At 48.8% G+C, this 245,000-nt stretch overlaps 25 protein-coding genes and 2 long non-coding RNA genes across 60 annotated transcripts in view; 13 read left to right on the top strand and 14 right to left on the bottom strand.

Moving 5' to 3' along the window:
• The window catches only part of LOC146496860 (E3 ubiquitin-protein ligase TRIM63-like), a 12,546-nt gene extending 9,735 nt beyond the window's left edge, over window positions 1-2,811 (bottom strand). Inside the window, exons 1-2 of the mRNA XM_085140869.1 lie at window positions 2,570-2,811; window positions 1,859-2,031 (exon numbers count right to left, since the gene is read on the bottom strand). Coding sequence (XP_084996995.1) covers window positions 1,859-2,031; window positions 2,570-2,689 — 293 coding nt within the window. The 5' untranslated portion in view covers window positions 2,690-2,811. The remainder of the gene's footprint in view (window positions 1-1,858; window positions 2,032-2,569) is intronic.
• Window positions 2,812-3,063: 252 nt separating this feature from the next.
• LOC146496859 (dnaJ homolog subfamily C member 5-like) lies at window positions 3,064-8,165 on the bottom strand. The gene is made up of 4 exons (XM_085141011.1): window positions 5,594-8,165; window positions 5,212-5,425; window positions 4,958-5,132; window positions 3,064-4,613 (listed from the first exon to the last, which is right to left on the bottom strand). The coding sequence occupies exons 1-4, from the start codon at window positions 5,698-5,700 to the stop codon at window positions 4,516-4,518; spliced, it is 594 nt and encodes a 197-aa protein (XP_084997137.1). The 5' UTR covers window positions 5,701-8,165; the 3' UTR covers window positions 3,064-4,515.
• Window positions 8,166-8,256: 91 nt separating this feature from the next.
• On the bottom strand, window positions 8,257-39,602 carry slc4a2a (solute carrier family 4 member 2a). Of its 2 annotated transcripts, XM_085140616.1 has the most exons (22): window positions 39,518-39,602; window positions 30,924-31,039; window positions 30,545-30,695; window positions 27,457-27,652; window positions 27,276-27,379; window positions 25,754-25,893; window positions 24,252-24,432; window positions 23,416-23,551; window positions 20,023-20,170; window positions 19,784-19,880; window positions 19,328-19,512; window positions 19,010-19,229; window positions 18,564-18,767; window positions 18,329-18,477; window positions 17,626-17,820; window positions 15,495-15,704; window positions 14,440-14,529; window positions 14,192-14,358; window positions 12,055-12,308; window positions 11,799-11,968; window positions 11,060-11,233; window positions 8,257-10,782 (listed from the first exon to the last, which is right to left on the bottom strand). In XM_085140616.1, exons 2-22 carry the CDS (start codon window positions 30,975-30,977, stop codon window positions 10,702-10,704), a joined length of 3,306 nt encoding a protein of 1,101 aa, XP_084996742.1. In that variant the 5' UTR covers window positions 30,978-31,039; window positions 39,518-39,602; the 3' UTR covers window positions 8,257-10,701. The 2 variants fall into 2 exon arrangements, with proteins under 2 accessions (XP_084996742.1, XP_084996743.1); XM_085140617.1 differs by lacking the exon at window positions 39,518-39,602 and having other exon boundaries at window positions 30,924-32,676.
• A 763-nt stretch (window positions 39,603-40,365) lies between these two features.
• On the bottom strand, window positions 40,366-47,983 carry ttc19 (tetratricopeptide repeat domain 19). Of its 3 annotated transcripts, none has more exons than XM_085140880.1 (11): window positions 47,849-47,983; window positions 47,375-47,505; window positions 47,177-47,268; window positions 45,795-45,905; window positions 45,669-45,707; window positions 44,322-44,378; window positions 44,193-44,254; window positions 44,021-44,112; window positions 43,592-43,755; window positions 42,452-42,614; window positions 40,366-42,380 (listed from the first exon to the last, which is right to left on the bottom strand). In XM_085140880.1, exons 1-11 carry the CDS (start codon window positions 47,944-47,946, stop codon window positions 42,214-42,216), a joined length of 1,176 nt encoding a protein of 391 aa, XP_084997006.1. In that variant the 5' UTR covers window positions 47,947-47,983; the 3' UTR covers window positions 40,366-42,213. The 3 variants fall into 3 exon arrangements, with proteins under 3 accessions (XP_084997006.1, XP_084997010.1, XP_084997007.1); XM_085140884.1 differs by having other exon boundaries at window positions 47,370-47,505; window positions 47,849-47,964; XM_085140881.1 differs by lacking the exon at window positions 45,669-45,707.
• Window positions 47,984-49,141: 1,158 nt separating this feature from the next.
• LOC146496856 (uncharacterized) lies at window positions 49,142-56,000 on the bottom strand. Its single transcript, XM_085140820.1, has 3 exons — window positions 55,588-56,000; window positions 52,557-52,698; window positions 49,142-51,621 (listed from the first exon to the last, which is right to left on the bottom strand). The coding sequence occupies exons 1-3, from the start codon at window positions 55,609-55,611 to the stop codon at window positions 50,282-50,284; spliced, it is 1,506 nt and encodes a 501-aa protein (XP_084996946.1). The 5' UTR covers window positions 55,612-56,000; the 3' UTR covers window positions 49,142-50,281.
• Window positions 56,001-57,109: 1,109 nt separating this feature from the next.
• LOC146496855 (caspase-1-like) lies at window positions 57,110-67,357 on the bottom strand. Of its 4 annotated transcripts, none has more exons than XM_085140846.1 (10): window positions 66,966-67,357; window positions 65,774-65,860; window positions 64,368-64,578; window positions 64,070-64,289; window positions 63,882-63,998; window positions 63,703-63,812; window positions 60,524-60,614; window positions 60,300-60,357; window positions 60,030-60,076; window positions 57,110-59,528 (listed from the first exon to the last, which is right to left on the bottom strand). In XM_085140846.1, the coding sequence occupies exons 3-10, from the start codon at window positions 64,569-64,571 to the stop codon at window positions 58,993-58,995; spliced, it is 1,383 nt and encodes a 460-aa protein (XP_084996972.1). In that variant the 5' UTR covers window positions 64,572-64,578; window positions 65,774-65,860; window positions 66,966-67,357; the 3' UTR covers window positions 57,110-58,992. The 4 variants fall into 4 exon arrangements, with proteins under 4 accessions (XP_084996972.1, XP_084996975.1, XP_084996976.1 ...); XM_085140849.1 differs by having other exon boundaries at window positions 65,774-65,853; XM_085140850.1 differs by lacking the exon at window positions 65,774-65,860.
• Window positions 67,358-72,388: 5,031 nt separating this feature from the next.
• tmub1 (transmembrane and ubiquitin-like domain containing 1) lies at window positions 72,389-74,842 on the bottom strand. 2 transcript variants are annotated; one of them, XM_085140578.1, is made up of 3 exons: window positions 74,714-74,842; window positions 73,141-73,633; window positions 72,389-73,023 (listed from the first exon to the last, which is right to left on the bottom strand). In XM_085140578.1, the coding sequence occupies exons 2-3, from the start codon at window positions 73,602-73,604 to the stop codon at window positions 72,672-72,674; spliced, it is 816 nt and encodes a 271-aa protein (XP_084996704.1). In that variant the 5' UTR covers window positions 73,605-73,633; window positions 74,714-74,842; the 3' UTR covers window positions 72,389-72,671. The 2 variants fall into 2 exon arrangements, with proteins under 2 accessions (XP_084996704.1, XP_084996705.1); XM_085140579.1 differs by lacking the exon at window positions 74,714-74,842 and adding an exon at window positions 74,488-74,707.
• A 907-nt stretch (window positions 74,843-75,749) lies between these two features.
• ubtfl (upstream binding transcription factor, like) lies at window positions 75,750-94,593 on the top strand. Of its 2 annotated transcripts, none has more exons than XM_085140560.1 (20): window positions 75,750-76,678; window positions 79,696-79,790; window positions 80,082-80,257; window positions 80,363-80,446; window positions 80,523-80,678; window positions 80,762-80,826; window positions 80,906-81,026; window positions 82,988-83,098; window positions 83,285-83,412; window positions 90,424-90,565; window positions 90,633-90,674; window positions 91,026-91,139; window positions 91,261-91,425; window positions 91,498-91,608; window positions 93,031-93,110; window positions 93,213-93,402; window positions 93,500-93,547; window positions 93,622-93,759; window positions 93,851-93,952; window positions 94,168-94,593. In XM_085140560.1, the coding sequence occupies exons 2-20, from the start codon at window positions 79,733-79,735 to the stop codon at window positions 94,240-94,242; spliced, it is 2,106 nt and encodes a 701-aa protein (XP_084996686.1). In that variant the 5' UTR covers window positions 75,750-76,678; window positions 79,696-79,732; the 3' UTR covers window positions 94,243-94,593. The 2 variants fall into 2 exon arrangements, with proteins under 2 accessions (XP_084996686.1, XP_084996684.1); XM_085140558.1 differs by lacking the exon at window positions 75,750-76,678 and adding an exon at window positions 77,454-77,836.
• A 41-nt stretch (window positions 94,594-94,634) lies between these two features.
• On the bottom strand, window positions 94,635-103,452 carry fastk (Fas-activated serine/threonine kinase). Of its 2 annotated transcripts, none has more exons than XM_085140553.1 (11): window positions 102,632-103,452; window positions 100,793-101,597; window positions 100,406-100,712; window positions 100,114-100,301; window positions 99,862-100,010; window positions 99,572-99,788; window positions 98,494-98,653; window positions 98,228-98,319; window positions 97,046-97,733; window positions 96,855-96,969; window positions 94,635-95,326 (listed from the first exon to the last, which is right to left on the bottom strand). In XM_085140553.1, exons 1-11 carry the CDS (start codon window positions 102,656-102,658, stop codon window positions 95,240-95,242), a joined length of 2,835 nt encoding a protein of 944 aa, XP_084996679.1. In that variant the 5' UTR covers window positions 102,659-103,452; the 3' UTR covers window positions 94,635-95,239. The 2 variants fall into 2 exon arrangements, with proteins under 2 accessions (XP_084996679.1, XP_084996680.1); XM_085140554.1 differs by having other exon boundaries at window positions 103,263-103,452.
• Window positions 103,453-104,094: 642 nt separating this feature from the next.
• Window positions 104,095-116,745, top strand: afg3l2 (AFG3-like AAA ATPase 2). 3 transcript variants are annotated; one of them, XM_085140557.1, is made up of 17 exons: window positions 104,095-104,424; window positions 105,521-105,617; window positions 105,810-105,878; window positions 110,402-110,541; window positions 110,617-110,769; window positions 111,107-111,181; window positions 111,261-111,385; window positions 111,470-111,743; window positions 111,893-112,030; window positions 112,140-112,293; window positions 112,364-112,471; window positions 112,558-112,683; window positions 112,770-112,880; window positions 112,954-113,069; window positions 113,165-113,365; window positions 115,881-116,075; window positions 116,191-116,745. In XM_085140557.1, the coding sequence occupies exons 1-17, from the start codon at window positions 104,341-104,343 to the stop codon at window positions 116,431-116,433; spliced, it is 2,409 nt and encodes an 802-aa protein (XP_084996683.1). In that variant the 5' UTR covers window positions 104,095-104,340; the 3' UTR covers window positions 116,434-116,745. The 3 variants fall into 3 exon arrangements, with proteins under 3 accessions (XP_084996683.1, XP_084996682.1, XP_084996681.1); XM_085140556.1 differs by lacking the exon at window positions 104,095-104,424 and adding an exon at window positions 104,460-104,846 and having other exon boundaries at window positions 111,264-111,385; XM_085140555.1 differs by lacking the exon at window positions 104,095-104,424 and adding an exon at window positions 104,462-104,846.
• Window positions 116,746-120,069: 3,324 nt separating this feature from the next.
• Window positions 120,070-125,852, top strand: puf60a (poly-U binding splicing factor a). 3 transcript variants are annotated; one of them, XM_085140566.1, is made up of 11 exons: window positions 120,070-120,232; window positions 121,282-121,377; window positions 121,455-121,541; window positions 122,417-122,467; window positions 122,550-122,711; window positions 122,788-122,880; window positions 122,954-123,167; window positions 123,506-123,696; window positions 123,861-123,975; window positions 124,145-124,380; window positions 124,457-125,852. In XM_085140566.1, exons 1-11 carry the CDS (start codon window positions 120,212-120,214, stop codon window positions 124,754-124,756), a joined length of 1,566 nt encoding a protein of 521 aa, XP_084996692.1. In that variant the 5' UTR covers window positions 120,070-120,211; the 3' UTR covers window positions 124,757-125,852. The 3 variants fall into 3 exon arrangements, with proteins under 3 accessions (XP_084996692.1, XP_084996691.1, XP_084996693.1); XM_085140565.1 differs by having other exon boundaries at window positions 121,455-121,553; XM_085140567.1 differs by lacking the exon at window positions 120,070-120,232 and adding an exon at window positions 120,249-120,823 and having other exon boundaries at window positions 121,455-121,553.
• Window positions 125,853-126,360: 508 nt separating this feature from the next.
• Window positions 126,361-136,469, top strand: klhl18 (kelch-like family member 18). 4 transcript variants are annotated; one of them, XM_085140562.1, is made up of 10 exons: window positions 126,361-126,585; window positions 128,301-128,431; window positions 132,146-132,286; window positions 132,372-132,570; window positions 132,970-133,130; window positions 133,211-133,347; window positions 133,417-133,639; window positions 134,610-134,714; window positions 134,842-134,953; window positions 135,050-136,469. In XM_085140562.1, exons 2-10 carry the CDS (start codon window positions 128,367-128,369, stop codon window positions 135,434-135,436), a joined length of 1,530 nt encoding a protein of 509 aa, XP_084996688.1. In that variant the 5' UTR covers window positions 126,361-126,585; window positions 128,301-128,366; the 3' UTR covers window positions 135,437-136,469. The 4 variants fall into 4 exon arrangements, with proteins under 4 accessions (XP_084996688.1, XP_084996687.1, XP_084996690.1 ...); XM_085140561.1 differs by lacking the exon at window positions 126,361-126,585 and adding an exon at window positions 126,593-127,267; XM_085140564.1 differs by lacking the exon at window positions 126,361-126,585 and adding an exon at window positions 127,274-127,559.
• Window positions 136,470-137,038: 569 nt separating this feature from the next.
• Window positions 137,039-142,465, bottom strand: bfsp2 (beaded filament structural protein 2, phakinin). The gene is made up of 7 exons (XM_085140575.1): window positions 141,103-142,465; window positions 140,562-140,644; window positions 140,040-140,196; window positions 138,456-138,617; window positions 138,246-138,374; window positions 137,931-138,163; window positions 137,039-137,336 (listed from the first exon to the last, which is right to left on the bottom strand). The coding sequence occupies exons 1-7, from the start codon at window positions 141,541-141,543 to the stop codon at window positions 137,246-137,248; spliced, it is 1,296 nt and encodes a 431-aa protein (XP_084996701.1). The 5' UTR covers window positions 141,544-142,465; the 3' UTR covers window positions 137,039-137,245.
• Window positions 142,466-144,961: 2,496 nt separating this feature from the next.
• Window positions 144,962-148,377, bottom strand: ccr9a (chemokine (C-C motif) receptor 9a). 2 transcript variants are annotated; one of them, XM_085140577.1, is made up of 3 exons: window positions 148,260-148,377; window positions 146,793-146,858; window positions 144,962-146,594 (listed from the first exon to the last, which is right to left on the bottom strand). In XM_085140577.1, the coding sequence occupies exons 2-3, from the start codon at window positions 146,856-146,858 to the stop codon at window positions 145,512-145,514; spliced, it is 1,149 nt and encodes a 382-aa protein (XP_084996703.1). In that variant the 5' UTR covers window positions 148,260-148,377; the 3' UTR covers window positions 144,962-145,511. The 2 variants fall into 2 exon arrangements, with proteins under 2 accessions (XP_084996703.1, XP_084996702.1); XM_085140576.1 differs by lacking the exons at window positions 146,793-146,858; window positions 148,260-148,377 and adding an exon at window positions 146,656-146,786 and having other exon boundaries at window positions 144,962-146,625.
• A 1,932-nt stretch (window positions 148,378-150,309) lies between these two features.
• Window positions 150,310-157,657, top strand: LOC146496846 (uncharacterized). Of its 5 annotated transcripts, none has more exons than XM_085140570.1 (8): window positions 150,310-150,429; window positions 152,469-152,909; window positions 153,105-153,654; window positions 153,724-153,784; window positions 154,694-154,837; window positions 154,911-155,047; window positions 155,783-155,906; window positions 156,258-157,657. In XM_085140570.1, exons 2-8 carry the CDS (start codon window positions 152,517-152,519, stop codon window positions 156,409-156,411), a joined length of 1,563 nt encoding a protein of 520 aa, XP_084996696.1. In that variant the 5' UTR covers window positions 150,310-150,429; window positions 152,469-152,516; the 3' UTR covers window positions 156,412-157,657. The 5 variants fall into 5 exon arrangements, 4 of the variants coding, with proteins under 4 accessions (XP_084996696.1, XP_084996695.1, XP_084996694.1 ...); XM_085140569.1 differs by lacking the exon at window positions 150,310-150,429 and adding an exon at window positions 151,902-152,263; XM_085140568.1 differs by lacking the exon at window positions 150,310-150,429 and having other exon boundaries at window positions 151,903-152,909.
• A 1,742-nt stretch (window positions 157,658-159,399) lies between these two features.
• On the top strand, window positions 159,400-162,287 carry opn4.1 (opsin 4.1). The gene has a single exon (XM_085140572.1). It carries the CDS (start codon window positions 160,703-160,705, stop codon window positions 162,107-162,109), a length of 1,407 nt encoding a protein of 468 aa, XP_084996698.1. The 5' UTR covers window positions 159,400-160,702; the 3' UTR covers window positions 162,110-162,287.
• A 774-nt stretch (window positions 162,288-163,061) lies between these two features.
• On the top strand, window positions 163,062-172,391 carry LOC146496844 (protein disulfide-isomerase tmx3a-like). Of its 2 annotated transcripts, XM_085140574.1 has the most exons (16): window positions 163,065-163,213; window positions 163,725-163,773; window positions 163,859-163,901; window positions 165,281-165,404; window positions 165,507-165,552; window positions 165,760-165,840; window positions 165,939-166,038; window positions 166,114-166,191; window positions 167,270-167,336; window positions 169,103-169,201; window positions 171,058-171,115; window positions 171,413-171,466; window positions 171,570-171,626; window positions 171,696-171,825; window positions 171,901-171,969; window positions 172,045-172,391. In XM_085140574.1, the coding sequence occupies exons 1-16, from the start codon at window positions 163,177-163,179 to the stop codon at window positions 172,222-172,224; spliced, it is 1,272 nt and encodes a 423-aa protein (XP_084996700.1). In that variant the 5' UTR covers window positions 163,065-163,176; the 3' UTR covers window positions 172,225-172,391. The 2 variants fall into 2 exon arrangements, with proteins under 2 accessions (XP_084996699.1, XP_084996700.1); XM_085140573.1 differs by having other exon boundaries at window positions 163,062-163,213; window positions 165,939-166,191.
• Window positions 172,392-175,613: 3,222 nt separating this feature from the next.
• Window positions 175,614-181,769, top strand: cdyl (chromodomain protein, Y-like). The gene is made up of 7 exons (XM_085139780.1): window positions 175,614-175,748; window positions 176,132-176,849; window positions 177,185-177,438; window positions 177,510-177,682; window positions 180,493-180,703; window positions 180,787-180,930; window positions 181,327-181,769. Exons 1-7 carry the CDS (start codon window positions 175,725-175,727, stop codon window positions 181,483-181,485), a joined length of 1,683 nt encoding a protein of 560 aa, XP_084995906.1. The 5' UTR covers window positions 175,614-175,724; the 3' UTR covers window positions 181,486-181,769.
• On the top strand, window positions 177,689-178,776 carry LOC146496843 (uncharacterized). The gene is made up of 2 exons (XR_014870523.1): window positions 177,689-177,994; window positions 178,058-178,776. It is a non-coding gene; the product is annotated as an uncharacterized LOC146496843 (long non-coding RNA).
• Window positions 181,770-184,551: 2,782 nt separating the features above from the next.
• Window positions 184,552-189,676, bottom strand: rpp40 (ribonuclease P/MRP 40 subunit). Of its 2 annotated transcripts, none has more exons than XM_085139784.1 (8): window positions 189,545-189,676; window positions 187,725-187,869; window positions 187,386-187,454; window positions 185,679-185,774; window positions 185,435-185,557; window positions 185,195-185,360; window positions 184,979-185,113; window positions 184,552-184,901 (listed from the first exon to the last, which is right to left on the bottom strand). In XM_085139784.1, exons 1-8 carry the CDS (start codon window positions 189,662-189,664, stop codon window positions 184,703-184,705), a joined length of 1,053 nt encoding a protein of 350 aa, XP_084995910.1. In that variant the 5' UTR covers window positions 189,665-189,676; the 3' UTR covers window positions 184,552-184,702. The 2 variants fall into 2 exon arrangements, with proteins under 2 accessions (XP_084995910.1, XP_084995911.1); XM_085139785.1 differs by having other exon boundaries at window positions 189,572-189,674.
• A 95-nt stretch (window positions 189,677-189,771) lies between these two features.
• LOC146496840 (uncharacterized) lies at window positions 189,772-191,665 on the top strand. The gene is made up of 2 exons (XR_014870524.1): window positions 189,772-190,422; window positions 190,846-191,665. It is a non-coding gene; the product is annotated as an uncharacterized LOC146496840 (long non-coding RNA).
• A 761-nt stretch (window positions 191,666-192,426) lies between these two features.
• On the top strand, window positions 192,427-204,016 carry riok1 (RIO kinase 1 (yeast)). Of its 2 annotated transcripts, XM_085139778.1 has the most exons (18): window positions 192,427-192,692; window positions 193,436-193,601; window positions 195,675-195,780; window positions 196,316-196,385; window positions 196,470-196,512; window positions 196,665-196,757; window positions 196,834-196,946; window positions 197,059-197,139; window positions 197,329-197,415; window positions 201,465-201,602; window positions 201,676-201,779; window positions 201,879-201,985; window positions 202,074-202,139; window positions 202,217-202,333; window positions 202,423-202,476; window positions 202,686-202,802; window positions 203,544-203,655; window positions 203,778-204,016. In XM_085139778.1, exons 1-18 carry the CDS (start codon window positions 192,640-192,642, stop codon window positions 203,990-203,992), a joined length of 1,842 nt encoding a protein of 613 aa, XP_084995904.1. In that variant the 5' UTR covers window positions 192,427-192,639; the 3' UTR covers window positions 203,993-204,016. The 2 variants fall into 2 exon arrangements, with proteins under 2 accessions (XP_084995904.1, XP_084995905.1); XM_085139779.1 differs by lacking the exon at window positions 203,544-203,655 and having other exon boundaries at window positions 192,437-192,692.
• An 867-nt stretch (window positions 204,017-204,883) lies between these two features.
• On the top strand, window positions 204,884-207,466 carry LOC146496838 (inositol monophosphatase 1-like). Its single transcript, XM_085139786.1, has 9 exons — window positions 204,884-204,987; window positions 205,073-205,169; window positions 205,470-205,603; window positions 205,803-205,907; window positions 206,133-206,178; window positions 206,249-206,357; window positions 206,433-206,541; window positions 207,003-207,154; window positions 207,229-207,466. The coding sequence occupies exons 2-9, from the start codon at window positions 205,110-205,112 to the stop codon at window positions 207,384-207,386; spliced, it is 873 nt and encodes a 290-aa protein (XP_084995912.1). The 5' UTR covers window positions 204,884-204,987; window positions 205,073-205,109; the 3' UTR covers window positions 207,387-207,466.
• Window positions 207,467-214,028: 6,562 nt separating this feature from the next.
• LOC146496837 (inositol monophosphatase 1-like) lies at window positions 214,029-234,604 on the top strand. 2 transcript variants are annotated; one of them, XM_085139787.1, is made up of 9 exons: window positions 214,029-214,146; window positions 222,592-222,671; window positions 223,091-223,224; window positions 223,415-223,519; window positions 224,809-224,854; window positions 226,952-227,060; window positions 227,145-227,253; window positions 227,324-227,475; window positions 227,545-234,604. In XM_085139787.1, exons 2-9 carry the CDS (start codon window positions 222,609-222,611, stop codon window positions 227,673-227,675), a joined length of 849 nt encoding a protein of 282 aa, XP_084995913.1. In that variant the 5' UTR covers window positions 214,029-214,146; window positions 222,592-222,608; the 3' UTR covers window positions 227,676-234,604. The 2 variants fall into 2 exon arrangements, with proteins under 2 accessions (XP_084995913.1, XP_084995914.1); XM_085139788.1 differs by lacking the exon at window positions 214,029-214,146 and adding an exon at window positions 214,248-214,359.
• On the bottom strand, window positions 227,811-235,835 carry LOC146496836 (E3 ubiquitin-protein ligase RNF31). Of its 9 annotated transcripts, XM_085139770.1 has the most exons (17): window positions 235,706-235,835; window positions 234,731-234,821; window positions 233,589-233,654; window positions 233,334-233,500; window positions 232,845-232,969; window positions 232,558-232,772; window positions 232,085-232,482; window positions 231,823-232,005; window positions 231,661-231,759; window positions 230,604-230,693; window positions 230,427-230,529; window positions 229,401-229,519; window positions 228,906-229,019; window positions 228,758-228,824; window positions 228,593-228,686; window positions 228,345-228,513; window positions 227,811-228,212 (listed from the first exon to the last, which is right to left on the bottom strand). In XM_085139770.1, exons 1-17 carry the CDS (start codon window positions 235,748-235,750, stop codon window positions 228,084-228,086), a joined length of 2,274 nt encoding a protein of 757 aa, XP_084995896.1. In that variant the 5' UTR covers window positions 235,751-235,835; the 3' UTR covers window positions 227,811-228,083. The 9 variants fall into 9 exon arrangements, with proteins under 9 accessions (XP_084995896.1, XP_084995895.1, XP_084995894.1 ...); XM_085139769.1 differs by having other exon boundaries at window positions 232,558-232,969; XM_085139768.1 differs by having other exon boundaries at window positions 227,811-228,513.
• A 107-nt stretch (window positions 235,836-235,942) lies between these two features.
• On the bottom strand, window positions 235,943-237,425 carry c18h7orf25 (chromosome 18 C7orf25 homolog). Its single transcript, XM_085139783.1, has one exon. The coding sequence runs from the start codon at window positions 237,423-237,425 to the stop codon at window positions 236,169-236,171; it is 1,257 nt and encodes a 418-aa protein (XP_084995909.1). The 3' UTR covers window positions 235,943-236,168.
• A 3,687-nt stretch (window positions 237,426-241,112) lies between these two features.
• dnajc1 (DnaJ (Hsp40) homolog, subfamily C, member 1) overlaps window positions 241,113-245,000 on the bottom strand; it is a 7,474-nt gene continuing 3,586 nt past the window's right edge. Inside the window, 8 exon segments of the mRNA XM_085139782.1 lie at window positions 241,113-241,232; window positions 241,310-241,511; window positions 241,513-241,675; window positions 241,965-242,013; window positions 242,365-242,484; window positions 242,584-242,744; window positions 242,827-242,908; window positions 244,917-245,000. The exon segment at window positions 244,917-245,000 is cut by the window's right edge and continues 10 nt beyond it. Of these exon segments, the coding sequence (XP_084995908.1) occupies window positions 241,164-241,232; window positions 241,310-241,511; window positions 241,513-241,675; window positions 241,965-242,013; window positions 242,365-242,484; window positions 242,584-242,744; window positions 242,827-242,908; window positions 244,917-245,000 (930 nt within the window). The 3' untranslated portion in view covers window positions 241,113-241,163.

Raw genomic sequence — 245,000 nt, 5'->3', positions numbered from 1 at the left:
GAGATACTCGGATACATCCGAAGACTGGAGACACAAGGCGTTTTTGGGACTTTCAGGTGTTTGGACCAATGTTTTCTTTTCTGATCAAACCAGAAATCTTTAACGAGCAGCTGGATTTGTCTCGCATTAACAAACACAGAGGACATCGAAATGCAGCTGATTGAACTGAAAAGCTCGACTCTGTGGGGTCAAAGTTCGCAGAACTACGAACGCAGCTGGAATCCACAGCTGTGTGTGTTCATGGAGCTGCATGTTCACCTGCTGGACGTCACTACCTGACAGGTTTAACTGTCTTCAGAACATTGCAGAGGCCTTATTGACAGTATTTGGCTCCACATGTCTGTGTGAGCAGATTTTCTCTCACATGAGTCCTCAGGTCTGAATGCTGGACACTGGGAGACCTGTGTCTCTGAGTGGGAGACCAGAGATCACATTAACATGTGTGTCTCTGTATTAACAAACATGCCATATTGGCCCAGTTTGTTTTTCTTATCATTGTTGTGAGGAGACCATAAACAGCATTTGTATTTTCTGTTGTTCAGTTCATTTGCTGTTATGGATAAAAAGTCTTTTTTTGTTTCATAATAGCTGATAACTATTCGCTGACAGCTGCCAACATCTGTGAACAAATATAATCTATAAAGTTGTTATAGATATATAAAGGTGCCAACTGGAACCAAAAGTGGTTCTTTAGACTGATAGAAGAACCTTTTTTGGTGCCACAAAGAACCTTTGAAGAACCATTTCTTTCTTTCAGTGGTTCTTCAAAGAACCTTTCAAACAATGGTTGTAGTTCTTCTGCACATTGTAGTTTCAACAGACTTCCTGTTAAAGGGACACCAGTGTAAGGTTGTTCCAGGTCTAAGTGCACGCCTCTTCCCTTTTCCTGCGTCCTCAGCAGTTCTCCTTCCCACCTTTCCTTGACCTCAGTGACGTTTTCATCGAGGTCAAGGAAGAGCGTCAGGAGACATGAGGGACTTCTGGATGCACCCAAAGAGTTGTTTACAATTAAAGTCAATTCGTTTATTTTTTTAAATGAAATGATGTGAAAATAAATAAATAACAAATATTTTTAACAGATTTAATTTAATTTAAAAATGATTTTATATTCATGAGTCTGGAGCTGTGACCGAAGTGATCAGCGGAAATCTGAACGCTGATGGTGAAGGATCTGTTTGTTTGTTTACTTGTTTTGTTTCCATGGTGATGGAACATGCTGTTGTTTGTAAACATGATTCAGCTGCTTCAGCTTCTTGTGAAATCATCTCCGATGTGACGTCGCAGAAACTGGAGCTTCAAGTGTCAACACCTGATCATGTGACTGCCTCACGGTGATGTCATCACTCATGACAAACAAAAAATAAATAAACAAAAACAACTTTGGTGTTGTTCTTAGCTGCCCAACCAGAGTGCGTGCAGAGATGTGAGTGTGCTGGAGGACCTCGTCTTCTCAGCTTCAGGGTTAAGCCTGGGTTTAGGGTAAATCACCATGGCAACATGCTGTGAAGATCCAGATTACAGATCTCCGGGTATGACATCACCACCTGCTGACCAATCAGTTCTCCAGAAAATATTGTCGCCATTCCTGAAAGATCCCTCACAGCTCTGTGAGCAGTCGGAGGCTGTTTTTTACTGTGTGATGTTTTAATAAATAATAATTATTATTTCTGTCCAGTGAGCAGCATGAATCTCTGCTCCTGAAACAGGCCCGCTGCACCGGCTGAGCTCAGATTTGAATCTTTACTGTCAAACAGCAGCGAGTCTGCAGCTGAGAGCGCGCAAAGCTGCGAGGGGAGGCTGTGCAGCTGTCGTCTTAGAAACCAACAGCAGAAAGTGATACAGGTGAGTGCAGGTGTACCTGGTGCTGCCCTGCTTGTACATGTCAATGATGTTCTCCACCAGCAGGTTCCTCTGCAGGCCATAGACACCGTGTCGGTCCAGAACCACCTCATGTCTGCAGGATGGGCAGCGGAAACGACCGCCGGACGTCACAGTGGAGCCACTCCGTGTCGACAGGTAGGGGTTGGACGCCTGCAGGGGGCGGGGCATCACACGGGTAAGGAAAGAAAAGACGGTTCGTGAACTGAATTTCTGATGGAAGGTTTTAGACGTTTGTAAGTGAACAGACTCACATGTGTGTGTGTGAGAGTGTGTGTGTGTGTGTGTGTGGGGGGTCACTTGGGGCAGGAAGTGAGGTAAACAGTCCTCTCAGTCTCAGAGTACACACACACCCAGTAATAAAAACTATAATGAGTAGTATAGAGAAAGTACTCAGTACATCCTTATGTGTACAGGTGTGTATTTATACTGGCTGTTTTTCACAGAGCCTTGTGGAGGAAGAGCAGCTGAGATGAAGGTTGACCTGCTCCTCACCGACCGCCATCAGCCCGTGGGCCACGCTTTGGACCACTACAGTGTTCCAACAAAGGATCCTCCTTCAAACTGCCTGATTTCAGACGGGATAACTGTTCTTGAACGCACCAATGAGCCGGTTTGTGGTGTGTTCAAGGACAACACAACCCTGTAACATGAACTCTGAACGATCCTGCCACCTGTGTGTGGGTCTCACCTGGAAGACGTCGTTGGCACACTTGCGGCAAAGGTTGTGTTGGCACGGCAGGATGACCACCGGCTTGGTGAACATCTCCAGGCAGATGGGACAGATGAGCTGCTTCTCCAGACTCTCCATGACGCTGAGGACGCCGGGGAGACGCCGGCGAGGACAGAGAGAGGTGTCCCAGAGGAGACAGGAGCTGAGCAGGAGCAGCTGAGGAGTGTGTGAGTGTGTGGGGCCTGCAGCAGCTCTCAGACTGTTTTTAGACGGCAGACGTCAGCCGTTACCGTGCAAACATGCCCTTATATGTTAAAGGTCAGGGGGGGACACATGAGAGGGGGAGGGAGACAAATGAGGGGAGATGATAAAGCACAACAGGCCTGGTTAAAGGGACAGTCCACCACAGTCTGTAGAGCAGCCGAGGAGGCCATAGCTCCCCCTGCTGGCAGGTTTTTAATGATCAGCTGTGTGGACAGAGCGATCGGAGGTCTTCAGACGAGTCTGAGTGACGAGCAGGAGGTTTTGTTTAGCACGCAACACGAAATATGAAGGCTGAAACCAACAAAGAAGAAATATGGAGGCTGAAACCAACAAAGAAGAAATATGAAGGCTGGAACCAACAAAGAAGAAATATGGAGGCTGAAACCAACAAAGAAGAAATATGAAAGCTGAAACCAACAAAGAAGAAATATGAAAGCTGAAACCAACAAAGAAGAAATATGGAGGCTGAAACCAACAAAGAAGAAATATGGAGGCTGAAACCAACAAAGAAGAAATATGAAAGCTGAAACCAACAAAGAAGAAATATGGAGGCTGAAACCAACAAAGAAGAAATATGGAGGCTGAAACCAACAAAGAAGAAATATGGAGGCTGAAACCAACAAAGAAGAAATATGGAGGCTGAAACCAACAAAGAAGAAATATGAAAGCTGAAACCAACAAAGAAGAAATATGGAGGCTGAAACCAACAAAGAAGAAATATGGAGGCTGAAACCAACAAAGAAGAAATATGGAGGCTGACAGAGACGTACCGAGTTACACCTCATTAGTCATTCGCCTGCACTATAAACCTGCAGTTCCTCTGACGTCCAGACTCAGTGGTGGCAGCACTGAGTCCGTCCCCATAGACTCCTGTGTTAAAATCAACAGCTTGAAGCTAACACTGCTGTGGTCTCTGTAGATACTTTACCCTCCATAACACCAGTATAACTTACCTGCATTATTAGGGGCGTGGCCTGTGTGACTGACAGGTGGATGGTGACACAAATAGCTGTAGCTGCTAGCTTCACCTGAACCGGGCCTGTGGGCCGGGTTTGTGCTGTTGGAGCCTTTTGCTGCATTTTTAATGACATCATCAACAATATGGCTGCTGTGAGGTCACTGCACTAACAGAGCGTCCAAGAAGGCGGAGCAAGTGTGTGATGAGGGAAACTCGAGGAATCTGATTGAATGTTAATAATTAGCAGGGGTCTGTGTGATGCTAATATGGTGTCATGTCGGTGGTCCAAACAGTTTAAACCTTAAAAAAAACCAACTCATTCACAATCGTGACAAAAAGAGAGGGGCGGAGCTTCCAGGTGACTTGACCACAGGTGTGTCATCAGGTTTATTTGAGTTCACAGATGACAACAAATTAAAAGAAACAAACTTCAAACCGAAACATTATTTACATCATCATGTGACATCCGAAGCTCCACCTCTTCTTCCCAAAAACAACCAATCACAGCATTGCTTCAGCTACAATAATAACTGATCAGCAGGTGATGAAGATGGTCTCCTCACAGGACACTAAAACACAGAGACAGTTTGCACACAGGAGGACTTTGGTGGTTTCCTGTCCTTGGAGGAAGATAGAAACAGAAACTCAGAGTAAGCTTTAAACTGGAGGAGCGTTCCTGCTGCCGCGCTTCACGGTCGGGCTACAGCTTGCGGTCGTAGACGGAGTGATGCATTTCCCGTCTTCATGTGTAGGTGTCCCCGTACCTGCGGTGGCCATCGCCGATCAGCTGAGTTTTCTCGCTGGCATTCGTCGGCTGGTGGACTATCGGAGCCTCAACGTCTGCAGAAAAAACAGAAAGTCAACAAAAGTCAGTGATGGTTCTCGGTCACGCAGGTTGTGGTGGTCTAAAGAGCTCGCACAGACTCGCACTTCTTTGTTCACGTTTCATCTGGGAAGCGTCTTCAGCTCTAAGAGCCATCAGTGGAGAGTGGTGGGTATTTAAGCCTGATGGGAGGGTCCTAGACCCCCTGTTGATGCTTTGCCTAATCACACGAGCCCAGGTGTGTGTCCACAAACACAAACCTGCTCTCATTATATTTGTAGTTATACTATCTTCTATTTAAAAGTGACTGACTGCACCTTCAAACATCAAAATAAAAGCTAAACACTTCCTGTCACCCCACCGTTTTCGGGTTCGTTGCGGATCTCCTCCTCCAGGTCGTCGGGGGAGGCGTAGTCTGGCTCCGCCCCCTCTCCTGTGGGTGGCGGCTTGAGTTTGCCGCAGCAGCAGTTGCAGCAGCAGCAGAGACAGCAGCAGCAGTAAAAGCCGGTGATGATCCCACAGAGCACGAACAGACCCTGAACACAAACACGCCGTCAGCTCACGCCTCCTCACACCACCTCTATTCACACAGCTAGAGTGGAAGCTCCGCCCCACCTTGGCCCACCAGGTGGACAGCATGAAGTATGTGTTGACGTTGTCCTCTCCAAACTGCTGGGCCACGTAGAGTCCCAGCGAGCCATACGAATCGTAGATGTTCCTCTTGGTGAGGTCACTCAGGACGGCGTGGGCGCTGTTCAGCTCCTTGAACTTCTCCGCCGCCTCCGGGTTGTCCGGGTTCTTATCGGGGTGGTACCGCAGCGCCAGCTTCCTGACATCACACGCAGGTGTTAGTATTCACGTGCTGAGGTCAGAGAGTCTAGCTCTGCCCTCTGATTTCATCAGCAGCGCCATTAGTGCGCAAGCTGAACGTCACGCTCGCATCTTAAATCCTGTCATCAAACGTGCAGGTGAGTGGGCGGAGCTGGTGTAGGCTCACCTGTACGACTTCTTGATGTCGTCATGGCTGCAGCCTTTCTCCAGCCCCACGATGTGATACAGAGACTCTCCAGAGGTGGACAGAGCGCGCTGCCTGCCGTCAGACATCCTAAAACCATCACCTGTCACAGGTGAGCAAACCACAGTGTCACACACGCGGTCACAGGGAAAGATAAACGCCAGGGAACACGCTCCGTAGGGCAAAGGTCAGTGAAAACCTTTCAAATATTTTAGTGACAGCAGTGAAAGTTTATTAGTTCATGGATCAGAAAAGAAAACGTGAGGAAAAAGTGAGGAGTCAGATCGTTTTAACGTTTCCTGCGGGGTCAAAGGTCACTGTTTCCTGCTCGTTGTTCCTGTGGTTTTTTATTAAGCAGAAAAAAAGTGTCTGACTTTTAACTGAAGAAGAAGAAAGTGAACAAATAAATAACATAAACGTGTCGTTACTGCCGCACTAAAAAACTCCAGAAACACACAAACATGCCGAACATGGAGTCGAATGAGATGAAATGACGAAATGAAACCAAACGCAGATGCAGCGCTATAAAAATCAGAAAAAGAAAAATGTAATTTAAAAATAAAATGTTCGCCCAAACAGAAACATTAAGAAACAGTACAGAAAGAAGAAAAGTGGTCACTTTATTAGTTCAGTGCACAAACTCCAGCTACAATAGAAATGTGTCTCCTTCACGTCAAAATAAAAACAAATAGAAACGCGTCTGCTTTACGTCAAAATGAAACCAAATAGAAACACGTCTGCAACACGTCAAAATAAAAACAAATAGAAACACATCTGCTTCACGTCAAAATGAAACCAAATAGAAACTCATCTGCTTCACGTCAAAATAAAAACAAATAGAAATGCGTCTGCTTCACATCAAAATAAAAACAAATAGAAATGTGTCTCCTTCACGTCAAAATAAAAACAAATAGAAAAATGTCTGCTTCATGTCAAAATAAAACCAAACAGAAACACGTCTCCTTCACGTCAAAATAAAAACAAATAAAAATGCGTCTGCTTCACGTCAAAATAAAACCAAATAAAAACACGTCTGCTTCACGTCAAAATAAAAACAAATAGAAACGTGTCTGCTTCACGTCAAAATGAAACCAAATAGAAACATGTCTGCCTTACGTCAAAAGAAAACCAAATAGAAACACGTCTGCTTCACATCAAAATAAAACCAAATAGAAACACGTCTCCTTCACATCAAAATAAAACCAAATAGAAACACGTCTGCAACACGTCAAAATAAAACCTAATAGAAACACGTCTGCTTCACGTCAAAATAAAAACAAATAGAAACGCGTCTGCTTCACATCAAAATAAAAAAATAGAAACATGTCTGCCTTACGTCAAAAGAAAACCAAATAGAAACACGTCTGCTTCACATCAAAATAAAACCAAATAGAAACACGTCTCCTTCACATCAAAATAAAAGCAAATAGAAACACGTCTGCAACACGTCAAAATAAAACTAAATAGAAACATGTCTGCTTCACGTGAAAATAAAACCAAATAGAAACATGTCTGCTTCACGTCAAAATAAAAAAAATAGAAACATGTCTGCCTTACGTCAAAAGAAAACCAAATAGAAACACGTCTGCTTCACATCAAAATAAAAGCAAATAGAAACACGTCTCCTTCACATCAAAATAAAAGCAAATAGAAACACGTCTGCAACACGTCAAAATAAAACCTAATAGAAACACGTCTGCTTCACGTCAAAATAAAAACAAATAGAAACGCGTCTGCTTCACATCAAAATAAAAAAATAGAAACATGTCTGCCTTACGTCAAAAGAAAACCAAATAGAAACACGTCTGCTTCACATCAAAATAAAACCAAATAGAAACACGTCTCCTTCACATCAAAATAAAAGCAAATAGAAACACGTCTGCAACACGTCAAAATAAAACTAAATAGAAACATGTCTGCTTCACGTCAAAATAAAACCAAATAGAAACATGTCTGCTTCACGTCAAAATAAAACCAAATAGAAACACGTCTGCTTCACGTCAAAATAAAAACAAATTGAAACGCGTCTGCTTCATGTCAAAATAAAAACAAATAGAAACGCGTCTGCTTCATGTCAAAATAAAAACAAATAGAAACGCGTCTGCTTCACGTCAAAATAAAACCAAATAGAAACACGTCTGCAACACGTCAAAATAAAAACAAATAGAAACACGTCTGCAACACGTCAAAATGAAACCAAATAGAAACGCGTCTGCTTCACGTCAAAATGAAACCAAATAGAAACGCGTCTGCGTCACGTCAAAATAAAAACAAATAGAAACGCGTCTGCTTCACGTCAAAATAAAACCAAATAGAAACGCGTCTGTTTCACGTCAAAATAAAAACAAATAGAAACGCGTCTGCTTCACGTCAAAATAAAACCAAATAGAAACACATCTGCTTCAGGTCAAAATAAAACCAAATAGAAACGCGTCTGCTTCACATCAAAATAGAAACGCGTCTGCTTCAGGTCAAAATAAAAACAAATAGAAACACGTCTGCTTCACACCAAAATAGAAACGCGTCTGCTTCAGGTCAAATTAAAGCCAAATAGAAATGCCGTCTGCTTCATTGTCAAATTAAAACCAAATAGAAATGCGTCTGCTTCAGGTCAAACTAAAAAACAAATAGAAATGCGTCTGCTTCATGTCAAAATAGAAACGCGTCTGCTTCAGGTCAAATTAAAGCCAAATAGAAATGCGTCTGCTTCATGTCAAATTAAAACCAAATAGAAATGCGTCTGCTTCAGGTCAAACAAAAAAACAAATAGAAATGCGTCTGCTTCATGTCAAATTAAAACCAAATAGAAACGCGTCTGCTTCAGGTCAAACTAAAAAACAAATAGAAACGCGTCTGCTTCATGTCAAATTAAAACCAAATAGAAACGCGTTTGAGTTTCAGGCCATCGGCGTGAACGTTTCCACAGACGGTTCGAATGCCTCGACCTGCCACGACGTGCCTGTTATTACATCAGCAGGCCAGAACCACTTGATGTGAGCCCCTCACAGATATGAGGTTTTCATGGGACACTGGTGACCCTGTACCTGATGATGTCACACAGGTGGGTAGCGGCAGGATCGACATATACTGAAGGGAAAGAGTGAGAGAGCTAAAGAGCCATTACCTGCCTGCCGAAGCTTCGCAGCGTCCCGACCCAGTTGCTACCTGCTCAGGTGTTCCTACCTCGACCTGCAGCTCGAAGCTTCTACCTGCTCAGGTGTGCCTGCTGACAGCCTCCATCAAACATTCAGCAGCGGCTCGGATCGGGTGACTGCGAGCCTCCACGCCTGCTCGGGTTTCTCCGACACGCTCTGATGGATTCATTGTGACGTGGAGGGAGAGATGTTACCATGGCGACCAGGTGAGTCAGGAGGGGACGGGGCAGGTGCTGTAAGTGGATGCAAAGGCTGACTTCTTTTTGCTGGAGCTCCAGCTGTGTGAGATGCACCTGGCGGAGGAACACCTGACACACCTGGTTCCAGAAAACGGCGCCAACACAAACTCTTCACTTTAGCTTTGAGCTAATGTGACCTGTACAGGTGTGCCCTACCTGCCACCCTGTGACAGCCGTGACAAGTCTGAATAAAAGAGAAACCTTTGATCTTTGACGTTTAAATCATTAGGCCGTCAGACTGAAACAGCCTTCGTTCCTTCGTTAAATCAAAGTGCCTTCTCCTTTCCATAACTAACAAAGTGCTTACCAGGAACAACACTCGGACCCACAGTGGGACCCACCCCTGTCCTGTGGGGTCCCAGTAAAATATGGTACTGTATAACGTTTTCTTTCTTTCACACGGTTTAGGGATGAAAACCACCTGCGAGCCAAAATGCATGACTCTGCAGACTGAACTAGAACTCAGGAAACAGCTTTGATGATGAAACATCACTGCAGAAAAACTCGGGTAAAGCAGGAACCACACAGGTACTACATGACAAAGGACACTCACACAGTGTACACACATCAGGTAACCAGCGAGACACAGAAGGACTATCAAAATAAAAGAACTAGCACAGATACTACTGCGGACTGGTATATGTGTTTATCTTCTGTCCCTGAGACAAACCCTGGGGCGGCTGGCGTCCTCCTATCCATGTTCTATGCAGAGCATCCTGTGCTGCTGCCCCGAGGATCCTCGGGTGGTCTTCACCTGCTCTCGCCGAATCGCACCGCTCTCGCCGTCTCAGAAAAGCAGCAAATATCAAAGACTCGTCACAGCGCGTTCATAATCTGATCACACTGCAGCTGTGAGGCAAACGATACTGGAGCATCAGAACAGAGACAGCAGGTTCTACCCTGGAGCTGATCAGCCGATGGCATCCTGTGTAATACTGTTTATGTGCAATAAGGCTTCTTTCTTATGTTGAATGACTGAATGTGTTCAAGCTCATTTCTTATATTATCTCGTAATTTAAACTTTTAACGACTTTTTGACACCGCAGTGTAACAGTGAGCAGGTCAGTGTGAGCATGACAACAATGGTGAATTCCATCACTGATGCATGCTCCAACATCCAGGTAAGGAAATTTACTGAGGTAGCAACTCTGTCCGAATTCTCCGGATCACCAGGGGTACAGCTGGCAGACAACACAACCAAGCCGTACTTCATCAGCCCGGCTGTCGGTGCACAGCTCAACACAAACCATTCTGCCAGACACCCACAAACATCTCTGGACCGAGCCGACCTTTGGATAAGGATTCTAAGCTAGCTACCATGTGGCTTTAGCTAGCAAGTGAAAAACTGAGTCAGTGTGAGATTTAAATACAGTACAGAATGATATCAGCAGAACCCCACAGCGCCCCCTACTGTGCCTAGTGACAACCCAGCCCTGTTTACCTAAATCATACATCTGTGCTCGCTGCATCTCAGTGTGACGTTCACCTGAACCTGCTCAGGTAAGGTAATGAAATCATGCAGCGTACAATAAAAGAGACACAGACTGGTTTGGAGGATAATACTCGTGTTTACTGACACAGAGAACTGTTAGTGCAAGCTTTACAACAGGAAGACGCTCTGCGAACAGAAACCCAGGCGTGCGAAGCTTGAAACTCTACAGTGGGGCGGAGCCACCAATCACCACGCAGTTCCCGCTCACACAGGCATCTGCAGCTGGGAGTACTCGTCCTGCCCCTCCTTCTCCTCCAGAGTGGGCTCCACGTCATCAGCGTCTAGCTGCAGGAGCAGAGGTCAAAGGTCAGGACGATGGCGCAAATGTTTTAATGGAGCTGAAAGCTTTAAGTTTGGAGCAGAAATGGTTAACAACGTCACACCGCCTCTGCAGGTGAGTGCTACCTGTGTTGTTATCACAGCTCAGTGCATTAAAACTCTAACAACCAATAAAAGTATTTTCATCATCAGCCTGAAATCTGATTGGCTGCTGAGAGAATTCTAGTTGAAGATGTGCCGTTCATGTGTAGGTTGGGTTCAGCGATCAGATCGTGTGACTCACGCTCTGCAGCTCTCGGCGGGAGAAGAGGCGGGGCAGCAGCAGCATCCTCACGGGGATGGTCAGCAGCAACACGAAGGGGAAGGCCAGCGCTGCCGCTGTCGCCATGACGACCCACAGCAGAGCCAGACATGTCAGCTGGATGAGAGTGAAAAGGTGCATCCTCAAAGTCCGCACCTGTGAGACAGCAGAGGACAGGTGAGAGACGGGCGTGTGAGAAGCTGGGACAGCGGTTCAGACCGATAGCGCCGATGTCGGAGGCTGAAGCTCGACCTGGAAGCTCGACCTGGAAGCTCACCTGAAGGATTCATCTGTGACAGCGGGGGGAACGTCCAGGTTTCTATATCCTGTTGTGTTTGCCTCATAAAGCTGAGTACACACCCACTCTGATCACCTACAGTATAATACTGACTGCGCTCGCTGTTGTTTGCTCGTTCCAACAGTCAAACCTGTGGCTCAGCTGAGAATTATCAGACTATCTGGATTTGTTTGGCACAGTTTATAGATGTGAAATTATTTTGTACCTTTATTAATCGAGTATGACTGTCTGCACTAAAGCTGGTTACAGTTTGGATATTTTCGTCTGTCTGTACATTCTGTTCATAACTACTGGGCGCCTGCTCAACGCAGTGAGCTAAACCGGCACCCGTGAGCAGACACTTTTTTCTGTTTTGATCAGGCAATACCTGCATCAGCATGCAGTTTTCCCTGCAGTGTCTGTGAGCCACGGGGAATGACTGACCTTGCGGACGTAGTTGTGGTTGGGGTGGTATTTTGGGGGCATCAGCAGCAAGATGAGTCGCTCAGTGAGCTGGATCCCATTCAGGGACATCACACCCATGTAGAGGAAGATCCCGAACAGGACTGCCAGCGGGATCTGACGCAGAACTTCGCCGATGACGATGGACAGACCTGACAGAGCAGACAGCAGGTCAGACGTCGCAGCAGCACACTGCGAGCAGCAGAAGCGGCACTGATACGCTTGACGGTATTCGTACCTACTAGAAACGCCACCAAGAAGCCCGTCACCCTCTGCTCCTTCACCTCCTGGATGCGAGGCTTGTCTCCAGGGGCAACAGCTTTACTCATGACGGTCAGGGCATTGGTGTGAGTCACAGACCGAACTGTGGCGGCCGACAACCAGGGCAGGCCGAACAGAGCCGAGACTCCGCCCACCACCACGATGATTAAAAGATCCACGTGAAAACCGGTTCCCTTCACCAGCATCCTCTCCTTCTTACTCACGATCAACCTGCAGGATAGCGCAGAAAAATGAAGGTCAGGGAAGGAAAATGGAGCAACCTCAAAGACTCAAAGACGAGGCTCAGAGTCAAGTAAGAATAGAAAAGAATAGAAAAGAGTGCTTTTACTTAGGACCAAGAGTCAAGTAAGAATAGAAAAGAATAGAAAAGAGAGCCTTTACTTCGGACCAAGAGTCAAGTAAGAATAGAAAAGAATAGAAAAGAGAGCCTTTACTTAGGACCAAGAGTCAAGTAAGAATAGAAAAGAATAGAAAAGAGTGCTTTTACTTAGGACCAAGAGTCAAGTAAGAATAGAAAAGAATAGAAAAGATAGCCTTTACTTAGGACCAAGAGTTAAGTAAGAATAGAAAAGAATAGAAAAGATAGCCTTTACTTAGGACCAAGAGTCAAGTAAGAATAGAAAAGAATAGAAAAGAGAGCCTTTACTTTGGACCAAGAGTCAAGTTACAATAGAAAAGAATAGAAAAGAGAGCCTTTACTTGGGACCAAGAGTCAAGTAAGAATAGAAAAGAATAGAAAAGAGAGCCTTTACTTAGGACCAAGAGTCAAGTTACAATAGAAAAGAATAGAAAAGAGAGCCTTTACTTCGGACCAAGAGTCAAGTTACAATAGAAAAGAATAGAAAAGAGAGCCTTTACTTCGGACCAAGAGTCAAGTAAGAATAGAAAAGAATAGAAAAGAGAGCCTTTACTTAGGACCAAGAGTCAAGTAAGAATAGAAAAATATAGAAAGAGAGCCTTTACTTCGGACCAAGAGTCAAGTAAGAATAGAAAAGAATAGAAAAGAGAGCCTTTACTTAGGACCAAGAGTCAAGTAAGAATAGAAAAGAATAGAAAAGAGAGCCTTTACTTCGGACCAAGAGTCAAGTTACAATAGAAAAGAATAGAAAAGAGAGCCTTTACTTCGGACCAAGAGTCAAGTTACAATAGAAAAGAATAGAAAAGAGAGCCTTTACTTCGGACCAAGAGTCAAGTTACTATAGAAAAGAATAGAAAAGAGAGCCTTTACTTAGGACCAAGAGTCAAGTAAGAATAGAAAAGAATAGAAAAGAGAGCCTTTACTTAGGACCAAGAGTCAAGTAAGAATAGAAAAGAATAGAAAAGAGAGCCTTTACTTCGGACCAAGAGTCAAGTAAGAATAGAAAAGAATAGAAAAGAGAGCCTTTACTTAGGACCAAGAGTCAAGTAAGAATAGAAAAGAATAGAAAAGAGAGCCTTTACTTCGGACCAAGAGTCAAGTTACAATAGAAAAGAATAGAAAAGAGAGCCTTTACTTCGGACCAAGAGTCAAGTTACAATAGAAAAGAATAGAAAAGAGAGCCTTTACTTCGGACCAAGAGTCAAGTTACTATAGAAAAGAATAGAAAAGAGAGCCTTTACTTAGGACCAAGAGTCAAGTAAGAATAGAAAAGAATAGAAAAGAGAGCCTTTACTTAGGACCAAGAGTCAAGTAAGAGTAGAAAAGAATAGAAAAAAGAGCCTTTACTTAGGACCAAGAGTCAAGTAAGAGTAGAAAAGAATAGAAAAAAGAGCCTTTACTTAGGACCAAGAGTCAAGTAAGAGTAGAAAAGAATAGAAAAAAGAGCCTTTACTTAGGACCAAGACTCAGTCAAAATAAAAGTCCACCCAAGCTTCTGTCGCCCACCTTAAAGCTGAGAAATACAGTAAAAACCAGGACAGGCTACTTCTCATCGCTAGCGTTTCACTGCCGTCCTTTATCATTTGAAGTTCAATGTCAGTGTCTGTCAGTGCTTGACACTTTATCGGTGGACCCCCATAAAAGTTAGTCAAGATTAAGAACTAACTCTAAGTTAGTTAAAAACTAAGTTTCTAATAAAGCCCAAGTGGTGTGTCTAAAATCTGAAATCACCTACGCTGTTATCTGGGACTCCATGAAGATGAGAATGAAGACGAGTATAGCTGGCAGGATGCTGGCGCCCATCATCCAGGCTGGAAACTGCCCGTCCGACCCCAGAAGGGAAATCACCCAGCCTCGCTTCTCTGGGCTGGACACTGAGAATCCGCTGGGCACGTTCAGTTTCTGCGAGCAAAGGATGACGGCAGCTATTTAAAGCCCAGTACAAGGTTCCTTTTTTGAGGCTTAAAATGTGCTCTCCCCCACCTGAGTATAGGTGTCCTGCACACTGTAGTCCACCAGCACCATGATGAGGATGGCAATGGGGACCCCAAAGTCTCCGATGATCCTACGGAGCTGAAACACACAAAGCGTCATGTGAGAGCTCAGCAGGTACCAGGAAGGAAACATCCAGATGTAGAACCAATGAGGCAAGTGTGGGTGCATCTGAGCTCATTCAGAACACCTGGATAGGAAGTGAAGCTGAGACACCGGTGGAGGTCTTTGGTGCGTTGTTTTGGATGTACATCGATGGTATCTGACACTGCGATGGTCTATAACAGCTTAACATGTGTACACCTGTATTTACATGTAACTGCTCATAAACACCAGAGCCTATTAGTTAAAGAAGGTGGGCCGTGTGTACGCAGTGACCCAGGAGCTCTTTTCAACCTTTTACTTACTTTACAAAATGTTTTTCTTTATATTTATACTGTAAGCTAAGCCACTCCGAGCCTTAATACAGCACAGAAGGGCTGAATTGTGGGACATTGAGTTTTTACATCCCCAAAGCTGGATTTGAGCCCAGCAGACATACAGTGGAGAACGTGAGTGTTATGTGTGAACGCATAATGACAATGAAGGACTCTTCTTTGTAGATACCTTAACTATTTACACCTCAGCTTATCTAAACTGTATACTGAGCTGAACTTGCATACCTGCACTCATGCAAACATGTGCTGTGTTTGTATGAATCGTTGTAGTTACAGTATTTTCCATCATTCTGTCCAATCAGTATATCTCAGGCTGTGAGGATGAATACACCTGGGCAAGTAGCCAGTCTGTCACAGACTTATGCTCACCTTACCACCTGCAGCCAGTTTAGAGGAATCACTTATGACACTGGCTGTGGAGAGAAACCAGCACATTGAGAAACTGGAGAAAGGACCTCCGGACTATGATCCCAGAGTGCTAACCAGCACACCACCGAGCTGCTCCGTGTGTGCTTTCAATCTTTTAGATCTTAGCCTGCAGAACCTCGTATGTACTGTAATGTGTATATACCTGTATACCTGTATGTACCTGTGTTTGTGTGTACTGACCCTTCCAGGGAAGAAGGAGCTGTTCTTGAACTTGCGAAGGTAGAAGGCGATGAAATACGTTCCTGCCATGAGGACCAATGACAGCAGAGCAGTGTTTGGTTCTCCAACAACTTTCCCAGGATTCCCGGTGGCCATAGTGTAGTTGCAGTGAGATGGAGATTCAGTGTTGTTTCCATGGTAACAGTTATGGAGTGGATGCTCCTGAAAGATCTGAGAAAGACCACCAAAGAAGACGTGTGTTGAGTATCTACAATGGTGTGAAAAAGTGACACCTTCCCCACCCACCCCCCATAGTGATTTCTTTATTAAATAGGTGCTTGACAAAGTTCAGTTGACCAAAAAGATCCTCAAAGCCAGACATCATGCCGTGATCCAAGGAAATTCAAGAACAAATGAGAAACACAGTAGATGTCTCAGTTGGGAAAAGGTTATAAAGCCATTTCTAAAGCTGTGAGACTTCAGTGAACCACAGTGAGAGCCATTATCCACAAATGCCAAAGACAAGAACAGCGAGCCTTCCCAGCAGTGGCCGGCTGACCATCCAAGAGGTCACAAAAGATCCCATAAGAACATCCAGAGAACCACAGGCCTCACTGGCTTCAGTTAAGGTCAGAGTTCATGACTCCATCATAAGAAATAGACTGGGCAGAAATGGCATCCATGGCAGAAAACCACTGCTGAGCAAAAGGAACGTAAAGGCTGATCTCAGTTTCCCAGAAAACATTGTGATGATGCCCAGAACTTGTGGGAAAATACTCTGGACTGACGAGAGTTGAACTTTTTGAGTCCCGTTACATCTGATTTCAAAGTAACACAGCATTTCAGAAAGGGAACATCATACCAACAGTAAAATGGGTGGTTGAAGTGCAATGGTCTGGGGCTGTTTTGCTACCTCAGGAACAGGAAGTTTGCTGTGGTAAATGGAACCATGAATTGTGCCGTCTACCGAAACATCCTGAAGGAGAATGTCCGGCCATCTGTTCGTGACCTCAAGATGAACCACACTTGGGTTCTGCAGCAGGACAATGATCCAAAACACACCAGCAAGTCCACCTGTGAATGGCTTAAGAAAAACAAAATGAAGACTTTGGAGTCCTGACCTGAATCACGACCTCAATAAGGTGCTACCCTCCAGTGTTGACGGCATTACAACCATTTTGGCCATAAAGCACTCATTGTCAGTTATCACAAATGATGATGGCAGTTGTTGCTGCTGAGGCTGGCCCAACCAGTTATTAGGTTTAGGGGGCTCCCCTTAATCATGAACACCATTCATTTAGAAACTGCATTTTGTGTTTACTTGTCTTTGTCTAATATTTAAATTTGTTTGATGATCTGTTTCGGAGACCAAACAACCAAGAACATACAGGCGCAGGTATAATCTTCAAAAGATGGGCTTTATTATACCCCAAAAAAGACAAAATTACCACAAAAATTCAAAATATTGGAACCAACTAAGAACTAAGTCGGCCCATGAACTCGACTAAACAGAATTCTACTAAAAAATAATCTCGTAAGCCAACAAACCGACCTGCCCAAATAAGAGACAGCTCTATTAATATAGCAGCTGAATGAACCATTAGAATGAACCAAAGACGATAGCTTAAACTTCGCTAAACGATAGCTAAACAGGGGGGATAGAAGAAACTCTATCCCCCCTGTGTGGTCACAACTAATGGTTAAGTCCATTTTGTTGGCCTCTGCACTTAAACCAGCTCCACCCTCAGCCTCCTCTGTTACTCAACCCAGGAAGGACCGGAGCAGCAGCCAGGTTTCTCAGAAAGACAGAAAGTGATTATTACAACATATACCCATAGTACCATGACAAACAATACAAAGTAAATTTGTTACCAAAATTTGAACACTTGTGTGACAAACATTTAGAAAAACAGGGAATCGGGACGGGGGCCATGCTGGATGGATCGTGTGGACCGATCACAGTACATCTACATGACTCAAAGGTCCTTTTGTACTAAGCAAGTATCAACTCTATTTTCTGCTGAGCTACCTAAAGAAAAATGGAGAACTATGTAGAAGATTCTGCCTTCGTTTCAGTCCTCATTTTCATATCCTTTCAAAGAATATCTAAATGAAAGAATCCACAAATTACCTGAAAAATGTCTGAACTTACCTTGATCAGCTTGGCGAAGGTCTCATAGATAAAAATGAGAGAGATCAGGAAGGAGAAGATCTCCTGTGTGAAGCGTGAAACAAAGCGAACGAGTATGCTTCCCTCGAAGGCCACGGTAAGGACAACGATGAGCACCAGCCAGAGACCGATCCATGCCCGACCCGTCAGATACTCGATCCCATTAACTTTACAAAACTACACAGGAACAAAGAGGAGGCAGGTTTCAGGAGACAGTCTGAAATACTTTGGTCTGATGTTGCTACAGTGGACAAAAAGACTGTTATCATAGATTAGACTGGAATGAGTCAATGACTGTCCCCATCTCAGCTCAGCCAAAGATGCTGGAAAACAACTCTCAGTAATGATGCACAAGCTTCTGCTGAGTTCTTTCACTTTTGTCAAATTTCAGTGCTACAAAATTAAAATGTTGATCTAAATTAGGTTCTGTACATATAGGCACTGTCCATTGTAGAATTTGAAAGACTGTTTGCAAACAGAAGATCACCGGATGTAAGTAAAAGCTTTTTTTTCAAGCTGATGTGTTCAAGGTCATTTTGATCATTTGCATAACTGAGGAGGAAAAGACAATTTCAAGAAAGCTTTGAGTCAAAAAGAAGTAAATCTACAAAACCTTGAGTTTAAAACGTTTCATTTAAATACAGGTTATATGCTGATGTGTCGACTTTGTGTCAGGCAATCTCACAGTGTAGAAGGCCTCTTCGAATACAAGCAGCGGTCCGGAGAAGCCAATCACCAGCAGCGGCTGAGCTCCCAGCACACTGAACACAATGCCCTGCAACGCAGTGGCCACTATCAGCTCCGACACGCCGATCAGACCCTCCGTTTTCTCACCTGCAGGGATGAAGATCACAGATCCTCATATGGATCAAAGGTAAGGCGGCCTTTCTTCAGCCAAGCCTCGCCAGGTTCAGACTTACCAAGCAGTCCACCAAAGGTGATGGCAGGTGACAGTGCAGCAAAGTAGATAAAGATAATGGCAGCCATACACTGAGGGTTTAGAGCATCTCGGATGTCGCTGAGATACTGAGGATAGCGCCGCATCACGTCTTTGATGAGGCCTCCAAACAGACGACCTGACCTCCTCAACGGCTCATCACCAGGTTTGGAGGGAACACGAGAATCTGCAGGAGAAGAGCCAGATTCTTTAACATTTTTGCACTGACATTAAAGCTTTTAGGAAACATGAATATTTTAATATTTAGGGAATAATAAACATTTACCATAAAAGCAGGCAACATGCAAATTTAATGCTCCAGGAAAACGGCTGATTCAGGCAAAGCTCCCATCAAAAACCTGTTCTTTCAGCTTTTATTACTCAGCTCTAACCTGCTCCTGAAACTGGACTCGGGCAGCTGGGGCTCACCTTCGTCCTGCTGAATGCTGGTCTGTTTCTCCTGAAGTTTGCTGCTCTGCTCCTCCTCCCTCTTTCTGAGCATTTCTCGTTGGAAGTGAGCCACTGAGTGGAGCAACTCGTCACCGCTGACCTCAGAGGGCGGGAGGACGATGCTGCTGTCCAGAAAGCGGTTGATGGCTGTCAGCAGGTCCTGGCGGTCGTCTGCCTGGTACGCCGCCTCATGGAAGTTCTAAAAGAACAAAAAAGATTGGACCTCATGATAATAGATGATGCTGATTAATATCTGGTGCCATCAGGAAGTATCTTACACAGTCTGCTGGCACTCACCTTGTCAGACATGAGTGTTGAGATAGAGCGTCCAATCTGATGGTAGTCAATGTTGGCAGTGGGCGGGCCGAGCAGGAGGAAGAGGAACCTAACTGGCACAGGAACCTCCAAGACAGATTCCAGCAGAACTGCCTCCTGCAGTCGCACAAACGCCATGGATGGCTGGTCCAGGAAACCCACACTGCCTGCAGACACATGAGAGTGATGCACTGAACCCAGCGAACATGCTCCTCCACACGGCAACACGTGACCAAGAAGGTTATGCATGTCCATGTTCAGTCCTGTGAAAAAGGTTTTGGTACTAGGGAAGTGCAAGTCTTTGATTTTCATCTTTCTCCTTGTGCTACCCAACTAGTCTTTAAAGATACAAGGAGATACAGGAAGCCATGCAGCAAACCCTCCCTGAGTGTTCTTTGTTGCTAGTGTTTGCACCGGTGTGATCGGTGTGATGCATACCTACAAGGACCACAGTGGCCTCAGCTCGCTCTGGGATCTTCTCCATTAGCTTTACCTCATGCTTGGATCTGGAGTGACAGAGCTGTGGGACTTCTCTCTGGACAAGCACAAAGTGAAGTCAGTGCCATACCAACAGGCTGACCTTCATGTCCATCACATACATCTGACACCAGGCACTCTGAGGTGGAGGCTTCAGCTGTCTGATTGCACAGCGCCTCCACCTAAAGTTCAGTTTTTACCTTGTTCTTCTCTCCATCAGCCTCCTTGTGATTGGTCAGGTTGATGCAGGGTTCAGATTTTCCATTGTGTCTGTCGATAAGGTTGGCCATGTTTGCTGCAGAGATGTTCTTGCTGAATAAGCTGTGATCTTTCTCATCGCTGGGGTGACTGAGGAAAGAAGAAGAAATGTGCTCAGGAAAAGGCTGGATGGATGGATGGTTGGATGGATGGATGCATGTTTGGATGAATGGATGGATGGATGGTTGCTTGGTTGTTTGGATGGATGGATGGTTATCTTTTGGCTCTCAGCGAAGGCGGTCGCACTTTTCTCCTCTCCTGCCCTTATCTTCCCTGCTTAGCTTCTTATGTCCTTGTCTTGTCTTGTCTTTTTCCTTACTTTTCCCTGGAACACTCTCTCACAGTCTGTTCTCTAAAACCTAAAGAGGAAATATGGATTTGATCAACTGGTCTCTAAATGCAATTGACACCCTATTTACCTACTCGGAACCATGATAACAGGGTTCTGGCTGATCGGAGCTGGCTTGGCCCTGACTTATCGAAGAATTAAGGAAGCAGAACCGGCTGTTCAAACCCCCACAAGGCTGCCCGCTGGGATTGAAACGATGGGACGAGGGGCGAGCTTCTCAAAATGGGCTCATTGAGTGGAGCACGGAGAAGATCTTGGAGAATGCACGGCTGCCGTGAATACTCAGAACAAGACCTCTGAGTGAAAAACTGGATTACATCTGGAGGGGCTAGCTCGGATAACACCTTTGAGCGCAAATTTGATCACATCTTGGGGAAGTGCACTGCGGTCGTGAGTTCTCAGAACCTGCTCTTTGAGCAAAAAGAATGACAACATCACGGAGCGTAAGTTTGGATAACATCATAGAAAGCTCACGGCTCTCCAACGGGAGATTGAGAGGCCCGTGTTGGTCTGTTAGAACAGCTTTGAAATTCATATGAGTTGTTCGCACTAAAGTAAAAAACACCATCACTTCATGCGGATACCCTCTCGGCGCCAGCTGTGGGCTCAAGGCTGGAGCTGAACAAAACTCCCTGATAACGACTGTGTTGAGTCTGTTCTTCCCATTACATGCAAGGCCACCTAGGTTGGCTGGAAGACTGTTTACTTAGCCTGGCGGGGCGAAGGACACTGTCTCAGCTGAACTATGGACACACACACACATACATACACTGATATGCACACACTGATCCCCCCTCCCTTTCCAAACGCCTTCAATGCTTGTGCCCTACCAGGGAAGATGGCAGTCGACTGGACCAGCGCAGACTATGCTGCAGGACCGGATGCGCTGTCTACACCGGCTCTCTCTTACCCTTTACCCGCCCCTGTTGCTTACCTTGTGTTTCTATGGTGTATTGATAGTTATGTGCTTTTTGTGCTGAGGTGTTTTTTCTGTTATCAAACTGTTCTCCCACTAGGAGCTCAGTCTGAGTGGAGTTTTTTTTTCTCCTCCTCTTACCTCATGTTATGTATTTTCGCTGTTTTTTTCCTATCAGCCTACCTTTCTGACATGTCTCCCCAATGTGATCTTTGTGTAAAGTTGGTCAGAAGGTTCCTTTGTAAGTGCGCATGCGCCATTAGCGTGCTGCCTGCTGTAACCCTAATTTCCTTCGGAATTAATAAAGTATTCTGATTCTGATGGTTGTTTGGATGGATGCATGGATGGCTGATGGATGGGTGGGTGGATGTTTGGATGGATGCCGGTTGGTTGTTTGGATGGATGCATGGATGGGTGGGTGGATAGATGGATGTTTGGATGGATGGATGCATGTTTGGATGAATGGATGGATGGCTGATCGATGGGTGGATGGTTTGTTGTTTGGATGAATGGATGGATGGGTGGATGGGTGGATGGATGAATGTTTGGATGGATGGATGGATGTATGTTTGGATGAATGGATGGATGGATGGGTGGATGGTTGGTTGTTTGGATGGACGATGGATGGGTGGGTGGGTGGATGGATGGTTGTTTGGATGGATGGCTGGATGGTTGTTTGGAAGGATGATGGATGGATGGATGGACGGATGGATAGATGTTTGGATGGATGGATGGATGTTTGGATGAATGGATGGGTGGATGGATGGATGGCTGATGGATGGGTGGGTGGATGTTTGGATGGATGGATGGTTGGTTGTTTGGATGGATGCATGGATGGGTGGGTGGGTGGGTGGGTGGATGGATGGATGGATGGATGGATGTTTGGATGAATGGATGCATGTTTGGATGAATGGATGGATGGCTGATGGATGGATGGATGGACGGTTGTTTGGATGGACGACGGATGGGTGGGTGGGTGGATGGATGCATGTTTGGATGGATGGATGCATGTTTGGATGAATGGATGGATGGCTGGATGGTTGTTTGGATGGACGATGGATGGGTGGGTGGATGGATGGATGGATGGACGGATGGATGAATGGATAGATGGATGAATGTTTGGGTGGATGGATGGATGGATGGCTGATGGATGGATGGATGGACGGTTGTTTGGATGGACGATGGATGGGTGGATGGTTGGTTGTTTGGATGGACGATGGATGGGTGGGTGGATGGATGGATGTTTGGATGAATGGATGGACGGATGGATGAATGGATAGATGGATGGAATTTTGGATGAATGATGGATGGCTGATGGATGGATGGCTGGATGGTTGTTTGGATGGACGATGGATGGGTGGATGATTGGTTGGTTGTTTGGATGGACGATGGATGGGTTCGTGGATGGATGGATGGATGGATGGATGGATGGATGGACGGGTGAATGGATAGATGGATGGATGTTTGGGTGGATGGATGGATGGCTGATAGATGGATGGATGGACGGTTGTTTGGATGGACGATGGATGGGTGGATGGTTGGTTGCATGTTTGGATGGACGATGGATGGGTGGGTGGATGGATGGATGTTTGGATGAATGGATGGATGGACGGATGATGAATGGATAGATGGATGGAATTTTGGATGAATGGATGGATGGCTGATGGATGGATGGCTGGATGGTTGTTTGGATGGACGATGGATGGGTGGATGGTTGGTTGGTTGTTTGGATGGACGATGGATGGGTGGGTGGATGGATGGATGGATGGTTGGTTGTTTGTTTGGATGGACGATGGATGGGTGGGTGGATGGATGTTTGGATGTATGGATGTTTGGATGAATGGATTGATGGATGGACGGATGGATGAATGGATAGATGGATGGAATTTTGGATGAATGGATGGATGGCTGGATGGTTGTTTGGATGGACGATGGATGGGTGAATGGTTGGTTGTTTGGATGGACGATGGCTGATGGATGAATGGATAGATGGATGGATGTTTGGATGAATGGATGGATGGCTGATGGATGGATGGATGGATGGATGGTTGGTTGGATGGATGGATGCACCTGTGACGGAGCAACAGAGCTCCCAGAACATTGGCTCGATCTTCAGCTTTAATCTGATCTGAGATCACCATCTGTTCCACCACCTGCTGAGCAATCCCTGGTAAAGTCTTCTGCTTCAGATCCAGGAGTACGGCCCCTGAAACCACACAAACGTGAGAGGGTTGGGAAGTCAGTGATGGGCGGCGTCCGTTTGCTTTGTCTCGTGTTTATTTCCTTTTATTTTTCTTCCAACTCTGTAAATCAGTAACTTGTAGATGTTGAATATGGCCACAGAGTGGAGCCCCCTCCCACTCCCTGAGCTGACAGTTTCAAACACTGATACAGATTGTTATCATATGTAACCAGTGAAATTCTTTTTATGGAGGCCTGACATATCTATATCACAGTGGCATAGTCCTGGAACCAAATAGTTTTGACAGCAGCGGCCAAAGAATATCATAGGTATTTACACCAAGGTGACCCAGAAAGTGAAGTTCTTTCCCTGTTCATCAAGAAGTCCAGCACTGCTGCCATGCATACCTATCACAAAAAGTCCTTCAATAAACCTTTTTGTGCAGCCATCAGCTGATTGAGCTTTAATATAACTGCAACATGGGGAAAGCTGTTATTGATAACTACTTTGATTCTGTATGTGAATGTTTCATCTTCAAGTTATTATGAAAGCTAACTGAATTTAATCTAATGCTTCAGATTAGCAGATGGTGGGACTTGAGTACGTGCGTAGCTCCTGAATGGGCTTCAATCAAGGTAGAGTGGAGGAGGCTGCCCTGACTTGGCCATATACACTCACAGACAGGAGGCTGTCCACCGGAGGGCAGCAGAGAGCTCCTCCTCACCTTGGGCCATTGTTTTTCTGAGCTCCAGCAGAGAACGGAAGGACAGGGAAGCAATGTGAGGTCTCCCCCAGCGCTCTGTCTCCTCCTCCACCTCCTCCTCAAACTTGATCCATCGAGCCGTCTCCCTCCACTGCAGCTCCTGGTTCCTGTCGATCACCAGCTCGTTCAGCTCCACGAACACCTGGAATCACAGAGGACAGCGAGTCTAAAGAGGACGGCGCCATGGCGTGCGCTCACACACAGAGAATCTAGCCAACGATGAAACATGTCAGCACTGAGCTCCTGAACATTTTCACAGAGAGCCGGACTGATGAAGCTCCACAACAGTTACAGATGCTACTTCTTCTTCCAGCTGCAGTAATCTTCATTACTGTATGTATCATTACATCACTATAATAAAGCAAGTCAGAGCACAAACTGAGTCGCTGAACACGGTCAAAAGAAGCTAAAACCAGAGCCAGTCCAGAGTTACTCTCACATCTGTCACATCTGTCGACCTTCATGTTCACATATTAAACCTAATGCTGTGATTAAACAGGCAGACTAGAAAACTGAAAACAGGACCAAATGGCTCACATGACCGTTTTTTAATTTGGCACAAATGTAGTTCAGCTGGTGTGTTTGGTAGAAAATCAAACATAAAACAAGAGAAATCAGAATAAAACTAAAGAAAGAGACAAAACAAAGTTAATCCAAACTGAAGCTGGCACGTTAAATCACTCTACCTTATTTTGTCGACTCTTTAGGTCCAAACCCACCATCCTGAAGACTGGAGCACACTGAGTGGAGAGAGAAGCTCGCCTCAGAGTTTACCTAGCTCTACCTGTCTGACTCTGCCTGTCTGACTCTTTCTCATTAAGACAGAGTCCAGTTTGTCACCCGTTCACAATGGCACCTGGATTAACGCGCTCAGACTCTCGGCTCGTCTTTCGTCCCTCCTGTCAGCCTCATTCTGGTTGTTTTGTTGTGAGAATCACATCATGTGGACCACCTGAACTGGCTCCCATGAACTCACCTGAACCTTCTTTAATCAGCTTTAATCCCACAAATACATCGACATTCCTGTAAACCTTGCGCTCTGTCGCCAGCTTCAACCTGTGTGTGCGGGATTGTTCTAGCAGAGTCGGATAAACACGAGTCAGAACTTCCACAAAAACGCAGCAGTGACGGAATCCGCAAGGAGCCAAAGTAAGAAGGAAGTGTGAGCTGAAGTAAACCATAAGAAAAGCACGAAAACAAACTCATCAGGATCAGCTGCCAGCAGTTTAGTCTCAGTTTAAGTGAAGCTGAAGACGACTACATTTGAAACATCAAAATTAGTCAAATTAGAGGAAGTGAGTGAAAAGGGTCAGAGGGACAGGTGTTTGAGTTGAAGCAGCAAAGTAGTGGTTAGAGCACAGTTCAAAGGTCAGGCCTCGGAGGGTCAGAGCGGTGATGAGGATTGGGCTCAAAGTGTTTATGTTTCCTATAATAATGACTGCTCCTTAGCCCCGCCCTCTGACCTCATGAGGTGTACGGTCCGGTCGCAGGTGCTGGTTTGTCCAGCTGACCGTCGGATCTTTGGTGGCGTGGACGATCGGTCCTCTGGAGCTCCGCCTCACCAGGTGACGTCGAACGGCTGGAACGTCGTCCAGTCGGTGACCTGCGGTGGACACAGGTGTCCCATATTTAATGCTGGCTGTCACAAAGCTCTCACACCAAGCGCCACGCTGAACCAAACATGAGAAAAACTGGACTTTAAATAAAGTGTCGCAGTGAAGCTGAGGGGAGGCCACAGCAGCTGTCAGAGCTATAAAGAGAAAAGAGGCAACAGTTACACTGATTGTTACTTTCTTCTGGCATCAATGAAGAAATACGAAATCCTCCTGACTGGGCTTACACCACAGGTCTGCTCTGAGCACTTCACTATCAGCCTCTTTGAGCCGCTCACACACATTCGTGCACGCGCTGTTTCTACACATTATTACGTTTTCTAACAGTTAGTTGTTACGCTGATGGAGCAGCATAACAACTAACTGATGCTCAGCGTCCCGGAGCCGGGCATCCTACTTTCCTACCACCTACTTCCTGACCCACAGGAAGCTCACCCTAAACTTCAACGACCGCCATGTTGGGGGCCGTCAGTCCTCACATTGTGGCTGTATGACCCAGAGTCCCCACAATGATGCAAGTCCAGAACACACCCACACACACCCTCTCATGGGAACTTTGTGCAGTCTAACAGGATTTCAGGCTCGGCTGAACATCGGCGAGAAATCATTTACAAGAGAGTCTGACTGTCATTCGATCGCCTGACACACACACACAGGTGTGCCCACTCAGCAGGTGAGCAGAGTTTAAAGTTTCAGTAATTAGACTTTCTGTGAAAGTTTCACACCATTTATTTTTTCTGGGAAAGAATCATCAAAAGCAGCCAATCACAATCCAGCGATGAACTCAGCTGGCTGGCCCCCCCTACCTGCCTGGTGAGTGAAGCTGTTAGTGAGTGCTGACAGCGAGCATGTTTACGAAGGAGAGCGGCGCGGTCCGCTAACCCTGACCCACTCGTGCTCCTACACACAGGTCATGTGACCCCAACCCCGACTCATGCAGAAGCTTTATTCTGCAGTTTTCTTCATGGACCACTGATAAAAGGTCACATTTTTATGTCACCTGTGTGAAAAGTTTATCCCACTGCACGTTTTACGTGCAATTCTTCATACCGCCTGCAGGGGGTGCACTGCTCGAAAAAACAACACTTTTAGATGGACTTCAATTATTTTTACATTCCTCTAATCAAAGACAAGCATTAAAGGAAAAAGAACAAATCCTCTCTCTCGTGGATTGTAATGAGTCTGAATGTACGACACATCAGAATCATTTATTGACCCCAAGGAAAAGAAAACGTGACCACAAACGGTCTGTGAACCACGTGTCCGAGAGAAGCTCGACGAGAAGAAGTAACACACAAAGACATTAGCGTTCTGTTCAGAGCCGCCTGCATGCTTCAGAGTCAAGTCACGTTTAAAATGAGCTCTGACTGACTTTTGATGCCATCCAGGTCCACAGACGTCAACGTTTCGGACTCGTCGGCATCTGCGGCGCTCATCACGGTGCCGTTACGATTGGACGAGATGGTGGTCGGATCACTGTGAGGGGGAAGGTGCCACAGGTTAACACTAGTAATGTGCAGGAAAACACGTTACCTGACAGGTGTGCCACTCACTCGCCATCAGTTTGACTGTAGGCCTCCTCCTCCTTTCCATGCTCTTCGTCCTGTTGGTCTTCATCTATGGTACTTGCATTGCTGGGGGCGGAGCCTCGCCTGCTCTCCTTCCTCCCCTCAGCAGTTTTCTTCCTCCTGCTGTCGGTGGGTGGTTTGGAAAGAGGGTGATGGACATGGAGGGAAGAGTGGCGGTGTTCTGCAACAGGAAGACAGTTCGGACTTTTAGGAGGAGTTCAGAACACGAGAACCTGCTCAAGAACCTGAAAACCAGCGGCCACAGCTAGGGATGGGTATCGAAACCCAGTTCTTGTTGAGAACCGGTTCCCACTGTTTCAATTCCTGGGAATTGTTTGCCATTTTTACAAACGATTCCCTTATCGATTCCAGTCGCCCCGAATGACGTCACCACGTTGGGGAGCGTCATTTACCTGGCAGGAAACACGGCGCCTAAGCGGCTCAAACGCTCAAAAGTTTGGTTATACTTTACGCGAACGGATGACAACAGGGCAACTTGCAATACTTGCAAAGTAGATATTTCATTTAAGGGAGGAAACACTACGAATATGCAAAAGCATTTGTTCACAAAACGATGACCTTAAATGAATGTCGTGTTTTTAATTCCGGACTCGTGAATCTCAACCCAGCAGCAGCGGTAACGTTTGCACGTCCTCTCCCGTTAATGCGGCAGGTAAATAATCAACTAACAGTGCATATTATGTTAGCGCGATCTGCCTTATTACAAACCTGCCATTACTGTGCGTTTAGGTGACCATGATGAGACAGAGTCTGGCTCAGATGCTGGCAGCTCTCGCTGCAGTCTACCGTAGCGTCTCCTTTCAGGCAGGATAGACGAATGTCACCGAGCAGTGACTCAGTTTGTGGTCAAAGGCTTGCAGCCGTTTGCCACAGCAGATGATTTTCAGTAAGTGAATGTGTTTAATTGTAGGCAGGGACATTACTGGATATTCTTGTGTAATTACTACAGAATAATTTATGTTATACTTTGTTATTGCTACAGAAGAATATTTATTTTATTAATTTACATTTACAATTTTTTTCCTGGGGATCCTGTGACCCCCCATTGAAGAGCCGTAGGCTGGATCTCTTAAGATCTCACTGTTGGGTTTGTAAGGCCATGCTACTCCTAAATTTCTATCTTGTTCAAAGAGAAGATATAAAACAAAGTTCTAAGCTAATCGACCTTAGTGTTATCCTTTTTTAAAATAATCGATAAAGAAGCGAATCGTTAAACAGAATCGAAAATGGAATCGGAATCGTGAAAATCTTATCAACACCCATCCCTAGTCACATCAGTCGGCTTCATCTCTGATGGTCTCCTAACGTCAGCCAACATTAACACCATGCTGCACAAGCCCAGCTTTGGGCTTTCCAACAAGAACTTTCCTTTCAAATGAATTCCCTTAAAGAGATTCTTTGTTGGCGATGTCACACTGACCTGATTTTACCACTGACTACAGAGATGTCTGTTTTTAACACGGAAACCTTTGTATTATTATTATTATGCACAGTCTGGGCAATGAGCTACCCAAAGCTTTTAACTCTTACAGGGTTTAAATGTGTAGTTGAACTGTTCCTGGCTCTGGTTCTGTCCAGTTTGGATGTATGTGGCTCTAAATTGAGAACAGATGGAGCTCTTTAACCATCTGAGGTCTACATCCTCATCGATGATACCAAGTAACACGGTGGAAGTATGTCGCTGTTGCACTGTGAAAGATGTTCTCTGAAATCTTTAACCTCCTAGGACCTGGCGTCCACATATGTGGACATCACATTTTGGGTTGTCTAGACCAAAATACAAAATTTTGCTCAACAAGGGCCTGATTTCCACTTACGAGGACTTTATACTGCCTCTGTTCTATCGAATTTTAAACCAAATATCCTCATATGTGGATCTCATTTCTCTCAGAAACAAAAATCAGGTTTAAAAAAAATCTGGTAATTCTTTGTTTTTACATTAATCAGGTCCCAAACAGATAATTTAAAAATGCATGCCATGAAAGAGTTCGGGTCTTAGGAGGTTAAAACACAGGGTCAGAGGTCATCAGCTTGGGGCTTGGACCTTAAGGGGTCAGTGAACCTGAAACCTGCGTCTAACACTGTAGTTAGTTGACACTGAGTTGAGTTGCCAAGAGATTCAACCTTTCACCTGGGTCTGCTGCTGGGGCCTCCTCCCCCTCACCTAGGAGGTGTTCCTGGTCAGATACCCTAACCACATCAAATGGTTCCTTTAGATGCAGAGGAGTAGCAGGGGTATCCTAACCCCGACCCACCACCCCAAACGACCATGCACCTCACCCTATCTCTAATGGAGAGCCCAGCTACCTGAGAAAGTAACTCATTGCCACCACCTGTACCGGGGCTCATTCGTTCCATCATTGCCCACAGCTCGCAGCCATAGTTGAGGGTAGGCACTGAGATCAACTGGTAAATTGTCAGCTTCATTCTCAGCGCTCTCAGCGCCATAACAGAACAGTACAGCGATCACATAAGTGATGATGATGATGCTGCATCCTCGACCTGGGGCAGTAACTTGTTGCTCACTGTATTTGACCCTTTCCGACTACAGACTACGGCCTCAAAGGTGGAGGACGGATTCTGATTCCAGCTTGTTCACACTCCCCAGTGCAAAGGTCATTGCTCAAAGCTGAAGAAACCAAAGCAGACATGAGATCCTGAGACCGCTGGTCCACAACAGGATGAAAACGAACAGGTTCAACCTCTCCAGCACCGTGCTACGCTGGTTTTTATACTAAAGTAAACTAAAGAAGTTGATATTATAGACACGGGGAACATGAAACACCTGGGACCTCCCAATTCTCAAACCTATTGACAGACAACAGGCCTTTACAACACCCCATAAAAGATGAGGATAGTGGATACCTCAAAGAAACGTTACTGATACTTCAAAGTTTTAAGAAACTCTTAGTTAGCCAAACTTTATTAAACCCTCTTAGAACCTATACGAGCGGTCCAAGTCCTGGTTTTAAATCCTTTCAAAGGCGCATGGAGAAAATCCAAACGGGTCTTTCCGAGGTCTTTTGAACCCGGAGACGTCTGGATGTCTTACCTTCGATGTCCTGTTCATCATAGACTCTGTGTTTCTCTGGCGGGCTGCGAGCTGCGGGACAAAGGATCTGCTGAAAGTCCTGAACATCAAAGGCCTTGTTTAGATCTTCCTCTTCTTCTTCATCAGCATGACAGTGTGGAGGAGGAGGAGACTGAAGATAAAAAACAGGTGAATTAAATGTTGTCTTTCATGAACATGGCTGTTTCCAGCTGTGATCAGATCTCAGTGCTTCCTCTGCACAGGCAACATTTCCTGTCTTTAACTTTGTTTTTAACGCAAACAACAACCACAAAAGAAAAAGTAAAACCCAGATTCCCCCATAAGTGATCATTATCAGATCGATATTATTGATCGCTCATCAGTTTCTGTGGAAACTCACTGCAGACTGACTGAGGGTGTCACCAGGACTCGCTGAGCTCTGATGATGGCTCATGGCTCCCACAGGGGTCACAGGTCACAGAGCTGGATATTCAGAAGCAGGTTGGGCAGCAGAACCTGGGGAGGGAGGTACACTGGAGGTCAAAGGTCAGGTTATTTGACGCTGTTCAGTAAATGTAAGAACTGAATCTGTTTACGAATCTGCTGATCCTGAATCTCAGAATGTGTTGAAACCTGAGATGTTTTGGCCCGTTAATCCTGCCGCTCTGAGCTGGAACGCTCTGATGTACAAAGTGTACGTCGAACACACCGTGAAACTTCAGCCTTGGTTTTTGGTCAACTTACACAATTTTAAAGGGTTAAAATTCAATTTGTAATTTCGTGGAACCAAATATAAACTTAAACTAACACTCAGGACTGACTCTGCAGAAACCATGAAGCTTAATGTGAGCAGCTTCATGGGGGAACCATGACGTCCATGTCCCAGCTCGCTTTAGGAGGGACGCCGGAGCTTAGAGCTTCCTGTAGGGGCTCATCAGGCCTGCACGAAATCGAAACGAGGTTTGTGGTTTCTATTCAAGAGACGGCAGACATCTCTGCAGCTGAGTTCTCCAAACCAGGGAAACCTCCAGATGGATCATCAGTTTGAGCTTAGGCTTACAACTTTGGAGATGAATTTTTCAAAAATATTTGATTCCTTTAAATCAAATATGTTCGCATTTAAAAAATCAGGTCAGAAGATAACTAAGATAATTCAAGAATCTATTATTTGTGTGTATTAATTATAAATACATAGTAGTCCTGATATAATCACATGACTACTAATAAAACTCTTGTAATTAACGCGTCTTGGACCTCTGTCTGTGAGCAGACAGTTCAGATTTTCAAAATAAAACTCTCACGACATGTAAAAGGTCAGAGGTCTTTAATGATGCGACTGCGAGGGTCAGAGTGACGGAGCAGGCGAGCTTCAGAAAAAGGACGTGCTGGTGTGTAAGTCCTACGACTGCCTGTTCCAGCTGGTTCCTCGCCCTGACCCTCTTGTTTTAGCTCCACCCCCTCAGAGGCTTTAGCTTTCCTCATGGTTAAATAAGCCTCACACTGACTCACTGCTCCGCCGTGTGGCACAATGCAGAATTACACAAGTAAAACTTCAGGTGAGCTCTCTTCAGTGAAACAGGTAAACCGAGTCTTCAGATCCTTTTGATGCTTTAATTCACTTTCAGACGTTTTTGAACAATTTTAATCAGAAAAACATCTTTAATGCTTCCTGTAACCTGCAGAGTGATTCTTGTCTTACTGCATCTGTCCAGCGTGCTCACAGGCACACTGGTGCAGTGAGGAGAACAGGAAGCTTTTTAAAATAGATTTGACTGTCGTTTTGCACCTCTGTGTGATTTTCAGCAGGGCCGACAGGTGTGCTGCTGCAGGTACAGACAGCCGGGCTTATTAACTCTAAAACGTTTCAGGATCTCTGTGCAGGAAGGAGAAACGTGCCACAGCTCACGCAGGAACCTGCTGTTTCCCACAGTCAGCTCGGCTAAAAGTTCAATTTTTATTTTAGAATAAAAGCAGGTTTGAATAATGACATCATTAATTGTGATTTAAGTCTCGGTGCAGTTTCTCAAACTCAGAGCAGGAGAAAAAGCACAGCTTAAACTGATCTGGGCTCAGTGTCACTGCCACCGAGTGTGTGTGTGTGTGTGTGTGTGTGTGTGTGTGAGAGTGTGTGTGTGTGTGAGTGTGTGTGTGTGTGTGTGTGTGTGTGTGTGTGTGAGAGTAAGAGTGTGTGAACAGGAAGAGAGTTGGAGCCTACCTCAACGTCCTTGCAGCTCTGAAAGAGAGAAATTATAATGCAAAGTCTGAAACCAACAGGAAGAGAATGGGTGGGGGGGAGGGGGGCAAATGGGGGAGGGTATGGAGGGGTGGGGAGGTGGTGGTGGGGGGAGAAGAAAGAAGGTTGAAAGGAGGAGAGGAAGCAGAGAGAGGGAGCAGAGAGGAGACGGACACGCTGCAAATGAGGAGCTCCAAACTCTCCACAGAAACCTGATCAGCTGAAGGTCACCATGGCAACCACGCTGTCACTCAGTGCTTGTCCCGCCTCCGTCTGCACACACACACACACACACACACACACACACACACACACAGCTGCAGATTGTCCGATGCTGTCTCTGATGACATCACACAGACAGGTAACTCCCACCTGATTCTGTCCAACCAGCACACGAAGCAGGTGACGGAGCATTTCTATTGGTCAGTGTGATCACCTGCACATGACAGCCTGAAACTCTCTGACTGATTTCTGCTGTCTGACGAACACAAAAGCAACACTAGGACCTGATCTGCAGACAGGGCTGCCATCCAGAGCCCGGCCTGATGCTGCCTCACTGCTCTAGACTGTATATAAAAGATGGACACAACCCCTGTGATGTCACAGAGCCGGGATTGGCTGGAGCCAAGCTTCTGTCTCACTTTCATAGCAAACATCCTGAAGGTGGGCCTGATAAAGATGATGAAGTCAGAAAGTCAACTTTTATTTATACAGCACTTTTTAAGACGAGGACCACAAAGTGCATCACAGCAAAACAATAAATGAGTTTTCAGTCGTTTCTTAAAGAGACCGACGAGTCCACAAGTCTCAGACTCGGAGCTCCAGAGTCACTGAGGTGAAAGCCCGTTCAGCCTCGTATACGGTCAGCAGGACCTCGGGGACCTCGGGGACGTATGGCTGCAAAAGGTCAGTGATGTAAGCTGCTGTTTGTTGATACAGAGCTCCAACAGTCAGAACCAGCCGCATCAGCGACGCCGTCCGTGAGAGTAAGATCTGTTCTCACAGCAGCGTCGTGAACAACCTGCAGATGCTCCGGCGAGTTTCTGCTTGCACCAGTGAACACTGACTTACAATAATCCAACCGTGATGAAATAAATGCACGAGCAACAATTTCCAGTTCACAGCACGACACAATGGTACAATCTGCCTTAAATGATAAAACAAGAGTGACCACAGATCTAACGTCCACAGTGGGAGTCACGAGTTACCCAAGTACGTGAGTAATGGGCACAGACAAGGACCTGTGCTTTATCTGCATTAGGCTGGAGAAGTAATCCAAGGTTTAATGGAGTCTAAGAAGCTGTTTCAGCATCTGCAGCTTTTAAAAGACTTAAAAATACTAGTCTTAGCCTAAAAGAGACATAGAAGGGCAAATCATCTGCACAGTGGTGATAGCACACGTCCTTAAAGGTACTCACAATGTACTGAAGTGGGAGCAGTTGGAATAGAAACAACAAGGGCCCAATACACAACCTTGATGATGATGATGATGAAAGAGTTTTTCAAGAAAAGTAAAGTCATCAAGAAGTCACACAGATGTGTCTGATGGAGGCTGTAACAGGGGTGGGGCTGGGTGGAGCTTCAGGATGCTACGGTCTCTCTGACAATCACACTGAGAGCGCCACGGTCACGGGGAGAAGACGCCGTTTCATCGCCGTACATGACTCACTTTAATGAAAACAAACTTGTGGTTTGATTGGACGAAGCTGCTGAGTGACTTACTTAAAACTGATCTTCCAGCTGGTCTAAACATTAAGGAAACGAGGCTCAATGCTTCTGCTAGCCTAGGATACACTGGAGAAAACGCAGCTCGGACTCAAGGTCAGGCTGTTGCTTTCCTGCCTCTTTTGAAAACGTAAAAGTAAAAACTAGTCAGAAGTAAAGTACAGATACCTGAAGTCTACTTAAGTACAATACTAAGTACAATAACAAAGTATTTGTACCTCATTACTTCCCACCTCTGGAAACCACCGAGCAAAGGTCTGTGGATTAGGACTCAGGTGGAGCTGCAGCATTACAAACTGTACCACGTGCAGAACAACACAAACCTTATTTACCTTCAGATCACCGTCCCAGTTTCCATGATTACTGTGGCACGCCAGTAAATGCCCGGTGGCTTCTTAGTTTCATTCAGGCATTAATCGGACACACTGAGCGTTTTATTAGCTCCAGACTGAGCAGAGAGATGTCGCTCGCCGTGTGCGCACTGCTGAGAAACAGAAGCTGAGTTCACTTCATTTCTGCTGTTTCATGGAAACAGTTACTGAGGACCAATAAGTGGGCTCGCCTCTGAACGCTCAGCGTGACACTGATGAAGAGTTTTAGGACACAGCCAAAGTTTTAGTAATATCATCATTTTAGTAGTATTGCAGTAAATGTTCCTCCTCCTTTAAAACACCAGTCTTTGGACTGAAAGATATGTTTTACAGACTGTTATTGTTTCTATGACCTCCATAAAACAAGAACACTGTGGTGAAGCTAGACCAGCCTTTTGTAGTTCGTCTTCTGCACATTGTAGTTTCAACACGGCAGACTTCCTGTTAAAGAGATACCAGTGTAAGGTTGTTCCAGTTCTAAGTGCACGCCTCTTCCCTTTTCCTGAGTCCTCAGCAGTTCTCCTTCCCACCTTTCCTTGACCTCAGTGGCGTTTTCATCGAGGTCAAGGAAGAGCGTCAGGAGACATGAGGGACTTCTGGAATGGGTCTTGGGTCTGCAGTGCAGCTGTACTCTGGTATCTGACTAAATACTGTGTTCTCTTGTTTGTTTTGCTTACTTATAGGCACTACACTGTGTCCTGAAACACTGCCCTCTGCTGGAGAAAGCTGTAGTTACATTAACGATTCAGTTCAATATGAATATGAACGAAACATATGACCTTTGTGAGATATAGCCTGAAGTGAATGTAATACCACATTTAACCAGCAGGTGGTGCAGTCAGACATTATTCAGGCTTTATTATTCAGGAGCTCCCCCTGCAGGTTATTAACGCTAGCATACAAACATGCGATGAGTCTGAAGTCATATTTCAGCAAAAACATGTTCGGAGAAGAAAGCGATGCTTATTGGATGGATGGCTACACAGTGCTGCCCCCTATGGCCAAAGTTGTCACTACATGTTTACGCAAAGCTAAACCAGTGACTCTAAGAACATGATTTTTAACATCTACTTTTTTAATGATCTGTTTTTATTTCTATGATCCCTTTAAGTGAGTCTGTACATTCTTCAGTAAAAATGTGCAGCCCATTTTAATACTTCCTTCACTAAAGTGTATGTTGTGGGCTCCATCTATCACCTGGTACCTCTGGACTGAGCTGGACCCGTTCAGTCCTGATTGGCTGTATTTATTTGTGTAATCTGATTCCTCATCACAGACTCAGCAGCGGCTGCTTTAACGCAAACATGCTGACGTCGTCATGCAGTCAGATCATAATCAGTGACAGGCTTACTGTTACAGGTACACCACCAACCCATTCATGTGTCTAACCGTTTTTCCCCACTCAGCAACACACCTGCCGGGGGTCAAACTCTGGTAATTGGTGATTCTGTTCTCAGACATGTGAAGCTAGAGACACCGGCAACCATAGTCAATTGTCTTCCAGGGGCCAGAGCAGGCGACATTGAAGGAAATTTAAAACTGCTGGCTAAGGGTAAACGTAAATTCAGTAAAATCATAATTCACGTCGGCAGTAATGACACCTGGTCGGAGGTCACTAAAATCAATATTGAATCGGTGTGTAGCTTTGCCAAAACAATGTCGGACTCTGTAGTTTTCTCTGGTCCCCTCCCCAATCAGACCAGGAGTGACATGTTTAGCTGCATGTTCTCCTTAAATTGCTGGCTGTCTGAGTGGTGTCCCAGAAACGATGTGGGCTTCATAGATAATTGGCAAACCTTCTGGAGGAAACCTGGTCTTGTTAGGAGAGACGGCATCCATCCCACTTTGGATGGAGCAGCTCTCATTTCTAGAAATATGGACAAATTTATTAAAGCCCCCAAAATATGACTATCCAGAGTTGGGACCAGGAAGCAGAGTTGCAGTCTTACACGCCTCTCTGCAGCTTCTCTCCTCCTGCTACCCCCCCAAAAACCCATCTCCATAGAGACTGTATCTGCTTCCAAAAAGACAAAAAACAAACTAAAAACCAGCAACAAACAACTTAAACATTTACAAAGAAAGAACAATACAGTATCCACACCTGAACCAAAGAGTAAAACAGTGAAATGTGGATTATTAAATATTAGGTCTCTCTCCTCCAAGTCTCTGTTAATACATGACTTAATAATTGATCAACAAATCGATTTACGCTGCCTTACAGAAACCTGGTTGCAGCAGGATGATTATGTTAGTTTAAATGAATCAACACCCCCGAGTCATTCTAACTACCAGAAACCTCGAAGCACAGGCCGAGGGGGAGGTGTGGCAGCAATTTTTCACACCAGCCTATTAATCAACCAAAGACCCAGACAGACTTTTAATTCATTTGAAAGCCTGATGCTTAGCCTCGTCCACCCCAGCTGTGAAACTCAGAAACCAGTCTTACTTGTTATCATCTATCGTCCACCTGGGCCTTACACAGAGTTTCTGTCTGATTTCTCAGACTTTATATCTAATTTAGTTCTGAGCTCAGATAAAATAATTATTGTGGGTGATTTTAACATCCATGTAGATGCTAAAAATGACAGCCTCAACATGGCATTTAATCTGTTGTTAGACTCAATTGGTTTCTCTCAAAATGTAAAAGAACCCACCCACCACTTTAATCACACTCTAGATCTTGTTTTAACATATAGCATAGAAACTGAACATTTAACAGTGTTTCCTGAAAACCCTCTCCTGTCTGATCATTTCCTGATAACATTTACATTTACAATAATTGATTACGCAGCAGTGGAGAGTAGACTTTATCACAGTAGATGTCTTTCTGAAAGCGCTGTAACTAAGTTTAAGAATATAATCCACCCACTGTTATCATCGTCAATGCCCTGTACCAACACAGAGCAGAGCAGCTATCTGAACGCTACCCCAACAGAGGTCGATTATCTTGTTAATAATTTCACCTCCTCACTACGTACGACTCTGGATACTGTAGCTCCAGTGAAAACTAAGGTCTCTAATCAGAAGTACCTGACCCCGTGGTATAATTCTCAAACACGTAGCCTAAAGCAGATGACTCGTAATCTGGAGAAGAAATGGCGTGTCACAAATTTAGAGGATCATCATTTAGCCTGGAGAAATAGTTTGTTGCTTTATAAGAAAGCCCTCCACAAAGCCAGAACATCTTACTACTCGTCACTGATTGAAGAAAATAAGAACAACCCCAGGTTTCTCTCCAGCTCTGTAGCCAGGCTGACAAAAAGTCAGAGCTCTTTTGAGCCAACCATCCCTTTAACGTTAACTAGTGATGACTTCATGAACTTCTTCACAAATAACATTTTTATCATTAGAGAAAAAATTACCAATAATCATCCCACAGATGTAATATTATCTACAGCTGCTCTTAGTACCATTGATGTTAAGTTAGACTCTTTTTCTCCAATTGATCTTTCTGAGTTAACTTCAATAATTACTTCCTCCAAACCATCAACGTGTCTTTTAGACCCCATTCCTACAAAACTGCTCAAAGAAGTCCTGCCATTAATTAATTCTTCGATCTTAAATATGATCAACCTATCTCTAATAATCGGCTATGTACCACAGGCCTTCAAGGTGGCTGCAGTTAAACCTTTACTCAAAAAGCCATCTCTAGACCCAGCAGTCTTAGCTAATTATAGGCCAATCTCCAACCTTCCTTTCATATCAAACATCCTTGAAAGAGTAGTTGTCAAACAGCTAACAGATCATCTGCAGAGGAATGGTTTATTTGAAGAGTTTCAGTCAGGTTTCAGAGCTCATCACAGCACAGAAACAGCTTTAGTGAAGGTTACAAATGATCTTCTTATGGCCTCTGACAGTGGACTCATCTCTGTGCTTGTCCTGCTAGACCTCAGTGCAGCGTTCGATACTGTCGACCATAATATCCTATTAGAGCGATTAGAGCATGCTGTAGGTATTACAGGTACTGTGCTGCAGTGGTTCAGTGTGTCGGCCTCTGACATCACAGCCCCATTTCTGCTCTACAGTACTGAACACGTAAACCTCAATGACTGCTCAGCTGTGTCTGTAATCAAACCTCTTTGCTCTGCTTCCCTTCAGCAGCACCAGGTCATGTTCACATTCATGGTTTTCTTCAGTTTTTGTTCTACTGGAGAATATTTTAAGGTTATCTGCTATAAAAAGCCAGAACAGGAACATCTGCTTCATGTTTTATCCTCAGTGACACAAAGCTGTGATGCTCACACCTCTGATGAACCTTTGTTTATAACATGGTAAATGGTAAATGGCCTGTATTTGTACAGCGCTTTACTAGTCCCTAAGGACCCCAAAGCACTTTACACATTCAGTCATTTTACACATTCAGTCATATGTTAATATTTCTGACTGGCTGAGGCCAATTTTTCCTGATTCAAATTGAATTCAATTAAATCAACCTTGTGAATCTGAATCAAATCTATTCTAGAAATCAGTGACGATACCCAGCTCCAACGTAGAGGATCTGTACTTAAAAAATGAAACATCCCACCCACACGCACCACTTACTGTGAACCACAGGTGAAGCACAGGTGAAGCTAAAGCTGTTTGAAACATGAATTTGAAAATGTGGTTTAAGTTATTATGATAATGTGTCTGACCTTTGGCCTCTGTGTGTGTTTGTGCTCGTACCTGTTCAGGTGTCGAGTTCCCGTCGTCCAGCAGAAACAGAAACACGCCGTCTGCAGCTGCTTTTATAACCACAGCTGTGTGTGTGTGTGTGTGTTTAATTAACCTGTTAGGACAACAGCAATTATGTTCATTCCCACAGTTTCACCCCACCATGTGTGTGTGTGTTTACAGGTAAATGATGACTGTACTTAACTTGTTCAGGTGTGACGGTGCCTATGGGAACATATAGGTGTGAGTGTGTGTGTGTGTGTGTGTGTGTGTGTGTGTGTGTTCATATAATGACCTTCACATTCTCACAACATCAGCCGCATGAAAAACTTTTCCTGTCTCGTTATGTCCTTTCCTATGTCTCCTTATGTCCTTCCCCATGTCTCCTTATGACCTTCCCTGACTCCTTATGTCCTTCCCCATGTCTCCTTATTTGCTTCCCTGTCTCCTTATGTCCTTCCCCATGTCTCCTTATGACCTTCCCTGTCTCCTTATATACACCTTGTAGTCCTGTGTTCTGTTCCAGGATCAGGTCTCAGGTGCTTCAGTAACACACGGTCCTGTCTTTGTGTGATGTGTGTGTGAAGCTGTGACCCAGCGACCTTTTCGGGAACACAAAGATTATTTTATTGCATAAAATAGCGCTAATCGTATCAGCGCTATGTTCCACTCGAACAGAGGAGGAAAAATCTGTTTTGGGGTCCGCTAACCACCTGTCCCCTGGCTCACACCTGTCCCCTGACTCACACCTGTCCCCTGACTCACACCTGTCGACCAGAGAGCATTACGCGGCAGAGAGGAGCATGTTACTCTCAATGTTGGCACATTTTCAGGAGGATGCTGCTAATAAAGTTACACAATTACACAGTTAATTCACGTTTATTATTATATTTACAAAATACCAGTTTTTGTCTTGGTCATTTTATGTGGTTGTATTTATCCGCGACACCTTAAAGGCTCCGTGTCTAAACCGGTCTGTGGCGCAACAAAGGTTGGGGAACGCTGCTGTGCAGCATGAGGGTTAATGGGACCGCACTCATATGAATATGATGTGTAAACTGATTTATTCTTGTACCTCCACGCCGTAACGGCCAAATTCTTCACCCCAGTGAAGAGGTGATTGTTTCCTCCTCGTTTTAATAAATTAAGCCGTTTGGTCTTTGGTCTCCACAACATGTCACCAATTCGACAAAATCTAAATTAGCTGTATGTGAGCGGCTATACATGACAAACCGCGGGACCTGCGATACCAGCTGGTTTACAGTTATTTTAAATAAAAGAAACATGTCTCTGCAGATGCCCAAAGCTTAACAACACGACCGCTATAACAATTTAACTTTTGTACAACCAGATGTTCATATACCGACATTTGAAAGTGTTTTCCTCTTCGACCACCATCGTTATCAGAAACAAATCTCTGTGACCCGCAATGAATCCTGGGATATGGTAGGACACGAAGGACACATCGGACCATCCTTCGGGGCAAAGAAGGACGCATTTGTCGCCACATTTAAAGGACTCTTAGAAACCGGGCAGCCTTTGTCGCGCTGCTGTGACATCATTGCATACAAACGCGGCATTTGAAGCACCCGCCCCCTGAATTCAGACACAGCTCACACTGTGGGAGGTCAAAGGTCACAGGTGACATTCATGCTTCTGTGCTACTCAGACACACACACACACACTCACACTCATGCACACACACACAGACACACACACACACACACACACACACACACAGAGGCCATTAAGATTCTAATGTGTGTGTGTGTGTGTGTCTGTGTGTGTGTGCATGAGTGTGTGTGAGTGTGTGTGTGTGAGTGTGTGCATGAGTGTGTGTGAGTGTGTGTGTGTGTGTGTGTGCATGAGTGTGTGTGTGTGTGTGTGTGTGTGCGTCTGTGTTAATCTGTTGTTTTTGCAGCAGCAGCTGATTCTCGTTTACCGTAATCAGTGAGCTTTTATTCTGACATGTTCTGTAAACAGAAACAGGAAGTTCACCTGCGTCACACTCTGTGGGAACCTGTGCAGGCACACACACATACTTGTTTTTATGTGTTAGTGAGGACCTCTCATTGACAGTGTGCTGCTGTCCCCCCGACACTAAAACCACATGTGGAGACTCAAACATGTCTTCAGACTCGTGGAGACGGCTGCTGGTCCCCTGAGCGCCGACGTGATTGTGGAACATCCTTATGAATAATGTTCACATTGTCAAAGGTCAAAGGTCACAGGTGGCATTCATGTTTCTGTGCTAATCAGTCAGACACACACACATGCGCACTCACACAAGTGTGTGTATTCATCGCTAACATGACCCAACTGTGGCCCTGACACTGAAACCACATGCAGCCCCGCGAGGACCTTCAGCCCCGCGAGGACCTTCAGCCCCGCGAGGACCTTCAGCCCCGCGAGCACCTGTAACGTTCAAAGAAAAACACGACGACGTTTACAGCTTCAGAAATATTTATGTCTCCTGCTGACAGGTGAGCTCACAGGTGAGCTGCAGCTTCAGCACTGATGGGGGAGGGGTGGGCGTGTTCAGGGTCTGGACCTTCGTCCTGATTGGTTCTGGAGCAGATTTCAGTCCCGGCTGGTTTTGGGTGTTTCTCAGCAGAACACAGAGCGGGTCCTCGGAGCTACCAATGAGAGGGCAAACACCACAGAAGAAGACGTGGAGTTGAAGGAGGCGCGGTTCTGATGAGCCTGGGTCACTGAGCGGTTGCAGCTGCCTCTTCCTCCTCCTGCGTCTCCTGCCTCCTCCTCTCCTTCACCTCCTTCAGTCCCTCCTGGATCCTGTCCACGGCCTCCTGGTCCGCGGCCTGCCAGGCCAGACCCAGAGCCTCCTGGTAGAGCCGCAGCGAGTCGTCCAGCCGGCCTGAGGGACAGAACCAGACGGCGTGAGACGGATGGAGTAAGAGCCGCCCCCGATCTCTGTTCCTTGCTCACCTATGTGCAGCAGGATGCCCGCCATGTTTCCCAGCAGCACGTGGAGGTCCGGGTGTCCGGCTGAGCGGCTCAGTTCCACCGCCCGCCGGACCAGTGCCAGGGCGTCGTCATGGTGACCCTGCAGATCCAAGATGGTGGCCAGGTCGCTCATCAGCACAAGGGTCTGACAGAGACACGAAGAAGAGTTGAGAAACCGACAGACGAGTCTACCTGTGGGTGTGTTTACCTGTAGGCGTGTTTACCTGTAGGCGTGATTACCTGTGGGTGTGATTACCTGCAGGCGTGATTACCTGTGTGTGTGATTACCTGTGGGCGTGATTACCTGTGGGCGTGTTTACCTGTAGGTGTGATTACCTGTGTGTGTGATTACCTGTAGGCGTGTTTACCTGTAGGTGTGTTTACCTGTAGGCGTGATTACCTGTGTGTGTGATTACCTGCAGGCGTGATTACCTGTGGGCGTGTTTAACTGTAGGCGTGTTTACCTGTGGGTGTGATTACCTGTGGGCGTGATTACCTGTGGGCGTGTTTACCTGTGGGTGTGATTACCTGTAGGTGTGTTTACCTGTGGGCGTGATTACCTGTGGGCGTGATTACCTGTGGGCGTGTTTACCTGTAGGCGTGTTTACCTGTGGGTGTGATTACCTGTGGGCGTGATTACCTGTGGGCGTGTTTACCTGTAGGCGTGTTTACCTGTGGGTGTGATTACCTGTGGGTGTGATTACCTGTGGGCGTGATTACCTGTGGGCGTGTTTACCTGTGGGTGTGATTACCTGTAGGTGTGTTTACCTGTGGGCGTGATTACCTGTGGGCGTGTTTACCTGCAGGCGTGATTACCTGTGGGCGTGTTTACCTGTGGGTGTGATTACCTGTGGGCGTGTTTACCTGTGGGTGTGATTACCTGTAGGCGTGATTACCTGTGGGCGTGTTTACCTGTGGGTGTGATTACCTGTGGGCGTGATTACCTGTAGGTGTGTTTACCTATGGGCGTGATTACCTGTGGGTGTGATTACCTGTGGGCATGTTTACCTGTGGGTGTGATTACCTGTAGGCGTGATTACCTGTGTGTGTGTGATTACCTGTAGGCGTGATTATCTGCAGGCGTGATTACCTGTAGGTGTGATTACCTGTAGGTGTGATTACCTGTGGGTGTGTCTCTCCCTGCTCCTGGCAGCAGATGTTCAGGGCGTCCTGGTAATCCTGCCCAGCCTGCTTCAGGTGCAGCGTGGACGCTCGGTACCGAGCCCGTGAGTCCAAACACAGCCCGAGCAGGAGGCGGGTCTCCTTCCTAAGAGCCTCCTGCTCCTCTGAGGGCGACACGCAGGTTAGTCACGTGACTTCATGACCACACTTAAACTCAGCAGCAAGCGTCTGCCTTCGAGTCCCAGCAGAGGGACTAACGAGCCACCAAACTCTGCAGGATCTGCTGACTCCGCCTTCAGCTCATCTGTAACCAGCTGTTAAGCTCCTCCCTCCTTATTTTGATTTTATTCAAAGGCAAAGGGGTTCATGTGACACGGCTCAAAGAGACGCAGGCGACCCGCTCTAACTCCGCCCCCCTGTGCCACTCACCTGTGGGCTCCTCTCCCAGCTCTTTGTGCTTCTCCAGTTTCACCTCCAGAGACTCCGTACAGAACCTGAAACCGTGCTCTGCAAGCTCCGCCCTCAAACAAGAAAGCACACAGAGAGTCAGCGAGCTGTGACCTCAGCTTCCTGTCAGCTGACCGGCTGAATTTGCCCTCACTTGTTCTGCTCGGCGTAGATGGTGGCCAGCTTCAGCGACATCTCGATGACGGCATTGTCGTCCTGGAAACAGACAGGAAATCAGGTGGGTTCACCCGCTGAATTCCAGGTGAAACGAGCGAGCACTGACCTGCGGAGTTCCTCCCGCCAGCATGAAGCTCATCGCCGCTTTGAAGAGTTTCTCAGCCTGCGAGAAACAGGAGCGCAGAGGATGACATCACAGAGGACCAGCCAATAGCAGACAGACCCTTTGGCCTCAGATTAACGAGGTCGCCGAGAACGAACGTCGAGAGCGAGCGGAGGAGAAACCGGTCAGCTGTGCGTGAACGCTGAGCTCGTCAGAGCTATCTGGGCTTTAATGACGACGTATGAACAAACGACTGTTTATTAAGGCTGCTGTGTTTCACATGTTTTAAATTTTCTATTTAATCTGAACAAGCCCCTAAAAACAGTCAGTGATCTCTCGGGTTTTATTACCACTGTTCAAGTTGTTTAAAACCTTTCACTGTAGCTGCAGCCCAGCAGCAGTATATGAATGACTAACCTCGTATTGTGGATAGATTATCTCAGTTGTTCTCCTGACTGAGGTTTGGTCCGTTTACAGCATCCTGCCGTGCGATTGCATTTGTCTCTAACCACCGAGTGGAGGTGTTAGCGTTCATCCTCCAGCTTCACTGTGTTTATGCTAACATAGCTGTGTAGCTAGCGATCACGCAGCACATCATTATATAGCAGCTAGCCCAACTTCAGTAACCCTGCAAACGTCACTGCTGTTTAGATTCTGTCTCCATTTATGTTGAAGTGACAGCAGAGCTGCAGGTTTGGATTTCAGAACATGTTCAGGTGGAAACTTCTAATGACGTCAGGATAGCGCTTACACAGGAGGACGCTTTCTCCAGGTATACTTCCTGTTTCTGTAAATGGAGGGCAACAACTTCACTTCCTGTTTGATGGCAGGTCCACTGGAGCATTTGGGGGCGTGGCCTACCTGCTGAAGGCCACTGTGGACCCCTCGTACTGCTCAAACAGCACAAGCAAAGATGGAGGACAGGTCTGCTGCAGACATGTCGTACATCTGTATCACCTGACATGAGCTGCGTCTGACCCAGACGGCGTCTCCGGCACCATCACTGAGCCATCGGTGCTAAACGCTGCCCTGATCATCTCCACGCAACTGCCCGACGACACCCGTCCTATTCTAAGCATGCGCTGTGACACGGACCGGCCTGAGTCCTCCTGACAGAAGCCCAGCATATAAAGCACATGCTCACGTTAGAGGCCCCGCCTCCAACATGTGACTCAAAGAAAAGTGCAAAAACAAACGCTCATGCCTGTTTACAAACTGAACTTCAGATTGTTTTTGATCATAATAAACATTTGCTGTGACAGTCGATTAGTGTTTGTGTGCTCTGTGATCAGTCCCAGCCTCCACCAGCAGGTGTCACCGTTTCCTCTCTGTGATGGAGCAGATACTCACGCTGTCCAGCTGACCCTGCACGTAGGCCAGGTTCGCCATCTGAGGACACAGGTGAGCAATAAACAGGTAAACAGCTTAGTGTGTGTGTGTGTGAGAGGTTCACGGAGGTCAGAGGTCAGATGTTACCAGGCTGTAGGTGTAGATGATGGCCTGGTTGTTGTGCGTCTGATGAGCGAGAACAACGGCCTGATGGAGGAACCCCGAGGCGGCCTGCAGCTGACCCCGATGCATGCTGAGCTGAGACACACAGAGATGTCAGTACTGCTGCTGTTACAGAAGAAGACCCACTGACCCCACTGCTCTCACACAGGTGTAACTCTGTGACGCTGGGTTTAACAGTATTTACGGAGATTTTCCATTTTCTGTCCTCTGGCTCACACCCGTCCCCTGTCACACACCCGTCCCCTGACTCACACCTGTCCCCTGTCACACACCCGTCCCCTGACTCACACCCGTCCCCTGACTCACACCCGTCCCCTGGCTCACACCTGTCCCCTGTCACACACCTGTCCCCTGTCACACCCGTCCCCTGTCACACACCTGTCCCCTGACTCACACCTGTCCCCTGTCACACACCTGTCCCCTGGCTCACACCCGTCCCCTGGCTCACACCCGTCCCCTGGCTCACACCTGTCCCCTGTCACACCTGTCCCCCTGACTCACACCTGTCCCCTGTCACACACCCGTCCCCTGGCTCACACCCGTCCCCTGACTCACACCCGTCCCCTGTGACACCTGTCCCCTGACTCACACCTGTCCCCTGTCACACACCCGTCCCCTGGCTCACACCCGTCCCCTGGCTCACACCTGTCCCCTGTCACACCTGTCCCCTGTCACACCCGTCCCCTGTCACACACCTGTCCCCTGACTCACACCTGTCCCCTGTCACACACCTGTCCCCTGTCACACCCGTCCCCTGGCTCACACCCGTCTCCTGGCTCACACCCGTCCCCTGTCACACACCCGTCCCCTGTCACACCTGTCCCCTGACTCACACCTGTCCCCTGTCACACACCCGTCCCCTGGCTCACACCCGTCCCCTGACTCACACCTGTCCCCTGTCACACCTGTCCCCTGTCTCACACCTGTCCCCTGTCACACACCCGTCCCCTGGCTCACACCTGTCCCCTGTCACACCTGTCCCCTGTCACACCTGTCCCCTGTCACACACCTGTCCCCTGACTCACACCTGTCCCCTGGCTCACAGTAAAGTGGACACTTTATCCTGGTTTATAACAGGAACTCATCGCTGCAGCACTACAGTCTGATGACAGTCTGATGACCACAACCAACCAATCACATGACCAATCACATGACTCCGACTCACATGACGGCAGATGTTGCTGAACACGTTTTTAAACTTTGTTACTTAAACCCAGAGTTTCACCTGAGAGCACGGTCAGTGTTTCATGTCCTCTCTAAGCAGCAGGTCAGGACACACTAGTGTACACAGTAGCACTGCTGTGTGTGTGTCTGTGTGTGTGTGTGTGTGTGTGTGTGTGTGGTACCTTGGCTTTCTTTAGCAGCAGGATCATCTCGTCCTCCTTCCTCTGAGCTTCATCGCGTTTGTCTTCTTCACTGCTGCCAAACAGGGAGAAGGCTTCACACACACACACACACACACACAGTGTGAGGTCACAGAGGTGACAGGAAGTAGGAACAGGTTATGAAAGCTGATGAAGAACAATGTTTGTGACCAACCATACCGAGCGCTGCCCACAGCACCCCTCCTCCTCCTCCTCCGCTCACGGTTACCCAGCATGCCGAGCAGCGCGAGCCTTCCACAGGCGGTGATGTCACAGCGTTGCTCTGACTTCTGACCGTGTTAATGCTCAGACTGCAGAAGCAAAAGCGAGTAAAAACATGATATGGTTGCCACGGTTACTGTCACATTACCACGTCGTTACACCTGGTTGACAAGTTCTGGTCGTGTGTGTGTGTGTGTGTGTAACAGAGCACAGGTGCAGATGTTACTCCAGCTGTTCTGCTGCTGATGTTTGTTGTTGTCAGAGATTCAAACCAGCAACCTTCCTCTGCCCATCAGCACCCTGCTGCAGTGATGGGGACCAGAGAAGCTGTAGAAGCTGCAGATTTTTGAATGGACTCTGGTGTGAGGACGCGGGAGTCTCAAATCGTGTGAAATGTGACCTGACCCTGGTGCGCAGTTTCCGGTCGCTCACCTGTGTGCAGCTCGCGGGTGACGCAGGCTCCACCTGAAACTACCGAACCTGCTCAGAGTCTGCCTGAGGACAGCACGGAGAACACCGGAGGCCGCCATCTTTACTGTTTACATAACGAGCGGAAGACACGACTCCAGACCCTGCGCCTTCAAAATAAATGCAAAGAATCTGTCCAGTGTCGAATAATTGAAAAAATCGATCAACAAATATCTCCACAAATATCTCAATTTCTTATTGAGATGTTATTAAACAGATACAGTGAAAATAAAATAAAATGACGAGATTTTTACTCCATTCGTCATTAATTCTCATTTATTTTGAAAGGATAATTTCTAAGCCTCTAACAGGCGAGTGATGAGTCTGAAAGCTGGGGTCCATCCTGCAGTGTGATGGGGGCGGGGCACAGCTTACCTGAGTGTTGCTGCCAACCTCGTCCGTGCCTTTATGACGTCAACATACCATCTTCTGACGTCACAAAGCTCCGTTGAGCTCAGACTGGTTTATTAAACATGAAGCTGAGTTCACTGCACCGCAGCCACAGATCTCAGTCCTGCAGAGCCTGTGATGATGTCATGATGATGTCATGTGAAACAAACTGTGAGGAAGAACAAAAACAGCTCTGAAGCTAATCAGCCTGTGATTGGCTGAAATCAGTACGTGTCTGAACTCAAACTGGAAGTCACCTTAAAGCTGAGGTAAAGCTGTTGGTCTCACCTTTTATTTTCCAGTTTTACCGCCACTCTGTGGTCACTCAGCATGTGTCAGATGTAACCAACCAATCAGGGAACAGATGTCCCTAGCAAATGGTGGTTACTGGGGTCACTGAACAGTAAACCAGTCTGCAGGCCTGGTGTGACTGTGGCGTAAGCCAATCAAAGTGTGTCAGCAGCAGTCAGAGGGGTTCTCGTTGACACTGAAACACTGAAATAAACTGATGATGTAAGACGATTTCTGTATGCTGATGTCAGCGTGGGTCATGCTCAAAACCAAGGTCAGGAAGTTTAAACAAGGTCAGAGGTCACACAAAGCCGTGAACCTTAGTGACTCTGAACACTAAGCTGTGTTCAGCTTAGTGTTCAGTGAACACACCAGCTGCACATGTTTCTGTTTCTTTGAATCACACTGGCACAGTTTACGGAGCTGAGTTTGTGTGGGGTCATTTATTTTGAAAGTCTTCATTTGTCCTGATGCTAAAAAAAAACAAAACAAAAACCCCACACACACCTTTAACACACCTGAGACAGGTGACTCTGTCACTTAGCTGTCAGGGGGAACAACAAGAGAAGTCACAGGTGAAGCTGCAGGTCAAACTTTATTGGTAATGACATGATGCACACCGCTAAAAACACGGTGTCGCCAAGAGCGCGATGCACAAACATCATGGCTGATTCTTTGGAAGCCTGCTGGGTTTGGAGCGCCACGGTCTCAGCAACGCCAGCGGTCAGCACCAACAGTGTTGGGCTGAAACAGAATATATGTACCTGTGCATTTAAAATACAAACGTGTGTCTGGTCTTTTCCTGTTTAAGTTAGGCTATGCTCTCTATAATGTCAGCGTCCTGTTGATGTTGGTGGGACCCGGAGCCAGCACAGTAGAGCCAGCAGTGCACGGGCAGGAATGCATTTCTGGGATGAAATCTGAGCGTGCAATGCAAACTCTGTCAGCAACCGAGCTGCTCTCAGCGTCAAAGACTCCAACCTAAAGAAACATCTGGAAGTACGTTCTGTTTAAAAACTAACATTAGCCGACTGCTGCTAGCTTGTTTTAGCTGTGGTAGCTACCTGGGTCATGTTCAGTATCTGTGATGTACTGTTGCTATTACTGAAGGCTACTCACCACCGAGCTAACACTGTTAGCTGGCGTTAGCTCAGGTTAGCAGACAGAAAGAAAACACATGACTGATACAGTCCTATGTTGCAAAAAGTGCAGCCTTACCTAATGTCCACCTACTGTGACTCATTTATATTAAGATTCAAACATCTAGTTGGTGTTGGTGTGGAGAGTAACCTTCAGTAACAGTAATAAATCACATTCATGTAGCTGTAAAAAGATGATAATATATGAAGTAATCAGAATAGTTACTCTCATTGAGTAACGTAACACGTTACAGAATACATTTTGGGGCATGTAATCTGTAATCTGTAGTGGGATACATTTTAAAAGGAACCTTCCGAACATTGCGTGCTAACAGTCTGCGCTAACAGCGCTAACAGTCAGGAGACTCGAGGGTTCTCAGCAGCATTCATGTCCATAGAGTCAAAGTTCACGTCAGACCAGCACAGGATGGTAGCGCTGCTGCTCTGTGAGATCATTGGTTGGTCGAGGACAAACCACCATGAAGAAGACATGCTGCGGTTGGAGAAGCTCCTGCTGAAGCTCAGGCGGTGATTAACATATTAAACATGTCAGGGTAGTGTTGAAAGGCCCCGCCCCTCACTCCGCGGGCCGGTGGTCGGTGAACCTCTTTAGGTGGTAGCGCAGAACACCTCGGGTCTTGAAGGTCTTGCCGCAGCTGCAGACGTGCGGGCGCTCGCCGGTGTGGTCGAGCTGATGGACGCGCAGCATGGAGCTTGTGAAAAAGAACTCGCCACAGGTGATGCAGTAGTGGCTCTTCTCGCCTGTGTGCTTGGAGCGCTGGTGGCTGACCAGCGAGCCGGACGTGATGAAGCTCTGGCCGCAGTCCTGGCAGGTGAAGGGCCGCTCGCCGGTGTGAATCCTCTCGTGCGCCCTCCACGAGTTGTGGTAAGAGAAGGACTTCTGGCAGTACGAGCACTGGTACAGCTTCTCCTTGGTGTGCGTGCGCCGGTGCACCTTCAGGTAGTGAGCGATGGTGAAGCTCTTCCCGCAGTCAGTGCAGGTGAACGGCTTCTCGCCCACGTGGAACAGCGTGATGTGGGACCTCAGGTGGGACGACTGCGTGAACCGTTTCCCACAGGTGGTGCAGAGGAAGGGCCGCTCGCCGGTGTGGGTCACCATGTGCGCCTTGAGATGGGGCGACTGCGTGAACCGCTTGCCGCACTCGGAGCACTTGTAGGGCTTGAGTCCGGTGTGCGTGCGGTCGTGCAGCTTCAGGCCCTGCAGGCTGGAGAAGCACTTGCCGCACTCGGTGCAGTGGTAGGCCTTCAGGTCCTCGTGGGTGCGCTGGTGGCACCGCATGCCGCTCAGCAGCTTGAAGGCTTTGCCGCAGGTGGGGCACTTGTGCGGCTTCCTGTTGGAGTGGGTCACCTGGTGCAGCTTCAGGCTCTGAGGGTTGCTGAAGGTCTTGTTGCACTTGGGGCATGGCAGCAGCTTCCGGCTCTTGTGGGACTTGCGGTGGAAGTTGAAGCCCTGGTAGGATATGAACATCTTATCGCAGACGGTGCAGTGGTAGCACTTCTCCCCGCTGTGAAGCTCCAGGTGCTCGCTGAGCTCGTCCTGCTCTCCGAAGCCGTCCCCGCAGAACCAGCACTTGAAGGGTTTGGTGCCCGAGTGCGTCCGGTGGTGGGTCTTCCAGTCCCTCTTCAGAGCAAAGGTCTTGTCGCAGTAGGAGCACTGGTAGGGCGCCGTGCGGTCGTGGACCTGCTGATGGACGACCAGGCTCATCAGGGTCGGGTAGGTCTTGCCGCACTGCCAGCACTGGTTGGGCTTCTGGCCCCGGTGGACCCGCAGGTGAGCCTCCAGGTGGGACTTCTTGTAGAAGCCCTTGTTACACTCGTGGCAGTACACCATCTTCCTGCCCGTGTTGGTGGCCTGCTGCTGCCGCTGCCTCCGTTCAATGAGCTCGGGGTGATCACCTGCGGGGAAGCGGAGTTCAAAGGTTAGAGACGGAGAGGAACGGCGACATCACAGCCACCAAGCAGTTCATCGATCCTGCCGTCCAGATGTCGGGTTAACCAGCAGGAGGGTTACTGCACAGAACAGGAAGAAGTTTTCCTCCGATTCTGTTCCCAACACACGGAGGACAGCACATCTCCTCTGTTAGGCACAAACACACTGCTGCCTCAAAGACAGTGTTTGAGGTTATGGACGAGACACAGAGCCGAGTATCATCACGTCTAGAATCGATTTGACTCAGAGATGCTGTAACTTATCAGCACATCTCCATATTTTATATCCATGTATACAAACACAGTTGACAGTGTGAGACGTCATCACAGCAGACGTCTTTGTGTCAAAGTCACGGACGACGAAACATGAAGCAGATTTTCCTGGCCTGGCTTTTTATAGCAGACTTTCAAAATAAAACCGTGACTCAACATTACCTGATGCTGAGAGTTCTTTGACCTTTAACCTCAGATTCTGCTGTTTCTGATAAAATATGTTTATATTTAAAAACCGATTCAGGATTTAATGGATCGATGTCACTTTTTCAAACTAAAAACTGATTTGAATCAGAAAATCGATCACTAAACCCAAGTTACCGGTTTCCTCCTCTCTGAGGGAGTTCCTCCGTCCTACGATCCTCCTGCTGCTGCTGTGTAAATAACCTGCAGCTGAAGCAGTGATGCAGAAATCTGAGGCATGGCTGAGTGAGTGGAGATCATCACTGTGACGTCTCTAGTTTCACAGCTTGTTTCCCTTCCTGTCACTTTCTTTGTTGCTTCAGTCGCCTGAATTAAAGGGGAAGTTTCCATCTGAGACATCTGAATGTCTGACCGGAACAAACGGGATTTGGACTTCTGCTCAGACAAAGCAGCCACACATATCTGATATTTTAATCATGGATTACCCAAAGACAGGAAGTCCCGCCCCTCCAGCCACACCCTACAGTCACTCAGCTTGACCGACAACTTCCTGAGGATCGGGTACGAGCGGATCTCCACGTCGCCCTCCGGCTCCGTTTTCACCTGAACGCCGGCGAACTCCTCAGCCTGGAAGGAAAGATTCAGACAGCGTCACACGGGTGAAAACATACGTGACCTCACAAACACACTTCATGCTTATTCAGGGTCACGTGACTCTGCAGCAGCTGCAGCGACGGGCGTGTCCTTTCAAACACAAACAGACATCTGTAGCTTAAATGTGAGCACAGCTGTGTTCTGTTACTGGCCACCAGGGGTCACAGGTCAGCTCACGTTAGCAAACAAGCTGCGTCTGTCCACATGTGACGATGACCACCTGTGACCAACACGCATGTTTGCAATAACTGCTGCACAACATGCTGAGTAATGTGCAGAGGGGCGGGGCTCGTTTCTGCATCTGTGCTGGACTGTTACTGTGGGTGGGGCTTCATGGAGCTCCACCCCCACAGCAACAGGGAGGTGATGCGTTACTGAAAGCTAACGTAGAAGCTAGCTTAGTTAGCGCTGACATGTCGGATAGGCTGCAGTTAGTTGCTCAGTTTTCAGGCTCCTTCAGTCTGGAGTCAGACGCCATCTCTAAAGATCCAAACCTTTTTATCCCGCCGCCTCCCTGAGCCCGGCTCTGCTGCAGGTTACTTCCTGTCAACATGGGAGCGTTTCATTCCCACTGTCTCAGTGTTACTGTAGGGTCTACCTTACAATATGAAGCGCCTTGAAGTGACTGTCGTTGTGATTAACTGCTATGAACATAAAACTGAACTGAATGCAGCCGGGCGAGACGCAATCAGACAAAGCCAGTAATCAGATTACTGCATTATGGAAACGAGGAACACCGGGGGCGGTATGTGACTGTCAGCCTAACTAACCTGCAGTCAGCAGCACTCCTGAGCTCAGCGTCCTCATGCTGCACGTTTTTCTTCCAGTCCATCAAAGATCAAATCACAGCGTTCCTGAGTTTCTCTTGCAGGACTGAAAAATGGCGCCGAGCGGACACGGGTGATTGTGTTCCTGCAGGAACTCTGCGTGGTAACTCACACTGACCGGATTGTAACCTGACACCATGACCTTTACAGAACCTGACGTGCACACCGCCGCGACCTGAATAGAGATTGAAAATGTGACGTCATGCGTAAAACCGCAAAGGATTGTGGGTACGAGTAGCAGGCGGTACTAGCGCACGCAGGCTTTCACGTGAAAACAGTCACACAGCGATAAAAAGAAACACAAAAAATGTCAAGAAGCTGTGTTATTAACTGCAACAGCCGGTCGCAGCCACGGGAAGCCGACGGGTAAAGAGATCGTTGTTATCGGATTACGTCGTGGAAGAGAAATTGCCATGTTTCCGAGGTAACAAAGAGGCGACGGATGGCCTGGATTGCAGCCATTCAAAGACCAAATATAACGTCCCAGAACATCCAGCTCACAGGTGAGTCTGCTCCAAGCATTCACACAAAGGTCAGTCTTCTGTTGTGGTTAATACGTCATTCATCATAATGTTGATGTCGGTTACAAATAAGTCTTAATTTGAATTGAGTTTGTTGCGCTTTGTTCACTGTGGCTTTGCGGGCTAATGTTTGTTGTGTTTTTAGGAAAACCAGCCAACAAAATGCAGGAATGCGATCCAGACTGGGCCCTCTATCAGCCTGGGTCACACCGAGTTTAAAACTGCTACCACAGTGAGATCTGATTGGTTAAGAGAGAGCGAGATCAAAACAGCCACGAAACGTCTGCATACATGTGCCGAAGTGTTGTATTGAAGCAATCAAGTGATGAATAACTGTTTTCCAGTATGTTGTTTTTTTGTTTTTTGCATTGTTGATTTGTTTTTCACCGAAGCAGCTAATAAAGCACGATGGATTTTTACAATTTTGCCTCTTTGCTGTCAGATTCTATGACAGAATGAAACAATGATGCCAGTTATAAATAAAGACAATAAATTGAGTGAATTACGAAACCCTCATTTTATTTCTACTGGATCTGAAAATGTTGTGTAACACTACAACCTGAAACGACAAACAGATGTGTTGGCCTGAAACAGCAGCTGTGAGAGGGAAAAATCACCAAAGTAAACTGGAGCTGGGCTTGTTGCAGGATCTGACGTTAATAAACGTGAAGTGCATACACTCACGCTTAGGACCATATAATAATAAATATGTGCGTGATGAAGGTCGGGCAGCACGCTAACGTGCCTACTCCACTCTGTATGCTCGTGTGGGTCTGACCCTTTCACTCCTTTGAGTTTTGTTGCCTCCTCGTCACGTCTGTGTTTGTGCGGAGCTGCCGAGTTCTCCTTCATTCTGAACAGAACTGTTTTTGGGGCAAATAAAATGCAAGTAGGGATTAAAACCGCAGAATTAATGATTACCGGTGCTGGAAACGCTAGCGCTTGATGCAGTGTATTGATTTTGCCGCCACTCATACCTACAATGCAATGCGCGAAAGTCACGTGGTCTGTCTGTGGAAGGTGGCGGCTGAGGAGAAAAGGACTTAACAGTTCCAGTTGGGACTCCGACGTCCGTGTTTAGGTTGTTTCACGCTGTATGTTTGTCTGTTTCCAGGCTCAATAAAGTTTTGTGTTGTTCTCCATAGTTAAAGATTTACGACTCTGATTTTTGGAGGTTAATCTGTGAGCCCCCCGCCCCGTAGGCCCCCTAGCTACGGCCCTGTAACATCGATCGCTCATCAATAATCAGTCGAACGAATCCGTGGATCAGTAACCGAGTCTGGACTCCGTTCAGTGCCCGCTGCTCGGACCCGGAGCCCCTCACAGCGGGCCCGGCTCCAGCTGGGACGGTGCTGGCAGTAGCCGCAGTGGGAGGCTCGGGTTCGGCTCAGTTTGAGGGATTCCTGACCGGAGTCCAGATCACCGGGGCTAGCCCGGTTAGCTTAGCCGCTCACAAGACCGTGTCCGGGGGATCGGCCCGGCTCAGCCCTGCTCGGCTCGGCAGGTGTGCTTACCGTTGCAGCGTGGACGGGCTCCATGGTCCCTCCGGTTCGGTCGCAGGTTCCAGTTCTGACGGTAAAGACGAGCGAGAGTCCGGAGCGGCTAACAGCAGAGCAGCTGCTCCACTTCCGGGGGAAGGGTCAAAGAAAAAAAACAAAGAGGAAACAGCGAGTGACCCCACCCCCACCACACACACGCGCACACATGTGTGTGTATTTATAACCTCGTGGGGACCTCCCATTGACACAATGCTTTCACTAGCTGCTGCTTACCCGAACCATGAATAACGAATAACGAGCCCAGCTGCAGCCCTGACACATGCTGAGCGTGGAAACGCCTCCAGCCCTGCGGGGACAAACCCAGGTCCCCACCAAGATACAAAGTACACAGATACCAACAAACACAGACACACACATGCACACACAGACACACACACGCACAGACACAGCACATGGACTCTAACCATAATAATGCACCTCATTACCTCAGTAACTTGTTTGTTCCACTGCAAGCTGTTTATTTCAAATTTAACTCTTAGTTCAGACTGTACTTATTAGGTTAAATCCTTAATTAGTAATAATTACTTTACTTTGATGTTCATGTTTTATCTATTAAGTTTCTTTATTCAGTTCTTCGGTACATTTTTACTGTAGTTTTCTGGTCAGAGATTGCACAGCAGCAATCATTTCACTGCCTCAATATCTATCAGCGAGTGCACGGGGTATGAATACACACATAATATACAGACAGCACACGCTCATACACACACTCAGCTGATCTATTCCCTCTGTGAGTTTGCTGCTCAGGAAGCTTCTGCTTGTTCATCGTACTGTTCATATTTCTGTGAATACCACAGATGGTGTTACAGCTAAATGTTCTGCTGTTAGCAGAAACAAACAAAGGAGAACAACGCCGCCGGCCTCACCTGCGAGCGCTGCCAGCACTGCTGCAGAGGTTTGGGGCGGTCAGCTGAAAATCCAAAGTGCAATCAAGTCCTCAATCAAACATTGTATAGATATATAAAAGTAATATACGCGTGTTGAATGATTACTGTGATATAGCTGAGAGGCAGAGCGAGCTGTCTCAGCTCGGACTCTGGTCTCCGGCCTCGCCGGTTCCTCACACACGGCGCCGCCTCAAAGAACACTGGCGAGTTTAAGCACAGGAGGGGACGGACGTCTCCATATAGGCCTGCGGTTCCTGGCCTCCATACGCTGCTCGACTACAGGAACACAGCTTTTATTAGCACCAGCCCCAAACAGAGGTCAGAGGTCACCAACAGGTACTGCAGTCTCTGTCATGGCAGCCGTTGCTGGAAACACTCAGTACAGAACAAACAGCTGCAGTAATGTGAACATTAACCGCGACAGAGTGACTGCAGCTGTGATAACTCAGTCAGACGAACAGGCTCCGCCCCTCAGCCTGCTACCATATATATTTATAGTGTCAAAGAACAGTAATAATAACAATAATCCTCCTGATAAACAGCAGCAGTCTCTGTAACCCAGCCTGCAGACTGAGGGAAACATCCTGTGACAGGACACAGCATCCACGCTAAAGTTCAGAGGTCGCTGTCCCGAATTCAATAAATGTGGAGCAATGAAACAAACCAGCAGAGGCTCAGAAGAGTGCAATCAAACAATGAGTTTATTAAAACACACACAGGAGAAGAAGTATGCAGCATCCACACTAAAGGTCAGAGGTCGCTCAGCAGGATGACGTATAAGGTGTCTGAAACGTGACAATGTGACAAATATGACCTTTGAATAAAGAAGGAAAACACTTTTAATTTTTTTCCCACGTTAATATATATTTTTAAATGAATTAAAAAATGTAATTATTCTGTGATTACAAAGTTAAAGTTGTCTGTTTAATCTGGTTCCATGTTGTGTTGCTGCCACCTAGTGGTGGACTTCAGAGTTGTGCTTGTGCTGCCAGTCTGAGGACTCATGAAACAAGCTTGTTTTCATGGATGAGAGGAAAACATGGACGATATGGACTGCAGCTGCTTATGAACGTGTGGTAGAAAGGAGCACGCGGCATGTTTGTGTATTTTACTTTGTGTTACGTTTTATTTGGGCTGTAATTTTATTTTGCTGACAGAATATTTGTGTTTCCAGTTATTTCACTGTAGTTTGCCGGTGAATGGAAGATTAAAATACTGGTTAAATATGGGTTGGAGGATTATTCTACTCCAAACATCAAAAAGAATAACCTGCAGGAGCAGTTTCAGAAATCCACCTGCTAGCTTTGCTGTGTGGAACAAACCTGCTGGAGACAAACAGCAGTCTGACTTTACTGATCATTGTGAGCAACACGCAGGTTCACAGAGGGAGGTTTGTGCTGAAGCAGCAGGATCAGCTCGCCGTCTTCAACGCGCTCTGCTTCCTTGTTTGATGTCTGAGCTCCTGACGTGTGTAATGAGCAGCTTTGTTCAGACCTGTGCAGGTTTGTGTGCGTCAGCGTCACAAGCAGGTTGGGGTTCAGACTGTTTCCAAACATCGCTCAGCGCACTCCCACCTCCCAGGTGTCGCCACTTCAGCACAGTAGAGCGTGCTTGTGTAAGTGAGGCCGTGCTCAGGTGGCGTCCGTTTGGGAGTTTCTGCGATCATGTCTGCGCTGGAATCAGGGAAACCCGAATCCTGCACTGGTTACCCGAGCTGATCACGTAACCCTGTGTGTGTCCTCCTGTGCAGACACAACAGGAAGCGTGTCGCACACACACACACACACACACACAGACACAACAGGAAGCGTGGCGCACACACACAGACACAACAGGAAGTGTGTCGCACACACACACAACAGGAAGTGTGTCGCACACACACACACACACACAGACACAACAGGAAGCGTGTCGCACACACAGACACAACAGGAAGTGTGTCGCACACACAGACACAACAGGAAGTGTGTCGCACACACAGACACAACAGGAAGTGTGTCGCACACACACACAACAGGAAGTGTGTCGCACACACACACACACACACAGACACAACAGGAAGCGTGTCGCACACACAGACACAACAGGAAGTGTGTCGCACACACAGACACAACAGGAAGTGTGTCGCACACACAGTCAGACATTCGTGTTTATAATATTTACAACATGCACAAAGTTTAAAAACACATTCACGCTGCAGGCATGTGACTGTTGGAAGAAGGCGGAGCCAAACCAGCCCGGTCCAGTTAAAGTCTTTAACCAGTGAACAGCACCACCCTCAGGCAGGGAGGAGCACAGCGGGAACATCACTGATGCCTGGGTCAGAACTACAGCCACACCTTTGACCCCGAGTCCAGCGCATCCAGGATAAAGAAATGTGACCTGGAAGAGAAGCGAGAGAAAGCTCCCTCCACCATGACTCTGAAAACACATCCACCCTAGCCCACCCACGAGTGGACGCTCTCCGTGCCACTCAGCACAGACGCACTGAGGACGCAGTGAAGACTCTGAAGCCGGCATACACGGGCTCAGTGAATTTGGTCTTGAAGGTGTGGAGGTGGGTCAGAGTGTCAGAGGAGACCTTGAGAAAAGACAGAGTGCCAGCGTGACAGTCCACGTACACCGCTACCCTACCAGAGTCGGACAGGGAGGATGAGGAGTAGGAGCGCGAGGAGAGCGCCGTTTCTTTGCCGTCGTGCCAGACGGTGTACGTATCGGAGCAGTACAGACTCCACGACTGGTTGTTCCACCCGAACAGGGTCTCGTTGCTGTCTCCTTTCCTTCTGATCCCTCTGTAACTCACCGCTATGTAAACCGCGCCGGTCCACTCCACCTCCCAGTACCCGCGACCCACCAGCCCATCTCTGCACAGCAGCTGAGCCCGGTCGAATCTGTCGGGATGATCGGGATACCGCTGAGGCTCCGACCGATACTCCACTTTCCTGGTGTGGTGGGACAGTGTGAGTTTCCTGTTCACCGTGTTCATGTCGATGGTGAGCTGACAGCAATCTGATGAGAGAACAAACACGATCCAGTCAGTCATCCAGGCCTCGGCGGTCTCAGGAGCCGAACCAAGACCGCCGGACTTCTCCGAGTTTGTCCAGATGTTTCATCCGAGAGGCTGCTTCAGTTCAGAAGGTGGACTACACTGACCTGGACCACTGCTACAAAAGGTCAAAGGCCACTCCCTGAGGATGCCAGTGTTCACATTTCATCACATCTGTGTCCACTTTGGACAGAGGGCGTGGCTTACGACACAGACTGCGCACGACCTACAGTCCAGCCTGAGGTCAGGTGATCTCAGTATGGCAGGGTCACATTGCTTCGCCTTAGCTCATGAGATGAGTCACCATTGAGGGACACTCCCACCGGCGTTTAAATACTGTTTGGTCCAAGACCTGAAGCAGCTCCTCGGATGAGGCGTCTTCAAGAAGCTTAAAGAAGTCCAGTCTGTCCAAGCTCGGAGGAATGAGTGATGCGCTGTTTGAATCACATTAAAAACACACTTACACTTCTTCAGCTCTGACCTCACCCATCGGACTCCAGCAGGCTCCGCCCTGAAAGCAGGAGAGGGTCAGCGTGCACACTTGGACATCACATGGCTGTCATACTGTTATAGACAGGCGTGATGGAGCGGCGCTCTCTGTGCTAGCTGGACTGATTCAGGCTGTTCCTTCAACACGCAGAGATCTACAGCCATGGAGGGAAACGTGAGGCTTAAAATAAAGAAGCAGAGAGGAGAGGCTTCCCGCTCTCCTCTTTCAGTCCTCCTCCTCCTACCTGAGAGCGTCCGGTCTCCCGCGTCGATCCTCAGGTCGTGTAGGCACCTGCACGTTTCCTGTAAGTACATCCGGGGTCAAAATGACAGGTTTACACTAACTCTGTGTCTGTCCTCGTGCAGCACATCACTGAAATCAGTCTGAGCGCTGAAGCTGCATTTATATGAACACAGGTTTATAATCCAGGTGTCAGTCTCACACACAACCTCATGTTTCTGCACTCACCTGGAAGCAGGTAGAAGGGCTTCGTCAGGGTGTGTAATTTCACGCTCGGCATCAGCTGCTGCATGCCCGACACACGGAAGCGCTGCATGACCTGTGGGTCAGAAATATCACACTGTGACCACGCATCAGCTCCACGAACAGGAGGACAGAACGTGTCTCTGAGCCAGCACCATGACATCACCCAGGGAGGACGGGGGAGGACGGGGGAGGACAAGGGAGGATGGGGGAGGATGGGGGAGGACGAGGGAGACCCAGGGAGGCTCAGGGAGGACGAGGGAGGACGAGGGAGGACGGGGGAGGACGAGGGAGGCCCAGGGAGGACGAGGGAGGCCCAGGGAGGCCCAGGAAGGACGAGGGAGGACCAGGGAGGACCAGGGAGGACCAGGGAAGCCCAGGGAGGCCCAGGGAGGACGAGGGAGACCCAAGGAGGCTCAGGGAGGGAGGACGAGGGAGGATGAGGGAGGACGAGGGAGGCCCAGGGAGGACGAGGGAGGACGAGGGAAGACGAGGGAGGCCCAGGGAGGCCCAGGGAGGACGGGGGAGGCCCAGGGAGACCCAAGGAGGCTCAGGGAGGGAGGACGAGGGAGGACGAGGGAGGCCCAGGGAGACCCAGGGAAGCCCAGGGAGGACGGGGGAGGACGGGGGAGGACAGGGGAGGCCCAGGGAGGACGAGGGAGGATGAGGGAGACCCAGGGAGGGAGACCCAGGGAGGCCCAGGGAGGACGGGGGAGGCCCAGCGAGACCCAAGGAGGCTCAGGGAGGGAGGACGAGGGAGGATGAGGGAGGACGAGGGAGGATGAGGGAGGATGAGGGAGGACGAGGGAGGATGGGGGAGGCCCAGGGAGACCCAGGGAGGACGGGGGAGGACGAGGGAGGCCCAGGGAGGGAAACCCAGGGAGGCCCAGGGAGGACGGGGGAGGCCCAGCGAGACCCAGGGAGGCTCAGGGAGGGAGGATGAGGGAGGACGAGGGAGGATGGGGGAGGCCCAGGGAGACCCAGGGAGGACGGGGGAGGACGAGGGAGGCCCAGGGAGGGAAACCCAGGGAGGCCCAGGGAGGACGGGGGAGGCCCAGCGAGACCCAGGGAGGGAGACCCAGGGAGGCCCAGGGAGGACGGGGGAGGCCCAGGGAGACCCAGGGAGGACGGGGGAGGACGAGGGAGGCCCAGGGAGGGAGACCCAGGGAGGCCCAGGGAGGACGGGGGAGGCCCAGGGAGACCCAAGGAGGCTCAGGGAGGGAGGACGAGGGAGGACGAGGGAGGACGAGGGAGGCCCAGGGAGACCCAGGGAAGCCCAGGGAGGACGGGGGAGGACGGGGGAGGCCCAGGGAGGACGAGGGAGGACGAGGGAGACCCAGGGAGGGAGACCCAGGGAGGCCCAGGGAGGACGGGGGAGGCCCAGCGAGACCCAAGGAGGCTCAGGGAGGGAGGACGAGGGAGGATGAGGGAGGACGAGGGAGGACGAGGGAGGATGAGGGAGGATGAGGGAGGACGAGGGAGGCCCAGGGAGACCCAGGGAGGACGGGGGAGGACGAGGGAGGCCCAGGGAGGGAGACCCAGGGAGGACGGGGGAGGCCCAGCGAGACCCAGGGAGGGAGACCCAGGGAGGCCCAGGGAGGACGGGGGAGGCCCAGGGAGACCCAGGGAGGACGGGGGAGGACGAGGGAGGCCCAGGGAGGGAGACCCAGGGAGGCCCAGGGAGGACGGGGGAGGCCCAGCGAGACCCAGGGAGGGAGACCCAGGGAGGCCCAGGGAGGACGGGGGAGGCCCAGCGAGACCCAAGGAGGCTCAGGGAGGGAGGACGAGGGAGGATGAGGGAGGACGAGGGAGGACGGGGGAGGCCCAGGGAGGACGAGGGAGGACGGGGGAGGACGGGGGAGGCCCAGGGAGGACGGGGGAGGACGAGGGAGGACGAGGGAGGCCCAGGGAGGCCCAGGGAGGACGGGGGAGGCCCAGGGAGACCCAAGGAGGCTCAGGGAGGGAGGACGAGGGAGGATGAGGGAGGACGAGGGAGGACGAGGGAGGCCCAGGGAGGACGGGGGAGGACGAGGGAGGACGGGGGAGGACGAGGGAGGCCCAGGGAGGACGAGGGAGGACGAGGGAGGATGGGGGAGGACGAGGGAGGCCCAGGGAGGACGGGGGAGGCCCAGGGAGACCCAAGGAGGCTCAGGGAGGGAGGACGAGGGAGGATGAGGGAGGACGGGGGAGGACGAGGGAGGCCCAGGGAGACCCAGGGAAGCCCAGGGAGGACGGGGGAGGACGAGGGAGACCCAGGGAGGGAGACCCAGGGAGGGAGACCCAGGGAGGCCCAGGGAGGACGAGGGAGGACGAGGGAGACCCAAGGAGGCTCAGGGAGGGAGGACGAGGGAGGATGAGGGAGGACGAGGGAGGACGAGGGAGACCCAGGGAGGGAGACCCAGGGAGGGAGACCCAGGGAGGGAGACCCAGGGAGGACGAGGGAGGACGAGGGAGACCCAAGGAGGCTCAGGGAGGGAGGACGAGGGAGGACGAGGGAGACCAAGGGAGGGAGACCCAGGGAGGCCCAGGGAGGACGAGGGAGACCCAAGGAGACCCAGGGAGGACGAGGGAGGACGAGGGAGGGAGAACAAGGGAGACCCAGGGAGGCCCAGGGAGGACGAGGGAGGGAGACTGAGGGAGACCCAAGGACACCTAGGGAGGACGAGGGAGGGAGGCTCAGGGAGGCCCAGGGAGGGAGACTGAGGGAGGGAGGCTGAGGGAGGGAGACTGAGGGAGGGAGACTGAGGGAGGGAGACTGAGGGAGGGAGACTGAGGGAGGCGTCACTCTTCAGTTTGAAAATGATGTAGAAGCTTCAGTGCTCCAGGTTCTGTAACAGGACGAGCTCTTTGCCTCTTTGGCTCTTTGGCTCTTTGGCTCTTTGCCTCTTTGGCTCTTTGGCTCTTTGCCTCTTTGCCTCTTTGCCTCTTTGGCTCTTTGCCTCTTTGGCTCTTTGGCTCTTTGGCTCTTTGGCTCTTTGCCTCCACAGAAAGATTAGATTGAACACGTTCCCCGACACGCTTCCTCCATTTATGGAGTAAAAGGCCAAATGGGCGGGGCTTTGAGCACCACCTGTGGTCACCTGTCTGGTTCCCAGACCTTCGTCGTGTTTGCCTCCACCTGCTGTGAGGCTCCTTCAAAGAGTTCAGAATATTCTTAAACGTACCTTTTTGAAGAGTTCATCGATGGGATCCTGGACGCACCGACTGCTGAACACCTCAGCGATACTTTGGATGAAGAAGGAGCCGTACGCCGGGTGTTGGTATGCAGCCATGTCTGCAAACACAAACAGGTGTGAACAGCTGTGTGACAGCAGCGATCAGTACTGGATGCTGCAGGACTCACGAGGCGCGCTGCAGTGAAGAGTGATGAAGTCCTTTTTTGCGTGCAGCTGAGCAGCTTGATTTACTGATTGAGCTCTCGTGTTATCTGTGGGCACAGCCAGTCTTCCAGGTACGAGCACTGAAACACACAACACTTAGTGAGACGCCACGTTCACAGCAGCCGTCAGCAGCGCGCGAGCAGAGACTCACCTCCTCTGGACGCCTGAATGATGACGATCTTCGGTTTGTCCTTCAGCGCGGGACAGTTTCTAGAGTTTAAGCGCTCATAAATTCGGTCAACTTCCATCCTGTGATTGCCCGTTCCACAGATGGTTCCCATGCCTCCGTGGGACATGACAACAACAAACACGCTGTCTGTGAGGGGCAGCGTCGGACGTCTGCTAAACCATTTCAGAGCTTCGTCCATTTTCTGTAAGAGCAAAAAGTCAGACGTCAGTCGTCGGGTCGCTGTGGAAAAGCAGCGCAAGCCTCAGTGAAGGAAAGTTACCTGTGCAGGTAGGTTCCGATGTCGATCCACCTCGTATCCCAGAGTGTGGAGCAGGTTGACCACGGCCTGCTCATCTTTGTCAGCCCCGTGTCTGGTTAATGCCGGATCGTAGAAATGCATGTTGTTGATCAGCAGGGCGACACGCTTTGTCCGTCGGGGCACAGCCTGGATGTTTCTGGTCATGTTGTCGGTGCTCATCGCCATCGCTGCCCTGTGAGAAGGTCAGAGGACAGAATCGGGCTCAGTGGATCCGTCATGAACAGCTGCTGCTGAATGATCCAGCGCTGCTCGACGCGCTGCTCAACACGCTGCTCAACGCGCTACTCGACGCGCTGCTCAACGCGCTGCTCAACGCTGCTCGACACGCTGCTCGACACGCTGCTCGACGCTGCTCGACGCTGCTCGACGCGCTGCTCGACGCGCTGCTCGACGCGCTGCTCGACGCGCTGCTCGACGCGCTGCTCGACGCGCTGCTCGACGCTGTCATCCATCACAGACGCCACAGTGATGCAGTGACAAACATTACCACATTATAAATAATATTATTGTTACTGTGTGTCTGAAAAAGGAGGCAGAAGTAAAAACGTCCACATTTACACGCGATCAGCTACAGGCTTTGTTCACTTGCATCAAACTTTGGATATTTTTTCTCTATGAAATAAACATGTTCGTGTAATGACAGCTGTAGTGTTGCTGTGGTTATTCAAACGTTCAGCCTCGTTAGTCCTGTCTGTCAATGAAAGTTACAGAGATGATCTGAGGTGAAAGTAGCTCCGCCTCCCGGGTCGGAACGGCATGTTCATTCAGCCTGATGCTCTTTCAGCCTGCAGGTGTGCGCGCAGTGTAATTTGCATGTAATTGTTCCATGAGATTACATTATTATCACGGTAACTCACCGTAGTCATGGAAACAGCTGTAAAATACAGCAAATGTAACAAGTGGTGATGTTACTGAGATTATACGATTACACCATCCGGATTTCTGTTTTCTGCTGTAGAGTAATTAAATCCTCATTCAGAGTGTATTACTATAAAATGTGATTCACTGTGAGAGTAGTATAACATATAAAATTTAATTCGTTGAACTGAATGGAACCTGATATGTTAATAAATGTATTTGTTTATTCAAACAATGTGAAACATTGTTACAGCCCACTTTGTATCAAACAACCAGTCTCACTCTTACCAAAAGGAATATTTAAGTATACTTTAAAAACAAGCAAGTAAACCTTTAGTTTACTTTGTATGTATTTTCTTCCTTTTTTAGACCAAACTACATTTAAGCATCAGCATCTTTTACCTGTTGAACAGAGTAAGTGGGGCAAATCATTAATTTAAAAAATGAAATTGTTCATTGTGAGTGAAAAGGGTCAATAATAAACCTCAACTCTCAAAACACTTTCTCACCTGTTCACAATATAATTCTGGTGCTTGAACTATGGGTGCAGCTCTTTATAAATGAAGCCTCTGATAGTTAGATCTGATATCTGATATCTGGGGAATGAAGAGGTTTGTTACATGTGAAAAATATGCTTCAATTGCATTTTAATTACTGATTTTCAATCAGAAAAAAGTCAAATATAAACTAAAAAGTAAATTAATAGTATACGTGTAAGGTTAGTATTGTGATAGTCGAGTATATTCTAAGTATACTCTTGTAGACATTATGACATTATGCTAGATTTATAGTGAACAAAAAGTACATCTCAGAGGTAATTTCAAGAATACTGTTATGTACTAAAACGGGGGCGATATAGTCCAAGAAGCATTATTAGTATAGTACTAGGTAAGGTTGGGAAATATAATTGAAGTTTTATTTTTGTATGGCCAGCAACAGAAACTAATGGCTTCATTTAGAGTAATGTTTAATGATGACTTCATTTAGCAGGCTGTTCTTTCTATACTGGACCTTCATTTGGTTTGTGTAAGGTGGTACTTTTCAGACACCTCTGCCTAACGAGTGAACTAACCTGATCATATGCTCGCCAGTGAGATACCGTAAAAAAGGCTACGGTGCGTTACCATAATTTCTCCAAGAGTGTTATACCACACCAGCAAACACGGTACCATCCTGCAGAACGGTGAGCTGCCCTAACACGGCGTCACGGCGCGGCGCTGGCAACAGTGACGCCAGTATGTTACCGTGAAGAGTGCTGCACACTCACATGCACCTGCGCTCTGTGTTTATCGCAGGGTCAAACTGCGTTCAGTTCAAAACTCTACATGTTATCACACGATTTTCAGGAAATCCTCGAGGTCGCCGAGCTTCCTTTAGCTGTTCTTGAAGCTGTCGTTCTCGACTGCGCCCGGCCTGTCCGGGTCACGGCGGTACCCCATCAGGTGTTTAGGTGCTAACAGCGGCTGGAAGCTTTGTGACTCTGATGCTGGAAGTTTTTTGCAGGTTGGAATTTTGTCACAGAAATAGTGGAAGAAGGTGAAATGAAGGCAAATGTTGAAGGTAAATGTTAGGAAAGAAACGACTGCGGTTTAAAGCTGAGAAAATACCAAATCTATCAAATCACGTCGAGTCCGAGCTGAGGAGCACTCAGACCTCGGACACGGCTGGAAGCAAAGCAACACGAAGCAGAAGGAGACTTACAGCAGGGAGTCCCGTCCTCCTCCGGTGAACGCTTCAGTCTGCGAGAGCTGCAAACAGCTGCTGCGTGGCGCCGTCGGCTTTTATACCCCCACACATTTCCGTGACAGGTTTTTACAGGTGAGATAACGACATTCCAAGGAAGAGATTTTGAAAGAGTGTTTGGGACGTTTCCAAATTCTCAAGAAAGCGGTCCAAGAGCCAGTTTCATATTTGAATGTCTGATATTTCCCTGTTTTTCAGTGCAGGTCACTTTTATCTGTGTGGTGTCCAATCACAGCTGAGGCTGCTCGGTGCTGGTTCACCTGCAACACAGGTACACTGTTGCAGCTGCAACCTACGCTCGATCATGCATCACGCAGTGCTGCTCCCTGAGGCCCTTTGATTGTGTAATAGAAACAGTTTACCTTCCAGGTGTGCCTCGGGCTGCAGGTGGGACAGAAAACGAACGTTTCACAGCTTGCTTGCTGTGAAACTTTCATTTCATTTTCTGTGGGACAGAAAATGAAATGAACGTTTCACAGCAACAGCCTGAGGCTGTGGACCCGCACCGACAACCTATTTATCTCCTGTCTTTGTCTTCGTGGTGTCAGTGAGAGGCCACATACAACCCCACCTCTGTCCATGTGAACAAGCCTCGTCTTTGTCTGTCAGCACAAGTCTTGTCTAAGTCTAAGTCTTGTAGTCCGAGCAGACAGACTCCTGTAACGTCTGCCAGATGGTAACAAGGAGAACAGCTGATGTGCTGGGTGGCTGTGGTCCTTGATGATGCTGTGAGCTTTACGGAGGCATCGCTGGAGGTAAATGTCCTGAATGGCAGGAAGCCTCGTGCCAGTGATGTGCTCTGCTGCCTTCACCCTCTGTAGTGCTTTACGGCTGCTGGCAGAGCAGCTTCGTACCAAACTGTGATGCAGCTCGTCAGCAAGCTCTCAATTGCACACCTGTAAAAATTTGAGGTGATGTTGGCGTTCATGCTAAACTTCCTCAGCCTCCTCAGGAAGTAAAGCCGCTGGCGAGCTTTCCTGATAGCAGTGTCTGTGTGAAGGGACCAGGAGAAGTCCTCGGTGATGTTGACTCCAAGGAACTTGAAGCTGCTGACCCTTTCGACCTCGACACCGTTGATGTAGATGGGCTGGTGTTCTCTGACTGGTCGTTTCCAGTAGTCCACTATCATCTCTCTAGTTTTGCTGATGTTGAGAGTCAGGTTATTTTCCAGGCACCACTCGTACAGTGCCATCACCTCCTCTCTATAGGCCGTCTCATCATTGCCTGTGATGAGGCCTATGATGGTTGTGTCATCAGCAAACTTGATGATGCTGTTGGACTCGTGTTTAGCAACACAGTCGTGTGTGAACAGGGAATATAGGAGGGGGCTAAGCACACAACCCTGTGGCGTACCTGTGTTTAAGATGAGTGATGAGGAGGTGTGCTTACCTGCTCTCACCACCTGGGGCCTGTTTGTGAGGAAGTTTAGAATCCATCTGCAGATTGGTGTTCCCAGCCCAAGGTCGACGAGCTTCGTGGCAAGTTTCGAGGGGATGATGGTGTTAAATGCCGAGCTGTAGGCGATGAAGAGCATCCTTGCATATGTATTCCCTTTCTCCAGGTGAGTGAGGGTGGTGTGCGTTGCCAGGGCGATGGCATCCTCTGTGGCTCTGTTTGTCCGATAGGCAAACTGAAGAGGGTCCAGTGTGTCAGGGAGGGAGGAGCAGATGTGACCTTTGACCAGCCGCTCCAGGCACTTCATGATGACGGATGTCAGTCAGTTGCTTCTGCACTTCTTCTGTCTCTGTGTTTGCTGTGATTTGTCACAGTGACAGTTTCTTTGTTACAGGTTTGTTTATACAGCGGAGACTGTTAGCGCTGATGGATGACTGTGATTCACAGCTGAACCACGAGGCTGCTCGCCGTGTCAGACCCGTCCTGCAGGTAAAGGCTGCATCAGCTGGAAGGACCGACGAGTTCACTGAGGCTCTGCGACCAATGACAGCGTGCGATCGCCACGATGAAGCTGAAACGCTCGTAATCAGAGAGAACGCCGCAAAGCACGAGTGTTTCAAACACAGGCAGCCTGGAGCAACATCGTTGATCAGAGATCATTGATCAGTGGCTGCTGGTCAGTTTCCATGACAACTTGCACACAGGTGATAAAATATCCAGTCATTGGAAATCCTTTAACCCACAGCAGACACCTTTAAAGCCTGTCGCTGCACATCGAAGCCAAACAAGCCCGTGAAACTTTATTTCTCTGCTGTACAGTTTTGTTGCTCCACACCACCAGGTGATTCACTTTGCAGTCACCACTTTATTATACTCTTATTGTTCAATATTGTTTCTTTATTAAAGTTGTTTTTCCATCTCACCTTCCAATGTTTTTGTGGCGTGCACACATATTAACACTGCAAGGTCAAAGTTCTGTTTTATGTTGACACATCTTTGTTTGAGTCACCTGCAGTTTGGCTTCTGCTGGGAGAGCTGAAGAACCACTGACAGCAGATCGTGTCGTCTCCCATGAAAGAACCAACAAACTGGTGCCGACAAAGACCGTCGACTGGATAAAGAGAACCGAGGCAGCCCAAGTGGAAAGGCAGGAACCATTTGGTGTTGTTAACGCTTCAGTTTGGTCAAAAATCCCGTCACGAGCGACCGATCGGCGGCCGTCAGAGAATCCTTAACAGTGTGTTGGCTGCAAAGGTGCAATTAAAAAGGAAATAGTTGTTTTGTGACTTCACCTTTGTGTTGGTGTGAAAGTCCAGTCGAGGGATTGATTTTCCCATTCAGAGACTGAGATTACCCACAATGCACCTCTGTGATTTATAGTTGAGCTGTTGGTAGATATATCTTTGTAACATGTTGCATTATTTCATGTCGTTCAGTGTGACTGCTGTCCTGGAGCGACGGCGAGCACACAGGGCTGTAAAGGTGACTTCGTTCTGTTTGAACACACTCGTCGCACTACAGTGAACCTCTGCCAGCTCGTGTAGGCCTGAGCTAAAGGACTATCTGGCTCCATCCGGTGGAAGAAAGTGATACTGCACCCCGGGGGACGCAGGTACTCATAATTATGATAACAGAAGGAATGAGTAAAAAACAAGAATATAATTTGGGTATAGGATAAAAAAAGAACATCAATTAATTGATTAACATAAAGACTGAAGTAATAATAAAGTATAAACAAAGTATTGATCCGCTCTCGCCCAGCAGGCGCTCGTGTCCTCGTGTCTGGGACCATTGCTACCCTCACCCTCCAGCTCTTCTCTGAGCACCTGGTTCTTTGGTTTGTTGGTGTCTCTACAGCCGTCTTCCTCCGCTTCTCCACCACCACTATGTCCGGTTGGTTAGCCATCACCAGCTTGTCTGTCTGTATCTGGAAGACATCACTGTTATTGATATCTGATTAGTTATCCTGTAAACTGTAGAGGTCATGTGATCAGCTGTATCCATGGCGTGTTTGTGTGTTTCAGTGTTGATGCCCACACTTGGCCTTCCAGAACTCCACCTGCAGACCTCCACCTGCTTACCTGTGCAGGTGTTTGATGTCAAAATATCAAACACCTTATCAAAATAAAAGCCCCGTGATCATCTGCGTGTGCGGCTCGGTGACTGTTGAAGCTCGGGCTGAACAGGCGCTGGTCAGGTACGATCTCACCTGTGTGTGCAGTGCACAGGTGAGCGAGCGCAAGCATAGATTTGAACTCTGACCTCTGAAGCTGTGGCATCAGTGTCGGGGTCACAGCAGCTGTTTCACATGAGTTCTGTTTGTTCTCCACGTCAACGACTGATTTCGTTTTTGGTCCTTTGTGAGATTCAAATATCTCATTTTGGAGTCAACAGGAATGTTACAAACATCTTTTTCTGCGCATCAGGTACAGCAAGGACTTCACATTGTCTAACATTTAAAGATAAACCAGATGATGATAATAGTAATGTTAATAATAGTAATGTTAATAATAGTCGTGCAGATGCCTGGGACAGCATCTTTTCAATAGTTAGTGGATCTTGGAGTTTATCTTTTAAAATATTGCTGTGTCATCTGTTGACTTATAATATCTGTGGCTAAAACATTTAATTTTTTATGTTATTGAACTTTTGAAGATTTTCAAAAGTCTTCAACATCTTGGTGACCAATATGAATCCATATGGAGAGATTCCAACATTAGCTGTAAAGCTAGGGTTGGTACCATCGGGTACGACGACACAACTGCTAATAATGTGGGACAAACACAAATCACGTTTCTGAATTTAACTCCAAAAGTGTTCAAGGACTTTATCAAGGCTGAGTCGAAGGCTTTGTAACAATCCATCGTCTTCATCAGCTTTCTGTATCCAGCACTGCTCTGTGAAGAGACCTGACCGTGTTTCTGAAACGAGACATGACAGAGCTAAAGACGAGCAGTGATTTGGAGCTTCTTAGTCTCCTCGTTGGGCTTTGGAACTGAGGCGATAGTCCGGGTCTCATCGTGGGCAGCAGAGTCTGAAACGTTCCTACCAACACTCGATGTAAAAGGCCGTTGAAGAGTTCCCAGAAACGTTTGTAGAAATCTGTTAGGACGTCCAATCAGCATCAGCTTCTGTGGTGGTTATTTGATCTTCACACGTGTCTCTGAAGTCTAGGAACACGAAGGAATCAGGTGGCGTTGCTACACCACCAACCATCAGCTGTTTGAACCTGTGCACAGGAACATTGTTCTTCCTCTTAACTCCAGACCCGAGATCTGTATCTAGTTTCATGCTGCCTGTCGTTGTGGGCTCCGGTTTATTACAACGATCGTTGTGTTTTATATTTTAGAAACGCGCGTCTTCACTTACTGATCTCGGGTTGAAGTTTTTGACAGTAAATTCAAACTGGATTTCTAATATTTGCTTGTAGGTTTGATAATGACCTGATAACCTGACGGTCAGCACTGCTCCGTCTTCTTCGACATGTTGTATTTGAGGAGTTTGTGCCGCTGACGTGATGTCGGCGACTTTGACAGTTTTGAGGTTTCGCCGTTGTCTCCTCGTGACTTTGGTTCGAGTCGTCGGGATCTTGATTTACAGAGTCGTGACCTGTGAACACGTCAAAGCAGCAGCTCCGACCAATCACATTATAGAAAAGGTGTGAGGTCGTCACATGACTTCTTTCATTCTGAGCATTTTGTATCCAACTTTATTTTGTAACATTACACACTTCCTGCTACACAGAGGGTCAAAGGTCAAACATAAGAGCCCGTATAATAATCTTCACCCCGGAAATGGACTCCATTATCAGCTGATCCTGGATGGTTAGAGACTGCTCAGCAACCACCTGTCGCTAGGGAAAAATCTGTATTCCCCAACGCTGACCGCCCAGCCAATCAGGTGATGCCAACAAGCCATGTGACTGCAGCAGCTCCACCCTCAGAATCACCTGTGCAGGTGTGACACACACACTCAGACACCGCGGGATAAATTAAAGGTTTAATAGATTTTCTCCAAAAGCTGAAACTTTCTCACACACACACACACGCACGCACGCACACACACGCACGCACGCACGCACACACACACACACACAGGTGAGGCAGACAGGTGTGTCTGTGCCTCCCACAGAAATCAAAGAGGCACGCTGATGATGAAGATAAACGTGATCTAATGATAAGAGTCTCTGTCCTCACGACATCTCCATGGCAACAGAAACAAACACTAACTGCAGGTGGCGTCTCATACCCGCCACCGGCCCACGGGAGGCTAGCGGCGGTAGACGCCAAAGGCCACCAGGCTGAGGAGGATGGTGACGCCGACCAGCGAGGCGGTGGCGGGGGCGGTGAAGAACTGGCGGTACTGGATCTGACAGTACCACAGCACGGACAGCATGAGCACGAGCAGTGGGACCATCAGGCTGCCCACGTTCAGCGCCACGCGCACCTGGTCTCCCGCCCGCTGGCCCCCCGCCACCCCCCGCGCGGCGTGCTGCGAGATGTGGCAGTGCAGCACGCAGTTATGAGCGAGGTTCAGCGAGGCGAGCGTCTGCGCGTCGTCTTGCAGCAGCTGGCCCTGATAGATGAGACGCACCTGATGCTCCTGCCCCGCAAAGTAGGTCCTGCAGGGTCAGAGGTCAGAGGTCAGCAAACGGGTCCAAAGGCACAGGCAGGAGGAGGAGCTTCAGGGTTACTGAAACTCCTCCTCTACATTGCAGTGTTACATGCAGTACTCGTACCTCTTGATGTACCCGACCGTGTCCTGCGGTTGGACCTGCGCCATCCTCTCCGTGTCGTTCAGGAACTTGAGTCTGACCACCATATTCCGCTGAGACGCTGCGTCCTCCCCGTCTCCTCCTCTGCGCCTCACCCCGTCCCCTCCCACCTGTCCATCCTCTAGTGTGGGCGGAGCCTCTGTCAGGAAGCTGTCGTTCACAGAGGAGGAAGGCGAGGACGAGGACATGAGGAACGTGGAGGTTGAGGATGGTGGGTAGGGGGACGAGGATGAGGAGGCGGTGGTGGATGAAAAGGGCGTGTCCTGCTGGGTTTGCCCAGGCCTCTGTAAAGGGGAGGAGCCTGTGAACAGGTGTTCAGGGGGCTCGGATGTGCGGGTGGAGATCCAGGCGAGCAGCAGCACCGTTAGCAGCAGCAGAGCGGCGAACAGCAGCGTCACCTCATCACCGACACCTTCGATCAGCGCCATCGCCGCCAAGGTCAGCACAGCTCACACACCTGTAGGGAGAGGGCGGAGCTTAGCTTCAGGTATATACGCACACTTCTTGTTTACCTGAGAACCCCTCACTTGTCCTTTCACTCCAGCATGACTGAAGCTTTTTATGAACTAGGGAAAGAAAGAAAACACACCTTTAGGGGCAGATGTCCCACAGACAGAGCTCCACTGTCACAGTGTCGCAGTACTGTGATACATACAATACTGTGAGAGTACTACGAGCAGGTGAGCTCCTCTCTCAGGTCGACAGAGTTACTTCCTAACTCAAAGCTGACGGTTCAGACACACGAGCGAAACCGACGTCCGAACATCTGCAGGGCACCTGTGGCTGCTTAAGGCCGAACCTCACAATGTCGCCTGATGGGAGGTTATAGACGGCTCCCAAACTGGGTCCGTGTAATCGCCATCAGACGACATCGGACAGGTATGGCGGGTTTTAGTAAAATCACCTTGTCTCATTGGATAAAACACAAACTGATCAGCTGTGAGGTCATGACCTGCAGATGTATGTTTATCAGAACATGGTAACGTGGTAAAATCCTAGTAAACGTCAAAGTTCCGCCTCCACATTACACCTGCGCCCAGTTTAGTCCAATCAGAGCAAGCATCCTGTCCCCCCACTACACACCACAGGGTGACCTCTGGGACTTTATCGTGGGGAAACACACTCAGAGGAAAAGCTCCCCTGACGGTTCGCACGTCACTTCCTGCATGGCTGTCCAACCAGCGGGATGAAAAGCCATTACACAACGCTAACTTCCGGTTTCCTGTGTGCCGTCAGCAGGTATCGATCCATGATTGATCCGGTTGTTAATCAAGTGTATTTTTGACGCTCTCTGTTCAGGTATTTGCTCACCTGTCTCCGCGGCCTTGTCACGGCACCAGTTGTTGGTTGCGTTTCACCGGAAGATCCGGGCATTTGAGCCACCCGGGCTCACCTGGATCAGCTCTGCTAAAGTCCGAGCTAACAGCTAACCGCTACGCTAAGATACGCGCTAACAGCTCGCGCTCCCAGGGAGCCACTGACCCATAGTCTGAGTCTGCGCAGAGGCGCAAGGAGAGAGGAGTCGACGATCACTCACGTTCAGTCCAGGAGCTTCATGTCCTCCCCGTTAGCCTGCAGGCTAACAGCCGCATCACTTCCTGCTGCCGCTTCTTCTTCTACTGCCGCGGCGGACACAGCGGATGCTTCTTCTTCTTTATATTGTTTATTGGCAGTTGGCAAACAGCAAAATGGTGAATTACCGCCACCAGCTGGTGTGGAGTGTGAACTGAATGTCAAAAATGAATCAAATACTCCCAAACAAACGAGTTAAAAAAAAAAAATGACCTGATAACTTCTCCAGTTCTTATATCAACCAAGTCCAGTTTCAATTTCATCTCACCGAGCATATTTCTGACAATGCACTAAAACATGTTCTATTGTTTCTTCTTCTCTGGTGAAGTCACGCTCCCCTGTGCAGTGTTTTCTCATTAAAAACAACGTGCTAATCAAACCAGCATGCCCAAATCTGAGTCAGGATATAACCGTCTCCTCTCTCCTGTGTTCCTTTGGTTTTGTAAAACCATCACCCCCCAGTGGAGGCTGCGCATGCATGTTTCTGCTGGTTGCGATTAGCGTAGCGTCTCCTTATGACGTAACCAGAAGAAAGAAACAAGCAGAGTGTAACAGTTTCAAACGGTACAGAACAAAAAGCAAAGAAGAAGAAACATGTTCGAGATCAGATCCAAATAACGTTTTTAATAAATGAAACATATCACACTAAAGTTCCGCCTCCTCTGAAAACAGATCTGACAGCAGAAGAAAAAAAGGGACCAAAATAAATCTTTACTGCAGGTTTACAGCTTTATTTAACAAACAATGAGTATACAACATACGAACAGATGAAGTATACAAAACAACAGAACATGAACACAAAAAGCCAGGGGTAAAAGAAAAAGGTAAAGATTATAAGAATACACGCAAAAATTCACATACATATATTGTTTTGAGAGCCTTTTTGTTGGTGGAGTCTGATATTGATTGTATGTACATTTCCACATCCTTAAAAAAGGACAGAAATATGGTGTTTTGTTAGTAAACTTACATTTATGGATAAAGAAATTTAGCTAAAAGTATTAACAACTTTATCATAAAAAAACATTTATCATACTTCTTGGGGAACTTAAAGAAACAGAATAAAACATTTTCCCATCGTAAAGAAAACTCCCTTAAAATATGGACAATAACAAACCTGCTAAATTCCTTCCAGAATCTCTGTGTAAAAGAACAGCACCAAAAAAGATGTGTCACAGTTTCTGGATGATCCCCACAGAAAGTACAATTAGTATTTATGTCCCTTTTAAATTTTACCATGTAGTGACTGGCTGGATAACATTTATGTAGAATTTTAAATGAGACTTCTTTCACCTTATTTACAATCAAATATTTATGGGGGATCATCCAGACTGTCTTCCACTTGATATCTGGAACATATCTGTTCCAATAAGATATTATATATGGGAGAGACGATATCTTCTTGGAATAAACTACGTATTTTCTTATTGCTGTAGGAAGTCTGACTGGTGCTCAATCGAGCTCGCAGCCAGATTATCCAATCAGCATCACCTGTGTGACGCTGCTGTGTGACAGGCTCAGGTACTAAGAAGGAACCCTGACCATGACCTGCTGCAACATTTCAAAATAAGAGCATGAAGCTGTTGGTGATTAAGCTTTAGGAGTGCCTGTGAGTGTGTGTGTGTGTGAGAGAGAAGACCAGCAGATTTTACAGCATGAGGTTCACTTCACCCACAGAAACATGTTCAAACACACTAAATACAAACATATATTAAAATGCATGAATACAATACACACTAATTTTATTTACAGTCACTTTATTAGGTGCATCTGTTCAACTCAGATATCTCACCAGCCAATCACAGGGTAGCAGGATGATGAAGGGTGATGAAGAGGAGCCGTCAGAATGATGATTTAGGAGTCGGTGTGTCCGGACCCCAGGGAGCAGACGAAGCAGCTGTGAGGAGGAGGTGTACCTAATAAAGTGGCTGTGAGTGTAAATTCTGCACAAAGTCCTGTGAAATATGTGAGTTTCAACTTTGTGGGTCCGCTCAATCAATCAGTTGATCGGTCAGTGAGCCGATCGATCGGTCTGCAGTCTTTCCTCTTGAGGATGTTGAGGCTCTGACAGCTGCAGACACCTGATCAGCTGATTGGTGGCTCATCCTGGGCTGTCCACGTGCACAGCCTGACACTTCATCGTTAGACAAGCTGCTGCACGCGCTGTTAGTACGGATGACGTCATTACCCCAACACTGTCGCTTTAACGTGCTGAACATCCAGGCCAGCAGTGGCGCTCAGGGGCCACTGGCTGTGTTTGTGAGGCTCCACGGTCCACCAGAACCCGGACCCCAGCTCAGACCTCTGAGAGTTCCACAGGTGAGGCCCAGTGCACCTGTCCTCACCTAAGGTGGCATGGTCCTCCGAGTTTACTCCAGAATTAAAGTCACAAGAACTCACAATAAAGGCTGTTTTTATTCTAAATAAAAAAGTTTATTAGGACAAAAATCAGAACCACCTCACCCCACCTGCGGCAGGTGCGGATTCAGATGATGACCTCACTGATCACGGGGACTCGGCTGCTCTTAGCGGGCTCCTCTGCCGCCTCTCAGCCCGCGATCAGCACCGCGCTGGGCCGTGGAGGGAGCCCCGAGCTGCCGGCAGCACCGACGGTTTCCTCCCGGAGTATCTGCTGTGCTCCGCGGGCCCCCGGCCGCATCTCTGCCGGGGCCAGCCGGCGGTCCCCGGGCCTCCCACCGCTTCAGCATCTGGACCCGGAGAGGGTGGCGGGTGGCGGGGAGGGCTCGGACCACGCAGTCGCAGTTGGGTTTGAGTGAAAACGGCGTAAATGTAAAATAGCGTCCGTTAAAAAGTGCGTGTGCTGCGGCTCCAGCGGGGCTGGCTGCCGCTGTGGCCGCTGTCTCTGGTTTCATCCTCCGCCTTTGTCCTCATGTTTTCCCCCGGAGTTCCTCCCCCTGCGGCGCTGGGCGGAGTTTCATACCGGACTAGACGCTCCTTTTGTCGGATTCGTTTCGACCTGACTCCCCGGGGTTTACGGCTGAAAAAAACACACTTCCACGGTCCCGAAAGCAGCCGAACCGGCACGGTGCCGTGCAGAATCACCCCGGCTTTCTGTCCGAACCAGCAGGTAAGCGCCAGGTTCCGATTTTAAACGCATTTCTGGATTTTTCTGCTCGCTCGTCCCCGAGTCGCCACAACATTCATGGCGGCTTTGCAGCGGAGGCTTGTGGGGCAGCTGCAGCCCGTCCCGCCCGCACAAAGCTCCGGTTCTGCGGGTAAGGGTTCGGCGGTTCGAGGGTTCTGGTGCTCCTGCACCGCGGGTAGACTCGAGCTCGACCTTTTTACGTGTCATCATTTTGTCGGATTAAAGCCGTTAAACGCTCCACGTGTGCCGTCCGGAGACTTTCGCTCGGGTCTTTTATCCGGTTCCATCCGGTTTGTTCCGGTTTGGTCTCCGCGTCGCTCAGACGGGTTTCACCGGGAAACCTTCGCGCTCGGTCCGGCGGTTCGTGCCAGCGGAAGCTACGTGCTGACTCCTGCCGGAGGATGGACGCCATTACCGGGAGGCTGGAAGCTGGCGGCCCGGAGAGATTACCGGGCCGAGCCCAGCTCCCCGGCCGTCCGGACCCAGAACCCGGGGACCGTCTGCAGAATGGCCCCGGTGTGTGTGAGAGATCAGCTCCCGTCTGAGAATCGATCATCAGCAATGTCACCAAACACGCACTGTTTCCGGTTACCTCTGTGGTTACACTGGTGTGGTGATGTCACGCGAGTTTAATGCTCAGCCAGGTGAGGACAGTTGAGGTGCACGTCAGTCTGAGGTCATTCAAACAATGGCCGCACACAGGTGGGCAACCTCGCAGTGAAGCCGCTTTAGGTGAAACATTCTGATTGGCTGTGCCCTGTAGCTGGCGCTGTGACTGTGAGTGGGCGTGCACTCTGATCACACCTGTGCAGGCAGCTGCAGACCCTCAGTCATCATTTTTTGTCCAGTGGCGAAGGATCGGGATCCGCCATGGCGCCACAGATGTGTGAACTCCGAAGAGCAGCTGCGTCTTCAGAAGAATCTGACTACAGGTGATGGTGCCCAGGTGTGGGGGCGTGGCTTTAGGAACGACCCAAACGTCATACACAGAGCTTAAAGTGTGCATTGACGTTTTTATCACTGAGGGTGGCGCTCTGGAGCCTTTCTGCATGCCACACCTGGAGGACTCTTAAACGCGGAGTGTCCTCACTGCGTGTGCAGAATCTCGTTTCTGAGCATGCTCAGATTGATTTCTGTAAATGAAAAGAAGCCTTCAGGAAGTTCGCATGCTGTTGGGCCGCCATGGTGTGAGCTGCAAGCTGATTGGGCAGTGAGAAGATGAAGGTGTGAAAGTGTGGTGGCGGCCAGCTGTCATCCTCTATAAATACACCTGGTACATTCTCTACAGCAACAGGTGATGTCACTGACCTTCAACGTGTCACCGTTAGCCTACAGGGCAGCAGGGATCAGGTGACGTGTCAGGTGATCAGGCGACATATTCTGCTCAGTGACTCACGCTCCACTTACTTCTAGCCTGTCACAGGCGAGTGACCCGCCCCGAAAGCCCGCCCCCTCTGAGCTACAGAGAGCCAAACGTGTCAAAACGCTGCGCAGGTCAGCAGGGGGCGCCGTAAAAACACGGTCACATTATATCCAGCCCCCTTTGGTCCTGCGGCCTTTCTCACCTGACACTGATGTAAAACACCCGCATTGGTCCTTTAGTGATTTAGGACAGGGCGTCCTCTGTCACGGCGCCCGTTTCAGACGACGCCTCTTGCAGTCGGGCTAAAGGACGAGCTCGAGAGCGCCCCCTGTGGAGCCAGAACAGGGCATTGGATCAGGTGTTGTTGGCCTCGGTGCTGCCCCACACAGGCAGAAACAGGAACTACGCGAGCTGAGCCGTACTGATGGTCACGTGAGCACTTCCTGCCGCAGTAAACCTGTTTGATTTTGTGTTTCAGAGGGAGGGGCGGAGCCTCCTCCGTCGGTCACTGCAGGATGAACGGCAGCAGCAGCGTCTCCACGGCTCAGAGCACCAGGGTCAAGACTGAACCAGGTAAGCGCCGCCCTGCTGTTAGCGCTGTCAGGTGTTCAGGTACTCCTGTCAGTTCATGTAGGCCTAAAGCAGCGTCCACACAGGAAGTGGCTGGTGGCGACTGCAGGAAGTTGATGACACTTGGAATGAGCGTGTAAGTGTTTGCAGCGTTACGCCCGTGTGCACCTTCGTCCTCACAGACGACCATTTTGGCAGTTTTTGTGAAAACGTACGAACGTGTTTTTCTGTGACGTTCGGCCGCGGGGCACGCGCCCTCGCCGGCCCCGCCCTGACCGCTGTCTCCCTGCTCAGATGACTGGAGTAAGGAGGACTGTCTGACTCTGCTGGAGAGGATTCGCACCCTGTTGCCTGACGGAGACGCCATGAAGTACAAAACCACCGAGTCGCACTTTGATTGGGAGAAAGTTTGTTTTGGCGGCTTCACCGGCGAGATGTGTCGCCTGAAGTGGCAGAAAGTCTCGTCTGAGGTACGCTGGCCGCAGACCATGCCTCTGCGCCATCGCTGTGTTGATTTAAAGCTTTTCGGTTTGAGGTGTGTCTGACGGTTCAACTGACCCGAGTCTGTGTTTCAGGTCAGGAAGTACCGAACCATGACGGAGCTCATCGTGGACGCCATTGAGTTCGTGAAGAACCCGTATAAAGGCAAGAAACTGAAGGTGAGGCCCCCTGGAGCCAGAACCTGCTGGGACATGTGCTGATTCACCTGTGACCTTTGACCTCTCTCGTGTGCAGACTCACCCAGATTTCCCGAAGAAGCCTCTGACGCCATACTTTCGCTTCTTCATGGAGAAACGAGCCAAATACGCCAAAATCCACCCAGAGATGAGCAACCTGGACCTAACCAAGATCCTGTCCAAGAAGTACAAGGAGCTGCCCGACAAGAAGAAGGTGCGCTCAGCCGCACAACCCGAGCTCGCAGTCTGTGTTCGAGTCCCCAAAAACCAAACACTTGTTTGTTTGTCCTCCCGCAGCAAAAGTACATCACAGAGTTCCAGCGTGAGAAAGAAGACTTCGAGAAGAACATGGCTCGATTCAAGTGAGTTCTACTTCCTGTCACATGTAGCAGTGCTGGTCACGGTGTTGGCGCACACATGGCTAATGTCAGCTGATCGCAGGGAGGAGCACCCCGAGCTGATCGAGGAGAGGAAGAAGTCGGACCTGCCGGAGAAACCCAAAACCCCCCAACAGCTGTGGTACAACCACGAGAAGAAGACCTACATGAAGCTGCACCCTGAGGTACGCTCAGCACACACATGCATGTCTCTGTGCCGTCGCTGCAGCTCTGGTCCAATCGGAGGGCTCGACTGCTCCGCGCAAACCACCGTGCAGCAGGTGAAACAAGCAAACGTGTTTCTAAAGATGTCGTTGGGCCATATGTGAAACAAACGCACAGACGCAGACTTTTAGATGGGCGGAGCGACAGAATTGTGCACGCGTTTAGCATTCACACGTTCAGCATTCACACGTTCAGCATTCACACGTTCAGCATGCACGCGTTCAGCATTCACGCGTTTAGCATTCACGCGTTCAGCATTCACGCGTTCAGCATGCACGCGTTTAGCATGCACGCGTTCAGCATTCACGCGTTCAGCATTCACACGTTCAGCATTCACACGTTCAGCATTCACGCGTTTAGCATTCACACGTTCAGCATTCACACGTTCAGCATGCACGCGTTCAGCATTCACGCGTTCAGCATGCACGCGTTTAGCATGCACGCGTTCAGCATTCACACGTTCAGCATTCACACGTTCAGCATGCACGCGTTCAGCATGCACGCGTTTAGCATTCACGCGTTCAGCATTCACACGTTCAGCATTCACACGTTCAGCATTCACACGTTCAGCATTCACACGTTCAGCATGCACGCGTTCAGCATTCACGCGTTCAGCATTCACACGTTCAGCATTCACGCGTTCAGCATTCACGCGTTCAGCATGCACGCGTTCAGCATTCCCACGTTCAGCATTCACGCGTTTAGCATTCACGCGTTCAGCATGCACGCGTTCAGCATTCACACGTTCAGCATTCACACGTTCAGCATTCACACGTTCAGCATGCACGCGTTCAGCATTCCCACGTTCAGCATTCACGCGTTTAGCATTCACGCGTTCAGCATTCACACGTTCAGCATTCCCACGTTCAGCATGCACGCGTTTAGCATTCATGCGTTCAGCATTCACACGTTCAGCATGCACGCGTTCAGCATTCACGCGTTTAGCATTCACACGTTCAGCATTCACGCGTTCAGCATTCACACGTTCAGCATGCATGCGTTCAGCATTCACGCGTTTAGCATTCACGCGTTCAGCATTCACGCGTTATGTTTGGAGGGAATATTTGACCTTCTGTAGTTCCAGTGTGAATATAGATACGGTTCGATTATCCTGGGGTCGAGTGTGCAAAGATAAACACCGAGTCAAAGCCGCCACTGAAACCAGCGTTTGAAATCACACGTTAGTCTTTTCTGAGCGGCGGTCGCTGCCGTTCTCTGCTCGGAGTAAACGAGGCGCTGCCGTTCAGACAGCGCTATGATTGTTTGCGTTGCTGCTTCTCTTAGCGTCACAGACTGATTCAGGTGCACTTAAACACATGGCTGTTTAAAACGACCGGCGAAAGGCTCGGCCCGTCGGCGATGGTCGATATAGTCAACCTAACACGTCCAACCCGCACGTCCATGAATGAAGTTCTGTGTGATGATGAGAAAAGGGCGCATGAAGCCAGGCAGGTGCAGAGACGTGCAGCGTCCCGCCGCTCCGTGCGCGTCGGCTGGTTCGGTCCCGACAGGAAGGTGAGTCATCACCATAAAAACGTCTCGTGACGGCTGAAACCACCACATGCTCCTCTCAAGGGTTCAGACAGACGAGTTCTTCGAGAGTCTTCCAGAGGTGGCCCAGCCAATCAGCTGAGCCGAATCCTCCTGAAACTCTACGGAAAGAAGAAAAAGTCAGAGGTCATAGACGGGCCAGAATCTCGCCTGCCGTGTAGGCAGCTCCTTTGTCCCTGCAGGAGGCGTCCTGCTCGTGATCATACAAACCTTGATTTCGGCTCCTCGGCGCTCTGATTTCTCTGCACGTGTTGTCACGGACGTCTGCGGACAGTTTTACGGCGGCAGCTCGTAGACCTGCTGCCGGTTCGAGGCCCGGAGCGTCGTCAGGACCCGTCTCGACATCCTCACGACTGTGTTTCTGTTTCAGGTGAGTCAAAAGGAGCTGAAGGAGGCTCTGAGGAGACAGTGGTCCCAGCTGTCCGACAAGAGGAGACTGAAGTGGATCAGCAAGGCGCTGGAGCTCCAGAAAGATTACGAGGTACCAGAGAGACGGGAACGCTCGGCGTTTCACCTGAACCATCATCACAACACGAGTCCTGGAAGCGAGCCGACACCAGCTCCGGTGTTTGTAACGGCTTCTGGGACGTGTGGGCGATGTGATGATGATCTGGGCTGAAACCGAAAGTCTCGCCGCTGCTTCTCACCACTGCACTTCCTGTTTCAGGACAGCATGAGGGTGTACCTGGAAGCTCATCCAGACGTGAACTCGGACGATCACGTGCGCTCCGTCCTCACCAAAGCCGAGAGACAGCTGAAAGACAAGTTCGACGGCCGGCCAACCAAACCTCCCCCGTGAGTCTGCGCTGACATGTTCATGCTGACGCTGCCGCAGCTACAGCCGAGAGGTCGCGCCCCTCAGAAGTTCACTTGTCCAATTTTCTCAGTTTTAGAAGCTTTGACAAAATAAGACGACATTTATTATTTTATTCAGATTCAGACGGAGATTAAAGCTTTCATTACTGTAAGATAAGATAAAACTTTATTGATCCCACAACGGGGACATTTTTGCATCACCTCAGCTCAGGTACAGATATCAGAAGGAAATACAAGAATACAAATAAGTACAATCAATGAAAAAAGTAAGATAATACACTATATACAATGGTAGCACACACAGTATGTGATTATGGATATGGTTGGAAATATGCAAGACATAAACTATATAGCTTGATATAGCTATTGTACCACTACTATTCCTGTTTATAGACACGTACACACTAAATATACACATGTATATATATGTATACATATATACCTGCACATGTCCGTACACATGAAGGTCCATTGTGCATGAGGTGGTGACCATGGATGTTCACAGTGACTTATGATATCGTGATTGAGGAGTTATAGAGTCTAACTGCTGTTGGGATGAATGATCTGCCAGAGCGCTCCTTCCTGCAGCGAGGGTGTTTCAGTCTCTGACTAAAGGAGCTGCTCAGCCCACTCACAGACTCATGCAATGGGTGATGTGGGTTGTTCATGATGGATGCATCCACTCCCCCAGCAGGCCACTGCATAGAAAAGGGCAGATGCTAACACAGTGTCATCCTTAACAGAGTCCTGCAGACTCCGAAGGACCTCAGTCTCCTCAGCAGGTGGAGTCGACTCTGGCCCTTCTTATACAGGACGTCTGTATTTGCAGTCCAGTTTATTGTTGAGGTGAACACCCAGGTGCTTATAAGAGTCCACTATCTCAGTGTCTTTCCCCTGGATGTTCACCGGTGTTGTAGGGGGTGTAACATGATGTCGGCCCTCCTCTGGAAGGATTTCCACAGGTTTAGGAGTGTTTGTGGGAATTTGTGACCGTTCATCCAGAAGAGCATCGTGGGGTCAGATGTTGGAGTCCTGTGCTGGAGGTCAGGACTCCGTGCTGGAGGTCAGGACTCCGTGCAGGAGGTCAGGACTCCGTGCAGGAGGTCAGGACTCCATGCAGGAGGTCAGGACTCAGGACTCCGTGCCGGAGGTCAGGACTCAGGACTCCGTGCAGGAGGTCAGGACTCCGTGCAGGAGGTCAGGACTCCGTGCAGGAGGTCAGGACTCAGGACTCCGTGCCGGAGGTCAGGACTCAGGACTCCGTGCCGGAGGTCAGGACTCAGGACTCCGTGCAGGAGGTCAGGACTCCGTGCAGGAGGTCAGGACTCAGGACTCTGTGCAGGAGGTCAGGACTCCGTGCCGGAGGTCAGGACTCAGGACTCCGTGCCGGAGGTCAGGACTCCATGCAGGAGGTCAGGACTCCGTGCAGGAGGTCAGGACTCCATGCAGGAGGTCAGGACTCCGTGCAGGAGGTCAGGACTCCATGCAGGAGGTCAGGACTCAGGACTCCGTGCAGGAGGTCAGGACTCCGTGCAGGAGGTCAGGACTCAGGACTCCGTGCCGGAGGTCAGGACTCCGTGCAGGAGGTCAGGACTCCGTGCCGGAGTCCTGACGTTCTGCACGGAGTACTCACTGTACGGGTACTCACTGTACTGCGTCTTGTACCTGTGTTTCGCAGTAACGGTACTCACTGTAATGCGTTTTTCCTTTTTCGCAGTAACGGTACTCACTGTACTGCGTTTTGTACCTGTGTTTTGCAGTAACGGGTACTTACTGTACTGCGTTTTGTACCTTTGTTTCGCAGTAACGGGTACTCACTGTACTGCGTCTTGTACCTGTGTTTCGCAGTAACGGGTACTCACTGTAATGCGTTTTGCAGTAACGGCTACTCACTGTAATGCGTTTTTCCTTTTTCGCAGTAACGGTACTCACTGTACTGCGTCTTGTACCTGTGTTTCGCAGTAACGGTACTCACTGTACTGCGTTTTGTACCTGCGTTTTGCAGTAACGGGTACTTATTGTACTGCGTTTTGTACCTTTGTTTCGCAGTAACGGGTACTCACTGTACTGCGTCTTGTACCTGTGTTTTGCAGTAACGGGTACTTACTGTACTGCGTTTTGTACCTTTGTTTCGCAGTAACGGGTACTCACTGTACTGCGTTTTGCCTGTTTCGCAGTAACGGGTACTCAATGTACTGCGTTTTGCAGTAACAGGTACTCGCTGTACTGCGTTTTTTACCTGTGTTTCGCAGTAACGGGTACTCACTGTACTGCGTCTTGTACCTGTGTTTCGCAGTAACGGGTACTCACTGTAATGCGTTTTGCAGTAACGGGTACTCACTGTAATGCGTTTTGCCTTTTTCGCAGTAACGGTACTTACTGTACTGCGTCTTGTACCTGTGTTTCGCAGTAACGGTACTGACTGTACTGCGTTTTGTACCTGTGTTTTGCAGTAACGGGTACTTATTGTACTGCGTTTTGTACCTTTGTTTCGCAGTAACGGGTACTCACTGTACTGCGTCTTGTACCTGTGTTTTGCAGTAACGGGTACTTACTGTACTGCGTTTTGTACCTTTGTTTCGCAGTAACGGGTACTCACTGTACTGCGTTTTGCCTGTTTCGCAGTAACGGGTACTCAATGTACTGCGTTTTGCAGTAACAGGTACTCGCTGTACTGCGTTTTTTACCTGTGTTTCGCAGTAACGGGTACTCACTGTACTGCGTCTTGTACCTGTGTTTCGCAGTAACGGGTACTCACTGTAATGCGTTTTGCAGTAACGGGTACTCACTGTAATGCGTTTTGCCTTTTTCGCAGTAACGGTACTTACTGTACTGCGTCTTGTACCTGTGTTTCGCAGTAACGGTACTGACTGTACTGCGTTTTGTACCTGTGTTTTGCAGTAACGGGAACTTACTGTACTGCGTTTTGTACCTGTGTCGCAGTAACGGCTACTCGCTGTAATGCGTTTTGTACCTGTGTTTTGCAGTAACGGGTACTCGCTGTAATGCGTTTTTTACCTGTGTTTTGCAGTAACGGGTACTCACTGTAATGCGTTTTGTACCTGTGTCGCAGTAACGGGTACTTACTGTACTGCCTTTTGTACCTGTGTTTCGCAGTAACGGGTACTCGCTGTAATGCGTTTTGTACCTGTGTCGCAGTAACGGGTACTCGCTGTAATGCGTTTTGTACCTGTGTCGCAGTAACGGCTACTCGCTGTAATGCGTTTTGTACTTGTGTTGCAGTAACGGGTACTCGCTGTAATGCCTTTTGTACCTGTGTTTCGCAGTAACGGGTACTCGCTGTACTGCGTTTTTTACCTGTGTTTTGCAGTAACGGGTACTCGCTGTAATGCGTTTTGTACCTGTGTCGCAGTAACGGCTACTCGCTGTAATGCGTTTTGTACCTGTGTCGCAGTAACGGGTACTCGCTGTAATGCCTTTTTTACCTGTGTTTCGCAGTAACAGGTACTCGATGTACTGCGTTTTTTACCTGTGTTTCGCAGTAACGGGTACTCGCTGTAATGCGTTTTGTACCTGTGTCGCAGTAACGGCTACTCGCTGTAATGCGTTTTGTACCTGTGTCGCAGTAACGGGTACTCGCTTTAATGCCTTTTGTACCTGTGTTTCGCAGTAACGGTACTCACTGTACTGCGTTTTGTACCTGTGTTTTGCAGTAACGGGTACTTACTGTACTGCGTTTTGTACCTTTGTTTCGCAGTAACGGGTACTCACTGTACTGCGTTTTGCCTGTTTCGCAGTAACGGGTACTCAATGTACTGCGTTTTGCAGTAACAGGTACTCGCTGTACTGCGTTTTTTACCTGTGTTTCGCAGTAACGGGTACTCGCTGTAATGCCTTTTGTACCTGTGTCTCGCAGTAACGGGTACTCGCTGTACTGCGTTTTTTACCTGTGTTTTGCATTAACGGGTACTCACTGTACTGCATTTTGTACCTGTGTTTCGCAGTAACGGGTACTCACTGTACTGCGTTTTGCCTGTTTCGCAGTAACGGGTACTCAATGTACTGCGTTTTGCAGTAACAGGTACTCGCTGTACTGCGTTTTTTACCTGTGTTTCGCAGTAACGGGTACTCGCTGTAATGCGTTTTGTACCTTTGTCGCAGTAACGGCTACTCGCTGTAATGCGTTTTGTACCTGTGTCGCAGTAACGGTTACTCGCTGTAATGCCTTTTGTACCTGTGTCTCACAGTAACGGGTACTCGCTGTACTGCGTTTTTTACCTGTGTTTTGCAGTAACGGTTACTCACTGTACTGCATTTTGTACCTGTGTTTCGCAGTAACGGGTACTCGCTGTAATGCGTTTTGTACCTGTGTCGCAGTAACGGCTACTCGCTGTACTGCGTTTTTTACCTGTGTTTCGCAGTAACGGGTACTCGCTGTAATGCGTTTTGTACCTGTGTCGCAGTAACGGCTACTCGCTGTAATGCGTTTTGTACCTGTGTCGCAGTAACGGCTACTCGCTGTAATGCGTTTTGTACCTGTGTCGCAGTAACGGCTACTCGCTGTAATGCCTTTTGTACCTGTGTTTCGCAGTAACGGGTACTCGCTGTAATGCGTTTTGTACCTGTGTCGCAGTAACAGCTACTCGCTGTAATGCGTTTTGTACCTGTGTCGCAGTAACGGCTACTCGCTGTAATGCGTTTTGTACCTGTGTCGCAGTAACGGCTACTCGCTGTAATGCGTTTTTTACCTGTGTTGCAGTAACGGCTACTCGCTGTAATGCGTTTTGTACCTGTGTCGCAGTAACGGCTACTCGCTGTAATGCGTTTTGTACCTGTGTCGCAGTAACGGCTACTCGCTGTAATGCGTTTTTTACCTGTGTCGCAGTAACGGCTACTCGCTGTAATGCGTTTTTTACCTGTGTTTCGCAGTAACGGGTACTCGCTGTAATGCGTTTTTTACCTGTGTTTTGCAGTAACGGTTACTCGCTGTAATGCGTTTTGTACCTGTGTCGCAGTAACGGCTACTCGCTGTAATGCGTTTTGTACCTGTGTCGCAGTAACGGCTACTCGCTGTAATGCGTTTTGTACCTGTGTTGCAGTAACGGGTACTCGCTGTAATGCCTTTTGTACCTGTGTTTCGCAGTAACGGGTACTCCCTGTACTGCGTTTTTTACCTGTGTTTTGCAGTAACGGGTACTCACTGTACTGCATTTTGTACCTGTGTCGCAGTAACGGCTACTCGCTGTAATGCTTTTTGTACCTGTGTCGCAGTAACGGCTACTCGCTGTAATGCGTTTTGTACCTGTGTCGCAGTAACGGGTACTCGCTGTAATGCCTTTTGTACCTGTGTTTCGCAGTAACGGGTACTCGCTGTAATGCCTTTTGTACCTGTGTTTCGCAGTAACGGGTACTCGCTGTAATGCGTTTTGTACCTGTGTCGCAGTAACGGGTACTCGCTGTAATGCGTTTTGTACCTGTGTCGCAGTAACGGCTACTCGCTGTAATGCCTTTTGTACCTGTGTTTTGCAGTAACGGGTACTCACTGTAATGCATTTTGTACCTGTGTTTCGCAGTAACGGGTACTCGCTGTACTGCGTTTTTTACCTGTGTTTTGCAGTAACGGGTATTCGCTGTAATGCGTTTTGTACCTGTGTCGCAGTAACGGCTACTCGCTGTAATGCGTTTTGTACCTGTGTCGCAGTAACGGCTACTCGCTGTAATGCGTTTTGTACCTGTGTCGCAGTAACGGGTACTCGCTGTAATGCCTTTTGTACCTGTGTTTCGCAGTAACGGGTACTCGCTGTACTGCGTTTTTTACCTGTGTTTTGCAGTAACGGCTACTCGCTGTAATGCGTTTTGTACCTGTGTCGCAGTAACGGGTACTCGCTGTAATGCGTTTTGTACCTGTGTCGCAGTAACGGGTACTCGCTGTAATGCCTTTTGTACCTGTGTTTCGCAGTAACGGGTACTCGCTGTACTGCCTTTTGTACCTGTGTTTCGCAGTAACGGGTACTCGCTGTAATGCGTTTTGTACCTGTGTCGCAGTAACGGCTACTCGCTGTAATGCCTTTTTTACCTGTGTTTTGCAGTAACGGGTACTCGCTGTAATGCCTTTTGTACCTGTGTTTCGCAGTAACGGGTACTCGCTGTACTGCGTTTTTTACCTGTGTTTTGCAGTAACGGGTATTCGCTGTAATGCGTTTTGTACCTGTGTCGCAGTAACGGCTACTCGCTGTAATGCGTTTTGTACCTGTGTCGCAGTAACGGCTACTCGCTGTAATGCGTTTTGTACCTGTGTCGCAGTAACGGGTACTCGCTGTAATGCCTTTTGTACCTGTGTTTCGCAGTAACGGGTACTCGCTGTACTGCGTTTTTTACCTGTGTTTTGCAGTAACGGCTACTCGCTGTAATGCGTTTTGTACCTGTGTCGCAGTAACGGCTACTCGCTGTACTGCGTTTTTTACCTGTGTCGCAGTAACGGCTACTCGCTGTAATGCGTTTTGTACCTGTGTCGCAGTAACGGCTACTCGCTGTAATGCGTTTTGTACCTGTGTCGCAGTAACGGCTACTCGCTGTAATGCGTTTTGTACCTGTGTCGCAGTAACGGCTACTCGCTGTAATGCGTTTTGTACCTGTGTCGCAGTAACGGGTACTCGCTGTAATGCCTTTTGTAACTGTGTTTCGCAGTAACGGGTACTCGCTGTACTGCGTTTTTTACCTGTGTTTTGCAGTAACGGCTACTCGCTGTAATGCGTTTTGTACCTGTGTCGCAGTAACGGCTACTCGCTGTACTGCGTTTTTTACCTGTGTTTCGCAGTAACGGGTACTCGCTGTAATGCGTTTTTTACCTGTGTTTCGCAGTAACGGGTACTCGCTGTAATGCGTTTTGTACCTGTGTCGCAGTAACGGCTACTTGCTGTAATGCGTTTTGTACCTGTGTCGCAGTAACGGGTACTCGCTGTAATGCCTTTTGTAACTGTGTTTTGCAGTAACGGGTACTCACTGTACTGCGTTTTGCCTGTTTCGCAGTAACGGGTACTCGCTGTACTGCGCCGAGCTGATGGTGAACATGAAGGACGTGCCGAGCACGGAGCGCATGGTGCTGTGCAGCAAACAGTGGAAGATGATGACGCAGAAGGAGAAGGACATGTTCCAGAAACGCTGCGAGCAGGTGAGTGACGGCACCGCTCTGACCTCCGACCTCTAACCTCTCTCTAACCTCAGCTTTGTCTCCACAGAAAAAGAAGCAGTATGACATCGACCTGCAGCGCTTCCTGGAGGTAAGACCTCAGAGCGCCTTGAAGAGCGAGAGGAAACGCCCACAGACGGGACAGAGATGGGCGGGGCTGTATTTACACCTTCATGGTTGGAATTAACGGGATGGGGCGGGGTCTAACTGTGAAAGCGCAGGCTGATTGGCTAGCTAGAAACGACCAGTTTCTTACTACAGATGGTCCTCAATTCACTTTTATTCATACAGCAGTCGCCTCGAGGCGCTTTAATGTGTACAGTAGATCGTACAGTAATAAGGCACGTTGTGATTGGCTGTCATGTTTGATCCTGTCCACTGAGGCTCCAGAGCTGCTGCTTGAACTACAGGAAACAGGAAGTAACCTCTGCTTCTCTCTCAGAGTCTTCCAGAGGAGGAGCGTGACAGAGTCATGACTGAGGAGAAAATGGGTGGGGCCAAATTGGGTGCAGGCGTGGCCTCGAGCCCCCACAGAGCCAAGTCTCCATCAGTCAAGGTGCGCCTGGCGCCTGTTTATTGGGCGCTCAGTCTGAACGGTGATGTAACCAACCTGCCGAGCCGGCGCCATCTGCAACATCACCGGAAACTGTCTGAACACATTTGTGTTCTTTAAATAGGAGCGGTGTCGGGAGGCGGAGTCTGAGCCGTGGGTCCCTGCTGGAACGCCAAAAGAAAGACGGGACGGGAAAAAGACGGCAGCAGCAAAGCTTCCAGAGACGCCAAAGACGGCGGCGGAGATGTGGCAGCATAGCGTGATTGGCGACTACCTGGCTAAATACAGAGTAAGGAGCGCGTACAGTAAATGGCAGGTAAAAACTCTACCGTCACTGAGTGTCATGTGACACAACCCACAGAGTGACCGCAGGAAGGCCCAGGCAGCGATGGACATGGCGTGGAACTCGATGGAGAAGAAGGAGAAGATTCTGTGGATCAAGAAGGCGGCAGAAGACCAGAAACGTTACGAGGTTCGGCTCTGATATCCGCCGCCAAACGGGAAGTTTTTTCTCCCCTTTCTTTTTAGAGAAAAATGTATCCAAAGAAGAAACAAAGTAACGCACTGCTAACGTACCGCGTTAGGGAGGGGGGGGGGGCTCATGCTACTTTAGCTGTTAGCTCACGGGGTCTTCAATTCAGTTTTATTTATACAAATCACAACAACAGTCCCCTCAGGGCGCTTCAGATTGTAAGGTTGACCCAACAATCAGCTGCTTGGTGTAATTACCGTGGGTTCCTCGCCACGGTAATTACACCCTCCTCCTCCTCTCGCTGTCACTGGTTTCCAGTTGCAGTCAGTGCAGCAGCTTGCATGTCAACAACAGCTCCTTTTACACTCACATGACTCCTGTTTGGTTATGGCTCCACCCTCTTTGCTCCCCTAGTTAGTGCCCTTCTTTGTGTCTAGCTCCTCCCCCTGCTGTGTTTTGTTGTACTGATTAGAGATGGCACGATACCACTTTTTTATGTCCAATATACTTAAATTTGGATATCTGCCGATACCGATATGAATCCGATATAGTGGTTTTTAATCAATAAAACTTTTTTTAATATCTTGCTGCATTTTGTATAAGTTTATACTCAAGTTTAAATAAATAACAACACTAAAGCTATTCTTTTGTACCTGTATGTAAAAATACACTGCACCCAAAATATTTCATAGTTCAGCAAAACTGATCAATCTAATAAACTTAAACCTGCTCCATCCTCCCTATTCTGGTATTTTAAAGAGTAAGCAACTGCAGCAACAGTGCAAACTCCCAGCAACAAAATAAAAAAGAGTTTAGCCCCCTAGCTCCGCCCCTGCACAGTTACGTCAGCTGTAGAAAAAGATCCTGGTGTAGAAATAATATTAAATAAATTCTAACAACAGCTTATCAAGCTTAAACGTGCTGCTGTTGTTCAGCTGCTGGTTTCCTGTTTCTGGTGAGAAGTGGGCCAAAAACAAAGAAGAGAGACGATCAGCTGATCATTGATCAGTTTATGATTGACGCAGCAGCAGGAGAGAGAAAGAGAGAGAGAGAGAGGCAGTCGCTCCATATATCGGTTGTTAAGCTTAACGTGGGAATGCTTTACAAACATTCAGAGATGAACTTACACACTTGCTTTACTTCTCTCTGGGAAAACTTCCTCGGAGATGAAATGCTGGTTTGAGGCTACAAATACACACAGCGGCTCTATCACGTGACCACACTGCTCCGACGTGCTACGGTTATGAGCTGAGTTACGCCGTGTCGCAAGTTTTGTGAGGTGCTTTTTTGATATTTAATGGATCGATTACATTTTTTATTTCTCTCCGATATCCGATGCAGTAATTTACGTCAGTATCTGACCGATACCGATACGTAATATCGATCGGTCCATCTCTAGTACTGACTGTGGGTGTCCTGCAGAGGGAGCTGTTGGAGATGAGGACTCCAGCCGGGGGTCAGCGGAAGCCCAAGTTTGACGGCGAGCCGAAGAAGCCTCCAGTGTGAGTCTGCGCCCCCGATTCAAAAACCTTTATTGAAACGTTGGCGGTCGGCCGCGGTGTCACGGTCGCCTCGCTCTGTGCACTGCTGTCTCTGTCCAATAGGAGCGGCTACCAGATGTTCTCCCAGGAGCTGCTGACCAATGGCGAGCTGAACCACTTCAGCCTGAAGGAGCGGATGGTGGAGATCGGGAAACGCTGGCAGAAGCTGAGCCAGAGCCAGAAGGACAAGTACAAGAAGCTGGTCGAGGAGCAGCAGGTGGAGTACAAGGCGGAGCTGGAGGCCTGGGTCAAGGTGAGGCACGATGACTCCGCCTCCGCTGACAAATGAAATATTAGTAAAAGGTTTGTCGCCCCCTGCTGGTCGCTAACATGCCCGTTTCCCTCCTCAGTCTCTGTCTCCTCAGGACCGCGCCGTCTACAAGGAGATCTCGTCTTCGGTGAGTTTCTCACGCCGCCTCACCTGTCCGTGCGTCACCTGCACGACAGCGCTAACCCTTGTTTGTTTGTTTAGAAACGTCGCAGCACCGCCAAAGTTCGCAGCAGCCCCGTCGCTAAAGTCCGCGTGACTGCGAAGGGGAAGGCGGGAAGCTCAAGAGCTGCGACACCCGGAGTGGCGGTGAGCAAGAGGGCGATGGCATACCGAGCCAAGGTAACGACAGCTACTTAGTCAGAAAGGCTGGGGACGGGGCTAAGTCTCACGTGGCGTTCGTGGTGGTGAACAGGGTCTGTCCGTATCCCAGCAGGACATGTCTGACTCGGATGAGGAGGAGGAGAAGAGCGAGTCATCGGACTCCGACGAAGACGACGAGACGTCAGGAAGCACAGACAGCGATGACGATGAGGTCAGTCATGTGTCCACGGAGACACGAGTGACCGACTGACCGTGGCGTTCATCACCCGTCCAGCAGAGACAATATCCTGTTTTATTTTGAAAGTACTTTTTATATAAATATTGATAAATGACCTTGTGGGCGGGGCCCTTTTCATCGGTCCACCCCTTCATGTGTTGCAGGATATAGAACTTCCTGTTTTGTGACCACTTACTGTTGTTTCTCAGAACGACGATGAGGAAGACGAGGACGATGAAGACCAGAGCTCCTCGGAGGAATCCAGTGACTCCGACACAGACTAGCTCCACCCCTTCCTCCTCATTGGAGAGGACAGGCTGTGCAGGCCACACCTCCTCACAGACCAATCATCCTGGCAGACCAATGAGAGGACGTTACGCGGCACCGGCCCCTCCCGCCTTCCTCTGAAGAGGGCGGAGCCTTTTGTTACTCGTGTTTGTTTTTTATCGAGTGTGTGTTGGTTTTTAGCAGATGGGCGGAGCAAAGCTCAGGTGGGCTCTCAAGTGTCCTTTTCACAAAATGGTGAAGGCAGGGCAGGGGGCGGGGTTTGTACAGTTGGCAGGTGGGGGCGCAATGAGCAGCAGTTCAGGTTCAGCCGCCCACCTCAAATTATTAATAAATGCACTTTTTTCTCATCTCTGGTGTCGTTTGTCATGTGACCACACGATGACCTTTGACCCCGTCAGTCAGCAAGGACACAGTTTGCGTTCATCTCAGCTTTAATAGATTTATAGAATATAAACAAACATCTGTCCATCACCTCACACACAAATAAATAATCTGACCTTTGACCTGAACACTAAGCACTGTCCTTCAGACCTTTGGCACACTACAGTTCCCATCATCCCCTGCTCTGTGACCCCACCCCCCATTTATAAAACAGTCCCACACATGCATCGCTGTTACCATGGTTGCCACACCTTATAAAAGGGACTGCCCTCCCCATCCAGGAAAAAACGAGATCATCCGCAGGGCGACCAATGAGGTCTCAGAACAACCGTCCCATTGTCCTCTGATAGTCACATGATCACAGATGCCCCAGGTGAGACGCGCCTGTGTTGCCCAGGAAACAGCAGCATCCTGTCAGCTGATCAATAATCGATCTGATGGTGTTTGTATTGATTAACTGACCTGTTTATTGATAAGGAATCAGTTCTTATAGCTATGAAAAATGAACAGTTTGGTTGGAACTCCTTGTGCAGCTCTCCCGCCGCTCCAACAGGACGTCACCAGGTAACCACGACCTCTGACATCAGACAGGACGCACGCTCTGTCAGGGCGTCATAGCGTGACGTCCAGCAGCTTCTTGTGCAGGTACTGCTTCACCTCCTCGATGCCATTCAGCTTCTCCAGCTCGTGGTACGGCAGCTGAAGAGACAGGAAACAGCACGTCACATGACCGTGATGGGAGGAGCTTACGGAACAAGCGTTAAACCCGGTCACATTTACAAAAACAGGCATTTTATCTCAGAGGAAAGTTTAAACCAACCAATCACAGCAGCTCAATCAAGCTGGCCAATCAAGGCGGCCGCACACAAACGGGTTCCCCGACCCGAACCTGATGTTCTTTGGCGGCAGTGGGCAGGGCCAAATGAAATTCAGGATTTCTGAAGTTTAATGGCGTTAGCCAGCTAGATGAGCCCGCTCTGAGGGATTGATGGCGTCCAAACGGTCAGCTGGTCTGTCTGACACGAGTGAAGCCGTGAGGTTCGCGTGGTTACTGAAGCTGGACCAGCTGCTACGTGCTGTTAGCTGCAGCGCTATAGGTAACGCCCCCATCGAAACGAAACGATGACACAAAGGCCGAGCTGCAACTTTATTTAAGTCGTTCACAATGAATCCTTCAGTCATCTTTGTGTTAAACAAACAGCTGTTTGTAACGTTTGTCGCCTGCTTCGTTCGTCTGCAGCACGTCTTCAAACGAGCAGCAAGTTCAACAAACGGGAATCTGAAACATAAAAATAGAAATAATATTTAGTTTAATACTGTTCAGTCTTATTGGCTGCAGTCAGAGCTGCGGCAGGGCGTGGTCTGCGGCGGGGCGGACACACCTGAGTAGCGTCCCCAATCACGCTGCGCCGGCTTAAAACAATAAACTGGGTCCTGTGGTTGATGTGTTCAGGCTGAAACGCTGCAGCCGCGCGCAAATCGACAGCTGCAATAAAGAAGCGTACTGAAAACGTGGCAGGTCAGTCGTGCGTCGTTTACAGTGGCGCCCAAACGCACGACTGGGGCACAACAGACCCGCCCACATGTTTTTGTCTTTATTGCAGCAGTCGACTCACACGGTTGTTTCAGTGTGAGCAGGTTCTTTATCAGGACTTCAGGGAAGCCATGGGGGACTGTCGTCAGGGTGAACAGAATCACAGCGTGATACCGTGTGTGGTGACGTATCCACACGGAGTCACGGCAAATGCAAACACTGCCAGCAGGCAGCCGCTCTGTGCACAGTCTCAGAGACTTATCGGACGTTTGCTAATCATTTCTGACTATAAACCATTGCAGCGCAAACTTGTCCGCCTTATTTTCCACAGAGCAGGAAGCCAACGAAGACAAGACACAGCTTCATTAGTCCCACACGGGAGAAACTGGAAGTCAAGAGCAGCAAAAACTCCATATAATCAGACCCACGGCAGACCGATATCAGACTGACAGACTAATGTCAGACAGACTGACAGCAGACCGACGGCGGGCTTCAGTGACGGCGTGGGTCTGTTTCATTCTGGAGCCAAACACTGCTGACAGATAAAACAGGCACTGATGCTTCAGCTCCTTCGATCAGCAGCTGAAAGGTGCTGCATGTGGCTACTTACTGCAACAGTCAGCGGACAAAAGCATTCATGTCGTCTCTCTGTAATTGTTTCTTTAACATCACAGTTTGATGGCAAAGACTCACCTGCAGGATGACATATCCCAGCAGCCTGAGGTGGCGGTCTCTCATGGCGCGGGAGCCCACCAGGACGTCAGAGTTGTGGCAGTAGTGCCACTTATCATTGACGGACATGATGACCCTGCAGAGAGCACAGCAGGGCGCCGTTAGTGGCGGCAGGCGCTACTAATTCTGCACAGGCTGGGAGTTTGACTTACCTCCGGATCTGCCTCTGGTCTGCGGGGAGGCCGTCGGGGTCTGGCTGCTCAGGGGGGTGGAGCGGCGGCGGCGACAGGGGCGGTCTGTCGGCCCCCTCGGCGTACGTCACTGCTTTGTAGAATCCCCCGAGCTCGTGGTCCGGCCCCTGGGCCCCCGTGCCACCCTCGTCTTCCAGGATCTTCCCAATGGAAAACTGGAACAGAGAGTCCGGGGCACCGGCCCCCGCGGGCGGCTGGGTGGTGGGCGGAGCCAGGCCGTCCGAGGGCGGGCTGCTGAGGGTGGAGCTATCCTGACTCTCCAGCGAGTGCTCTTTGGCCAGGCTTGAGTAGTACTCCCCCGCCGGGACGTAGTACGGCCCATAGTTCACCGTGCTGCCATTGGTCCCCACCTGTGGGTGGCCCGGGTGGGGCGCGGCGCCCGGCGTGCCGCGGATGTGATGGGGCAGGAAGGCCCGCGGCTCCATTGCCCCGCCCATCCCCTCACCAACCTGACACGAGTGCTCGGCGCCCTCCTCCATCGCCACGAACGGAGAGAACTTCTGGAAGTCAGAGGTAACTGCGGCAACCGCTGCATCAGCAGGCTTAGACGCCACAACAACACAGGACGGAGGAACGACGGTCAGAGAGAGGCCGGCTCCAGTGCGGATGGGAAGAACCCGCCCGGAAGTGTCCATCCACAACAGGAAGTCTGGAGAGAAGAGTAATCACATTACAGGTAGCAACACAACAGTAACATGCAGGGGCAGCTGACGGCTCCGCCCCTCTGTGACCCACAACACACACACATGCGTTTGACCTTTGAACTATGTACGCATGTGAAGGCTGCTTGTCCAAAATGTAACTTCCTGTTTAAGCAAACAGGAAGTAGACCACAGCTGAAGGTCAGCGGCGTCTAATGAAACATTTAAACTTTTGCCAACAGCATCAGAAATATGGGAGGAGCTTCTCAGTTACTTTGAAAGGAAGTAGCTCTGTAATTGGCTGTTCAAGCAGAACACATGTGGGTGGAGCATGAGTGAAGCCATGCCGAACCAAACCAACCAGCCAAACGCTGCACGATGATCGCCATGTTTTACAGCTGAGCCAGCCCCTCCCCCCCCCCTATGCAGCGAAGCAGCTGTTTTAAAATCGTTGGAGCTCCAAATATCCAGGTGAGAGGTTGTGTGCGCAGGCGTGTCCCACCTGTGTAGTATCCCGGGGGGAGGACCTCATCCTGTTTGTAGTTATGTTCTCCAACCAGCTGCCGCAGAGCCTCAGCCACCAGACCTTTATAACTGACAGAGAACAGACCAATCAGAGCTCAGCTGCTGTCTGGTATTCTGGTCGCTTTGGTGCTGAGCACACCTGTCGGTGCTTTCTAATCCTGATGAGTTTGAGCTGAACTGACCTCGGCCTGGTGAGGTGGACGCTAACAGACTCTGTTTACACCAACCAGTGTGCAGGGTTACCTGTACTTGCGGTTGACCTCGTCAGCCGTGAGGGCGTGGTCAAACATCAGAACCTTGTGTGCGTCCTGCAGTCGCGGCCCTGTGTAGTCACGGTACTCCAGCTCGACAGCGGCGTCCAACAGAGACAAGTATCGCCTGACGATGAGAGCATAGGGGCTGTCTGCGGGGAAAGCAGCACACTGGTCACACTGGTTACACTGGCTAACCTGGTACTGGTAATCAGTCAATGGCTAGAACAGGATCAATATTATGAGTCGCAAACCAGTCACAGTGGACAGTGTGACCAGTCGATAGGGAATCGACCAGTAGTCCAGGTCCTTGGACTCATTAGTGCGCCTGCCTATTGGTTCTTGCACTCTCACTTCAATCAGCTGATTTTAGATAGATATATTTTTTTATTTCGAACATGCAAATATAATTGAAATAACAGAAAATACAAAACTTAAAAATCATCAAGTTTTCATGTTTACAGCATGCTAATGCTAAGCTAGTCGGAGAGCATGCTAACGCTAAGCTAGTCGGACAGCATGCTAACGCTAAGCTAGTCGGACAGCCTGCTAACGCTAAGCTAGTCGGACAGCCTGCTAACGCTAAGCTAGTCGGACAGCATGCTAACGCTAAGCTAGTCGGACAGCATGCTAACGCTAAGCTAGTCGGACAGCATGCTAACTCAGAGCGACATTAAAGCTGAGTGTATGCAGACTCCAGCAGCCAGAGCCTGAACTTCAGCATTCAGGCTGCAGCCTTTACCTGTTCATGTTTCTACAGTAGAATCACCATGACGACCGCTTTAAAGCCTCTTTTTGTGCGGGTGTCCTCAGCAGGATAGAGTTTGTGTTGTTTGTGTAGCCTCAGGTTTATGTTGTTAAATAAGGATGATGATGGTGTGTTTCAGATCATTTTACAGAGAAACATCAAAGTTACGTAACGAGTAGGATAACGAACGCCTTTATCCTGGAACTAACTAAGTAACATGCTGCCTTACTTTAAGGAAAAGTGTAATCTGAGTAATAACTTTTTAAATATTCCCATCCCGACCGGTCAGTTGGAAAGTCGGGTTCATGTTGGCCGTACTCACTGGTGACGTTGCTGATAAAGGCGGAGGAGAAGACCCGGTGGAGGACCAGGCCAGGGAAATGTCCGAGCTGGAACAGAGACATGAGGATGTTGACCGTGGCGAGCGGCGAGCTGAGCGCCTTCAGCTCCACCACCTCTTCCAGCCGGGAGAAGAACTGCTGCTCATTGGAAGGACGGTAGCTCATCCGGCTGAACGGGAACACGAGCTTCTGGATCACCTGAGGACACACAAACACACCTGCAGTCCTGTGCGCAGCTGTCAAGGTCACATGACCGCCAGACCGGCCTCACCTTACTGTCCAGATATTCCGCCTTCTTCACCAGAAAGTCGGCGATGGTGTCGAGCAGGCGGGTTTCTCTCAGCCGATGGCGGGCGATGTATTTGGCGATCAGCGCCATCGTGTAGGGCGTGATGCTGTCCACCTTCTTTGGTAACTCCTCTGTTGGAGAGAAACAGGTTACTAGTTAAGGTGAGTCACCTGAACAGCTGAGACAGCAATGGCCACGTGTTCGATGGCGAGGGATGAGGGCGAAGCGACCCACCTGCCAGGCTGATGATGAACCTCTCCTGTCTGTTCTGGTAGAACAGGTGAGAGCTGAAGATCAGCTCCAGACTCTTGTTACTCGCCTCACGGGCGCACGCTGCCAGCATCTCGTCCAGCAGCGCCATCTCCTGGTCTCGAACGCCGCTCACACTCGCCAGCGTGTGTTTGACCAGACGCAGGATCTTCCTGAGGACAGACGCACACGTGCAGTTAACCGCTGCCACGGCGCCAACATCGCAAACCTCAGCACGGGTACCAGAAACAACAACCCAGGTAACGCGCATTCTCACCTGTTGGCGACCAGCTGTTCAGGGTTAGGCGTGCCGTTGTTAGCGCCGGCGGGTTCCTGCGGTTGCATTGACCGCCATTTGAGCCTGTAGTAGGAGAGCAGCAGGAAGAGCGTCTGCGGGTGGCGCTCTCGCTCCAGGTTCTTCTCCAGGCCGGCCAGGCAGGCCTCCGTGAGCGGGTGCTGGCTGCCCGGGTGGAGCTTCATGCTGGAGCTGAACACCATCGACACGTCCTTCTGGTTGAACTGGTTCAGCCGGGCCTGAGACTCCGCCTCCAGAACCTGCACCACCTCAGAGTCGCTGGGCAGACCTGTGAGGGGTCAGATAAAGGTGAGTGGCGTCGCTGCGGGTGATAGCGGGCGTGCGTCTGAGCGTCACGCAGCGACTCACCGAGCGCGGCGACGGCGTACAAGCAGTTCACGATGCTGAAGTTGTCGAACTTGGCGCAGTCGCTGACGATGGCGTTGCAGAGCGTCCGGAAGTCCTGATGCTCTAGGATCTGTCGGGCATCGCCCTCCACTCCGGAGGCCTCGCCGTCGGTCTCGCTGCTGGCGCGGGCGGGGGGCGTGGCCTGCAGCAGCTGTCCGATCTTCTGCAGGGCGACGGGGTAGTGGTTGTGGGAGATCTTGGCGGGGTTCTGGGTGACCCAGCGCAGCACCTCGTCAGGCCGCCGCGAGCGCTCGATCAGCCGCTTCATGGTGAAGAACGTGTCGTAGCTCATCTTCTCGTGGATGAAGTTCCACGTCTTCTTCTTGCTAGTAGCAGCGCCTCCTGCGGGCCCGCCACCCCCGTATGCGTGGAAGGCGCCGTGGTGCTGGAAATGGGGGGGCAGCGGGGGCGGAGCCAGGTGATGGGGCTGCGGGTGGGGGTGGTAGTGGAAATGTGCTCCTCGGTGGGCGTCGGGGCGACCCTGGTACAGTGGGAAGGCGGGGGGAGGTGGGGCTGCATGGGGGTGAGGCACCTCGAGCACAGATAGTCCTGGCCTGCGCCCCTGTTTTACCCCGCCCCCTCCACCACCCCCTCCTCCTCCCCCCGCGGTGCCGTACAGGCGGGCGGCATACATGGCGACAGACTGAGCAGCAGGGCGGGGGAGGCAGGGAGGGAGGTGGCGAGCTCGGCTCAGGAGGCGCCACCCAGTGGACGAACGCAGCATAGTCCAACAGCCAGACCGCCTGCAGACATCGGCGCAGCGCACCTGCAGAGATACACAGGTACAAATAAGCAGCAGGTCGCGCCTGATGGGCGGAGCAAATTCTGACAGATCCTAAAAATGCACATTCTGTCCTAACAAGGCCCCTCCCCACATCAGGCAGGTCCAACCCTAAAGTTGCATCATAGGTGAAGCTGCATGAACAAAGAGTCTCTTCCTGTCTGACAACTGATCTATGCCCCGCCCCACTGCACCATGTATACCCCTAATCCTGGTCACATCTCATCAGATGCGAGAAGCAGGATTTCAGGCTGAGCAAAGCGAGGCATTCACGGCCTGCAGAGAGCTCTGCAGTCCGATGGGGGCAGTGTTCGAAGTCTCAGCTACAGCCGCTCTGCTCGTGCTGTTGTTAGTCCGTGAGTTCTAACACCCAAAGAGCTGAAGTGAACCGAGTGTTAAAAACAATAACTTTTACTTTTGATCTCCCGCTCCATGCCATCGTTCCCTGCTCTCTTCCAGCTCACCCGAACATTCGGCAGTCGTACATGCTATTTCCAGCGTGGGAAAGCCAATAAACCACCCAGCTCTTGTCGGGAGACCCAGGGTTACCGGTGTGTGTGTGAGCATGAGGCGGCACACCTGTCACGTGTGTGTCAACGTGCACAAACCGCCGGTTTAAACCCGCGTTTGGCGTCTGTCAGATCTAAGCTGAGGAAATGGTGAGCTTGTAGTTGCTGACTGTCACCACCAGGTGGCATCTTTTAGAATAGAATAGAATAATCCTTTAATTGTCCCACAAGGGGAAATTTGGTTGTAACAGCAGCCAAAAAGACACATATACAAACAAACAGTACACAGGACACGGAACAGAAACATACACAATTTTTACATATTTACATCAAGGACAGTGGTTACTATGTACAGAGAGTACTGTACAGTTATTAAATCATCTAATAATCTAATAATCTTTTCACTCTCTCTCACACACACAGGAACACAGAACCATTTAGAACCATTTATATTTGTTGGCATGCAGACCTGATGTGAAAATCGTGTTACTGTCCTACAGTAGCACTCACCTGTCCAGGTAATGTCTGAGTGAACATGCTAACTGATTACCACTAGGTGCTCTCATCACACCCACACCTGCAGAACGGACACCAAAACTGAACTGAGCATGAGAGACCCTGAACCTGCCCAGCAGGGGCACCTAGTGAACCCTCCCCTGATCACCTGAAGTCAGGCCCACTTGCTAACATTAGCATTTAACATCCAGCATTGTCCTTTAGCCCCAAATCTGCTAAAGTGCCCGTGGGGTCACAGCAACGTCACCCGCTACGTCATAAAAATATGATGTCATGCTTTAAATAGCCTTCAGGGATGGAAAGTAGGCTCCTCGGCTGCGCCAGCAGGCTGCCGGACAGCTGGCAAAGCTAGCCGGCTGACCCCGCTGAAAGCCGGAGCTAGCGGCGGATAGCATCAGTTCATCAAACCTGCAGCTGCTGCTTACTAATCCGGGGAGAGCAGGCTAGGTATAAACTAAGTTAAGCTAAGCTAAGATACTGTGGCTTCCGTCTGCAGGGCTGTTAGCATGCTACCTTCTACTAGCCGCTGTTAGCCCGCCGGGAAGCGGGGGACTCGCCGGGTTGTACGCAGGTCACGGCGCGCGCTCCCCAACCGTTGAGCGCGTGACAGAGCGGGAGAGTTTACCTCATGGCTCAGAAAGGCCGCAGCTACGCTCCTGAAGGTCCTGAGGCCACAGAGAGTGCGGGATCAGCGGGGAGACAGTCCGCGGTCAGCCGCTCCGATCCTCCTCACAGACGGGGACGCCATCCTGCTCTACCCGGCATGCACCTGGAGGAGAGACCGACAGCGCCCCCAGGCGGCTGTAGCCGGGAGCGGCTCTGTGTGATTTTATTGTTTTTAAATATATTCATGTTGTAACCGCATCAGCTGAAGACGTTTATTGCATGTTAATAATCTATTTCTGTAGGGCGTAGTCCGTGTGCCCAGTAATAAGCGACCTTTAAAAGTGATCCTTGTGTAGCCGGATCACTTACAGGTCAGAGGTCAGCGCTCCTACTGGCCTGGATTCATGTGTTTGAGTTTCAGTTCGGTGTCTTGTGTTCTGCAGCCCTGAGCAGAAATGTGAGCATGAAGGGAGCAGCAGTTTATGATTAATGTTCAGTCACACTGGAAAGTTTGAAATAAAAGAGTTTCTGATTAGGAATCTGACACTAACTCATCAGCATGTTTAACAGGGTTTGACCCGTGTGTGAGTGTCTGGGTGTGTTCAGAATCAGAATACTTTATTGATCCCTAGGGGAAATTATTTTTCGTTACAATGTTCTATTATAAACAAACATTAACAGAGACAGACAATAAACTAACTAAGAATAGCACAATATATACAGGCATATATATACATAAAAGTCACTTATTAATAAATAGCTGGAAAAAAATGTTGTGTTACAGTTTGTTTAACTGGGAGCTGTTTCATGATCTTTTTGTTTGTTTTTAAGCCATAAAATATATTTGCGCACAGAAAAATGCAGAAAATATTGAACCCTGCATAGTTGTTGTGGAGATCCGTCTCTATGCTTCTTCTAAAAGGTTGTTTGCGGCTCCTTAGCGGCCGGCAGGGGGCGCCAGAGGGCGGAGTCAGCAACAAGATAGTAGACGAAGAAGAGCTGCAGGTAAACATGTCGGCGCGCTGCTGTCACGGAGCAACTCGGGTGAACTTGAAACGCGTTTAGCTCGGCTCGCATCAGCGTGAGAGAGCCGGAGGATGGCTCACCGCTACCTGCGGCTGTCGGCGGGCTGCCGCGGCCTGTTCCGCCTGCTGCCGCCCTCCGGAGCTCCGGCCAGGCTGGTAGGTGCACGACGGGGCTAACATGCTAAGAGGCTAATCCCGCAGTCCCGAGCCCAGAGCCAGCGGGAGGCCGAACGCTGGGCTGAGGCTGCGCGAAGGCCGCGGGACCCGCAGGGGCAGCTGGCTGCAAGCTTACGATAAACAAACAGGAAGTGCACTGATACCAGCTACAGAGGTACAATGTACACCTGCGTTAAAGTGGCGGTTCACTTCTTATCTCTTTATCTCCATGGTAACTGATGCTGGAGAAGTTAGAGGATATGACATCAGTACCCTCTGACCAATGGGGAGTAGTCCTGGATCCCTCGGATCTTTGTAAGCGGACAGTAGTCGAGGCAGAACACCTGCACAGGTACAACCGCCTGAGACTTAGACTGAGAAAACGCCTACGGCAACTCAGACTCACACAACTAACCAATCAGGTGACTGTGTGAATATTCGCATAACAATGTAAGCGGTGACTATGAACACCCTGAGCTGAGGAGTATCAGCTGCCTCCAAAGAGCTTTGGGCTCCATCACTGAGTGGTGTCTCAGGAGACCTGATTACGATGGCGTTCATTAGGTGTTGGCTTTAACTTCCTGTGTTGTGTAGAGGCAGCTAATGGAGCTGCTTGGCACTCTGATTCGTCGCTACAGAAGCTGCTGTTTATGGAGTCATTCCTGGGAACAGCAGCCTGAAGCAGGATGAGTGTTTTTAATGTGTTTCAAAGTAATGTTCTCTGAACAGTCAGTAAAATCAGCTGACAGGAAGTCTTCTCTTCCTCCATGCAAAGCTCTGCGTAGTCAAAGATGCTGCTCGCTGTGAGGTCATCACACAGCAAACAAGCAGCGGGAAATGTTTGTCAGGTTAGCCAACAGAATGTATTAACATCCTGGAGTCCACCAAAGAAACAAAGGTGAACTCAGGTGTGCCAGTTTGAGGCTGTTTTACCTGAAACTGGTGAAACGTGACGCAGGTTAGACCGCCATGCCGCCACATACAGAAGAGAAGGGGTTGCAAACTTCCTGTTAAACTTCAGGCAGACTGATCGAACCATGATGTCAGCGCCTTCAGCACTATGTACTCTGATCTGCTGACCTGTCTGTTCACTCAGGTAACATCTTCAACCACAGCACAGGTGCAGAGTGGGCGGAGCCTGTTGAGTGACCTGCTGGGAGCCTACAGGAGGCTGAGCTCTAAACCTCCAAAAGGTACCGGCTAATCAAATTTAGACCCGCCCTCGTGTGGCCTTCCTGTTCTACGGGGGTGTTGTGATCACTGAGCTGTTACTATAGCGCCCCCTGCTGAGTTTAACAGGAAGTGGAATGGCTCTGGTAGATCAGCTGTGATGCCCTCATCTGTGTGTGATGTCACTTCCTGTACAATCTGCTTTCTTTCTTCAGGTTTCGAGAAATATTTTCCAGACAGTCAAAAAACGCAGAAACACTCCGAAGCTGAAGCTGCAGCCAAAGGTAGAAACCTGAAATCTACTGACCTTTAATGCTCTCTACTGACCTCTACTGAAATCTACTGACCTCTCCTGCTCTCTACTGACCTCTGACTTCTACTGCTCTATGCTGACCTCTCCTGCTCTCTACTGCTCTTTACTGACCTCTCCTGCTCTTTACTGACCTCTACTGAAATCTCCTGACCTCTACTGCTCTATGCTGACCTCTACTGAAATCTACAGGGTGGGCCACTTATATGGATACACCGTAATAACATGGGAATGGTTGGTGATATTAAAGTCCTGTTTGTGGCACATTAGTATATGTGAGGGGCAAACTCCTCAAGATGGGTGGTGACCATGGTGGCCATTTAGAAGTCGGCCATCTTGGATACAACTTTTGTTTTTTCAATAGGAAGAGGGTCATGTGACACATCACACTTATTGGTAATGTCACAAGAACAACAATGGTGTGCTTGGTTTCAACGTAACTTTATTCTTTCATGAGTTATTTACAAGTTTCTGACCACTTATAAAATGTGTTCAATGTGCTGCCCATTGTGTTGGATTGTCAATGCAACCCTCTTCTCCCACTCTTCACACACTGATAGCAACACCGCAGGAGAAATGCCAGCACAGGCATCCAGTATCCGTAGTTTCAGGTGCTGCACATCTCGTATCTTCACACCATAGACAATTGCCTTCAGATGACCCCAAAGATAAAAGTCTAAGGGGGTCAGATCGGGAGACCTTGGGGGCCATTCAACTGGCCCACAACGACCAATCCACTTTCCAGGAAACTGTTCATCTAGGAATGCTCGGACCTGGCACCCATAATGTGGTGGTGCACCATCTTGCTGGAAAAACTCAGGGAACGTGCCAGCTTCAGTGCACAAAGAGGGAAACACATCATCATGGAGCAACTTCAAATATCCAGTGGCCTTGAGGTTTCCATTGATGAAGAATGGACCCACTATCGTTGTACCCCATATACCACACCAAACCATCACTTTTGTTGTTCCAACAGTCTTGGAGGGATCCATCCAATGTGGGTTAGTGTCAGACCAATAGCGGTGGTTTTGTTTGTTAACACCATTCACATAAAAGTTTGCCTCATCACTGAACAAAATCTTCTGCGTGAACTGAGGGTCCTGCTCCAATTTTTGTTTTGCCCATTCTGCAAATTCTGTGCTGATCTGGGTCATCCTCGTTGAGATGCTGCAGTAGCTGGAGTTTGTAAGGGTGCCATTTGTGAGTAGCTAATATCCGCCGAAGGGATGTTCGACTAATGCCACTCTCCAGTGACATGCGGCGAGTGCTACGCTGTGGGCTCTTGCTGAATGAAGCTAGCACAGCCACTGATGTTTCTTCATTAGTGACAGTTTTCTTGCGTCCACATTTTGGCAAATCCAACACTGAACCAGTTTCATGAAACTTAGCAAGCAGTTTGCTGACTGTAGCATGGGAGATGGATGGTCTCGTAGGGTGTCTTGCGTTGAAATCTGCTGCAATGACCCGGTTACTGCATTCACCAGATATCAACACAATTTTGATCCGCTCCTCACGTGTTAACCTCTTCGACATGTCAATGGCTGTGAACAAAGAGAAACTTGTAAATAACTCATGAAATAATAAAGTTACGTTGAAACCAAGCACACCATTGTTTTTCTTGTGACATTACCAATAAGTGTGATGTGTCACATGACCCTCTTCCTATTGAAAAAATAAACGTTGTATCCAAGATGGCTGACTTCTACACGGCCATGTTATTACGGTGTATCCATATAAATGGTCCACCCTGTACTGCTCTTTACTGACCTCTACTGAAATCTACTGCTCTCTACTGCTCTTTACTGACCTCTCCTGCTCTATACTGACCTCTTCTGCTCTCTACTGACCTCTACTGAAATCTACTGCTCTCTACTGCTCTTTACTGACCTCTACTGAAATCTACTGCTCTCTACTGCTCTTTACTGACCTCTCCTGCTCTATACTGACCTCTTCTGCTCTCTACTGACCTCTACTGAAATCTACTGCTCTCTACTGCTCTTTACTGACCTCTACTGAAATCTACTGCTCTTTACTGACCTCTACTGAAATCTACTGCTCTTTACTGCTCTTTACTGACCTCTCCTGCTCTATGCTGACATCTCCTGCTCTCTACTGAAATCTACTGCTCTCTACTGCTCTTTACTGACCTCTACTGAAATCTACTGCTCTCTACTGCTCTTTACTGACCTCTCCTGCTCTCTACTGACCTCTACTGAAATCTACTGCTCTTTACTGACCTCTCCTGCTCTATGCTGACCTCTCCTGCTCTCTACTGACCTCGACTGTTCTCTACTGAAATCTACTGCTCTTTACTGATCTCTCCTGCTCTCTACTGACCTCTACTGAAATCTACTGCTCTCTACTGCTCTTTACTGACCTCTACTGAAATCTACTGCTCTCTACTGTTCTTTACTGACCTCTACTGAAATTACTGCTCTCTACTGCTCTTTACTGACCTCTCCTGCTCTATGCTGACCTCTCCTTCTCTCTACTGACCTCGACTGTTCTCTACTGCTCTCTACTGACCTCTCCTGCTCTATGCTGACCTCTCCTGCTCTCTACTGACCTCGACTGTTCTCTACTGAAATCTACTGCTCTTTACTGACCTCTACTGCTCTATGCTGACCTCTACTGAAATCTACTGCACTCTACTGCTCTTTACTGACCTCTCCTGCTCTATGCTGACATCTCCTGCTCTCTACTGCTCTTTACTGACCTCTACTGAAATCTACTGCTCTCTACTGCTCTTTACTGACCTCTACTGAAATCTACTGCTCTTTACTGCTCTTTACTGACCTCTCCTGCTCTATGCTGACATCTCCTGCTCTCTACTGAAATCTACTGCTCTCTACTGCTCTTTACTGACCTCTACTGAAATCTACTGCTCTCTACTGCTCTTTACTGACCTCTCCTGCTCTCTACTGACCTCTACTGAAATCTACTGCTCTCTACTGCTCTTTACTGACCTCTACTGAAATCTACTGCTCTCTACTGCTCTTTACTGACCTCTCCTGCTCTATGCTGACCTCTACTGCTGTCTACTGACCTCTACTGAAATCTACTGCTCTCTACTGCTCTTTACTGACCTCTCCTGCTCTCTACTGACCTCTACTGAAATCTACTGCTCTCTACTGCTCTTTACTGACCTCTCCTGCTCTATGCTGACCTCTCCTGCTCTCTACTGACCTCTACTGAAATCTACTGCTCTCTACTGCTCTTTACTGACCTCTCCTGCTCTATGCTGACCTCTCCTGCTCTCTACTGACCTCGACTGTTCTCTACTGAAATCTACTGCTCTTTACTGACCTCTACTGCTCTCTACTGACCTCTACTGAAATCTACTGCTCTCTACTGCTCTTTACTGACCTCTACTGAAATCTACTGCTCTCTACTGTTCTTTACTGACCTCTACTGAAATTACTGCTCTCTACTGCTCTTTACTGACCTCTCCTGCTCTATGCTGACCTCTCCTTCTCTCTACTGACCTCGACTGTTCTCTACTGCTCTCTACTGCCCTCTCCTGCTCTATGCTGACCTCTCCTGCTCTCTACTGACCTCGACTGTTCTCTACTGAAATCTACTGCTCTTTACTGACCTCTACTGCTCTATGCTGACCTCTGCTGAAATCTACTGCACTCTACTGCTCTTTACTGACCTCTCCTGCTCTATGCTGACCTCGACTGTTCTCTACTGAAATATACTGCACTCTACTGCTCTTTACTGACCTCTCCTGCTCTATGCTGACCTCGACTGTTCTCTACTGAAATATACTGCTCTCTACTGCTCTTTACTGACCTCTCCTGCTCTCTACTGACCTCTCCTGCTCTCTACTGACCTCGACTGTTCTCTACTGAAATCTACTGCTCTTTACTGACCTCTCCTGCTCTATGCTGACCTCTCCTTCTCTCTACTGACCTCGACTGAAATCTACTGCTCTCTACTGCTCTTTACTGACCTCTCCTGCTCTATGCTGACATCTCCTGCTCTCTACTGCTCTTTACTGACCTCTACTGAAATCTACTGCTCTTTACTGACCTCTACTGAAATTTACTGCTCTCTACTGACCTCTCCTGCTCTCTACTGATCTCGACTGTTCTCTACTGAAATCTACTGCTCTCTACTGACCTCGACTGCTCTCTACTGACCTCGACTGTTCTCTACTGAAATCTACTGCTCTTTACTGACCTCTACTGAAATCTACTGCTCTCTACTGACCTCTCCTGCTCTCTACTGACCTCGACTGCTCTCTACTGACCTCGACTGCTCTCTACTGACCTCTTCTGCTCTATGCTGACCTCTTCTGCTCTCTACTGAAATCTACTGACCTCGACTGACCTCTACTGCCCTTTACTGTAACCCTAACTATTTGCTTTAGCAAAAAGGAAAGTTTGAATCTTAAAAGCAGAGATGGTGTCTGTCTGCTCTATGCTGACCTCTGTTCTCCGTCAGGTGGACGTGTTGATGTTTGTTTGAGTCCCAGATTTTTTTTCTTCTCAGAATCCAAACCCACTAACTCACAGAGAGCATCGGGGAGGTCAACGGGAGGAGGGGGGGGAGCAGGTGGCGGCGGCGGCGGCGGCGGGGGAAAGCGAGGAGGTCGTAAGGATGAGTCACACTGGTACAGCCGTCTGCAGAAGGTCATTCTCTCCTCCTGTGACTTCTTACCTGTCCAGGTGTAAGTGAGCTCTGGTCTCAGCTGTTGTCTGTTTCAGGGGGAGGTGCCCTGGGACGATAAGGAATTCCGGATGTACTTACTGAGCGGGGTGGCGTTCTGGACCACCGTCACTTACTACTTCTTCCTGAGGGACGGAGGACGCGAGGTCACCTGGAAAGACTTTGTCAACAACTACCTGTCCAAAGGCGTGGTGAGGACGGCTGCTGGGCCTCTTAGTTCACGATGATGTCGATGACGATCTGAAAGTAAAGTGGTCGTGTCTCTGCGGCGGCTGAAATGCAGCCATTTTGTGAATAGTTGCACTTTCCCGTCACCACGTCGCTGTGCTTCTTTATGTTGGAGTTACGGGGCAGGAACACCAGGGGGCGCTGGTGTTCCTGCCCCGTAACTCCACTTCCTGAATGAACTCTGTCACGCAGACATGACAAACCAATCAGGTTAAAGCTGGTTACAGTGGTAACCACGTTTAAAAAGTCTGGACCTGATGATGTAAAGACAGGAAGCTGACCGCTGCTGTGCTTCTTCAGGTGGATCGGTTGGAGGTGGTGAACAAGCGCTACGTGAAGGTGGTTTTCTCTGCGGGGAAGACGCCGGTGGACGGGGTGAGTGTGTTCCTGTCTGCAGAGCAGCGTTCTAGGCGCCACGCTCGGTTCTGAGCGGGTTCTCGTGTGTGTCTCGCAGCAGTACGTCTGGTTCAACATCGGCAGCGTGGACACGTTTGAGAGGAACCTGGAGACGGCGCAGTACGAGCTCGGCATCGAGGGCGAGAACAGGCTGCCCGTGGTCTACTCCACCGAGAGCGATGGGTACGAGCACGACCTCCGGCCTCGGCTCCGCCTCAGGCTACACCTCTAACCACGCCTCTAACCACGCCTGTCTCCCTCTTCCAGCACGTTCCTACTGAGCATGCTCCCCACCGTGCTCATCATTGGCTTCCTACTCTTCATGCTGCGGCGAGGACCGGCAGGGACGGGACGTCCTGGCCGGGGGATGGGCGGGCTGTTCAGCGTCAGCGAGACGACGGCGAAGATTCTGAAAGATGAAATCGACGTGAAGTTCAAAGACGTGGCGGGCTGCGAGGAGGCCAAGCTGGAGATCATGGAGTTCGTGAACTTCCTGAAGAACCCCAAACAGTACCAGGACCTCGGCGCCAAGATCCCCAAGGTGAGAGTCGAAGGGGGCGGGGTTACGACACAGGTCAGACGGTCAGTGCCGCCATTCAGCCAAAGATAAAACTGTGAGGTGTGGGCGGGGCTTGGGGTGGGGCCTGTAGGGTCGCCACTGATGGCGTTTATGTTGATGTCTGTGAGCAGGGCGCCATCTTGACCGGTCCTCCCGGCACCGGAAAAACGCTTCTCGCCAAAGCAACGGCGGGCGAGGCAAACGTGCCCTTCATCACCGTCAACGGCTCCGAGTTCCTGGAGATGTTTGTGGGCGTCGGCCCCGCCAGGGTGAGTGTGTTTTCCTAACTGTGGTTACCTCACTTCCTGTTTGCCAGAGAGCGCTCGCCAACGTGTTCAAAATCACGTGGCGTGGGAGCTGATGTCATTTCCTTCCCAGGTGAGAGATCTCTTCGTCATGGCGAGGAAGAACGCCCCCTGCATCCTCTTCATTGACGAGATCGATGCTGTGGGGCGCAAAAGGGGGCGGGGCAACTTTGGCGGTCAGAGTGAGCAGGAGAACACGCTGAACCAGCTGCTGGTAGAGATGGACGGTGGGTGGAGCTAAACTCAGCTTTGTAACGATGACGACATGGCGATTGCTCACTCCTTTCTGCGCCGCAGGCTTCAACACCGCCACCAACGTGGTGGTCCTGGCGGGAACCAACAGACCCGACATCCTGGACCCGGCGCTGATGAGACCCGGCCGCTTCGACAGACAGATCTACATCGGTGAGTCAGAGCGCCAGGCGAGCCGAGTACGTCTTCCGTATGAGCTCGTGTGAGGTCACAGTCAGGTGATATCCTTCTCCTCTCAGGCCCTCCTGACATCAAAGGTCGGGCGTCCATCTTTAAAGTCCACCTGCGGCCCCTGAAGCTCGAGCCCGACATGGACAAAGACTCTCTGGCCAGGAAGATGGCCGCCCTCACACCTGGATTTTCAGGTAAGCGCTGCTGAATGACGCTTCAGACTTTGTGCACCCGCTTGGTCCGAGACACACCTTTGTCCTCCCTGCTCTCCTCCAATCAGGTGCCGACATCGCCAACGTTTGTAACGAGGCGGCTCTGATTGCCGCTCGCCACCTTTCAGACGCTATCAGCCAGAAGCACTTCGAGCAGGCCATCGAGAGGGTCATCGGAGGTGAGTGCGAGCGTTCAAATGTTGAGCGTGGCGTTGGCGGCAGGATGATTTCATACAGCGTCTCTGTCTGCAGGCCTGGAGAAGAAGACTCAGGTCCTGCAGCCAGAGGAGAAGAAGACTGTGGCGTATCACGAGGCCGGGCACGCCGTAGCCGGATGGTTCCTGGAGCATGCCGACCCGCTGCTGAAGGTGACTCCATCGCCGCGGTGCTGTAGCTGCAGAATTGAGTGAAATATGAATGGGGGCTGGTGCAGACTCGTCAGTTTGTGTTGTGACCTGCACAGGTGTCCATCATCCCCAGAGGGAAGGGGCTGGGCTACGCGCAGTACCTGCCCAAAGAGCAGTACCTGTACACGAAGGAGCAGCTGCTGGACCGCATGTGCATGACTCTGGGGGGCCGAGTCTCCGAGGAGATCTTCTTCGGCCGGATCACCACGGGCGCGCAGGACGACCTGCGAAAGGTGACGCAAAGCGCCTACGCCCAGGTGAGCCGCCAATACGGGTGTTTTCTCTTTGCACACCGCCGACGCCGTCATCGGAGCGATTTGTAAAGGTCCAGTTTTGTTTATTGATCTAAGCCTGAACAGCTACGCGTAGTGTCCAGTAGAGGGCTCTGTTGCTTAGTTAGCAGCAAGCTGCACTTCCAGCTCAGACCGGTTTTGTGGCGCACATGTCCCAGTAGCAGCAGCTCTCGGTGAAGCAGCGTGAAGCAGCGTGAAGCGGCGTGATACCGATAGCGAAATTAACAATTTGCAGCCCTTGGAATGCGGAGCGAGGTACATGTTTTAAGTTGTATTTGATTGCTTAGTTGATATTTTGTTGTACTTTCAGTCAGAGGGTGGCTTGTCATTTCTGTTGTAGTTTTTTAGATTGGCCACTAGGGGGACATCCCGCACTAAACAGGCACAGGGTTAGACGAGTGAGACTGGCAGCTCCAGATAAAAAAGAGAAACTGGAGGCTGCTGTAGCTAGGCTAAACAAAATCTCAGCAGTGTGGAACAGCCAACTTTAACTCAGGTTTTGGAAAAGCGATGAAAAATGTCAAGAGAAAATCCACGGGCAGTTAAAATAACAGAGGCTCGACTCATTTTATCGCTCTGGATGACCAGCCAATGCCAGTCGTGGAAAACATAGGATTGAACCGTCTTCTCAGCATACTTGAGCTGTGATATGAAATTCCCAGTTCATCCCAATTCATTATTTTGTTTGTTTGTTTACAGTATGGACACTCTGCAATAATTTAAAAGTTTATTTTATTCTCAAACCTAATTTGTATTTATTTTATTCCAAACAGAAGTGTTTATTTATTATTCTGAAAGCTCGAGACAGTGCCAATAGTTCAGTGATATTTTGTTAAATTACAATGTGGAGACTCTGCAATAATTTAACAGAAGTGCTTATTTTTCACTTGAAATTTTGTGGTCATTTTATTAAGATATTATTTATTATCAGCAGAGAATAAAATAAAACCTGTTTTCCAATTCATTGCATTTGTGTGTGTGTGTGTGTGTGTGTGTGTGTGTGGTAGAAGTATCGGTTTTTGTACTCTGTATCGGCAAGTACTCAGATTCAAGTATCGGTATCGTATCGGTTTGAAAAAATTGGTATCGTTGCATCCCTACTGCACCCGTCGAGGCTCTCTCTATTTCTTCCTTGGTCCGGTGACTGCTACATGATTAGTACCGTTCTTCTTCATCAGCTGTTTATTTTGAGGGGCTTCTCTGTTTGGGGCTTTCATGTTAAAAACACAGCAGCAGAGACCTCTGACCCACGGCCCCTCTGACCCACGGCCCCTCTGACCCACGGCCCCTCTGATCCACGGCCCCTCTGATCCACGGCAGCTCCGACCCACGGCCCCTCTGACCCACGGCCCCTCTGATCCACGGCCCCTCTGACCCACGGCCCCTCTGACCCACGGCCCCTCTGATCCACGGCCCCTCTGACCCACGGCCCCTCTGACCCACGGCCCCTCTGACCGACGGCCCCTCTGACCCACGGCCCCTCTGATCCACGGCCCCTCTGACCCACGGCCCCTCTGACCCACGGCCCCTCTGACCCACGGCAGCTCCGACCCACGGCCCCTCTGACCCACGGCCCCTCTGACCCACGGCCCCTCTGACCCACGGCCCCTCTGACCCACGGCAGCTCCGACCCACGGCCCCTCTGACCCACGGCCCCTCTGACCCACGGCCCCTCTGACCCACGGCCCCTCTGATCCACGGCCCCTCTGATCCACGGCAGCTCCAGAAGTCTTAAGGCTCTGTGTAGTTTGGGCCGAGTGCACGAATCAGAATGAGCCTCTCAGGTTTAGAAACCGCTGAGAAAGAGTCGTGAGCATTTGGAGCCACAGTTTCATCAGCTGACTCCTTCAGTCTCAGCTGACTGCAGGTTTCAACCTTATAAACAGGACATCTGCACATGACTGACTCCACTGATGGACCAATGGGCTTTTACATGAAGTGTGACTCGGAAAGGGCCTGACCTGTCACCATGCTACAGTGCTGTGATTGCCGCCGTTCCCCGGCTCTCTGTGAACGCGACTCGTGGACATTGATCGGTGGCTGTTGATGAGTGGTCGTGACAGTTTGCATATTAATGATCATAAACTGACAGCCCATTGGTCGTCAGGTGTCAGTCTTTGTGCAGATGTCCAATAAGACTGAAACCTGCAGTCAGCTGAGCCTGAAGGAGTCACCCGATGAAGAACCTTCAAATGAACAGAATCAACCTTTTCCAGAAGCTTAACAGCTTCAGGCTGTGTGAGGCAGGTGTGATACCTGAGAGGTGTTGCAGGTGTGAGCCTTCACTGTCTCAGGATGACGTTCCACTGAAGAACGAGAACCTTTAAAGCCGAGTTCGGGGGGAGACGTGAACCTCGAAGCTTTGTCTCTTTGATGAGTCGTGTTTTTGTTAGTGCAGGTTCTGGAAATGTCCGTGGTGTCGGTTCCTGTGGGGGTTCTGCTCGCTCTGACCTCCTCCTGCTCTTGTGTTCTCCTGCAGATCGTTCAGTTCGGGATGAACCCGAAGGTGGGCCAGGTGTCCTTCGACCTGCCGCGCCAGGGCGAGATGGTTCTGGAGAAGCCGTACAGCGAGGCCACGGCCCGCCTCATCGATACCGAGGTCAGAACTCTGATCAGCGAAGCGTACCAGAGAACACAGCAGCTCCTCAACGACAAGAAGGCCGAGGTGGAGAAGGTAGGCTCAGCTGTTCCATGTGGCTCAGAACAACAGCCTCAGAAAGCCGCGAGGCTCTGGGTGTGTCTCTGCCCACGATCGTTCTGTGCTCACCTGTCCTCTGTGGCGTTGGCAGGTGGCGCAGCGGCTACTGGAGAAGGAGGTTCTGGATAAGAACGACATGGTGGAGCTGCTCGGCAAACGGCCCTTCGCTGAGAAGTCGACTTACGAGGAGTTCGTGGAAGGAACCGGCGGCGAGGACGAAGACACGACGCTGCCCGAGGGTCTGAAGGACTGGAACCAGGAGAGGAGGCCGGAGCGGGAGGAGAGCCCGGACGAGCAGGTGGCCCGGCAGATCTCCGGAGGAATGCCCTTCTAGAAGTTCCTCCGGGTTCTGTCCTCCTGCCGGAGCCTCCTGAGGTCTCCTGATGAACTTCAGCAGGGCCGGGGTGGAACCTGAAGACCGAAAGAACGTTTCCTGTGTAGAACATCGCGTATTTATTGATCCGAGACTATCGACGGCGTTCTGCTCCATCCATGAAATCACTCATCATCACCATGGTAACGTGCTGCTGGAGGCTGCTCAGAGATCAGATATTGATTAGTTGATCGTTGTTGCTAGCATGCTGTTTCATAATGGAATAAATGTGTAAATGTGTTTGACATGTTGAAATAAAGTCAGAGAAACTGATCGATCACCAATCACCGCTCCCTGTGATCAATAACACACACACTTCCTGTAAACACACACAGAGGAACCAGGTGAGGATGGCAGCGGCTCCCCTGGTGGGACGTGCAGTCTTCATGTAGGCCTGGGTGGTGATCTGGGTGATTATGCAGCGCGATGGAAGCAGTGCTGCTGCGTTTCACTGAGAGGAGGCTCCAAGCCCCTCTGAACATGTCCTGGACCTGAGAGCAAAGCTACTTCAGGCTCAAAGTTACTCGCCGAGTGGAAGAGCGCCTTCATGGTCAAACGGCGAGCTGGTGATGCTGAGTATGAGGTGGTGCGGACAGGACGTTTTTAACAAAGTAACAATGAGATCAAAGCTTTGGAAACATTTTCTACCATCAAAGAAACGCGACATTTAGAGGATGGCTGCCTTGTGCCACTGGCCAGTCGACTGGTGTCCACTAATTTAAACTCTTTGTTTTATAAAGCTATTAAAGTCCAGCGACCTGCCTCGTGTCCTTTACATCGTGGTGCCTTTGGTGAGGTTTGTGACTCATACCGAACAACTTCAGAGAGACGCCCACATCGCTGTCTCTGGACCGTGTGGTGGCAGGTAACCAAGCTGTTTCACAAACACGATGTGTTTAGAGCCGGCCTGGTTTTTCACCCACTGAGTCTGGTTTGTACGAAGCAGAGCGCTTCCTGCCTTTTTGTTACACAGTGTGTTCAACTTCTATTTAACATCACTGATGTTATTCAGCATAGCCCTGTCCTTGTGCCGAGGGTTTTTGGCTCAGACTCAGTGTGGTGATATTTTAATTGCCGGTCTTCTTCTTAAAGGAAGCAGAGGAACTGATCCTCCCTCTCAAATACGCTTTCATAGCGTAGTGTCCTTTCAACCTCGTGTCTCCTTCAAAAATTCGATGTCATCCCTGATCATTTTAGTAAACAACATGTCTTTAAGTAAGGACACATTCAAACTACCACTTTTGAGAAATCCTGGTCTCAGTCTAGTATTTGGTTGAAGTCTGCGCCTACTGTTGTTTGTGCGATTCCAAAAGAAGCTGTGAGAAATTATGAAAAATGTAGGCGTGTCTGAATTGGGAGCATAAATATACATACATTACTGGTGTATCTAATAATTGTCCATGTACAGTTTATATCCACCCTCCTGATCTACTTTTGTCTCAGTGAAGTTAAGACAAAGTTTTATGGATCAGAACCGACAGCCCGGCACTTTTGCCCGTTCCAGGGTTAGGGTGATGTTAAAACTGTCGTTTTCTTAACTACATTATTCAGTCCATCAACATTCCAGCTGGCTATTTTTAGATCCATCCGTCTGTCCATGTGGGAATTACACAGTGCACCAACTCACATGTACAAACATCTGAGAGAGTGGTGTGGACATAAACAAACCGACACAATCCTGTTGGACTTCTTCATGTGGAGAATTTAAATGGAGCCAGATTTGGCTTCATGGAGGGAAATTCTGCTTAAGCAACAAAGTTAGTGGAGCTTCATTTACTTCATCATGTGGACACTGGAGAGGTTTAAGCTTGACTTCACTTCCACACTGAAGCTTTGTCACCTGTTGTATCCATGTGTAAATATGCCAGACTCTTTGAATGATGTTTATTATTACTGACCAATAAACCAAAAAATCGAACTTAAAGTGTGTTTTGAAGGGAAAGATTTAATTGGCTACCTACTTCCTCCAACCTCTGCTGCTCCTGGGAAAAATTCCTATCATACAAAATGATGGACAGACTGCAAAGCCGATATTAAACACTTCTGCAATACCTTGAAAACAAAAAGGAAATGAAAATACATTTTGGACTTCTAATATTTTAATTTTATTATTTTTATTATTATTGTTATTGTGTTCTTGTATTCCGCCATCATCCATCTCTGGCACTCTTCTGTAGTTAGATGTTGGTCTTTCAGCTCCCGAAATTACACTTTCAAAATAAATTGGATTAAAAAACATCTCAAAAACCCAAACTCCATCTGGAACTTCATTTCTCATCATATCTTTTCACATTTGGGTAAAAATCCCAATGAAACTCAAACTTTCATCAACACTTTTGGCACCGTCCTTAATCTATAAACACACCTTTTCTCCACAGAGGTTTTATATTTGGAACAGCTGTAACACTCTTTACAAGAATAAGTCGCTGTTCTTTGAAAACTGGTTTAATAATGGTATTCTTCTGCTGAGTCAACTATTCAATAACGCAGGCTTATTATACAATTACTCAGAGCTCCTTACCAGATATAACATCCCAGTATCCCCAAGGGAGTTTTGTATTGTTTTTGATGCCATACGTCTGCTCTGTGCATGTTGTTTAGAAATCCCACTGCCTCCCCACTCCTGTTCTTGTCCCGCTCCTGTTCTTGTCCCGCTCCTGTTCTTGTCCCGCTCCGTCCTGAGAGACTCCTTTAGGTCAGATTTGTTTCTCCTCTTGTAAAGGTGTGAATGCCAAGACTAGGTCTCTTTTTCAAGAGTCAGTTGTCTCCATTCCTCCTTCCATTTCTTTCTGGTCTAAGTTTGTCAAGGACATTGACTGGAAAAAAAAGTTTGGTGTTTGCCACAAAAATTCCTCCTTACTAACAAAGTGAAGGAAATTTTATCTAAGCTAATTCATAGATTCTACCCTGTTAAATGCTTCCTTCAAAATATAAGAGGGATATAGACACTCTTTGCTCCTTCTGTAAGATCGCCCCAGAGACCTGCTCACATCTACTCTGGTCTCGTACCTCTGCGCAGATTTTGTGGAAAGATATCGCTGGTTTCATCTCTAAGAACATCTTATCAAATGTGCTTTTTTACCAAAATGTGTTATTTGGTTACACTGACTTTAGCAGGAAAGACTCGAATGCCTTTAACCTTATTAATCTGATTTTACTCCTCGCCAAATACCATAAAAGTTCTCAAGCAAGGAACCTCACTTTCTCACTTTTAGGAAAGAAATTGAACTCTATGTGAATACAATTTGCTCCTCACACAACAAAAAACTGTAAATGTTTGTACTATATTTAATGTCCTTGTTTAATTATTCAATATCACTGTATCTCTCGCTTTTTTTCTTTTCATTTTTTCTTTAATTTATTTTTATTTACTTTTCTTCTCTCTCCTTTTAATGTTGATATCTTAGTTGTTTAATTTGACACGCCGTTCCATTGTAATATAATTTTGCAATAATTGTCTCCATGTATTATATTTGTTATTACCTGAAATAAAGATGGAGAAAAAAGTTTGATGTTGGTCAATTGTTAATAAAGTTCTGAGAAAAAACGGTTCCTGCTTCCGGCTTCAGCTCCTGAAGTTGTCGTTTGTTCAAACCACTCTTCTGTCAGAGGAAGTGACGTCAGGCGGAGCCGCGGTGCGGACTGCGGGGACTCCGAGCGCAGAACCATCCGAACCGAAGCGAGCGGAGAGCGGGGAGAGCAGCGCGGGAGCGGCGGAGCGCAGCGCGGGAGCAGCTGTATGGCGGCGGCCGTTTCTGCGGTACGATCCGAAATGTGCCTGGATGGAAACACGAAGCTAAGCTAATGCTAACAGCAGGGACCCTCGGCGCGTGCTCCGTAACACAATCGGTTCGACACCACAGACTGACCGGAACCGACCGCAGAGGTCGATTAATCGATCAGCCGCTGATCGGTTCTCTGTGATCAACGCTGTGCGCGCGGCTCAGCTAGGCTAACTGTTAGCACGGAAGTTCTGGACGGTTCTGCTAGCTGCTGATGCTAAGCTAACAACCTAGGAGGGTTAAGGTGCCAACTTACCGTCCACGGTGGTTGTTTCGCTCACCTGTACTGAGAAGGTGGTTCACTTCTCACCTGAGTGTATCACTGTGGGAACTGATCATCACCTGTACGCAGGTGAAGTTCCACATTAGAGATGAACACATGAAGATACAGGTGTGTTATTCTAAAGATGCTGATGATCCTGGAATAGCAGACCTGTTTGTACCTGCTCACCTGAGATCAGGTGAACTGAGTGTCTTAAAAAAATCGAAACCACAAACGAGGAAAATGCGGCACACGAACCAACACCGCGGTCCCCGAATTTGACAGAACGCCACAGACCGAGCAGCAGGTACACCGTTGCCTCGACCACCTCCTCCTCTGTTTCCACTGCTACAGTTTGATGCACACTCCGCTGATCCAGCTCACCTGTTACAGCGCTCTGAATAGAACATGATCGATCAGTCAATCAGGTTGCTGGTGTGTCAACCACGGTGTGAGTCTCTGTGGTTGTTCAGCCTGACCTCACCTGCGCAGGTGAAGGTCTCACCTGTGTGGCTGCACTCCTAACAATGATGATAAAGTTTGTGTTCAGCATGAAGGAAACAATAAAAACCCAGCAGAAGAAGAGTGGAGGTTTGTTTAGCTCTGTGAGTGGGGGCGGGGCATCAGCTGATCTGAGGTGATGTCACAGACTGATGGGTATGGGTGAAGTTTAGGATGGTGCAGCCTCTGACAGCGTGAAGAGAACAGCTGTGATTGATCGTCTGTGCGATTGATCGCTAATCAGTCAATATTGATCTCTGACAGGGAGGGCCGGCTCTCATCATGGAGAATGGACAGAGCACCACCACCAAGCTGGGGCTGCCACCGCTCACCCCCAACCAGGCGGAGGCGCTGCAGAAGGTCTATAAACACACACACACACAGTGTATACACGTGCTGTTGTGACTGGCGAGCTGTGATTGGCTGTTTGTGTGCAGGCGAAGAAGTACGCCATGGAGCAGAGCATCAAGAGCGTCCTCGTCAAGCAGACTCTGGCTCAGCAGCAGCAGATCACCAACCTGCAGGTATCCTCACAGGTGTGCTCAGGGGGCGGGGCGTCAGAGGGAACAGTATAGGTAACAGCAGTCACACGGTGGGAGTCGCTCACCAGGTGAGCTGAAGCATTAATGGAGCAGCCGCTGAGGGGAGTCTGATATTGATTATTAGTTATGGATTCATCACATCATGGTCGTCATGGTGTCAGAAAATATTTTATTGATACAAAACTTTCACAGAAAGGCAAAAAAAGACTCACAAAGATCAAACACACACGAGGAACGTGATGCAAATGAAACCTTGATTTAAACTTTATTTAACCTCCTAAGACCGAACTCTTCCACGGCAGCATTTTTAATTTCTCTTTGATATTTGGGCTGATTGGGACCTGATCAATGTAAAAACAAAATTACCAGATTTTTTTTTTAACCTTATTTTTGTTTTTAAGAAAAATGAGAGCCACATATGAGGATATTCAAATGTCGATAGAACAGCAGCAGTAAAACGTCCTCGTAAGTGGATTCAGGCCCTTGTAGAGCAAAATTGAGTATTTTAGTCTAAATAACCCAAAATGTGACGTCCACATGAGGACGCAGGTCCCAGGAGGTTAAACATGTGACAGTTGTTGCACTGAGTCAGCAAACACGCGCTTTCTCTCCATTGGTTTCACGCGTCGCTCAAACGTCACGTCATCAGCGCGTCTGTGACGTCAGCGCGACACATCTGGTGACGTGGTTACAGAACGATGGCCCGCTGCGATGGGTCAAAACTGAGCCCCGCCCACGGTTCTCACCGCTCTGACGAACACTTCTGCTGACTCGTGTTTTTCATCTGCAGTGGGTGCAGACTTGGCTCCGCCCCTGTGCTTCGTCACGCTGAACCTTTTCTCTCATGTGTGTCTCAGATGGCGTCTCTGACGATGGGTTTGGGCGACGCTCTGTCTCCTCTGCAATCGGTGAGTAACGGCGTGCAGCGCCTCCTTGCTGAGCGGCGAGCTGCCGGCTCATTCTTCTTCTCTGCTTTCTGTGTCTGTTCAGGTGGCGGCTCAGCGGCAGAGAGCGCTCGCCATCATGTGTCGCGTGTACGTTGGATCCATTTACTACGAACTCGGAGAGGACACCATCAGGCAGGCCTTCGCCCCCTTTGGACCAATCAAAAGCATCGACATGTCCTGGGACTCGGTGACCATGAAGCACAAGGTCACACACACACTCACATAAAACACACACCACACTCTGAGGTGGGCGGGTCTAACCGTTGCCATGGCACCTGCAGGGCTTCGCCTTCGTGGAATACGAGATGCCTGAAGCGGCGCAGCTCGCACTGGAGCAGATGAACTCAGTCGTCCTCGGAGGACGGAACATCAAGGTGAGTCCAGCTGACGATGAAGCCCCGCCTCCTCTGAGCCCAGGTTTGAGTTTCCCTCCTCGCTGTCTCGCAGGTCGGGAGGCCCAGCAACATCGGCCAGGCTCAGCCAATCATCGACCAGCTGGCGGAGGAAGCGCGTGCCTTCAACAGGATCTACGTGGCGTCAGTGCACCCCGACCTCTCCGACGATGACATCAAGAGTGTGTTCGAGGCCTTTGGAAAGATCAAGTCGTGCATGCTGGCCCGCGAGCCGACCACGGGCCGGCACAAAGGCTACGGCTTCATCGGTGAGCGGCCGATCGGCTCCGCCGCGGCGTGAAAGCTTTAACAGGGAAGACGCAGAGGGGTGTGGACCCTCTCAGGTGCACCCCGGGTCAGTGACCCGCCCCCTGCGGTTCTCATGTTTGGATTCACCAATCTGTTTCCATAGCAACTCAGCCTGACGGGTCGACTTCATTTTAAGGGTTTGTTAGGCTCCGTTAGCCCCGTCAGCTGACGGGGAGCCCAGGTGTGACACCTGCACACCTGGGCTCCCCGTCAGCTGACAGACAGCTCTGTTCAGGGTGGGGCTCTGTGTGATGTAGGCGGGACTTCTGACGGCGGTCTGCTCATTTCCTGCGTGCAGAGTATGAGAAGGCTCAGTCGGCCCAGGATGCCGTCGCCTCCATGAACCTGTTCGACCTGGGTGGTCAGTACCTGCGCGTGGGCAAAGCCGTGACGCCGCCCATGCCCCTTCTCACACCGACGACGTCTGGTGGACTGCCCACTGCCGCCGCCATGGCTGCTGCCGTCGCCACCGCAAAGATCACAGCTCAGGTAACTCGGGGAGCTCCGCCCCCCAGAGACAGGAACATGCTCTAAGTGCAGTACGGTAGTTTCCTGCCTGCATGTGCACAGAAGCAGTGGTGTGCAGTATTTCCTGTAGTATTTCCTGTAGTATTTGACACAGGTGTGCTGATCATGTTCTGTGCTGCGTTCAGGAGGCGGTGGGAGCGTCGGTGCTCGGAGCGCTGGCCGGACCGGCGCTCCTGTCCCAGCAGCTCGGAGGCCTCCCTCAGGCTGTCATGGCCCACCAGGCTCCAGGTGTCATCACAGGTAGGAACACCTGAGCCCTGTCAACACACAGGCTCCACCCACATTGAGTTTGGGGCAGTCCTCTCCGCCCACACGTCTCACCGCTCTTTATTTTGAAGCCAGGCTCATTCAAAGATGCTAACCAATAAAAGGTGCTCCAACAGGTAACACTTCCTGCTTCCTGTTTCAGGTGTGACCCCAGTGAGAGCTGGCGTGCCTCAGGTGGGCTTGGTGAACCCTGTGCTGGCCACGCCCCCAACACAGGTTTCCTTTGGTGCTGATCCAAAGAAGAAAGAGGAGGAGGAGCGTCAGCAGGAGGTGCAGCAGGACGGCGCCATGGAGCCGCTGAGCGAGCAGGAGCACATGAGCATCAGCGGCAGCAGCGCCCGACACATGGTGATGAGGAAGCTGCTGCGCAAGCAGGAGGTACGCTTCAGTCCCGCCCACCCCTAATGGCGACTCGTTGGTTCTAGTGGTCGTGACCTGTCGTATCTCCTTTCAGTCCACCGTCATGGTTTTGAGGAACATGGTCGGCCCCGACGACATCGACGACGACCTGGAGGGCGAGGTCACCGAGGAGTGCGGGAAGTTCGGCCAGGTGAAGCGAGTCATTATCTATCAGGAGCGTCAGGGGGAGGAGGACGACGCCGAAGTCATCGTCAAGATCTTCGTGGAGTTCTCGGAAGCTGCCGAGATGAACCGAGCCATCCAGGCGCTGAACCACCGCTGGTTCGGCGGCAGGAAGGTGGTCGCTGAGGTTTACGACCAGGAACGCTTCGACAACGGGGACCTGTCGGCGTAGAGCGCGCTCGTCGGGGAGCGTAGCGTAGCGGGCTCTTTCTAACTTGTCTGTTTTTCATCGGTGTTTGTCTCCAGGGAAACGTCTCCGCGTCCTCTGCTCAGTGTTTCTGTGCAGGGTCAAAGGACGAATCAGCTGCTTCTCATGTTTCAGCTGCTCGCCGCCTCGCCGTTTCTTACAGCCGCTGCTTTCCTAACACGATGTCCTTCGTTTCCATGGTAACAGAAACGGGACACAGAGGGCGTCAGTTAAAAATGTACCGTGAGCTCCGTGCTAACGTTAAGAGCTGATTTACACGGTCTGATATCAGTTTCATTGAGTGATGTCACGCTCGACTCCACCCACTGTAGATGGTGCCCGTGGAGCCGCCCTGCTGGACAAACTGTATTGACGAGTTTCATTTACTGAATTGTTTTTTTAAACGGATTTTGGATTGGCGCGATTAGAAACGCTGTCGATCGTGTTCTACTAACTGCCACGCCCCTTCTCCTTAGAACGCTGGGCGGGGCCGCGGCACCGGCGCCCTGAGAGTGAGGCGTAACGATTCGGTTTGACACACACAAAAACAATCACCAGCAGGAAGGAAAAACTGGACCTGATGTCCAGGAACCAGGACCCACAGATCAGTAAGTTGAAGAGAAACTTCCTGTCTGGGTTCTGACCCAGTTACACGGCCGCGGTGCCTTCAGGGACCTTCTGTACAACGGTGAGCCGGCCGGAGCTGAAACATGAAGCAACTGTGGACCAGATGTGACGTCACCTGTGTTCTTCCAGATGTTCAGCCTTTTGTTCACAGCCTCACAAGAGAAACACCTGGAGTCTAACAAACTGACTAAACCTGAACGCACCACAGCATCATCCACTCTCAGGCCGTCTCCCGCTTGTCCCGAGGAGTCACATGATCCCGGTCTCTGAGCAACTTTGAGCCTCAGAGGCGGTGCTGCGTTCAGGTGCTCTTCCGGGTTTGAAGGTCAAACACCGAAACTTGTGAATAAAACTCTTTTTTTTTCTGCTGTTTTGTTTGTGTGAAGCTGCTCTCTGATTGGTTGGCAGTTGAGTGCAAAAATCTGTTTGATAATAAAAGATAATAGAAAGCAGACGAGGTGTTTGAGTACAGGAAGTAATCAGCTGTCTGCTGAACGTTCAGGAAAGATCTCAGCTCACCTTCATTCACTCTGGAGGAAGAAGCACGGCAAAGCCTGCATTCTGTCTGAAGGCCACCAGGGGGCAATAGCTTTGGTAAGGCAGCTTTCTGACCTTTGACCTGTGTAAAAACATCCTGCTGAGGCTCAGTTTTACGTTACACTGTATTTCAAAGTAGTGAAGCTGCATGCTCATTGGGTAATGGCCAGGAACCCGCTCACTCCAAACCCTCGACAGGTGGCAGTCACAGGGCGTTAGCCAGTGAGCATGTGGGTTCACAATCAGGCCCGCCCCTCCTCGCCACCTTCAGGTTTTTTCAGCCAAATTGGCGACCTTGGAAGCACCCATAATCGTGTGACATCACTGAGGCCAGACTGTATAAAAGACTGTAACATTACCTGCTGCCATGTTTGTTTCCTGTGGTGACCATATTTAGAGGACTGGGTGGAGTTGTCTGCTAGCTCGCTTAGCATACACATACACCTTATCAGTAACATCCAATCAGAATCCTTAGATGGTCACAGCAGCAATCTTATTGGTCAGATAATCTCATTAAACACAGTTCAGAGGTCTAGCTCAGAGATTCCAGTTAGCTGAGGTGAAGTCTAGCAGACATGTAGCAGCTACAGTGAGTTTTGTCACCATCCACCTGTCAGTCAAAGAGGCCATGCACCTATCAATGCAAACAGGTGAGTTAAACATGTGTCCTCCCTTCTGTTGAATCCAGTCATTGTGCAGTTGTTATGAAGGGGAAATTATCTACAAAGGCCAAAACATTTGAATTTTAACACAGGAGTCTATGAGGACTGACTCAGTGCGCCCTCTGCTGAATGCTGGAGGAACTGCAGCCTCAAGATCGGTTTGTTTACTCTCTGTGTTCAGGCTGATTATCTCTCAGCCAATCAGCTTTCACTAAATAACTACGACGTTGTGCTCCCATTCACAGCTGCATGTCACCAATCATAGGGTCATTCATGACATCATCTCTGATGTCACTGTAGTCACGTGAGCTGAGCTGATGCTCCTCAGGGCCAACACCTGATACATTCATTAAATCCTGACAAAAACAAACATTAAGGCCAAATAAATGAGTAATCACTCATCAATAACCACAAATGAAAGGCTTTAGAAGCTTTTATTTTGAAGTCTAATCTCAGCGGAAGTGATCCCTCTTATTGTGAAAGCAGCTTTGACGCTGGGTACGGCGGCTCGCAGGGTCCAGTCCGCGCGCTCCCACTGACGATGGGCGACGTCCTGTGCGAAGAGCTCGAGGATTTGGTCCACTTCTCAGTGCACGACCTGCCGGCACGAGGTTATGTCGTCATGGAGGAGATCCGACGTCAGGGGAAACTCTGTGACGTCACGCTCAAGGTGAGCGAGGCGGCGTGCGAGGCTGACATTAGCCTCCAAGCTAACAGAGTGAGCTAAGGCATGCTAACAAGCTAACGCGGATTATCAGATAGTGACGTCATGGGCTGAGCTATGAACTGCCTGGGAGCAGGCGGCGAGGCGGCTTCCGGTCAGAGCGGTCAGTTCTGAACGCCAGGGCTGGAGGTCAGGTGTGTAATCCACCTGGAGGAAGGTAGAAGTTGTGTGACGTGCGCAGTTGAGCTCAGGCAGCACAGAAGGGGCGGGCCTTTTAGCAGCGTTGTGGCGTAAGCAGGTGAGCAGACACGTGATTTCTCTTTGTCCCAAACATGTACGCCAGGTGAGGGAGGGGCGGGGCCTTAACCCTAACCCCTACAGCAGGAAGAAGCTCTCAGTGGCTCCACCCCTCCCCATCAGGCCTGGCTCTATGGTAGCAGGTAATAGAGCGTGGTGCTCATTGTCAGCGTCACATGATCCAGGTGTGCTTCTGAGGTGTTCAGGTGCAACCGAGGAACGTTTTCACCTGTGCTGCGTCCTGTGCCTGCAGCTCAGCATTGATCCTCTTAACGGCTCAGTAGGCGAGGTGTTGAGTCTCCCAGGACAAATGGTGTCCTGCAAGTAAAGCAGCACGTTCTCACCTGTCCACTCTCAGGTGACCTGCAGAAGTTTAGAAGGAAGTCAGACGGATTCAATGATGCAGGCAGACTTGGCTGGTTGGATGAAGGAATCTGATTGGCTGCGCGTTGAGCTGAAGCTAGTGGAAACATCATCGATGGCGTCAGTTATGCTTATGAAATCTACTTCCTGTTGAAACGCGTGTGTTTCAGAGGCTGAAGGAACGCGATCACCTTGTTGTTTTACCTGATAAGTGGGGGGTGGGGCTTGCTGTGAAGCCAAAGTCTTATTGGCTGACTAGCGAGGAGTGGTGAGTGTTTCAGGGCACATCCCTCAGATGTAGCTGTTTTCAGTTTTCTATTATCATCATAGCAACAGGTGAGTAACAGGTGAGTGTGTTAATCAGTGTGTCCGTCCTCAGGTCGGGGATCACAAGTTCAGCGCTCACCGGATTGTGTTGGCGGCCTCCATCCCATACTTCCACGCCATGTTCACCAACGACATGGTGGAGTGTAAACAGGATGAGATCCTGATGCAGGGCATGGACCCCAGGTACGCTCACACCTGTACAGATGTCTGAGAGCAGAATTATAACTGTCAGACTGTAACTAAGTTTAAGAATATAATCCAGCCACTGTTATCATCGTCAATGCCCTGTACCAACACAGAGCAGAGCAGCTATCTGAACGCTACCCCAACAGAGGTCGATTATCTTGTTAATAATTTCACCTCCTCACTACGTACGACTCTGGATACTGTAGCTCCAGTGAAAACTAAGGTCTCTAATCAGAAGTACCTGACCCCGTGGTATAATTCTCAAACACGTAGCCTAAAGCAGATGACTCGTAATCTGGAGAGGAAATGGCGTGTCACAAATTTAGAGGATCATCATTTAGCCTGGAGAAATAGTTTGTTGCTTTATAAGAAAGCCCTCCGCAAAGCCAGAACAGCTTACTACTCATCACTGATTGAAGAAAATAAGAACAACCCCAGGTTTCTCTTCAGCACTGTAGCCAGGCTGACAAACAGTCAGAGCTCTTTTGAGCCAACCATCCCTTTAACGTTAACTAGTGATGACTTCATGAACTTCTTCACAAATAAAATTTTTATCATTAGAGAAAAAATTACCAATAATCATCCCACAGATGTAATATTATCTACAGCTACTCTTAGTACCTTTGATGTTAAGTTAGACTCTTTTTCTCCAATCGATCTTTCTGAGTTAACTTCAATAATTACTTCCTCCAAACCATCAACGTGTCTTTTAGACCCCATTCCTACAAAACTGCTCAAAGAAGTCCTGCCATTGATTAATTCTTCGATCTTAAATATGATCAACCTATCTCTAATAATCGGCTATGTACCACAGGCCTTCAAGGTGGCTGCAGTTAAACCTTTACTCAAAAAGCCATCTCTAGACCCAGCAGTCTTAGCTAATTATAGGCCAATCTCCAACCTTCCTTTCATATCAAAAATCCTTGAAAGAGTAGTTGTCAAACAACTAACAGATCATCTGCAGAGGAATGGTTTATTTGAAGAGTTTCAGTCAGGTTTCAGAGTTCATCACAGCACAGAAACAGCTTTAGTGAAGGTTACAAATGATCTTCTTATGGCCTCTGACAGTGGACTCATCTCTGTGCTTGTCCTGCTAGACCTCAGTGCAGCATTCGATACTGTTGACCATAATATCCTATTAGAGCGATTAGAACATGCTGTAGGTATTACAGGTACTGTGCTGCAGTGGTTTGTATCATATCTATCTAATAGACTCCAGTTTGTGCATGTAAATGGAGAGTCCTCTTCACACACTGAGGTTAATTATGGAGTTCCACAGGGTTCAGTGCTAGGACCAATTCTGTTTACATTATACATGCTTCCCTTAGGCAGCATCATTAGAAGACATCCAGGCTCTAGACTAACTTTTTGTCGCGGTTGCACTGGTGCGCCTAAATGTTTCACCCAAATCAATGAACACTGCAGTTTTATGTGGCACTTTTGTCCATACAGACAGTATTGATTTGTAAATGATTAACTAACAATCTTGTGCTTAAAGTGTTTGGCACTGTTTGATAATATTGTAGACAATGTTAAACTTAATCATCACATCGGCTCCTCTGACGACCTGTTTGCTGGACACACTGCTGCTTTTTCAGCATTCAGAGGTTGATGGCTCCGTGTCAGAGCTGGCTGTGAACTTCAGATGGATCAGGCTTTAATGAAAAAGTTACCAGTTGTTCTTTTCATCTTTTCCCACAGCTACATCCACTCTGTCGGGCTGCTCAGTAGGCCTGGGCATCACTGATTCCTATAATCCATTCGATTTGATTCAGTTTAGCCTCAGACAGAAATATTATAATTCTGATCATTTATCAGTTGTATCCATGTATACAAACAAAGCTGTGAGACTTCATCAGAGGTGTGAGCATCACAGCTTTGTGTCACTGAGGATAAAACATGAAGCAGATGTTCCTGTTCTGGCTTTTTATAGCAGATAACCTTAAAATATTCTGCAGTAGAACAGAAACTGAAGAAAACCATGAATGTGAACATGAACTGGTGCTGCTGAAGGGAAGCAGAGCAAAGAGGTTTGATCACAGACACAGCTTTGGGATCATTTTAAAAACGTTTCTTCGTTATTAAACAGCAGAAATGAGACTTAAACAGTTTATTTATGCAGTTTAATGGTTGACTTTAAAAACGTCTTTTTTAAGAGTTTTCTGGCCAAGAGGACGACAGAAACTGCAACAAATGCAACAAATGTTCTGTAAAAATCTTTTAAGCTGAAAAAGGGAGCCGGTCGACTATAATGTAATTACAAGAACACCGTTACAAAGATACTTGAGAAGCAAATTTTATATATAACCCCTTTGTAAGACCTGCTCACCGAAGTCTATTTAGCAACATACATGTTACACATGAAAACACAAACATTGTAAATCAGTTTTTGGCGCCGGCTCATTTACTGTTTTAGCCGTTTGGTTGAAATAGTTTTGTGAGCTCTGACGTCAGGTTCTGGTGTTTAAATACAAAAGTCGATTCAGGATTTAATGAATCGATATCGCTTCATTCGAGCTGCTCACCTCTTTCAATCCGCCTGCACTTTCAAACGTACACACGAAGGACCACAGCCAATCAGAGAGGTCCCGCCCCAGACTATCTCTGATTGGTTTAGACCACGATTTGGGCGTAATGTGTGTCTGTTGTTGACCACACGGAGACTTTTAGAGTTGCAGAGACTTTTTTTGTACTGAACGGCTTTTTTTAGTCTTACACTGCTATACAGATGACACCCAGCTCTATCTGTCCATGAAGCCAGATAACACACACCAATTAGTTAAACTGCAGGAATGTCTTAAAGACACAAAGACCTGGATGGCCACTAACTTTCTGCTTCTTAATTCAGATCAAACTGAGGTTATTGTACTCGGCGCTGAAAAGCTTAGAAATATGGTATCTAAGCAGATTCTTACTCTGGATGGCATTACCTTGGCCTCCAGTAACACTGTGAGGAACCTTGGAGTCATGTTTGACCAGGATATGTCCTTCAACGCACATATTAAACAAATATGTAAGACTGCTTTCTTCCATTTGTGTAACATCTCTAAAATTAGAAATATCCTGTCTCAGAGTGACGCTGAAAAACTAGTTCATGCATTTATTACTTCCAGGCTGGACGACTGTAATTCATTATTATCAGGATGTCCAAAAAACTCCCTGAAAAGCCTTCAGTTAATCCAAAATGCTGCAGCAAGAGTCCTGACAGGGACTAGAAAGAGAGAGCATATTTCTCCTGTTTTGGCTTCCTGTTAAATCCAGAATTCAAAATCCTGCTCCTCACATACAAGGTCTTAAATAATCAGGCCCCATCTTATCTTAATGACCTTGTAGTACCATATCACCCTATTAGAGCACTTCGCTCTCGCTCTGCAGGCCTACTTGTTGTTCCTAGAGTATTTAAAAGTAGAATGGGAGGCAGAGCCTTCAGTTTTCAGGCCCCTCTTCTGTGGAACCAGCTTCCAGTTTGGATTCGGGAGACAGACACTATCTCTACTTTCAAGATTAGGCTTCAAACTTTCCTGTTTGCTAAAGCATATAGTTAGGGCTGGACCAGGTGAACCTCATGTAACGCACGTTTTGTTCTGTCAGCGTCTCAGGATGGCGGTCCGTCGTGTTCGCTGCATTCCTGCAATATTTTCATTGATTTAACAAAATGTCAGTAACTGTGTGACCATAGTAACCATAGTAACCACTGCGGGTGTGTTGCAGCGCTCTGGAGGCTCTGATAAACTTCGCGTACAGCGGGCACGTCGCCATCGACCAGCAGAACGTGCAGTCTCTCCTGATTGGCTCAAGCTTCCTGCAGCTTCAGAATGTCAAAGACGCCTGCTGCTCTTTCCTGCAGGAGAGGTCAGTCCCGCCCTGCAGCACACGCTCAGATCGCACCCTCCCTGGAGCTTACGTTCAGGCGAGCTAATGGCATGTTTGCTTGCAGGTTACACCCGAAGAACTGCCTCGGCGTGCGTCAGTTCGCCGAGACGATGATGTGCACGACGCTGTACGACTCGGCGAACAGCTTCCTGCACCAGCACTTTGTGGAGGTGTCGCTGTCCGAGGAGTTCCTGGGCCTCAGGACGGAGGAGCTGCTGGAGCTCGTCGGCTGCGACGAACTCAACGTGAAGGCCGAAGAGCAGGTGAGTCGCCTCAGCTGAGGGCGGTGGCGTGAAGCGTCAGAGAACAGCTGTGACGTCATCATAGTCACAGCTGTGCAGGTAGAGCACATCGGGGGAGACGGTGACCTTTGACCCGAGTGACAGGAAGAGAGCAGTCAGGAGAGAGGAAACCAAAAATAAAAGCAGGCTGCTAAGCCCCGCCCTCGCAGAGTGTAGGGGCGAGCTTCAGGAGCAGGTGATTGGGTCACAGCTGTCCTTCAGAAAGGTCGACCAAGCCGTTGGCGAGCTTTAGCGGTTTAGCTGTCACAGGTGTGCCACATACCAAGGCTCACCTTTTGAGTCACGGCGTGGAAAATGAGCTCTTGTATTAAACGCATTGTCTTCATGCTCCCACGGTGCTCCTCTGTGGTACCTGTGCAGGTGTTTGAGGCGGTGCTGGCGTGGGTCCATCACGACCAGGACCGCAGGGAGACGCTGCTGCCCGAGCTGCTGTCAAAGGTGCGACTTCCTCTGTGTCGACCCGAGTTCCTGTCGGACCGCGTCCAGCAGGATGAGCTCATACGCTGCTGCCACAAGTGCAGGTGAGACGCAGCGAGGCTTCACGTCTTACCTGTGTGATCGTTTCTGGGCGGGGTTAATGCCCAGCTGTGTTTCTTGTCAGGGATTTGGTGGATGAAGCCAAAGATTTCCACCTGATGCCGGAGCGCCGCCCTCACCTGCCCACCTTTAAAACCAGGCAGAGGTGCTGCACGTCCATCACAGGGCTCATCTATGCGGTGGGAGGCCTCAACAGCTCAGGTACGCCGCTCACCTGAGGCAGCGTGTCTGCACGCTCCGCGCAGCTGACGGACTCTTCTTCTCCCGCAGGTGACTCCTTAAATGTCGTCGAGGTGTTCGATCCAATTGGAAACTTCTGGGAGCGCTGCCAGCCAATGAGGACAGCTCGCAGCAGGGTGGGTGTGGCCGTCGTTAATGGGCTGCTGTATGCCATTGGGGGATACGACGGCCAATCGCGGCTCAGCACGGTGGAAGTTTACAACCCCGAGACGGACAGCTGGACGCGCGTGTCGAGCATGAACAGCCAGCGCAGGTCAGTACACTGATCGATACGCTGATCGATACGCTGATCGACACGCTGATTGACACACTGATCAATACGCTGATCAATACGCTGATCGATACGCTGATCGACACTCTGATCAATACACTGATCGACACACTGATTGATACGCTGATCGACACGCTGATCGATACTCTGATTGATACGCTGATCAATACACTGATTGATACGCTGATCAATACACTGATCGATACGCTGATTGATACCCTGATCGATACGCTGATCGACACGCTGATCGATACGCTGATCGATACTCTGATCGATACTCTGATCGACATGCTGATCAATACTCTGATCGACACGCTGATCGATACTCTGATCGACACGCTGATCGATACGCTGATTGATACACTGATCGACACGCTGATCGATACTCTGATCAATACACTGATCGATACACTGATCGATACACTGATCGACGCGCTGATCGACACTCTGATCAATACACTGATCGACGCGCTGATCGACACTCTGATCAATACACTGATCGATACTCTGATCGATACACTGATCGACGCGCTGATCGACACTCTGATCAATACACTGATCGACACTCTGATCGACACGCTGATCGATACTCTGATCGACACACTGATCGACGCGCTGATCGACACTCTGATCAATACACTGATCGACGCGCTGATCGACACGCTGATCAATACACTGATCGACACTCTGATCGACACGCTGATCGATACTCTGATCGACACACTGATCGACACGCTGATCGATACTCTGATCGATACACTGATCGACGCGCTGATCAATACTCGATCAGTGTGTCCAGCACAGGTGCTCAGAGACAAGGGAAACTTGTATCCTGCTGCTTGAACTAAGACTTTGCACAATGTAACACAATGACAACATGTAACAGTTTGACTCCAACAGACGCTGTGATCAATAATCCCGCTGATGTAATGAGCTGTGTTGTCATCCTCAGCGCCATGGGAACAGTTGTGATCGATGGGCGGATCTTTGTGTGCGGCGGCTACGATGGAAAGTCGTCTCTGAACTCGGTGGAGTGCTACTCCCCGGAAGCAGACAGGTGAGGACTCATTCCACCTTAAATCCTTAATCCTGAGCATCACGCTAACAGCGCCGCGTGACCTTGAGCATGCTCAGATCTCAGGTTGGCGTCCTCGTTAACATGGCGGTGCTTATGTTCTCTCCAGGTGGACTGTGGTAACAGAGATGAGTGCGAGCCGCAGCGCCGCGGGCGTGACGGTTTTTGATGGCCGGATCGTTGTCTCGGGCGGCCATGACGGTCTGCAGATCTTCAACACAGTGAGTTTTAGGGCGGAGCCTAAAACGGAGGGGTGGAAACGTTACCTGTAGCTTTACACGTCTGTTTATCTCTGTGGTTTTGCTCCGCCCCTGCAGGTGGAGTACTACAACCACCACACTAACCGCTGGCACCCGGCGGCACCGATGCTGAATAAGCGATGCCGTCATGGGGCGGCGGCGCTCGGCAGCCACATGTACGTGGCGGGGGGGTATGATGGCTCGGGCTTCCTGAGCGGCGCCGAGGTGTTCAGCTCAGCATCTGGACAGTGGAGCCTCCTGGTGGCCATGAACACGCGGCGCAGCAGGGTGTCCCTGGTGTCCACGTCGGGGCGTCTGTACGCCGTAGGCGGGTACGACGGACAATCCAATCTCAGCTCCGTGGAGATGTACAACCCCGACACGAACCGCTGGTCCTTCATGGCGCCCATGGTGTGCCACGAGGGGGGCGTAGGCGTGGGCTGCATCCCCTTGCAGCCCGCCTAAACCACCTATCACAGCGCGAGGACTCGTGATTTACTGACGGCGGCAGGCGGGAGCACTCCCCGCGGCGGCGTCCCTGCAGCTTTATCGGTACGATGGCTGTGCTCAGGCTTGCAACATGACGCCGCACCTGCGGAATCATGGGAAAAACTGTAGAGCTAGCAGCAGAGGCTAGCTGCTAACGTTATTCTGTTAGCATGTGTGGAACGATTGATTACTGATTATTGATTACTGATTTCTTACTGGATGGACACAAGCAATAGGAAGTGGCTTCCTCCCAAACAAACCAAGCTGCTGATTCGGACAGGAAGTCCTTCCTTAACGGTTTCTCGAACTGTTTGTCGATCAGCTGTATTTGATGGGAGCGATCAATACAAAACGCCAGCAACACAGGAACCCCGCCCTCTGCAGGCTGCACAGGAAGCTCGTTTGAGGAGCGTGTTGCGCCCCCAGAGATATTAATAAACTCATTGTCACGTGACAAAACATGGTTCTCCAGCTTTCCACAGGAAGTGATGTCATGTAGCGTGCAGTCTCGTTTCTCTCGCTGCGATGCACGGGCGGGCTGCAGATACCTACTGCTGCTCGGCTGATGCAACGCTCGTCAAAGTGTCACCCATACTGCAGGAACCAATGAGGGTCCGTGTGGTGGTTGCCCCGCCCCTCCAGGGCGATTGGCTGGATGGGGTGTGGCATCTTTGTGCCAGCCGTGTTGGACACGCCCCCTCACTTATCGGCATTTGCGTCAGCGGATAAGCGATGGAGCACGCTCAGTAGACAGATGTATGTTGAACAGCTGGAGGCGGAGTTTAGCGCACTCTGGGGGCATCGCACTCTGATTGGTCGCAGCCTGCAGAGAGCGGTCCAGTCGACCGTGTCATTGATCTCCGTGCTTAGAATCCGTCAGTCGCTGTTTACTTCCTGCTGATCTCTGATTGGACGCTCGGCCTCATCATCAGTGGGTTTTATTTGTATTGATTAACTTATGATTGATTTGTTTTGTTGTGGATCAATAAAGAGAAGTTTGGTTAATAAAGTTTATTTCTGTCTCTTTGTTTCTGACAATAATCAGTTATTGATTTTGACATCTAAGCAATAAATTAGCACAACTTTGTGTTTTTGGGCATTTTTGCTTTGGGACAGGAAGGGGCGGAGACCAGGAAATGACCTGTTGCCCTCTCAGTGACCTGCGGCGGCGCCATTGTCAGAACGCGTTGCGTTTTAAATAGTTTATTATTTTCTCTTTGAATCAGTTATTAATCCTCAACGAAGGTTTATTCTCAGGCGGGGGATGGGCGGAGTCATGTCCTCGCTATCAGGAACCTTCTACAGAAACTTTGTTTCCTCTCGGTTCTTACCGGGGGTTTCGGTGAGGCCGTCAGCCATCACTGCACCCCTGTGAGGCGCCACCCTCACACAAAATGACAGGCACCACCACGGGCTGAGATGTGCTCACTCCTGCGCAAAGTTGGTGTTGATGCTTCAGAGCTGTGAGCGCCGGCTGGAGGGCGGGAGCTCTGAATATAGTCAGGGGCGTTCTGTGACACGCTGACGTCATTCTCACACCTTTATTTTAGTTTGAAAGAAACAAGGAGCTCCTGAATGCACCGTCACATTCACCTTTATTAACACAGAGCAACACGAGGTCCAGTCGGGCTCAGGCGGGTCCTCAGGTGTTCTCGGCAGGTTCACCTGAAGACCGTTACAACACGTCACGTCCACACCGAGCAGCTGAAACGCACACTGCACTTCCAGCATCCTCCACACCTGCACAGGTAGACCGGGTCAGCCTGCTCAGGCTTTCCTCTGGGGTCACTGTGCTGCAGGTCCTGGAGATCCTGGAGGGTTGCTCCTGGAGTCTGGAGCAGCAGCTCCCTCGGGCTCTGAGTGCAGATCTGAACACCTGGACAGGTAAGTGTTTGTGTTAGTTTTACCCAGAATCTCCTTTAACAGTCAGACTGAGTCTAATTCATGTTTCGTGTTGCTCGCAGTGACGACATCCTTCATCAGCTGATTCTGGAAACATCAGTCCCAAAGTGTGGCCCCACCCCCTGCAGGTGAGCTGAAGTAATTTATGAACACTGACACAAATATATAAATATGTTTCCTACAAACTGTAGCAGGAGGCTGTTATGCTGTGACATCATTGCTGTGACCTCTGACCTCTGCTCTGTGTTGAGGTATGAGGTACCCTCATTTTAATAAAATTTAAGGGAAATCCATCACACGCTCCCGTGAATGCTTGGTCACATGACCGAGTGTACGAGGCACTCTGACCTTTACAGTAAGCCCCCCCCCGCACACACAAACGCATGCATGCAGACACGTGCACATGCGCACACCTCTTATACACACACACATAAAAACATCTTCGTATCTAAGAAGACAAAAAGATGTGACTGCTGAGAGGATTCTGATTGGATGTTGCTGATTAGCAGGTGTGTGCGCCGATAGCGCCGCGCTCTGGTAACGCCTGTGTTCTGTGTCGACCACTCACAGCGTCTCGAAGCGGTTCTCCTCGCCATCCAGGATGCCGTGGTACAAGTCAATCTCCTGCTCTAGCCGTTGCTTGTTGCTCAGCAACGTGTCGTAGTCGCGACGCTGCTGTTCGATTTCACTGCGTATGTCGGCTAGCTCCGCCTCCAGCTTGGCCACCACTGAGCCGAGATTCTGGAGCTCCATGTCGTGCCAGTGACGGGCGTCGCTCAGCGAGTTCTCCAGACCGCGTTTCTGCAGAGAGTGTATTTAACCAGTTAGTGGGAACTCGATCAGGTTATTGATCTGTGCAGATCTTGCTTGCCATGTGGCTCACCAGGGCTCTGATAGACTCGGTCTCCGCCTGCAGACTCTGGATCTTACAGCCGGTGTCGCTGCACTCAGCCTTCAGCGCCTCCACCTGTTCCTCCTCTGGACTCAGCTTGCTGCTCACGCACTGTGCCTCCTGCAGGACACACACAGCCACAGGTCAGACACGCCCACACACACACACCTTGGCACACCTGTGCAGGTGAGAGGACCTTACTTTACAGTCCAGGTAGGTGTCAGTCTCAGCCCTGCTCTTCTCCATCACTTTCTCCCAGTGGCTCCTGATATAGGCCAAGATCTGGTCCAGACTGGTTTCTATGGGCGCGTCGGGCTCGTCCACATCACGTCCCGCCATCTGACTGTACAGGATCCGCACATCCTGCTCAGAGAAGAAGTCAGCTCACATGACCTTAGCCAGCTGAAGGGAGATCACACCTGCCACACGTGCTCTGAGTCTATTCTGACTCTACTGTGTCTGTGTTGTCACACTTCTGGCTCTACTCTGACTCTACTGTGTCTCCGCTGTCACTCTTCTGGCTCTACTCTGACTGTACTGTATCTCCGCTGTCACTCTTCTGACTCTACTGTGACTCTACTGTGTCTCCACTGTCACTCTTCTTGCTTTACTCTGACTCTACTGTGTCTCCGCTGTCACATTTCTGGCTCTACTCTGACTCTACTGTGTCTCCGTTGTCACTCTTCTGGCTCTACTCTGACTCTACTGTGTCTGTGTTGTCACACTTCTGGCTCTACTCTGACTCTACTGTGTCTCCGCTGTCACTCTTCTGACTCTACTGTGACTCTACTGTGTCTCCACTGTCACTCTTCTTGCTTTACTCTGACTCTACTGTGTCTCCGCTGTCACATTTCTGGCTCTACTCTGACTCTACTGTGTCTCCGCTGTCACTCTTCTGGCTCTACTCTGACTGTACTGTGTCTCCGCTGTCACACTTCTGGTTCTACTCTGACTCTACTGTGTCTGTACTGTCACACTTTGGACTCTACTCTCACTCTACTGTGTCTCCGCTGTCCTCTTCTGGCTCTACTCTCACTCTACTGTGTCTCCGCTGTCACTCTTCTGGCTCTACTCTGACTCTACTGTGTCTCTGCTGTCACTCTTCTGGCTCTACTCTGACTCTACTGTGTCTCCGCTGTCACTCTTCTGGCTCTACTCTGACTCTACTGTGTCTCCGTTGTCACTCTTCTGGCTCTACTCTGACTCTACTGTGTCTCCGCTGTCACTCTTCTGGCTTTTTTTCTGACTCTACTGTGTCTCTGCTGTCACTCTTCTGACTTTACTGTGTCTCTGCTGTCACTCTTCTGATTCTACTCTCACTCTACTGTGTCTCCGCTGTCACTCTTTTGGCTTTACTCTCACTCTACTGTGTCTCCTCTGTCACTCTTCTGGCTCTACTCTGACTCTACTGTGTCTCTGCTGTCACTCTTCTGATTCTACTCTCACTCTACTGTGTCTCCGCTGTTACACTTCTGGCTCTACTCTCACTCTACTGTGTCTCCGCTGTCACTCTTCTGGCTTTACTCTCACTCTACTGTGTCTCCTCTGTCACTCTTCTGACTCTACTGTGTCTCTGCTGTCACACTTCTGACTCTACTCTCACTCTACTGTGTCTCTGCTGTCAGAGTTCTGACTCTAGCTCTACTGTGTGGCTGCTTATTCTACTTTTTTTACTTAAAAAAAGCTTAAATTCTAAGATTTAGTTTTTCAGCCTTTCTCTAAATGGTGACATCATCTGCTGCCGCAGCTTAAATTGGGTGATTTTTGAACAGAGTTTGGTGGGACCTGCTCATGGTTGTGCTCCAGATTGCGTAGCTCCGCCCTCATGTTCTCCATCTGCTCCTCAAGCTCCGCCTTCGTCAGGTTCGCCTCATCAATCACTTTGTACAGCGAGCTGATCTCCTCCTCCACTGCCCGACGGAACGGCTGCTCGTTCTCGAACCTGCAGGGGGAGCCACAGTTACTATGCCTGCAGCTGATGGTCCTGGTTCCTGAGCAGAACTAGGACCACCAGCCGCAGGACAACATGGAGGAGAGACTCACAGGGCAGGAGGCTGGTTATTGATCACCAGATGCTCCATGTTGGGGTTGTTTTTTAGATAAAGTCTATGATCAGTGCTTAAAAATAATGAATAATGTGGTTGATGATTGTGTCTGCTGTACCCTCCAGCAGCCACACAAGGGCACCATGTGATCACCTGAGACCAAAAGAAACCATCACTTCACATTCACGCTGCTGTTTACTGACAGGTCTGTCACTGATCACTGCCACATTTCAGCTCACTGCTGATCAATTTGACCTCTGACCTGTCCTTGAAATCCTCAGCGTTGGCCTGCACGTTCTCTGTCTGCAGCATCAGCCGGGCGTTGTCCAGGATGGCTTCACTGACCTGCACAGAGTGTGGGAAAACAGAGCTGAGGGTGGCTGCAGCCAGCGGGGGGCATCGTTATCTCCACGCGTTACCGTTAGTGTAACGCCCCTGCAGCCTAACCTGATCTCAGGTGATCCAATAAAAACAGCAGCAAGACTCAAACACCGAATACTTAGTTTCTGTTCTCACACCTCAGAACATGTTTATCTGTGGAGCAATCAGCTGACGTAACGTGGCTGCTCGTGCACGGCTGCTCGTGCACACTTTTTAGGTTCACTTTTTTGCCTCAGGTGACTTTTGTATTTTAGGATTTTTTAGGCGAGGCACGTGGAGGTGAGTTTGGCCGTACGCGTCACTGTCACCACGATCTAAGAAAGGAGAGGCCTGAGTTGACCTTTGACCTCAGAGAGCAGCATGCTGATAGGATGAAGGACGGTGTGGAGATGGAGCCAGGTGTTTAGACCCTCCCCCCTCACCTGTCTGTAAACCTCCTCCCACTCCCTCCTGAGGGGTCCCCAGGCTCCGGCGCTCGAGGCCTTGCGGTCCAGGCAGAGGCGGATCTGCTCCTCCAGCTGTTGGTTCAGCTGTTCCAGCGCTCTCACTTTGTCGCGGTATTCCATCAAACAGCTGTTCAGTCCCGCCGCCGCACCGCTCCCCGCTGCTCGCTCGCTGCCTCGGGGCAGCACTGGTGTCGTGCTGCTCCTCATCCCCTGCAGGAACACGCTGCTGATGCCCAGAGCTCGCCGTGACACCCGTGTCCCCAGGCCAGAGGGAACACTCGCTGGTGGGGTGGAGCCTACAAAGACGCCGCGAGGGGCAGAGGTGCCTGCCGAGCCCATTCTCCCGCAGGAGGCAGAGGGTGGACGCTCGGCGGCCGTCTGTCCGAGGAAGGATGAGCGGCGTCGGGGCAGAGGCATGACGATCAGCACCTGCCAGTGTCAAACCGCTCAGACCCGCTCGCCACCGGGATTTATGCGAGGATGGCTGCTCTGGAAACATGGCTGCTTTTGTTCAGCCGGCGTTTGTGTTTGGAGCTTTTGTTGAAACAAAGAGTCTGAAAGAGCTGAGGCAGCAGAGCGAGCACGAGGGGGAGGCCAGGAAGGGTCCTGAAGCCTGGCTGGGTCACATGACCCACACACACACACACACACACACACACACACTGTTTATAAACAGAGAGCAGATCAGGGTTATATCATCACTGCTGTTTCAGATCACTCATCAATAAAGAATATCTGCTGTTAAACACGTAAAGAACTAATAAAGTTTAGTAGAAACAGCTGTGACGAATAAACTTCCTGTTTTGATCAACAGACTTGTTCTTCATGTTTCCTGGGAAAACCCTCAAACCCACACACGAGCACAAAAATGAAAGCAACGCTATTGTTCATGAAGGTAATAAAGTTTAATCCCCGTGTTTAAATAAAGTTTCAGCAGCATGGTTTCTTGTTTGAAGCCAGATGTTGTCGTGGTGTCGTCGGGTTCCTAAAGCTCCAGGGGTTTTAGTGGGTGGAGCTCGGGGTTCACTGAGGCAGACGCATTCAACCTGCAGGTGTGCTTCAGCATTAAGGCCTTCACAGGTGCTCCAGTTACACCTGCATGTGTGCTGACGCCCCGCACGCTGCTCCTGATTGGTCAAACTGCAGCTTCCTCCCAGCCTCATTCCACCATAAGCTCAGAGAAGGTGGAGGAGTTCCTGCAGTGGTTTGCAGCTGTGAGGGTTTGGCCTCTCTGCGGTGCTCCTGTAGAGGACGCAGTCACTGCTTCTTCATCGCCGTTTTACCCTCGCCGCCTCTCGCAGAGACCTGAACCCTTCGCATCTGTTGGCCTGGCCGTTTTTAGCTTCGCCGGGCCGTTACCATGGCAGCAAACACAGAGCTGTTTGTCTGCGTGGAAACACCTGGGCCGTCTGTTCAGATTTAGTCAGATTGTTTGTGCTGAATCTCAGCAGGAAGTGCTTTGCGGTTGGCAGGAAGTGGTGAATGCCAACGCAGCAGTTGAAAGTTTCCCAGCTGCTCAAAGATGTGTTGGACGTCTGAGGGTAAAAGCCGTCTCACCAGCTTCACCTGTAAAGCAGACCCAGTCATCACTTTCAGCTTCCAAACACCTTTAATCTGAACTCTGGTTTCTGGTGTCCAGATTCCAACCATCCCTTTACCCGCAGCGCCGTCTAAATGTTTCAGGACAAATGTCTGCTCCTTTAGATCCACCTCGGACAGAAAGCTGCGTTTGTGGATCACGGTGTCGTACCTGGGAATATCACCTGAAGCTGGAGGAACACGTGTTTGCAGTGTGAGTGAAGCTGCTCTGGATAGATTTGAGGAAGCTTTTGGAGATCAAACAGCCTCGACCTCCTAACTGTGCTTGACCTATTACGACAGCAGGAACACCTGCAATGGTCAGGTGGGACACGCCTTACACCACAGTCATCATCAGTCAGAGATCCAGTTCATAGGACAGTTCTGGTCCAGGTTCTGAGCACGCTCAGATCTGCATCTGTAAAGAACGCCAAAGATAAAAAGTCGGCGGTGGCGCCACTGAGCCAAGCACCTGGCCACTCAGAGCTCAGGTAACTGTGCCCCTCATGGCCCAGAGGTCATGTTTGCATGACCCAGATGTCACAAAGCACCTGACTCCTGGCCCACGTGAAGCACAGCTGCGACCGCAGGACGTCAGGCACACCCAACTGTGGCCCAGAGCTGCAGATGTGGGCCACATGTTGGCCAGATGTTCAGCAGGGGCAGTGCACATGTGGGCCACATGTTGGCCATGTGCTCTGTGGTCACAGTGAGAACACACACTGACTGTGTTAGCGTGCACGTGTTGCGTGAATGGGCAACGTGACTAATGAGTGATATGAGGCGGCAGTTTCTTGGTTCAAAGCCCTGTGACCGGTGTGATGGGCGGGGCTTAGCACTTCCTCTGTGAGGGCTGTTTTTCCTCTGGGATCAACACCTCAGCTCGCAGCAGGATCCAGGCCTTTGCGTTTGAGCGCTGTGGCGTGCCAGTCAGCGAGCTTTTCTGGTTTTCACTTCTCTGTCTGTCACATTTTGTTTTTGTCCCAGTGATCCATGAGAACATGACACAGACCTGAGGTCAGCTTCCTTTTTCTCAGCCTCCCGTCACTGAGCCTCAAGAGGATGTGATGTAATGATTTTGAGGTTAGAGAAAAGAGACATGTCGCAATCCCCGCTGTAAAAACAAGAGTAAAATCAGACAATGGCGTCTCACAGAGGTCTCGTCTCTCAGACTCATTCATCTGAAACAGAACTGGTCCTAGTAGCTGTGTTATCTGATGATGCTGCCTAAGGGAAGCATGTATAATGTAAACAGAATTGGTCCTAGCACTGAACCCTGTGGAACTCCATAATTAACCTCAGTGTGTGAAGAGGACTCTCCATTTACATGCACAAACTGGAGTCTATTAGATAGATATGATACAAACCACTGCAGCACAGTACCTGTAATACCTACAGCATGTTCTAATCGCTCTAATAGGATATTATGGTCAACAGTATCGAATGCTGCACTAAGGTCAAGAAGGACAAGCACAGAGATGAGTCCACTGTCAGAGGCCATAAGAAGATCATTTGTAACCTTCACTAAAGCTGTTTCTGTGCTGTGATGAACTCTGAAACCTGACTGAAACTCTTCAAATAAACCATTCCTCTGCAGATGATCTGTTAGCTGTTTGACAACTACTCTTTCAAGGATTTTGATATGAAAGGAAGGTTGGAGATTGGCCTATAATTAGCTAAGACTGCTGGGTCTAGAGATGCTTTTTGAGTAAAGGTTTAACTGCAGCCACCTTGAAGGCCTGTGGTACATAGCCGATTATTAGAGATAGGTTGATCATATATAAGATCGAAGAATTAATCAATGGCAGGACTTCTTTGAGCAGTTTTGTAGGAATGGGGTCTAAAAGACACGTTGATGGTTTGGAGGAAGTAATTATTGAAGTTAACTCAGAAAGATCAATTGGAGAAAAAGAGTCTAACTTAACATCAATGGAACTAAGAGTAGCTGTAGATAATATTACATCTGTGGGATGATTATTGGTAATTTTTTCTCTAATGATTAAAATGTTATTTGTGAAGAAGTTCATGAAGTCATCACTAGTTAACGTTAAAGGGATGGTTGGCTCAACAGAGCTCTGACTTTTTGTCAGCCTGGCTACAGTGCTGAAGAGAAACCTGGTTCTTATTTTCTTCAATCAGTGACGAATATGTGTGTGTTGTACTTGTTCACTGCTGTGTGAAGCTGCTGAGGTGTGTTTGCAGAACAAAGATCATAAACAGGATGAAGGAAGGATGTGAAGAAAAGAGTGCGACAGCGTTTCATCAACTTCCCCGTTTTTCTCTTGCACTTTATTTTCATTACTCAGAAAAACAAAACATTTACATCGGTGTGACGCACACAGACACACACACACTCACACACACACACACAGGGTTATATACAGCATTAGTCACATTTCAGCTTTGGCTCAGTTTCTGTTCAAACGCAGCGAGGAGACGGGTCCCGTCTTTGATGCAGCAGCTAAAACGTCACATTTAAAAACAGCTTCATGTTTACTGTACAAGCAAGCCCTGAAAAGTCCTGGAAACACCTGGAAAAGTCCTGGAATTGTCTCAGAAAATGATGTGGAGGTTTTACATTCTCATTACAAAGGTTTCTTTTTGTTTTCCCCAAAACTGTAAAAGCCCCGCCTCCACCTGTGCTCTGAGGTGTTCTCAGGTGAGCGGGCTGTGACTGTCTGTGGGTGGATGTTAGGGTGAAGCAGCACACGTGTTGAATCAAAGCTTCTTAAAAACTCTTCCTGCGATCGAGGCGTCTGCTGGTGCAGCTGCCCTGGCACAAACAGGAAGTTGCGCGGTGACGGTTTCTACAGCGACAGCGCCTGCGAGGTTTCGCTGTCAGACATCACCGAGGCTCGGGTGGAGCTCAGCGGGCTCCTGCTGGACTTGGTGGACAGCTGGATCTTGGTGACGGGCGGCACGCAGCGGCAGCAGCGCAGCAGGTGCACCACGTCACGGCGGAAGCGTGAGCCCACGAAGACGTAGAGGAAGGGGTTGAGGCAGGCGTGCATGTAGGCCAGACTCTTCAGCACCTGCCCCGCCTTATCAAAGGCCTTCAGCTGATCGCAGTTCGTGATGGTGATGTTGGAGGCCTGCACCGCCTCCATCACCAGCACGCTGTTGTAAGGCAGCTGCGACACGACGAACGCCACCACCACCGCCAGGATGACACGCATGGCCTTGTGCTTCTGGAAGCCCTGGGTCTTGAGCAGCGTGGCGACGATGACGCTGTAGCAGAAGGCCATGACGATGAAGGGCAGGCAGAAGCCCATGCTCACCTGCAGGGACAGCACCAGGATCTTGGTGTTGTTCCCCAGGTGGGTCGGGAACACCATACGGCAGTAGTCCTGCGATTCCACCTTTGCGGGGGCAGCAAACACCAGCTCGGGCGTGGCGAGGAGCAGCGCCAGCAGCCACACCCCCGCGCACACCAAACGGCTGCAGCGCAGGCGCTCCACCTGCGAGTTGTGCGCCTTTGTGGTCTGCACGATGGCGATGTAACGGTCCACGCTAATGCAGGTAAGCAGCAGCATGCTGCTAAACAGGTTCACCTTGTAGAGGGCGGAGTTTATTTTGCAGAGGGAGGTGCCGAAGATCCAGCTGTGCGACGCCTCGGCCGCCCACAGCGGCAGCGTGACCAGGAACAGCAGGTCGGCCACGGCCAGGTTCAGCAGGTACACGTCGGTCATCGTCTTCAGCCGGCGCCGGAAGTTCAGGTAGATCCAGACCACGGCCAGGTTCCCGGCTCCGCCCACCAGGGCGATGATCCAGAAGAGCGGTGGCTCATAGTGACTCCTGAACACCCGCACCGACTCACGGTCGCACAGCAAGTTGTCTCCGTAGTAGTCGTAGTCGTCAGAGGTGGCCGAGGGACTGAAAGCAGACGGCTCCTGATGAAAGAGACAGCACACCTGAGCACACCTGAACACACCTGAGTATGCCTGAGTACACCTGAGCACACCTGAGCACACCTGAGCACGCCTGAGTACACCTGAACACACCTGAGCACACCTGAGTATGCCTGAGCACACCTGAGCACTCTGCTGATACATACTTGGATAGATCAATAAATAATCAGGGTTCGTTACCTCTGTGATCATTGTTGTGATGATGTCATCCATGGAGGTCACATTCATGGTGAAAAGGTCGTCCATCTACAAACACAGGTGTTCGGGTTAGAAAAGGTGCAGTGAGTTTCACACAATCAAAACCTCCAAAAAGAGGAAACAAAATAAAAGAACAAGCTAACGCCGCCTGGCCCCGCTCCTCCTACGCTCGCTGGTCACATGTTTGTGGCGTTGCTGTTGACTCATGTCTGTGCTGCTTCACTTTCTGCACGTTGTTTTTAGTCAGAGTAGGACAAAGGACACATTTTTACTCTTTGAAGTACTTTTACTCTGTTACTCTGTGATAAACTGTATTGTACTTTTAAATAGTACTACTGAGCCCTGATCCTACACTATAAAAGTCCCCCCGTACAATAGCTTTACCAAAATAAAAGCCTTGGGGTGAATATAAGTGCTGTGAAACGTTGTGTAAAACTCACAGACAGTAAAGAATTTGTTTCTGTAAATGAAGCTGAGGATTAAAGCGGGTCACGTGCTCAAACACTGAAAACTCGACTGTTTGAATGTTTCAGGCATAAAAATGAGTCCTCAGTTTGAAGTTTAAGCTCTTCATCTCTCATAGGTCTGCACACCCCCATATGGAAAAGATATATATAAATCTTATAAAGTTTGTATCTGTCTTGTGTGAAACTTGTATGAAAAGAATACAAGAGTAAAAACAGATATAAGCTCCCTTGAAAAATTATATAATGAAACTTGTATGTTTTGGATACTTACTAAAACAATATATGAAAGTAATGAGAAAGTGGCCACTTTCATGAGTAAATGATATAAGTTTTTACTATTTCTTTTCCATATGGGCTGAGTACCTTCACTTTGAGTATTTGGGTCATTTAAGACTGTGGTATTAATAATTTCACTGATCCCAGAGTACTTTAAATTCTCCAGACGTGTCTGTGAGTCTCCTGGTCCTCCGAGGACCTGTGTCACATATGTGGACGTCACATTTTGGGTTATTTAGACCAAAATACTCAATTTTGCTCTACAAGGGCCTGAAATCCACTTACGAGGACATTAAGCTGCTGCTGTTCTACTGAAATGTAAAATGAAAGTCCTCGTATGTGGATCTCATTTTTCCCAGAAACAGAAATCTGGTAATTCTGTGTTTTACATTCATCAGGTCCAAATCAGCCCAAAGAGAAATTAAAAATGATGAAAGCGTTCGTGTCTGAGGAGGTTAACGCATTAAAAAAGCTGCAGTACGAGCAGATATTTATCGTCGTGTTCCTGTTCACTAAAACCAGAAACATCATCTGAAATCTCAGTTTGTGGCGATCTGAGATCTGCTCACAACCAGACTATTATGGGATGGTTAATGGTGAAGTGAAAAACATCTTTACACTGCGCTCAGAAATCAAAGTCTGCAGCTCGCCGCTTTCCCCGTGAAACAAAGACCAGACACAGACAGACAGACAGGCGTGGACTCACCGTCAGGCGTCTCTTCGTCTCTGGTGCGTCTCGCTGTTTGGCGCTTTTTCCACTCTCAGTCCGTTAGACCACAAAGTGACGTATGAAAGCAGAAGTTACATCAGCTGTCTGGAGGAGTGGCTACGGTTTCATAACGAGTACAGTGAACACGAACACGTGAACATCACCAAAACCCCTGAATGTGAGACCCCCAGAATGATCCTGAATCCAATGATCCTGAATCCAATGATCCCGAATCCAATGATCCTGAATCCAAAGATCCAGAATCCAATGATCCAGAATCCAAAGATCCTGAATCCAAAGATCCAGAATCCAATGATCCAGAATCCAATGATCCTGAATCCAATGATCCTGAATCCAATGATCCAGAATCCAAAGATCCTGAATCCAATGATCCAGAATCCAATGACCCTGAATCCAATGATCCTGAATCCAAAGATCCTGAATCCAAAGATCCAGAATCCAATGATCCAGAATCCAAAGATCCTGAATCCAAAGATCCAGAATCCAATGATCCAGAATCCAAAGATCCTGAATCCAATGATCCAGAATCCAGTGATCCAGAATCCAATGATCCTGAATCCAATGATCCAGAATCCAATGATCCTGAATCCAATGATCCTGAATCCAATGATCCAGAATCCAGTGATCCTGAATCCAATGATCCAGAATCCAGTGATCCTGAATCCAATGATCCTGAATCCAATGATCCTGAATCCAGTGATCCTGAATCCAGTGATCCTGAATCCGAACCCTTGAGAATAACAACAGATATTTACGTTACAGCTGGAGTTGTACAAACGCTGCTATTGGCTGATATTTCCATGTGTGTTTGAATAAATCAGTAAACTCGCAGCAGCATGTAAGCAGAGGACTTCTGCACAGGCCTTTTGTCGGTGCTGAGCTGTTTTGAGGGGTTTGGGGGAGTTTGAAGGATTATGAAAAGAGAGAAGCTCGGACGCCACAAACAGGAAGTCGGGGAAATCAGCTGGCTGAACCCGGGAGCTCCTAAGAACTGAAAACAGAAGCACACACCGGGACTCGCCCGGGCTGGTGAAACCAGCCTGAGAGGTTACCCAGAATGCAGTTGGTGACATTTCCTCAGGTTTCGGCTGCTCTGTGTCTCAGAAGCTGCTGCAGGTTATACTCACAGATCCAGGGTGTGAAACTGATCTGGGTGCAGTTTGACTTGTATTGTACAACTTTCTACCTGAGCAATCAAAGACGACCTTCACAGGTGGCAGCTTCGCTCCATTGGCTCCTCAGCCAAGCGTCTGCAGGTCCTCTTGTCCTGAGCAGGATTACTATGGCAACAACGCGTCATCGGACGCCGGTCTGAACCCAGCTCACGTTCCCTATGAGGGGTGAACACGTGGTAAATCCGGCTTCACGATGATAAGAAGACTCAGTGACGTCGCTACGAGCGCTTGGCCGCCACAGGCCTTTCTGACACCTGGTTACAATACCCAAAGTCACATTTAGCGCAGTGGGATGAGCGGGCGTGGCTGAGAGCGGCCGGCCTGGGTCTGAATCCGACCCGCGGCGCTTTGCCGCATCTCGTCCCTCTGCTTTCCTGTCACTCTTCACTGTAGCCTTCAAAATAAATGTTTAAAAGAACAAAGTCACAAAGCTGAACACACTGAAGAAATGATGACGGCCTGTGCACCTGGAGGGGGGCACAGCCTGTGCACCTGGGGGGGGCGCACTTATTCCCAGAATGAGTGTAAGTGTTGGGGGGATGAAGTCATCCTGCCACGCTGAACCAAAACTACGCACATTCAAATCGTTTCCTGTTTCAAACATCACTCTCACTGCCTGCCTACCACTGTATCCATGACAACAAACATTCCCTAATATCAGAGACAACGGCTGTCTCGCTAAACGGCCCCCTCCCCCCCTCGCTCCGGCCGACATGTGCCTCTCACGTCTGCAGTGAGAAGTACCAGCTGGTAGTAGTACTGAGGTGTCTGTGGTCACACACACTGAACATGTTGTTCTTCTCTGCTTATCTCTACTTCCTGTTTAAGGTGACAAACACAGACTGGCAGCAGTTTCCCTGACTTGTGAGGACATTACCTGAAAGGGCTCCTGCACACCTTCAGCCTGTGAAAGCACCGGGACACAGTTCACGTCATGTCACCTGTGCACAACACGTGCTTCATACTGACAGGTAACAACCCCCAGAGAGATGACCCCAACATCCACACCGATAAAGACATGCTGTGGAAGAGAGACACAGGTTAATAACAGATATGATTCAATGCAGAGAGGTCTGTTAACACATAGTGAGTGAAGAAGAAACACCCAGTGCATCATGGGAATCCCCCGGCAGCCTACGTCTATTGCAGCATAACTAAGGGAGGATTCAGGGTCACCTGGTCCAGCCCTAACTATATGCTTTAGCAAAAAGGAAAGTTTGAAGCCTAATCTTGAAAGTAGAGATAGTGTCTGTCTCCTGAATCCAAACTGGAAGCTGGTTCCACAGAAGAGGGGCCTGAAAACTGAAGGCTCTCCCTCCCATTCTACTTTAAATACTCTAGGAACAACAAGTAGGCCTGCAGAGCGAGAGCGAAGTGCTCTAATAGGGTGATATGGTACTACAAGGTCATTAAGATAAGATGGGGCCTGATTATTTAAGACCTTGTATGTGAGGAGCAGGATTTTGAATTCAATTCTGGATTTAACAGGAAGCCAAAACAGGAGAAATATGCTCTCTCTTTCTAGTCCCTGTCAGGACTCTTGCTGCAGCATTTTGGATTAGCTGAAGGCTTTTCAGTGAGTTTTTTGGACATCCTGATAATAATGAATTGCAGTAGTCCAGCCTGGAAGTAATAAATGCATGAACTAGTTTTTCAGCGTCACTCTGAGACAGGATATTTCTAACTTTAGAGATGTTGCACAAATGGAAGAACGCAGTCTTACATATTTGTTTAATATGTGCGTTGAAGGACATATCCTGGTCAAAAATGACTCCAAGGTTCCTCACAGTGTTACTGGAGGCCAAGGTAATGCCATCCAGAGTAAGAATCTGCTTAGATACCATATTTCTAAGCTTTTCAGGGCCGAGTACAATAACCTCAGTTTGATCTGAATTAAGAAGCAGAAAGTTAGCGGCCATCCAGGTCTTTATGTCTTTAAGACACTCCTGTTGTTTATGGATAAACCTTCTTGATTATGTAACAGAGAGTGAAGCGCTCTGAGGACCAACAACGTGGGTAAACACGTGTGTCTGTGAGTGTGCGGTCACAGCTTGTCATGCAACACTGCACAGTGTGAACTTGCTGTCACGCTATGCGGCTGATTCCTGTTTCACTGACGTCTGTCAAACACTTCCTGTTAGACAGGAAAAAACAGCCAGGTCACGTGACCTGACTTTCTCCTCATTTCTCTTCTGCTGTTAACACATATGGTTACCATAGAGACATGTGATCCCCCCCCCCCCCCCCCCCCCCCCAACCATCATCTGACATAAAATAAAATAAACGTTATAAAGATACATGCTGGACTTAAAAGCCAGATTTAAACTAAAACAAACAAAACATTTGTAGCTTTTATTGAGAAAGAGTGAACTGAAGTTAATCTCATGTAATCTGATAATCTGAACAGTGAGACACCCGACAGGTTTTGTGTAATCCTGAAAACAGGGAGCCGGTTTGGTTCGTGCTCTCTCCGTTTTAAGCCTGAGCTCTGTGCTGTCGATTTTAAAGCCTCCTCTGGGGGCAGCAGAGCGGCCGGCGGGCTCCGAGGAGCCGAATAAGCCGTAGAAGAAGAAATAGGAGCGGATGTAAACAAAGAGGAGCAGGAGAGTTTTAGTAAGGCGCTCCGCAGTCTCACCTGGGAGCTCATTTATTGATCTATTAGTGACGTATCGATCCGTTCCTGCTCTGAAACACTGTTAGCCGTTAGCCTGCTAGCCTTCTCCGCGTCTTTGCACTTCCCGCGCGAGCCTAGCTAAAGCGGACGGCGAACGCGCTGCCCTAGATCAGCCAATCATTCCGCTTAACGTACGTTTCGTCATCAAGCAGAGGGGTTGGTACTCTAAGTACTCAGAGTAGTCAGAGTACTTGGACTGTGGACTAAAGTAGAATAACGAAGCCTGCTGCTGATATCTGGAAGGATGTTCGGTTCTGCTGCGCTCTGATTGGTCAGTGTTTGAATTCAGGCGGTTTTTTGAGATAAATCCTATTTACACTGACTGTGTCCCAGCAGGGCCAAAGGACGGACCTCACACCGTGATGTCATGGTGATGTCATAGCGATGTCGTGGGTGAAGCAGCGGTACCGTGACATCAGCCCTGTGACCCTGCAGTTGGGGGGCGGAGCTGTGAGCTCCAGCCTGTACTGTGCTGAGGTGGAGGGCGTGGGGGCGGGGCTAGTGGAGTCCTTCCTGGTGGAGCTTTATCGCTGTAAGCTCTGTCAGTTCACCTGTGGCATCAAAGCCTCCATTAACAGCCACCTGCTGCTCACGCACCGCCCCAACGCCTATCTGGACGGGGCAGAGGCGGGGCTCCAGCAGGGAGCGTCACCCTATCAGCTAAAGCAGAGTGACGAAGATGAGGACTTCCTGCTCTACAACATGCTGGACAACCTGAGCCCGGCTACCTGTGACATCAGCAGTGAGGGCGGGCTGCAGGTGGCCCACACCTGTGAGGTGATAACCACACACACACAGAGAACAGAATGATTCTGAGCTTTTATTTTAAAAGGTGAAACAATATGAAGTTCATAGTCAGACGGTTATTTATGATTTAGCTTTTCAAATTAAGTTTGATTTATTTATCTTATTTTATTCTGAAGGTGTCCTTACACCTGGTAGCCACACCTCAATCTTGTGGTTTGTATGCAGGTCACCACACTCTTTGAGGAAGAGGAGGAGGAAGAGGAGCAGGAGGAGGACTCCTCCATCTTCACTCTGAAGGGGGGCTCTTTATCCTCTCTGGCCGACACCCCCGCCTCCCAGGAGGAGTTGGCGCAGTCCGCCCACCTGATGACCCTTGGGCTGTGTCGGATCTCTGCAGTCAGAGCTCCTCCTCTTCCTCCTTCCTCACCGTCCACACAGCTCACGCAACCACATGACAGCAGTGCCAACAACAAAGTGAAGGCTCCGCCCCCCAGCCTGCTGTGTCTGCTCTGCCCATTAAAACTGCCGTCGCGGCGGCTGCTTGATGTCCATGTCAGGTCGCACCGTGCCAGCGGCGGTTTCGGCTGCGTGCGCTGCAACTGGACGGCCGACAGTTGGGAGGAGGTGGAGCATCATTGGAGGAGCCGCTGTAGCCAGAGGAGGAAAAGGAGGAGGGAGCGGGAAGAGAAGAAGAAGAAAACCACGGTGGCGGTCTGTCACAGGAAGTTCGAAAACAGCACGCTGAGAAGCGCTCCTGAAAAACCACGGAAACACAGTGAGTGCCCAGCTCTGAACCATCGATCAGTAATCAATAAGAACACTAACACTGATCAGTTTTCTGCAGATGGATGGAGGAGCCAGCTGATTGGACGTGCAAAGCGGAAGGAGGCGGAGCTTCTTGACAGGTAATAATAACAATAATAATAATAACACATTTTATTTTAAAGCGCCTTTCAAAACACCCGAGGACATAAACAGGCGTAAAACCAGGAAATAAACATGATGATAAAAGAAAGTTTAAGAGCATGGAGACGTTGAACAGGTGGGTTTGGAAGGTGGACTTTAAAAAAAGGGAATGAGGTGATGTTTCTGAGGTCGGGGGGGGCAGTCGAGGGGCAGAGCGACTAAAAGTCCCCCATAGAAACACGAGGAAGGAACAGGAAGGGAAGAGGAGGATCTGAGGCCCCAGGATGGAGATCTGTACCAAATCAGAGAGGTATGGTGGGGAGAGAGAATGAATTGCTTTAAATGTACAGAGGAGTATTTTAATGCGAAGTTTAACCGTGAAGCTGCTTCAGGATGGTGGTGAGGGGGTGGGCAGAGGGAGTCCTAGTAATAATGCGGGCAGCAGAGTTCTGGACACGCTGAAGCTTGTTGGTGGATCTTTGTGTAAGAGTGAGTTACTGTAGTTGATCCGACAGGTAACGAGACTGTGGACGAGGATAGCAGGGGCTGTGACGAAGGGGCGGAGTTGGAAATATGCTGAGCGAGTGACATCATTGATGTGAGAGTTACAGGATACTGTCAAGAATGACACCCAAACGTTTCACAGAGGTAGAAACTGACGAGTCCTTGATAGTAACAGAAAAACAGTTAGCTCTGGATAACTTGGAGCCGACCAGGAGAAGCTCCGAGTTCAGCTAAGCAGAGGGTGGAGGAGGGTGGAGGGAGAGTTGGGGTTGGTGGGCAGGTAGAGCTGGGTGTCGTCAGCATAACACTGAATGGATTTTTACAGAGAATCTGAAATGATTAAAAACCAGTTTGAATGTCTGTCAGCCAATCGGAAAACAGCCTGTGTGCGTGTTTGTTTTCAGGCAGACCAGCAGAGCTCGGGCCGCATCACGGCCGGTCACCATGGAGACCACGAGGAAAACCACGAGGAGGACGAACGGAGACGGTGAGCAGCTGACGGCAGAGAGCGGGAAGCAGACGGGCTTCAGCTGCTCGCTGTGCCACAGGTAACCACGTTACCCATAATCCCTCACTGCACAGAGTCACGTGACCTGGTGATGTCATGGCATTTCTTCTCAGCAGGAAGTTCTCCTCTAAACTGACTCTGAGGCGTCACCTGGGCGTTCACGGGGGAGAGAAACCGTTCACCTGTCCTCACTGCTCCTACAGCAGCCGGCTGAAGGCCTCACTTCTGCAACACCTGAGGACTCACACAGGTAACACACACACCTGAGGACTCACACCGGTAACACACACACCTGAGGACTCACACAGGTAACACACACACACACCTGAGGACTCACACAGGTAACACACACACACACCTGAGGACTCACACAGGTAACACACACACACACCTGAAGACTCACACAGGTAACACACACCTGAGGACTCACACAGGTAACACACACACCTGAAGACTCACACAGGTAACACGCACCTAAAGACTCATACAGGTAACACACACACACACCTGAAGACTCATACAGGTAACACACACACCTGAGGACTCACACAGGTAACACGCACCTGAAGACTCACACAGGTAAGACACACACACACACCTGAGGACTCACACAGGTAACACACACACACACCTGAAGACTCACACAGGTAACACGCACACCTGAGGACTCACACAGGTAACACACACACACACCTGAAGACTCACACAGGTAACACGCACACCTGAGGACTCACACAGGTAACACACACACACCTGAGGACTCACACAGGTAACACACACACACACCTGAGCACTCACACCGGTAACACACACACACACCTGAGGACTCACACAGGTAACACACACACACACCTGAGGACTCACACCGGTAACACACACACACACCTGAGGACTCACACAGGTAACACACACACACAGAAAGCTGAGAGCCCTTGTCATGTGACTATCAGGTGACGTTGTGCGTCCCGTGTGTGTGTGATCTCAGGTGAGAAGCCGTACAGGTGTGCAGAGTGTCCGTATGCGTCCATCGATCGCAGCTCTCTGCTCCGACACTACAGGACTCACAGCCAGGAGAAACCGTACAGGTGTCAGCACTGTGACTACAGCAGGTAACACACCTGACGCACACCTGACACACACCTGACACACACCTGGCACACTCCTGGCGCACACCTGACACACACCTGTGCTCCCACAAACTCTGCTGCTCAAGTATTTCGAATAATAGAAAATTAAATTGAATGTGACTCTTAAATCGAAGGGTTTATCTGTGTTTTCACGGATGTTGTTTGCAGTTTGGAAACCAATGAGCAGTTCGTCCTGAAACACCTGTGTCAGGATTTATTATTGATCAGTATTGATGTGTGATCTGATTGATCTGGAAAACCTGATAGATTACTAAAGTAATCGGTAGCTGCAGCCCTAGAATTGGACCGCGTTGTTTTTGTTTTTCTCAACAGCATCCAGAAGAAGAGTTTGGATCTCCATGCTCGCCGCCATCACACTGGTGAGGCGTTCCCATGTCAACAGTGCGACTACTCGAGCCCGGACCGCCAGCTGCTGCTGAGACATGTCCGCAGACACCACGCCCCCTCCCAGCAAGCTGCGTTCTGAACGTGAGCTGGTGTGACGGGGCTCGGCACAAAGTTTTATTTGTGGACTTTTTTAATGAAAATAAAAGCTTAGAAAAAATAATTTCTGTTCTTATTTATTCACTCTCAGACCTTTACTTTGAAAATATGAAGGCCTTAAACACTTTTTAACTTTGAAAAGGCCTCAATGAGCACATAAGGCGATCATGTGGCAGTCAGCTGATTATTAATCAGTGAATACTACTATTTTTATTGGAAATACTTGACAAATGTGAGTGAAGCAGCTGACGCCTCACCTGCTGCTTACCTGGACTCAAAATGAGTCAGAACTGAGCAGGTTCTGATTAATCAGGAAAACAAAAACGTAGCTCTGAGCACACGTCAGGGGGACGGACAACGAGCATCAGACAGATTCCACTCATATGCATTTCCTGTTAGCTCACACATTAGCTTTGTTTCAAGTTTCACTTCCAGCTGTGAAATTCTGCAGGTCAAAACTGACCATAAACGAAATCAATTCAATTCAGTTTTATTTACACAGCACCAAATCACAACAACAGTCACCTCAAGGCGCTTTCAATTCAATTCAATTCAATTTTATTTATATAGCGCCAAATCACAACAAATGTCGCCTCAAGGCGCTTCATAGATACAGAGAAAAGCCCAACAATCATATGACCCCCTATGAGCAAGCACTTTGGCGACAGTGGGAAGGAAAAACTCCCTTTTAACAGGAAGAAACCTCCAGCAGAACCAGGCTCAGGGAGGGGCGGGGCCATCTGCTGTGATTGGTTGGGGTGAGAGAAGGAAGACAGGATAAAGACATGCTGTGGAAGAGAGACAGAGATTAATAACAGATACGATTCAATACAGAGAGGTCTGTTAATACATAGTGAGTGAGAAAGGTGACTGGAAAGGAAAAACTCAATGCATCATGGGAATCCCCCGGCAGCCTACATCTATTGCAGCATAACTAAGGGAGGATTCAGGGTCACCTGGTCCAGCCCTAACTATATGCTTTAGGAAAAAGGAAGGTTTTAAGCCTAATCTTAAAAGTAGAGATAGTGTCTGTCTCCTGAATCCAAACTGGAAGCTGGTTCCACAGAAGAGGGGCCTGAAAAACTGAAGGCTCTGCCTCCCATTCTACTTTTAAATACTCTAGGAACAACAAGTAGGCCTGCAGAGCGAGAGCGAAGTGCTCTAATAGGGTGACATGGTACTACAAGGTCATTAAGATAAGATGGGGCCTGATTATTTAAATAGCTTTATATCGTAATGTAGACCCTACAATAATACATAGAAAAACCCAACAATCATATGACCCCCATGAGCACTATGAGCGACAGTGGGAAGGAAAAACTCCCTTTTAACAGGAAGAAACCTCCAGCAGAACCAGGCTCAGGGAGGGGCGGGGCCATCTGCTGTGATTGGTTGGGGAGGGGGAAGGAAGACAGCATAAAGACATGCTGTGGAAGAGAGACAGAGATTGAATAAAGAAAATATATCTTTATTAAAAAAGTAGAGTAAATAAATACAGATTACTGAAAATGCTGTGTGGCAGAGGCAGAGGCCACAGCAGGAGCCACAGCAGGAGGCACAACAGGGGCCACAACAGGAGGCACAGCAGGAGGCACAACAGGAGGCACAACAGGGGCCACAACAGGAGGCACAGCAGGAGGCACAGCAGGAGGCACAGCAGGGGCCACAACAGGAGGCACAACAGGGGCCACAACAGGAGGCACAGCAGGAGGCACAACAGGAGGCACAACAGGGGCCACAACAGGAGGCACAACAGGAGGCACAGCAGGGGCCACAACAGGAGGCACAGCAGGAGGCACAGCAGGGGCCACAACAGGAGGCACAACAGGGGCCACAACAGGAGGCACAACAGGAGGCACAGCAGGGGCCACAACAGGAGGCACTGGCCCCTGTCTGAAACCACCTGTGATCTTGTTGTCATCTGCTATCCACAGCCTCCCTTTAACTTGTAGTTTTTCAGCTCCTGATGTTTCCTATTAAAATATCAACACTCGCTCAGCACCTTGGTTTACCAGCCCGTTCTCACTCCCGGGGCGTAGTATACTGATGTTTTGTCACATCCCACGGCGTTCCTAAGGAATGAGAAGGTGACCTTTTGTGTTGTTATGGTCCGTGCCGGGTTATGGCTGAATCCCAGTGGAATGACGGTCCCACGGGAATAGATGTTCCAGCCATGTATTCCAGCCCTAACATAACCTTATCCATAACCCTAACCAGCAGGTAAATGACGTAAAATAGTGTTTCCCAAAGCGATTTTAGGAAAATGAACGAACGTGTGTAGATTGAGTCGTGTCATGTGTAGATTACGCTTAGGGAGTGAGAACGTGTTGGGTTTGCACACACCTTGTGCTTTCTCAAATCTAAATACTGTTGTGGTTTATTCTATTCCTGTGCATATAACCCAAAGTTCGCTTGTTTAACAATATTCCTACATCTCCACACTCTTTTCCTTCTCTAACCCAACCCTCTCTTGTATCTGCAGCTTAGCTCTGCAGGATCTGTAGTCTTTGTTTACCATTTACTAATGTTCATGTTTCACTCTCCCCTCAGCATCAGATGTATCAGTAATGATTCAAGAGTCTAAATCATCTACCCAGGGACCCTCTTCCCACTGTCCTAGTCTAAGCTTTTCTTGGTGGTGGACTTCTGGAGACGCAGACCCACCACACTGACACCGGTGAACATCCAGGGAGTGGACATTGAGATAGTGGACTCTCATAGGTACCTGGGTGTTCACCTGAATAATAAACTGGAGCCACAACACTGATGCTGTTTACAGGAAGGGTCAGAGCAGACTCTACCTGCTGAGGCGGCTGAGGTCATTTGGAGTCCAGGGAGCGCTTTTAAAGACCTTCTATGACTCTGTGGTGGCGTCTGTCATTTTTTACAGTGTGGTATGTTGGAACAGCAGTTTATCGGCAGCTGAGAGGAAGCTCATCAGGAAGGCCAGCTCTGTTCTGGGATGCACCCTGGACCCAGGCCAGGTGGTGGGAGACAGAAGGACTCTGGCCAAAACAACATCTCTGATGGACAGAGTCTCCATGCATGTAGATGTTGCTGCAGAGCTGCTGCAGTGACAGACTGCTGCATCCTCGATGCATGAAGGAGCGTTTCCGCTTGTGTGACAATTAAAGGATTATTCTATTCTTACCTCACTGGTCCCTGTTATTACCACCATTATTGACTCTTTCCTCGGTACTGGGACTGCTCCTCCATCATTGAAAGTTCACTTCCTGTGTCTGCCGGTTTTACTCAGATGACACTCAGCTGTATATTTCTTCCAAACCCAGTTTCTGCTCTGTGACTGCCTCGTGGAGGTTAAATCATGGCTCTCCTCCTGTTTTCTCAAACTCTGTAGTAATAAAACTAAAGTTTGTCAGCACAGCTTCCACTCTAACAAATCCCGCAGGTTTTCCATTGATAGTGACAGCTCCTCCAACCTGCCCTCCCCTCAGCTGTCGTTCCACTTCCTCCTTCAGAGTAATGCTGTCGTACGTTTCCCTGCTTGTGTGAGTCACTCCACACTGCCGTTCCCTCTCGTTGTCTTGGGTCTTCACCTGGTTGTTCCCTCCGCCCGTCTCACCACTACGGGGAAGAGAACCGTCCATCTGTTTAACCTGGCTCACCCTCTCTGACATTGACTCCATATTGTTGTCCAATGCTGGTTTTTGCTACTTGTCTGTTATGCTTGGTACGGTTGGGTTTTAGTAGGGCGCCCACAAATAACATGTGCTGAGATACTGAGATTATGACGTCGTATGAGTGTCTGGCTGTGACACTGTGGACAGATCTCGCCTCCTGATGGTCTTTGAGCCATTTCAGTGGAAGAACAAACTGACCCACTGAGCTCTGAAAAACAAAACCATCCGTTTCCCCCTCTGTCCTTGACTAATGGCATGACTTAATGATTGGGCTCATTTCGAGGACTTGGACAGGAAACGCTGTGACCTATAAACGAACATCTGACTGTGTTTTCACTAAAAGCTCATTAACCTCACGAATGGCCCACATTAACCTGCAGCAATCAGGTCATATCTGATCCAGATGTTTGCTTCTTCTCCGAGTGCAGAGAGTTAATGGGTCGGTCAACTCGATAATGCGCCGCCATCCATCGATCAGGCCGACATAAAGAGCCGTAGTCTGACCGAGCCGGCACGCAGAGCCAACTGAGAGCGCTCGAGCCCACATCCAACCGATCCGGTTAGCGTTCATCATCCGACAGAAATCCTGTTAACGCCACGCGGACGTCCTGCCGGCATCCAGCTGCCATCGCGATGAGTCACATCCACTCGAGCAGGAAGTCAGCTCTGTGCCCTCTGGGAGGAAACTGCACTGAGCACCATCACCAGGTTAGGATGTCTAAACTGCTCCACCTGCCTGACCACGCCCCTACACAGAGTGCTCACGCCCACTCTCACCTGTTTCCTACCGTGGATGTCCCTGACCACGCCCACTACATCATTGGCTCAGTCATCCTGTTGGTAGGGGTAACAGGCATGCTGGGAAACGCTCTGGTCATCTACGTGTTCTGTCGCAGCCGGACGCTAAGGTCGCCCAGCAACCTGCTAGTGGTTAACTTGGCGGCCGCCGACTTCCTGATGTCCTTGACACAGTCTCCGGTCTTCTTCGTGGCCAGCCTGCATCGCCGCTGGGTGTTTGGGGAGCTGGCCTGCGAGCTGTACGCCTTCTGCGGCGCTCTCTTTGGCATCACCTCCATGATAACGCTGACGGCAATCGCGGTGGACCGTTGCCTGGCTATCACGCGTCCTCTGGCGATGCTGGGTGGGGTGAGTCATCAGAGAGTGTTGGTGGTGGTGGCGGTTGTGTGGCTGTACTCGCTGGGCTGGAGTCTGCCGCCGTTCTTCGGGTGGAGCGCCTACGTCCCTGAAGGCCTGCAGACGTCCTGCAGCTGGGACTACATGAGCTTTACACCTGCTGTGCGCACGTACACCCTCCTGCTGTTCTCCTTCGTCTTCTTCCTCCCGCTCGCTGTCATTGCTGCGTGCTACTTTGCCATTTTCCGGGCAGTGCAGCAGGCGGGGCGGGAGATAGAGCAGCTGAACTGTGGCGAGGTCAACAAGGCATATGAGCGTCTGCGCAGCGAGTGGCGAATGGCTAAGGTGGCTCTGGGAGTAATCCTGCTCTTCGTCGTTTCCTGGTCGCCATACTCTGTGGTTGCTCTCACCGCCACCGCCGGCTACGCGCACCTGCTGACTCCATACATGAACTCGGTGCCGGCTGTCATCGCCAAGGCCTCGGCCATCCACAACCCCATTATCTATGCCATCACACACCCAAAGTACCGCGCTGCCATTGGTCACTATGTCCCTTTTCTTCGCAGCGTGCTACGGCTGCAGGAGAAGGACCTGCGCTCCTCTTTCAGCTCAAGCGCCACTTCGTCTCGCTGTACCACTTTTACCAGCTCGCCAAAAGGTCGACTTAATGCCGGCGTCAGGACCAGTGGCCACCAGGCTCAGAACCGCCTATCCTCCGTGTCTGACAGCAAGTCGTGCTGGATGGAGAGCGATGCCGATGGCTCGAGCAGACGATCAGAGAGGCAGGCAGAGGTCGCCGCTAACCCCTTGGACTCCGCCACACCGAGGCAGCACGTGGGCCACACCGACGCCAGTTCATCGGACGGCGCCGTGCTCGAGGCCAAACTTCTGCTGCCTCCACTGTGATGCTGCTCTCATGGTTCTGCTCTTACTGGTCAAAGGTTTTGATCAGATGAGAGAAGAAATGAGATCAGGGAGTGATGCAGGCCTTTGATGGTGATGACATCACTGTGTTGCTTACGGTTACGCTGATTGGAAACTTGAGCTTCATGTGAATATTGATTGATTTTCCTGTGATCGATTCGGTCAGTAAAGTTCAGTTCAAGCTAAATTTCTTCAGGTTTGTTTTTTACCACAGAAACATGATGATGTGTGAGGCGTGACTGAAATGTGAAATCTGCAGCAGTGTTTGAGCATCAATATCTCCAAAGCTTCCAAAGATCAAACCCTGAAATGTTAGAAAAGCTGGATTGTTTTTTTTTTACCTTCACATGAACCAGGATGTGTAATGTTCAAGAATAAAAAATGAAAGCCGCCCTGTAAAGTCTCCTTATTAAGCACACACAGGTAAAGAATCAACTGGTGACAATGTGGATGCTATATAAATAATTTCACAGTACTGTAAAGCATGTAGAAACTCTTTAACATGGAATCTTGAGTCAGAACATTAAGAACATTTTCATTTGGTGTTCGTGCTGCACCACAAAAACAAAAATATCAGCAGATTCAAATTCAAATCACTGTAGTCCAATCATCTTCTTGCCCACCTTCTTTGAGCCAATTAGCCTCCACTCTGTGTGGTTTAAATCTGCACCTCACAGACGCCTCAGAGCTCTGTTTGAGCCTATATATATATATATATATATATATATATATATGTAGATAAATAGATAGATATATCAGTAGAGCAGAAAACATTAAACTGCTTGTCCATTTTCCCCTCCATCACTTCCTTTTCTCCAAATCTCTTTCCTCTTCTGTCCTTCTTTCCTGTCTCCCTCTGGTGCAGTGGTGCCCCCTGCTGGTCTCCCCTGGCCTCCTGCAGCTTTAAAGTCAGCTGTGCTGTTGTTGTTCATGTGAAGCAGCTGTGAATAAAGTTTGATTGAATGCAGCCTGCTAATCTTACAGATTAGCAGTGTGTTCTGTGTTAGCAGATAGCAGATTAGTTCTGTGCTGTTAATCCAGTTTCAGCCATGATGGCGGACAGGAGGACCACAGTCCTGCTCTCAGGTACGTCCAAACTTTCTTCCTCTTTATCGTAGCAGAGTGTGAGGAAAGGGCAGCTCGAGACTCGAGAACCTACAGATGGATTACAGTCAGATTACTGAGCTGTTAATCTGAAAACAGTCTGAATCTGTTTCTGGTTTCAGCTGAAATCAATTCAATTTTATTTATCTATGTAGCTCCAAATCATAACAGCAGTCGCCTCGAGGTGCTTTATATTGTAAGGTAGACCCTACAATAATACACACAGAGTCCATTTTTAAAAATCAGCTTCCCCCTGAGCCGGCCCCAAATCATCTGATCACAGATTGATGTTTGTGAGATTAAACTTTAATCTGAAAGTTTAATTGGAGGTATTCATACCCCACATCTGATGGAGTCATGCGACTCAATGTATCAGGTGAACGAAGGCCTGAAATATCAGAGCATGATCAGTGGGATCGGGGAAAATGGCCTGGAAACTAAGTTAATGGACCTGTGTGTGTGTGTGTGTGTGTGTGTGTGTGTGTGTGGTCAGTGCTGCTGTTTGCGTCTGCGGCGGCGTTCGTGGAGGAGCTCGATGATTCGTGAGTTCAAACTGAATGTTGAATTTAACTGACTTTAGGTTGATGATCAGTAATCACTAATCAGGCTGATTGATCGTCTTTTCAGCTTCATGGAGACAAAAGGAGACGATGAAATCTGGCTCATCAAGGTACAGATGAGTTTACTCTGTGTACTGTGTGTACTTATTTTATTTTTACTTATTAATAATAATACTAAACACTACGTGTCTGCAGCAGCTTTCTAAACGCCGTGCTTCACAGAATGCAGCAGCGTTAAAACACAACCGAACAAGAAGAACCAAGAACACGAAAAGCACTGCATGGTCTCGGGGGGTGATCAATGATCACTGATTAAGAGGTTGTACAGATTGGTAATTGTTTGCCCAGGGTAAAAAAATATGATTAGGATCAAGAACAAAGACTTAATCCAAGTTCAGTTCAAAGAAAGTAGAAATCTGAGGCCACCTGAGCATACCTGCAGATTAACTAACTGAGGGGAAACGGATGCAAGCTAGACAGGTCTGAGGATGGAGCCGAGTGGTACTCCCCGTGATAAAGAGCACGTCCGCACTGACTGTTTGATAAAAGCACGAAAAACAGGTGACGTTCCACCTGCATCACAGTCTGGTCCAATCAGAGCAGGGAGATTACCTGATCCTACAGTCAGGTCCAATCAGAGCAGAGCAATTACCTGATCCTACAGTCGGGTCCAATCAGAGCAGAGAGATTACCTGATCCTACAGTCAGGTCCAATCAGAGCAGAGCAATTACCTGATCCTACAGTCGGGTCCAATCAGAGCAGAGAGATTACCTGATCCTACAGTCGAGTCCAATCAGAGCAGAGAGATTACCCGATCCTACAGTCGGGTCCAATCAGAGCAGAGCAATTACCTGATCCTACAGTCGGGTCCAATCAGAGCAGGGAGATTACCCGATCCTACAGTCGGGTCCAATCAGAGCAGAGAGATTACCCGATCCTACAGTCGAGTCCAATCAGAGCAGAGAGATTACCCGATCCTACAGTCGGGTCCAATCAGAGCAGAGAGATTACCTGATCCTACAGTTGGGTCCAATCAGAGCAGGGAGATTACCCGATCCTACAGTCGGGTCCAATCAGAGCAGAGAGATTACCCGATCCTACAGTCGGGTCCAATCAGAGCAGAGAGATTACCCGATCCTACAGTCGGGTCCAATCAGAGCAGGGAGATTACCTGATCCTACAGTCGGGTCCAATCAGAGCAGAGAGATTACCCGATCCTACAGTCGGGTCCAATCAGAGCAGAGAGATTACCCGATCCTACAGTCGGGTCCAATCAGAGCAGAGAGATTACCCGATCCTACAGTCGGGTCCAATCAGAGCAGGGAGATTTTGCTTTGAAAGCAGAGAGAAATCTGATATTGGACGTTAGTAACATCCTCTGAGACTGTATTGCGGTTCATTTCAGAGTACTTGTCATGCAATTGTGTTTTTCCTTCTTCTTCTTGAGTGTTTCTGAGTGTTGTCTGCCCCTGTCGTGTCTCGCTGCAGTTTTACGCCCCCTGGTGTACATTCTGTAAACAACTGGATCCGGTTTGGCATCAGATTGGATCAGAATTTAGGAGTCTCGGCTCTCCGGTCCACGTCGGCAAATCAGATGCAACTGCCAACACCGGTCAGTCACTGTAAAAATTAAAGCACTGATTTACCAGCAAATTGTTGTCAGTGACTGTCAAAATAAAAGCCCAGAGGTCAGATGTGTTCTCTCTGTCTGAAGGTTTGGCCAAAGAGTTTCGCGTCAGAACGTATCCAGCCATCGTTATGTAAGTCCTCACTGTGACGTCACACACACATCAGATCCACTGACTGAAACCGCAGCTCCAAACACCACAAGGTGTTTAATTTTACACCATCAGATGCACCTCAGTCAGGTGGTATAACAGGCAGAGATACACCACGGTCAGGTGTGACAGGTGTGACAGTGATGCAGGCATGCTGCAGATCTTTAACCAGCTGTTTCCTGTTTCCAGGTTAAAGAAGAATATAAAATATAATTATTCAGGCGTGAGAACAAAAGATGGAATAATGGACTTTGCTAATCGGATTGCTGGGTGAGTTCAGACAGCCGACGCAAAAAAAGGGAAAATGATGTTTAACATGGCGGTGATGTCACAATGATATCACATTGGGAATCTGTCTTATTGCTCAGGCCGCTGGTTCGATCACTTAGTAGTGTGCAGCTCTTCCAGCACGCCATGAGCCGCCATGATGTCATGTTTGTTTATGTAGGAGCCACGTCACCGCTAAAGGTACACACGTGCGCACACACACGCACACACACACACACACATACATACACACAACTGACCTGTGGTGTGTTTCAGGGAAACTACACGTCAGTCGCTGAGCAGCTGATTGTCCACACTTACTTCTTCTCAGTCAGCAGAGACGTCCTACCGAAGGTCAGGAAACTCTGTCGTCTGTTGGTCAAACGTGTCCATCGCCTGATAGAGCTGACCTTATCCACATGCTGAGACAAAACTTTTTAAAACACTTTAAAAATCCCCCCGATGTCCACAAGGTTTCAAACTGTGGTGGACATCCAGCAGCAGGTGTAATATTTTCCTGGAACGTCAGTGTGTTCCTTTAAAAAGACACGTTCATACTCATCATGCCCACCCTGGAGGAACATGTCTGCGTCCAAGTCTGTAGATAATCTGTGTCTGTAGATAATACGGAGCCCCGCAAGGGACATGGGAGAGAAAAAAAATTACAATGAACTTTTGCGAGATCTCTCAAAACTAACTCTAATAATCTGAGTCTGTAGATAATCTGCGTCTGAGTCTGTAGATAATCTGCGTCTGAGTCTGTAGATAATCTGCGTCTGAGTCTGTAGATAGTCTGAGTCTGTAGATAATCTGCGTCTGAGTCTGTAGATAATCTGCGTCTGAGTCTGTAGATAATCTGCGTCTGAGTCTGTAGATAATCTGCGTCTGAGTCTGTAGATAATACGGAGCCCCGCAAGGGACATGGGAGAAAAAAAAATTACAATGAACTTTTGCGAGATCTCTCAAAACTAACTCTAATGATCTGAGTCTTTATTTGTAGATAATCTGTGTCTGAGTCTGTAGATAATCTGTGTCCGTAGATAATCTGTGTCCGTAGATAATCTGTGTCTGTAGATAATCTGTGTCTGTGTCCGTAGATAATCTGTGTCCGTAGATAATCTGTGTCTTTATCTGTAGATAATCTGTGTCTGTGGATAATCTGTGTCTGTAGATAATCTGTGTCTGTAGATAATCTGAGTCTGTAGATAATCTGTGTCCGTAGATAACCTGTGTCCGTAGATAATCTGTGTCTTAGTCTGTAGATAATCTGTGTCTGTGGATAATCTGTGTCCGTGGATAATCTGTGTCTGTAGATAATCTGTGTCCGTAGATAACCTGTGTCTTTATCTGTAGATAATCTGTGTCTGTAGATAATCTGTGTCTGTAGATAATCTGTGTCTTTATCTGTAGATAATCTGTGTCTTTGTTTCAGGCGGTGTCTCTGTCCACTCTGCCTGCTGTGGTGGTATTTAAAGATGGGACTTACTTCACCTACAGCGGTGAGTTAATTTTGATGAACGGGCCAACAGAACTCTTTCTCGTGGAATATTAAATAACAGCAAAAAAGCTACAGCTCTGCACAAATGTCTTCAGCCACCATTTGAAAATCGTGTTGTACATCTACAACACAGTAACTTCACACAATAAAGTCTAAGGAGCTTGGAAAGAAAAGAGTCTGGACTTCTTTAAGTTGCTTGAAGATGGTCGCTCACAGTGGACATAGATGCTTCTTCCACTCCTCTTTCAAACCATCTGTCCTCTCTGTCCAAAATGTGAACATTGGCATCCTTGAAAAAGTGACCTTTGACCTTTAGATGCAGATGGACAGCAGAGTCTTGTCCTGTGGAGGTGGCCCTTCTGTGTTGTGCCATGCGCTTGTGAAGTAGCTGTTTTGTCTCTCCGATGTAGAGGTCTGGGCATTCCTCGCTGCTGTACAGCAAACACCACATTGTTAAGTCTGTGTTTTGGAGTTTTGTCTTTCGGGTGAACCAGTTTCTGTCTGAGTGTGTTGCTGGGTCTGAAGTACTGTACTGGAAACTCTGGCTGATTAGGACCCACACCCACTTTCACACCTTGGCTCGGGGGGGGGGGGGGGGGGGGGGGTAGATAAAATAACACCAATATTTAATATTGTTGATGAGGGAACCGATATAGCCTCCTTAGAGAAGCTATCAGGACCAAAAACAAGAAGCTCAGTGATAGGTTTGTAGCTTGAACCTATTCGCTGTAACGTTGAAGACAATATAATTACACAGCAAAGCAAGACACGAAGTAGGCAAAGTTCTTCATGTTTCTCGTGCACGGGAGAGAACCGGACAAACGCCGTTCCTTCGCTTGACCCCAGTTGCTCTCGTCCACTCCCCCGTAAGTGGAGTGGACTTACCCCCGTAAGTGGAGTGGATTCATGTAACCGTTGAGGTTACATGAATATGCATAGGTTCATTAACATATGACGTCTATATACAAACAAAGAGTACCTTGCCTGTGTGTGTGTGTGTGTGTGTGTGTGTGTGTGTGTGTGGTCAGAGTGTGACCCCATAAATGACTTCCCTAAACCTGCTGGTCTGGAAAGTCTAGCACTTAGCCTAAAACAGATATAGCCACGTTTATCCTACCATAAAACAATAAAACAATGTACGACCTCTTCCCATGCTCCCAGGATGTAGGTGTGGATTCCAGAACACCCTGGAATGCGCACCAAGCCTTTGCAGCCTGCTAAAGATCACACATCCTATCACTACACAATTAATTATACACCTCTAAGCATATATAAGTAGATATTTCTAAGCATAAATGACAATCAACAATACAAAACCTAACACTCAGTTTACCAGGACTGAGAACGAAGAAGTCTGAGGATCCATTAAAGTGTTCGCTCAGGTCGTCTTAACAGAAATACAGCTGAGTATCACCAGCGTAGCAGAGCTGTGTCAGTGCTGGATCTCACTGTGCAGTTGAAGGACACTGGCTGATAATAGGGAGAACCTGTAGGAGTAAGTGCAGGTGTGTGACAATGAGATCCATCATGGAAGTCAGGTTAAACCAGGCTAAAAGGATCCAGGCTTGAACTTGTGACTGATCACAGTCATTAGAAGTTGTGGCAGTAAAAGCAGATGTGGTTAGTAACTCCTTCATGTGCACATGGAGCTCTGTGGTTTGTATCTGCTGTCAGCTCTTCTGAGCTTCTGGTACAAATCAGACTGACGTGGGGAACTCATGCCTTTGCTGTGTCCATTTCACCTGAAAGCTGCTTACTGTCTTTCAGAGGAACGTGACGGGGACCTGAAGTCGTGGATTAACAGAGAACGATTCCCAAACTTCTCCCAGATCGACAGCTACACTCTGTATGCCATGGGAGAGACAGGTAACACCTGAGTGCACTGTGATGTCATCAGGTACCTTCAGCCAAAGCCTACATCTATTGCAGCATAACTAAGGGAGGATTCAGGGTCACCTGGTCCAGCCCTAACTATATGCTTTAGCAAAAAGGAAAGTTTTAAGCCTAATCTTGAAAGTAGAGATAGTGTCTGTCTCCTGAATCCAAACTGGAAGCTGGTTCCACAGAAGAGGGGCCTGAAAACTGAAGGCTCTCCCTCCCATTCTACTTTTAAATACTCTAGGAACAACAAGTAGGCCTGCAGAGCGGGAGCGAAGTGCTCTAATAGGGTGATATGGTACTACAAGGTCATTAAGATAAGATGGGGCCTGATTATTTAAGACCTTGTATGTGAGGAGCAGGATTTTGAATTCAATTCTGGATTTAACAGGAAGCCAATGAAGGGAAGCCAAAACAGGAGAAATATGCTCTCTCTTTCTAGTCCCTGTCAGGAATCTTGCTGCAGCATTTTGGATTAGCTGAAGACTTTCAGTGAGTTTTTTGGACTTCCTGATAATAATGAATTGCAGTCGTCCAGCCTGGAAGTAATAAATGCATGAACTATTTTTTCAGCGTCACTCTGAGACAGGATATTTCTAATTTTAGAGATGTTGCGCAAATGGAAGAACGCAGTCTTACATATTTGTTTAATATGTGCGTTGAAGGACATATCCTGGTCAAAAATGACTCCAAGGTTCCTCACAGTGTTACTGGAGGCCAAGGTAATGCCATCCAGAGTAAGAATCTGGTTAGATACCATATTTCTAAGCTTTTCAGCGCCGAGTACAATGACCTCAGTTTTATCTGAATTAAGAAGCAGAAAGTTAGCGGCCATCCAAGTCTTTATATCTTTAAGACATTCCTGCAGTTTAACTCATTGGTGTGTGTTATCTGGCTTCATGGACAGATAGAGCTGGGTGTCATCTGCATAGCAGTGAAAATGTATGCTATGTCTTCTAATGATGCTGCCTAGGGGAAGCATGTATAATGTAAACAGAATTGGTCCTAGCACTGAACCCTGTGGAACTCCATAATTAACCTCAGTGTGTGAAGAGGACTCTCCATTTACATGCACAAACTGGAGTCTATTATATAGATATGATACAAACCACTGCAGTGCAATACCTGCAATACCTACAGCATGTTCTAATCGCTCTAATAGAATATTATGGTCAACAGTATCGAATGCTGCACTAAGGTCAAGAAGGACAAGCACAGAGATGAGTCCACTGTCAGAGGCCATAAGAAGATCATTTGTAACCTTCACTAAAGCTGTTTCTGTGCTGTGATGAGCTCTGAAACCTGACTGAAACTCTTCAAATAAACCATTCCTCTGCAGATGATCAGTTAGCTGTTTGACAACTACTCTTTCAAGGATGTTTGATATAAAGGAAGGTTGGAGATTGTCCTATAATTAGCTAAGACTGCTGGGTCTAGAGATGCTTTTTGAGTAAAGGTTTAACTACAGCCAGCTTGAAGGCCTGTGGTACATAGCCGATTATTAGAGATAGGTTGATCATATTTAAGATCGAAGAATTAATTAATGGCAGGACTTCTTTGAGCAGTTTTGTAGGAATAGGGTCTAAAAGACGCGTTGATGGTTTGGAGGAAGTAATTATTGAAGTTAACTCAGAAAGATCGATTGGAGAAAAAGAGTCTAACTTAACATCAATGGTACTAAGAGTAGCTGTAGATAATATTACATCTGTGGGATGATTATTGGTAATGACAATAATGAAACTGGAAGCAGGCGGGTCTGTTTGGGACAAAGCACTGACATGCCTGGATTTCACTCACTGGTTGCTGATTGGCTCAGGTGCAGTGACTCCGCCTCTGTCCTGCAGGTAAGCTGGTGCTGTTGGCGTTGGTGGAGGAGAAGCACCTGTGTGAAGAAAGTCTCAGGTAACCCCATCAATATTCTGGTGGTTGTGCAGTTACTGTCCCCCTCCCCAGTGACCATAGCCTGATTGTATATTATTGTCCTTGTACCCCCCCTCAATGCTTCTGTAACTCATACACCGTGTATATAGTGTACTTACTTATATTGTTTTCTTTACTTTTGCATCTTTGTGGTCTTGCATTTGTGCTGTGCAAGCAGCTGCACAATGACAATAAAAAGTTCTAAGTATCTCAGTGCTCATCTTCCAGGTAAAGTTTACCTGTGACTGTGCTCTGAAGCATTTCCTGTCACCTGTTCAGGTATAAGAGTCTGTTGGAAAGTGTGGCTGCAGAGCACAGAGACATCTACAGCAGGTCAGACTTTTATTCTGAAAAATACAGGAAACAGGGAGCGAACTCCGATCTCATTCCCTCTCTACCTTTCTCCGCCCACTCTTGTCTGACCCCGCCCCTTCAGGGAGATGTACTTCGGCTTCATGGCCGGCTCTGATTACATCAGCGGCCTGGTGATGGGGTGAGTCTGTACCTCTGACATCAGCTTCACTCTGATTGGACGCCTCTGACTTGTCGTTGTTTTCAACAGTGAGATCGTTGTGCCCACATTCATCGTGGTGAATCTGTCCAATGATGGCTACTTCCTGCCCCCTGGCACTGTGCAAACGGAGCGCAACCTGCTGGACTTCCTGGACGGCGTGCTGAACGGCAGCGTGCAGGTGAGTCAGGTGAGGCTCGCCTCCAGACAGGAAGCAGCTGCTGGATTCTGAACATCTGTCTGCTCTTTGCCTTAGGGTCATGGAGGAAACGGCGCCCTTCAGCGAGTCAGACGCCTCGTTTATGACACCAGAGTCACGCTGGCAGTAAGTCACATCATCATCATCATCATCATCCTGCTTCCTGTTTGATCAGTCTGACTGTATGTTTCTCGTACACAGCCTGTCTTCAGCCACGCGCCGCTGCTTGGCTGCTTTCTGGTCGCCTTCCCACTTACCATCGGCGCCTGCTTCTGCTACCTGTGCTTTAAGGCCCGCCCCACTGAGGTCGATGAAGATGGCACGCCACTGTTAGCGCCTCCGCTGGGAGGCCACAAAAAAAGCAAGAAGAAGTCAGACTGATGGCAAGGACTACCGAGAGGACCTGAGATCCAGGATCCCGGCTGAAGCGTAGCCGAGGATGTTTTCCTCTGATCTGACAGCTCGGCCTGAATCTCGCAGCGATCGATGAAAAAAGTTCTGTTAAAACGGCTGCGACCAATAAAAGCAAAGAAAATGTGTCCTATGAACCTTTGTTTCCTTCAGAGTGCAAACACAAACAGCCTGTGTCCCTCCACGCTACAACACAGCTATGCACAGGAAGTACTCGGTGTTACAGTTGGCGGTAAGCTGGTGGAGTGGGCACGTGTGTGTTTGTCGCCTCACCTTTACCCGCCCCGAATGTTGTTTTCCTTTGAACACATCCCCAGAACCAGAAGTCTGACATGCTTCTGATACAAGATAAACCTGGTTCAGCCTCTTCCACATGTGACTACACGGAGGCTGCAGGCAGCAGCATCCACAGCTCCTCCCTCGAAGCTTAAGAGCCGTGACAAAGATCCGACTCTGCTCTGGTTGAGGCTGTAGTTAACTACTAAGGTAGACAGTTTTACAGCTAACAGAGGAACTCAGTTATCGCTCAGCTTTTTGAAATGAATGCTGCCAGAAGTAAAATTCAAGCACAGGAGAAAGAAACCCAGACTTATCAAGTAAAATGATTTGATGCTGAGAGGTCGGTTTTATCAGACTGCAGAACCCGAGAACACCAAACTGATTGGTTTGTAGCTTAAACCTATTCGCTGGAACGTTCAAGACAACTCAGCTACACAGCAAAAAGCATTGAACACCAAGCAGGCAAAGGTTCTCGTGCACGGGAGAGAACCGGACAAACGCCGCTCCTTCGCTTGACCCCAGACGCTCTCGTCCGCTCCCTCGTAACACTGCTCTTTATTGAGGTTACATGAATATACATAGGTTCATTAACATATGACGTCTACACACACACAAAGAGTACCGTGTGTGTGTGTGGGGGTGTCAGAGTGTGACCCCATAAACCTTCCCTAAACCTGCTGGTCTGGAGTCCAGCAGTTCATCTAAACAAAGGCACTTAAACATATATACGTGTGTTTGCTGTACCATATATCAGAGGAGCAGATACGACCTCTCTCATGATCCTAGGAGGAGTGTGATCTGTGAACAGAGGAGTGAACACCCCCCTCTTCATGCTACACAGAGTTGTTACAGACCTCCTCGGACATTATAAACCTCTAAGCATATATAAATATCTATTTCTAGGCATAAATGACAACCCAACAATACAAATCTGACACAAACATTTCACACTCTTCTGATCAGCCAAACGCTTCTCTATAGATAACTGCATGATGTTAAAGTTTATCCATGTCACTACGCTTCCTGTAAACTGTAATAAGTTGTTTATTTAGCTTCATATCAGACAGACTCCACCCTGGGCTGGGAAACCGTGAGCTCAGGTGTTCGATCCTCGGTGCTGCAGGTAAAAACATGAAGGAAACATGAGGCTGCCGTGTTATATCAGGACGTCCCCTGTATGCACAGGTGGGTAGTGACGAGTTACATTTACTCCGTTACGTTTACTTGAGTAAGTTTTTGAAAAAAATGTACTTTTAAAGTACCTTTTTTGCACGATACTCTTTACTTTTACTTGAGTACATTTGTGAAGAAGAAACGGTACTTTTACTCCGCTACATTTGCAAAATTCGACTCGTTACTTTTTAAAAAAAATAATTAGTTTAACACATTAGATAACGTGCGGCCAGTGGAGTTTCCAGTACTTTTTACCAATCAGATGTGGCCATGCAGTCACATGACCAGGTTGAAACTGTGGCGGGCAGAGCGGCCCAAGCGTTTCAAAGTAGCGACACTAGTGATGGGATTTCCAGCTCTTTTTACAGAACTGGCTCTTTCGGCTCCCAATCGGCTCTTCAGGTTGTTTTGTTGCTTTAATTAATTAATTATCAGCAACAATATAAAATTATGCACAAAAGGAATCAGTAATGTAAAAAAACATAGTTTTCTTTATGTATGTTTATAAATATTTATGGGGGCCCCTACAGACGAAACACGTACAAACTGCAAAACACATTTCTAGCATTAACTGAACTTCCAAAACAGAGCTACTGTACCTACATCACTGAAATTACACAATCGAATTCATGTCTATTGTTTTTGTATTAATACACAAACACTTTTATTTATATATATATATATATATATATATATATATATTTTATATATATATATTTTAGAGTTTGTACGTGCTTTGTCTCTAGCGGCCACTGTAAATATACTTTTATTTATTCACTCCACATAAAATACACATAAAAAGAACGTAGCCTCATGGGCAGTGTAGCCCAGCTGTAAGCTATTAAGACTCGACTGTACACTGTGTTCGTGTTTTCCTCTGTAACAATAAGTTTTGTTGGGGCGATCGTGGCTCAAGAGTTGGGAGTTCGTCTTGTAACCGGAAGGTCGCCGGTTCGAGCCCACCTACTGTTACTCATTTATATTAAGATTCAAACATCTAGTGTGTGTTGGTATGGAGAGTAACCTTCAGTAACAGTAATAAATCACAGCAATAGTACATTCATGTAGCTGTAAAACGCATGATAATATATTAAGTAATCCAAAGTAATCAGAATACGTTACAAAATACATTTTGGGGCATGTAATCTGTAGTGGAATACATTTTAAAAGTAACCTTCCCAACACTGGACATTACTAATGATCACTGATCATACAAGCACACTTTGATCATATAGATCATAACATTGAGCTCATACAGCTTCTGAGTTCTTCATGTGACGTTCAGGGTTTAGCTGTGAGTTTCACTGCTGCTGATAAAAGCTATAAATAAATATATATACAGGGTCTGAATGAACAGGAAAAAACACTTAGAATGGACATTTACATGATCTGCTCCGCTTTGGTTACTATGATTATGTTTGGTCGGATGGGCCGTCACAACGAATTATGGGACGCCATTTTCTCCTCCCTTTTCATAAAGATGGTCCAGTGTCTCCTCTGCTAAAGGAGGTCATAAAGGAAGCAATGAAGCTTCTTCCCCTACTGTATGGACAACTGACACAGCTCTGACTATGGCTGCAAAACTAAGGAAAACTGACCTTTGGAATCCCAGAGTGGAAAAAGAAAACGTGAAACACACACAGGAAGTACCAAACACTGCACTCCCTCTAGGGTCAGCAGAGGCCCCAGCTGGTTAAACTTTATAGCAGAAATAAACATGTTTCCATTTTTAATTATTTAAATTAGAAACAAATAAAAAGAAAATTACACATCAGTGCATACAACTGCAATACGTCACTTCCTGCCGTTTTATTTTGAAGGTCACGATCAGAGTCAGAGCGGAAGCTTGTGAGACGCCACCGTGCTAACAGCTAACACCGGGGTATAGTTGCCTGAGCCAACAGGAGCACACACACCTGCAGCGCGGATCGACACTCACACATACACACACACCGTCCCTCATGTTGCTGCGCCCCTGAAGTAGCTTCTTGAAGCTGCCCGTGCACGCGGACATCTCCATGGCGACAGAGGAGCTCTACGAGGTAATGTGAGCTAATGCTAACATGCTAAGCGGCGGAGTTTATGAAGTTAGGAAAGTCGAACAAAGTAGGCAGTTATCGACTGGACGAGTCCGAGGCAGACGGTTGGAGAGAAGTCCAGAGAAAAACTACAGCTAGTCGCTAGAGGGGCCGCACGTGAGCACAGTTAGCGCAATGGTAGCTGTCTGTTAGCCTTCCGGTGTCTCTCCCTGTAACTGTCCTCGCGAGCCTGCCGGGAGCTCACACTTGAGGTGGTCCGTGTCCTCCGGAGTTTAATCTAAGCTTTGATCTGATTAGTAAACAATACCTGTAAATACTTCACAATGTGACGTCACCAAAGTAGTGGCGTGATGCTTATTGTGGGCTCCGCCCTCTGTGTCCTCCAGGTGGAGCGGATTGTGGACCGGCGCAGGAACAGGAAAGGTCGGGTCGAGTACCTGGTCAGGTGGCGAGGGTACGGCGCTGAGGGCGACACCTGGGAGCCCGAGAGTCACCTGTCCACCTGCATGGCGTATGTCCACCAGTTCAACCGCCAGCACGCCGAGCGCCACAGAGACGGTGCCTTGCTGCGCTCCACACGCAGCACGCCTAACCTTCACTGGGGCCCCGTCCACAAAGCGCCCTGCAAGCCACATGCCTCTCGCGGCGAGGTCGATGCGGACATCAGAAGCGGTTCGTGCGACCGTAACCAGGCGAGGTCTCCTCCGAGCCCAACTCAGTTGCTCCCTGCCAACCTGCCCCGCCCCCTACAACAGCCGCTGCTGGCTGACAGCTTTGGGCTGATGTCGGCGTCTCCGGCCGGCCCCGCCCGCCGTAGCGTGGACTTGTCAAAAACAGGCATCAAGATCCTGGTCCCAAAGAGCCCAATGAATGGCCGCCCAGACGCCGAGGAGTCGCCCAGCGAGGCGGCACACAGCCTGGAGGCAGGCGAGGCTCAGCTGGTCCCACCAGAGGTCGCTCTGCTGGAGAAACCGCCGTCAGGGATCCAGCTGGGGCCTGGAGAGGAGCGAGCGCGCATGGGGACCCGACCCCGCAGTCAGAACCCACCGCCGCCACCACGAGCCCCCATCACGCCAGCTGCCATGCGCTCGCTCAGTGGCAGAGGTGAGTCCCGCCCAGGGGGGGAAAAGCATGCTACTGTCATCGCCAAGATCAATCACCAATCAATCACCGATCAATCACCGATCAATCAGCCATTACCAAATGGTGTAATCAGTCGGCCACAGGATCGATCTTAGACTGATCGGTTACGAGGCGGCGCTCAGGTGAGAGCAGCTGTGTTTCTAACAGCCAGTAGGAGAGCTCCTCACAGCCTCTGACTAGTGATGTATGATAACAGTAAGCTCCGCCTCCTTCCTGGTGATTGGTCGTTGTCCCATGACCTGCTGTTTCGTCTGTGGACAGGAAGTGGGCGTTCTGATGTTCTGCATTCTCTCCAGGAAATTCGCCACTGATTGAGGGCGTCGCCGTTGGTGGGATGTCGGGTCTGCAGAGTGCTGTTGCCGGGGCGACCACGGTGACAGGGAAGCGGCGCCTGGAGGAGCGCTCGGCGTTCGACAAACGGCTTCGCTTCAGCGTGCGTCAGACGGAGAGTGCGTACCGTTACCGTGACATCGTGGTGAAGAAACAAGATGGCTTCACCCACATCTTGCTGTCCACCAAAAGCTCTGACAACAACACGCTCAACCCGGAGGTGAGGCCCCGCCCCTGCGGTCAGACTGCCCCCACATGCCCAGAAATTCACCTCTGTCTCGTCCCTGTCAGGTGATGAAGGAAATCCAGAGCGCCATGGCAACAGCGGCGTCGGACGACAGTAAGCTGGTGCTGCTCGGCGCCGTTGGCAGCGTTTTTTGTTGCGGACTGGACTTCCTGTACTTCATCAGACGCCTGACGGACGACAGGAAGAAGGAGAGCATCAAAATGGCCGAAACCATCAGGTAACGCGCGGCAATGCTGCGCGGCGTCTAAGGCTGCAGGCGTTATACAGTAACTCAAACGTACGCCAACGTTTGCTTCGTTTAAACGCTGTAGCGCTCTGTCGTCGGCATGGAAACGTGGCCAAAACCAGACCTGCAGTAGAAACGTATCTGCGAGCAGCTTGAGGGTCAAAGCTATGACATCATTCAGTGGGCTGAATGATGTCATAGCTCGCGTGTTGTTGTCAAGGCCTCCTCGTTATATCGACACAGAGCCGAGTGTTTCCGTGTTTGTGTGCGAGGCAGAAACGTTTCCTGTGACAACAACCTCGTGTGCAAACACAGATGTTTTCTACAAAAACGCAGTCGGCTGCCTTCCTGCCGTCTCACATGAAGCTGCAGCTCTTTAGGCCTTAACTGTGCTGCCCGATCGAAGGCCCCGCCCTCCTCTTCCCTCAGCCTGCCGCATATATCTGGACACTCTGTCCCAGTCATGGTAGGGATGGGTACCGGTGTCCGGCGCCATGATGGCACCGGTTCTGACATAAACGGTAGTAACCAGACCGTAAAGCAGCGCACATTTCGGTGCTTTTTTCCCCTGAGATAGACACTTTAGATTCTAGCCAATCATTTTACGTTTCCGAGGATAGTCGGCGGGTACGTTTGTTCTTTTAGAGTGTTTGCTTAATTAAAGGATCTTCGTCCAGAGTTATAACAGGATGAAGATGCGTTTGTCATGTTCCCTGTAGTTGAGCTGCTTTTCTTTCCTCATTTGACTTCATCGGGTTTGACAGACCATTAACATTAACAGGAAGGACTGGTATCGTGCCAGTAGCAGACCCAGTTTACACATGTAAACATTACAGCTGTATAAAACATGAACTCTTTAAATGATCAAGAAAAAGACGTGCTGACCTCTGGCTGTGGGGCCTTCAGGGGCCTCTCTCCCTCCAATAGGAAGGGTTAGGGTTAGGCTAATGGCGTCCAGCCTGTGGCCATTGTTCTAGCAGTGTTGGTAGAGTGCTCGACTGTTTTACTGTCTTACTGCCCGGTCAGCTGCTAAACTCTGTGTCCAGCCGACATTCCTGCTGTTGGCGTTTAAAAACTCAGTCTTTCCCGAAAGGCTGAGTTTTTCTGTCTGTGCGCCCTGGTAACCGTCGGCTACGCCCCAATAAAGTCTCCGAGCGTTTGAGCGTCGCTGGTTGAGTCATGGAGCACCGTTCCCTCAAACCTCACCAAAACAGGGTTTGAAATCCTCTCTTCCCGCGCTGCCTTTGCTCCAACATGTTCCCTTTGTCGCCTTAAAACCTCGGGTGCGTAATCATGGTGCAGGTGTTTCCACTTCAAGCCCACGTTCCTGCCAGGCTGCCGTGGTCGTGGCGATGGGCTCCTCCCACCTGTAGCTCAGTCGAGTGCAGCTCCAGTCTTTGTGGTAGTCAGCGATCCACTGAATCCAGCGTCGACGGAGGTTCCTCCTCTCGTCCTTTAACCACAGCGAGCCTCTGCCTCGGGCGGTGCCACATGACCACGATCTCCTGACATCCCGATAACCATCTCTGTCCCTAAATGTGCTTTTCCTGTGAATCCGGCAGCTCGACCTGTGCGGTGTTTCCAGCTGGGTGTCGAGTGCTCTGACCGATGCGTGAAACAAGTTGTTTCTTTGTGAGTCTTTGTTCCACGGCGTGCTGCGGGGAGGAGCCTGCTCTGACGCTTGAGTCTGAGGTTTACTTGGAGCGCCTCGTCCGTAAACTCTGCATCCTCTGTCACGTGAGAAGAGCTTTGTGGTGTTTGAGTCTGAGGTGGGCACCGGTTTGTGCCATAATGTGCACAGTCCGATCTTCTGGTCCGTGTCAGACGTTTGATAACCAAACCGTTTCCTGCTGCAGAGGCGGCGCCCGTTTAGGAATAAGGTCCTGGGTTTGTGCGGACTGGTCCTTCTGTTTGGAGCTGACTGGTCATGCTGGGACTCTCTGCGCTCCCATGAAAACATCTCGCTGTAAACGGTAGATTTTATGACACCATGAAACACATGGTAGCGTATAATATGACAGACGTTTTCATTCGGTCATGTGGCACAGCCCTGCTTCTGCACGTCGTTATCCTCCGCGGCGCCGCCTGCGGCCGAGATCTGGTCTCGTGGCTCGTATCCTGTATACAGGTGCTGGTCATTAGAATATCATCAACAAGTTCCATCCAAATGTCATGTATAGCACGTTAAAAACAACACATGGCTGACCAAAGCGCTGAACAACAGAAACATGGAAGGTACGAGAAGAATAATAAACACAAATACCAATAATAACAACCTGGGCGGGGCCACAGACCGATCCACGCCGCATTGCTGCGTCATTCAGGCAAACGGAGCCCAGCTGTGTATCGAGAGCTGTTCATGCTGTTTGTCTTCAGTAATATTCATGAGAAGATGCTGAATCTGAGAGCAGGAAACGCCTGAAATACGTCCGTCTGTGTGGACTGAATGTAAACATTCGACATCTTTCACTTTCTGAATGGAGTTGGTGACATAATCAACTTTTTGATTCTAATGTTGTGAGCAGCACCTGTATTTCCTGCTGCTCGTTCCTCTTTGCGTCTTGAAGCCCTTTTAACTGGAACGCCGGGAACGCGCTCTGCTGTGCCGCCATCCCACCAAAGCGCTGACGTCAGTATTAACAGTAATTAACATCGACTCAGCAAAGAGAGTCATTGATAAACTGGAAGCTTTTATTGTGAAAAGCCCGTGTTTTTGTGCTTGTTCTGGTTCCTCGATGGAATAATCGCTGCATCGGTGAGCTGGGCGCTTTGACCCCTGACCCTTGTGCCCTCTTTCTCAGGACCTTCATCAACACCTTCATCCAGTTCAGGAAACCCATCGTGGCGGCAGTGAATGGGCCGGCCGTTGGCCTCGGCGCCGCCATTCTGCCACTGTGTGATGTGGTGTGGGCCAATGAGAAGGCGTGGTTCCAAACACCGTACACGGCGTACGGCCAGACGCCCGACGCCTGCTCCTCCTTCTCCTTCCCTCGCATCATGGGGCTCGCTGCGGTCAGTCAGCCGCTTCCTCCACGGTTAAATGTCCTGCGTGGTTTGCCTCGCAGCTCCGCCTCACTTCCTGTGCTGTGTTTCAGGCAAACGAGCTGCTGCTCAGCGGCAGGAAGCTGACAGCTCAGGAGGCGTGTCTTAAAGGGCTGGTATCTCAGGTGCTGTGGCCGGGGACCTTCACACAGGAAGTGATGCTGCGGATTAAAGAGCTGGTCGCCGTTGACTCACTGGTCAGTTCCTATCTCTCTTTCTCACACACACATACACACACACGTTTCCATGGTTACGCCAAGCCTCCAAACAGGTTATGTGGTGGGGCTAAGGTCAAAGGTCAGCACTGAAGCGTCTGCGGTGAAATGTCAGTGATACGTTTCACCCCGACGTCAGACGCTGACCCTCATCAGGTGAGTGCAGCGTGACATTGAAGTGGGCCTAAAACTCAAGGTGGGCGGGGTCAGCCGTGGGCTGGTGGTGCACACCCACCCACAGGTGCTGTCCTCTGTGACTGATGTCACCTACACGCAGGTTTCAGATCACAGATCAGTACACAAACTCATTGATCTACTTGCTCCTATCACAGACTCTGTCCTTCCTCCTCTGTGTGGTGTCACTTCCTGTCCTTCCAGGTCCTGCGGGAGTCCAAGGCCCTAATGAGGAACACGAGTCGCAGTGCTCTGGAGCAAGCTAACGAGCGCGAGTGTGAAGCCCTGAAGAGGGTCTGGGGCTCCTCGCAGGGAACCGACGCCATCTTGCAGTACCTGCAGAGGAGGACCGAGCTCTGCTAGGACCACAACTGGAACTGTGACCAGGACTCGGGCGCTGACTGAAGCGTGGCGGATTCTGAGAAAGCCGCCGACATGTCCGACTGAGGACGGTGCCTCCTCTGCTCTCTGTAAACTAGCTGCAGCGGGTTAGCTGGCTTGGATCCAACTCCGCTGACGGTCATCCTGTCATGGATCTCTATGCTCCTCCCACTGTACTTTACCTCCTGTTTCTAAGCTCCGCCTCCTCATGACATCATGCCATCTGACTGGACAGAAAGATAATAAACATGGCAATCAGACTGTGAGGGCTATAGTTTGTGCATAATTACCCCCAACTGACCCCCATGCCAGCTGTCAGCTCATGACGAAGGATTGGTTTTGTTTATTATGGTGCTAACAGATGTTAGCAGGCACTAAAAGAAGGTTGCAAATGGAAGCTAACAGGAGCACATGGATGCTAAAAAGTCCTAACAGGAGCTAACGTAGTCTAATAAAAGCTAATAGATGCTAACAGAAGCTAGCAGCATCTACAGAGCATGATAATGATCAGACATACAGTTTATTTTCCAGTTAGCAGGAATCTGGCAAGAAGAAAGTGATGCTTGTATTTGGCCTCAGTTGGCTCCTTGCCTGTGACGGGTGGGGTTACCCAGTGATGGGGAGAGCATGGAGACAAACGTTTTAGGAAGTACGTTTTTTAAACGTTTCAGTTCAAACTTAAACTTAGCCTGACAGACCATACTGAGGGCTCTTCACCCGCAGGAGCCTTACTGTCTTCCTCAGGGCTCAGCTTGGCTAACAGGTTCCCTGCTTCTAGCCTGGATGCTAATTAAAGCTAAGCTAACAGATTTCCTGCAGCCAGCTTTCATGCTAAGCTAAGCTAGGCTAACAGACTGATGGGACCTGTATGTCTCCTTACCTGAGGTTGTGTTTACCTGGGGTCATGCGGGGTCAGGGTTAACCCTAAATAAAGTGTTTCTGTCCCTGACTTTGACCCTGGGGTCAAGATGTTGTGTTGCAGCGCGCTCTTCTAGACTGTTTAGCCTGCGGGGGGGCGCATACAGGTGCTACAGCGATGAATTGTGGGTAAACGGTGACCTCCGGCCGGTGGGCTGACTGTCTCAGGGTCTCCGTGTTTCTTTGCCAGAATAAACTCAGAATGTGTCACATGACGCTGTCTGGCTCTGTTTGTTACCTGAAATCAGCACAGACTGTAAACAAAGAGGGCCATGACCCTGCACCAGAGGTGCCTCTTCCATGAGAAAAGTTTGATCTCAGTCAACTCACGGTGTGGTCCAAAAAGTCCTTTTTCTGTCTGAGCCTCCTTTCCTTGATCTAGGCAACAATATCATTGAGGTCAAGGAAAGAAGGCTAGGAGAGTTGATAAGGAGTTAGGAAAGGATTGCTAAGAATCTGAACAACCTCCCAGCGTGGTGTTGGTCTGTTTCCTGCAGGCGCTTTAAAGAGAGCAGCCTCTGAGGAATACCAGTTACAAACAGCGTTAACGGTAAAAGCTCAGTCAGAGGCTTGTAGGAGAATTGTTATGTCACGTTGTGTTTGTTCATAAACCTGCTGCTAATCAAACTGAGGCAGACTGACATTTAAAGGCTGCATGAGAATCCTCTGCAGGATGAACAGGTGAGTTCGCTGCACTGAGATGGGTTTACAGTAGAGTGTGTGACTGCTGCACAGTGGCTGTGGGTTCATGCTCAGTTAGCTTATACCAAGGTATGGAGGGCCAGGAGTACCAAAAACAATTAAATAGCCCATTAAATAATTAAATGTTTAAGTAATGAATTCAAATGGAAAGAAATAATGTAATATTGTAAATGAAATGAATGGGCATTTAATTCATATATGTATTTAATGAAATATTTAATTTATATTTGCACTCCTGGTCCTCCATACTGACGAAGTGATTCATTGACCGTCTGGGAAGAAGACAGAGTGTGCTGTCAGTGTGGAGGATGGAAATCAGCCAGGACAACTTCAACGTAAGAAACACACATAATATACATATATGTACATGTATGCACGGTTCAGGCTGACACACCTGAGCTCTGTCACCTGGTCATGGCTCCCTGATAAAAGCTGTGCTAGGACCTGAGCTAGCCGGTGTGTGTGCGACAAGCAGTGAAACAGTGCAAATAAGAACATGTGCAACTGCAAACACTGTTGGTGTTGCTCCATCAGCTCCAACAATCACAGAATAAACAGACTGAAGTTTGTCATTGTGTTACTGTAGCACAGGGTTCAGGTAGCTTTGCACAGAAACCTCCAAAGAACTACTTTGTTACTCTGAGTACATTTCAGAGCCAGTACTTTTATATTTGAGTAAAGAAGTTGAATCTGTACTTTTATTGGAGTAATTTTTTACAGCAGTAGTTGTACTTCTACTAAAGTACACAATGTCTGTACTTTGACCAGCTCTGCATGGCTAATAAAGCTGCCTGAAGGATGAACGAGACGTGTGATTCGTAGGAACGGGGTCTGAAAGGATCAACGTTCCTTCAGGTGCGCTCTGAATATCACGCACAGCAGGATGGAGACTCGCTGGCAGTCGACACTGTGCCGGTGTAACGAGGGTCGCATTTAAGAGTTTGATGATCATGTGACTTTGTTTTGCCATGAGCAGAATGGAGGAACGGCGCTGCTCGTGAGCACAGGCGGTGCTTCAAGTTTGGCTGATTCCTTCTTTTGACCTGAAAACATCCTCATGTCCTGATTCTGCGTTTTGTATTGTGACTGTTATTTGGAGCTCCTGCTCTCTGTCCTCGCCATCGGTCTCCGTGTTTCCTCGGCCACGTTCCCGCATCCGCCCCCGTTTTATTCTCAGTCTCGTATGTTTCATGTTCAGTCGCGCTTGCCTCTCATTACTCTGAGGGTAATCGCCGTTCCCGGCGGTTTCCCATTCCCTCGTCTGTGAATACTGTCCGAGTCTCTCGCTGTTCCTGCTGCACAGCCGTTGTCATGGCGAGCTTCTTTCTTACTTTTGTGGTGCATTGTTCAGTTGTGATGCGCTGTCAGCTACACAGGAAGTCGTCAATAACCTGTCGCCAAAGACCAATCAGAAAAGCCCAGACGCGATGACATCAGACTGACTTTATTCAAGCACATTTTATCGACACGTTTCTCAGGGTCTCGGAGTGGGCGTGGCCTCAGCTCAGCTTATTTAACCAAAACGTTTCTACAACGAAACCAATCAGAGTGGAGGAAATTCTGCCCGCGCACAGGTGCGTCAGGGCGGGCAGACGTCATGTGCTCCCGTGGCGAGGTGGAGCTGGTAGGTGTGGTCGTGGAACATCGTCAGCGTGTAGAAGTTCTCTCCGCCCCTCAGGAAGCCGTGCTCGTGGTTGCTCCAGGATACCGGGCTGTCAGCAAACCCGCGAACCGTCATGGACACCCAGGACGCCAGCCGAGGCTGCTCCACGTAACGCCTGTGGGACAGGTGAGCACAGGTGAGTCAGAACAGCCCGACAGAGGGCAGAGGTCACAGAGTGTGACAGGTGATCACCTGAGCTCCTGCAGCAGGCGGTGGATGTCGTGCGGCAGCAGCATCCCGCTCACGGACACGCTCAGAGCGTGGCGATGTATCGTGCTCGGTTCGGGACAGACAAATGACGACAGGAAGCTGCTGGACGAGTTCTCGCTGAAACCACAGAAGAAGAACTGTCAACACTGAAAACGTGACACCGCAGCGATGATGTCATAGCCCATCAGGAGGTCTCACCAGCTGATGCCAGCGTCAACGGCTCCGAGCCACTCCAGGAAACTGTGAGGGTCACATGACCGGGGGGCGGGGCAGGAGAGGTCCGTCAAAACGCTGCAGTTGACCTCCGGTCTGTGCTGCGACCAATCACATCGAGACAGGAGGGGCTGAAGAGAGGCTCCGCCCCCTGAAGAACAGATCTGTGAGCAGAGCATTGTGGGAAACACACGGCAGGCTAACCTTGGTGATGAGGTCACTAACCTGGATGATGTGATAACAGGAAGTCGGTCTGCAGCTGAAGGCGGGACTTAAGACCTGTGAGGAGCCTCAGGTAGCTCCGCCTACCAGGAGCCATGCTGCTGTCAGTTAGATCCACAGATACCGCTGCAGCAGACAGTAATCAGATTACAGGTGAGCAGTAATGGAATTATATGCTGATCAATAATATGTAATGTAATCTGATTACAACATCGTTCCAGAGTAATGAGATTACAAGTGGACAGACCGAATCTGGCGGCAGCTCTGTGCTTGAATCTGGACGGTTTCCCTTCGAAGCCCAAAATCTCAAACGAGTCTTTGTCCAGAGAGAGGGTCAGGTGACCTGCAGACACACGGAAACAGGAAGTGATGTCACATCCCTGCAGCACAGTTTTCTGTGTCTACTAAAAACAAATTACCTTAGTAATCAGATTACCATCAGTCAGTAATCGGATTACCATTTACAGGTTACTGATCGAGTCACACCTGTCGCTTCCTTTAGACCACCACACTGCGATCCTGTGGTCACGGCTTTATGGCGGTACGCACTAACAACAATACAGCAACTTCCTTTAAAAGGCGGAGTCAGGCACCTGCCGAGGTCACAGGTCACAGAAAAAGCAACGTCACTGAGTCGGAGGAAAGTCCAGATTAAAGATGGCGGCTCTTTAAAATCCATTTTTGTTTTGCTCGCTGCCATGTTGTCATTGCATCACTGATTACATCACCAGGATGTTAGAGGACGGCGCCCCGACTCAGCAGTCACGCTAATTACTCAGGAAAATGGCAGCAGGTGACGGCGACAGGTGACCAATGACACCTCTCGAGCCAGTGAGGAGGCGGAGTCAGAACACTCTTATATCTGGTCTTTGGTTTGTCTGAAAATGACCAGGAGAACGACACGGCGAACTTTGGAGAGCGGCAGTTCAATCGTCGGCTCACTGCGCGGTTCCTCCACAACAGAAGGAAGTTCAGAAAACGGCGACGGAGGCTGAAGGTGCTGATGGATGCAGGACTCCTGCTTCAGTAAGAAACTGTTTATGACGCAGTAACGTGTGAGAACGCGACATCATCAGGTTAAACCGTCAAACAGATCCGCCTCACAGCGTGCAGCTACGGCTCTGCTGACAGCGCGGGGTGGGAGGGCCTTATCACCCCACGAGGAACAAACCCATCAAAGACGGCGGCGCACTCCGCCTCTCCTGCACACCACCCTCCACAAACACGAGCACGAACCGCACCACCTGCCAAGCGACCAATCTGCCGCCATCAGGGAAACCTGCATCAGTCAGTCATCTCACCAGCGAGATCTTTTACTGGCCAATCAGCACGCAGTCCAGCAGGTCAGAGGTTCTCGTCCAATCAGGATCAACTACAATCTCCTGCAGATGTCCGCGGCTGAAAGGAGGCGGGTCTTTCATCAAACATCTGTTCTTCTGAACCGTTACAGAGGTGGGCGGAGCCATCCTGTCTGGAAGTTCATCCTGCGCCCTGACGACTCTGCAGCTTTCTTCAGCAGCTTCTTGCACCACAGCTGTTGTAACCATAGCGATACGCACAGATCCAACGAGCCAATCAGTGATTTCAAATCTTTATGTTATGACATCGCTGACAGACACCGTGTGAACGCCACAGCATCCCGCCTCCACGCTCGAAAACACTCCAGCTCTGCTCAGGTTCTCCTCTGGATCTGTCGCCACAAAGATGTGAAAAACCTGCCGCTTCGGTCTGATGTCACTTCCTGTAGTGCGTCGCCTTCGCAGACAGACATTTACGAATGTAAAGACAAAGTTTGTCGTTTTCCTGGAGGTTTCTGCGACGCCTCTGAACGAGGAGCATGTGTCCGGGTGAGCGCGCCCACCGTCTCAGCTTGCTGTTTCGCCCCGTGACGATGGCGTTCACTGTTAATGTTGCAAATAAAGGTTAGTTTACAAAAAAAGAAAAGAAACGTTACCGTTTGGCATCAGTGCGACGCAGTTATCTTCATCGATGCGAGTCCTGTAGGACAGACCGAACACGGCACCTGAAACACAGTCACGCAGGGGGACAGGTGAGGGCGTGTGTATGCGAGTCTGTTGCTATGGGTAACTAATGTCATTAGATATAAAGTTCAGAGCTGAAGCTCAAAGACGGACGTCACAATAACTTTGTGATGATGACGTGATTCATATCTCTGCTCCTCTGGATTAACATGGAGCCTGTGCTCTTTATTCACCTGTTGCCATGGCGAAATCATGGAACTGACTGTGATAGGCTGTTTGGGAACCTTAGAGGCGTCAAACAGGTGTGTTACCGTGGTACACGGCCGTCTCCAGGAAGTGTCGGTCCAACAGCTCGTACACCGGCAGCTTCCTGATCAGGTAGAAGCTGCTGAAGTTGTTCAACACGGAGTCCAGGTGAGAGGGGGCGGAGCTACACTCAGGAAGCAGCACAGACACCTGCACAGTTGAAACAGCTGATGGTTAAAATCAAACATTTCAATTCATTCAGACTTTTGTGTTCAAAGCAGAAACAAGTGTAGCAGCGCAGTGTCAGGCACACGGCAGCTGATTGAAACGTTTCCTCACCCAGCCCTGACCTCAGGTGACCTCAGGTGACCTCAGAGTCAGCCGGGTTTCTGTGAAGATGCTTCACTTACCTGGGGTTTATCACTGTTAGGTTTATATTATTGGATTGTCAATTATGCTCAGAAATATCTCATCGTATATGCTTAGAGTTTTATCATCAATGTCATGTTGGCAGAGGTTTGATCCTCAGGAGTCTGCAAAGACTTTCACACCCACATCCTGGGGTCACGGAGAGGTCGTATCTTGTTGATATATGGTACAGCAAACACATCTATATCTGTTTTACTCTAAGTGCCTTTTGTTTAGATGAACTGCTGGACTTCCAGACCAGCAGGTTTAGGGAAGTCTTTATGGGGTCACACACACACACACGGTACTCTTTGTGTGTATGTAGACGTCACACGTATATTCATGTAACCTCAATAAAGAGCAGTGTTACGGGGGAGTGGACGAGAGCGACTGGGGTCAAGTGAAGGAACGGCGCTTGTCCGGTTCTCTCCCTCATGCATGAGTAACACAAAGGACTTTGCCTACTCGTGTCTTGCTTTTGCTGTGTGGTTGAATTGTCTTGAACGTTCCTGCGAATAGGTTCATGCTACAAACCAATCAACCATGGTGAGTGATGCTGTAAACAGTTGGTTGGTTAACTGGTTTAGTTTGATTATTGTGACATCGACTCGTTGAATCAGTTTTAAATGTATTTTGAGTCTCAGCTCACAAAACTACTTCAACAACAGCAAACAGCAGGTACACGCGTTCCACACAGAGACGTAAACACAGAGCGTGGATCGTTCACAGGGCTGAAAGTCGACATCTGGCAGATTCTGCAGATTTCCTCACTTTGAGCTAAACTGAACCAGCAGCCAAAGAAGATCCAACATACGCTTCAAACATCCTCATTCATCCCTCTGACTTCCTGCACAGCTCTCTCCCTCTGTGTGTGCTCACAGACTGAGCTGCTCCCACAGGTGCTGGGTGGGGTTCAGGACTGCAGATCCATAGTCTCCACTCAAAAATCAGTTTCTGTTTCAGAGTTCATCACAGCACAGAAACAGCTTTAGTGAAGGTTACAAATGATCTTCTTATGGCCTCTGACAGTGGACTCATCTCTGTGCTTGTCCTGCTAGACCTCAGTGCAGCGTTCGACACTGTCGACCATAATATCCTATTAGAGCGATTAGAACATGCTGTAGGTATTACAGGTACTGTGCTGCAGTGGTTTGTATCATATCTATCTAATAGACTCCAGTTTGTGCATGTAAATGGAGAGTCCTCTTCACACAAGGTTGGTTTGGCACCGGTACCGGATAAAACCTAGAAGATACCCATCCCTACTGCTGCTCCACACACACACACTCAGCATCGCTCCACACACACACTGAGCCCTGCTACACACGCGCACACACACACACACACTGAGCCCTGCTCTACCCGTGACTGCTCTCCTTGCACTCCATCAAATGAACCTGAAGCCGTCCGCGAGCCCACCGCTGTGAAGCTAACGGCTCGGAGGTGAAAGGTCAGAGGTGAATGGTGAGAGCGTCACCTGGTGGTTGAAATGCAACTGCTGCACCTGCGCGCTGATCCGGTTCTTCGGGTCCAAGAAGCTGGAGCTCTCCGACACCAACAGAGTCCGCGGAGTCCGGTCCAGCTCCGAGGACGTCATTTTCTTCGGCTGCGAGTTAACTGCACGTGTTTCCGGCCGCGGCTTTTCAGCTTAAAAGCTCCCGGTAGCGAACCGGAAGTGTTCGTTGTTTTTATTTTGGAGGATATTCCGGTGTTCTGACTTTTTTTAAATGAACTTTATTTATAAACAACAGTATAACATACGAGGCACCATTATTAATTCAAATATCCTCGGCTGAGCGTCACAACGAGAAAAAACAAACAATAAACACAAAGCCAAAAAGAGTTAACAACAAACGAAAGAACAGTCATGGAAGGATTTGAAACCAAAGGCACAAATAATATGAACAAAAAAGGGCAAACGTGATCATTAAATAGGGAGGCTTCTTTTGAACATAGATTAAACTCTTTAAATAAAACAACAAGTTTATGGGCTTTCTTGTTATTCACAAGTTTCAGGGACTTAGCCCAGAGTTTAAAGTCATTCAGCCATCTGTTTATACGTGGTTTAGCTTCAAAGTATCTGCATTTGTGAATAAAAATGTTCCCAGTAACAGAAACGTCCTAATCATCAAGTCAAAATCTGCATTCTCAGCAAGTATTCAAATGTTATTACCGTCAAATGTGGAAACTGAATCCTCCTGAGCTGTAGCCACATGTCAGTCCAGGAGTGCACTGATTCACAGTGGAAAAACAAGTGATCCAGACTTTCAATATCATCTTCACAAAATGTGCAGGCATTCACATCAAGTTATGTTCAACTGAGTCAAATGCTTTGTAAAAATCCAAGAACAGGATGTTTCCTCTCTCCTGGATTATTTCACTGCACTCAAGGAGGTCCCAAACCAGCCTAATATTGTTATGAGTTAGTCTTCCTTTCAAAAAACCTGATTGTGTTTCACTGATGATGTTTGAGATGCCTTTCTTTAGCCTCTCAGCTCCAGACAGGATCTTATAGTCAGTGTTTAGTGCGGTGATGGGTCTTAAATTGTCTAAGATTCTTTTATCCTTACCTGATTTAGGGATCAGGGTTATCAGCCCTTGTTTCATGCATCAGTTCTTTTTTCTCTATCGATTCCTTTAATGCATCAAATAATAAAGTTCTTAGGTCCTTCCAGAAGAATTGATAAAAACTAGCAGTGAGTCCATCTGTCCCTGGGGACTTGTTTAATTTTCATGACCACCAAATCCAGTTCCTCGATTTTAAACTCTGAATCACAGATCTTTGAACGGCTTGTCAATACATGGGATGAGATTATGAATCTTATCAAAGAAACGATCAGAATCAGCTGCTGAATATTCTGAGGAGTACAATTTGGAATAAAAAGTGAAGACTTCCTTTTCAATCTCTCTGAAATCTTTACATTCAGTCCCATTTATCACGAGCTTGAGATTAGATTTCTCTGTCTACACTTTTCCAGCTGACTAAATATGATGAGTTCTTTTCACCTGCCTCAATCCATTTGGCTCTCGATCTTATAAAGGCACCCTGAGCTTTCTCTAGGTAAAGATCGTCTACTTTAGTTTGTAACTCCATCAACTTATTCTTCTCTTGCACGTTTAGTCTTTCTGTACTACAGCACTGAGTTATTTCACCAAGTAAATTACTTTCATATTCCCGTTTTTCCCTGTTCAGTTCTTTGCAGAATTTTATAGTGAATTCTCTGATTTTGAATTTAACAAATTCCCATTTCTGTATATTACCCACTGCTGAGTCATCGTTTTTTATATCTGTAATTATACGTCTAATTTTATCACAATACTCGTCCTTATTTAAAAGGCTGGCATTAAATTTCCAGTATCCCCTGCTACTACGTCATCCTTGTTGGTGCTTTGGAGATTTTAGATTGTGAAGTACACCTCAAAATGTCATCGCTCACTAACCAATAATCAATTCTTGACCTGCTTCCTCCATTAAACATAAACATAAAACAAAACATAAACATATCAGAAACAAACATTAGGTTTAAACCATGAATAATTCTTAACTCCAGGATTCAAACTTCTCCAAATGCCTGTAAAATTATTATCACTAGCAAAGTTCTCAATAATGTTATTCTGCCTCCTTCCTAAGCGAGGAGGCCATCTGTCCATCCACTCATCATGTTCCTGTCTCCTCCTACTAGGATGTAATCTGTGGGGTACATAACTTTAAACTCTGAAATAACATTTGTTAGATTTTCCAATAGACTTTTATTTTGACCCTCATTATTATGCCCATAAAGATTTATGACAATTAGAAATATACCTTCGCTCTTCAAAACTACAGTCAACCAATGGCCCTCTCTATCAGCTTTGTACGTTATGATCTGGGAACAAATCGCCACACCTCCAGATCTGTTAGATCCATGACTGAAAAGAGTCTTTTCTCCCCACTGGCTGTTCTCACTATTCAATTCAATTTTATTTATATAGCGCCAAATCACAACAGCAGTGGCCTCAAGGATGACAAACCATCCTACTTTGGCAAAACGTCCTATCGTAAGTACTTTATGCACATTTCTACTGTCACAGAGTCATTCCAGCACCAATTTAAGGAGGTATGATGGAGTGCCTCTTAACGATACCCATCAGAGTATGCTTGTAGCCCATATTCATGAAGCCAGGATGGTTTGCCACTTCATTTTACCCGATAAAATATGCTTGTAGGTGACATTCACAAAGGTAGCATGGTTTGGCACTTAATTTCACCCGTCAGAGAATTTTTCTAGCTGTTATTCACAAAGGTAGGACGGTTCGCCTCTCAATTTCGTGTTGTACGCATGCGCAGAAACAACGGGTAGGATGTTTGTCAGGTAGGATGGATTCCCAGAACACCTGTTGTTGGGTGAAAGCTAGATTACCGCGTGTGTGTGTGTGTTTGAGAGTCGGATGGGTAGATGTGACGTCATCCTCTGAGCCGCGCCGCTCTCCGTAGTCACGTGGTCGAACCCGGAAGTGGCGTAAACACGAGGAGCGGCGCAGCACAGTCGGCCCAGAAGGTTCAGCGCTCAGCGTGTAAGAGGCTTTGATGTCATGGCGGAGCCGGCGTGTGTACCTGGGCAGTTTGATGACGCGGAGGAGGACAGGTGAGTTCGTTTGTTTGTTTTGATGCTGTGCTGTAAACAGTGAGGCTGTACCTGGCTAAATCACCATGGTAACGTGTCAACTGAGGCCTGCACTTCATAGCAGGATTCAGTCTTATCCAGGTAACCTCAGGTGTAGCCTGGGTTTCAGCAGCTGATGCTCTGATGCTTTCATGTGTGAGCTTTTCTGTTTACTGACGTCACCTTACACACACACACACTCTCACACACACACACACACACACACACACACTCTCACACACACACACACTCTCACACACACACACACACACACACACACCCACACACACTCTCTCACACACACACACACACACTCTCTCACACACACACACACACACACACTCTCACACACACACACACACACACACTCAGTGTAAGTCTCCATGGCCGTACTGTTGGTGTTTCAGTCCCATACAGAAACCAGCCTCTCACCATCAGGGCTTCTTGTTTCAGGCCAATATTTGCAGGTAAATTCATTAATATTTACTACATAAATACAGTCGACAGGCTTCAGGGCACAAGAACAGAACCACAACTTTAACCCACAGAGGAGCTCTGATAGCTTCACAGAGGGGACCAGCTCGGGCCTCTGCCTTCCTGACCATCGGGGCACCAGGGCTGCCTCCTCTTTCATCTTTACATCTTGTTTGCTGTATGAGTAACTTTCGCAGAGATTTCAGCAGCTCTGACTGTGTTTTTGTTGTTTGTTTGTTTTTGTTCTGCAGCGTCAAATCAGTGGAGCTGACTCGCATCAGTGATGCACTGCCTTCATCAGAGCAGCAGGATTTCAGTGAGGAGGAGGAGGAGGATGAGGATGATGAGGATGAGTGGGCCTGGAGCTCAGCAGCAGATCTGGCCAAAAGATACAACCAGGCAGCGGGTGGCTTTCAGGTAAGACAGGAAGTGAGTAGAGGTGGAAGAACCAACAGCCTTCCAGGTGTAAAAGGAGATCAGCTGATGCTGTATGTGTTGAACGCCTGATTATGCAACAGAGGGGCTAATAGAGGGGCTAATAGAGGGGCTAACAGAGGGGCTAACAGAGGAGCTAACAGAGGAGCTAACAGGGACTAATAGAAGGACTAACAGAGAAGCTAACAGAGGAGCTAACAGGGACTAATAGAAGGACTAACAGAGGGGCTAACAGAGGGGCTAACAGAGGGGCTAACAGAGGAGCTAACAGGGACTAACAGAGGGACTAACAGAGGGGCTAACAGAGGAGCTAACAGGGACTAACAGAGGAGCTAACAGGGACTAATAGAAGGACTAACAGAGGAGCTAACAGAAGGACTAACCGAGGGGCTAACAGAGAAGCTAACAGAGGAGTTAACAGAGGAGCTAACAGGGACTAATAGAAGGACTAACAGAGGGACTAACAGAGGAGCTAACAGGGACTAACAGAGTGGCTAACAGAGGGACTAACAGAGGGACTAACAGAGGAGCTAACAGGGACTAACAGAGGAGCTAACAGGGACTAACAGAGTGGCTAACAGAGGGACTAACAGAGGAGCTAACAGGGACTAACAGAGGGACTAACAGAGGGGCTAACAGAGGAGCTAACAGGGACTAACAGAGGAGCTAACAGGGACTAATAGAAGGACTAACAGAGGAGCTAACAGAAGGACTAACCGAGGGGCTAACAGAGAAGCTAACAGAGGAGTTAACAGAGGAGCTAACAGGGACTAATAGAAGGACTAACAGAGGGACTAACAGAGGAGCTAACAGGGACTAACAGAGTGGCTAACAGAGGGACTAACAGAGGGACTAACAGAGGAGCTAACAGGGACTAACAGAGGAGCTAACAGGGACTAACAGAGTGGCTAACAGAGGGACTAACAGAGGGACTAACAGAGGAGTTAACAGGGACTAATAGCAGGACTAACAGAGGGACTAACACAGGAGCTAACAGAGGAGCTAACAGGGACTAACAGAGTGGCTAACAAAGGGACTAGCTGAGGAGATGAGTAGTTCCTTGGAGGACTATTTCTGTGCAAAGCTAACTGAACCTTGCGCTATATTAACATAATTATAAAATGATAGATAGATGGGAATACAAACTTTAGTCTATCTTTGTTTATACAGCTTGAATCAGAATAAAAAGCATAGAAATAAAAACAAGTCTCTATTTTCTGTTGCCTGTAGAGGGGGACTTTGTCTCCAAACAGGAATATGTGTACAGTCAGAGGTTAACGTGGATTCAGCAGGTGGAGGAACCTTTAAATCAGCTGTCATGTCTCAGTGTGGGGGAAAGACTGAAAGTCATTTCCACTGAGAGCTCCAGTAGAGTTTCTTAGTGTGCAGGCTGTGATCAGCTGACCTGCTGCTCTCTGTGGATGTACACACCTGGAGCAAATGTAAAATTCATATTGTTGAGTCAGGGTTCTTTCCATTTTAATTCATTACTTAAACATTTAATTATTTAATGGGCTATTTAATTGTTTTTGGTACTCCTGGCCCTCCATACCTTGGTATAAGCTAACTGTGAGCATGAACCTACAGCCACTGTGCAGCAGTCACAGACTCTACTGTAAACCCATCACAGTGCAGCGAACTCACCTGTTCATCCTGCAGAGGATTCTCATGCAGCCTTTAAATGACACAGTCAGTCTGCCTCAGTTTGATTAGCAGCCGGTTTATGAACAAACACAATGTGACAGATTTAAAACCACGAGGACTTCCACGTGAGCTTTAAATGAGCGTCCTTCTTCCTCTCCCGTCCTTCTTTCTAATCTGTCTCCATCTCTGAGTGAACTTAGCTCTGTCTTTTCTCTCCCTGTCAAATACAGCAGCTGCAACACACTGAGACAAACTGCACACACACAGTTTGTGTTTGCTGATGTTTGTTGAGCTGATAAGTGTCAGCTGATAGAAATGAGCTGCCAGCGTTGCTCCTGTAGTGCGAGCTCGATGCCAAAGAGTGTGTGTGTGTGTGTGAGACGTTATAACCTGAGTTATTTTTGTGCACAGAGTCTCCGACTGCAGTGCAACAGACAGAATCCGTCCAATAAGAAGCTGCCGTCATCAACGCCATCTGACAAAGCTCTGAGGAAATATGAACACAAGATCAACCTGGGTACGAAACACACACAAGCACACACACACACACGCACACACACGCACACACACACACAAGCCCAGTCAGCTGTCTTAGTGAGGACCTTCATTGGCATAACGCTTTCCCTAACCCTGACCATAAAACCACATTTTGAGCCTCATAAAGGCTTCACACTTGTGAGGACCGTGAGTGTGTGTGTGTGTGTGTGTGAGTGTGTGAGTGAGTGAGTGAGTGAGTGTGTCCTCACGAGTGACTGCTGGTCCTCACAAAGATAGCTGGACAGGAACACTCACACAGCTTTTTAGTTTCGTGAAGCTCTTAAACGACACGATGTGGCACTTCATCCGCCTTTCAGAGCGACCTGTCTGCTCACAGCTGATTGTCAGTATTGATTGTATTGATTGATCACCTGCACCCAACGGCCTGCTATAAGCCGCCGTGGAGGTCTGGAGCCAGTGAAGCATCATCGAGTCTCTGGTCCAACGTTGGTGTAGGCTTTTTAGTTACGATCAGGAATCGATTGAATTGATTGATCGTCTTTGTTTTCCGGCAGACAAACTGAACTACGCCGACTCGGTGATCAATAAAGTGACGACGATGCAGAAACAGAGAGAAGCCGACACGTGAGTCTGAGAGCAGCCGATGATGCTGCCGTCAGCCGTGGTGTTCCTGCTGTGACTCACATCCTGATTGGCTTCTCTCCACAGGTACAGAGTGAGGGACAAATCAGATCGAGCCACAGTGGAACAGGTGAGGTCCTGCAGCGGCTCTAGAGCACCTCGAGGCGACTGTTGTTGTGATGCTACCACCTTTACTGAGTTCTTTAGGAAAGAACTGCCAGGAGGTGAAGATAATCAATAAGGTGAAGATCAATAAGCAGCTGATGCTTTCTTCTTCTTCAGGTGTTAGACCCTCGAACTCGAATGATTCTCTTTAAGATGCTGAGTCGAGGAATTATCTCCGAGATCAACGGCTGCATCAGCACTGGGAAGGAGGTCAGGCCATTCACTAATCGCTCGATCAATACGCTGAACAGTTACACGTGCGCTGATCAATACTTGTCCCTCTCAGGCAAACGTTTATCACGCCAGCACAGCAGCCGGGGACAGCAGAGCCATCAAGATCTACAAGACGTCCATCCTGCTGTTCAAAGACCGCGATAAGTACGTCAGCGGGGAGTTCAGGTGAGTCCGGCACCACAGAAGAAGAGCGCTCAGGTGCACCGCGAGCACTTCCTGTTGCCTCCAGGTACAGCCGGAGACTCCTTCAGGAACAGTTTGTCCTGTTGTTCTGCAGGTTCCGTCATGGGTACTGTAAAGGAAACCCCCGGAAGATGGTGAGAACATGGGCAGAGAAGGAGATGAGGAACCTCATCAGGTCAGAACCTTTGTAACCACACCCAGAACCAAACAGAACCGGTTCTGACTGGTAGAACCCAGTAAAGCCTGTGTCGAGCGTTAGAGTCCATTAGAGATGTTCTTACTGATAACATGGACCCGCTCTGATTGCAGAACCTGTTCTGATTGCTAGAACCCGGTAGAACTGGAGGGTTTGTGTGTGTTTCAGGCTGCAGACGGCGGGAATCCCGAGCCCAGAACCTCTCCTCCTCAGAAGTCATGTTCTGCTGATGGGGTTCATTGGAAAAGACAACGTGTAGGTATCGGTCTGATTAATAATCAATCACATCAGCAGTCTTACGCTGACTTTAAGGTGATTTTACAGTTTTCAGTTCTGACTGCTGTCTTCAGCTCAGGAAACTGACCTGAACTTTGATAAGGCTGCGCAAACCTGCAGTCACCTGACACTGGAAGCTCACCTGGATGATGATGAAAGGTGTCTGACCACGCTACATCCAGATGAACACAATCAGTTTTTTAGGACTTACCTGGATGATTGAACATGCATTAAGACATGTTCACATTGATAAGGACTGACTGAAGCTACTGTGCACGTGTGAGCAAACACCACGTGAGATGCAGCAGCTGCCTGAGATTCAGCCTCAGATGCAGCTGAAACAGGATCCACATCCAAGGTTCTTTATTCGTCACATGCATAGTTATACAAGTATAACACACACCTGACACGCTCCTCGACTTGTGCAAAAAGGGGGGGAGAACATTATATATAAATATATATACATTAGGTGCAGTAGTAGCATGTATGCAGCAAGCAGGTGAATTCTGCGCATTAAGTGAATAAATAAGAAGTCAGTTCTACAGGCAGAAACATGGGTGTGCCATGGGCTCCCCAGTTTCACCCATCGTGGCCAATTTGCACACGGAGGAAGTGTAAAAGAGGGCTTTGCTACCCTGGAACACCACCAAGTCACTGGTTCAGGTATGTGGATGACACCTGGGTGAAAATCAAATCTCAGGACGTTCCACATTTCACGGATCACATTAACTCGGTGGACACATCAAATTCACCAGGGAGGATATGAAAAGTGGTAGGTTAGCCTTCTTAGACTGAGAGATTTCCATCAGTAATGGGGGACATCTAAAAGCTGACGTGTAAACCTACGCATACGGATCAGTATTTAAGGTTTGACTCTCATCAGCACAAAACTGGGCGTCATCAGGACGCTACAGCACAGAGCGAACACCATCCCCACTGACACAGCAGCCAGGGAGGCAGAAGAACATCAAGAAGGCCCTGAGTAAATGTGGTTATCCCAGCTGGACTTCTGTCAAAGCTGGAAAGGCACGTAAAGAAAGCTCCAGCCGACCCAGGAGAGAAGGACAACCGCTGCCTAAGAGAAAACCTGTAGTGATCCCGTACGTGTCAGGAGTGTCGGAGCAGCTGAGAAACATTTTCTCTAAACACGGAGTCTCTGTGGCTTTTAAACCCCGAAACGCTGCAATCGAGTCCCCGACACAGAGTGATGTGGTGTACGCTGGAGGTCGGCAACCTTTCTGATGATGAGTGCCATCTAAAATGTCCTCAGAAGTCAAAGTGCCACATCAGCCATTGCATTAGCAATAAATGTAATAACGCTCTATATCAACAGTTACACACTAGAACTGCATTTGTTCACCAATGTTGGCAGATCATCCAATTTGAAAACACTTTTTCTCCATAACAAGAACACCAGCAGCAGAGGAACTGCACAGCAGCAAATGCAGATGCTATTTATGGTCTCCTCACAACAATGATGAGAGAAAATAAAGTGGACAATAGGGCATGTTTGTTAATACGGGGATGTTAATGTGGTCTCTGGTCTCCCACTCAGAGACACAGGTGTCCGAGTGTCCAGCAGTCAGACCTGAGGACGCTCTTCATGTGAGAGAAAAAACTGCCAGCTAGCAGCATCTCTCTCACCTGTAGGCTAAGTGATTTTAGCCAATTACAAGCTGAATCTGGTAGTCGGGGTTGTTAGCTAAGATACCGTCATTAAGAAGCGGCCCAACTAATGTGTCTACACAAGTTAATTTGCGATGTGCACTGGTGGCCCGGCCATTTTTTTTTTAATGCACCTTCTCATATGAATTCACTGCATGTCGTGGCATCAGTTAACCCTTCGCGTGCCAGCTGTGGCACGAGTGGCCCGGGTTGCCGACCCCTGGTGTACGCTGTTAAGTGCCAGGAGTATTGCCAGCATGCATCGGGGAAACCAAACAACCTCTGGCTACAACACAGAAGAGCCACCTCACCAGGACTCTGCAGTCTGTTCACATTTACAGGCCAGTGGACACTGTTTCAAGGATGAGGATGTAACATCCTGGACAAGGAGGAACGCTGGTTTGAGGGCGGAGTCAAGGAGGCCATTTACGTGAAAAGGGAAAGACCATCTCTGAATGGAGGAGGGGCCTAAGGGTTCATCTGTCACCATCTTACAATGCTGTGATTGCAGCCATTCCCCAACTCTCTGTGAATGGGACTCATGGCCATTGATCAGTGGTTGTTGATCAATGATCATGAGAATTTGCATAATAATGATCGAGGAACTGACCTAAGTTGGTTCAGTGGGCTGGTTTAGGTCATTGTGTAAATGTGCTGTTGGAAACCTGCAGTCAGCTGACACTGAAGGAGTTGCCTGATGAAATGTTTCTCCCACTGTGGACGCTACGCCCACTGAATTATACAAATGTACATTTAATTTCAACCAACACTAACTCCTAATCAGTCCCTTCCTCCTTTGTTGATCGTTGTCTCCTTTGTTGATCGCTCTCTCCTTTGTTGATTGCTCTCTCCTGCCTTGATCGCTGTCTCCTGCCTTGATCGCTGTCTTCTGCCTTGATCGCTGTCTTCTGCCTTGATCGCTGTCTCCTGCGTAGCTTGTCTCCTGCGTTGATCGTTGTCTCCTGCGTTGATCGTTGTCTCCTGCGTTGATCGTTGTCTCCTGCGTAGCTCGTTGTCTCCTGCGTAGCTTGTTGTTTCCTGCGTTGATCGTTGTCTCCTGCGTTGATCGTTGTCTCCTGCCTTGATCGCTCTCTCCTTTGTTGATTGCTGTCTCCTGCCTTGATCGCTCTCTCCTTTGTTGATCGCTCTCTCCTTTGTTGATTGCTGTCTCCTGCCTTGAGCATTGTCTCCTGCCTTGATCGCTGTCTCCTTTGTTGATCGCTCTCTCCTTTGTTGATCGCTCTCTCCTTTGTTGATCGCTCTCTCCTTTGTTGATCACTCTCTCCTTTGTTGATCGCTGTCTCCTGCCTTGATCGCTGTCTCCTTTGTTGATCGCTGTCTCCTTTGTTGATCGCTCTCTCCTTTGTTGATCGCTCTCTCCTTTGTTGATCGCTCTCTCCTTTGTTGATCACTGTCTCCTGCCTTGAGCGTTGTCTCCTGCCTTGAGCGTTGTCTCCTGCCTTGATCGCTGTCTCCTGCCTTGATCGTTGTCTCCTTTGTTGATCGCTCTCTCCTTTGTTGATTGCTGTCTCCTGCCTTGAGCATTGTCTCCTGCCTTGATTGCTGTCTCCTGCCTTGATCGTTCTCCTTTGTTGATCGCTCTCTCCTTTGATCGCTCTCTCCTGCCTTGATTGCTGTCTCCTGTCTTGATCGCTGTCTCCTGCCTTGATTGCTGACTCCTGCCTTGATCGCTGTCTCCAGCCTTGATCGCTGTCTCCTGCCTTGATTGTTCTCCTGCATTGATCGCTGTCTCCTGCATTGATCGCTCTCTCCTTTGTTGATCGCTCTCTCCTTTGTTGATCGCTGTCTCCTGCCTTGATCGCTGTCTCCTGCCTTGATCGTTCTCCTTTGTTGATCGCTCTCTCCTTTGATCGCTCTCTCCTGCCTTGATCGCTCTCTCCTTTGTTGATCACTGTCTCCTGCGTTGAGCGTTCTCCTTTGTTGATCGCTCTCTCCTGCGTTGATCGCTCTCTCCTGCGTTGATCGCTCTCTCCTGCCTTGATCGCGCTCTCCTGCCTTGATCGCGCTCTCCTGCCTTGATCGCTCTCTCCTGCCTTGATCACGCTCTCCTGCCTTGATCGCGCTCTCCTTTGTTGATCGCTCTCTCCTGCCTTGATCGCGCTCTCCTGCCTTGATCGCTCTCTCCTGCCTTGATCGCTGTCTCCTGCGTTGATCGTTCTCCTTTGTTGATCACTGTCTCCTGCGTTGATCGTTCTCCTTTGTTGATCGCTCTCTCCTTTGTTGATCACTGTCTCCTGCGTTGATCGTTCTCCTTTGTTGATCGCTGTCTCCTGCCTTGATCGCGCTCTCCTGCCTTGATTGTTCTCCTGCGTTGATCGCTGTCTCTTTTATTCATGGGACAGTCCAGCCCCTCTGCTGAAGAACGCCTCACTTTCGGAGTCGAAGGCTCGGGAGCTCTACCTGCAGGTCATACAGAACATGAGGAAGATGTTTCAGGAAGCTCGACTCGTCCACGCCGACCTCAGCGAGTTCAACATGCTGTGAGTTGACTCTTTCACAGTAAACTTCCTGTGGACCCTTTGGTGTGTTTGATGTATTTCCGGCTGTCTGCAGGTATCACAACGGAGACGCTTACATCATCGATGTGTCACAGTCGGTGGAGCACGATCATCCTCACGCCCTGGAGTTCCTGCGGAAGGACTGCAGCAACATCAATGGTGAGAGGGCTTCTTTCACAATAACAGGTGGAAAGTGAAGAGCAGGTTCTTCTGAAGATGTCGTGCTCTGGCCTCTGACTGCACTGTCTTCTTTCCCAGAGTTCTTTGTGAAGCATGGCGTGGCTGTGATGACAGTCAGGGAGCTCTTTGACTTCATCACTGACCCGTCCATCACCAGCCAGAACATTGACCAGTACCTGGACAAGGTGCTAAAAGCTGCATGGGTCATGTTTTTAGAAGAACGTGCAGAACTTGTTCTATTGACACGTACTGCACTTCTCTCTGATTGTTCAGGCGATGGTGATTGCAGCTGAGAGGACGTCGGAGGAGCGATCGAGTCAGGATGGTGTGGACGAGGAGGTGATGCCTCACAGCTGCTTACACTGATGGGTTTGCCCTTTCTGAGCCAGTCTCACTTCTGACCTCTGACCCCTCAGGTGTTTAAAAAGGCCTACATCCCCCGTACTCTGACTGAGGTGAGTCATTACGAGCGTGACGTTGACCTGGTGAGGACGCAGGAAGAAGAGTCGGCCATCAGTGGACAGAATGACAATGTAAGACCACCAAATCGATGATGCTGATGATGGTGATGATGATGCTGATGACGATGACGATGACGATGAAGGTATTTTGTGTCTCTTAGATCCTGTATCAGACGCTGACAGGGCTGAAGAAGGACCTCTCTGGAGTTCAGACGGTACGTCACTAGTCAGGCGGCCCGTAGCGTAGCATGGGCGTGGCGTGGGGTTAGGAGGAAGGTCTTGCTCTGTGGCTGCCATCTTAAAACAATTATTTGGGCAGATAAACGGCTCCACAGAGAGGAAACTAACCAATCCACTCACAGGGAGCTGATCAGATCCTGAAAGGGCCTAAACAGGTGATCTCACCTGTCTGGTGTCTCCTCAGGTTCCCGCTCTCCTGGAGGACGACTGCTCCTCCTCACAGGAAGAGGAGGAAGAAGAGGAGGATGAAGAGGAGGAGGAGGAGCAGCAGCAAAGTGAGGATGCTCAGATGGACAGAAAGGTGAAGCAGCAGCGGTGTTCGGGGTTTATCTGTTTGTGCAGCTTCTGTTCGACAGAAGGACAGCTGGGGCGAGTGTTTCCCCGTCAGGTGCAGCTGACTGTGGGGTGTGTCGACACCCTGCTGGGTGGGCGGGAGCTTTGCACACCCAAGATTGTGAAAGCGACAACTCGAGATTGAGACGATGTCCACCAAAAATGTCTAACGAGTTTGAAGCGACTGTGAATTCAAGGTCAGAGGCCAGTTTTCTGAAACTGATGTGAACACAAGAAATCTGAACGATGTCACCTGGGATTTTACAAACGATACCAGAGTTGGGAGGGGTTGCTCCGCCCACTGCCAGCAAGGTTAAACAGCCTGAAGGTCTGCGGTGCCTCCGTTTGTTAGAGAGAGGGTCCAGCACTGATTAATGGCAGATGATCAGTTTTTGCTTCAGGGCTCGTAGCGCTCTGTGATCGTCATGGAAACATGACTAAAAATAGACCTGCAGTAGAAGCATGTCTATGAGTGGCGTGTGACATTAAGCCCACAAACACACTGATGACACAGCACAGTGATGTCATAGTTTAATGAGGCTGTCTACACACAGTGAAGAGCAAAGAGGCGGAGCTTAAATGGAACGTAAATACAATCAAAGGGTGTTTCTGAGAAGTGTGAGTCTTCTCGTCTGTGCTTCAGAGTTAGGTAGTTACAAGACTACAACACTAAGACTTCAGTGTTATTTACTGTGTTTGCCTCCTGCAGGTGGAGCAGCCACAGCTTTGTGGTACAAACACGAGGCCGATTGTTCGGCGTAGCTGGAGGAGTAAACAACAAACACATACAGAGCTACACACAGGAAGCAGCAGAGGAGCAGGTTACTCCTCAGTCTTTCTGAGCACTGGGAACTGTCGCGTTATTAATAAGAAGAAGGCTGCTGCAGCAGGTCAGAGGTCAAAGTGCGCGTTGTTCCTGACGTCTCGCCATGTTTCCTTTCAGGAGAGGAAGAAGATGGTGAAGGAGGCTCAGCGAGAGAAACGTCGAACCAAAGTACCCAAGCACGTGAAGAAGAGGAAGGAGAAGGTGGCCAAGACGAAGAAGGGCAGATGATGAGTACTTCCTGCCTCAACCTCCACCTAACAGCCAATCACCAGCGGGCAGAGCTGCTGCTAGTGAACTTTATGAACAACAGAAACTTTATTTGTACAAATTAACAGAATAAAGTTTTTTTCCCATGATGGTGTTGTCTTTGCAAGAGTCATGTGACCAAACTGCTCGCAGTTTCTGCTGATTATTCCTTGGTTGAAGCCCCACCCCCTCGCTGGGTTTGGTCTATAAATAAAGTCCTCCCCACCCTCTTCCTCTGACTCCTCCCCTTCTGCATCGATTAGTCATAAGTGGTGACAGCTGGATTCACCTTGGCCAGGTGAACTTGACCCGGTTTGTGGATCCAAGTTGACCTGCTGAGGCTGATTACGGTGATACTCAGGTGCTTTAAAGTCTGACATCACATGTGAGCATGAAATGTAATCAGATTACAATTAGGCTGTCTGCTTTTAAAGCGTAAACTATATTTATGGCAGCTGTAGCAGAGCCTGTGCTTTAAACTCAGTCATGTGACAGGGCTGTCAGTGTTTAGCCCCTCCCTCCAATGACGCCTCTTTACACCTGAAGGTAAAAACCTTTCTGTAGGACTCAGAGGTCCCACAGAAAGTCCTTCCTGTCATAAACACTACACTACCCATAATCCTCACACTCAGCTAAGTCTCCCTAAACAGTCTGAATGGCCCAGAGGGAGCCCTCTATAATTCTGCTATGGCACCAGCCCTGAAGCACAGACATGAAGAGAAATGCATTCTGGGAGTCGTAGGCAGAACCTCCAGAGTCTGTCTGCTTCCAGTGCCCCCAAGCTTCTCACACACATGTGCTGCACTCTGTGTTCCTGATGCTGATTCTGAGCACGCTCACATGGAGTGTTAGTGCATGAGGTTGATATGAAGGGGAGGAGCCTGGTGCTCCTAGCAGAGCTAGCATTGGTCAGCTGTACTGCAGGTGGTGGGAGGTGAGCTCTGATTGGCTGTTTGTAGCATAAAACAGGAAAAAGCTGAGGCCACAGTTTTCTTCCTCATGTCACAGGTGTGAGCACTGCTCCTGGTTCTCCTGGTTCTCCTCCTCCTGCTGCTCCTGTTTTGTTCTTCTTCCTCTCGCCGTGTGTTTCAGTCTCTTCTTTCATCTTTTGATTTGTTCTTTTCTCTCTGTTTCATTGCTTTCTCTCCTTCTCTTCGTATCCTCAGTGTTGCTCCTCCTCCTCGCCAACACCGCTCGCTCACAATGGCCGACTGGACCGACTGTCTGAACTTCGGCATCTCCATTGCTAAACAGGCCAGTAAGGTAAGTGACAGCAGCCAATCACAGCACTGAGGTCACAGGTCATGGTGTGGCGTTTTTAATTGTAACAGGTGCTTCTGGTGTGACTCCTGATTGAGCAGCCGTCCAATCAGGTGATGGTGACACTGAGGTTCAGCGAGGGGTCAGGTTTCCTAGGAATATTCAGGAATGTCACGGAGCAGAGTTTACACACGGACGCGTGCATGAATGGACGCGTGCATGAATGGACGCGTGCATGAATGGACGCGTGCATGAATGGACGCGTGCACAAACGTTTGCCTTTACCTGCGTGTTTGCCACCAGGTGGTGCTGACAGCGTTCCAACAGGAGAAGGAAGTGAAGCTCAAAAGCTCTCCGGCTGATCTGGTGACCGAAACGGACCAGCGAGTTGAGATGATCCTCTTGTCTGCCATCAGGAGCCAGTATCCTGAGCACAGGTTCTATTGAGTTCTACTGTCACAGCTGTCTTTGCTTCATTGTGTCAGTCGACTAATTAACCCAGCATGAACTCTGCGGCGTGACCCGTTACACTAACTGGATTCAGATTGGATGCCAGGTTGTAAACTGTTTTAAAGTCTGCCTAGTGACAGCGGGCAGGAAGTTAGCAGGTAGATGATATTACACCTGTGACCGCAGGTTCATCGGGGAGGAGTCTGTGGCTGCCGGCGAGCGTGTAGAGCTGACCGATCGCCCCACCTGGATCATTGACCCCATTGATGGGACCGTGAACTTTGTCCACAGGTGAGTGGCTCCACCCACATCATGCGCTCGCACACATACGGTGTCCCCAGTTCAAAACCCCACAAAGGTTTGAGAACCTGAAAACCTGAAGTCTTAGGACGCCGTTGCCCTCGGAGAACGCGAGCTAACAGGTTAGAGCAGCCCAAGCCCCCCCTGTATTTTAAACTCGTACACCCCCACTTTGGGAAGCTCTGCGCTGACAGATCCTTCGCCGTCTTTCATCAGGTTCCCGTTTGTTGCCATCTCCATCGCCTTCACGGTCAACAAGCAGGTAGGCTGAGCCGTCAGTCTCAGGGGTCGGGGGTCAGAGGGGTCCGACTGACTCGTGCTGCTGTTCTCAGACGGAGTTCGGGATCGTGTACAGCTGTGTCGATGACAAACTGTTCCACGCTCAAAGAGGAAGAGGAGCGTTCCTGAACGGAGAGCCGCTGCACGTCTCTGGACAGGAAGGTGACATCACACAGGACATCATGCTTGTGTGGCGTGCATTTAAGGTGGATTCACGCTGACCTTTGTCTCACTCAGATATCAGCCAGTGTGTGGTGGTGACAGAGATTGGGGCAGAGCGTGACGACCTTGCGTTGTGCACCGTGACATCCAACATCTTCAGACTGCTGAAGCTTCCTGTGCACGGGTAAGGCCCCGCCCCCCTGGCCCTGCATTTTGAGCACGCTCAGTGTACCTGCATTGACTCTGAGGTTTGAATCCTGATTTTGTTCTTAATGTCATTGCTGTATAAATAAAGTTTGAAACAAAATCAGGATTCAGTGCTTCACTGATTGGATCCATCACAGAGCAGCTCAAAGTGCAGCAATAGCTGAGAGGTCAGAGGTCGTGTGGTTGGTGTGGTGTTCAGGTCTGACCGACCTTCAACCCCTGTGGGCTTCACACCCGAAGCTTTCCTAAAAGATGTGACGGTCACATGACCTCTGACCTGTTGGCACACATGTGCTGACCTACTTCCCCCTTTGAGCCTGGAAGAGACCAAATCTCTTTCTGCATTTTGAACTTTGACCTTTACGTCTCTTTGAATGTTGGCGACACATTATTTTTCTTTTCTTTTTGTGTTGACGTGTTGTTGCTTGCGTGTTTCAGAGTGCGTGCACTGGGCACAGCAGCGGTTGACATGTGTCAGGTGGCGACGGGCGGTGCCGACGCCTACTATCACATCGGGATGCACTGCTGGGACATCGCTGCCTCCGCCATCATTGTCCGGGAAGCTGGAGGAGTTGTCAGAGACACCGACGGTCTGTATCTGCCGCATGATGTCGCGTCACCTTTTAGCTGCGAGGCGGCGTCTAATTGGTCCGTGTGTCCTCAGGCTCAGAGTTTGACATGATGTCCCGAAGAGTCATCGCCGCCAGTTCCGCCGCCGTAGCCACTCGCATCGCTCAGGTGATCCGGCCGTTCCCCTGTAGCCGTGACGATGATGACCAACACAGGTGTGTGTGTGGGGCGACCGGTGTGAACAGACTGTAGGTCAGCTGACAGGAAGTGTGCTGCTGCAGTGATTAGTGACACTTCTGTGATCAATGAACCAATAAAAATCTGCGTGCAAACGTTCCTGTTTCTGATTGGTGAGCTTCAACCTCCTGAACACATGACTGATTTAAACAAGCGTGAGCTCTCATGACCATGGTGATGTCAGACTTGCTCAGGCCGATCATCAGACTGAAGGCGGAGCTTAAGGCGGGCGGCCGTCGTTAACAGGAAGTTTTTATTGAAAGTGTGTTTATCAAAATGATATGCCAGCGCTAACGTCAGACTGATCTCGGTGGGAAGCACATCGCTGTGAGTTTTATGCAACGTCGGAACGCTTCATCCACATCAGGAAACATCTGCCCCGGGAATGTGATCCAGCTGTTCACATCCTGCAGGCCACAGAAACGTGAGGAGAACGCCGCTGTTATGCTGCAGTGTCTCCGCCTTCCCCTCGCCAGTTTAAACCCTGCTTCATCTGTGACGGTGTTTTCATGGGGCCTCTCCAGGTTTCTCTAAAACAGACGCGCAGTAGTTTCTGTAGGTGATGCAGAGACTTCTTTACAGTCGAGGCACTCCAGGTTTAATGTTGACAGTTCAGTGAAAGCAGCAGAGGCTGCAGTAACAGGACACACAGATTACAATAGCTGACTAAATATCATCAGTGATGATTGTCCTTCTTCATTGCCCTCCTCTTCCTCCTGTGCCTCGCTGTCCACTGTCGATGCACCTGTGCACTCTGAACTGGCTCTTATCCTGATCACCTGTTGCTGTGGGTAACAAACGAATACGCTTCATTTGCTGTTTGTTTCACAGTTTAAGCAGGATGCCTGTAATCACCTTCATCACCTCCACCAACCAGCCTTGAAGATGCAGAGCGATGTTAGGGAGAGCAAAGTCAACCTTCTTGATGCTGGTTCAGAGTCGGTCATTGAAGTGGCGAACCGTGTCGGACCTGTCTCTCTTCCACAGCATGTCTTTATCCTGTCTTCCTTCTCTCACCCCAACCAATCACAGCAGATGGCCCCGCCCCTCCCTGAACCGGAGGTTTCTTCCTGTTAAAAGGGAGTTTTTTTTTTTTTTGTTTTTTTTTTTTTTTTTTGGACGTGATCTGCTTCCATGTCCTCACAAAACATCTGGAGTTCACAGCATTGTTTTTAATGAAGTTGATTGTTTTCACACTTCCATCATCTCGTGGTCACATTGTTTCTAGCTTCTGGTGCACGATCAAGAATCAGCGTAATGACACCCTGATGGCTGCCAGTCATTGAAGCTGCAGCATCGCCGCACACCCAACACAGTTCTGCCGGTCCAGGTCATTCACAGTGAAACATCCTGAGCCGTGTAGCTCTCCAGTCTTCATGCAAACCGCTGTCCCAGCAATAACCAACAGAAACCAGCAGCATTGGAGACATCAGTGGACTCGCCTAGTTGCAAAGAGACAAATGGACTCCTTTTACTCTTTCCAGAAACTGATGCTGTGTCTCTCAGGCCCTGTCTGTGATACGCTCAGTGTCGTTTGTCACTTTCATCTTTTGTGTTTTAAGAGCTTCTCCACATCTCACTGTAAATGGCAGACGGCGTCTTCTTCTGCTTGCTTATTGAGCTGGTTAAACACCTCTCACCAAGCAGTGGGGAGCTGCATTGTAACTGAGATTTTCATGGGTGAGAGTAGTCCCCGGTGTCTTAATAACTTATGATATCACGCGGCCCACAGGTGTAAAACTAAACTCACGGTGTGGCTGGCGGCCCATCCATGGTTAAGAATCACTGCCCTGCACCATTTACTGATCACAAAGTTAAATCAATTAAAATAAACATCATCTCTAAACCTGCTACTAACTCTGGTTACTGGGAACTCAGTAGCTCACTTTTTATTTTTTTGAACTTTTATTGCCAAAAATAACAATTCACATCGACAACATGACCTGAGACCTAATCTGCTGCATATAATGGTGGGGGTTATTCAAAAAATTAATTTAAAAGAAAAAACATATACATGCATACATACCAATACCTAAGCACAGATGTAACAATGTTAAGGCTTGAGTGTTTCAAGATATTTTATAATTAGTCTCCATTTTTTCTCAAAGGTTGGCACTTTTAGTTGTAGTTGAGCTGTTATCCGTTCCATCGTATAGACATGGTTAGTTTTCAGAAGCCACTGGGCAACTGTGGGTGTTTCTGGTTTGAGCCAGTGAATTGTTATCATTTTTCTTGCAGTCATGAGGAGGAGATGCAGGAGAAAGTGCTCCTCATAGGAGAAACCATCAGGAAAGATATCCAACAAAAAGATCAGAGGATCCATTGGGAGGTTAACTGACAATATGTTTTGTATAATGTTCTTGACATCCATCCAGTACTGTTGTATGTAAACACAGTCCCAAAAAATATGTGTCCCCACAGACCCACACCCTCTCCAACATTTATCACTGACACTACTTTTGGATAGAAAGGTTTTCAGCGTAGCTCACTATTAAACAATCATCAGTTTCAGAAATAAAAGACTTGATCTCCACGTTCTGGACAAAGGATACTGATTTTAGAAGGAACTGGTAACTTTGTAAATTTGAAACATGGTTGTTAAAAAGTTCAAGGAAAGCCTAAGAGGCTAATTGTTCTCTTCTCTCACCCCAACCGGTCGCAGCAGATGGCCGCCCCTCCCTGAGCCTGGTTCTGCCGGAGGTTTCTTCTTGTTAAAAGGGAGTTTTTCCTTCCCACTGTCGCCAAAGTGCTTGCTCATAGGGGGTCATATGATTGTTGGGCTTTTCTCTGTATCTATGAAGCGCCTTGAGGCGACATTTGTTGTGATTTGGCGCTATATAAATAAAATTTAATTGAATTGAATTTAATTTAATTGTAGCAAATATTTTCACTATTTCCAATAAAAGACCAGAAACTTTATTAGAGGAAGAAAAAATGGAATTGGCAAATCTTCAAGTTAAATTAGACGACCTGTCAGAAAGCGATGGGAGCCTCTGAAGAGGAATCTTCTCAAAGATAACAAATCACCAGGAGCAGACAGGAACAGATGGTCTATCTGCAGAGTTTTATCAGGGTTTTGCTGCGGAGCTGGGCCTGCGTTGGGACTGCCCTCTCTCATTCACAAACCCAAGAAAGATTGTTTACTTCGAGATAACTGGCGCCTATTTGTCTGCTTCGTAATGATTACAAGACGTTTGCTCTACTTTTAGCAAAGAGGCTCAAAATGGTCCCGAGCTCCCTCACAGATGAACACAATCAGGTTTATGGCTAACAGACATAACCAACAATATCAGATCAGTGCTGGACGTTTCTGTCAACTTTTTGATGACAATGGAGTCGTGTTATTTTTAGATTTTTGTGGAACACCAGTTCAGTCCTTACATAAACTTGGCTTTGGAAGTGACTTCTGTTCATCCACAGAAACGCTAACAGCTCAGTGACTCTAGCTGGTGGAACCGGTCCTACATCCGATCTGTCGACAGGCGTCAGGCAAGGACAGCCTGTTTCTCCGTACCTCCTTTTACTAGTCGCCCAACTCTTAGCAGACCATATTAGATCCGGTAAAATTCAAGGTGTTTCTCTGCTGGACAGAAGTCTGATCGTCACTCAGCTGGCTGATGGTGCTACCCTTATTCTGAAGAACAAAATTGTCTGCAGCTCTGGAAGCAGTGAAAGCGTTCTCTGGAGCTTCTGGCTTAGATCTGAATGTTAACAAGTGTGAACAAAGTGCTGAAGTCTTTCCTTTGTTTTGGAAGGACAAAAGAAGCCTGATACAGTAAATATAACTGACCTGATTATGTTTTATATACATACGTGTACATTCAGAGGCACTAACCCTGCATTATGTTCTTTAAAGGTGAATTCAAACAGCACATTCAATGTGTTCAACCATCACAAAGCCTGAAAGCAGCTGTAGAAGCCTCTTTCTCGAGTCTGTTATCGCCCCCTTAAACAATCCTGCTGCAAACTGCTCTCTGCATAGAATTATTTTATTTGACTTGTTTATGTTTGACTTTTTTCCTCCACTAAGCAAATACAACATTCATGAGTGTGACCAAGAGCGTTACTCTATATCGTTCCCTTACCTTTATTTCTCTGAATCTGTCACCTGCCTGGAGCTGGACTCTCAGGGTGGTGTTGGAGAGGTGGATGTTGTCCAAGATAAAGGTGATGCTGGAGAACACCTCCCACACACTCCATGACATGCTGGTCAGCCACAGGAGCATGCTCACTGAGAGACTGAGATACCCCATAACGCACCATGGAAGTCATTGCTGCCCATCTCCCTGTACAACTCCTCCATCTATACACTGAACACTGCAATAGTTGCAGCCTTTTCCACACGCTCGTTTCTGTTTCACTGTAATATTCCTGTCAGTGTTCTTGGTACTTTATAATCACCTCTGTCAGTCCTTGATGCCCTGAGCCCTCTCCTGTACTCACTCTACACCTACGACGGCCACTAACAGCTCCAACACCGTTGTGAAGTATGTGGACGACACTACAGTGGTGGGTCTTATCACCAACGGTGATGAGGCGGCCTACAGGGAGGAGGTCAGCGCCCTGACCCACTGGTGTCAGGACAACCATCTCACCCTCAACGTCGCAAAGACAAAGGAGTTGATAGTGGACTTCCAGAGGTGCAGAGAAGTACACGCCCCCATCACCATCAACGGCGCTGCTGTGGAGAGAGTGAGCAGCTTCCGCTTCCTTGGTGTACATCTGGCTGAGGATCTTACGTGGTCAGGACACACAAACAAAACAGTGAAGAAGGCGCAGCAGCACCTCTTCTTTCTCAGGAGACTGAAAAGATTCGGCATGAGCCCCCGCATCCTCAGGACCTTCTATCGCTGTGCCATTGAGAGCATCCTCACTGGATGCATCACCACCTGGTACGGCAACAGCACCGCTTACAACCGCTCTCCAGAGAGTAGTGCGGTGCTCTGAACGGATAACTGGAGGTGAGCTTCCCTCCAAGACATCTACAGGAAGCGGTGCCTGAGGAAAGCGGGGAGGATCATCAAGGACGCCAGTCCCCCCAGCCATAAACTGTTCAGACTGCTTCCATCAGGAAGGAGGTTCTGCAGAATCCGGTCCTGAACCAGCAGACTGAGAGAAGCTTTTTCCACCAGGCCATCAGACTGCTGAACACTTCATAGACACCTCACCTCCACTACTGGAGCTTCAACATTATGCACTCCATACTGTACATTAATGCCACTGTTTTGCACAATATCCAACTGCCAACCTCTGTATATTTTATTTTATTGTTTACTCTATTTAATTTTTTAAATATGCGCGCGCACACACACAAACACACACACACATTTAGTATTAACATTCAGTAATGTGCATACACTCTTATATTGTACATATATTTATTCATTCTTATATTTGCTTGTTCTTATGTTATTGTATTTTTGCACACTGTTGCTTGTGAAGCTCGCACACAAGAATTTCACTTGCATGTACCAGTGTACCTGCACATGTGAAGTGACAATAAAAGTGATTTGTTATTTATTATTGAGTGATTTGTATATGTTGTGCTTTTCTGCGTATTGTTAAATAGTCTGTTTCTGTTACTGTACTGGAGCAACTGTGACCCACATCATTTCCTGAGGGATTAACAAAGTATGCTGATTCTAACATTGCTTATCTGGATATGTACAAGATCTGATCTGTAATGTTCTGTGTTTGAAAGAAAGTACAGAACTACGGCTGTGCAGGTACAATAAAGTACCAGGTACCTGAACACCGTGCCACGCCAGTAGGTAGTAGTAGGCTTTAGTGATGTATTTGTGTGGATGCCTCAAAGGCACACTATTGAGTTCCTGTTTCTCTTTATTCTTTATCCTTTATTATTCTAGTTGCTCCGTTTCTCTGCCGCTTAACTACTCCCTCAGTTTTCAGTCTTCACCATTCAAACTTTAAACTGTTCTGCTATTTCTGCTTTCCACTGCTATATCTTTTGGTGATGATAACTTTTATGCCATTTTTTGGTCCCAGTTTTGCTGACAGGTACCACATTATCAGTGTGATCACCAGTTTTGCTTACCAGGCTGAGCTACATTTTAGCTCAGTGAGATGAGCAGCCGTTCTCAGACCAGGAGGCGCGGGTTCAAATCCCGCTTATGGCAACATTTTCTTCAGTTAACACTTCAACTGTTTAAACTCTTTTCCACACAAATTTCAGCTTTTTCACCTCTTTTTAGCAAAATTTTCAGTTTTTCACTACTTTTCAGCTTCTTAAGCTGTTTTTAGCACAAACTTCAGCTTCTTTTCCTCTTTTCAGCAGAAAGTCTGCTGATTCACCTCTTTTCAGCACAATTTAGCTTCTTCTGCACAGTGCACGTTTTTTTTCCTCTCATCATATCTGTGTTTGCGACCAGAACTGGTTTGGCGCAGTGGGATGCGCAGCTGCTGTGAGATCTGGTGGCACGGGGTCGAGTACTACGTGGGACAGATGCTGCACATCTTCCCTGCTTGCATGTAATCTGCTTTCTTGACACTCTTCAGTGTGGTCTTTCAAATAAAGCAGAGTTCAGCTTCTCCACCTGTTTTCAGCAGATAGCTCTCCTGCTGTTTTCAGATTCCACTACACGGCATTCACGCTGCATTTTCGCAGGAAATGCAACTTTTTCTAGTGTTGTTGTTGTGACAGTCAATGTCCAGTAGGAGGCGGCAGCGCTCAGTCGTAGACCGTAGAAGAAGAAACCCGGAAGTGGAGCTGCTAACCCGTTACGGATTACCTTCAGACCGACCTCGAGAGCCTCAGGTGCGTTTTCAGGGCTCGCGCTGTTCCTCTTTACTTGTTTTCAAAACGTCTCGTTGATCCGCCGCCTTACTTCCGGTTTTGGAATTTGTGGCGGGAATCAGCGGCGTAGTACTTCCGTTCAGAAATCAGCTGATTTCATAGGGCGCGGCAGTACCGGTGGGCACGCGCACGGAAAGTTGTCGGCGCTCTTGACACTTCGTCACGTGCCACCAGGTAACGCTCATTGATAATCAGTATATATATACTCGGTAGTGATGGGTAGCTGAGGCCTCGTGAAGCGTTTCAGCACATTTCCAAACTGTATCGACACTGTGTTGCTGTTTTGCTACACACTGACACCTGCTGGACATTAAAGATCATTGCAGGTAACTTAGTTGAGACTGGCACTGATTCAATGACCTAGTTTTATATCTTATATATTACAAATATTGTAGACATCTTTAAAATATATTATGACTGACATTAAGTGAAAATTAAAATGAAAGTATTGTGAATATAATATTACTGATTTGACGCAGAGTTTATTATAAATTTCTATTCAGAAAAATAGGTTTATCCAATGTTTTTGCATTCAGTCTATTGCGTTTTTTTTTTTTTACACCATTTCCCCAGCTTCGGAAAACTCACAGGAACAGATGAAGCTGGGGAACAAAAGCTGTAAAGCAGGTGGAAAAGGTTCAGATAAGAGGTCTTCCTGTTCCCTCAGTACGTTACACTCTCTCTCCACAATACTAAGGGGTTGGCACTCCTTTATAATAAGATTCAGGACTGCCTGGTCCAGAGCAGTCTTCCTAGATGCTTGATTTCAAAATAATAAAACACATATTAATTAAAAAAAAAAAAGATGATAAAGATGTTCAGTGTCAGTATAGCCCGACCAGTGTTCATTCTCGGTGTGTTTGTCTCATTTTCATGTCTGTCTCTGTAACGCCTAAACACTGAGGAGGTGCTTTTGTTTGTGTAAGAAAGCAGAACAGATGCAACATTTAACCTGCATAAAATGAAAGAAATCATTTACACTGCAGGTCACATTGCTGTTCTTCCTGTCCTGATAGATTACACTGAAACAAAGTTACCTTATTTGCAGTTAAAAGATCAAAATGATCCCACACAGCAGAAGCATTTCTTTTTCTTTCGGGCTGCATTTCGTTATGGAGAGATGTGTAATTTTAATCTTTGCGAGAGCAATTTTGTGTTTTGGTGGCGACTCTTCCGTTGGCAGATGCAGAACCTTTTAAACAGCTTGGCGCGTTGGCAATGAGCATACAGCAGCTGTATCGGTCACGTGACTTTCTCTTAAAGCGACGCACGCACCGATACAGGCGTCGCTGGGTGAGCTTGATACATGCGTCGGTGCGTCAGTGTTGCTGCCGCTTAGCGGTCACCTGTGGTCCATTCAGGACCCGCTGTGATAGGTCAGGATTGGTGTTACTGGATTATCGATCCATCAACTCCCAGACTGATGTTATTGATTACTGATGTGGTTCTTATGATGAGGACTCTGGGCATTCCTGGTGCATTCCTGACGCTCTTCCTTGACCTCGATGAAAACGTCACTGAGGTCAAGGAAAGGTGGGAAGGAGAACTGCTGAGGACTCAAGAAAAGGGAAGAGGCGTGCACTTAGAACTGGAACAACCTTACACTGGTGTCTCTTTAACAGGAAGTCTGCTGAAACTACAATGTGCAGAAGACGAACTACAAAAGGCTGGTCTAGCTTCACCACAGTGTTCTTGTTTTATGGAGGTCATAGAAACGATAACAGTCATTCTTCCACGGATTTTTTAGTGCACTCTCTGAACACCTTGATTGCACACTCATTCTTGGAGGCGACCTCAACCTTGGACTAAATGAAGAAATGGATAGGCTCAACACAACAGGAACTCAGCGCAATTGGCAATCCACAAATATAATCAAACAGTATATGAGCGACTATGGCCTTTGCGATGCATGGCGCACCCTTCACCCCAACAGTAAGGAATATACTTTCTTCTCACATGTTCATCACTCCTACTCTCGTCTGGATTATTTTTTGGTCAGCAGCTCACTGCTGAGTGACATTTCAGACACTGAGATTCACCCTATAGCTGTCAGCGATCATGCTCCTGTATCTTTAACACTAATGCACAAGAATAATACTACGCCAAGTAAAAACTAGAGATTTAACACATCACTACTTAAAGATGAAGACTTTATTAAATATTTTAAAAAGGAATGGACTTCATATTTAGACTTTAATGACACTCCCGGAACATCTGCTTCTGTTCTATGGGAAGCAGGAAAAGCTGTGATGAGAGGTAAAATAATTTCTTTCTCATCACACAAAAAGAAAGAAGAAAACAAAAATATTCAGGAATTAGAAAAAAACATCAAATCCTTAGAAGAAGCCTACGCGTTCCACCAAGATCAAGAAATAATGAACAAAATATGCAAAACAAAACTAGAATTAAATGAAATTATTAATAGAAAAACACAATTCCTTGTACAAAGACTTCGCTTGCAGAATTTTGAACACAGTAACAAACCAGGTCGATTTCTAGCAAACCAGTTAAAAATAAATGAAGAAAAAACAACTATATGTGCTACTAAAGATTTATCAGGGAACACAATATATGACCCTGGAAGAATAAACAAGATTTTTAGGGATTTCTATGAAACTTTATATTCACCACAAATAAACCCGTCTAAAAATGAAATTGATTTGTTTCTTGACAACGTAACTCTTCCAAAATTACTAGACAGTCAAGCAATGGCACTGGATTCACCACTGACACCAGGTGAACTCCAGGAAGCCCTGATAAGTATGCCCATTAATAAAGCTCCAGGTCCAGACGGCTTTCCTGCAGAATTCTACAAAGAATTCTGGACAATTTTGGCACCAGTATTCCATGGAATGTTGCAGGAAATCAAGAAAAATGGCAGACTACCACCAAATATGAATTCTGCTAACATTAGTCTCCTGCTAAAACCAGGAAAAGACCCTTTATTTCCCTCAAGTTATCGTCCAATATCCCTTATAAATGTAGACCTTAAAATAATCTGCAAAGCTCTCTCAAAGAGATTAGAGAAAATAACCCCCCTCTTAATTCATCCTGACCAAACTGGTTTCATAAAAGGTCGGCACTCCTCAACAAACACTCGTAGATTACTTAATTTAATAGACTACTCATACAATAAAAACATTGAAACCATAATATTATCTCTAGATGCAGAAAAAGCATTTGACAGAGTTAACTGGAAATTTTTATTTGCAACTTTACACAAATTTGGTTTTGGAAACTCTTTCATAAATTGGATAAGAATATTATACAATTCCCCAACAGCTCGTATCAGAACAAATGACCAGACATCCTCCAGCTTTTGTCTCCTGAGGGGCACCAGACAGGGATGCCCACTCTCCCCTTCACTTTTTGCAATTTTTATCGAACCTCTAGCAGCAGCACTTAGACAGGCTACAACAATTAAGGGCATAAAATGTAATAACGTAGAACATAAAATCAGTCTCTATGCGGATGATGTGTTGCTTTTTCTGCAAAACTCACAAATCAACCTCTCTGAGGTAATTACTCTAATAAACTGGTTTTCAAGAGTTTCAGATTATTCAATTAATTGGCCAAAATCTACAGTTCTTCCCATTAACTGCTCCTTCCATAATTCATCTTCTGCCCCACTACAATCTGGAAATATTAAATATTTAGGTATTAATGTTTCTCCTAAGCTTTCAGACTTAATTAAATTAAACCACATCCCACTTCTAAAGAAAGTAGAAGGCGATCTGACTAGATGGAAATCTCTACCCATATCACTCATGGGAAGGGTCGCCACTATAAAAATGATGATCTTGCCAAAAATAAATTACTTATTTTTAATGATCCCTAGCAAACCATCACAAGATTGGTTCAGATCTCTGGATTCACATATTTCTAAATTCCTTTGGAAAGATAAACCCCCGCGCATCAGCTTAAAAACGCTACAAAGAACCAAGGATAGAGGAGGATTAGATCTGCCTAATTTTCACCAATACTTCTTAGCCAACAGGCTTCAGTTCATCTCAGAATGGTTAAAATGTACCCTCTTAGATGAGCCCGGGCTAGATGTTGAACAGGCACTATGCAATGATCTAGAGATTTCAGACCTACCATTTATTAGCTCAAACATCAAAAGACATGAATGCTTTAAAAGCATCAACATCAGCTTTTCTCTGACAGCATGGTGGGAGTTTCTAAAAATAACGGAGTCTTCATTAATCCCATGCAAACGTACACCTATCTGGAATAACCCTGACATATTACAAAACAAAAATATGATTAATTTCCCAGAATGGAGTTGTAAAGGAATTAAATACTTAGAACATATATTAGAGGGAACAGAATTTATTCCATTTGACAGACTAGTTACACAATATGGGATCAACAAGAAAAGATTTTTAGAATATCAACAAATTAAATCCATAGTAAAAAAGAAATTTATCCTCAGTCAAGTTGAATTACAAACACCACCAAGTGTGGTTCAATTTCTTACTCTTAAATCCCCCAAATTATTATCTAAAATATACAGAACACTTTCTAAAATAGATGAATCAATATCCCTTCCTATTGCAAAGTGGGAAGCAGATTTATCAGTCAGCTTAGACCAAAACGTCTGGTCTCAGATTTGCTTAAAAACCTTTAAATTGATTAAAAATCCCAATCTGCAATTAATACAATACAAAATACTGCATAGAGTGCACTATACAGGTCATCGAATGTTTAAGATGGGCTTTACATCCGCCAACAACTGCTCACACTGTCAAGGCAATACACCGGACAGTTACATCCACGCTCTTTGGTTCTGTCCACCAGTGCAGAAGTTTTGGCACGAGATATGTGAAGACTTATCAAAGTGTCTGAAATGTAAAATTCCAACCTCCCCTTTAGTATGCTTGTTGGGAAATTTGGATGATGTCACTACAGAAACTAATACAGTCCACATGGTTTTTACTGCCCTATGCATCGCCAAGAAAACGGTCCTCATGAACTGGAAAAATAAAAATAATCTTAATTCTAGCCAATACAGAAACTATCTAATAGATCACATTAGTCTCGATATAGCCTCTGCCACCACATTAGATCAATCCCTCTGGGCTCCTTTGATCGGCTCCATCACCTAGCGGGGGTGGGGGGTCGTGGTTTGGTCCCGCCTTGGCTATTGTGGTTGATGTGGAGGTTGGGATGGGCTTAGGGCACCTGGAGGACCCCTAGAGACGTTATCCCTGGAGGGCTTAACCCGAGGGTTGTGTTCATAACCTGGTTAGTGGCTCTGGTCGCTCTCAGAGGTTGTTCTCCTCGTGGCCGCGTGCAGCGGGGCTGGAGGATGGTCTGTGCTGGCGGACGTAGGTTACTGGCCTGGTGGCCTGGCTGCCCCTGAGTGGATCCGGGGCGGGCGTGGGGGTTTGGGGTTCGGGGGTGCTTCGCCTCCGTGCTGGGGCTCTGGCTGGGCCTTGGGGGCGTTGGTCCTCGTCGGTGTGTCGCCGAGGTTGTGGGCGGGTGGGTGCACGGGGGCTCAGCCCTGGCGCAGGGGGCCTCTTGTGCATCGGCCTAACCGGGGGGCTCTTGAACTGGCAGGGAGGTTGTTCCATCTTTGCAGGAGTCCACTCTGCAGGTGGGGGAGAGACATAGGAGAGGTGGAGAATAAACTTAACCTGGGTGTCTGTGTCTTGTGTAGTCTGGGAGATGATTGAATGTTGGGGTGGGTACAGTTTCCTCTGCGGTGGGGTGGGGTGGGCTGCCCCGGGTCCTGTGGGGCTTGGCGGTGCTGCTGCCGTAGGCCCCGGTCTGGATGGGCCTGGGCTCCCTTGCCTTGGTGGATACCAGAGGACGGGGGTGCATATTGGGGTCAGCGGGGGAGCTGGCCCTAGGGAGGGACACCCTCCCCTCCCTTCTTTTCCTCCCCATCCCCGGCTGCCTCCCTCTTCCCGCTCCACCACACCCACCCACACAGGTAGGGCTTTGGGGTGCAGGTGTGTCACCAGGGTGCAGGGGAGACATTCCCCCCCCCCTCTGTCCTCTTCTGGCCACCTGTGCCTCAATTTTATCTCACAACTTAGACATCCACATTACTTACACTCTCATAACACACACACATATATATATATATAGGGCCTTGAGAGTGGGCACGTTAACGGCGTCCAGTAGACGGTCTGAGTATTCAAACCTACCTCTGGCGCCGGTGCCCACCTCTCAATTTTAAATCCATGTAGACATTGAGGGTTCTCGGGAGGGGCCGTGCTAACACCTGCTGCTCTCTGGCAGCAGCACCATGCTCTCCCTTGTTTTAAATACACTTTAGAGCAACACGCAGCAACACTACACTTGAGCGGGAGGAGGGAGGTATGGGGTCTTAACACACCCCCGTTCTCTGCTAGCCATCGGGGCGGGGGGGCTGGGAAGAGATGCTGGCTGTCCGATTGGCCTCCCTGCTGCTGCGGAGCCTGGGGCGGTCTGCTTGCCTCCACCCCGGAGGGAAGGGTAATATCTCTTGGGTCTGGGTGCCGTTTCCATCTCTGGGGGTGAGGATACCTGGACCCGGGGTATAGAGTATGTTTGGGGAGTGTGATTGTGTGTACATGTCCATTTACGTTTATTCCTACGTTGGGTGAGTGCTGAGTGTTTGTATATGTGTGCATGAGGGTGGGAATGCATGTCTGTGTCTGTGTGTGCCTGTTTGTCTGTGTCTATATGTCAGGTCGGGTCTTAGACTCCACCTCTCTGGGAACTCCAAGGCCCTCCAAAGTGTGGAGGCCTATCTCCCCTCACCACACTCCCTGCCGGTGACTGATGCCCTCAGGGGTCGGTGCATTGTTGGTTCTTGGTGTCCAGGGCTGGGCGCTCAGGTCATGTGCCAGCTCACTCCCGGTGGCTACTTGGCGGGGCCTGGCGCCTGCTGCTCGGTCAGGCCTCTTCCGGGGAGCGGGGGGCCCTCGGGCCTCCGGCCTCTGTGCCTGCGGCTCGGTTCACTCTGGCGCAGCTGGCTGCCGGCGGAGCCGGCGGGCACGCCGGTGCAGCCCCCTCTAGCTTCTGCCCGGTGGCTACTGGGTGACCCCTCATCTGGGGATCCTCAGCCCTTCCCATGAAGGTGGCACAGATGCCCCTCCGGTGGTCCTCCTTGGGCTCTTGCACTCTGGGGCCTCTGGATGTCTGGGGCCTGGATCTCCTCCATGCCTGCTTCATGCCCTGGGGGACGGGGCTATGGCTCTCTACATCCTCTAGCAGACCATTACATGGGGAAACCATTTGAATACAAGCGCGCCGATCCACACAGGTGTGCACATGGGTGTTCACTGTTCGTAGACTTAAATCACACCTTTCTTGGCTGCTACTTCAAAGCACATTGTGCGCTGTCTGTCCTGCGTGCTGCACAACAACATTCAATATTTAGTATTTACTGCTGTTTACACTTAGCTAGATTAATGCGATGGTGTTGTGTATAGTATGTTGCATTGTTTTGTTTTTTTTGCTTGTTTTCTATTCTTTTTCTCTCAACAGGTGATCCAGGAGATATTTTTTCTTCCCCCCTTTCTCACTGTCCCTCTCCCCTTCTGTTTTTCTTTTCCTTCCTCTTTCTTTCTCCCTTTCCTATCCCTCACTCATGTCTGTCCCGTCTGTAACAACTGAAAATAAAATAAATAATAAAAACAAAGGTCGATCAAATGGACCAATACGGCAATGCCATGATGATCCATTTGGCAAAATAAATCCATTGGGTATCCTTGTTGGTCTTCAGACAACAATTCTGACGGCTAAAGAACCAAATGGGACAGGCAAAAAAAAAAAAAAAAGAAAAAAAAGAAACGATAACAGTCTGTAAAACGTGTCTTTCTGTCCAAAGACTGGTGTTTTAAAGGAGGAGGAACATTTACTGCAATACTACTAAAATGATGATATTACTAAAACTTTGGCTGTGTCCTAAAACTCTTCATCAGTGTCACGCTGAGCGTTCAGAGGCGAGCCCACTTATTGGTCCTCAGTAACTCCATGAAACAGCAGAAATGAAGTGAACTTCAGCACACTTTGATCAGCTCATATAGATCAGGGGTGTCGAACTCCAGGCCTCGAGGGCCGGTGTCCTGCAGGTTTTAGATCTCACCCTGGGTCAGCACACCTGAATCAAGTGATCAGTTCATTAGCAGACCTCTGGAGAACTTCAGGACATGTTGAGGTCATTCAGCCGTTTAAATCAGCTGGATCAAGGACACATCTAAAACCTGCAGGACGCCGGCCCTCGAGGCCTGGAGTTCGACTCCTGTGATATAGATCATAATGTTGAGCTCCAGAGTCTCCTGCTAAAGCTCATAAAGGAAGCATTGAAGCTTCTCCTGGTGTGTGGACGACTGTAACGTATGTCAGTGAGGAACCTGATCAAAGTGGAATATTGGAACACACCTCACGCAGTCTTTCATCTTTCCACAGGAAGTTCCTCCTCCAACATGGCTGACCCCTGGCAGAACGCCATGGACCACGCTGTCGCCGTGGCACGAAAAGCTGGAGAGGTCAGTCATCTTCTTCCTTTTTCTTTCCCACCTGAGACTCACCTGTCAGGGCCTACAGGTGATTTCATTATGAAACAGGAAGTTCATCTTTTCACCTGAACGTGAGCGTCACTCGCCCATGTGACCTTCAGGGTCAGCTGACGACTGCTTGACAGTGAGCGTGCGCCGTCACGACTGCAGAATCCGCTTGCTGCCATTTCTTCACTTACTGAGCACGCTCCAAAACAGAGGGGGTGGAGTCACTTTCTTCTTCTCTGAAACGCTCAAAGAGGAAACAAAGGCTTTTATCTTGAAATCGGAGGTTAACCCCAGATGACAGACTTAGTGACTGAAACTATTGGCTGATCAGCTTCTGATTGATAAGCTATCAGTGCATTGATCAGGAGTAAATATTGATCAGTTATTGGTGCATTGATCAGGTGGTGTGTGACGCTCTGCGTGGCGACAGGGCAGTGATGACGAAGAGTTCGGTGGTGGATTTAGTGACGCAGACCGACCAGAAGGTGGAGCAGCTCATCATCCAGTCAGTGAAGGAAAAGTTCCCCACCCACAGGTATGAAGCTCCACCCCCTCTGTGCATGTCCAGTCGGATCATCAGTTTACAAGATAAGCGTTATGATCAGATCCAGATGTTCAGGGATCCAGCTGTGTGCTGCTGAGCAGTAGCAGAGATGACCTGCTGGAACATCTCTGGCTCTTCCTCGTTCAGCGTGTAACGGCTTCACCTGTTCTGTGTGTTTCAGGTTCATAGGGGAGGAGTCAGTGGCTGCAGGTGAGCCCTGCGTCCTCTCTGACTCGCCCACCTGGATCATCGACCCCATCGATGGCACGACCAACTTTGTTCACGCGTGAGTTTGCACTCTCTGACATCATCATTGCAGCTTCTTTGTTTCCTGTGGGCGCTCAGAGACAGTGCTGGGCCACATCACACTGCTCACGGTAACACCGGTGTAATGTTGGCAACGATAGGAAAATATCGCGATAGAATCTGGGTAAAGCGCGCATGCGTAGTGCCTTTGTTTACATACGCACATGGCGGCGACGCAGAATGAGAAGAGTGAAAGTGGATCGTTGAATGAAACAGATGAACCTGAACTGGTTTGTAAAAATGCTGCAGCTTCACTGGTGTGGAACTGGTTTAGCTTTCGTCAGATACACAACAAAGCACTATTTTTGGTAGAGCATGCTAGCGGACCGACGTTATTACCGTGTTGTTTGGAAAATACGACACACTTAAAATCATCCTTTGATTTTTCTGAAAGTCGACAGAGCCCCTTATAATCCCGTGTGCCTTATGTATGAACTCTGGTTGTGTTTACTGACCTCGAAACGATTTTATGTTCACGGCGCTCGAAAACCTGTCAAATGTTTCAGTACGACTTTGCTAAGCTACGAAGCCGCACCGCTTGATGGATTGTTGGAGCATTACGGCATCGTAGGCGGAGCCTCGCGGAGTGATACGTACTGTGCTTCAACATAATATTACCGTATTGTGGGTGTATAACCTCTTTTTAAGTGTTGTGGATATTATACATGGTTATGCTGAGGATATGTCGACCAGTTTCCACTGGAAATGCCTTTTGGTTAAACTGTCAGCAACGAATTTGCATTGTTACATTTTTATATAACTTTAATGCAGATAAAAAACAGCTGCTTGTGTAAAGTTGCGGAGTGTTAAAGTATTTTGTCTCGTGTCAATTACATCGTCAGTTATATCGTTATCGCAAATTTTCAAATGTATATGGTGATAAATATTTTTGGCCACATCGCCCTGCTCTACTCAGAGAGGGAGGCGGGGTCTACGGCTCTTCTGATCGATTACCTCCAGATCTGAGGTTTATTTGGTCCAACTGACTCAGAGGGAATCGATCAGAGTCAGCTGAGAGATCGATGAAGGATGATCAATGTTCAGCGGGTAGATCGATGATGTGATCAGCGTGAATGTTAGGATGAACCTTTACTTTGAAAGCAGATGACTTCCTGTTTGGCTTGGTGTTCGGCACACTGAATCAGCTCATTTAAAACGCTGATGGGCACTGGTTACCGTGGTGACCTAACAGGTAAACAGCCCTGCTCTGCAGGAACACGTATGACGGTGCGAACACGTTAACTTCCTGCGTCTGTTTCTCCTTCACAGGTTTCCTTTTGTTGCCATTTCCATCGGATTCGCCGTCAACAAACAGGTCTGAGTCCACATCAGCACCCACCTCCTGACCTTTGACATCAGCAGCGACATCACGGGGCTGCAGCCCTGACTTTAGCAGTCGATTAATCAGATAAATAAATCCTTCTGTCTTATTAATGAGCAGCAATAAATACTGAGAAGTGAAAACGGGGTCGCTAACCCCGCCTCTGACGCACCCGTGTGCTGCATGTAAAACAGACGCTGCCGCCAGCCTCGGTGTAAAGGCGAATCAGACGTTTCTCTGTAAAACAGACGGCAGTGGATGGAGCAGCTTCTCTGCAGTCTGTTGATGCTTTGATGAAGGACTTTGTCCCAGGAAAGGTTTTAACCTCCTGCCTCGTCTCTGATCCACTCTGACGCTCTCACCTGAGCCACAGTGAGTCTCAGTCCACACGTGCACGGGGATTTTTGAAAACGCAGATGTTTCTATGCGTTTGCACCTTTCGTCCACACGTAAATGGCGTTTTACGGTCACTGAAAACTGAGATTTTTACTCCTGCCAGGGTGGACATTTTCAAAAACTCAGATTTTGCGTTTACGTGTGGACGAGGAAAACGGAGAAAATGCAGCGTCAAAGGTGTGCGCCTCTTTTGACATCACGCTGTGCGCCATGTTTTTGTTTAGGTGGAATGTATTTCTACAATGGTGGACTTGGACAAAATACTGTTAATTTTACTCTCTGCAGTGTTTACACGCTTACACACAGTTACTGTGCCTCCACAAACAGGACTCGGTTCTGCTTCTTTGCCCCGTCTTTGTTTACTCTTTCCCACCCAGGCTTCTAGGCTTCTGATTGGCCAACATTTCTACACGGTTAGGAATATAGCGCCACCTGCTGCTTTGGCATGTTCCTAGCAGCGTTTTCCTTCATTTTTGCGTCTGTGGACGGGATTTAAAAAAGAAAACAGAAAATCTCCGTTTTCAAAAATACCCGTGTACGTGCAGACGTAGCCTCGGTGTACGTGCAGACGGAGCCTCGGTGTACGTGCAGACGTAGCCTCGGTGTACGTGCAGACGTAGCCTCGGTGTACGTGCAGACGGAGCCTCGGTGTACGTGCAGACGTAGCCTCGGTGTACGTGCAGACGTAGCCTCGGTGTACGTGCAGACGGAGCCTCGGTGTACGTGCAGACGTAGCCTCGGTGTACGTGCAGACGTAGCCTCGGTGTACGTGCAGACGGAGCCTCGGTGTACGTGCAGACGTAGCCTCGGTGTACGTGCAGAGGTAGCCTCGGTGTACGTGCAGAGGTAGCCTCGGTGTACGTGCAGAGGTAGCCTCGGTGTACGTGCAGACGTAGCCTCGGTGTACGTGCAGACGTAGCCTCAGGTGAGCCCCGGTTACTTGAGCCCGGGTCTCATCCCTCTGGTGGAAACTTTCCAGAGTGGCGCCATTTCTGGTTTCATCCTTCTTCAGTTGAGCTTCGCCCACAGGCGCAGCATCACCACCGTCTGCTTCACCTGGGAGTGTTTCCTTAGGTGGCGAGGTGGCGCGGCTGTTCCCACACACGCGTTAGCAAGCGATGGCGCTCCATCTGCTGCAGCATATCAAATGACCAAAAGAGTAAACGCGGCACCTCACCTGCTCCTGACTGGGTGAGGTGCTCAGCATCTGTTACCATGGCGATTTGGCAGCTAAAAAGAGAAAATCACTTTATTGATCCCTCAGGTAACGTGTTCCAGTCGCTGCAGTACAGAAACTGTAGCAGATTTAAGAAATCAAATATATAGAAATCACTCGATGATAAATATCAAGGACTAACAGCAACATCAGAGCGCGTGCAAAAGGCTGTAACTACTGGAGATGAGTGGTGCATTATGGGTAATCTCAGCTTCTCACTGAGCGTGCTCCTGCAGGTAGCACGTCATGGAGTGGGTGGAGGTATTGTCCATCATTGTCTTTGCCTTAGACAACATTGCCTCTCTGACACCACCCTAACGGAGTCCAGCTCCACCCCCACATTACTGACCTCGCGACCAGTTTACTGAGCCTGCTGGCAAATCGTCAGCGCTCTCTAAACACCGACAGGTAGCTTCAGGTGTTCAGGCCACCTGAGGATGAACGACCTCACCTGTTGACCTCTTCTTCTCCTCCCTCAGGTGGAGTTTGGCGTTGTCTTCAGCTGTGTGGAGGACAAGATGTTCACGGCGAGGCGTGGAAAGGGAGCATTCTGTAACGGCGAGCCGCTGCAGGTGTCCCGGCAGGAAGGTCAGCGAATCGATAACCACTAAATCAGTGACATCACTTATGCGGACAGTCGGTCACCTGTTTGTCTGTGTGTGATGTCATCAGCCGTGGAACAGGCGATGGTGGCCACGGAGTTTGGATCGAACCGAGACGCCGACGTTGTTGATAAAATCTTCCAAAGCCTCCAAAACATCCTCTGCCTCCCCGTTCACGGGTAAGGCTGCCGCCACGCTGACATCACTGCACGCTTGTTTTCCCACAGCTGACGTGTCCATCTGTCTCAGGGTGCGCGGGGCGGGTTCCGCCGCCATCAACATGTGTCTGGTGGCGTCGGGCTGCGTGGAGGCGTACTACGAGATCGGGATCCACGTTTGGGACATGGCTGCCGCGTCGTTGATCGTGTCCGAGGCCGGCGGCGTGCTGATGGACGTCGAAGGTAAGCTAACCCATCAACAGCACGTTTCCCCGCTCAGGTGTCTCCAGCTAACGGTGTCTCCGTGTTCAGGTGGCGACGTGGACCTGATGTCCAGGAGGATCCTCGCCGCTAACAGCAAAACAATCACAGAGCGACTCGTCAAAGCGATCGTCCCCTTCAGTGTGCCCAGAGACGACGCCACACCACCGAAGAAGAGCTGAACACACACTGACAGGTGTGCGGAGGAGCACTCCTTCCTGTTTGGAAAGTTTCAATAAAAGTTTTCTATGAAAGCCCCCGCGTGTTTGTGTGACTGACGGCAGGTCACCGTGGAAACGGACGACAGGACGCCGAGGTGTGTTAGGACAGCATTTATTCATTAAACTCGGTTAAACAGGTAAAGTGCAGCGAACATAAACAGGATGCTCAAACTCCGCCTCCTGAATCTGCTCAGGTCATGCTAACAGATGCTAAAACTGGCAGCTTCCATCGTTAGCTTGTTAGCTGAACTCTGATTGGCTGCTCATATTTGGTCCCTAATTAGTATATTTGTGCTGAGCCAATCACAACACAGGGCCGCCCTGTCATAGCAACTGATGGGTGTAGTCATACTTTAGGAGTGGGTGGAGTCAATCGCTTAGCAGCACATGAGGGGGCGGGGCTCCAGCAGGCACGGTGACGGGCAGAGGACAGAGGTTGTTCATGCGTTTAACCGGAGAGCAGCGCTGTTTCCTGAGAGGAGCGCTATTGGTCAGCGTCTGCAGAGAGACAGAATTCTGCACTGTGATTGGCTGAAAAGAAACATGGTTGAAACAGCACATCAGACTTTCAAAATAAATCTCAGGTGTCATTGTTGATGACGAACAACACCATTGGGTGATGTCACTGACCATGCGGAGGCGGTGAGTGTAGAGCGGCTCTGGCTCCTCGGGTTTTCTGGTCGGAACGGTAACATGCCAACGCTGAAGCTCCGCCTTTATTTCTGCCAGACTGAAGAGGACCGCCGGGTCAGCACGGTAACGGTTAATCAGCTCCACCAAACGCTCCTTATAGTGTGACCTGTCAGGAGAAAGGGGCGGAGCCTCTGAGACATCTGGCGCATCTGGCAGAGCATCTTTACTGGGAGCTGTGGTCTTACTGGCAGTATCCTCGGTGTTCAGGTAACGCAGGTCGACCACAGGGCTCCTCCCTCTGGCTGCCATCGTCTCTCAGCTCCAGCACTGGACAGGATGCTGGAACGGGAACACACCTGTCAGTGACTCTGGGACAAAGGAGGTGCCAGGTAGACAGGTAGAGGTCTCACCTGGCAGAGCGGCGTCAGGTGAGCTGACCGTGGGCGGTTCCAACCAGGAGGGAGACGCTCTGTAATGCTGAGACAGGAGACAGCACACCTGTAAAGCACTGATCACAGAACAGCTGGGAACACCTGAGGTCGATCTGCTGGCTCTCACCTGCAGCAGCAGGTGGAGGCGGGTCAGGCTCCAGTCCCTCAGGTAGTACAGGCAGTCTCTGGGGTGGTGAGCATGAAGACCTTTGCTCGTACAGTCTGCAGAGAAGCCACAGGCCTGCAGAGGTGAAACAGCACAGGTGTCAAGTCTCTAACACACCTGTCTCTAACACACCTGTCTCTAACACACCTGTTTCTAACACACCTGTCTCTAACACACCTGTCTCTAACACACCTGGCCCGGGCACTTCGGGGCTGGAAGCCGAACCCTTGTCTCATTAACTTCAAAAACATTAAAGAACTCATCAGCACGATGAAGAATCAGAACAGGTGCCTTTACTCATAATCAGACGTTTATAAGGTGAGACGCTGTGATTGGCTCGTTTGATAACGATGTAAATATGAAACCGAGCCACACCTTTCAGTCGTCTAACACTCGCTACCCACAATCCATCTCTCTCTGACCAAACACCTGGAGCACAGCACAGCTGGAACTCACCGAGCCCAGAACGAAGCGCTGGCTGCAGCCGCCGCAGAACTGATGACCGCACTGACTGCAGGTGAAGTGGAGACACCCCCCTTTGGACAGGCTGAAGACCAGCTGGCAGTTTGGACACTCTGAGGACACAGAGGGAAACGTTGGACCAGGACCATGCTGAGTTCGACTGAACCTCATTCGTCCAGGTGGGAAATCGCCGGTTTGAAGGAGGAGTCGAGTGAAAAGACATAAGGCCATCTCGGCGTTGAGGAGGGGGCCACCATCCTACCTACAATGCTGTGAATGCAGCCAATCCCAACTCTCGTTGAATGGGACTCTTTGATCAGTGGGCGTGGCAATCTGCATATTAATGACCATAAACTGACCTCGCAGCCCACTGGTCGTTCAGCTGGTTTCATCATGTAAATATATTTATAACATAAGGCTGAAACCTGCAGTCAGCTGACACTGAAGAAGTCACCTGATGGTGGAAACGTCCAGAAGGACACGATCAACATTTGGACGGTCGTAAATGGATGTTCTTATACGACTAACTCATTCACACAAGCACTTTTCCTGTTAGCATTAGCGTTAGCGTCTAACATTCATCACATTCCCTGGATGGATGCATCGGGGAGCAACATGGTGTCCCAGGATGCAGACTACGGGAAAGCCAGGAATCAAACCACCATTCGATCAGTGATGACCTGCTCTACGCCTGAGCAGCCACCGTGTCCTCTGTTCATGCTAAACGTTAACCAGCACAGACCAGGCGTGTCAGCTCAGAGCCCCCAGGCACTGCTTCCTGGGTTTTTTGGCGAGAACACCCACGCCGACCGTTGACTGGACCGGTTCAAGTCCTCTGAGCGTCACGCTTTCGGTGACTGAAGGCCTCGTGTGTTAGTTTGTAAAAAAGCCTTCAGTCACATGCTGACTGCTTCCATTTCTACCTGCTTGCTGATAACCACCTGAGTGATGGGGTGAAACATGAGGTTCAGGTCCTGCAGGAGGCCTGAGAGTCTCCTGGACCTGGTTCTGGGCTCGTACCGATGCTGCTGTACAGCAGGGAGGTGCTGTGAGGGTCCGGCTGGTTCTGCTGCTGCCACACTTGGAACTGCTCACAGGACAGACCCTGATGCTCGGGGGACCACTGCAGAACACAGGGACTGTGGTCAGGACCCGATCTGAGGCTGGTTCACCTGTGTGTGTGCGTGAGTGTCTTACAGGTGATCTGCACCGAGAACAGGTGCTCTTCTTACAGCTCGGACAGTCCATCCTGAGGCGCTGGGCCTCGTGCAGCATCCCGAATGAACACTGAAACACCAAACAACAGTCGTCTCAACAGCTTTATTCTGTCAGGCCCCACAGTAACACAAAGAACCCAACGAACAAGCACTCAGCGACAGTGGGGAGGAAGAACTCCCTTATAACAGGAAGAAACCTCCACAGAACTCAGGGGCTTGGTGGGGGGTCGGGGCAGGAAGAGCCAGAGGTGAATAATCACTAATGATTAAATACAGAAGGTGAGTGAAGAAGAAACACCCAGGGCTGGATCAGGTGACCCTGCAGCCTCCCTTACTCATGCTGCTATAGGTCTAGGCTGCTGGGGGATTCCCATGATGCACTGGGTGTTTGCTTTAGCAAAGAGGAAAGTAGAGATAGTGTCTGTCTCCTGAATCCAAACTGGAAGCTGGTTCCACAGAAGAGGGGCCTGAAAACTGAAGGCTCTGCCTCCCATTCTACTTTTAAATACTCTAGGAACAACAAGTAGGCCTGCAGAGCGAGAGCGAAGTGCTCTGATAGGGTGATATGGTACTACAAGGTCATTAAGATAAGATGGGGCCTGATTATTTAAGACCTTGTATGTGAGGAGCAGGATTTTGAATTCTGGATTTAACAGGAAGCCAAAACAGGAGAAATCTGCTCTCTCTTTCTAGTCCCTGTCAGTACTCTTGCTGCAGCATTTTGGATTAGCTGAAGGCTTTTCAGGGAGTTTTTAGGACTTCCTGATAATAATGAATTACAGTCGTCCAGCCTGGAAGTAATAAATGCATGAACTAGTTTTTCACTCTAGGACAGGATATTTCGAGTTTGTTAGTCATTTCTCTAGTGGTTAAGATTTGATGAAGTCGAGGCTCAGGCTCGGACAGCCACGCTGCAGAGACAAAAAGTATCCCCCAGCGTCACGGGTCGTCACCGGACGCCACGCAGCAGACGATCACAGTTTGTATTGATACTAGCAGCGGTATTGACTGCGTGGCTCGGATCGGTTGGTTCTTACGTGAGCACACCAGCAGAAGTTGGGCATCTCCTGCAGAGCTCGGTCTCTGAGTTTCCTCTGGAACAGCTCGTGGACGTCGGCGGGCAGGAAGTGGCGGATCTACAAACAGACACGTGTCAGAACTGGTCACGCAAACACAAACTAGGCCGGAACGCGCCTCACCTGTGTATCCAGCAGGCTGAAGTAGTCCATGGACTCTTCCAGCCCGCCCTGACCTCTGACCTCCGGTCGGCCACACTGGGGGCAGACCAGCTGATCGACATTGCGCTCCTTAATGGCCGTTGTGAAGAACATCTTGAAGCACGTCTGACACAGGAAGCAGGAGCAGTGCGTCATTGTGATGATCTGCGGGGAAACAGGAAGAGAAGAAGAACATCAGCCGGCTGCGCGCGCTCTGATTGGCCGGTTCAAACCTGTGGCTCACCTTGCTGAAGGACACCTGCTCTTGACAGATGGGGCAGCTGTGGTTCAGGAACCTGAGAGCTGATGCGAAGTCTCTGTTGATCTGGACCGCCTCCAAGACATCGGCCAGACTGAAGCTCCGCCCCTCCATCGCCATCAGAGACAGAAAAACCGCCGCCTGGTCCGGAGGGAGCCGCGCCGCCGTCCGGGACACAGACTGGAGAAGCTGCCGAGACGCCAGAGTCTGGCTCACCTGGTCCGCTTGTAACTGAGATCTCTGAGGACGCTGTAGCTCGGGCGCTGCGGCGGATGGCCGTCCCGTAACTGGACAGCGTCGCTCTGCTTCTGATTGGACAGATCGTGCAGGCGAGTCTCCGTCTAGCCTCAGCTCACCCATCATCCTGCTGAGGGGTTCTGTACCTGCAGGAACCAGAACCAGAACCAGGTGGGTTCAACTTTCTCACCTGGAGCTTGTTCGTGTTTTCTGACACTCACCTGAGGAGGCGTTTAGGAAGGGGTTGGTGTGGCGGTTGGAGGTGGGAGGCAGAGCACTGAAGTCAATCCCCAGCAGTTCCTCGGTGTATGACCTCGCTGCCCTCACCTCCCCACTCTGCTCACACTGGCTGGAGTGGGCGGGGCTTTGGAAGGTGACTTCAGAAGGTTGGCGCCCCTGCGGGGAGGAGGTGCAGTTGTGCAGGGGACTGTGGAGGCTGCAGAAGGAGAAACCACTCTCGTCATCCAAGTAACGGAAACACTGACTGAACACACAGTGAGGAACTGACCTGTCAGCTGACACCTGTTCACCTGCAGGGGGCGGAGTTTGCACAGGGCACCTGCTATAAAGGGGGGTATCCTTCTGGAAGGCCCGCCTCATCTCCGACACGAGTAGTGACAGGTTGGACACGCCCTAGCAATAAGTGGCATAAACATAATGTTTAGTGTTTTTTAGCTCCGCCCTCTGCCTGTGTGGAGGCTCCACCTTCTTAAACGTGTGTTTGCAGGTATATTTTCACTAATAGTTTTCTGTTGGGTCAGAGCACAAATAACATGACAGAACACCTGTCCACTGAGCCAGCTGACCCCGCCCACTGAGCCAGCTGACTCCGCCCCACTGAGCCAGCTGACTCCGCCCCCTGAGCCAGCTGACTCCGCCCCCTGAGCCAGCTGACTCCGCCCCACCGAGCCAGCGGACTCCGCCCCACCGAGCCAGCTGACTCCGCCCCATTGAGCCAGCTGACTCCGCCCCACTGAGCATGCTCAATACATCTTACCTCAGCCCAGTTTGTGAGCGCGTCCTGCCTGATGTTCCCGGCAGCGTCCACGCACGGACAGGTCGGGTTTATCACCATGGAGACCGATGGGCAAACATAACAGCGAGGCCTCGATGACGGGTGCGTCTCGTGGAGCCAGATGCATACTGGGATATTATACTCACTTCCTGTATGAAAACCAAAGCGCCAGCTTGACCTTCATGATGTCACTACAAACAGTAAACAGACAACATGGCCGACAGCTGGGGGGCTCACCTTCGTACTGAACAGGAAGTGTCCCGGCGAGAAACAACAACTTCTTCTTTTGTTTATTTGGGAAACCTGAAACACAAACTCTTATTCTGAAACAGGAAATCGCCCTGAGTTACCAAGTCTAAGGGCTGTCTCAATATGCGTTCTTGTGCGTGCTCGCGATACGTCATCAGTCGGAGACCAAGAACTGTTCCAATTCAAAGTACGCATCAAGCCGAGAACGCGAAAAAGTCCCGATGTGTTCTCGCTCCGCCCGTTTTATCGAGCATGCGTCTGTGACTTGTGTGGACTTGGTGCAGCTAAATATCCCAGAATGCATTTCGTCCAAAACTCAAACGTGGCAATGGCGGACGAGCGGCGCTGAAAACTTTTAAATATTACTCTTTCTGGGTCACAAAATAAACTTTTAAGTTCTTTTCAGGCGAGACTGTGGCTGCGTAAGCATCAAATATCTGCTGGATTTATCAAGACATCATATATTTACAAACGTGCGCCGACGTTTCGGAGACATCTGTGACCCGCCAGCTCCACAGCAGACCGGGAGGTCGGGGGTCACTAGAGCCGGCGAGAACAGCGGACTCCCAGCACATCGTCCCCCCCCCGGTCTTTCACTACTCAGGTTAAACATGATATACAAGTCAATGTCAATTTTTTGGTTTATTTCAGTGTTTTATTTGCTCCTGAGTTTTGGCTGAAATATGTTTCAATTCAGGAGGAAAGTTTTCCACCGGGAACAAAAACAGCAGGTTAACATGCTAACATGTTAATATGCTAACATGCTAACATGTTAACATGTGGAGATTCTGAAGGCTGTTTCATCAGGTTATAATTTAAATATTTGTTCTCTTCCAAACCCCAGCAGCTGTCTGTAATGTTTGTCCACTAAAATAAAAGCGCTCTAACATCTCACCTGCTTTTTGGATCACTTGGATCACTTCTAAATGTTAATGTTTGGTTTATTTCAGTGTTTCATTTGTTCCTGAGTAAATCAGTTTGGCTGTGATTGAAGCTTCGTAACATATTAATCAGTTAAATTAAGAGGAAACTCTGTGACATCATCAAGTACGCTGGCTCGGACTCGCGTACTTCAGAACTGAGAAAAGTCCCGACAAAATAAAACAGGAAGTCAATTCTGAGGTACTCACAGTAAAAATCAACGTAGAGACGAAGATCAGGGAACAGAGACTGAACCGAGTGAAGGTCACACAGGGTCTCACCTGGATGCAGGTACCCACACTGAGGAAGACAGTGAGGAAGAGGAGGATTAAACCACAGTGATAAGGATGCATTAGCCAGGGTGAGGAAGAGGAGGAAGAGAGACATCAGCCAGGGTGAGGAAGAGAAGGAAAGATAAGCCAGAGTGAGAAAGAGGAGGAGTAAACCACAGTGATAAGGATGCATTAGCCACGGTGAGGAAGAGGAGGAAGAGAGACATCAGCCAGGGTGAGGAAGAAACAGTAGCTAGAGTAAGGAAGAGAAGGAAAGATAAGCCAGAGTGAGGAAGAAACATGGTGAGGAAGGGGAGGAAGAAATATTAGCCAGGGTGAGGAAGAGGAGGAAGAAACATGGTGAGGAAGAGGAGGAAGAAACATTGTGAGGAAGGGGAGGAAGAAACATTAGCCAGGGTGAGGAAGAGGAGGAAGGATAAGCCAGTGAGGAAGAGGAGGATGAAACGTGGTGAGGAAGAGGAGGAAAGATAAGCCAGAGTGAGGAAGAAGTGGAAGAGACAACAGCCAGAGTGAGGAAGAGGAGGAAGAAACATGGTGAGGAAGAGACAACAGCCAGAGTGAGGAAGAGGAGGATGAAACAACAGCCAGAGTGAGGAAGAGGAAGAAGAAACATGGTGAGGAAGAGACAACAGCCAGAGTGAGGAAGAGGAGGATGAAACAACAGCCAGAGTGAGGAAGAGGAGGATGAAACAACAGCCAGAGTGAGGAAGAGGAAGAAGAAACATGGTGAGGATGAAACAACAGCCAGAGTGAGGAAGAGGAGGAGCTTGCTTTTAGCATGTAGCTGCCGAGCTAACCCCAGTTGACCGGCTAGCTGCAGCAGAAAGTTGCTATCAGACTAATAAAGTTTGATTTTGAAGCTCAGGGGCAGCTTCACGGTCTCGTTCTCACCTCGGTAAGAGTGCGGAGCTCCGCCTCCCGCTCGACCTGCGGCATCTCCTCCACAAATGGCTCTGAGAAGCGGGGAAGAGCTTGGACATCCAGTCGCTCCCACAGTCACATGCTAACAAGCTAACTGACCCAACTGGAAAAACAGACGCGCCCTCTTCCGCCCAGAGTTTCAGAATAAAGGCATAGCCTCGCAGCTGGAGGGGTACTTTATTTAAAAAGGCTCGTGGTTTCAGTGAATTGATCAGCACATATACTTTATTGAGCAGATACATATACAGGAAGTTTAAGCAGCACGTGACCACACAAAACTAAAGTTTCCATTTTTCTCTCCTGTCTTTGAACTAAACCTTTTTTCTCCACACTGTAAACTTGAATTTAAACCCAACCTTTATTGACACTGATGAGAGATCAGCCTGATTAATTGAAACCGTCTGCCGCAGATGAGTCAACTGTGGGCGTGGCCTCAGATGGGTGTGGCCCTCCACTCTTTGCCCTCGGTCAGCGCTCTTGGCTGGTGGATGAACACGCTGTACCGGACGCCCTGATTGGCTGCCGCCCGGACAAAGCGGCTGTTTGCTGTCATGGTAACGGCCCTCAGCCAGTCTCCGGTGCCAAAGATCATGAGTGAACGGCGGTTGATCTTGGCACTGGGCATGAGGTGCAGAGTGCGCTCCGACGGCTGGTCATCCACCACGTGGAGCCGGGCCAGCAGCTTCTGAGCGCGCTCCTTCTCACCAGGCCCGCCAAGCGTGTTCAGAATGACCTGGAAGTCGTGGACGGCGGCACGGCAGGCAAACAATTCCTTGCCCTCCATAAAAGTGTCGAGCTGCGGAAGCACCTGCTGGCGGCGTTCCTGGGCGGCCTGCTCTGTCAGCACATGCTCCCTGAAAGCGAAGTGGCACCGGCCGTGGCTGAGCGATGACACGTACGTGATGAGTGTCGTGATGTCCAGATTCACCCGCCGGCACTCTTCCACATGCACTTGTGCTGGGAATGCCACGCTGGCCACCACTGTGCCACGGTCAACTCGCGTGAGCTCCGACGTGTCCTCCTCCTCCTCGTCCACCTCGCCGTCCTCGTCTTCCTCAGCTTGTTCCTCCTCCTCCTCCTGGTGCTGCTCTTCCTCCTCCTCAGTCGCCACAGCATTCACAGCCACGATGTCACCGCGGACGGACACGCCCATGTCCCGCAGGTGGTCAGCCATGGGGCTGGAGACGCCGTTGTAGAAGGCGAAGATGACGTGCGGGTGGCAGTAGTGTACAGGCTGCTGGCGGCTTGCCTGCAGGAAGTCCTCGGCCTGCCGTATGATGCTCTTGTCGCCATACTGGCCCCGCCCCTGCCAGATGTTGTGAAGAGCCTCCGCCTTCCTGCCCACTGCCTTCACCCAAGTGTGTCCCCCGTTGGCGACCACGTCAACCACCAGGGTGCGGCGGTGCCCGGCAGAGTCCTGGTAGGTGAAGACGTGCAGCAGCGCTGTGATGTCATCCAGACTCTGTGCAGAGTCCACGATGGCTGTCAGGTGGGTGAGGTTGGTGCTGTGCAGGTGAGACTCCTTCACGTGCACCTTTCCTGCCTCCACCCGCCGCAGGAAGCGCAGCTCGGCTCGCAGCTTCCCACACAGCTTCTGGTGACCCTCGACACCCAGACACAGCGTCTCCGCCCGCTGCAGCAGCTGCTGGGCGGAGCTAATCCTCTGTTGGAGCACAGCCTGCAGGGACATGGCATCTGCATCACACCTGAGGACACCTGAGGACAAGAGCGTATCAGAGGTCACTTCCTGTTTGTAGCCAAGATAACGACTCCAAACAAATCATTCAAAGTGCATCTTCCCGATTCACCTGCACAGGTCGGGAAGATCACCTGCAGTGACTCAGACAGGAAGTCAGGTAGCGAGTGACTAAACCCAGTCTAGCCTGTTTTATGATGTCATCGTAAGTGTTTATTTCACTCTCTGTTTACACCCAAAGCCTTTGTACGGCGCCCGTCTGACGAGACACCACCTGCTCTGCCTCGTTTCACCTAGCCCTGACATCGCCATCCCTTCTACGCTCGCCGTCTGTCACTGTTGGGGACGGTGGGTTTAAAAGTAAAATCTTTGATTATTGTGACATCGACTCATTGAATCAGTTTTAAATGTATTTTGAGTCTCAGCTTAAAGCTCACAAAACTACTTCAACAACAGCAAACAGCAGGTACACGCTTTCCACACAGAGACGTAGACACAGAGCGTGGATCGTTCACAGGGCTGAAAGTCGACATCTGGCAGATTCTGCAGGTTTCCTCACTCTGAGCTAAACTGAACCAGCAGCCAAAGAAGATCCAACGTACGCTTCAAACATCCTCATTCATCCCTCTGACTTCCTGCACAGCTCTCTAGGGCTGTTCGATATAACGATATATATCGGATGACGATATAAAAACATCGTTTCATTTTACGCTGTTGTTTGTTTCGTGGTGTCGTAAAATAAACTGTTTACGCCAATATTTTTTCATGGCTTTGATGTCACTGTAGCGGCTTTATTAAAGTTCTCTCTTTCTCTTATATTTAATATAACCACACTACAGACGGACAAGCGCTTGTTTTTATGGGTTGTCGTTAGCAACAACAACGGTAAAACCCTCGCGTGTCCGCTTGTTTATTTTCCATATACACCTTTCACAATAAAGCTCAAGATCCTGTTGAGACTTTTCAAAATAAACTGAATCACGTGAAAGATTATTTACGGATGAGAAGTAAAAAAAGAGACGCCAGGTGCTAAAAAATAAACCTTAGACTCAAACGTTAGAACAGGCTTTTCCCCGCAGCACGCCGTGTAATAAATACAAAGAAAACGGCGCGGTTACAACTTAAGTCTAAAAATGTATCGTTTCATGCATCGGTTAAAACACTCGACTCCAGCTACATGACGCGCAGCTGGAAACACGTCACACAAGTCAAGCTGCCCGAGATTCACAGAATTTACAGAAAATGTTACATTTTTGTGATTTATATCGTTATCGGACGATAGATGTTTTATATCGGGATATGAGAGTTTGGTCATATCGCACAGCCCTACAGCTCTCTCCGAATGTGCTCACACACCAGTTTACCATCATGAACCAGTCTGCTGCTGTGTTCAGTGTTCGGCCTCTGACGTCACAGCCCCATTTCTGCTCTACAGTACTGAACACGTAAACCTCAATGACTGCTCAGCTGTGTCTGTAATCAAACCTCTTTGCTGCTTCCCTTCAGCAGCACCAGTTCATGTTCACATGTTGATTCATGGTTTTCTTCAGTTTCTGTTCTACTGCAGAATATTTTAAGGTTATCTGCTATAAAAAGCCAGAACAGGAACATCTGCTTCATGTTTTATCCTCAGTGACACAAAGCTGTGATGCTCACACCTCTGATGAAGTCTCACAGCTTCGTTTGTATACATGGATATAACTGATAAATGATCAGAATTATAATATTTCTGTCTCAGGCTAAACTGAACGAGGACCTTGTGAATCAGAACTGCAGATTGTAGAAACCAGCGATACGCAGACCTAGCTTTGGGGCACAGAGCTTCTACTGCTGCCATAATCCCAACTCTACCCTTTGAGTGGATTACACATGAAGTCTGATGACGTTGTCGTTTTATTCGAACATGAACGAAGCAGCTCTCCGACCACCTGACAGTTGAGACACGTCTGTCAACTTCAGCTAACCTGAACAAACATGAACCCTCTGCAGGTTCGCGTGCCTTCAGCATCACCCCATCAAAGGTCGGTCAGTTCTCCCTCACCTCGTGACTAACCCATCTATACTGTACTGTAAGCGTTACTCACAGAGCTCTTCCTAAAGGTCAGAGGTCAGGAAAGTTTGACGACGTCAGCTGTTGTAGAGCTGCTGCATGCTGCTTACACAGGTGTTTATATCACACACGCTGCTGATCCGGTCTATTCACTACTGATAATTGATCGCTGTCCCGTGACCTTTGACCTGGACCGTGCGGCTTGTTGTTCTTGAAGCTGACCCACGTGATCTGAATGCAGGCGATATTTCTGAGGTGCTCTGATTGGACAGCTTTGGGTTTTCCTTTACTCGACCCTTAAAGCTGAAGTTTGTACAGGTATGAACTCACCTGTACAAACTCGCATACCTTTGAACGTTAGCTCGTTAGCTATGATGCTAACATGACGTCAGCCCGGTATTAAACGTTGATCTGTGACGTAATTCATATATATATATTTTTTAAAAAGTCCAGAAGTTAAAAGGAAACTTTGACGTTACTTACGGCAGCAGTGACGTGTGCGCGGCAGAAATGTGCTACCTGCGAGGCTAATGCTAACGCTAACTGACAGCAGTTTCTTCCTCTGCGGCTCTGCTCAGCTGGCAGGAAGAACCCGTCCGCTTCCGGCAGGATTTTCAGAACAAAGGCGGAGTTCAAACCTTAAATACAAAATAAGAGCTTGTGATGAGAGAGGCTTGCACAGACCAGGTTCCGGTCACTGCTGCTCTATGGATGTGATCCCAGGTGATTACCGGTGCTGGAAATGCTAGCGCTTGATGCAGTGTTTTGATTTTGTTGCCACACGTACCTACAATGCAATGCGCGAAAGTCACGTGGTCTGACAATCTCTATAAACGCTGTACTTTCCACAGCGATTCCTGCTGCTTCATTTCTTTGTCAGTTGGTTACCTGGTTACCATGGAAACATGAATCCATCCATTCTGACTCGCGGCTGAAGCCTATCCCGGCTGTCTCAGGTAGAAACGCCCTGGTCAGGTGTTGCTAGCACAGAGAGGAAGACAAACATTCACACCTGTGGGCAGTTAGCCACTCAGACACGGGAACATGTTAACCACACACCGCGGCCTGACGGTGGGATAACCTTATTGATCACTTCAGCATCTACAGGGCACTGATCAATAAAATAATATTGTAATACAACGTTATCAACTAGTTTGATCAATATTTAAAAAAACGTTTTAAAGAGCAGAACTCAAACTACTGACCACAGGTAAAGAAATCAGACTTTATTTCATGAGCTGATCAGTGCGGATGACAATCAATAATCAATACGAAACAAGGTTTTATTGTAAATACTCCAGTCAAAGAAAAACAAATAGGCAGCTAATAAATACTGTTTATTGATGAGTAAACACGTGATTGGCTGAAGAGAGATTAAGGCACATCAGACTGTGAGGTCACTTCCTGTTTCACACACACACAGCAGAGGGTGGGGCCCAAAAGCAAAGGCGTGACCGGCTGATGATCACAAATCAGAATATCGATCAGTCGATTGATATCACACAGAACTTCTGATCAATGCTGTGAGCATGCTCAGTCTGGAAGAACGTCTAATCAATATTCTGATCAGTTATCTGTGTGTGTGTCGCCTCATTGTCCAATCCTCTAAGTGCTGTGATTCTGTCCAATCAGGAGGCAGCGGACCGGTCACCTGACCAGAGGGGGTGGAGTCAGAACTTGCATCAGCTCTTGGCTTGTTTCCTCTTCTGAATGAGCTCGGCGAGGATCTTATACCGGATCATGCACTCCTCCTGTAATCGATACACAATCCGTCAGTTATTGATCGCTTCTCAATCGCTTGTCGAAAGTTCGCCTGCCCCCGCCTCACCTTGCTCTTTCCCGGGACCACCTTGGCGATGCGGTCCCAGCGCTCAGGCGTCCCGCGAGGGAACTGCTGCAGAGCGAGTTCCAGCAGTTTCTGCTGGTTCTGAGTCCACACGGTGGGCTCCGGCTGAGGCTCCGCCTCCTCCTCGTCCACCGCCGCCGGGTCAAAATCTCTCTGCCGACGACCTCTGACCTTCGCCTCCCCCCCCATCCGGACACTTCCTGTTCCTCCTGCGAACCGTCGGTGCCTCCACCTCCTCTTGTTCCTCCTCACAAGCCTCGCCCTCCCTCTGAGTCATCATGCTGTCGTCCACGTTATGTGACTTCACAGGAAGAGGAGGCGCCTTTAGCTCCGACAGCTTCACCAGACCTGAAACACGAGAGACTCAAGTACGACTGATGTAACCGGACAGAACCGACAGTAGAACCGACAGTAGAACGTGGCAGTCCTATAAGGACACATGTAAACGACTGACATTATTACTGTGTCACAAATGTAACAACATATTTTTACAGCGTCTTGTTTGGTCATCTACAAACTTTGTTCACGGTAATCAAAGCTACGCCACAGAAACGCGACCTGGAAATGAGAAGTTTATCGACGTTGAACTGTGGTGACATTTTTGTCCAGAAGGCAAGCTGTAGGTGGGCGGAGTTACCTGAGGTGTGGCTCACGCTGTCTTTCATCTGTTTGACTTTAGCCGTGACCTGTAGAAGAAACAGACTCTGTTACAGGAAGGAGGTCCAGGAGAGCATGTCCCTGTTAAACGACGCCTCTCTGTATTTAATGGCTCTGGCTCTCTTCCACAGCACGTCTTCCTCCCGCCGCCCCTCCCTGAGCCTGGTTCTGCTGGAGGTTTCTTCCTGTTAAAAGGGAGTTTTTCCTTCCCACTGTTGCTCATGTGATTGCTGGGTTTGTCTCTGTATGCATTACTGTAGGGTCGACCTTACAGTATAAAGTGCCTTGAGGCGACTGTTGTTGTGATTTATGTGTAAATAAAACTGAACTGATTGGAGGAGATGATGACAGCCTTCACAGCAGAGTCCAAACACACTTACATCGCTGACAGATCGACCCAGCTCGTGAGCAATCTTCTCCCAGCGGCCCGGAGTTCCACCTGGGAATTTCACCATCAACCTGCTGAGGAGACTCAGCTCGTCTTCAGTCCAGTCGGCAGCCTGAGGACAGACAGACAAAGTTCACAGAGGCTGGATCGCGTTGAACAGAACAGGTCCTCTTTAACACCTGATGTGAGCAATCAATACGCGATCAATAACCTTCTTCTTGGGGGCTCTGCGGTCCTGCAGCCAGTCGTCCATCTGCTCCTCGATGTCCTCGATAGATGTGGTCGGGTCATAGCTCTGGGTGTGGTTCTCTGCCGATGGCTCGTAAACGGGAAACTCCACCTTCGGCTTCTTCACCTTCGGCCGCTTCTCTCCTGGGAGGATGGGTTAGACTGATTGATTACTGATCACTCTGAAGGCAAACTGGCAGCTTGATTATTGATCAGCTGTTCTTACGTGGAGCCACTTCCTGCTCAGCTTCAGCCTCTCTCTGCTCCTGCTTCATCTGCTGATAGTCCTCATAGTACTGCTTCACCTCCTGCAACAGAGAGACTGGGTCAGAACCAGAGCCGGGACCAGAGGGGATCTGCCACGTCATCAGGCTGGGACAGGAAGCTTTCGTGTTTCCATGGATACAGCTCTATCTCGCAGCCGTCACCTTTCCCGCTCTGTGCCAAAGATCGCCACATTAACCCGCTCAAAGCGTACCGAGGGTGTGTAACAGGAGGTTCCTGTGTACGTCCCGGCGTCCACAGAACCTCTGAATCTCAGCTACAAGCTCGCATAAACTGTTTCTACGAACAACAAACAGTTAACGGTCACATCATTTCATGAAATGAAACAAGCAGAACAGAGCCTCCAGCACGAGCTAACTGAGCGAACATTTTCTGAAAGCAGAGATTTCACAGATTCCTAAACTGCGAGTTTCGCTCCAACGAAGATTTAGCGAACCAGCCGCAGAAGCTGACCACAGCATAAACATCCAGCTTGTTTCCTTAATAACTCAATCTCCCACAATGCCTCAGAGCAGTTTCCTGTTAAAAAAATCCAGTTTTCTGCCCCGTTACAGACATTTGATTGGACGAGGATCTTAAATTTAGTAACACGTGTACTTTTCGTGTTGCAACTTCTGATCGATGGAACTGACGTAAACACGACAACGTGACCGTGATTCTATTGGCTCAGCGATTAAAAAGAGGTGTCAATCATGCAAACCGGCCAATAGAAGCCAGAGTTACAGCCGCTCAGACTTTAAATGGAAAAGGCCTGAGAGTGGAGGCGACTCTCGACAAATACTCAAACAAACCAAACATTTTTAGGCGTGTAAATAAACTTCAATCATTTCTGCGTTCATCTCTAAATGAACTGACAGACGGTCGTCATCAACAGTAATCTCTCTGCTTCACAGCACAAATCTTTGCACAGATGATGAATATGTTTACTGTCGACATTTTCAAAGAGGCTCTATGCAATAAAATGCAAAGATCAATGAGGCGACCTCCTTCCCTGAGTCCAGCCTCTCTGACACATCTGCTGTGATGTTTACAGCTTTGTAACTGCAGAGAAACACTCCACTGATTTCAGCAGGAAGCCCAGGAGGACCCTCGGGGCTCAGCTGGTTCTGTGCTGACGGTCGTCACCTCTGACGGGGTTTCATCGACCAATCACATCACTGGAAAATAGTGTCATCATTCCTGGGAGACCCCACTGTGGTTAGAGCATTAGGGTGTGAAGCATCGATCCTGTTCCAGTTGTTTTGGTGTTGAAACACCGGCTGACCTGGGGTCAGATCTGCTCTGAATCAGAGCGTTAAACTCTAAAGATCACAGATGTGACCCTGATCAGTCAGATGTGATCCTGATCAGTCAGATGTGACCCTGATCAGTCAGATGTGATCCTGATCAGTCAGATGTGACCCTGATCAGTCAGATGTGACCCTGATCAGTCAGATGTGATCCTGATCAGTCAGATGTGACCCTGATCAGTCAGATGTGATCCTGATCAGTCAGATGTGACCCTGATCAGTCAGATGTGACCCTGATCAGTCAGATGTGACCCTGATCAGTCAGATGTGATCCTGATCAGTCAGATGTGATCCTGATCAGTCAGATGTGACCCTGATCAGTCAGATGTGATCCTGATCAGTCAGATGTGATCCTGATCAGTCAGATGTGACCCTGATCAGTCAGATGTGATCCTGATCAGTCAGATGTGACCCTGATCAGTCAGATGTGACCCTGATCAGTCAGATGTGATCCTGATCAGTCAGATGTGACCCTGATCAGTCAGATGTGACCCTGATCAGTCAGATGTGATCCTGATCAGTCAGATGTGACCCTGATCAGTGCACGTCTCACAGTGTGGATTCAAACAGGCCAAACTTTATTGCTATAGTGCAGCTTTTCCTTCCTCTGCTCAGTCTGCAGTCGCTCTAATTACATCTAGGTTTGTGATTGGCCCAGACTGCTGCCATACCCGCCCCCTCACGTCCTGATAGGCAGAGGCATCGTGGCTATGGCTTACTGAGGAGCCCCGCCCACTCTTACCTGCACGGCCTGGGGGAGGTTCTTAATGGACAGGTAGATCCAGATGCTGAGCTTCAGAGGGAGGATGTCCTGCCAATGAGGTCG

Source organism: Neolamprologus multifasciatus, chromosome 18 (assembly GCF_963576455.1).
Source record: "Neolamprologus multifasciatus chromosome 18, fNeoMul1.2, whole genome shotgun sequence".
Lineage (NCBI taxonomy): Eukaryota > Metazoa > Chordata > Actinopteri > Cichliformes > Cichlidae > Neolamprologus > Neolamprologus multifasciatus.
The sequence above is the reverse complement of the archived record's forward strand: the minus strand, read 5'-3'. Positions and strand labels throughout refer to the sequence as shown.

Bases quoted from the DNA above. Each gene is read 5' to 3' on its own strand.
- ubtfl (XM_085140560.1), top strand. From the start codon at position 79,733: ATGAACGGCAGCAGCAGCGTCTCCACGGCTCAGAGCACCAGGGTCAAG. The intron at 79,791-80,081 runs GTAAGCGCCGCC...CTCCCTGCTCAG, and splicing joins CAGGGTCAAGACTGAACCAG to ATGACTGGAGTAAGGAGGAC. The intron at 81,027-82,987 runs GTACGCTCAGCA...TTTCTGTTTCAG, and splicing joins ACATGAAGCTGCACCCTGAG to GTGAGTCAAAAGGAGCTGAA.
- ttc19 (XM_085140880.1), bottom strand. From the start codon at position 47,946: ATGGCGGCCTCCGGTGTTCTCCGTGCTGTCCTCAGGCAGACTCTGAGC. The intron at 47,269-47,374 runs GTATGGTTGGTC...GTGTGTGTGAAG, and splicing joins GGTGCTGTGGGCAGCGCTCG to CCTTCTCCCTGTTTGGCAGC. The intron at 44,113-44,192 runs GTGAGGGCAAAT...TTCTTGTTTGAG, and splicing joins ATCTACGCCGAGCAGAACAA to GGCGGAGCTTGCAGAGCACG.
- LOC146496855 (XM_085140846.1), bottom strand. From the start codon at position 64,571: ATGGCGATGAGCACCGACAACATGACCAGAAACATCCAGGCTGTGCCC. The intron at 64,290-64,367 runs GTAACTTTCCTT...TTGCTCTTACAG, and splicing joins ATCGGAACCTACCTGCACAG to AAAATGGACGAAGCTCTGAA. The intron at 59,529-60,029 runs GTAAGTGTGTTT...TTCTCTCATCAG, and splicing joins GAGGTCAGAGCTGAAGAAGT to ATTGCTGTCAGCTCACCATC.
- LOC146496846 (XM_085140570.1), top strand. From the start codon at position 152,517: ATGTCGTGGGTGAAGCAGCGGTACCGTGACATCAGCCCTGTGACCCTG. The intron at 153,655-153,723 runs GTGAGTGCCCAG...AGTTTTCTGCAG, and splicing joins TGAAAAACCACGGAAACACA to ATGGATGGAGGAGCCAGCTG. The intron at 155,048-155,782 runs GTAACACACACA...GTGTGATCTCAG, and splicing joins ACACCTGAGGACTCACACAG to GTGAGAAGCCGTACAGGTGT.
- puf60a (XM_085140565.1), top strand. From the start codon at position 120,212: ATGGCGGCGGCCGTTTCTGCG. The intron at 121,554-122,416 runs GTGTGCTCAGGG...TGTGTGTCTCAG, and splicing joins ACCTGCAGGTATCCTCACAG to ATGGCGTCTCTGACGATGGG. The intron at 123,697-123,860 runs GTAACTCGGGGA...TGCTGCGTTCAG, and splicing joins CCGCAAAGATCACAGCTCAG to GAGGCGGTGGGAGCGTCGGT.
- afg3l2 (XM_085140555.1), top strand. From the start codon at position 104,664: ATGCTGGAGAAGTTAGAGGATATGACATCAGTACCCTCTGACCAATGG. The intron at 111,386-111,469 runs GTACGAGCACGA...TCCCTCTTCCAG, and splicing joins TACTCCACCGAGAGCGATGG to CACGTTCCTACTGAGCATGC. The intron at 112,881-112,953 runs GTGAGTGCGAGC...CTCTGTCTGCAG, and splicing joins CATCGAGAGGGTCATCGGAG to GCCTGGAGAAGAAGACTCAG.
- LOC146496859 (XM_085141011.1), bottom strand. From the start codon at position 5,700: ATGTCTGACGGCAGGCAGCGCGCTCTGTCCACCTCTGGAGAGTCTCTG. The intron at 5,426-5,593 runs GTGAGCCTACAC...GTGTGATGTCAG, and splicing joins GACATCAAGAAGTCGTACAG to GAAGCTGGCGCTGCGGTACC. The intron at 5,133-5,211 runs GTGGGGCGGAGC...GTTTGTGTTCAG, and splicing joins TGTCCACCTGGTGGGCCAAG to GGTCTGTTCGTGCTCTGTGG.
- klhl18 (XM_085140561.1), top strand. From the start codon at position 127,139: ATGGGCGACGTCCTGTGCGAAGAGCTCGAGGATTTGGTCCACTTCTCA. The intron at 133,131-133,210 runs GTGAGACGCAGC...GTTTCTTGTCAG, and splicing joins CGCTGCTGCCACAAGTGCAG to GGATTTGGTGGATGAAGCCA. The intron at 134,715-134,841 runs GTGAGGACTCAT...TGTTCTCTCCAG, and splicing joins TACTCCCCGGAAGCAGACAG to GTGGACTGTGGTAACAGAGA.
- riok1 (XM_085139778.1), top strand. From the start codon at position 192,640: ATGGCGGAGCCGGCGTGTGTACCTGGGCAGTTTGATGACGCGGAGGAG. The intron at 193,602-195,674 runs GTAAGACAGGAA...TTTTGTGCACAG, and splicing joins AGGCAGCGGGTGGCTTTCAG to AGTCTCCGACTGCAGTGCAA. The intron at 201,603-201,675 runs GTGAGTTGACTC...GGCTGTCTGCAG, and splicing joins CTCAGCGAGTTCAACATGCT to GTATCACAACGGAGACGCTT.
- fastk (XM_085140553.1), bottom strand. From the start codon at position 102,658: ATGTTCACTCAGACATTACCTGGACAG. The intron at 98,654-99,571 runs GTGAGTACGGCC...CTTTCCCCGCAG, and splicing joins CTTTATCAGCAACGTCACCA to ACAGCCCCTATGCTCTCATC. The intron at 96,970-97,045 runs GTAAGTCAAACT...TGCTCTCTGCAG, and splicing joins GACCAGAGGCAGATCCGGAG to GGTCATCATGTCCGTCAATG.
- LOC146496836 (XM_085139762.1), bottom strand. From the start codon at position 235,750: ATGCCGCAGGTCGAGCGGGAGGCGGAGCTCCGCACTCTTACCGAG. The intron at 232,970-233,333 runs GTAAGATGTATT...ACTTATTGCTAG, and splicing joins CGCTCACAAACTGGGCTGAG to GGCGTGTCCAACCTGTCACT. The intron at 229,020-229,400 runs GTGAGTTCCAGC...TCACCTCTGCAG, and splicing joins AGCGCTTCGTTCTGGGCTCG to GCCTGTGGCTTCTCTGCAGA.
- LOC146496837 (XM_085139787.1), top strand. From the start codon at position 222,609: ATGGCTGACCCCTGGCAGAACGCCATGGACCACGCTGTCGCCGTGGCA. The intron at 222,672-223,090 runs GTCAGTCATCTT...TGCATTGATCAG, and splicing joins TGGCACGAAAAGCTGGAGAG to GTGGTGTGTGACGCTCTGCG. The intron at 227,476-227,544 runs GTAAGCTAACCC...CTCCGTGTTCAG, and splicing joins CGTGCTGATGGACGTCGAAG to GTGGCGACGTGGACCTGATG.
- c18h7orf25 (XM_085139783.1), bottom strand. From the start codon at position 237,425: ATGTCCCTGCAGGCTGTGCTCCAACAGAGGATTAGCTCCGCCCAGCAG.
- LOC146496838 (XM_085139786.1), top strand. From the start codon at position 205,110: ATGGCCGACTGGACCGACTGTCTGAACTTCGGCATCTCCATTGCTAAA. The intron at 206,179-206,248 runs GTAGGCTGAGCC...TGCTGTTCTCAG, and splicing joins CCTTCACGGTCAACAAGCAG to ACGGAGTTCGGGATCGTGTA. The intron at 207,155-207,228 runs GTCTGTATCTGC...GTGTGTCCTCAG, and splicing joins AGTTGTCAGAGACACCGACG to GCTCAGAGTTTGACATGATG.
- ccr9a (XM_085140576.1), bottom strand. From the start codon at position 146,756: ATGTATCAGCAGAGTGCTCAGGTGTGCTCAGGCATACTCAGGTGTGCT. The intron at 146,626-146,655 runs GTGTACTCAGGC...AGGTGTGTTCAG, and splicing joins GTGTGCTCAGGTGTGCTCAG to GTGTGCTCAGGTGTGCTGTC.
- opn4.1 (XM_085140572.1), top strand. From the start codon at position 160,703: ATGAGTCACATCCACTCGAGCAGGAAGTCAGCTCTGTGCCCTCTGGGA.
- LOC146496844 (XM_085140573.1), top strand. From the start codon at position 163,177: ATGATGGCGGACAGGAGGACCACAGTCCTGCTCTCAG. The intron at 163,214-163,724 runs GTACGTCCAAAC...GTGTGTGGTCAG, and splicing joins GACCACAGTCCTGCTCTCAG to TGCTGCTGTTTGCGTCTGCG. The intron at 165,553-165,759 runs GTAAGTCCTCAC...TCCTGTTTCCAG, and splicing joins ACGTATCCAGCCATCGTTAT to GTTAAAGAAGAATATAAAAT.
- cdyl (XM_085139780.1), top strand. From the start codon at position 175,725: ATGGCGACAGAGGAGCTCTACGAG. The intron at 175,749-176,131 runs GTAATGTGAGCT...TGTGTCCTCCAG, and splicing joins CGACAGAGGAGCTCTACGAG to GTGGAGCGGATTGTGGACCG. The intron at 176,850-177,184 runs GTGAGTCCCGCC...CATTCTCTCCAG, and splicing joins GCGCTCGCTCAGTGGCAGAG to GAAATTCGCCACTGATTGAG.
- LOC146496856 (XM_085140820.1), bottom strand. From the start codon at position 55,611: ATGGAGCCCGTCCACGCTGCAACG. The intron at 52,699-55,587 runs GTAAGCACACCT...CTTTCCTTCCAG, and splicing joins AGCCCGTCCACGCTGCAACG to GCTGAGGAGTTCGCCGGCGT. The intron at 51,622-52,556 runs GTAATCCATGAT...GCTTCCCCGCAG, and splicing joins GCGGGACTTCCTGTCTTTGG to GTGATCACCCCGAGCTCATT.
- bfsp2 (XM_085140575.1), bottom strand. From the start codon at position 141,543: ATGCCTCTGCCCCGACGCCGCTCATCCTTCCTCGGACAGACGGCCGCC. The intron at 140,197-140,561 runs GTCAGAGGTCAA...CTCCCCCTGCAG, and splicing joins GCTGAGGATTTCAAGGACAG to GTTCGAGAACGAGCAGCCGT. The intron at 137,337-137,930 runs GTGAGTGGTCGA...TTACCTGTCCAG, and splicing joins GAGAACCGCTTCGAGACGCT to GTGTTCAGATCTGCACTCAG.
- slc4a2a (XM_085140616.1), bottom strand. From the start codon at position 30,977: ATGAGCCATCATCAGAGCTCAGCGAGTCCTGGTGACACCCTCAGTCAG. The intron at 25,894-27,275 runs GTCAGTCAGAGC...TGTCCACCGCAG, and splicing joins GGACCTGGATGGCATCAAAA to GTCACCGACTGGACGACGTT. The intron at 19,513-19,783 runs GTATGCATCACA...ATGTGTCTGCAG, and splicing joins GGCCACTGTGGTCCTTGTAG to GCAGTGTGGGTTTCCTGGAC.
- tmub1 (XM_085140578.1), bottom strand. From the start codon at position 73,604: ATGGCGCTGATCGAAGGTGTCGGTGATGAGGTGACGCTGCTGTTCGCC. The intron at 73,024-73,140 runs GTACGAGTACTG...CTGACCCTGCAG, and splicing joins ACGGTCGGGTACATCAAGAG to GACCTACTTTGCGGGGCAGG.
- rpp40 (XM_085139784.1), bottom strand. From the start codon at position 189,664: ATGACGTCCTCGGAGCTGGACCGGACTCCGCGGACTCTGTTGGTGTCG. The intron at 187,455-187,724 runs GTAACACACCTG...ACTGTGTTTCAG, and splicing joins GGAGACGGCCGTGTACCACG to GTGCCGTGTTCGGTCTGTCC. The intron at 184,902-184,978 runs GTGATCACCTGT...CCTGTCCCACAG, and splicing joins CGCCTGCTGCAGGAGCTCAG to GCGTTACGTGGAGCAGCCTC.